The sequence below is a fragment of the Miniopterus natalensis genome, chromosome 12 (assembly GCF_054644295.1).
Source record: "Miniopterus natalensis isolate mMinNat1 chromosome 12, mMinNat1.hap1, whole genome shotgun sequence".
NCBI lineage: Eukaryota > Metazoa > Chordata > Mammalia > Chiroptera > Miniopteridae > Miniopterus > Miniopterus natalensis.
The window spans coordinates 55162523-55450880 of record NC_142092.1 but is presented as its reverse complement, the minus strand read 5'-3'; the positions used below and the strand labels follow the sequence as shown (position 1 = coordinate 55450880).

Sequence of the window (288358 nt, the reverse complement as noted above, 5' to 3'; positions counted from 1 at the left end):
AAACATCAATGATGAGAGAGTCATTGATCGGCTGCCTCCTGCATGCCCCCCACAGGGGATGGAACCTGCAATCCAGGCCTGTGCCCTGACCGGGAATTGAACCGTGATCTTCTGGATCCTAGGTCGATGCTCAACCGCTGAGCCATGCAAGGTGGGCCAAAGAATACTTTTAATTTCACTAATAAGAGTCCATTTCTGACATTTTTTGCTGATCAACAGGACATCACTTTCTACCATAAAAACCCGTTTTTGACATTCTGAGTGCAAATTAGCAAAGCTTTGACTCTTGGCTGAGATGCAGATGGCAGAAGCAGTGGTGGATGGGCTTCAGATGAGAATGCCCGCTGACCACCCCAGGCACCCCTGGAGTTAAAGCTGAAACTCACTGGCACAACTATAATAACTCACTGGCACATCATATAATATCTGTTTTGAAAGATTTAAAGTCAACTATTGTCATCATTATAGGTCTCTAAACTTCAAAGTTGAAGGCTGCAAATCTCTTGGATGCCACAGATTGACTCCTGGACCCAGATAAAGCAATCACAATAGTGGATGTTTTTTAGACTGCAAATTACGACCCATTAACAGGTCATCATAATATGAATTCACAGGGACATGACCAGCATTAAAAACAATGAGATAAAATATAAAGAAATATCAGCATTACATGTAATAAGGATATGTATTGCTTCATGAAACCCTTGTTTATGTTAGATATTTCTGATATGTGTTACTGGAATACTATGTACAATATAAAATATTCTCTAAAATATCTTTTTAAAAAAAAGTGTATCAAGAAAGTTGTCAACAAACCCAAATAGTTGAAAATACATTTCAAAAGGTTGATGCTATTCAATCTTTAAATACCAGCGTTACTACTCTCGGTCCCCATGTAGGCACGTGCTTCCGGGCATGGTCTGGCTGAAGATGCCCCACTGACATCAGTGGGCAGGACACTTGGCATCATAATCTGCAACATCGTTCAGGTTTATGGTGATTTCCCTGCAGTCACCAAGGACAATGGATGGGGAAAAAGTAGGTTTACAGTTGTGAGGACATGAAAGGTGGAGTTTATTCTTGCACGATTATTTATTAATGGTATTATTTTCCATATGAATAACTGTAAACCCACTTTTGCCCTGCCCTGTGTTTATTATAACTACAGGGCCAATCCTGGTAACTTTCCAAAAACACCAAAGGAATGTATCTGTTCCAAAGATTCTAAGAGCTCTCTCAACCTCCCAAAACTGAAAACTGCCAGCAACCTCCCAATGGCAGTTCCAGAGAAAAGAAATTCTCTCTTTATTAAGTACCAGCATCATGCCTGCCTCACAAATAGTCTGCATTCGGAACACACACCCTAAACCAGATGTTTTCTTATATATCAAATAAATCGAAAAGAATGGTTGAAGCTTTCCTGACGATTGCATTGCCTCCCTCTCTGCTTGCAAAGGGAGGCTTGTGCAGAGGGAAAAATCTGTCACAGGCAACCGAGGCCTGTCAGGTGTTTTTAAGAACTCTCATTGAAAAGGTAGCACTACCCAGGAGCGATTATTAACTTCAGACGGCATTTTTATTAGCCAAGTCATCAGTGCGCCAAGATCCCGCGCAGGAACTGACTGTGGAGTGTGCAGGGATGATTAGTCTACACGGTTCTTTGAACTTAAACTCAGTTCTTGCTTAGCAATATGATTTTAAAAATATACAGTATTGGCTGCTAATATTCAAATATAAATATATGTATTTATACATTTGTGCATTAAAAACAGTTCAAGAATATTATATATAAAAAGTGATGAATGGAAAGCCAGTTTGTTTTCCCAGTGGGACATTTCGATGGAAGGATACACAGTTGGTTTACCTGAGAGGAAAACGTGCTTAATAAATGAGTAGAAACAGCTCAAAGAAGGAGATCCCCAAGGATGGCACCTGGATCAAGCACAGAAACTGGAGGGAAAGGAATGTGTGATGCCTGGGGCAGAAGTCTCTGAGCAAAATGATCTGGAGGCCTGCACTGGGGTGCATGCGATGGCAGTGGTCTGAGAAAGGTGGAAATAATGCAGCTTGTGGTGAGGGAGCCTGTGAACCAGTGACACGGGAAGTGACTCAGAGGGTAGTGGGGGTGAGTCATATCGAGCTGTGGTTCGGGAACCTAGGAGAGAGCTTGAAAACACCGGGGAAGCCCGTCATGCACGGCGCAGCCAGCGGGTGATGGGCATTCTTGTTTAGTGTGTCAGTCCAGAGGGAGACGTAACCTGTTGAAAAAGCCCAGGCTCCTGTTCCGGCAAACAGAATAGTCCAATTTTTCTGAAAGACCTCACAACTGACACTTTTTTCCCCCCAGAATCAGAAGGGTGGGGGAAATGCCTGTCTTTTATAATTTGCATTTTTTGATGTGTGCCCTCATAAAAAATGAAAGGGAAGTTCCAAAATTAATCACATTTTAGATTCTTCAACATATAGTGTGTAGCAGATAAAGGAACACATTGCTAATCTGTTAGGTTTGTCCTCAGACACTGCAGTCCGTCCGTGGTGTTGAATGCTCAGAGAGGGAGAGCAGGGCGGAGGGCGGGGAAACAGCGTCAGAGAACCGCGGGGGTACGAGAGGCCTGAGAACACAGAGGTCGAGGGCAGCCTTGGGCATCACACCATCTGCCTTAACATCCCAGCTCTGCACTTTTTTGCCTGGACCTTACTTTCCATCTGTTAGAAATACAGGGCAAGCTCACCTGGAGTTTAATTATTTACATCGGTTGACCTGTGCAGGCCCCAGATCCCTATGCGATTTCTCAGATCTCTGCTAGTTCTAGCTGAGATGCATGGAGATTAAAAATATAGGTTCAGGGCCTGGTCTCAAATCCTGACTCTGCTACTTACAAGCTGTGAGACCTTGGGGCAGTTAAGCAACCTCTCAGGGCCTCAGTTTCCTCAACAGTGAAATGGGGATAACGACAATACCTACATCATTAGGGTTTTGAGAGTATAAAATTACTCATAAGAACATGCTAAGCCCTCATTAGCTATTATTATTACACTTAAGAGAGGCAGTATAGAAAGGTTCCAGGAAGCAGTCAGAGCCAGGCTGCTTGGATCTAAATCCTGGCTGTGTGACCTTAGGCTTGTCCCTTACCTTTTCTGTTGCCTCAGTTTTCTCCTTTGTAAAACAGGGCTGATATGACTTCATAGGAATTGAGCAAGAATTAAATGAGTTAATATGTTGAAGCTTCCTAGAATAGTGCCTGGCATATAATACGTGTTTGCCACTATTAGGTTTGTAATTATTTTGCATATATATATATTTTTAAGTCAAGCACTGGGCCTTGCCCATGCTAGGGACTCACTAAGAGGCTTTCAAACACATGAAGGATGGCTACGTACAGCCTAATTCAGTGGCTTTCAGTACAGATATTGGCCGTATCTATTATTCCAGATTTGCCAAATACACTTGGACTTGTATGCACCAGACACATCTTTAGATAAAGCGTAGACGTTGTCCCTAGCTCCCTCTCCCTGTCTGCCCTGTGGTGCTCAGGGCTAAAAGGAAGAGCCTCTGGGACATGGGGCTGTGACAGCCTCGGGAAGCACCTCTCTATTTCTCCACGGGTACACTAGAGAGCCATCCTAACATTCCCAAAGTTTGGAAATGCCAGGAGGATACACAAATTATAAACACAAATCAAATTACCCTCCATTCCTTTCTGCATGAATGTTCCTGGTGGAGAGCCACCACCACTGTCATTTGAACATCCGTGTGGCACTGCTGGGGAAGTGAGCAGGCCCCCAGAGCTGGCAAGCTCCCCTGTTCACCCAGAGACTGTCCCCCTGCCGCCTGGGTGGCAGCAGCAGTTTGCCCCTTCATAAACATCAAGACACGAAATAATGGAATGTTTAGTCTGAGTAATACATTAAGGAAATCAATTAGGCCCACATGCAACTTTCTAAGATTTTAATTACGGTACTTAGGGCACCACACTAGAGCAGTTTGTCAGGAACATAATTTGTTAATGAGTAACAACTGACACAGTGTGTTAGCCCGGATTGTAATTAGCTCTTGCTAGCCATCTATTGGAACCCTGATCAGAAGCCAGTCGGGGAAAGCAGGCGAACTGAGCATAAATGATGACCTCGACAGCTCTCCCTGGGCCGTCTCCTGGCGGCCAGTGTCCCCGGAGGGGCCTGGCTAAGACCACGTGCACGTTTTCCCTCAAGTGTGGTCTGGGGAGCAGCATCTGTCTCACCTAGGAGCTTGTTAGAAATGCAGACTCTCGGGCCCCACCCCCAACCAAGTACATCGGAGCCTGCATTTTAAGATGTCCCGATGACTTGTAAGCATACGGTATTAAAGTTTGAGGAGCACTGAGGAAATAGAAAAAGCACAGGTTCAAAATCAGCCAGATTTAACTAACTCCCGACATACCTGCTCGCTACAGACGTGTCCTTGGGCAATTGCTGTCACTTTGAGCTTCGGTGTCCTTACCTGTAAGTTAGATCTGCTAATACCTATCTATAGTCAGGGTCATAGTAACGACCAGCAATAGCACGTGCAGGGGCCTAGCGAAGAGCAGTCGAACAACCACTGAGCTTCGGAGACGCTCAGCAAGGCTTCCTGAGGCCTGGGCCTGACTGCATGTTTCTCTGACCTGGGTCGTCATCTATATGGTTGATGTCTTTTCTGAAAATTTCTGAGTACCTTCCTATCTCCAATCTACCCATTTCACAGCGAGGTGGGACTAGAAGAAATAAAACATGAGAAATAAGCTGAAAAAGTTGGTAGGGAACATATTTTAAAAGATAATGAAAATAGTGAAATTAGCCAAAGAATATGCTAAAATTAGGTTGCTGTGTTGTGTTTTTTTAAGTGGTCAAATGACCAAATAAGAAAACGTGGCTTGGTCATATCAAACACCTGGGAGAGTGCAGGGCCCCCAGATTGTTCTGTGTCTTCCCGATGGAGGGCAGAGCCTGAGGTCTGGGGAATCCACGTGCGATTCTCCCAAGATGGGATTCTTGCAAGAATCCTGAGAGTGAGATCCATAGCTGAGGATTAGATTTCTTAGGAAACATTCTTGACGCAATGGATATGTTCTTGATAGAGTATGCAAACTTAAAAATATGTACATTGAATCAATTTCCTCAAGGGAAATTGCCCTCTAAACTTCCTCACCCAGTGCAAGATAGTGCTGGAAGGAGCCCCTACCTAAGCTGATTGTTACCCCAGGTGCTCAAAAGCTGGGGATTACCCCTGAGTCATGGCTCATACGGGAAATGGCAATATTCTTACAACGCATTATGTGGACTGAAGGGGTTCTGGGGCATTTATGTGAGAGAGCGTGAAAAAAATCATTTTTATTTTTATGTCATGCAAATACAAGGAAAATTAAAAATAAAGATATTAGATATTAGGTTTTCATAAAACACCCAAATAGAGTCAATGTTTTAAATGAGAAAATGAGTTTGCTTCTGAAAATGTAACTTAAAAAAAAAAAATCAAGCTTGGCTCTTGAAATGGCTGTACTCATTCTCAATCAAAAGGTTTTATTCATGATCTCTTCAAAATTTGGACATTCACCCCCGAAGAGTAACTTTGCAAGAGAAGGTCATTAAACCTTATTTAAACAATTGTTTTACAACTGTTCCAAAATTCATACTTTTACTTTTATAGACAAATTTCATGCTGAAATTTCTTGCGATAATGTAAATGTTTTCCAAATCTAATTGAACTTTTTTTATATCTAATATTTCAAAATATTAAGGTGACTCTAGTGTGCAGGCTGTCACATACCATTAGAGCAGTCACCACTGAAAGGACACATCGATACAAATAGGCAGAAATCCCAAATACACGAGAAGGCCGCCACCAGGAGCTCAACCTTCCTGCTCCCATTTCTCTAACACAGGCAGGTGGCACCTTGGGTTCTGCACCGTGCTCCTTGGCCACCGGGAACACAAACTCCTTCAGAAGATCCATGGGCCACTCATCCGCGCCCGGCAGTCTGGGCTCCATGTCTAGCTGCTGGTGTGGCTGTTCAGCTGGAGGGTCTTCTCCTGGCTCTGCCCAGCACAATGAGGCTAAACCAGTGCTCAGTGGTGCTTATTACACTCCTGCCTGCAGGGACTGTGGGACGTACAGACAGATCTCGCTCATCTTGGGTCACCCTCTGCAGAGTCCCAAATAAGGCTGCTTTTGGCCAGAGGTGGGGATCTCCAGCAGCCCCAAAGGCCTGGGGGTGTAAGGTCTTGTGGCACACCTGTAGCACATTCTTGGCACGCAACTCAGCCAGTTGGAAGCTTTGAATTACTCAGTGGCAGGAACCAAGCCATCCTCTTTCTCTTTCACTTCTTAAATCTATGCCCGACGGGCTCTCTTACCCCCCCTCTTTTACTTCCTGTTCCAAAGATTGGTTGGAAGACTGGGGTCTTTCTCTCCTGCGTCAGTACCCTGAAGTCCAGATTGTCTTATTTTGTTCATTGTTGTGTGTTTTTAAAAAATATATCTTTATTGATTTTAGAGAGAGGAAGGGAGAGGGAGAGAGAGAAACTGCAGTGATGAGAGTCACTGATCGGCTGCCTTCTGCACGCCCCTGACTGGAGATCGAGCCCGTAACCCAGGCATGTGCCCTGACCGGGGCTCGAACCGTGATCTCCTGGATCCTAGGTTGATGCTCAACCGCTGAGCCCCACCCAGCCGGGCTTGTTCATTGTTAAGTCCACAACACTACGTTCAGTGTTTAAAGAGTACATTAGTTCCCTTCCTATCACTGCATAATTCATAGTCTTCAGGGGGTGGGCCTCAGCCGTACCCCTTCAGTCTTATCAGGAGAACACTGGTTCTTTGAACAGATCGATTACCCTTTCTCTGCTACAAGCCTCATTCCTAGGTTTGTCTTTCCAACTCTAAAAACACTTTGATTTTTTAAAATTGTGCTGAAAAGCGGAAGAAAATGGCTTTTCAAGGTCAGGTAGTTGGGCTGATGGGTCAAGTGGGAAAGAAATAGATGAATTCTAATCTATCGGATGAAACTCCATCCACAAAAATCAAACCGTTCTATTTCTGATATTTTCGCCTCAGTCAATGACATTGTTTTCGTTGGAAGGATAGAACAGTTATTATTCAGACTCTGGGCAGAGGAGTGAAATGGCCGGATCTAGAAGAGATCAGGGGCAATTTACTACTGGCCAGCTGCTGTCCTTGCCATCTAAGAAGTACAGGTTTAAGTGAAAACATCGTAGACCCATTGCCGCCTCTGCTCCAGAAGAGAACTATTTATTTTGAGCCATAGTTTTGGCCGTCTTTAATGCTGTTCTGGGGAACTGTTGTGTACTTTCACCTCACTCTGTCCTGTCCCCTCCCTCCCGGCCCAGCCTCTGCCTTAGGAGAGCCTTATAACCACTCATTACGTCATTTCAATAGCCTCCCACCCGGTGCCCTTGACGTTGGGTTTTCCCTCCATCGTTTTCAGTTCAGCTCCCCCACCACACGCTTTCTGAAGTTCAGCCCTGGCCTCCGTGTCAGAAGCCCCCGTGGCTCACTGAGCAAGGGCCAAGTCCGTGAGCGCGGTGAGCGTGGCCTGGAAGGCTACTTTTGTTCTTTCCTCTTGCGTTCTTTCTGCTCCAGCCAGTTGCACCACCAGCTGCTGCGTGAACATTTCCTCCCTTGGAGTGTGCCGTCGCTCAAGTTCTGCATGCTCTCCTCTCATCTTCTCCGCTCTTCTACTGTCCCCGGGACCTGTTTCTATATCACTTTTCCTCCCCATACAACCTGGACAGTTGCAGTTCTCTCTCTCTCTTTTTTTTAAATCCTTACCCAAGGACATTTTTTCCATTGCTTTTCAGAGAGAGTGGAAAGGAAGAGAGAGAGAGAGTCATCGATTGATTGCTTCCTGCACATGCCCCAATCCGGGCCGGGGATTGAGCCTGCAACCTAGGTACATGCCCTTGTCTGGAATCGAACCCAGGACCCTTCAGTCCACCAGCCGACACTCTAACCACTAAGCCAAACTGGCTAGGGCTGCAGTTGTCTCTTGAATGCTAGATCTTTGCATGGCTGTCCCCTCCTTCAGGGCCCAAGTCAAAGTCAAATGTCACCCTCCTCCATTTGCTGTAAGATTTGATGTATGCAAGACCTCTTATTTATTTACTCAAACGTTTATTGAGTTTTATTACTGTGAACTTGGCACTCTGCTGGGTACAAAGGATGCCCAAATGAGTAAGACCAAGCTGTTCTCCTCAAGGGCCTCCGTTGAGTAAGAGAGCCAGAAAAGTAATTTCAAAGACCTCAGGATATTTATGGTACAATGCTGAAAAGAGCTGTGATGGAAGTCTTGTGGGAGCACAGGGAAGGACATAACTATTAATAACTATGCCTGGGGGAATCAAGGAAGGTTTTAGAGAGTAGCTGACTTTACCTGGATAATTACAGTGGAGAATCCTTATTTTAGAGTGAATGAAATTGAACTAAATTACACTGTTCTATTTAAGACCTAGGGTTTATCTGTGTTTGGTAAATATTTAAACATGAGGAATTCTTGATTTTCATACACGGTTTTCATGGGCATAAAATATAATCAGAGTAGATTTCTCTACTTTTTTATTTATAAGGGTTTCAGCACTTCTTGTTTAGCTGATTTACAGCAGAGATTGATGGGGCAGGTAATATCAGGAGGTAGAGACAGTTGGTGGGGCTCTAGCTTTTCCAGTTGAAATGAGGTGAGTGGAAGGTCAAGGTCACACAACTGACCTGCTTTTTTTCTAATTCCTGAAATAAACTTGATTAAGTAGATCCTTTACCCCTCAGATAGGTAGTCACATTTCTAATTATCCTTTGCTTTCCCAGGAAGGTGGGTGTCTCTTCCTCTCCCTCCCCTCCCCCAGCTTTATTGAGATATAATTGACAGATAACATTGTGTAAGTTTAAGGTATACAATGTGATGATTTAATACACATATCCATCACCTCACATAGTTACATTTTTTTGTGTGAGTGGTGAGAAATGTAAGATCTCTCTTAGCAACTTTCAAGCATTAATGCAGTATTGTTAACTATCGTCACTATGCTGTACATTGCATTCCCAGAATTTATTCATCTTATAACTAGAAGTTTGTACCCTTTAAGCAACATTGTCCCATTTCAGCCACCCCCCAGCCCCTGGCAACTACCACTTTACTCTGTTTCTCTGAGTATGGCTTTTTTTAGGTTCCACATATAAGTATATCATATAGTATTTGTCTTGCTCTGCCTGACTTATTTCACTTAGCATAAGATCCATCCATGTTTTGCAAATGACAGGATCTTCTTTTTAATAGCTGAATATTTGTGTGTGTATCACATTTTCTTTTCTTTTTTTAAATTTATCTTTATTGTTGATAGTATTACAGATGTCCCCCCTTTTCCCCCCCATTGATCCCCTCTCCCCAAAATCTGCCCCCCCAAGTCTTCACCACATTATTGTCTGTGTCCATGGGTTATGCATATATGCATATAAATTATTTGATTAATCTCTCCCCACCCACTCCCCCACCCCGCCTTCCCATTGAGATTCATCAGTCTGTTCCTTGCTTCTATGTCTCTGTATCTATTTTGTTCCTCAGTCTATTTTGTTTATAAGATTCCACCTATGAGTGAGATCATGTAAAACTGAATTAGGAAGAATCAGAAAACCTGAATAGGCCAATAACAACTGATGAAATCGAAGCAGTAATAAAAAAAACTCCCAGCAAACAAAAGCCCCAGTCTGGACTGCTTCACAGGGGAGCTAATAGTTTAAGTTGTAGGGTTAGATAATATTGGCTTTTTGTCTGGAAGATCTATTCAGTGGAGTCAGTGGGGTGTTAAAGCCCATGACTATAACTGTATTGCTGTTGATCTCTCTCTTAAAGTCTTTAAGGTTATTATTGATAGGTCCTTATTTATTACCATTTTAATTTTTTATGCCTATGTTTTCCTCTCTATTTCTTCTTATTACAGTGGTCCCTTTAATATTTCTTACAATGCTTCTATTTCTACTTCTAATTACAGCAGTCCCTTTAACATTTCTTGCAATGCTGATTTGGTGGTGATAAACTCCTTTAGCCTTTTTTTGTCTGGGAAGCTCTTTATTTCACCATTTATTTTGAATGATAGCCTTGCTGGATAGAGTAGTCTTGGTTTCAGATCCTTGTTTTGCATTACCTTGAATACTTCATGCCATTCCCTCTGGCCTGTAGAGTTTCTGATGAGAAGTCAGCTGACAGCCTTATGGGAGCCTCTTTGTAGGTAACAGATTGCTTTTCTCTTGCTGCCTTTAAGATTCTCTCTTTGTCTTGAATTTTTGACATTTTAATTATGATGTCTCTAGGTGTGGGCCTCTTTGGATTCTTCTTGCTTGGGACTCTCTGTGCCTCCTGAACTTGCATGAATTTTCCTTGACCAGGTTAGGGAAATTTTCTGCCATTATTTCTTCAAACAGGTTCTCTAACCCTTGCTTACTTTCGACCTCCTCTGGCACTCTTATACTACGAGTATTGTTATGTTTCATGTTGTCCCACAGCTCCCTTAGACTGTCCTGTTTTTAAATTGTTTTTTTCTTTTTGGATCTCTGATTGAGTGATTTTTTTCTACCTTGTCTTCTAATTCACTGATCCAATCCTCAGCTTCCTCTAATCTTCTGTTTATTCCTTCCAATGTATTTTTTATTTCTGCTATGTTATTCTTAATTTCCTTCATAATTTCCACATCTTTTTTTATACTGTTGAGCGTCCTTACAATCAGTATTCTGAACTCTATATCTGATAGATTGCTTATTTCTGTTTCATTTAGCTTTTTTCCTGGAGACTTCTCTTGTTCTTTCATTTGGGGCTTGCTTTTTTGTCTCCTCATTTTGGCTGCCTATTTGGGCTTGTTTCCATGTATTAGGTAGACCTGTTAGGACTCTCAGTCTTTTTGGAAGGTCTCTGGTGCAGGCCAATGTCAGACGCTGTTTGTGACTGGCCTTGAGTACCCTGTTTGGAGCTATTAACAACCCACAGCTTGAGATCCCCTCTGTTGGGGCTGGGTGTATTTAGGCATGACCAAGATGCCCACCAAAGTCTGCTTTTCCAATGCCTGTGTCCAGAATCAGATCAGGCAAAGACTTGAAAGCACTCTGAAGTCTGTCTCTGCCTGCAGGCTGATTAATCTGATTCTCATAATGAGCCTCAGCCTGTAGAAACTCCACAGGGTAGGGGAGAGGTTCTCCAGCAGGGTGGGGCAATTGCTTCTCCCTTAGGCAAAAGCTGCTTGGAAGGTAAATGTCTGCCTCTGCAGTATGGAGGAATGACTCGGCACTGGAGTCCAGAGGGGTGCCCTCTGAGCTCTATCTACAGGGCCCACAACCCTAGATTCTCCTCACACAGCTCCAGTCCACTCTGCCCTCCCTCTGCTGAAGCCCAAGGTGAGTGGCTGCACATGAAACTTTGTTTGTTGGCTCTTTAAGAGGGTGCCTGCATTTCCAGCTGTCTCTCCCTGGCAGACAGAAACCTGGCTGTTTTTCACAGCCAGATGTTATGTGAGCACCTTTCTCGGTTCTGGTGCTCTTGGCTGGGAAGCCCAGCCTCGGATTTAGGCCACAGAGTCCTCAATGGGAACCCCCCACAGCTGAGGCATCCCTCTGGACCTTCAGCTGCTGCCTGCGGGAGCCCAGCCAGGCCTCTCGGGTCCGCACTTCTTACCATCCTCTATGTGGTCTCCACTTTTCCTCCTTGGTTATGAGGGTGCTCTCCAGCTTGTCTTCAGTTGCAGTTGATTATTCAGGATAGTTTTTCTATAGTTTAGTTGTAATTCCAGTTTGGTCCTGGGAGAGTGTTCGTGTAGCTTCCACTCAGTCTGCCGCCATCCTGTATCACATTTTCTCTATCCATTCGCCTGTCGATGGACACTGGATTGTTTCCATGTCTTGGCTGTTGTGAATAGTGCTGCAGTGAGTGTGGGAGTGCAGACATCTCTTCAAAATCCTGATTTCATTTTCTTGGGTGTCTCTTCCTAATCAACCTTTGCATAGGTAGAAAGAAAGAGAAAATGTCCAAACTCATGATTTCCACTCTATAACCAGCACAGCCACATGGTTTTATTTTCTCTTATACTCTCCCTTCCTATTAGTCATCAGGATTTGCAATTATGTATTGATTTGTGGTATTTGTTGACTATCTGTCTCTGCTGTACTGAAAGCTCCACAAAGGAGGACATTTCTATTGTCCATTGTTGTCTCTCTATTGAGCACCTGACATATAATTGGTGCTTGAAATATATTTATTCAACAAATGAATGAACAAAAAATCCTGATAATTTGAGTAAAAGCCTAAGAAAGATAATGGGAAGATTCCTGTAAATTAAAGGATCATTGGGGTTGTAAAGACACCTCCTTGGGGTGCATAATAACCTGCTGTAGCTTATAGAGCTATTTCAGTTGGGTGTGAATTCCAGGTCCCTAATTATTCTGATAGTTTCTTCCCAAGGGATAATTTAAATTGGACTCCTGGGGCAGAGGTGCTCAAAATTATAGATATGGAAATACCTTTCATGTGCTCACTTAGCAGGTATTCTTTGCTTCTAATAGAAGGGGAGAAATGTTGATAATTTATAGAGCAGAATATATTACACTTATTGGATATACTCAAGCAGAATATTCTTTATGATAAATTTTAATAAATGAGTAAAGTTGGTATAATTTGGAACTAGGTCATGTATCAAGTAGTTCAAATCTGGTGAACAGATCATTGAGCAAATGGGCTTCTTTTTACTCTTCTGGGTGTCAAGCTCCACCTGCCTTTTGGTGGGAGAGGCTTACAAATGTCTTCATCACTGAGAAAGGGGACTGATTCACCCAGATGGTTTGGATGGAGCTCAGAAGTCTTCTGACAGGTCTGCCCCCATGGTTTCCCATACTAGTGCTATGAACTGACTTGATGTAGTCTAATTATGCACAAGTCCTAGACTCATTTTGGTAGAAAATGATAGCTGAAAAGTATTTGTGCCTTTTAGCCAAAGATCACCATGAAGATACTTGTAGTTAGTTAGGTTCCTTGGTGTGGTAGACGGATGCCTCCCAAGATTCCTGCCCCCTGGTGGACATTCCCCATGTAATTCCCCCCACCCCCAATCTAGTGGGACCTGTGAATAGCTGGAATATTACTCCTATGATTAGGTTAATAAGACCAAGTCTTGATCCTTTTAAAATCTCCCCGGGTGATTCTAATGTGCAGTCAAGTTTGTTGTTTTTGCTGTTCAGCCAGGTTTGAGAACCAGAGCAATGGCTCTCAAAGTGTATTTCCAGGACCAGGAGCATCAGCTGCACCTGGGAGCTTGTTAAAAATGCAGATTCTCAGGCCCACCCCAGCCCTCCTGAATCAGAACGTCTGGTGGTAGGGCCCAGTGATCTGTGTTTTAAGGACCCTCCGGGGGATTCTGCTGTGGGTGTATGCCTTCTACACACAAGCCTTTCTTTAGTGGTGGGTTAGGGGGAAGGGAGGAGGGAGGAAAAGGGGAGATGTCTCTTTGGGGGATCTCTTCCCCACCAGCAGTGACATTGCTTCTGAGTTTCAGCCTAACTGTTTGAGGATCGAATTTGGTCTGTGAGTTAAACAAAATGAATACATGCATATATACACTCTCACACTCGTCAGGCATATTTTTCAGCCAACAGTAGTATCAGACAGATTTGCCTTATGCTTTGTTTTAAATAAAACCGAGGAGCTTACTAGTTTCGTTTTCGCTGCTTTTCATTTTTCTTGGTATTTAATAGCTCAGAAAGGGATATTAACATGATAAAGCAACTGTAAAGAGATCCATTGTTGTGGCCTGACCCAGGCTGATTGCCTGTTGACAAGGATCAGCTTCTTTTTGTGGAATATTCATGCTTTCCAATGATTAAAGGTGGGTGAGGGCCCGAGGTCTCCTTTCCCCAAACCTTACTTCTGGGTGATGTGTTACAACGCAAGTAAATCCTGAACCAAATTCAGCCACACGTAACAGCAAAATAATAAACGAACAAACAAAACCCAACACAATCCCAGGAAACAGACACAAAGACAGTGGATCTGTTTTGTAAGCCCACTGAAGTGTGGACCCTTTGTTCTTGGGGTTCTCCAACCTAGAAGGTTCACTTTGAGGCAAAATGCCACAAGGTCCTGATCATTGGCTAAACTTCTCTGGTATCCTGGCATTTGGGGTGCTGGACTTTCCCAGGCATCATAGGATATTTATCAACCCTGGAACCGGGTACTGAATTCTACTTCCACCTTCCACCAACCACTGTCCCCTAGTCATTGTGATAACCCAAAAACACATCCATTTCCAAATCTCTGATAAATGTCAGGCTGATGGGGTTAAATGGAATTCTTGATCTAAAGTATTAACCCAAAGGTGCTAGGTTGCTGGTTTTGATACCAGATTTTTCAAAATATTCTGTTAATTCAAGTCAGAATGGTTCTGGAATAGCTCACGTTTCACCAATGAATCATTATTTCTGATATCCCTTGTGCTAATTAACAAGCTCAATCTGCAGCTTCAGGTAGTGGTATTTAAAGCAAGCACTTGTCACGGTGCTTGTAGCAGGCACTGGAGTTAGAGTGGGGGCTCCTGATTAGGGCCTTTCAAATGCTAACCAGACACCTCTGGAATGTGGATTCCTGATTAGGGTACTTCACATATTAATTAGCCATTTCTAGGGTATATTTTAATTTACACCTCGTATTTCTCACTGTCTATGCTGAAGCATGTTCATGTAAATTACAGATGAGGTACTATGCCTGGAAGGGAAACTGTTATGGTGGGTGTGGCAATTAGCACGTCTGGTGGGTGATCAGCCGTGTGTAAAAAGGCCTTGGGAAGTGCATTGCCTTTGACCCAGGGATGCCCTGTCTAATTGTCCTGGTTTGCCAGGATGGAAGGGTTTCCTGGCATGTGGGGCTTTCAGTGCAAAAACCGAGACAGACAGCCCAGGGCAAACTGGGCCAGCTGATCACTCTCCCAGTGACTCTGCCTCTAGACTCTATCCTAAGGTAACGAGCCAGGAAAGGTTACTTTTAATAGGTATTGCTCGTGAAAGTGCAAATCTGGACACAATGTGAAGAATTAGCAATAGGGAATTTGTTGAATAAACGTTGGTATATCCATCAGATTGAATAGTTCTAAAATACTCATGCTCTCTATATTAGTCAGCTCAGGCTGCCATGACAAAACACCACAGACTGGGTGCTTTTTAAAGAAAAGAAATTCATTTTGGAGCAGTTCTGGAAGCTAGAAGTCCCAGATCAAGATCTAGCAGGGCAGATGCATGGTGAGGCTTCTCTTCCTGGGCTGCAGACAGCCGCCTTCTTGCTGTGTCTTCAGGAGGCGGGATGAGCCGAAAGCCAGCTCTCCGGTGTCTCTTCTTATAAAGGCACTAATCCCGTTGGGTTAGCAACCTACTCTATGCCCTCATTTAACCGTAATTACTTCCTTACTCCAGATACAGCCTCATTGGGGGTAAGGGCTTCAACATGTGAATGCTGGGGGGACAGAATTCAGTCCATAGCATTCTCAAAGACCACTTGTGGAAAAGAAGAAAGGTGTACAATATCTTGTTAATTGAAGTCACAAAACAGTGTGTATGGTATGATTCAGACAGTGTCTTAAAAAACAAATATGTGTGTCCACAGGAAGACTATTAAAAATGGAAATTAGGGTGATTTTACGTTTCATTATCTTTTCTGTAGTTTTCTGTATTCTCTTTTGTATTCCAAAAGTTTCAAAGGTTAACATACAACACTTTTTAAATAAGAAAACTAGCTTAAAAATGTATGCTCAGGTTAGATTGCAACCAGACCAGGGGGACATGGAGATGACACCCATGAGGAAGAAAATGGGGCCTAGGTTGGCAGTATCTGGAAAAGAAGTGAAGAGGGATCTATAATGTTCATGTGAACCTGAGTTGAATATTTCCTCTGTAACTCGGGAAATTGAGCCTTGCTGTTTATGAGAGTGGGTTATGATTAAGCACCGAGTGTCAGGGACTGACCACCATGGCTGGAATCCCAGCCCTTCAGCTTGCTAGCTGTCTGTCCTTGGGCAAGTTTCTGTCTGTCTTCATTGTACATAGGATGGGAATAGGCCTTAAGAAAGTGACTGCCAAGTAGAGAGGAACTCAGTAAATTAGCTATTGTTACTATTATCTTATAAGAATGCTTTGCTTTGCATCTCAGGCGATGCTTAGAAATTCTTTCTGTATCATGGCTTTGGACAACATTACTCGTTTCTTTGAGAGAGTTAATTATTGTTAGCAACTTGTTAGATTTGGTAAATAAAACCACAGGACACCCAGGTAAATCTGAATTTCAGAAAAATAACAAATAATTTTTTTAGTCTAAGTATATTCGATATTGCCTAAGGCATACTTACACTAAATAATTATTCGTTACCTGAAATTCAAATTTAACTTCGTGTCCAGTATTCTATCTGGTAGTCCTAGTTATTAGAGATATGACAACAGCATTTTAAAGGAATCCAGCCCAGGCCAGTGTGGCTCAGTTGGTTGAGTGTCATCCGATGCACCAAAAGGTCGCCGGTTCGATTCCCTTTTGGAGCACTTGCCCAGGTTGCAGGTTCCATCCTCTGTTGGGGTGCAAGTGGGAGGCAGTGGATCGATGTTTCTCTCCCTTACTGTCCCTCTCCCTTTCTCTTTCTCTAAAATCAATAAAAACATACTTAAAAAAGAAAAGAAAGAAATCCAATGATGAAACTCTCTTAATCAGATCCACTTAAGCCAAGCCCGCCCCTGCTAAACTCCTGGTGCTGGCATTGCCTTTATAGTGAGGAGTGTGTGAAATAACTCTGTGTAGGTCTTAGCTTGGCAAGTGACACATGGCACATGCACAATAAATCAGGCAGGAGAGCCTGCCCTTTACTTGCCCTGTGATTTGGGGGGAAATTACATGATTGCTTTAAGCTTCATTGTCCCCAAATGCAAAATGGAGCTAACAAGAAGACCTGCTTCATTGTGAGAATTAAAGAAAACGAGATAATTCCAAGCCCATGGGAAGCGTGGTCTCCGGGGTGAATGTGAGGGTGGATTTCAGCGGACAGTAGCAGGGAAGTGGGCCAATCCCAGTCCTTGCGGTGAAGCGAGAGGTTCTTCTGATCACTGTCACGGTCCTCTGTCCTCATGATCTTTCTTGCCTGGAGAAATAGTAAAGATAGCAGGAAGATGGCCTCCACTTCACTTTCCCCACTCAAATGTGGCATGACTACATTCATCGGTGGAACCTAATTTGGATGGCAGTCGCTAGCTGCAAGTGAGCTTTGGAGTTGTAATGTCTATTTCCAGCCACTCTGAATGGGAATGGGTGCTGAGTGTGTTGGATGCCACTGGACCCAACAAAATATTGCGAAGGTGAAGGTTGCTGTAAAGGTAGCAATTTGGATCAAGAGGGAGTTATTCAACTCCTGTCGTCTAGGACGCAGTATCGGCCCTCGTGCTGCGTGGGTAATCTTTATGTTTGAGACCCATCCTTGAGTCTTTTCTCCCTTCTCCCTTCTCCCTTCTCCCTTCTCCCTTCTTTCTTCTCCCTTCTCCCTTCTCCCTTCTCCCTTCTCCCTTCTCCCTTCTCCCTTCTCCCTTCTCCCTTCTCCCTTCTCCCTCCCTAGGACCAGTCTCAATCTGACCCCCATTCTAGGTTCTGAGACTTGGTTATGGGTTGTCACACTTCTCAGGGTTGCCAGTCTGAATTTCTAAGCATTACCTCTCCTGGTGTTACTGTCATTGGGGTTCTTGGGTTTCTCAAGATAGAAATTGAGAGGTAACCCCAGAGAAATTTCCAGACAGATTTTATTAAGCTTATGCTTGAGCACAAGGGAGGCAGCAGAGAGGAAAAGAAGTCTCAGCTGGTTCAGGGGCTGGCTCAGCTTGGCTGCTTTCATAAGCTGGGGACAAAGCAGGCTTGTGTGAAAAGGTGGGCTTTAAAAAAAAAAAGTGGGCTCATGGAATTTTCCATGTTAGGGTATGAGAAGCAAGAGGTTAGAAGGGAGGTAAGACATTTTTCGTAGGGAGTGGAGGGGTGGTGGCATTCTTGTGGTGGCCTTATCCCATGTTTTTTTCTGGCCATCTGGCATCCTTGCAATCCCAGCGAGGGGCAGAGGGGTGGCACCAGCTTGTGGTTTTTCTTATTCAGTGTCCTTGGATCTCAGGCCCAGGTTCCTATGCTGCCTCACTGGATCCCCTGTCTTTGTGCCTTCTTGTCAAATAATGTCCTTTTGCCCTTTGAAGCCTGCCCTTTACCTATAGGTTGCAATTTTTCTTACCACCTGGAGCTCATCCACTCTGATCTCCCTGCCTGACATACCAGTGAGCCTTGTTCAATTTGCCACCTCCATGGTTTTTCCCATCTTGCCATGGTTAAAGGTTATGAAAGAGAAAAGTCCTCCTGGACCAAACCCAGAGCATGAGCCCAGCTGTAGCCTGTGTGCTCCTGGGGATAGGAGCAAGAAGAGCGTCCCAGCCCCCAGGTCCACACTGTCAGCCAGTCACTTTGCATATTAAACCCATCCTGAACTCTTAAGGACCAGCAGCCACAGCGTTTGTTAAAATCACAGTGCATCCCTTCTGCTGCCAAAGATGGAACTGTGACTTCCCCCTCCTCTCAAAATACTTTGCATGGCTCTGAAACATTTTAACAATGAGTTGTCCCATCACCTCTCATGATCCATTGGCAAACACAATTGAGATAATAAAGCTTACCGAAGGGAAAGCATGAGAAAGCACCAGATTCTAACCATACTGGGGCAGTGACCCTGGTGAATCATTTACTAGTCACTGTAATATAATCTTGCAGGTTTGTTGTACACACACCACAGAGAACCTACTAAGTGGGTCTGAGCCATAAGACAGTCTTAATGATTAATTTGCCATATGCTTCTGAAATATCATTTTTTGACAAGCAATACACATCGACTCTTTTTCTTATTAATGAAACCATCAAAAAAACCCCACTTTTGTTTCCACCTCACTAATGATTCCCTCTAACTTGCATGGATATCCAGGGATGGGTCTTCTTTTAAAATTATATCTAAATCCCCAGGGAAGTTACAACACAGTTATTTGCTCTCATTGTGTATTTGATTTCAGTTGTTAGCAATTGCTTTTTAATCATTTTTATTTAATTATTTTATTCCACGGTGACATCATGGGGAAAATAATTGTTATTCCTTTTGTTTACAGAGCAGATGCTACCTCAGGGTTAAAGGGCAAACCCTAAGCCTCTGCAAGGGGGAGTCTAGATTGGAACCCAGCCTTCAGATCCTCAGCATGTCTTGCACAGAAAGGCAGGAAACGGAAAACTGTGACTCTGAATAGCAAAACCTGGCCAGGAGAAGGGATCCCTGCCTCTGAGCAACACTATCACCTCTCTAAAACTCAGTTTCCAGATCCGTAAAATGGGCTTGTCATGGGACATTGTTGTGAGGATCCAATAAAATAGTGGATAGAAAGGTTTAGGGGTTGTATACACCTATGGGATGGCCGGAAGGAGAGGTTCCCTTTTCCCTGTCCCCTTTCCTGTAGGATGGGTGCCCTTAGGAAACTAACACAGGAAACTAAGGGTGGGGATTGAAGGGGAGACTGGACAAGGGTTTCCTTCTCCAAGTTATAACTGGTCTTCTCTGCAGCGTCTAAAACCAGGCACATTTTATCCTGCAGGGATTTCTTCCTTTCCTTCTGACCTTATAAGAGAAATTATTTCTCCTCTTAACATAATTATTTTGAAAACTGACTGACGAAGCATAACTTCTTGCCCCTCTCAATTTTATACAAGAAAGTAGTATTTTTCCTATTAATATCCTCTCTTATGAACTGGCACCACAGCTCTGTTTTGCTAAGAGTGTTTTTCCATCCCTGGCCTAAGTTATATTCAAACCACCTTCCTTTTACTTGCCCTTGGCAGTGAGAGAGAGGAAGCTCAGTCTTCCCTTCCACAGGGCTTCCCTTTTAAGCACCTGTAACCCATCATCTTCCCTCCAGGCATTATTAATTCTGTACTATCCAACACAGGGCATGGCATGTAGCTGGTGGTCAGGAAATGTTTGTAATCAGGGTGACCAACCATCCTGCTTTTCCTGGGGCAACAGGATTTCTTGGGACATCAGGCTTTCAGTATTAAAAACTGAAACTGTCTTGGGCAAACCAGAATGGAGAATGGGTCACCCTCATTAACTGAACGAATAAACCTGATCCCATTGCTCTTGGAGCTAGTAACCCAATATAAAGTTATTTAGTCCTAGACCCCACCCCACCTCATTCTGGGAGTTCTGAGCCTCCCAGGGTCCTTCCCTGGAGCCGCCTCCTCAGGCTAGCACCACTGCTTGGGCACCAGCTCCGACCGGGTCTCGGGGGCCCCGGGGGCCCTCTGCTTTATGCTCCCCATGTGTAGTTCCAGTTTCCCTGTCTTGTCCATTTTGTTCTCTAAATTCTTCCCTCGCTGGTTTTTCTCCTCTTGCTCCTGAAATGTTGACCGTCTCCAGGATTCTGTCCTTGGTCCATTCCCAAATAGGTCATGGATGACCTCAAGAAGCAAAAATTAAAACAAAACAAAACAAACCACCTTGAATGCTGCTAGCAACTCCTTTTTTACATCCAACATCCCATCTGTCACAAGCTCTGCTGGTTCCCTCCTCTGAATAAGTATTAAATCAATTCCCTTCCCTCCGTCCCCACGGTTGCTGCCATATGCCAGACCTTTATCATTCCCTGTCTGTTACTTAGATCTCCCACTTCCAATCTTAACCTTTCCAGTGTATCCTTTTTATAGCTTCAGAGTAATTGCTCTAACATGCAAATATTACTACGTTCCTTCTTTGCTGAAAATATGACAAAGGTTCCCTGAGCCCCGCAGGATTAAGTCACAACTTTCTTAAACTGGCACATGACCTGCCCTTGTCCAACAGTTTGGCTTCACCTGTCACCTTTTGCCCATCTCAGACCCCACGTTCCTATCTCAGTAAACCAGTCCTGCTCCCTCGATGACGAGGGTTAGATCACTCATTGAGCCACCTCACCTCCCTCCCTCCGAGCTCCTCTACCCAGCTGCCTTCTGCCAGGCCTTCAGAAATCAGCTCACAAGTTGCCATGACCCTGTTAAGCGGGCGAGCTGCCTCCTGTGAGCTGCACCAGCGGTGTGCATGTCCACTAGGCTCAGAGCCCATGCCTACCTGCTGGTCTCCCTTGCTGGGGGGTCAGCAACCCAAGTACAGGACAATGTTCGTTCACCTTTGTGTCCTCTCTCCACAGTGCTGGGCAGTTTAGATTCCTGTACTGGTTTGTATAGTACCCCCCCCATTCATGTGCACCTGGAACTTAAGGACGTGACTTTCCCTGAAAATAGTAAAGTCTTTGCAGATGTCATTTGTTAAGTTGAAGTCTTACTGCGTTAGGGTGGGCCTCTAAACCGTTATGACTGGTGTCCTATGAGAAGAAAGGACACAGATGTGGACAGAGAAGATGGCCATGTAATAGCAGCGATAGAGATGAGAGTGATGCAGCCACAAACCCAGGGACACCGAGGATGCTGGCACCCACCAGGTGCTTGGAGAGAGGCAAAGAAGTGTCCTTCCCCAGAGCCTTTAAAGGGAGCATGCTTGATGTTGGACTTCGGGCCTCCAGAACTGCGAAGGCCACCCACCTTGTGGTATTTTATTATGGCAGCCCTAGGAAACTAATGCAATGCCCAGCATATTTGGTGGCTCAGTGAATGATCTAACCCCTCTCTTCCTTCCCCACAGCCATTGGGAGGGACTTCCGTCAACTCCAAGCTGGAATGTTCTGGCAGCCTTATGATAGGTCTCCCTGTGTTAGCTGAATTGAGTGGCGCCATGAACTTTTGACTCCAGATGGATCCTGTTTGTTGGGCTGATTATCAGAGAATTTTTTCTTGTGGCCTGACTACAAGGTCACCTGAATCCTGGTGCTAAAATATGTCACCTCTGCCCTGAGCAAAGCTTTCATGCAAGGCTCTGCTGGATGCCTGAAGCGACAATGGTTCTGGATATCACTGAGCTCACAGAGCAAGCCACATGCCTGTTTGTGCACCTGCTTGCTAATAAATGAGCCTGTGTGGCAGAATTCTGACACTTGCTTTCATTATGACACGTGGAGACCCGTGGCCCCAAGACCTCGTGCATGTAAACGGTGAATGACAAAATTGGCTCAGGTCAGTTCTAACCAAGAAGGTCGTAGAAAGAACTCCAGTTTTGGAACAAGACAAAATTGGACTGAAATCCCAGCTCCACCACTGACTGCCTGAATCCCCTGTGATGTGGCTTCAGAGTGTGGTGGCAGTGGCCCGAGCCTGCCTCACCAGGTTATCGCTGTAATTAAACGAGATCAAGCATGTGAAAGGCCACGGGTGTGCAGATGGTCCCTGTTAGCTAGTAACCTGTGTGCAGTCATGGCTAAGGGGTGAGGTGCTGTCTGGTGTCTCAGCCCCCAGGACAAGGCTCTTTCCCCTGAAATAGAGACAGTGGCCTCTAATGAGGGCCTTAAGCATTAATTAGGAATCTGGAATGTACCACCTTATGCACTTCCATATACATTTTCTACTTTTATCCTCACAAAAGGTTTTCGTTTTCAGAGTTCTTATCATTAAAAGTATAGCTCAGCTTTGAGAATGATGCCCAAAGAGAGGGGTACAGCTCCCCAGAGCACTCGAGAGCAATCTTCTCAACCTTGGAGCCATGTGAGAGCTTTGAAACACCCCCATGGCCGGGCTACCTCCCAGACCAGTGAAACCAGAATGTGTGATTCTGGGGCCCAGGCACCAGAACTTGAGAAAACTCCTTCGGTGGCTCCACAGTGCAGCCAAGTTTGAAGATCTGTGCTCTGGAGTGTACGTGTCACTATCCCCCAAGTGAAGTGATTTGAACTTTTACTCTCCCAGGAGGACGGCACAGTAGATTTCATTGTCCCCACTTTGAAGATGGGAAAACCAAGGCTCCAGAGAAAATTCCAAAAGGGCTTGGACTGGAAACCAGGTTTCCTGGTTCTGCGGCAATGTTCTGTCCCTGTGGCAGAGGGAGGGGTGTGCCATGTCTCTGACCTTGCAGGCTCCCTGTCCACTGGGCCTGAGACGGCTGCCTTGGCCGGCTCAGGTTCAGAGGGCCCTGACCCCACTGCCCACCGCTGCCCTCCCGTGCCCTCCCGTGCCCTCCCCTGCAGTTCCCGGGTTCCCTGCAGCACCGAGCAGAGGCCGAGGGGTTTTCCACACGCGCCGGGCAGATCCGTTTCATTCCCGCTTCAGTTTTTCTACCTGCCTTGTCGTAGGGTGTATGGTAGGGGCTTGTCTCTGCCAAACACTTTAGAGGCTCTGGAATGGAGAGAGCAGCAGGAGCCCAGAATGTTCGCTCTGTGAGGAAAGCTGGGCTTCTCCATGGATCATGCCTCCCCTCTGCCCCTGGGTTCCCATGCCCCCCACGATTCCCAGGGGGCCACCAGCAGTTAAGACACCTTCTGGAAAGCAGAAGGCTGTGACAGCCCCACATATCAGCCTCCACATCCCCACCCCCAACACACAGGCCCCAACCTCTCCCAGGACAGTGCTATCAAGTCATCTGGAGCAAGGGAACCAGAAAACCCCAAGGTGGTGAAAGAGAACAGAGGCCTCTCTTTCTGGCTGCTGCTGCGACTTCAATAGACAGCCCTTCTCGAGCAGGAAGGAGCGGTTCTTCCAGTGAGTCCCTAACAAAAGCTGGCCTCTTCCTTGGCCGCGTTGGGTAGGCCCCACCATCACCGTAGTCATAGCAACAGCTTTGATTAATGCGGTGGCCCGTTAGAGGGATAATGTCAGCCTTAATCAGAACCGCCTCAAGTATCTCTCTTTGCATTTTGGTAAATGGCGTAATCACATTACGGTTCGATGTGTCTGGGAGCTGATTGCTGTCGCGAAAAGTCTGCCTGATTTTCCAGGTTAAGGGGTGTCAGGGGGCCCTAGATGCAGCTAATCACCCTGCATTGTTGGGAGTGTTTGGAGAGAAGGCGGAGGGCACAGAGGCCGCCTGGTATGTGCTGGCCCTCCCTTCCTTCTGGGTTGACAGGAGCACTCTGGGCTGGTGGCCTGTTTGCAAGGGGTGCCTCCCTGAAGGAGATGGGCTGGGAGTCAGAGAAAGGTGGCCTTTACTGTCCCAGTTAAGCATAAAGAAAGCAGAGATGTGGCTGGAAAGGACAGGCAGGCAGCTGAGAGGGGCTGGGCTGTTCCTTCCCCTTGTCCATCAAGCTTGTGATGGGTAGACAGCCTCAGGTCATGCCACTGGGTTGGAAAACTGGCAGAAGAGCCCCACTCTGGCCTGAAGATAGGAAACAGCAGGGTTGACATGCGCTGCAGAAGCTCATAATGAGTGTGGACTTGACTTTCCTAATAGCACTTGGCTGCTGGCAGGCCCTGTTTGCCAAAGAATCCATGGAAGCTTCCCACTCACGGGGAGATTCTTATGCACCCTGGGGAGAGGGAGCCTTCCCCAGCTCTCTCCTTTTACTAGCAGGGAAACCAAGGCAGAGAGAGGTGGCGTCTCTCATCCTGTGTTTATATAGTGAGTCGATGCTGGGTTCCACCTCCCAAGGGACCCTGCTTTTGTCTCTGCAAGTCCGTGGGCGACAGTAACAGTAAATCGTCAGCACCAGTGTTGAAGGATTAAGAGGAGGACCTGAGGAAATACCCCTCGAGCCCCCCAGAGGCTATTTTTAGATGCTCCATGGAGGTTTTTAAGAAGGACTCGTGCAGTTAACTATTCATGACTTTTCGAATGCAGGACAAAAATAGGAGGTGGCACTCAGCTTCTTTAGTTCCCTGGGAAGTAAAATCCTCTCCGAGGCCTGAAACCACTTTGGGACCATTAAATTGACTGTCTCTTGGACGACATTTAATATCTAGCATAATGTTTTTATTCTTGGCCATGACACTAGTTTTTCATCTCAGTGTTGAAAGTTATCTCAGGAGCAGCTGAGGAAACTGAGTCAGGGAGTGAGACCTACCTCAGAGTCTTGGGGTTAGTCTGCGGCCAAGCCCTGGTGGAAGCAGATCTCTTACTACTTGGGCCAAAGTTCACTTCAGAGGGTCCGGCTTAATGTCTCTGGGTAGATTTGGGGATGGGAATTCCTTAGGGGGACCCAATCCAACAGACAGGCAAGACATCGTGACACCATGAGTCAACCAAGGTCTGTCTTCCTTCTTGCTTTGCTCCAAGCCAACTTTCCACCTGGAAGAGCCAATATCCTTCCCAAGGAGATGCTGGATTAGACGGGTTAAAGGACACAGGCTCAGTGCCTGCCCTCAGACCTCGCAGACTGCTGTTGTATTATGAGTAGGACAGAATGAATTCTCAGGCTGGGGTGTCCCTCAGCTCTGGAGGGATCTAGCAGCGGTTCCCCGACCACTCTCTAAAGCATTACGGTGTCTTCCCAGTAGCCAGGTCCTTGATATCTCTCCCTTGAAACTCAGCTGACCAAGGAATTGGAAATTAAAGCAAATCAAGGATGTAGGGCCATGGCCCCACACAGCCAATAGCTTTAAGCTAAATCCACAAGAGACCAACATTTGTCTGAAGAGAAAACCACAGAGGAATAAATTAACATTACGGTGAGAGTTTTCATCTGGCCCCTGCTGGCACCCTCACCACAGAGGCCGCCTGAGCTGGCTGCCCCGCTCCCTGTGGGCTCAGGCTGATGCCAGCCCCTGGGCCAGTCCCGACAGGGGCAAGATGTGTATTAATAATCTCCCTCCCTCAGCTCGGTCGGCAGGCTCCCCAGACCTGGGACTCAGGGGCCCAGCCTCCGTGACCGCCTCCCTCTGCCCCCCTGTTTCTGCTGACAACCACACCCAGCCCTTGGCGTTGCAGAGGGGACTCTCCACAGCCGTAGGCATAATGGACCACATGGGTCTTCTTTTACCCCTCACCTGAGGACACGCTTAGAGAGAAGGAGAGAAACCTTGAAGTGAGAGAGAAACACTGACCGGCTGCCTTCCGTACGTGCCCTGACCGGGGATCGAACCCACAGCCCGGGCACGGGCCCTGACTGGGAATCAGACTGGCAACCTTTCGGTCCGTGGGACGATGCCCAGCCAGCTGAGCCACCCTGCCGGCCCGGATCTCCTTGCTGCCCACTCTCACCCGACTCCTCAGTTTTGGCAGCGTCGCCTTTTTGCAATTCCTGTTGGCTGCTCTGGCACCGACCCCATTTGGAATTTGGTTCCTTCCGACACCGCTGACTCTCCAGGCCCAGCGTCTGTAGCTGATCCTGTTTCCACGGGCAGCTGCCTCCCCCGGTCCCAGCCCCCTGCCCTCCCCTGGCCACGCGTGCAGGCTCCTCGTGGCCACCGGGCACGGCGCTTGCATGCCAGCGTGCCCGCCTTCCTCCGCCAGGCTGGGAGCGCCACGAGAGCGCAAATCCCCCTCGTCTTCTGCTCGCTGTATCCCCAGCACCCAGCACAACACAGCGATGGTTAATACATATTTGATGAACGAAAGCATAAATAAAGAAGTGGCATCCCCTTCCTGTAGAGGGAATTGATAACTCACTTGATTTTGCTCATGCACATCCATCTGTTTGTTTAACCTGAAAGAGCAGGTTCAGCATTCAACTCCGGCAGGGTTTTGTCACTTCTGAGAAGACAGTCTCCTTACAAAGACCTGTGCTCATTACAAAAGAGGTATCATAATGAAATTTGTTCCTTTTGTTTGCTTTATAATTGTATTCAGTGGCTCACCACTCTGCCAATTAATCAAGTCTTTAGTGGCTTCAAATAAAAAGAATAGTTATTGTTTAGAGTTGGATTGAAGGGGACATGACGTTTGATTGGAGGTGACAAGATGGCTCTGGTCACTTGTTGCCTATTTTTGAATGAGTTACAAAGTATCTTGAAGCCTTAGTTTCCTCATCTGGAAATTGTGGTAGTTGGACTCAGTAATTGCTAATTTCTCTCCCAGGTTTATTGCCTCTATTAACCTATAATTCTATTTCACTAATGCAAGTCCCAAGCAAGCCCTTTCTGTCTTGTATTTTGGCCAAGGCAAGAGGTTCAGGGTGAAAGCCTCCGCACAACTTTCACCATGTTGCCACCAGGTGGCATGAGCGTGCCACAGTCCTTTCGTCCCAAGCACAAAGCGTGGGCATCTTACCCGAGGGCTGAATTAAGACAGTACCTTTCTAAGCTGGAGGCTTAGAGTCTTTGAGTTTTTGAAATAACAAACATTTAGTCTTATGCAAAACAACAGTTTCAGGGGTAGCAGTGACCGAATCTAGGAGTGAATGCTCAGGGACCCAGATTATGTGGTTCGGGATTTTGAGGGCACCGTAGCTCAGCTCCTGTGGTCTCCCACCCTCTCTTTATGTCTGAGTGAGCCAGTGGGAGCCCATCACCCCAGCAGCCACTGCAGTCAGTAGTCAGTGTCCCATGAAGAAAATCGTGTGCCAAGCCAGAATTGATGGATTTTATCCTGTTCTTTCCTGTCTCCTTCCAAGAAAGAGATAAGGGTTGTGCTCAGGAAAGTTGGGACAGCTCCCGAAGTCCCTTTTTTATTTTTAAACTATTTGCCTAATTACAATAAAATTTTCCTTAAAACAAACTCAGTGAGAGAAATTCCATCTCCCCTCTTCCCCCTTCCGTGACTAATTTTATGTATCATCCGGACTGGGCTGTGGAGCACCGAGATCGTTTTGGTCAAACATTATTCTGGCTGTTTCTGTGAGGGTGTTTTTGGATGAGATTAACATTTAAATCTGAGTAACATAAATTGCCCTCCCTAATGTGGTGGGCCTCATCCCATCAGCTGAAGCCTTGAATAGAAGAAAAAGGCTTATCCTCTCCTGAATAAGAGAGAATGCTTCTTGCCTAACTGCTTTTGAACTGGGACGTTGGCTCTCTTCCTGCCTTTGAACTTGAACTGAAACATTGGCTCTTCCTGGGTCCTGAGCCTGCCAGACTTCAGACTGGATCTGTACCATAGACTCTCCTGGGCCTGCAGCTTGGAAACTCACCCAGCAGACCTTGGGACTTGTCAGCCTCCATCATCATGGCAGCCAAGTCCTTATAATAAATCTCTTTATATAAAGGGTATCCCTCCAAAATATATATACATTTTAACAGCTGATAGCTCAATTTTGAAAATGAAGTGTATTTTAATAAACACCACCTTTATAATTAGTCAAAGTGTGTGTATATATTTTTTGGGACACCCCATATAAATATAAACTCATATATATGTGAGTTATACATACACACACACATATATGTATACATATGTGTGTGTGTGTGTGTATACACACATGTGTGTCTGTATATCTCCTTTTGGTTCTGTTCTCCAGAGAAACCTGACAAATGCACCTCCTAGCTGTATATTTGTCACTTGGTTGTGCATATACCTACACTGAGCACCTGCTTTGTGCCAGGCCATGTACTAGGCTTGGGGAATAGAGAAATGAACAAGCTGAGCATGTTCCCGCCTCAGGGAGCTTCCAATCTACTGAGGGGGATAAACAACCAAATATTCACACAAGTGTAAAAACAAAGCTATAGCAATACCACTGAAGCTGGAGCTGCTGTCAGATCTAAGAGGAGTAGGGAAGGGAGACTCGAGTTGCACTGTAGCCAGGAGCCACACTCTTAAATTTAAATTAGCTAGAATTAAATACAAATTTTAAATACTCAGTGCAGCGGCTAGCCGTATCTAAAGCGCACAGTTTCCACACGTGGTTAGTGGCCAGTCTTTACAGTGGGGTAACTCTTGGTAATCTTTTTTACTTCATTGAAAGCTGGAACTGGCCTAAGTGAATTTTAGGTCAATGTAATTGGCCTAACTCATTTTCTTTGAGCAAGGCCATGCAAGTCATGGGCTCCTAGTCAGTAGGACAGGCCCCATTGGAGGCTGGGGTCCACTCTTATTTGTGCCACTTGGTACAGAGCCTGACTATGTCAGTTCAACAGGGATCTGCAGTAGAAGGTGTGAGTGAGCCAGGTACCCTGAGACACAACTTGTCCAACATCTACTACTCTGACTTCATCCCTAATTTCTCTTTTCTTTTTTTCATGTTATCAGTAGCTCTGGAATTGCTTCAGCATCCTTTATTTTCTTATCTGTAATCAACTCTTTACTTCCCCTCACGTACAGCGCCTAGCACATAGTAGGTATTCAACAAATATTTGTCGCTCCGATGTCCACCAGTCAAAGACTTCCAGGAACATACCCATGGTTAAACATATGTAGGTTTATTTAGCTTGTTCCAATGCGGGAGAGTACATGGTGCCTTGGAAAGAGAGTGTCCGGGGGGTTTATTAAAGGATTTGGGCTTTGACTACGTGACTCTAAGGAAGGGCTAGAGAAACAGGAACTGGTTTTGTGTTAGCTACTGTCAGGGAGTAGGAGAAATTCAGCAACTTGGTATCTCAGCGATCTCGTTCAAGGATTAGAACAAAGCGGGGCTGAGGATGTCTTTGGTAAGAAAGCAACAATTGCTCAGAAGTAATTTTTTACTTTTATGCTTTGGCTCCAGCATGGCTTTGCCTTTGTTTGGTTAGAAACACTATTTATCACAATCTAACTGAGAGCAAGGTTGATTTCCACTTTTTCAGTTAAATTTTAAAAAATAGCTAAATAAATACTTAACTTTACCCAAATGTAGAAGCCATTGCAATGGGATATAGGCAAGACTGAGATACCATTTTTAAACCAGCCAAAGTGGCCCTTCACATGATCTGTTGTTTAGGTGATTGCTTTTTACTGACTTTGAACAAAATTGACCTTAATATAATGATACTACATAGATTCGTCTGAGGCTTGATCTGCCATTTTGGAAATAAATAGTGATGTCTGTTGTTCAAAATTTTAATTTTGATTATTTATTCAAGGGTACTCTGCAGTTGGTCAGTGTTCCTAAATGTGGCCCTACGCATCCAGATATCATCTGCATGGAGCTAAAAACAATGAGTCAACGACTTCCTGAGTCTGCAGCACCAAGCTCATGTGACTTATCTTTTCCTCCAGGGGTCACTTTACCCTGTTGTTCACATGAGCTGTTTTTAAGCAAGTGCACCCCTGGCCTGGCATGAATGCAATTGATGTTTAGAATCTGAATAAAAAACTCATTTATCCTTGCAACATCTTACTCATTTTTACCCAACATTCTAGAAGGTTGGAAAAACTACCTATCTTGTTTGCTATCGCTCTGACTTTTTTTCTGGTAATCCTCACATGAGAATATTTTTTCCATTGCTTTTCAGAGAGATTGGAAGGGAGGGAGGGGAGAGAAAAAGATCGGGGAAGAGAAGGGGGAGAAACATCGATGTGAGAGAGGCACATTGACGGGTTGTCTCCCACACACACCCTGACCCAGGATGGGGAACAAACCTGCACCCCAAGTACGTGCCCTTGCCTGGGAATTGAACCCTCTGAGCAACACCGGTCAGGGCTTGCTCTGACTTTTTGTCATTTGCAGTTTGGTTTGCATCTCTTCTCTGCAATTCACTCATAACACTGACCAAAAATTGAACAGGATACGTGGAAGAACAGAATTCCTGCAGCCTCAGGCAGTCATCAACAACACTCTTTTGGTATGGTCGTTTGTCTGTTTTCATTATGATTGGTTAACCAATCCACATTTCACCCCTGTACAAGCATGGATAGAAGGAGAGCTTTTGGCAACTGCATTTTGAGAAGGTTACTGCAGTGCAGGGAGACTTACAGAGGGTGGGGTGTTGGGGGGGGGGGGGAGCGGGAGCAGGGAGACCAGTGGGGCTCGTGAGAAATAATCCAAACTTCAGGTCATTAGTTCTTAAACTAGAGCATGGTGCCTTTAGAAATGGAGATGGAGGTGTTGTTGCTACAAACATTGTGAAAGGGAAGTTCAGCAGGTCTCTGTGAACAAATGAATATGGGAAGATATGGGGAAAAGAGGGGTTTAGAGCCTGAGTGACTTGGATGGTGTTGTCATAACTGGAAACATAGAGGCCTTGGGGAGAAGCTGTTTGAGGCGGCAGTTAGATGGTGGAGGGAATTCTTGCTGCATTGTGATGGGCATAAGTAGTGGTGCACTGGCTAGAAAGCACCATAAAGGGATTTTATGGTTCTGTTGGTTGAAAGGTAGATTAAAAATATTTTTATATGCCAGAGGTTTATTTATATTTACTGCTGAGAGCAGACAATAGAGAGGGAGAGGGAGAAGATGGAGAAGAGTTTGGGCGAGGGAGGTGGAATAAGGTCCACGAGTGGACACAGGCATGGGGATCAGCCTCCAAATGCACAGGACGGAGGCAGGAAGGGGAGGCTGTGGATGAGAGCACATTTTAAATCTTTGAACGTGCCAAATTCATCTACTCCAAGGGCCTTTGCAACTGCTGTTCCCTCTGCTCAGAATGCTTTTCCCCACATATCCTCATGGCTCTTCCTGCAGATGGTCACATGACTATCTTCCTTCTATTCAGGCTTCAGCTTGAAGGTCACTTGCTCACAGAGTCTCTCCCTGGCCTGTCACCAGATCCCTTCCAATCCAGGACTGGTCCTGCTCCAGCATGGTCCAGGACCTCAAGAGCAAGTCACAGGGAGAGTGAAAGCAGGAGTTTTATTCAGGTAAAGAAAAAGAGGCTGGGATGCAGGTGCCTGGAGACAGGATCAGGGGTGGAGATGCCCACCTCCCCTCTGGTTGCAAGTCTCACAGGGCGTTGCTGGGTAAGAAGCAAAAGTACATGTCCAAGCGGACACAGGCGAACTTGTGAGTGAGTTGTGTGCCGGGTCAGTCAGTTCTTGGGATTTTATGTGTTTCCAAGGGTGGGTTACTTCCAAACTTTGTGGTGCCAAATTCTGATTCCACCTTCTGATTGGGAGAAGGGGCCTTGTTCCTAATACTGTCCACTCTGGACAGTGTTCCTGCCCTCCTCCTCAGCCCCCCTTTCACTTGTGGCATCAGTTTTCATGATAATGTTGGTATAATGAGCTTTGGGGTCAGTCTTTTACCAGTTTTCCCTCCTTCTTGGGTTGATCTGGGTTTAGCCAGTCCTTGTTGCTGTTGTTGACTTCTGAGACCACCAGAGGAGTTTCCCGCCATAAACTGGTTCCCTTGGATCATGGGTGGAGGTGGGGATCCTGGTGAGTGATCCTAGCGGCTTCTCAGCCTGTGCCGTCTGCTCCTCTTTCCTCATTCCACTTTCAGGAGTTTTCCCTAACCTCTTTCTTCCTGCCTCACACTTTAAAATAGTCCCCAACCCTCATCTGAAATTACCTTATTTGCTCATTGCTTGTTTGTTTTTGCTGTGAGCTCCATGAACGCTGGGACCTTGGTGTGTTGGATCGTGGATGTACTTCCAGTACGTGTTTGTTGAACAAATGAACAGCACGCAGAAAGCCTGGACGGAGTTTACCTGGGGGAGTGAGGGCCATTCTTAGCCCTCTTTGTACTCCGATGCCTGGTAGAGCAGGCGCTCAATGTTGAACGCAAAAATGAGCAATCATTGCCCTCCCTGGTGTAGGCCCAAGAGAACTGAAGAGACTTGTACAAAAGTGACTATAACAGCATTATTCATAATAGATAAGAGGTGGAAACAACCCAAATGTCCATCAACTGCCGAGCGGATAAACAAAATGTGGTATGTCCATATAATGGGGTATTATTCAGCCATGAGAGCAATGAAGTACTGATACCCATCACAACATGACTGAGCCTTGAAGGCGTTGTAAGTAAAAGAAGCTGGACACAAAATCCACATCACATGATGCCATTTATATGAAATGTCCAGGATACATAAATTCATAGAGACAGAAAGATTAATGATCACCAGGAGCTGAAGGAAGAGGGCATGGGGAGTGATTGCTTAGTAACTACAGGTTTCTTTTTGGTATGATGAAAATGTTCTGGAATTAGCCCTGGCTGGGTGGCTGAGTTGGCTGAAACATCCTGTACACCAAAAAGTTGTGGGTTCAATTCCCGGTCAGGGCACATACCTAGGTTGTAGGTCTAGACTGGGCCCTGGGAGGCAACCAATAGATGTTTCTCTCTCATATTGATGTTTCTCTCTCTCCCTCTCTCTCTAAAATAAATAAAAACATATCCTCAAGTGTGGATAAAAAAGAAAGAAAATGTTCTAGAATTAGACAGTGGTGATAGCTGTGTTTCATCATGAATATGCTGGAGCCACTGAACTATATACTTTAAAATGGTTAAAATGGTCACTTTTATGTTATGTACATTTTACCTCAATAAAAAAAGATAGACTGGATCAGCATATAAAGTATAACTGAACTGTAAAACACACAGGGCTGATTCTTCAAACTCATCTATGGACAAATCAAAGAACCATGTAAAGCAACTCCGAGGCATGAATCTACCAAACAGACATGTTCTTCAGAGTTATCAATTCACTGCTCACAGGATTCTTGAAGGATTCCTTCAGATCATAAGTGCTTGTCTCTTTGGCATGAAAACCACTTGCTTCCTAGGCAGACCTTTGGGGAAGATATTTATTCCATGAAAGAAGACCTGCTGTGGGCAATTGCAAATGCTACTACTGAATGTAGAAATGTTTATTTGGTGACCAGAAACTACCTCCTCATCTCTCCACCCTCAAACCACAGCTCTGGATAGCCAGCACTTCCAAGGGGTTGTTCTCCCATGGTTTGAGGGAGAGGGGGTCCCGACATGGGGTCTCTGGGGGTGGTGGTGGTAAAAAGACCACTGGTAGCTGTGATGTGAGCTCAGCATACTCTGGGGGCAGACCCTGGGGTGGGTGTCTCCCCAGTAGCCCTGAGCTGCAGGAGTGATGCCTCCCATTTCTAACTATGACTAGACCTCTAGTGGCAGCTGCTGAAATTAACCTGCTCTCTCAGAAACAGGAGAGTGCCCACTCTGTGAACCAGCATGCTTCCTTTCTTTCAAGGCACTACCGGTGGCAGCCGTTCCAACAGGACGGGGCATCGTTAAACCTCTTACAGGTCTGGTTTGGTCAAATGTGCTCTTTAAAATCTCTAAGCAAAGTTTTTTTATTGATCAACTTCTATGTGGGCTGAACCATGGACACTATAGTTGCCCTGTGCTGACAGCCATAAGCCTCCCTTTCTATTGGGCACTAGGAAGAAGCCCTAAAGGCAGGATCTTGTTTGTGTTAAAGGAGTTTGGATGTGAGGCTCCCTTGACTCTTGGCAAAGAGAAGACTGCCTGCGAATGGTGATATTTGAATTGGAATTAAGTTCAAGCTTCAACTGGCATCATTTCTACTTTGTTATTGGACAGTGGTTCTCAAACTTGTGCCAAACAACTCAGTGTCCTATCATCTCATCCACGGAGGAAGCTCCTACTGCTGATCACCTCTTATCCAGATAGATAATCACGCCTTACTCTGTGATCACACTTCTATTTTGGCGCTTCTTGTAGTGAGGTCACTCATTCATTCAACAAGTATTTATTCACCTTGCGTTGAGTTATGTACCATTCTAGGTGCTAGCGATAAGGTAGTGAATATAAAAGGAAAAGTGTTGGTGCTCACAGGGAGACAACAAATAAATACATATGGTAAAAAAATATAAAACATATGAAGAAAAAGTTGGGTTAAGAGCATGGGGAGCACAGTGGGTAGATGGAGATCAGTATTTTTAATAGGGTGGTTAGGGAAGGGCTCTCTGATTAGATGACATTTGAACAGAGATCTGAGGGACTGATGGAGCAAACCATGCAGAAGATATTGGGCTAAGGAAGTAAATTATATGAGTATGTTTTTACAGGATCATTCTCGCTGCTGGGGGCAGAACAGAATGAAAAAGAGCATGGAAAAGCAGATCAGCTAGGAGCCTATTTGCTGGAATCCAGGTGAAGATAGTAGAGGTTCTGACCAGGGTGGATGCAGGGGACATGGTGAAAGATGACCAGTTACAGGACACATTTTGAAGGTGAGACTCATAGGATTGGCTGATGGTTGCATATGGGAGAAACAGGAGCCAGGGATGATTCCAAGTTTGGATGCCTGGAAGAGTGGAGTTGCCTCTTTTCCAAAACAGGCAAAAGTGTGCAAAGGAGGTTTTAACCCTTTGCAGTCATTTGTCTACTCTCAGCCACCAAAACTTTTTTACCGTTCCGGTCGTATGTCTGCTCTCAGCCACCACAGCAAGGAACCGTACGAATCTTAACTCCATTCATGTATCAGTCCATAATTTCTCTGAAAGCTCTTAATTCCGACCAGTACGACACCCATGTCCAAATTTAATACAACCGCAAAGGATTAAACAGGGAAACTAGGAGTTTGGTTTTGGATTTGTTAGGTCTCAGATGTCATTTAGACATCCAAGAGGAGATGTCAAGAAGGCAGTTGTAGATAAAAGCCTGGATTTCAGGGACAGGTCCAGATCGGAGCTATAAAATTAAGAGTTATCAGAGTACAGATGCCATTTAAAGTACAGAGTAGGATGAGATCATCATCCAGGGAATGAAAATAGATATGAAAGAGAAGCATCTCAAGAGCCGAGCTCTGGGACAGGAGGGGCAGCAGGTGAAGGGCGCTGAGAATGAGTGACAGATGAGACTGGAAGAGAACCTCATGAGAGTGATGTCCTAGAAGCCAAGGGAAATAAGTGTTTCAAGAAAGAGGGAGTGAAACAAGCTGAGTTTAAGGGAGAGAACTGAGAACTGACAATCGGATTTTGCGATGTGGAGGTCATTGCTGACCTTGTAAGAGCTCTTCCAGCAGAATAGTGGGACCCAAAACCTGGTTAGAGTGACTTCAGGAGAGAGAGGGAGGAGATGAAGAGGGGACAGTAAGCCATGACAGCTCCTTTGAAGAGTTTTTCCATAAAGAGGACCAGAAAAACTGGCATTAGATGGAGAGGAGTAAAGTCCTTGAGTAGGTGGGAAGGGATGGGGTCCATTACACAAGTGGAAGAGTTAGGTTTAGAAAGGAATGTGGACATGTCAATCATTTCCTTTTCCTCCTTTTAAAAAAGAAATGTATGAGTCCGTGTCTTCATTCTATAACTACGTATCCTGAGCTGTGGGCAGGCAGAGATGGACAGGAGAGGCAGTGGGGCTGACGTTATCTATGTGTCGAATTGGACTATTTGTAGAACACCATAAAATATTGCTATATGAAATTTAAAATAGTTAAGTATATAAGACATCATTCAATACCAGATTCTAGCTTGGACAAGCTCTAACAGGTGCCATACATAAAAGAAAAAATTGAAAAATGTCCAGCCATTAGCTTAACATATTTCCATGAATTGGGCTGTTATTTGTGCAGCTGAGACCTGGTCCAGTCTGTAGAACACCCGGTTCCGTAGTTCCTAGACTGCCCTCAGTGCCCCTAGAACTGCACAACATTCAGAACCAGCATCTTAAATGCCGAAGGCATCCCTCCACTGATGTCCAGAGTCTCTGAGTCACAGATGAAGAGAGACCCCCAAATATTGGCCCCCCAAAGTCAATACCACCAACATTGAGATCACCCAGCATTAACTTGGTGAGCTGGACAGAGAAGAGAGTGGGTGGCTCAGGTGGTTTTCTCTCCTTCTTCTCCTCTTTCTCCCACCCGGGAGAGAGATTTTACAGAATTAATTTTTTAGAGACAGACAGCCCTCTTATAATTATTGTTGAAGTACCAGTAGGCCCACTCCTTAGCTCCTTGTGCTGGTTCAGTTGGAAGCAACAACAACAGGAATGCAGCCAGCTGGGGAAAGTGCTCTTGTCTGCCCGTGGCAGCAGCAACTCTGATGAAATACATTACATTCATTTCCCTCATAAATTTGACGTCCTGAGCTGAACCAAAATACGCGATTACTCCATTCTCTGTTCGGTTCGCTTGAGTTGGATAAGACATGGGCCAGATGAGCAAGATCCCTTTCTCTAAGTCACTAAATTCATTCTCCAAGAGCTGATTCAAAAATGTTTCTCTCTTGTGCTGGGTGCATCCAACGGTGGTTCTGAGGTTACCTGGAAGAGCTCATCACGATGTGTGGCTGCTCTTTGGTGGCCAGGGAGTGAGTTCAGGAATGAGCTCTGGATTCAGGAGGAGCAGGGAGTGGCTCCAGGGAGGTGAGGCAGCCACATGAATATAAATGTCTGCTTCTCAGACCCACCCATTCAGAGAAAGGGAGTAAGATGTATTTGCTATATATGCTGAGTAACAAATTACTTCAAAACACAGCAGCTTAAGACAAACATTTATTATCTTATGTGGTTTCTGAGGGTCAGGAATCTGAGAGCAGCTTAGTGGGATGGTTCCAGCTCAGGGTCTCAGACTTTGCAGTCAAGTTCAAGTTGTCAGTTGGGGCTGCAGTCATCTGAAGGCTTGATTGTGGTTAGAGGGTCTACATCTAAGATGGCTCACTCAAATGACTCTTGGCAAGAGGCCTCAGATCCTCACCGTGTTGTCCTGTGACATGGCAACTGGCTTCTCCCAGAGTGAGTGATCTGAAAAGAGAGATAGAAGCCCACAGGTCTTTTAGGACCTATAGTCTCCAAAGCTACACAGCACCACTTCTTCTTTAATGTGTTGGTCCTACAGACCAATCCTGATACAGTGTAAGAAGGGATTACACAAAGGTCCACTCCAGCAGGTGGCATCTTTGGGACGATTTTGAAGGCTGGCTACCTTGAAAGCCATTGGTCATCAGATGGGCCTGGGCTCAAATTTTGATTTGGCAACTAACCAGCTGTATGACGCCGGGAAAATCCATTCATTTCTTTCAGTTACTCTTCTTCTTATTTTGTGTAGTTTGAGTGGTTTCTGACCCATGCAACCAATGATATACGCTGACTATAACTCTATGGTTAGAGCTGCTATCAGAGTACAGTCTAATGTCAGTCACTAAGGCCAGGAATCAAGAACCAAAGTCAGGGAAGAGAAGGTCATTCATCGTAGTGAAGCTGCTTTAACAAGGCTGGAGCAGAGCCAGCCTCTTGTTGAAGCTGAAGCTGGAGAGCATGTATGATGGTAGGAGACAGCTGTGGGACGAGACCTCCCCGGTAAGGAGCAGCGTGGAGGCCGCCGCTGCTGGGAGCCTCCTTCAGCGTCACGCAGGGCATCTGATTCATTTGCCTTGCTCGACTTGGCTGGTAATTTCATCTTTCAGCCAGAAGCGGAAGAGACTTGGGGAACTTCTGTTCTGGACCTAATTCTGACCAACTAGGAAAAATTGCTTGGCAAAGTGGATGTGACAGGAACTTGGGAAAAAGCAACAACGTCATCCTGGAGTGTGTGAAAGCTGAAAAGGTTGGAGGCTGGGCCATTAGAATGCAGAGCCAGTGACCATTCCTACACTTCCTAAGCTTACCGAGCACAGGCTCTGGGCCAGGCAGCATTCTCGGTGCTAAAACTACAACATGTAACAAGGCGACATCCCTACCCTCGGGAGGCTTCTGTCTTATAGTAAGCAAACAAATGAGCAAAATCATTTCAGATGGCTTTTAAATGCTACACAAACAGTTAAACAGAGTAACTGGAAAGTGTTGGGGGTGGAGTGAGTCTAGATCAGGTGGTCAGGGAAGGCCTCCCTAGAGAGGGGAGCTATTTGAGCTGGAATCCAAGTGATGAGAAAGAACCAGCCATACAAAGAGCATATCATGAGGAAGACTAGCAGCATGGAGGCTGCTGGGCAGCTCTGGCTCGCTGTGGTCAAAGACACAAAAGTAGCACATGCTTTCCCTTAGAGTGATGGTGGCTCCGTGAGATTCTAGAGGAGTTTTCCCATTACAGGTGAACTTGGGCCATTAGCTTGGTGATCTTAGGGGAAATTCTAGAATAGATTATTAAATAAATAGTTCTTGAACACCTGTACAAAAATGGATGGTCATTAGTGTCTATTTTGTGATCCCCTAACATAATTAGACCCTCTCCACGTTTTGGGGAGGGGGCAGGTTTAATAGAATAATAGGGGAGAGAGAGGTAGATACAGTCAGTATACTTTGATTTCAGCAAGTCATTTTTATGGGCAAACTAGAAAAATGAAGATGACGTTCTTATTTAGCCTGCTGAATCCAAAACACGGTCTGGAAGAATCACCAAATCTGATCTGTGTTTCCAGAAGCCAAACTGGGACCAATGGTTGGGAGTTGTAGGAAAGCAGATTTTAAAGCAGTGTAAGTCCGACCTTTCTCAGAGGAAGGCATGTCCTGGAGCTGCTTTGGAATTAGGACACAGATGAGCGAAATTGATGCAGCAGATGGTGAATGTTTGGGGGGCTGGTTTCATCCACCATGATAATCTAGGATTATATGATTCAGGAAAAATAACTGAACATTATGCACCATTTTCCCTCTGTGATTTAATAACGATCTCGCTAGTAAAGGCTGTGTCAGTCACCCAGGGGAGAGACCCTGAAATCCGCGTGTACGCCGCCCCCTTACCCTCCCACTCTCTCCACCCTCACACGCCTTCCCCTGCCCGTCCCCACTGCCATTGCCCTCGGTCAGCTTCCATCCTCGCTCTTGCCTTGTCACTGTTCTTCCAACTTCTACTCTCTTCCCCATGACTTCATTCTTGGTGGGTGGCCAGATGGCACTTTAACAGACAGAATTGACCTCAAACCCCTCTACTAAAATCTCCACTGGCCCGCCTTTCCCCCAAAAGAAGCCCCACAGATTTAGATTGTCCTCAAGGCTCCAACTTCATTTCCTGTGTATCTTCCCTGCTCCACACATGTCACGTAGGCTCAGGCCTGCTGCTAGTGCAGCTCTTAGGGCTCTCTTAAATGCCACATCTGAGAAACCTTATTTCCCCAAGCAAGAATAATACCCTTCCCACCTTTATTTCCACACGGTAACCTGTCTCGTTAATTATTCATTTACTATTTATTTTATTCTTGTATTTTTTAATTCTTAAAACATGCACTAGTGGTAGCTACTGTGGACTAGCTCTATGCTAGGTGTTTGAGGATGTGAGCAGAGTAAGATGACTACTAACTTATTATGTGGCAGATATTGTGATATGTGTTTATATCCATCACCTCAACCTTCATCCAATGAGACAGTTACTATTATTATGAGATAATAAAGATATTATCCCAATGCAATATCCCTATGAGGATAGCTACTGTTAGTATCTTTATTTTAAAGATGAAGCAACTGGAGTTAAGAGAAGTTAATCCGCTTACACAACCAAGGTCATGCATTGCCAAGAGCGTGGGTTGGGATTTATACCCAGGTTGTCTGATTCCAGAGTTCAGATTTCAGTCACCATGCTAGGACATCTTTTCATTATAGGTGAAGGGAGACAGACAAAATCTTGCCCTCAAAAAGTTCAGAGGTTGATGCTTCTGGCTGCTGAATGTTTACTTAGCATTCACATATTTCTGCCTGAGACCATATCTAGCCACTTCTGTATCTAGCCCGTCCACTTGATTACAAGCTCTTTAAGGGCAGACACGGCCCCATACTATCACATTCATGCCCCATCTTCCAGGCTCAGAGTTACTCTAATTATGTTTGCAGATTGAGTTAACAAATCATTATATGTGTCAGACCAACTATGCTGCAAGTTTCCCTGGGTAAGAGGATTTTTAATTATATCCAGCTCTGGGCCCTGCACAATAGGGACATTGACAAGCTGGTGCACATTCACCCAGAAAGTGGAGGGGGCTGTTTTGAATGCTATTTATAAACACTGCCTTCCTTGGCATTTATTTGGAAAGTATTAAAATAAACTGTGAATGTGTTAGGAGATCTTTCTGTTCCCTATTTTATAAATTATTATTTCAGTCTTGAACAAAGCTGTTTTTTTCTTTTGCATGTACCATAGTGTTTATAGCCCGACAATCCTATAATATTAATAATGATATAAAAGCACATTACAGCTGTAAAATTGACATTAAGAAATAAAAGTTTCCAAGTCGAGAGGACAGCAGGTACAGTGAAGCGGGGACTCGTGCTGCTGTGCCCAGTAATTGCTCATGGCTGACCTTTATGGAGAGCTTGCTATATGCTTGGCCCTGTTTTGAATGCTTTACATGGATAAACTTACTTGTGCCATTACCACTTTTTATAGTAGAGGGATGCAGAGGCACAGAGTCCTTTACAGGTCTCTATTCAGCATTTACCACATTCTGTCGTTGGTATGCCTGACTTCTCCATCCGCTGGTTCTTCAAAGGCAAGGACGTGCCCGGTGCAGCTTCGTACCTCGGGGCCGGGCAGATTCCTGGCAGAACAGAACCTCATGCTGTGTCAGAGAACACCGCTCGGGCAGCAGGGCTCCTCCCCTCTCTGCCCCCCTGGGAAAAGCTCAGTGGGCACAATGGTCTTGCTGTCCAAGTAAGGCCAACACATCCTCCTGAGGCAGACCCAGGGGCAACTCTACACTAGCGGAGCTATTCCCCAGCAGAATAGCCAAGCTGAAGATGGACTGTTGAGCACAGGACCAAAGCGTAGAGTTAGATGGTTGGAATATTAAACAGCTTCATCCTAAGATGACCACAGTAGGTGTGGTCTTGTCCACAGAACCATAATCCTCTAGGTCTGTGGTAAGACACGATCTGAACTCACTGGGAGAGGCACTGCCCTGGTCAGTCCTCCTTGTCATGCTCCCATTTCCCATAAGCCCCCTTTAGTGGCACAATTTCGTTCTTTGGAGATGTGAATACGTTTAGGCAAACTCTTGCAGGGTACTCTTTCGGTCTCTTTTATATGACCTTGCCTATCTCTCTTTGATTTGTAACATGCTGATTTTATAGTTTCAGTTCTTAGAGAGCTACTTCATTCCCCTTATTTTAAATTGTCTTCTTCCCCCACCCCTCCATCCCAAGGATGAACTATATTATTAACCCCACTTACAGATGAGGAGGGACAGAGCCCAGTCTCCTGACTTCAAGCCCAGCATGGCCCCCCTACTCTCAGCACCACTTCAACAGTTGGAAGTGCTTTTACTTGAGCTATTTGATTGTGAGAGGTGCATGTAAATATCCTTAGGCGATGGCATGGCCACCACTGGAGTCCTGGTGCAGATTGTGAACTGCTAGGTGCCCAGTCGATCCTGGCTGCTGGGGTCCTTTGCTCACATGCTGGGGCCGAGCAGCCTCGGAGCGCACCCCCTTCCCTCCTACGCCGCTCACAGTGGTTCTCAAGCAGATGCTGGCTTCCATCTTCTGATCTTTCCCCGCTTGGCTCTGGGGTCCTTTTATTTGGCCACGTTTCTCTCTATGTACACAGAAGCCGCTTGCACGCTGCCCCCACAGTACTTATAATCACCTCTCCTGAGGCCAACACCGTAATCTCGTATCTAATTCACTGTCTTGTTTTCATTCCTCTGCCTCCCTCACTTTTGCTCTTGCCCTGAGCCTGTCAACACAGGCCATTTCTCCAGATGTGCCGCGCCGGCCAGAATGCCCTTCCCACCTATAAGAGGGGAACCTCCCCCTTCTCCGCCTGCTATTCACCTCTTTATCTGGAAGCACATCCCCCTTACTATTAAATTTCATTTACGCAGGCCTCAGGCCCCTGTGTGTGATTTCCCCGCTTTCAGCTGGTTGGCTCCCTCTTTCCTGCCCCCCGTTGCAAGCAGACGTTGGTAACCAACACAGAGCGCGTCTGATCATCAAATTAGACAAATGGGACTCTGCCTTTATTTTCTTCGTGATCACTGGGCGTGATAGTAATAATGTCAGCTCGAATAATCTGGTGGCGTGAACCTCTCTCCATGATATTTATTTATTTTTTTCCAGCCCTACTTCAGGCTCACCCCACAGCCAGAGAATGCAAACTATGTCCTCGCCGGGACTGGGCTTCGAATCTTGATTGTGGACCATGTCAACTGCTTCAAGCCTGAGTGAAGCTCATAATTGGATGGTTGTATATCATACAGGGAATTTTTTTTTTAAAAAAATCCTTAACCCTAGCTGGTAATGAGTTTGTGCCCTGCAGCTAGAGCCTTGATAGCCCTTGACATTTTCTCTTCAGGAGAGAGGCGGCAGCTGCTGCTCTGCTCTTTGTTAGCGGGTGGAGCGGCCTGGGCAGAAGAGAAAAGAGACTCGCTGCCGCTGCCTCCGATTCCTCAGGCAACCTTGGCCAAGTCACTTTTCTCAGTTGTAAACCAAAGGTCCTGGTCTCCAACCCTCTCCACTGGGATGTAGAGGAACAGAGAGAATGTTTCTGGAGCCCTCGAAGCCACTTAGCATAAGGATGCGCTATAGACAGTGAAGTGTCTGTGGAAACGCAGTGATAAGTACACAGTGAATTCACAAGTGGGAACCCTTGACGATGTGGCTGGAGCTTCCTGTAGTTGGCGCAAGGCTGTGGGGAAGATAAAACCACGTTGTTCAAGGGAAAGCCAGGACCCTGAAAGGTCACATCTCTTCTGAAATGGCTGGAGAAGGGGTACCAGAGGCCACAAAAGGGTCTGTATATAATCAAAATTAGACTTATCTGCCATGGTAGAGAGGAGATGGTAGTAGATTTACAAACCAAAAAAAAAAGGATATTTATGACTTGTTGACTTTGGGCAAGTCATTTAACCTAAATCTCATTTTCTTATCTGTGAAATGGGGGTAACAATATTACCTCACAGGGTTTTTTCTAGGATATAAGGAAGAAGGGAGATCATAATAAAAACAGTGTTGTGTTCGTAAACCAGATCTCCAGAAAAAAGTCCTGTTGGGTGGCATTTGCCAATTCTATGGTGTAAATACTCACACCAAAGATGATTTCAGGCTACCAATGGTTTAACCCTTCACTGGAAGGTAAGATTCTTGAATATTTACCAATTGGCTCTTGTGAGCCTTCTGGTTCTAGAACCATATGTACCATTTAGTAAGGGCCTTGTACGTATCAGGCTTCATGTATATTTCATTTCATCTTCACAGCTACTTCCTCAAGTAGTTATAATTACCCCCAGTTTACAGAAGAAGAAAGTGAAATTCTGATATCTGAAATGGTTTCTATAGGGTTTCATGGTAATGAGAGAGGCAGGATTTGAACCCAGGTTGACCTATGTTCCTTCCTCAAAGCCAAGTAGTGTAAGCAGGGCCATATTTGGGCAAGTACAGCATAAACTGAAAGATATTATAAACCTGAAATAAATTTCTCCCTTATCTAAGATGTGATAGGATAGCTTCTACCTCTTGAGTCTTCTAAGGTTCACCCTGGGCTTTTCAGACTCAGAAGGAATGTGGACCCACCCAGTTTCTTTCTCCTGGCCAATAAACCGTCAGATGGAAGGAAGGCATCTGTTTCTACTTCTCTGCTGGGAACCTTCACACATTTCTGTCCAAGAAGTGTAGTATGAAAATCTTTCTGGGAGGCCATTAAAATTAATCCTAGGAGATGAGGCAAGCCAGGATTTGGCCAAATTCCAGTATAATGTGCTATCCCCCAAAGAGGAAAAAGAACATTCCTTCTGAGATGGTGCTCATCTTTGAATATTTGGGCCTGGCCCAACTAAGGTAGAACAGAACTCTGTAGAGAACTGTCTGCTTACTCTCCCTTACAGATTTTCCTTTTTGCTAGGCCAGCCCTTCATGCCCTACTTTTGGATCCAACTAGCTACCTACATGCCTTAGTCCTATGGTACTCACAGAGTGGATTATAATTGTTTATTTGCCTGCTAGACTGAGCTGCTCCCAGAGCGTGAGAAATCAACTGTTATCACTGCCAGCCCCACATTTCTCCCAGCCAGAGGTCATCCCCCAGTAAGGAGCCATGCTTTCTCACAAGGACTTTGTCCACAAGAAGAGCAGCAGCTAAAGTTGACTGCCAAGGTCAGTTTTACTCTCTTTCCAGGTGACATCCACATCATGGTACACCTTTCTCTTCTAAAGAGCCCAGCCTTCTTAACTTGGGAAGCAACCAGAGGCAGAGTGACTTGCCAAGTCTCCAACTCCTGGACTGAGATTCTACTGCTCGGTTCTCAGCAGTTGCCAACAGCAGAGTTTCCAGTGCGTAGGTGGCAACCAGCATGGATCCTGGGCAGTGTCGAGGTGTGGCCGCCAGCCAGGCAAGCAGGTGCTGGTAGCAGAGGGGGATACAAGGCAGAGGGCAATGCCCAGCTTGGTTTCTGCAACTCACAGTGCTAGCCTATGAGCTCACAGTAGACTGTACAAAACAGGCAGGGACTGAATTTGGCCCATAAACTGTAGATTACTGGCCTCTGCTCTAGACAATCAACAAAACAATAAATCAGGCCCTGGTTTCTAGTGTTCACCAATTTCTGTGGTGCAGATACTCCCATCATGGGCGATTTCAAGTTACCAATATGACATCACTGAATTCTGGGTTGGGAAGAGGTGTGCAAAAGTGCACCATTAGATAATATTTTCACCATAAAGATACAACAGATATAAATAACCATAAGAGCAGAGCTAATAGTAAACTGCTGTAAAAGAATTAGGAACTGATGATTTTTGAGTAGTTATGACTTTTGTTTTTAATTTATTTTATTTATTTACTTGTAAGTTTCTGTAACTTAATATTAAATAATAGCTGTTTGATAACCAGCTTGCAGAATTCCTGAAAATTTAGCACTTGGCTTGGCTCTAGCACACCACTGCCCTGGTCCATCTGACTATGCCAACCATGTGGAAGGGAAGAGAGAAAAGCCAGTCACACTGTGAGATCTGCGAAGTAGCTCTTGACATAGAAGCATTAACCTCTTCCATCCCCGCCTCTGACTGCTTCATCCCTTAGCGTGATGTTCTACTGTGTTCTGAGTATAACAGATTAGTTTCTCCACCTTGGGATGGAGCAAAGGGGGTTCTTGAGCACCCCCTAGTGGTTAGTGTGTGACTAACATGAAATTCACATTCTTTGTTCATTTGCGTTCCACTCCTATGAGACGCTGTTGGTTGCGTGCCTACTGTGTGCCAGGTACTCTGTTGTGACATTCCATACATTATCTTGCTTAATCTTTACAACAACTTGCAAGTGAGCATTATTATAAAATTTTACAGACGATGAAACTGAAGCTCAGAAAGGTTATGCAACGAGCAGCCCAAGGTTACATACCTAGGACACATCAGAGTTAGCATTTGAATCTCAAATCTGGCTTTCTCCCAACCTTTGTGCTGGCATTTGTTCCTCTTTCTTTGATACCTTTCATTCCAGTCCCAAGGCCACCTCAGAAGCAGACCAGAGACTGATGGGGCAGCCACCCTGGATGCCATGGCCTTTGCTTGACTCTCTGTCTCTCGGTTAAATGGACAGAGTGACTCTGGAGAAAATCAGGCATGGGAAATAAAAGCCAGAGAAGATCATTTAGAAAAACAAATGAAACCCTCTCATTTCAGAGATTCTGGAATAAACTGGATAAGTAGATTCAGTATGACAAAGGTGGGCCTGCTGGCCTCCAGAGGCTGTGTTCTTGTCATTGTGATATCATGCATAACTCTGCTCTCATAACTTCCCAGTCCAGGCGGCCTTTGGCTGACAGCATGGTTCTGCCATTCTCTCCCACATCATGGGCAAGTTGGGGAATGTCCCTGAGGTCTTGGCCCTGTCCCATAGGAAAGCTTTCCAGAGCAGACTAATGGGTATGGTGGTGTATCAGTTTCCTAATGCTGCTATAGCAAATTACCACACGCATTGTGGCTTAAGACACACAGATTTATTATCTTTTAGGTCTAGAGGTCAGAAGTCCAGCATAGTTCTCACTGGGCTAAAATCAAGGTGTCAGCAGGGCTGCATTCCTTTCTGGAGGTTTAAGAGCAACATCTATTTCCTTGCCTTTTCCAGTTTCCAGAGAACAGATTTCTTGGCTCATGGGTCCCTTCTTCAGTCTCCAAAGCCCAGCAATGTTACATCTCTCTGACCCTTCTTCCATAGTCACATCTCCATCTCTGACTCAGCTGGGAAAGAATCTCCACTTATAAGCACTCAAGTGATCAGATTGGGCAAACCCAGATGACCTAGATTAGTCTCCCATTTCAAGGTTCATACCTTTAACCACATCGACAAAATCTCTGGTGCCATGTAAGAACTGGGGATTAGGACATGGATTCTTCAGGGACCCATGTTACAGAGATAAATAAATAAATAAATAAATAAATAAATAAATAAATAAATAAATAAATAAAAAATAAATAAATAAAAAATAAAAATAACAGCTAAAGCACTGAAGGTCAAAACCAGGGAGGCTAACATTGACTCTCCAGTCAAAGGGACTAAACATGAGAGGCAGAGCCAAGAAGTCTGTGCATTGAGCAGGCACAGAAGTGAACCAAAGACCAAGGATAGAGTCACATCCAGACAGAAAGGGACAGGGGTAATTAGAGGACAGGGTGGGGGTGGGGGCGAAAGTGTCTGATACTCACCTTCATTGGATACTGACTGTCTCAGTCTTGTTTAAGGCTCAGAGTCATGATGGACTTATGGTTTGGCCATTTCTGATCACCACCTCAGTTTAGGCTCTATCAGCAAATCTCAGAAGACACAACATAGATACACCACGAGTTGGGAGGGAGGTTGGGGAGTGTTGGTGATGATGGGAGCTCTCTGCTCATCAGAATTTCTAGGTTACTCAGCTGATAGAGCAGGGCTAGTTCAGATATTGCCCACTGCAGTGCCAGAGGGAGAGATTTATAGTCTTTCACTGGTGATTAAATTCTCTGGCCTAGAAAGGGCGACCTCTCACTTCTTTACAGTAATTGTCCAGAACTGGAATTAGTTACAAGGCCCCATCTAAGCACATGGGAACCAGGAAGTATAATCCTACCAGGGTCCCAGAAGGGACTCAGGGAAGGACAGAAACATCTAGGGAACAGCACTAACAGCCATGTACAAAAGTAGAGAAATGCCAAAGTCCATTGGAGAGGAAGTAATAACTGAGCTGGTTGTTGAAGGACAAGGTTCACTGAGCTTCAGGGAGAATTCAGGCAGAGGCACGAGAGGGGAGGAGGCTGGTGTGCTTGGGGGGTGGCAGGAAATGCTGGTGGTTGGACAGAGGGTTCAGTGGTGAACAGAAAGAGATGAGTGGGAAGGACAACAGGGGCCAGGTGGTGCCTGATTTCTGCGCTGCCCGAAGGAATTTGGACTTGACCCTGTGGGCAATTGGAGAGAATGCTTAGGAGTTTTAAGCATGGGTAAGACATGATCACATGTATATGGTAGAAAGATAGCTCTGACTGAAGGGTTAGCGGTAGATTGGAGGGGCCAATCCTGAAAGCAGAGAGACCGGTTAAACAAGGTAGGCGGTGAGAGCCTGACCAAGAAATGTGGCAAGAGAACGAAGACACCAGACACCTCCTGGGAAGGATCAGGTTATGGCACAGAGTGTTGGAAAACGGTAGGGCAAATAGATGCCTACTGCTCCCGGTGTCCCTTTTCCTTCCCCTCTTGTCATCCCTTATCCCTTGATTTTATTTTTTTCAAGACTCTTCTTGTTTTGACCCAAAGAAATGGGCAAAATCAGAATGGGAAGGTGTTCTTTCCACATATGTTCACCTGTACCAGCATCCCCCTCAAATACTTCATTCCTGGCACAGCTCTGTCCCACTGGCATTCCTTTCCACTCCCTGACTCTGTCTAGCTGAGGAGGGAGGTGGATCAGTATCTGTGGGGCTTATATGACCCAGGGACATAGGAAGCATCTGATCAAGGTTAGATTATTGTAAAAGAGTGAAATGCTTTTTCGTCTTCAGGCTGATAGCTCCTGCTATAGATGTACTAATTAACTAGAGGGATTCTGCTTACGTCTTGAGCAACCCCTTTGTCAGGGAAGAGGTGGGGGAATATGCATAAAATAATGACTACAGAACTGGACTCAGATCAGCAGGTGTCTACCAGGAACAAAGGGGTTTAGAAATTCCCCCCTCTTCCTTGGATCCCTTTCATACCTACCTGTGAACCTGTCTATGCCCCTCTTGCCTCCCTCCCCCTGGTATAAGACACCTGAACTTTGAGCTCTCTTAAGGTGGATTTGAGAATTTGTTCTCCCATTTTCTCCAGCTTGGCCTTCTGGATCAATACCTTTTCTTGCTCCCAACTCTGATCTGTTGAATATTGGCTTTTCTTTCGATGCACTGGGCATGTGAACCTTGTACCTGTAACACTATTATTCTGTCCTCATGGTTTTTGTTTGTGTACTTACGCTTGGGCACTTCAGTGGATACCTTGAGACTTGCCCTGAGGGCTTCAAGGGAAGAGTCGCTTGTAGGGTGGGAAAAGACCTGGGACCTGGGTTGGGACTATTTGACCTGCCACTTACTAGCGAAGCGACCTCACGCGGGGGCACTGACTTCTGTGAGCCACAGTAAGTTCTGCCTCACAGAGCCTTTTGTGTGAATTGAAATGACGTGGTGATGGAAGGTGCCATCAGGTGTGAGTCATTTTTTTTACCTAGGCAGGTTTTTCTGTTTTTTTGGTTTTGTTTTTCTTAAAAAGGACTCTCCAGGCCTTTCTCCCATCCTTCATAGAGTAATTGCCCTCCTTCCACTGGAACAGAGAGTTCCTTGTCCCTGAAAGCCACCAGGGCCTGGTCACGGGGCAGAGCCTGCAGCCAAGGGTGGCTTTTCTGCCAGGACGAGCCAGGCTACTGCCTCCAGATAACCCTGGTCCTCCCCTTCTCCGGCCCCAGCGGCTTCCCACACAGCTGTGGCCTCATTATCCAGGTGACTGTGAGCAGCTGAAAGGAGCTTAGCCAGGGGTAGGCTTTCAAGTGTTCATAATAAAGCTTCAAAGTTCACACCTTCATTAAGATGTGGAGTCAGGTCCTCCCCCCACCTCTCCCAGGGCTATTGTTCCCTTCCTATGGGGCTGCAGATTCAAAAGACAAGCAGGATTGGTTTTCTTTGTCCAGACAGCTCTCCTAACCAGAAAGGCTAGACCTGTTTGTTAAGAGAACGCTCCTCTCCTGCAGCTCCTTCATCTGCTGTGAAGGTTTCACAGACGCTGGGGAATTGGGCCATTTCTCAGGGCTGGAAGGGCTGTCTCTGGGAAGCAGGATTGGACTTGTTCTGTGGGGTCTTGTGGGAGTGGACCTAGGACCAGTGGGTGGAAGCAAAGGGGAGGCAGGTTTCAGAGTGCGAGAGGGGAGGGCTCTCTAACACAGACAGATGTGTAGAGGAGGACCTTGGTGTTGGGCAGTGATGCACTTCAGGTAAGTGAGGAGCGCCAGAGCAGGGCACCTGACCCTTGGCGGGGACGCTGCAGGAGACCTGCAAACTTGGGCTGTGAAGTTGGACGGGCAGACCTTTCAGGCTGCTCCCGCCACTCCATGCTGGGACCTCCTGACTCCATGACCTCTGCTTCTGTATATTCGGCCACTTCCCAGCTTTTTCCTTTTAACTCCCCTTGTCCCTCAGACTCCCAACTGTGGACGTCTTCATGGGTGCATGTTTGGCCCCCTTGCCTTTTCTGTTTTTCTTTTAGCCATTTGAGAGCAAAGCTATCAAGGCATCTTGGAGCCTCCTTTGTTACCAAGAACGTTTGCCTCCTTGGCTATGCACACGGGTTCTGAAGGATCCATGCCCATTTCACTGCCCCTCCGGGACGGAGCAGAGCTCTGCGAGGCCCAGGCACCCCTTGAACCTGGGACAGCTCTGAATGTTTTCTCCTAGGTAGCAGACAGCCTCACAAAAGGGCCCTCTCTCCTCCCTCCTGGGAAAGGACATGGAGGGGGTTGCCAGTGGGGCACACGCCCTTCACGTGGTCCTCGTGGTTTCACAGTAGGGAAATGGAATAGTCTGGGAGACCTCTCTGGGGAGATGCTGTTTGAACAAAGACCTGACTCAAATAAGGGAGTGAGTCCCATATGAGAGCAGAAGCCTTGGAGTGGGAGCAAGCGTGGGGTGGTCTGGGAGCAGCAAGGGCCGCTGGACAGTGGGAGGCAGGTCATGGGGAGCCTCCTATGGCGTGCAGGGACTTGGGGGTTTTATACACACAATGAGAAGCCATCAGAGGGTGTGAGGGAGGGCTGACGTGATCTGGCTATCTTTTGGAAAGGCCATTCTGGCTGCTGTGAGAGAAGAGAGACTGTAGGAAGGCAGGACTGTCAGGCCCAGGCCAAGTGCACAGCTCTTGCAGTTTCTGAAGTCTGTGCCACAGTGATAGTGGGGAGGTGGTGAGAAACGGTCAGATTCATGGTATATTTATAAGGTAGAGCTGATAGGTTTTTTGATGCTTTGAATGTGGGCTGTGAGGGAAAGAGAATTGGAGATGACATGCTTGACAAGCTCTAGGCAAATGTGCATTCTCCCAGTTAGAAAACTGTTAATGAACCTCCTGGAAAACTTTATAGTTTTCCACGAGGCTTCACATCCCTTTTCTGATTTGGTCCTCACATCTACCCACTAGAGAAAGCACCGTCGTCATTTGACAGATGAAGAAACTGAGGCTCAGACATGCCTTGCCAAAGGCCACAGAGCTGCTGTAGAGGAACCGTGGTTTGAGCCCCTTAAGTCTTGTGCTGAGCACACACCCTGTCGATGGTCACTGGATATGGCTTCTTTGTTAGCAGGATGTGGGTGGAGCGCGGTCTCCAGGAGCTCGTGATGGACGGTGTTTGGGAACCAGGTGAGTGAAGGAGAAAGCTTTGACCTAGATGGGATTTCAGCATCTGTTGTTCGGTTCCTTTCAGACGGTGGTGGGACAGGCTCAGGCTGCAGCAGCCTGGCCGGGCCATTGGAAACAGGTGGCTGCTGAGATCTCCACAGGGTGAGGCTGAGAGCCGCTCCCCACCACCAGCGGCCAGGCACACTGGGTTACTTTTTAGGGAACTGGCTCAGGTCACCTCAAGCCATTCTTCTCACAACAGTCAACTCCTCCCACTGCCTCCTTTCCCTCACCTCCCCCCGCTGCAGGCTGGTTCCCACCCCGGCTGTCCCACGGAAAAGGCACTCCCTGACCCTCCTGGCCAAACCCGGGACCTCTTTCTTCTCTCTCCTTGCCCGCCTGACCTCCCTGCAGCAGTTGATGCTGGTGACTTTTCCCCTCCGTCTTGTCACTTTCTCTTTCCTTCTGCTCTGTGTTGTTTCTCTCTTCTGCATCTTCCTTCACACCAGCATCTTTTTATTTGTCTTCTGCCTTGCAGCTCCTCCTTTAGGTCACAGTCCCACCTGAACATTGGTCTTCCTGAAATTCCCCTCCCTCTTTTCTTTCCCTCCACTCCTCTTCCCTTCTCTACCTACACTGGCCACTGATCCCCCAGCTCCAGGTTTCAGTTCTAACTTCTACAGAGATCTCCCTAGTCTGCATCTCCAGCCTGCATTTGCCACGTGAATTTCTGCTCCCAGCTAGAGATAACAGTTTTGAAAGCAGCTGGAACATCCAGGGAACGGAGAGAAGGTCTGTTTGACCTGAACTGGAGATAGTAAGACAAGAAAAGGTGGGTTGAGACCAGATTGTGAGGGGTCATGTTAAAAGGGCTTGGATTTGGGATTAAAAAATAGGGCCAAGAGAAATGACATAATTGTGTTTTGGAAGGATCATTAAGCAGTCTTGTGGCAGGTGGACCGGACTGGATTTTAGGAGTCTAAGAGAGAGGGGGCAGGGAAGAGACCATGAGGAGTGGCCAGCTTTGGAAAACATGAACAAACTTCTAACTAGTGGGTTGGGATTGAGTGAGAGTGGGAAGGGAGGAAGGGAGAAAGCTCACATAATTGTATTTGGTTCTCACAGTGAGGTAGTCAAGTAGCTGTATTGCAGATGAAGAAACTGAGGGTCGGAGAGAAGCAACGTGTCCAGGAGCAGATAGTGGCAGAGTCAAGCCCTGAACCCATGCCTTCTGACTCCTTGGCCAACGCTTCCATCAGGCCATGGTTACTGACTGATTAAATCCACCAGGATGTCTGAAATTTCCAGCACCAAACACAAAGAGGCTTTGTAGTAGACATGAGCTGTTTTGCCTGCTCAGTTTACAAATCCCCCCCTTTTTGATATTTGTATCTCTGTTAGTTAAGATAATGTGAGCTGCTGTAACAAACAAATCCCCAAATGCATGATGTTTCAGACATGATAGAATATTCCCAATGGATGTTCCTGTCTGGTGGGCAGCTTTCCTCTAATGGGTAAAGATTCAGGGATCAGGCTCTTTCCATTTTCTGCATCTACCATCTTCTACTCATGGCTTCCAAAGTTGGCTAGAGGTTTTGATGGGCCTAGAAGCAATACCTACTACTTCTCCTTACCTTCCATTAGCTGAACTCAGTCACATGGACACACCCAATTGTTCAGGGGGCTGAAAACAATAACTAGAATGTGTATCTAGGAAGAAGAGAAAACTGGTTAGGGAAGGAGTGAGAGACACTGCCATGGTGGTGAACCACTGTTCCCTGTCTCTCTGCCCATCAGGCCCAAATGGAGTTTTCTGCTTCCTACCCTCTGCTCTCCTCATCTAAGATCCAGCATAATTCAGCCTGGATGATGATGATGATGATGATGAAAGTAGTGAAGTCAGCTTATTTCACTTCCTGAACATGGTGATTGGCTTGGGTATTCACACATAACTTAGCGCACGTTGATTTCATGAGACTCAACCTTGGATTTCGTTGGAACTTTTGCCAAAGAGAACTCTTTCCACGAGGGCTGCTGAGGTGTAAAGATATGAAGCAAGGCAACCATTTGTCAGCGTGATGGGAGAGCCTGCTTGAGGATGAGCGAACAGATAAGAAAGCAGAGCTAAGAGACAGAAAATCCTTTCAACGGGATCCTTTGAGTGTCTATATTCTATATCCAGGCATGTTATTCTTGAACCCAATTTGAATTGATTTTCCATCACTGATAAGCTATAGGCCTAAGAAAAGCCCACTTGCAAAACTCTGAGACACCCTCTCACCCCTTCCCCCCCCCCAGATCAGAGGACAGGAGCACCACACTTTCCATGAGAGCTCCCTCTGTTGGCGAGGGGCCCTCTGAGACAGGGCTGTCTCTGAGTCATTCCTCCTCCATATGGCTGGACTGCTCATTTTCTCACTTGCTTTTTTAATTTTTAATTTTATTTTAACACAGGAATTGTTTTGAATCAAATGCAACATTTGTTGCCTCCTGAAAAGATCAGAATTAGTTAGAATCACATTGGTATTTTTTATAGCCCACAGAAATTATAGCAGAAAAACACTTTTAAAAGGCTATAAACTCAATATAAGGTGAGTCTCAGTCTCCCATTGTTTCCCCATCTGAATAGGCCAGTTTTGAATTCTATGAGGACAAATTCTTCTAAAAAGCAATTACTTATAGGTAAGTCACAGTATGGCACCTAGTCAAAAAGTTTTCATCGGTACAAAAATGTGGCAAAAATCTGGTAGAGCTTCATGGGTACATGGCATCACATTTACACACACACACACTCATACACTCTTTAAGAAATTGAGAAAGACAGTAGCATCACTATTAGAGAAGTTCAAAGAGAGTTGTTGGAGCTTTCGGAGAAGTTGTGCAGCCACGGGGGGTTTTGGTGGAAAGGTGGCAGGAGCTAAGATCACTCAGTTCGGTTGCCACTGGGGAAGAGGGTTGTAGGGAGCCCGGCGGGGCGGGGAGGCCAAGGCCTCTCCCTCCTTCGCAGGGGCTCCAGCCACGCTGTTCCTTGAGCCACACCTTCCACTCTCGCAAACTCCCTAAAACTCTCACCTGGAAGGTATGGCCCACACTTCTGCACTTAGAAAATATTGTTTGAAATGCTGCAGTCGTTACCATTCCTGCAAAGCCTTCTAAGGAAAAGTTAATCACCCTCTTCTCTGTGTCCCGCAGCGCTTTGCACACGCCTCCTTGTTGTGAGTTTTCACATCGCACGTTTTTGTGAATGGCTTTGGTGTTCATCCCCCTGGCTTAACTGTGAGCTTCTTGAAAGCAGACTATGACTCAGTCACCTTTGTAGTTCCTGTAATTTTAGGCTAAGGCTTGGCATATAATGGATGTATAAAAACTGTCGAATAAATGGAAAACTAGACCACAACTCATAAAATTGCACACCAAGAGTTATGGGGGAGAGAAAAGAGTTGGCTTAGCTCTGAGAAGACTGATAACAGAATTGACAATTCAGAGATGATGCCAAAGGGTCATTCTGGACAGGCCAGATAAACCGCGTGCGGACTTCAGGCTGTGACTGAGTTATTTTCCTCAATCACATGGGGAACAACTGAGACAATTTAGATGAGTACTTTGAAATGAAATGACCTGATTTTCCCACTTGTAGAGTGGTCATTACCCAGTCAATACAGGGTGGCCAGTCTGCCTGGGAGAGCTCAACTCTGCACCTGTTGACCTTGCTAACTATTTATAGTGCCTGTTAAGTCTCAAAAGTGTCCCGATGTGGAAGCAATTTTTGGCCACCGTATTGATGGAAAACTCTGTTGGCCTGACACATCACAGATGAAGGTGAACTAAGAGACAGTTTTGTTTAAGCTGAAGAGGGCGTTGACTCTAGCTATTCTCCAGGTCTTAACGGCAAGGAAGGAGAAATGTCACTCCTGGGGCCCTTCTGTTGCTTTCTGCATGGGAAGAGGGAAATTTACTCTCTCTGTTAATTTGTGGCAAAAAGTTGGTGTTATCTATTATCATTTTAATCTTTATAACAACTCTGCACTAGATGTTATGTATTTTACAGATACAGAAGCTGGGCTCAGAGAAGTGAAGTGAGTTGCCCAAGAGCAAACAGCAAATAAGGGTCAGCGCCAATGTTAACCTCATTTTGTCTGACTCCATCTAACGCCCTGTCCACTCTGCAACATCGCTTACAATTTAGAAACTGCTTTTACAACCACATTCCCTTATTTTGGAACTAATTTCTCCCTGTCTGAATTGTTGAGTAATGATGCAATTTCAGCCTTACCAAAGGAGACCATGCTTGACATCTGTTTGTTGTAAAAGATCATTCTGGCCTGTGAAGTTCAGTCTGGAGATTGTGTTGTTCTGATATGAAATAAGAATTGAGTTTTTATGGACAAGGGACTCCTTTGTAACTATTCTCAGCAATGATCTTTTGACTTAAGAGCTATTAATATGTAATTAGGTAGGTTTAACTGCAAAACATTTTAATTTTTTATAATGGGGACAAGGAAGGGATTCAGGAGTGGGAACAGGAATTAGACAGCAGGGCTAATAAAGCTTTGCCTTGTGCTTGTTCCAACATTGAGGATCTCAGTGCTGCAATAGCAAAAAATTGGAAACCACCTGTAGTCCAAGTTATATCCATACGACGTAATACTGTGCAGCCATTGTAGTAACTGGCTATATATACTTACTGATGTCAGAAGATAGATTCAAAACCTAATTAAGCAGGTTATAAAGCAATATACATTATCATACTTTAAAAATGCACGCCTGCAAAAATTTCTGGAATTTTTGCTGACAAAATTATGGGTGTTTTTCATTTTTCCCCTTTTTGGATTTATTTGAATTTTCTAAGTTTTCTAGTAAACGTAAAATATATGTACAATTTGAAGTTAAAAATTATTAAATGTATCAGGTAGAAGAAAATACTAATTTCTCTCTCATCACTATCAGAAGGCTGTATGTTATTCAGCATTAACAAAGAAGGAAATCCCACCATATTAGAAACAGAGGAGCCTTGAGGATGTTTGCTGAGGGAAATGAGCCAGCCACAGAAAGTGGAATCCTGCATGATACCACTTACATGAGGTTTAAAGAAGAATCAGACGTGTAGAAGCAGAAAGTCTGATGGCGGTTGTCAGGGGCCAGGGTTGGGGGGTGGGTAGGAAATGGGGAGTTACTAGTCAATGAGCATGAAGTTTCAGTTAAGCAAGATGATCCAGTTCTAGAGATCTGCTGGGTGACACTGTGCCTATAGTTCCCATTACCATATTGTGGTTAGTAGGGTAGATCTCGTGCTAAGTGTTCTTACCACAACTTAAAAATGATAACAATATAAAATAAAGGCCATGTGTGTCCCACGGGGCAGTTTCCCACAGCTGAGCCTCCACCATTATCTACAGGGTGCTGGCCCTGCTTCCCTTCAGAGGCAATGAGACTCACACTGCTCCGCTGCGAAATGCTGATAGCATGCTAGGAACTGTGCAATAGGTTTTCCCCCATGGGTTTCCTTTAACCGTCCTGTACACCCTGTAAAGCAGAAATTTTTATTCCCATTGGCGGGTGAGGAGATGATGTTGAGGGTCCTGAGATGCACGATGGAACCTCTATTCTAAAACAGGTTCTGCTCCTTTAGAAGAGCAGGTGCAGAGCCCCTTAGGAGACTAGTAACTAGAAATGGGGACAAAGTGTCAGTATAAAGTGAAGCATGGGAGAGGAGAGCAAGCTGACAAAATGTCCCCTTGGCCTCTGAGGTTGGGACGATGGTCCCTTCGTGGTCTGAGGCCACTTACGTAGTTAGTTAGCTCCTGGAGAAAACATTGATTGGAAAAATAGTCTATTTCACTTTGAAATGAATGGCTGCTTTGGGCTATCACATTTATTAGCTACTATTCACCAAGTGTGGCGTACCAGGCCCCACGCGGAGTCCTTTGCAGACACCATCTCATGTACCCTTCATCACCACCACCCTGTGAAGTAGGTTATCTTCATTTCTGCTAACAAAGAAATTGAAACTTGCAGAGGTGAAGGGTCGTGGTCAAGATCACAGCTTGTGAGCAGCAGAGCTCCAGAAATCTGTGCTCTTTATCCAGTGCCACTTTGCCTCCAGAATTAAAAGGAAGTTGAAGGGGAGGTCAAAGAGCAAACCTGAAGACCTGGAGACCTGGGGAGGACTTTGGACCAGCTGGAACTTTACGTCCCTCCCAATGCTTTTTGTCATCGCTTGTTGTCCATCCATGGCCAGATCCTTCAGGCTCCTGAGTGGGAAGGTAACGGGATGTTCTGTGGTATGGCAGGCTAGAAAAATCATAACTTTGAGATCCATACTGATTGGTTCAAATTCTATCAGTGCCACCTACAAACTGTGTGGGCCTTGGGAAGCTACCTAACTTCCCCAAGCCCTGCGTTTATCATCGGCTCATTGGGATGGATCAATGAAGAAAACAGGTGTGAAGGTGCCTGACACAGGCTTTGGCAGATACATTAGTCAGGCTATGCTAGACCATCTGAGCTGGCAAATCCCCAGTTATTTTTCATAATTAAAACCCATTTCTCATTCACCTCAAGTCCCATCCTGGTCAGGCAACCCTCTTCATTTTGTAGCTCAGTTATCTGTCATTCCAAGTTGCAACCCAGCTCCAAACTGTCTTGGCCCAGAAGTGGGACATGTCACTTCTATTTACAGCCCATTGGCCAGAACCAGACACTCAAGCCCAAGCAATCACAAGGAGGGCTGGGAGAGAGAGGGGAGCCCATGGATATATTCAGTGCAGAGGGTTGCTCCAGGTGAGCATTTCCTTCTCTCTGTTTCCAAATGTATTTTTCAGAACTGAAATTCACACACGCATCTAGGGCTATTAGACAGAAGCTCTGGTTCTAGGTAAGTAGATTCGGCACCTTTCACATCTCTTTTCCTACATTGTACATGAGGAGGAAGTATAAGTGAGTTATTCTCATCATTTGACACACAATGTCATGGGAAAAATATTTGGAATTAAATCAGTAACACACCATATTTTGGGAGACTAATTAAGAGTACCAAATGTCTCTTGGGGGGAAAAAAAGCATCTTAATCTGGTGTGTGTGCGTAGATTTTATTTTCTATTGTATCACAGATAATTAGAACTAAAATGACCTTAGCAATTCTTTGCTTGTGCATTCTTGTTATACCTTGCTCCACAAGGATTGGAAGCAACACCTTAGAATACTTCTTCCTGCTTCCTTTCTCCCACCACCAAGCAAAATCTTTTTAAATGCAAAACTGATCAAGCCATGTCTACTTAAAAAGAATACGAACATTTTCTAAGACTTTGCTCTGACCCCCAGCCCCCTGAGTCCTTACCCTGGCAGCACAGCACAGTATGCCCAGACCCACCTTTGCAGTAAGTGATAGCCGTGCTTTGTTTTAATCTAACTAAACTGGAGCCACACCTCCCAGAATTCCCTTCCCTGTTTAATTCTTGGTTGGTCATAGATAAATTTACTACAAGGGAGATTAAAGGGGGCTCCTAATATGAGAAGGTTCCTAATAAGATGAGAGACCAAGTAGAAGTTCACTACTAACATGTACAAAGTGTGTACCATGTGCCGGGCACTGGTCCAAAACCCTTATATATACTAACTTATTTATTCCTGACCACAATTCCATGAATTAGGTCCTATTGTTATTATATAGATGTAGAAACTGAGACTGAGCCCCTTGCTCACACTGTACAGCATACTAAGATCACTCAGTCAAGATTTGGACTCCGACTGTGTAACTCCATAATCCATGCTTTTTATTATTATTATAATTATATGCTACAGAAGTTTTAACAGAGTTTCTGGGAGAATTTAATTCTCTATGAAAGAAACACAGAAAGAAATGACTTCTTTTTGTATGGATATGATAACTGGAATTTTCAGCTAACTCTATGAGCCTGGGGATAAAGCTGAACCCCTCAGGGGACAGAACAGATAGAATCTCAAGAAATTTATTTATATCCATGGGTACCAGTGTATGTGAGCGACTAACATTTGTCTGGTACTCTTCAATACTCTTTTTTCCCCTGCAATCAGAGGATCCCATTGGGTTTGCCATGGCACGATCAGGATGGGAGAGGCTTTGCTGCAGTAACAAATGACCCCTGGATCTCTTAAAACAAAAAAAAAATTATTCCTTGCTTATGCTAGATGGCCCTTGTGAGTTGGCAGGGACTCTGCTCCACAGTCTTCACTCTGGGATCCAGGATGATCTGGGACATTGCTGGTCTCTGTACTAGAGGGAAAGAGCAAGGCAGAGTATATACTGGCTCTTAAAGATTCTGCCTGAGCTGTTGTGGTTGGTGTTCTGAGCTCCACAGTCCCAAGAGCTGGCTGCATCCCTTCCCTGCCTGCATCCCTTCCCCACTGCCCATGAAGTGGATGTTTAAGGAGGACCACTTGCTGGAACACAGATGTGTGGAATCTGTGAACATCCAAGTAAAATATTCCATCCAGGTTCTGATGATTGTGGAAAAAAATCTCAGGCTCTCAGATTGTTGACACTGACAAACGGAAGTATCTGGTTCCATCTGACATCACTGTGGCTTGTCAGGAAAAGGATCCAACTTCCTTCTGAAGAGGCACGTTTCCTGTTTGTGGATAAGACAGTCCCACAGGCCAGCCTAGCTATGGGGCAACTTTACGAGAGGGAAAAAGACGAAGATGGATTCTCGTATGTGGCCTGCAGTGGAGAGAACACGTTCAGCTTCTGAGGGCCAGTGCTGGACTAGGTGCACCACACCTGCTTGTGCACCTTGTAAATAGTGGATCATTTTCAGTTACTAAACCAGAACTTCTTTACATAGACCTAGTAGTGCATTTGTAACTGGATTGATTTCTTAATATATTGGAAGGTTTTTGTTTCCTTAGACTAGTAGGGTATCACACAGAGTTAAAAAAAAAAAAAGGACCCTGCCTGGAAGTGGTATGTCACTCCAATGGCATGTCTCATTGGCCAAAACAAGACACATGGCCATGTATGAGTCCACAGGGTGAGGAAGTATAATCTTCTTGCTGGGAGGGCCACTAATTTGGCGAGCAGTCAATCAATTTGCCATGAGACATTGATCCCTTAGACACAGGGTGGGTAGGCAGAGGCTGGGAGGCCGAAACCCTCTAGAGGTCATTTTTGGCACAAGTAACCTTTCATATTTACCCCAGTGTGCTGTACAAATATTATCTTTTTCTGTGCCACGAAGTAAAAACAGTTGGGAATCTTGACTTTGTCTCAATTCTCACAAGAATTAGGGCACTAGGCACTATTAATTCAAGCCCAGTCAGTAATAGAAAGGGAGGACTGGAGGTTGGGATTTTAGTCTTCATACCCAAGGTTGTGTTGGCTCTACTAAGAGACACTGAGTAGGTCAGCAGAATTTGTGACCTGAAGAGCCAGAGCCAGGCCTTCAGCCCCACTGGCATCTATGCGCCTCTTCTCTTGACTTGAACTGGCTCGTTGACAGGGTTGGCCGTGACCACACAGGCTCAGTGATAACCAGGGAGAGTGTTGAGCACATATACACTACAGACTGTATTTTTTCTTTTTATTAAGGCTCTGGAGACAGGAACATGACAACATTTTGGCAGCTGGAACTGTAGCCATGTGTGAGGAGAAAGTGATTTGCATGAGCAATGCAAAACCACCTGGTTTATTGCAACCAACTCTGAACAAGTTAAGTGAATCAAATTCCCAGTTGGATACCAGAAGCAGCTAACTTACATGCACACACACACACACACACACACACACACACAGCCCCTGAAAAAAAAAAAAAAAGAGAGAGAAAAAGGAAACTTAATACTAACATTCCATACAAATAAACTACTAAGGAACCTCTTGCTCTCCTGTTTTCACTCCCAGGCCTTGATTCTCCTGGTGAGTTTTTATGACGACTCTTACCCTGACTCCTCATACCTAGGCTTCCTCACCCCTCCCCGGACACTCTCCAGAAGGTGTGCAAAATTCTGGGCCCAGTCTACTCTTGTTATGCTCTACCATGTGGATAAAGGCAAGGATCTCTTTGTCATTCAGGGGTATGTCCCTGAAGTATTGGCTGACAGTTTCTATTAACTAGCCCCTTTGAAGTCTGGTCTGGTCTGCAACTTGAAGTGTTGTTCATAAAAAGGTAAAGAATTAGACTTCTACCGTGTCTAAACCACGACACTGGGGGGGGGGGGGGGGATATCTTTTGATTGTACCTGGTCCTCACCTAAAACACAGGGCCAGCATCATCATGTGGGGTCTTGGAGGCCATGGTTTGGGTTGGCCCATTATTCTAACAGCAGTGGAAGAGTCATTAGCAGATTTCAAGTAGCAAAGCAAAATGATCTCATTTATTCTTTAAAAAGTTCCCTCTGGTTATTCTGTGAGTCTGTGTGCTCTGAGTCTCAGGTTTCTAATTTGTAAAGCAGGAGTCTGAGACAGAATTTTCCAGCCTGCTTATCCCCGCTGAAGGCTCTCCTTTCCAGGCTAAACATTCCAGGTCTTTTAACCATCCTTCGCACAGTTTGGTCTCTTCGTAAGCTTGGTTATCCTTTGTGGAATTTACATGTGGTCAGGTCCTCTGGAACTGGGGTACTTGTCAGACCCAGCCTAACACATTCTATCCATGGTCTGCCCAACCTGAGGCAGAATGGGGCTGCCAGTCCTCTTGTGAGATTATTTTTGACATATATCAGCAGTCATGGTTTCACTGCAGAATCTCCTTGCTCTACCCATGAAGGTGAATTGTAAGAAATTATTTTTTGCCACTCTGGAGCTGTTCCCCCTTGCCACCTTCACACATTCTCTCTACCACTGGCAACACCAGAACAGAAAACACCAGGGGTCCTTGCAGGACATCCCTCTGAGGTGGTCTTGTGATAAGAGATGGCCTAATTGGGATTCCAGGCATCATTCCTGCAAGGCTGGGATGTTCCTTTGAAAAGTGGCTAGAGACAATCTTTGCATTCAAAACATCGAGGACTTGAATCTTAGCTCCAAAGAGAATCATCTGAGAAGGGTGCTACAGATGGGCCTGAAACCCAATGGGGATTTCTCATACGAATGATGGGTTCTGTCTGGAGTTCAGATAAAAGGTCACACCAGCTCATTTAGATAGGAATGATAACTTTCCAACTGGGGGAGCAGATAAGTGCTTCCAGAAACAGCTTCTTTGGGCAATGAAGCCACAAAAGGCTGCCTTCAAAGAGAAGGAGGGAAATTGTAGAAGACAGAGAAGAATTTAGGTCAGCCAGAATGGGGCCCCCCAAAAAAGTCAAGTTCAGAAATAATTTAACAGATAGGGATCCAAAGAATATGTGGTTTGCCTGACAAATGACATTCACTTTGAAAGTGAAAATGAAATTGGAGAAAGCAAAATTGCTGCATATTGGGTTCTGGAGATTGAAGAGAAATGATACCAGGAGAGAAAGGAGTTGTAAAGCCTTCCTAGTTAAGCACGGAATTGGAATGAATGAATTTTGGTCCATAAAGGGTCAGGTGAAGATCATACAGATAACTGCTTAATCCCAAGCAGCTCCAAATGATGTCATTAGCGGAGGATGGCGAGCCTTGGCAGGCATGTCTGACCGGGCTCACGCTGCCCTCTCTCAAAACTGCTCATTCCGGGTGGAGCTCTTGAACAGAACAAGACCACTTAATTTAACAGTCAAGCCAAGGAAAGATGGAAAAAGACTTTACCCTGCAAGTCAAGGGGCCCCGAAAGAGCTAAGTAGCGTGGGAGGGGAAGCGATGAGGCACGCTGAAACTGAAGCCGCACCGCGGGGCTGGCGGAATCTCACTGCTGCAAATAATGATCCTTGGCCACCAAGCAAAAGGCGCATGGACTTCTGCCTAGGGACATCTGGGCTTTATTCCTGGCCTAATGAACGGACTCTCTGTGAGATTGTCAGATCAGACACTTCATCTCTGTGAGAGTGATTTTATCCACTCCCAGGACAAGTATAATCGTATCTACCAACCCCTTTCTACTTCCAGAAATAAAGGTTGGCACAGTGCTTTCATCAACACTGGCTTCTCATGTAACCCTCACAATAATTCCACAAGGGACACAGCTGGCTCCATGTTATGGATGAGAGAACTGAGGCCCAGAAATGTTAAATGACTTGCCCAAGGGACAGACGTAAGTGGAAGAACCAAGACTAGAACACAATTCACTTTCAAGCATAGGGCTCTTTCCATGACTCCATAACCATCTGTTAAACAAGAGAGAAAATTGTGAGCGCTTCGTCTGGGTGCATGGATTTTAAAATAAGTCAACTTAGGTTCAAATTCCAGATTTGTCATTTTCTATTGGGGTCACATAAGTTTTAGCATTCTTGTTTATAAATTGGGAAGCAAAATGATACCTCGGCCATGAGGTTATTGTGAATTCAATGTCCACAGAGTATTCGGTGCATCACAAAGCAAGTGCTCAATGAACGGAAACTTAGCCATGGGAAAGTGTTGCCAGAGAGCTTGACAGAAGAGTGACTAGGAGGGATGGCTCTAAAGTCAGATGGCATGGGTTTAAATTCTGACTAGGCCATTTATTCAGTGAGTGACCTTAAAAAAATGATTTACCTTTTCTAAGCCTCAGTTTCCTCATCTATAAATAACAGTACATATCTCCTTTTGTGGTTGTGAGAATTAAATGCAATACTTGAAGAATGCCTTGCACATTGTGAGTGCACAAGGATTATCCTCCGTTAGCGTGGTGTTGTATCATACCTGTTTATTAATAAGCAGGAAGGAGGGTTAGAGCCTTGTAAAAGTGAACAGTTCCAAGAAAACCAGTACCCACATCCCCATAAAGTGAATCCAGGGTGAAACATAAGGTCATTGGGACCTGAAGAGTATTTCTCCTCTCTGTCCTGCTTTGCAGCAACTCCCATCTCTGTCTCAACACTCTATTATGGCTTCTAGGGATTCTTGCCATGACCTGTGGGTTTTCATTTCTATTAGTCTGTTGACTCACTCCTTCCCTTCCTCATACATTTATTCACTTACCCACTTATTTGTTTACCCTTCTACCCTGCAAACATTTCTTGTGTATTTCCTTGGTGTCAGGCCTTATTTGTTGGGAGTGCAGCAATGAATCAGACATGGTCATGCCACTCCAGAGCTTGCAGTGTACTGAAGGAGATTACACGTGTATAAATCCCAAAGTACAGGGGTCACTCTAGAAGGATGAGTAAGATGAAGAAACAGAGGCAGAGCTCACAACCATCTAGAAGGAGAATCATGAGGGAGGGACATTGAGGTGAGTGTGGGTGGTGAAAGGATGCTCCAAAGGAGGTACCAGCACAGCTAAAAGATTCACAGAGCTCAGAGGAGATGAGCTACTTGGCCTCACACGGTGGAAGGAAGACTGCTTGGCTGCCTGAGCTCTGAGCCTTGCCATGGGCAGCCCTGTTGAGTTAGAGACAGAAAGGAGTGAGGGGGCAGGGAATGCAAGGATCAAGAATGCAGGAGTCATACAGACAGAGGTTCGCATCCCAGCTCCACTAGCTAGATGGCTTTACTTCTTGGAGCCTCAGTCTTTCCATCAATAATATGGGGATAATCCACCCTTTCTCACAAGTGAGCTATGGGAGCTCAAATGAAATAACATAATGAAAAAATCCTCCCATAAGACAGCTCTTGCATTGGAATGGAAGCCAGGACATCACTTTTATTGACAGCCTACAGTTTTATAAGACAAATGGTAAAAGCTCACTGTCCAAGAGCTGGCCCCCAAAGGGTCTCATCTTATTTTTCCTGTGGACAATTGACCTGTCACACAGAGTGCACACAATGGAAACTCGAAATAGTAAAGTCAGCTTTGGAAATGCAAGTTGATATTTTTCTTCGCTGTGTTCTCTTCTTACCCCTAATTTAGGCCAGGAGGAAAGTCTGTGCTTTCTTGCCTCAAAGGAGTTTGTGGTAGAATAGAAAGTAGGAGTGGCCTCCAAGAGACTTCCCTTCCTGGCTTTTGTTTTAAAAACTCTAAACCCATTGAGGAGATTATGCTTGGTGTGCCTGAGGGCTGGAGCAGAGAGATCCTGAAAGAGAGACCAAAACAGGGATCTGTGTAAATCAGGGAGAGAAAGAGAGGTCAGTGGGCTCCATGGGAAAGGGCAGCACCTCCCGATCCTTGTAGGCCTCAGGAGGACGGCTGCATGGCGTCCAGGCTCGACAGGATTCCTCTGCCCCGAGGCAGCAGAAGGGATGGACCCACAGGGACCAGTACCATTTGGACAATGGGTGTCTCAGGCTAACAGTATAAACCGATAACTAATCACTTCAGGCAAGGGAGGCTCCCATATTTAGTGGCACCGCATAAAATCCCAGCACCTTGCCCTATAGGAGAAAGCCCCAGGGAGACAGAGGTGAATTCTTCACAGCTCAAGAATGGGGACTTGGTTTTAAGACTGTTGATTAAAAGACAATTTTAGAATGTGACATTGCTTATGCCTTGCATTTGTGAAATGAGAGTCATACCTCCTCAGCTATAATACATACAGGTCCACACATTTTACTCAGAGATGTGTTTGGGGCTATTTCATCTGCATAACCTGTTCAACTGGCTATTTGCTTAAAGCAAAGCAAAAAGCCTGTCCCCTGTTCCACACAGACCTCTCCTATCATGACATCACAGCAGAAGTAGTCACTGCAACCTGCACTCTGGCAAGTGCTCATCACCGTCTGCCACTCGGGTCACTCGGGCCATGAGGAAATCCAATCAGTCAGAGCTTAGAGTTCAGTCACCATGCAGAGGCTGTGCTCAGAGACCTCAGCCTGGCCACCTTGGGAGTTGATGGGCACATTACAGGCAACATTGGCTACTTGGAGAAGCGAATTACCTGTGCCTAGCGGGGAGCCCTAAAATAATAATGCTATCTTCATCACTAAGATAATCATGCTATGTCAATAGCACTGTTTCCTTATAGAAATATCTGCAATAGGACAGAGGCAGAATCATTCAATCAGCTGTTCAAAGAGACAGAAGTGAAGACTGCAGGGTTGATCTTACTAAGATGTGAATTTTCTGTAGGTCTTCTTGACTCTAGTTACTTTTGATCTCCATTTATAAACATGAAGTTCTCTTTGCTTTCACAAGTCACAGCTGGTAAGTGGGCAGACTGGCGGGAGGGTGTGGAGAAATGGACCAGGATTTGTTCTTTCTTAACCCCATCCCAGAGCTCAATATACAGGCACTCGAAGTATTTTTCCAAACTGGATAGACCCTCTTAAAAGAATGGCTTTGGATGGTGTTGGTCAATTACCTGGGCCTCCTGCTGGGTAAATGCCAGGGATCACTTCTCAATTTCTATTTCTTTCTCTCTTCGAGACCTCAAAGGTCCCTGCCTCCAAGTCAATTTCTTAGTAACAACTCTCCTTCTATCCTTGCCGAAAGTACCTCCTTGTTCAGGTTAAAGCTCTTTCACACCTGAGGGTCAGCTATTTTACAGCTCACTGTTGTAGTCTATCCTGTGGTGGGACCCGCCCTTCCTCACCCAATCTCAGTGAGAGAAGTAAAAAAACCACTAGATCAGATCGAGGCCTAGTCAGTCACATGGCTGAGCCTCGGCTAGATGGATGCTGGGGACTAAATTAGAGAATACAGGAGCAGAGTGAATAAGCTGGGGAAGAGACTGCACAGTCTTGAGTGTACTGAGGTCCCGACAGACATCCAGGTGGAGGTTTCCATGTATAGTTAGTTGTATAGATGGGTCTGAAGCTAAAGGGAGAGGTCTTGGCTGGAGAAACTGATTTGGGAGTCATGATATGGGCACAGCTACAGTAGGAGCCATGTGAGTGGGTACCATGACCCAAGAAGAGCACACAAAATGGGAAGAGAAGGAGACCCAGGACAAAGTCCCCAGGAACATCAGAATGTGAAGAGTGAATAAAGGTAAAGGACCCAGAGAAAGCTACTAGCAACGGTGAATGCAGAAAGAAGAGAAAGACCCAAGGTGAATGCTAGTTCAGAAGAAAAACAGTGTTCTAAGAGGAAGGATGTGGTCAACCTTGTCACATGCACCCCATAAATCCACCAAGGTAAAGCACTACAAGTTCACTGGGCTTGACAAAGAGGAAGTAATGTCGGAGGTGGAGCGATAGAAAAGATCGTCAAAATGTTCACCGTTTCAAGAAGACGGTGCTAGAATGCAGGAGTAGAGGGATTCTCTCTACAGGAAGCTTTCGTTCCTGAGGGGCCATAAGAGAGGAAATAATGATAAATAAAAATATATTCCATCTCGGAGGAGAATGGGAAGGGTGCTGGGGGGAATTTACACGCGGTGACCTTTGCTATGTGAAGTTCGAGATGACTGGGGTGGTGGGGGAGCAGATGGAGCACAGGAGAAGAGGGATGACGGTTTGGACCCAGTTTGTGAGGACGGGAGAAGCGAAAGGAATAAAAGATTGAGGCCAGATTGGTGAGTGTTTGGGGTCAAGATTTTAGAGGCAGACGCTGGAGGGCATAAATGTGAGTTCCTGGAATGGCCGAGAAGGCGATGGAAATAGGTTAAGCAAGACTCTGGAAGTTGAGATTCTGGAAAAATCCTCCAACAGATCCTGAGGGCATATGAGATGGCAGCAGGGTTTGGGGGTGAAGAGCAAGGCTGTGAACCAATGCCAACATTCAGCAAATGCTGAGTATCTACTTCCTGCCAGGCACTGGATGCCATGGTCTCTGGTAAACACAGGGGACGGATTTGAATATAGTCCCTGTGTAGGAGACAATGGTGTAGCCTGATATTATGACTCACTGAGACAGGAAGGTCTTGGAATCACATGGGAATGGGAAGTTTTATAAACAGCAGTGGGGGACCAGGAGAATACCAACCCCCCGGTTGTGGGGTATGTGTTTTAAGGGCGTGGTGGTGAGGATTGTGGGCAGATGAGCAGTCTTCCCTGGAGAAGGCTGCAGAGAAGCAGAATCATTAGGGACACACCACGTGCCTAGCCATGTGTTAAGTGCCTGAATAATGACAGCGTTTGGCCCTGCTCTGAGGGTCCCTGGAACCTTTTTGAGCACCCATCTGTGCCACCAGACCTTGATGGGCTTACTGTTTCTCTCTGCTCTGTTGGCTAAGCTCTGCTCATACAGGGATAATGAAGGTCTCATTTGCCTCCAACAATATGGTGTCTTTCTGCATAATTTACATGTTTTCTTCAAGGCTCAGACACTAAGGGATGGGGTAACGAATTCTGGTGCAGGATCTTGCTACTGATACATGGAAACGTATACTCTGTACCTGTATTCTTCTGTGGGGTCTTCCGGCATGCATCTGTAGTCTAGAAAGGTGTCTCTCTGTCCTGGTCTTGGCAGGCACCTGTTAAAGAGAGAACTTGGACTTCTCTGGAAGACTGGCTGCATCTAAACACTAGCTCTATGTCACTGTCACCTCCTGAAATTCAGCTGCAAGTCAGTAGATCTATAAATATTTTTCTAAGATTGTATTTTGTTCCCAATTTGTAAGAACATTAATGACAACTTATTGAGCACTTAAATGTGTCAGCCACTGTACTAAGGAATTACATGAACTATTTATTTTAATCTGCACAGCAACCAATGGAAAAACAGGTGCTGTTTTATGATTTATTTTTCTTTGTTCTTTTTAAAGGAGATAACTGAAGCTCAGGGGAAATCAGTTGTCCATGGACACAGCTCCTGATGGAGACAAAATCACACCAAGAGCCTCCCCTCTTAGCCACCACCACACCTCTTCCTTAGGTCTTCCATTCCCTCCATCATTTGGCATCAATGTATTCATAGTGTTTCAGGTCTCACACATTTGTTCATTTGACAGTCTTTCACTGAGTACCAAATCTGTTCTAGACCCCATGGGAGGGGACCTCGAGGAGTGTAGGATTGCTGGAGAGTAAAATAAGGCAAAGAATAGAGGTCTCTGATGCTACGGGTAGGGCCAGGAGGTAGCTCAAAGGGCCTTGCTGGCCATGTTCAGGAGTTTGGACTTTATCCCACAGGTGATGGGAAGACATTTGAGGATTTCAAGTAGTGGCATGAACATTACGCAAACACATATTCACTGCCCATCTCCTGCATGTCAGATATCCAGGAGGGGAACAGGGTAGGAAGTAGGGTGAGGCAAGTTGGGTGCCTAGAATTCAAGGACTCTCCGAGTAAGTGCTTCCTCAGATTTTATGCCCTAGCCGCCTGTCTTGCTTTACCCTAGTCCATGCCCTGGAGGGTGCTGTGGGGGAGTGAAAGATGAATACAACTTGGATCTCCTCTTAAAGCATAATGAGCTATGGGGAGGAGAAAAGCAGACAGAGTTACAATTAACCACTCATGCAGGGCACTAAATGAAGGTGTGACCCTAGGAGAAGATGAGAACCTAAATACGTCCATGTCCTACCATCGTTCTCAATTGAATTCAACATCAGATATTCCTAACAGCATTTTGCAAGTCTTCCCAAGTGTGTGATGGGATTTAACTAATTCCATTTGCTTGTTTCTGTTGACAAGCTTACCAGCCCCTGGAACACTAGGCCTGGAGGCTGGTTGTGGAAATTCCTACAACTTTGGTCCATCTTTGGTCACCAAGATCCAGTAGGATTCAAAGTCAAGCTAGATAAGAGCTCAACTGCTTGAGGTGGGAGTAGGATGCAGAGCACCTCCTAATTTTTCTAAATTTTGGAATCCAAAAATTTGGGGTCTTTCCACTCTTCCCATTCTTTGGACTCTGACTCCGTGAGTCCAAAATCTAGTTCATTGCTCTTCAGGAATTACAATCACCTTTGCCCTAAATAAAGAACAGCTGACATTTGAGGCTACTTCTACCTTCCTATCTTCAACTCCAATAATCCCTAATGCTTTGGCCTTGCGTTATTAATATACAGAGGGGGATTAAGTGGCTAAAGAGCAAAACTACTTTAAGTTCCTAGAGGTGAGGGGACACTGTTGACACAACACAGGAAATAACCATAGAGTAAAATGTGATATATAGGCTGAGGCAGAGAGATGGAGAATGCTCTGCCATTATCAACCCCAACAACAGTCAATGGCCAATTCAGTGGGGACTCTGGGAGGATGCTGACCCATACATACTAGGACATCAAATGCAGTGGGGTTGGGACTCTCTTAGGAAAGGAGAAGATGTCTGCTCTCAGTTTTGATTGTCAACTAGATGATGGAAAGCATCATGGCGCAGTGGAAAGGGCATTGGTCGGGGAGACAAGAGACTTGGTCTTACTCTAGCTCTGCTATCATCCCAGGACGAATAACTTGACCTCTCTGAATTCTTCTTCACTTCATAATGACTAGATCATGCTTGTTGCTTCCAGTGCATAGATTTCCCATTCTATGAATGCCCAGGAAAAAAGAAAACCTCACCCCATCTGGCTCCCACCTTCTAGAGGATGAACTGTGGAGCTGCAGCTCTTCAGGGACAGATGGTAGGCAGGTGTCTGTTTCTGTACTTGGTATGATGTAAGAGGAGGAGTGAAAGAAAAATAATGATGTCTGAGCCAACCCATTCAGGCAGGCTGGCTCCTCACCCACTGTTCAATTTGTGTGGTTTGTCATGGGACCCCTCAGCGTCTGGTACCTGACCCACCCTCCTCAATTCTACTGGCTGTTTTCAGGATTATTCCCCAGGGAAGGCTACATGTTTTCGGAGCCTCTGTCTTTGATGATGTTTTCAACTGTTGCTCTCACAGTTCTCAGTCCTAGAGGTCTTCATTGAAGCCAACCAAGCGTGTAACACTTCAAAAGAAACGTTGCCACATGTAAGATATTTAACACTGTAAATCCCCTCTCTGAGCACAGCTTCTGTCTTTCCACTTTACTCCAGGTCTTTAGTGTAGAGTGATAAAAAGAGCAGGGGCGTTAAAGTACAGGAGAGGTGTGGGGCCCTGGGCAGTGGCCAAGAGAAGGTAACAGCATACGCCTGGAGAGTGGCTGAGAGAATTAAAAGAGGGAAGGGCTGAGAAACACCCGAGGTCTTAGAGAGAACATGTGGGCTCCTTCCTTTCCCCTTGTAGTGGCCACTTAGCTGAGTCCCCAACCTCTGTTTCATCCCAGATAAGTCAATCATGAGAATTCCTACCTTCTGCTGTGTTAGGTTTAGGCATGGCATGTGACCTAATTCTGGCTGATGAGACATGAGAGGAAGTCTGTTGAGGGGCTCTTTCATTTCTCCTAATAAGAGACACAAGACAGAGGCAGTCCCTGTTTTCCTCTGGATAAGGTGCTCTATGAAGGTGACCTCTAATTCCTGTAGCCATTTTGCTACTGGCCAGAGAATGAAGCCAATATGTAGAGAAAATCAGAGCCCTTACAGCCCTCGTTTGGTGATGCCCTACCTATGAACCTTTAGCTATGTGGGTAAACTCACATATTTCCTTGTTATTTAAACTAATTTTTTATTTAGGGTTTTCTGTTCCCTTCCACTGAAGGCATCCAAATTGCTAAACCTCCCATTCTGAGCACTTACTCTAACTCATCAATCCTTCATGTTCTCATGGTCCATCAAAACCTCCTCCTGCTAATTCCCTGGCTTTATAGCCCAGGCTTTATAGCCCACTGGAGCTCCAGAGCCAGTTATTCCGATAGGCAGGACACTTCCTGCCAACCCTTATACATTGACATTTGGCCCTTTCTACCTAAACAAGCTCTGGTATTGTTTCTTTGCCCCACCATCTCCAGGGCTGCAACGTATTGCTGCAGAAGTATAGAATTACGCCCAGTGGCCATATTATGAGCCCATGCTTTCTTTCCTCCTGGACCTTAGCTGCTGCTCCAGTCAACCTAGATTCTTTGCTATACCCACCTCCATGCAATTACTCATGCTGTTCCTGCCAGCTGCTATGCCCCCCTCCCCTAAAGCATTCTTTCCCATCCTTCTAGGCCAATCCAAATTCCCACAGTGAGATGCAAATGCCACCTTTTTGGAACCCCTAGGACACCATCTCTCTCTCTTAAATTCCAGGTCACCCTCCTAATATAGCTCTCTGCCCATTTCTTTTATATTCCCTGGTAGACCCTGATCTCCTGAGACATACTTTGTTAAATATGAAAAGCCACACAGATATTAATTAAGAAAGAAGCAAAGGATAAAGACCAAGGGTGAGGGTTTTAAGTTAGCCAGACTTGAGTTTGAAGATGGCTATGCCGCTTACTAGCTAAAGAAAGTGGGGAAAATTATTAAATTCTGTGCTACAGTTTCTTATCTGAGGTTAGAACTAATAATACCTACCTAAGGCAATTGGGAGGATTATGAGATGATTATATAAAAATGCCAGGCACGTAGTAGGGCCTCAATAGTACTTTTTCCCTTCCTTATCACCATGAGTCTAGGAGAGTATGTTTTTGTTCCTGCTAGTCAAATGTGTGTGTGTGTGTGTGTGTACACAAATCTTTTTCCCATGGAGTAATCTGTAATACCATAAAACTAAATTCATTTTGGCAACATTCAATCAAAAATAAAATACTTCTGTCCCTGTTGCCATCACACAGAGGTTGACAGACACTCAACATTCAGTGCACACCTTCTGTGGGCCAGCTCTGTGCTACATAAAATGACACGGAGATCAACTGAGTATGGAACTAAGCTTCCCTACCATGACTCCTGAAACATGTGGGGCACTCACAGATAGTAGATGCTTCTGCACAGTGGATTGCCTCACTCCGATGTTTGTACCCTCTTCCCAACCTACAAAATCAGAGGGAACTGTGACATTTTAAGAGTCCTCCCTGTTACTGTACTTCAGTGGTTCTCAAGCTTTCATGGAAATAATAATGAATTGGGAACTTTCAGGATGGGCAGATTCCTAGCCTCGTCCTTAGAGATTCTGCTTGGGTAGGTGTAGGTGTGGCCCTGGACTCTGCACCGTTAACCAGCATCCAATCAGATTCTGATTTAGGTGAGAAACACGGACTGCTGGGTTATGAACAGTGGCAGGGAAGCTCCCCAGCTGGCAAGGCTAAATACTCGGAGCATTCATTGGATCTCAGCAAACGGGCCTCAGAGTCCAGCAAGTAACATGGAAACCAGGGATCTTGTGCCAAAAGAAGCATTCCCGGGGCATGGAATATTCAAGGGGAATGGATTGAAATTAATATGGAAAAACTTTGGCATTGCTAAATCTCTGGATCTATTCTGGAGATCAGAATGGCCTGCGAACTACCTAGAAGGGAGATGAGCAGGAGCTCAGTGGAGGAAAAGATAATCTCAACCACCAAGATCTAGAACCATCAGGGACTTGAACTATGGAAACAGGACAACTTTCTACCTCAGAGAAACATTTGTTCATTTCCTTTTTGACTTTCCTTAATATTTTGGATAGTTCCTGTTGAAAATTTCAACTCCATTTGGGGGAACAGCGCTGGGTGATGTCAGTTACTGGAGAGGTGGGAATTGAATAATGGGCACCATTCATTTTATTGAGTGCCTTTATGGACCAAGTACTCTATATGTTATCTCTAATTTTCACAAGCGCATGATAAAGTAGGTGTTACTAGTCTTTGTTTTTTGGATGAGCATTGGAAGTTTCAGAGAGGCTAAGTAATCAAAGAGGATGAATGCACAGAATGAGCCCTTTATTTATTTATTTATTTTAACCCTCACGAGACAAAATGTTTTTATTGATTTTTAGAGAGAGAGGAAGAGGGGGAGGTAAAGAGAGAGAAACATCAATGTGAGAAACATCGATCAGTTGGCTCCCATTCATGCCCCTACTGGGGATCGAGTCTGCAACCTAGGTGTGTGCTCTGACCCGGAATTGAACCTGCAGACTTTTGGTGTAGGGGCCAATGCTCCAACCAGCTGAGCCCCCTGGTGGGGGCAGGTGAGTCCTTCCTACTGGAGATTCTCTCGGTGCCTCCTCATGCTCATGCATTGGAGGGCTTCATCTTTCAGGAAAAGACCTCCTAGGACTCACCAATGCAGCCTTCATAGGTACCTGGCAGAGGAAGTTATTTCTGAAGCAGGAGAACCAGGACGATTGCTCAGTTCCTGTGCATGCTGCTTCCCAGCTGGGGATGACAGCTAATCTTGAAAATCAATGCAGCGCTGGCTCTCGATGCAGACACTCCCCAGGGCAGGCCACGGCTCCTCTCACTGCTGTTAAACAGCACAGAAAGTGGTTGCCAGCCCGAGGAGGTCAGGGGCAGCTGCGGACTGGGCTTCGGGTTATCCACAGAGCACTTACTATGGGGCTCATAGGTGGCACCTTCAGCCTCAGGGGCGGGCAGGGCATGGGTGGACAAGAAATGACTCTGGCCACTTCTGCCTGAGAATGAGCAGAATGGGCTCACATAGGCCACCTGGGTCTCGCTAACAGTCTCAGCGCTGGCCCAAAGCTGTTCTTCTGTGGATACTTTCTGGACTGTGACCCTGAGCCTTGTCTGATCTCCCCAAAGCTGGACAAAGCTGACCCATGGGTGATGACCCCACAGAGACCCAGGGCCCTCTGTGTGCAGCTGAGGCTCCTGACATCGCAGATTCATATCTTCCAGGCCACAATTATACCACACTGCTCTAAGACTAGTGGCCTGTGGCCGCGATGCTAGTACCTTCTCCTAAATTCTGAAAGGCAGGCAGGAGGTACCACTTTCCAAAGGAATCAGCCGACTTCCTAAAAAGGTGAGATGGGGAGCCAGCGGTGCCCCCTAATGGGACAAGTCGCAATATTACCTTCCAGCACCGTTGGTTCACCTACAGCATTTCACCTGCAAGACCACAGCTCGGGGAGAAGCGACTATCCCCATTTTACAGAAGACAACCGATGTGCAGAGACTTTGACAAGTGTCTGCGCTGAAATGGTAGGAGGCAGGTTCAGACAGAGTTCTTCTCATTACACGTATCTGCTTTACAGTCACCGCCGCACGACTCTGTGCATCTGAGACGGAGCCTCTCCTTGGGAGGACACTGCCGGCGCGAGGTGGGGGCAATTACGGTCATTGTCACGCGTACATCGGAGGCCTGCGAGGAGTCGCGGAGACAGTGGATGTGAAAGCAGGTTGTAAAGCAACAGTGCCGTGAGGGGAATGCCATATGAACATTATTCAGATTCCTGCCGCCCCATCTTCTCTTCCCCTCCTCTTTACCCTCAGCAGCGACTTTCCTTCCTGCCTCTTCCCGACCCAGCTTTGCCGCCTGAGCGAATAGAATAAGAACCGACACGATCGCTGTTTTACAGATGTGTAAACTGAGGCTCAGGGAAGCGACTTTGCCAGTGTTCGGCAGAACCAGGATTCTCTCTGCCTCCTTCTGCGACCCAGGACAGCAGCTGATGAAACCTGGGCTCCGGAGCACAGAGTGCTGATAAAATGTTCCACTTCACCTCTCTGTACCGGTGACCTCGGGCCTCTCACACCCTGGGTGCTCTAGAGAGGGTCCCTTGCACACCTCAAATATAGTCACATCTCATTTATACACATCAACCTCTCCTCAGTGGCTCTATAAAAGGGAGAGTGGAATATTCTTACCATCTAAGGCCAGAAATAGGGCCATATGAGGACTATTTCCCTGAAGGGCACGGTGGGGACATCAGAATGCCTTCACATGGGAGCTGGGCAGCAGGGACTGGCTGATGGAACCCTGGCACCATGTCTCCCAAAGTCCATGGTGAGAAGGGCAGTTTCTCAAAGCCCAGTTTACCTGGGGAGCTCAGCCATCTTAGAGGGAAAAGCCACACCTGCCTCCCCTTCCGAGAATCAGGATGGTGGGGGGAACTGGCCACTGGGCTCAGAGCTGGGAAACCTGGGGCTTAGGCCTGAATGAAGTTTCCGGAGAGAGGCTCCAGGTAGTTGAATTATGGCTCTGCCATTTCGTAAATGTGTGATCCTGGGCAACTCACTTGATTTCTATGAGCCTCAGTTTCTCATCTCAAAAATGAGTGTTGCTTCGTTAATTCAAAACGTTTGTAATAAGCAGTGAGCACATGCTGTTCTAGGTATGAGATAATACAGTGAGTGAGATAGCTGAGGCCTTAGGGGCTGATCATTACTCAGGGGGCCACTGTGACAGTGAAGGAAGGGGTGGGGTGGGGTGGGTGCCGGGACTCATCTAATGAAAGGGAGAGGGATTTTCAAATTATCTGGGCAACCAAGGGTTTGTTTGCATTTTTTAAAGGTTAGCTAGCAACAGTAAATGCTCTATGGTCCTTCTGGGAGGATCTGACCTCTAGTTGTTTAACCTTTGCTAAGATAGTTTATCAGTGGTTCTTAAATGTGGCCTCACATAAGCATTTCTGGGAGACACTTCAGAGAAAGTGATCTTTCCAGGCCCCACCCCCAAATTCTGATTCATTGGCTGTAACTGATGTGTAGCGGGGCTGGATACGGCTAATGATGAGAATGCGCTCCATTGGGTCTGTAATGTGTTCTGAGTTCTGTCCTTACTATGCAGCTGGATCACTGGAAAGCTACTGGACCATGTTATCCGTGATAGTGACATTAGCTTCCTAATCATCAAAAGGCTTGGAATTATGCTTTACTATCTTGTCCTTGGACTTTATTGAAGACAGATATGAGAAACAGCTATCTTAAAAACATTTCCGCATGTGTTATAGAACTATTTTGGAAGCTATTACAGTACGCGCTATAATAAATTTGTCTTAGAATTTGTTTTAAGTACTGGTATGACTTCTCTACCCCATTAGTGAGAATTAAGTGATCGAACATTCCTTTTCACCTTGGCTGCCAGGAAACTCAGAGTCCAATGTGAAGTCCACCTACAATCACTGTGCTACACTGCACAGATAGCATACTCCTTTCTCATGGTTTTCAAACTTCTAGTTTAATACTATTATCAATTATATGTGAAGAGTCTGAATGAAGGTTCTTCAAAAGCACCAACCTGCACATTTTGCTGGAGCTTATGGAAGAATGACCGTCAAGGACCATAAACATCACTGTTATTATCATGTGGGTGGCAGACACTCTGAACCCGACCGCTGAATGCTTGGGGATGGAAGCATTTATTGGAATTACATGCAATTGGATCAAAGGCAAAAGCATTCTCACAATCCCAGCAGAAAGGAGACTGGGTGTTCCTCATCCGAGTCAGAATTTGTCTCACAAATGTTCCCTTTTAAAAAAAGGCAAGAACCCAGTGCACATAATGTACAAGCCTTTTCCCTCTCTTTTGATTGTTACAACCACCCCCCAAAATAGGTATTTCTAGAAGCCCTTCACAGAGGAGGAAACTGAGGCTCAGAATGATCCAGTACTGCAGATCCAGGAGGTAGCAGACCTGGGATGTGAGTCTATCTTTTGGGGACAAGTCCCTCTTTCCTTCTGGATGTACTTCTCTGTCCCCCATAGAGGAGCTGGACCGCACCATGCTGGCCTCTGCCAGGGCCCTGTAAAGAGGTGGTTTTCACCTTCCTTCTTCCTCCAACTTTAGCTTTATCTCCAGTGTGTTTCTCTCCGTCTTTCTCTCTCCTTGTCATACCCCAACATTGTAAGCTTCATACCCAATGACTGCAGAGTAGAGGTGCCCACTCCCACAAACCATGGGGTCCTTCGCCAGTGGGGGGAGGTGTATGAGCTGCTCTGCTGTTGCTCTTGGTTGTGGCCCAGATTGATTCTGGAGTCCCTACTCCACCAGGCTCTCAACTTTTACAAGGGATTTTCTCTCTTTCTCTCTCTCTTCCTTTCTATTAATTATTTTGATTTTAATTTATACTCTTGCATGTTCTACAAACAATTTAAGGGGCTGCAGGTTTAGAGATGTTTTCTCCACAAGCAGAAGCTGACATCTTACCCTGGGACAGCCCCCACCCAGGGGGTGCTGAGCCCCAGTCCAATGTGAAGGACCCCTGAGGACGCCCTCACACCCAGAGAGCTCCTTCTGCTGAATGCCCTACCTTCTCAGTTTCAATTATGCTGTCAGCAAAGGAATCCACTTTTGAAATTATGCCCCCATTATGGGTTATTTATAGCGAGTAGACCAAAGTGTCCATAATGCTTGTCCATGAAGCGGGTACCCTCTAATTTCTGACTACTTTTACTTAAAAGTTACCACCTGTTCCCTGGATTTGAGCCCGTTTGCCATCCATTTTTATTAGATGCTGCTACTTCTGTGCTTTCAGACTGTTACCCACTTTCTTGGGGCGGCACTGGTCTTTATTTGTTTTGTAGGTGTCGATGAAGATGGGCCAGAGTCTCTACTATAAATTATAATTTACCAGATTACTAAGACATGTGAGTGAGCATGTTCTCTCTTACACACACACACACACACACACACACACACACACACACACACACACACACACACAGTCCCCTCAGCATTTTGTAGTCTCTGATTTGGGTGTGTTCCCATGGACTCTTCTTGACTTAAAAAGAAAGAAGTGAAAATGTTTCTCTTACTCTGGAAACATCAGCGTCTGACTAAGAAGTCCTTGGTTTGCAAGGTCCACTAGGACTTCTTTCTTGCATCGAAGAAACTGGAGTGGAACTGGAATTACCCTCCTCCCACTATTCAAGCACTGCTCTCTAAACCCTTCCGCTATGCGGAAATTGCCTCCAAAGAATCTCTGTTATTTTCCTCGATTTTTCCCTTTGTGTTCAGATGTACTTCTTTGGAGCCATGTTCCTTCTCAACTATCTTCCATCTTGATCATCTTAATTACTCTCTTTCACAGAGCGTCTTTTTTCAGGACATACCTTACAGTCCCCCGTGATTCTTTCCACCCACCCCCTTCTTTGAGAGCCTTAGTGCAAGGGAAAGCCAGTGTGAGGATCTGGTGACAGGTACTGGGTGGATGCAGGTCTTTCCAGCCCAGTGATCTGCTGAACTGAAAAATAATAGTAGGATATTGACACTAATATAGTCAAGATGTGGGATATTTCCACCACCACATGAATCTCTCATGTTGTCTTTTATAGACACAACACACCTTCCTCCATTATCCCTGGCTCTGAGAAACCACTAATCTTTTCTCCATCTCTATAATTTTGCTATTTCAAGAATGTTATATAAGTGGAATCATACCATATGTAACCTTCATTTAGCATAATTGTCTGGAGATTTATCCAGGTTGTAGCATGTTTCAATAGTTGGTCCTTTAAAAGAAATTTATGAGCGGTATTCCCTGGTAGGAACATAATACAGTTTATTTGACCATTCACCCATTGAAGGACATCTGGGTTGTTTCTAGTTTTTGGCCTTTGTGAATAAAGCTGCTATAAACATTCATGTTTAGTTTTTGTGTCAATGTAAGTCTACATTCTCTGGGATAAATGCCCAAGAGCATAATTGTTGGGTTATATGCTAGTTGCAGGTTTCATTGTTTTAAGAAACTGCCAAAGTTATCCACTGTGGCTATACCACTCTACATTCCCACCAACAATGTATGTTTCTCCACATCCTTGCCAGCATTTGATGCTGTTACTGTTTTTTATTTTAGTCATTGTAGTCATATTTCATCGTAGTTTTTAATTTTAAAAAATTTATTATTTTAATCCTTACCCAAGGATATCTTTTCCATTGCTTTTAAGAGGAGTGGAAGGGAGGGAGAGAGAGAGAAACATCTATGTGAGATCAATTGGTTGCCTCCTGCACGCGCCCCGAATTTCTGTTGTATCATTTATAATGTCTCCTCTTTCATTTCTGATTTTACTTACTTGAATCTCCTGTTTTTCTTAGTTTAGCAAAAGGTTTGTCAATTTCATTTCTTTTAAAAACCAGATCTTAGTCTTGTTGATTTTTTTTTCTGGTCTCTTTTTCATTTGTTTCTCCTCTGATCTTTGTCATTTCCTTCCTTCTGCTAAGTTTGGTTTTAGTTTGTCCTTGTTGTTATAGTTCCTTTAGTGTAAAGTTAGGCTGTTTAGTTGAGATCTTTCTTTTCTCTTAATGTAGGTGTTTATTGCTATAAACTTCCCTTTCAGAACTGCTTTTGCAGCACCCCATAGGTTTTAGGATGTTATGTTTCCACTTTCATTTGTTTCAAAATATTTCTTGATTTCCCTTTTGATTTCTTCTTTGACCCGTTGTTTGTTCAGGAGTATGTTGTTTAATTTTATTGATTTCTAGTTTCATACCATTGTAGCTGGAAAAGACACTTGTTATGATTTCAGTCTTCTTGAATTTGCTAAGACTTGTTTTGTGACATATCATATAATCTTTCCTGGAGAATGTGCTATTAGAAGGATATGTATTCTACTTGCTGTTGAATAGAATATTCTACATATGCTTGTTAGCTTTATTGGGTCTAAAGTACAGTTCAAATCCAACATTTCCTTGTGAAATGTCTGAATGATCTAGTCGTTGTTGAAAGTGTAATATTGATTAAGAAATATTTTTGAAGGTTGCATAGCCAGCAATGGCAGATCTTGGCACTGAAGCTGGGAGGAGAGTCAATTATGTTTTGCAAGGTGAAGCCATTGCTATAGGTTAACTAAATACAGGAACAATAATCTCGTTCTCTCACTTCTTCTCATCCTTGCAAAACTGAGAAAAGTAGCAAACTATCCTTGAAAGAATCAAACATTTCATCTCCAGGTGACTCAGATTTGTATAGTCACAGAAGCAAGGGCTGATTATTAATCTGGAGGAACCTGTGCTTGACTCTAGCCCATGGTGCTCACACTGCCTCTCCACGGAGCATGGTAAAAAGTTAACAATCCTCTACACGACATTTCAGGGAGCGATGGCAAACTGTTTCCAGTGGATTCAATATAACAGATAAACTCGATTAGTTATCCCTGCTGGAGACTGAGAGGATCATATGAAGTAGCCAATCCCTAGAATAGATCTGTTTTTAGAGTTCTCTGGTGGCAAACTCACTTCCCAGAGTCCATCAGCCCTCACAAAGCTGCATCACCTTTTGTTTTGCATGTTTCCAGCACAGGCACTCAGGGATGGATGATACTGTAAAACCTTGGAGCAGTTATTCGCTGGCTTTTAATAAGGACAGGAGCTCAACCAGGGAAACGGAACAATGTCCAGCTGCAAAGGACATCAACCCCCTGAGGACAACTGCAGCTGATAGAGGCTCATCCTTATTTTGAAATTGTTGTTTCGCTACAATAGCATCAGCCTTGCCTTTCTGTCATACCAGGAAATGACAGCAATAAGGACCCTAGCTTGACGTGGCAAACCCGGGAAGAGGCCCCAGCACAGTATTTGTTAATAAAGAAGTTGCTGGTATTATGGCTCCATTTTCTAACAAATCATTTTCTTCTTGGCAACTGCTGTGGTAACAGGATGGACTGTGTGCTCCTTAGCCTGGCATGAAAGGCCCTTGGTGATCTTGTTGCAGAACTGCAGATGGTTCATGCTGGAAGGCCCACAGCTAGCACACAGGCTTTTTAGGTTGCCTGATGCCCAAGGGTTCTAGTGCCAATTATGCGTTCAGCTAGAAAAAAACCCAAATCCCTACAAAGGCCAGTGCAAGGGATTGTGGACAACTGAAGGCTCATCATTCAGTCTTTAGTCAGCCAATCAACCAATAACTTTTTTAAAAATATACTTTTTAAAAAATATATATTTTTATTGATTTCAGAGAGAAGAAGGGAGAGAGAGGGAGAGATAGAAACATTGATGAGAGAGAAACATTGATCGGCTGCTTCCTGCACATCCCCTACCGGCGATTGGCCCAGCAACACAGGCATGTGCCCTGACTGGGAATCAAACCAGCGACCTCTTGGTACATGAGTCGATGCTCAACTACTGAGCTACACCAGCCAGGCAACCAATAACTTTTTATGTTTCCTGTGTTACTTAGGCCTCTGGGGTTGCAAAGTATTGCAGCTCACTTAAGCCAGTTTCAGAAATATAAGTTCAATGAAAAGATACATACAACAAGAGAGACATGAAGCTCATGGAAAACCATGAGAACTGTCTGGAAGTTCACTGAGAATTCAAGGCTGGAAGGATCATTGCTGTCATTTTCTACCTGGCCCAGGTGCACTAAGGGCAGTTCTGTTGCCCCCCTGCTCTGCATGGCTCCCTCTACTTCATTTATTTGTTCTACTCATACCTTTATCATATTCACAGCACTTAGGACTTCCCTTCTTTGGAACTTTTTAGCTTTGGCTTCTATTGCCAGTTGAGTGAATCTGTCTGCATTTACTGGTTGAATTTTTTGGACTTTGATGAGCAAGTTTGTCCCTATTTTGGTAGTTCTTTTAGCGGCTAGATTAACTCATAAATTGTTGGCATGGATTGACTTCTCTTGGGTCAAGCGCTAAGAAAGATGGTATCATAGAGGCATGCAGAAGATGATCTTTCTCTGCCATGTGAGGATAGAGCAGTGAGACAACCATCTGAAAAGCAGTGAAGAGCAGGTCTATACGCCCACGATTTCTCCCAAGACTAGAAATTATTATAAAGCCCCAGATTTGAACAACTAGGTAGATATAATTATGAACATAAGAAATTCTAATTTTGAGTAGCAAATAGCTCCTGGAAGGCATTGTCAAACTTTCTCTATGAAGGACTATATTTTAGGCACTATGGACCATACAGTGTTTGTCACATCTACTCAACTCCAACATCAGAGCCGAAAAACAGCCCTAGGCAATATGTAAATAAATGAGCATGGCTGTGTTTTAATATAACTTTGGAAACTATGAAGTGAAAAATTTTTATTTATAGGCATTGAAATTTGAATTTCATATAATTTACATGCATCACAAAATATTATTCTTCTTTTGATTTTTTTTCAACCATTTAAAAATGTAGAAACTATTCTTAGTGCCCAGGCCATATAAAAATAGGTGGTGGGCTGGACTTGGCTGACCCCTGGCCTATGGCATTAAAAAGAAGAAAATTTCTGCAGAATGTTTGGCAGCTGTAGAAATTCCCTTAGCCCTTCTCTCACGTTCATTACGATTGGAAAGGGAGCCATGAGCCTGTAGGAATATATTCCAAAGTTTACTTCAGTTGTAATGTGTTCTTTCCACTTATTTAAGGGCTTTCTTCTCAGGTCAGGCTAATTTCTTTCAGAGTGGTTCTGCAGGTTTGCAAGGTACTGAAAACACCAAAATAACCAAAAATGGGAATTGGCTAAATAACTATTTCTACACCCATACAACATAATAATAACCAGCCAAAAAATGATGATGATGTTGATATCTATTGATACGGGAAAATGCTATTGCTCATAATTAAGTGAGGAAAGGCAAGTTTTTAAGCATGATGTCCATCTAGCTTAGTCCCATTAGTTTAAATGTAATGCTATATAACGCACAGTAAAAATTATAAGCAAATATAACACGTAAGCAAATATTGTACGTTGAGCAAATGTAAATTTTATTTGTGTGTTTTCTTCATCTCTCTATTCTTATTTTCCTATCATTTGTAATAGTGCATTGTGCAATAATTTAAAATTACATGCATCTTAACCTAAAAAGGAAAATAGACTCTGGTTCTAGATGAAATCTCTAGCTGTTGAAGCCAATTGCTCAAGTGACCAGATTCCACTTAATTAATGGCTTTGGATGACCCAGCATCCTTTCTGCCCTGTATGTTTTCCCACATTGCAAGCCCACTCAGTGGGCACATGCAGCCATGTCTCCACCGGTCTCCTCCTCTTCCCCCTCCTTCTTTATAACCTATGAACCTTTCCATTTTATAGATAAGCCTCCCTTGGTGGAAAAGCACTGATAAAGTTGTCAATAGATAAAATCTATTTCAGCAGCCAAGAGAAGGACATGGATTGTCCTTAGAACAAGCTTCCATGCCATACTGGGGGCAGGGGGATTTCTATCATCTTTTACCTTACATAGATGCAATCCAAGTGTTAGATGTAATTACTAAAAATATTTTGGTGATATTACCTCTTTTGCTTACATATATTCTTAAATTGGATGTAGAGGAAAAAAGAAAAGCGGCAAAGAAATGAACATTTGTGGAGTGCCCACTAGATGCTGAGCACTCCACTTGTCCTTCCTCATGTCCTCCTCACAGCCCCATAAAGAGGTTAACCAGCCCTCTTTACAAATGAGGGATGCAAAGCTCAGAGAAGTGAAGTAATTTGCTCAGTGTTACACAGTATGGAGAAGAGCAGGATTAAAAGTACAATTTTATGGGGCTTCAAAGACCATGTGCTTTCAATTACAAATGTCAACAGGGCCGCATTTGAAAAATGGGAAAAATTCAGTTAATGACCTTAAATCTCAAAAACAAATCAAAATTAATATTGATTAAATATTTAACAACCATATCTAAAAGACCCAACTTTATAGAGAACTAGAACATTCATCCAGGGAGTGTAATATGCAATCTGAAAACTGTTGCATACTCAGAGATTTTTAGAGGCAGGAGAAACCTTGGTGATTCTGTGGTCCAGCTGCTTCATTTTACAGATGAGAACACTGAGGCTCTAAGAGATGAAATGGTTTGTCTAAGCCCCTAGCAATCCGTGAGCAACATGGGGTTAGAACCCTGGTCTTCCATCTCCTGTTTCCTTCTGCTTGGTCACAGGGCTTCATGTTTCTCTTTCTCAGTTCAGCACATCAGTCAACCAGGTGTGATCGTTTGAGATGTTCTGAGAGTTCAAATTGGGGAAAGAGCCAAAGGTGAGCAAGGAAAGTTCCCTGCTCTCAAAGAGACCACCGTCTACTGCAGGAACATGCCAGGAGGTGGACAGAGCATGTTCAGTGTTGTAATAGAAGGAGACATAGCTGATAAAGAACAAATGTCCATGGAGACATTCTGTTCATGCCAAAGGTACTTCATATTTGGTCATGTCCAAAACAACCACAGAGATATTTGACCCATGCCAAATGATCCTTTATATGGTCTTTCCAAAACGTCCATGCTCAGAAAACATCTCTGGGTTCAAATAGCTCATAATGTTCATTTCTACTTTTGATTTACAGGATTAATACATAAAAAATACTATCATTGGCCCAATAATTGTATTGTGGCTGTATTGCCAATAACCCTTCTTGCCTCGGTAGCCCAGCTGGTCATGGCCCATGGCTTTGGGTAGATGGGCCAGGGTTTGAATCTTGCAGAAGAGTGAGATTTATAGTAACTATGCACATTTGGACAGGACCAAATTTCATGAGCCTTTTGTCATGGACCAAATGTCTTAGTGGATGTTTTATTTATTTATTTTTAAAATTTTATCTTTATTGTTGAAAGTATTACAGATGTCTCCTCTTTCCCTCATTGACCCCCTCCACCCAGCTTCCACCCCCTCCCCAGGCCTTCTTTTTTTTAATATGTTTTTATTGATTTCAGAGAGAGAAAGGAGAGGGAGAGAGAGATAGAAACATCAATGATGAGAGAGAGTCACTGATCGGCTGCCTCCTCCACGCCCCTACCAGAGATTGAGCCCGCAACCTGGGCACGTGCCCTGACTGGAAATCAAACCCTTATCTCCTGGTTCATGGGTCAACACTCAACCATTGAGCCACACCAGCTGGGCTCCCCAGGCCTTCTTAGTGGATGTTTTAGATAGGACCAAATGTCTGCTAATTGTGTGTGCGTGCACGAGCGTGTGTGTGTTTCCTAGATGTTCTTTTAAATTCTGAATTAAATTCTGTTTTGAATAACAAAAACCAAATGTTAAGAATGTCTCTAAATTTTACTCCTTGAGATATGAAAATTGCATTAACAGCCAATAAACCCTTTTGTTGAGATCCATGGAGCCTGAAGAAGCAACTTGAGTTCAGGGTTGGGCGGGGAAGCTGACAGTTTACAGCAAAGCATTCCCCAAGCAAAATGCAAGTGTTGAAAATCCCTCTGGCCAGCCAAACTTCTGGCAAGCAAGGAGTTTGTCGACCTGCTTGGGTCCTTGCCAGAAGCCTTTGCTACACTGCTCACAGCTCACAGCTCTTAATAAACCCTTTCAAGGCAGACACTTGCAGTGCCTCTTGATGCTTCCCTTTGACAGCATCTGCAGGTCTTTGCAAAGAAAAACAGCCTTTAAACAGGGAACCAGCCTCTGCTGCGTACTTGCTGTGTAATCTTTTTTTAAAATATATCTTTATTGATTTCAGAGAGGAAGGGAGAGGGAGAGAGAGAGATAGAAACATCAATGATGAGAGTCATTGATCAGCTGCCTCCTGCATGCCCCCTGCTGGAGATCGAGCCCGCAACCTGGGCATGTGCCCTGACCGGGAATCGAACCCCGATCTCCTGGATCAGAGGTTGATGCTCAACCACCAAGCCACACCCGGCCAGGCCTTGCTGTGTAATCTTGACGCAGTTGTTTTTCCTTCTCTGGGTTTTAGGTTTCCTCTCTGTAAAAGGAAAGTAGAGGACTATCTCAGGGACAGCAGGTACAGGTCATTTATTCCGGTGCCATGCTGGAATGAGCTCATACCAGCTCATGAGAGCTGATTATTAAATTTTCAGGAATTCTGTGAACCAGTTCACAACTTATTGATTGACTGAAATCTTCCATAGTAGGAATGTTTGCACCACACAAACTGGTAAATGTGACAAATCAGGATGCCACCTCCCACCCTTAGCCCCAACTCTGAGAACTAGTTATGAAACACTTATCAGCCTACCACTGCCCTTATGACACTTGCATGGTGCTTTACACTCACGGCAGACATTGCCAATCAATCACAGAATTCTGGTCAACCCAGCCTAGATATGACTTACAGTCTCCCTCCCTCCCTCCCTCCCTCCCTCCCTCCCTCCCTCCCTCCCTTCATTCCTCTTTCTGATCTTTTATGCAGCAAATATTCTTTGAGTGCCTTCATGTACCAGGCAGTCGGGATGGAATAATGAACAAAAACTATAAAATTTCTCTTCTCATGAAATGTACTTTGTAGTAGAGAGAAACAGATATTAAAGAAATTTAAAAATGAATGGAAAAATAATTTCATACGGTATAAATGCTCTGAAGGAAACAAATCCAGGCAATGTGATAGTGCCTGAGGGGAAACTAGTTTAGATACAATATTAGGGAAGACTTCTCTGAGGAAGTGGCTTTGTGCTGCGACCTGAATGATAAAAAATATGATGATCCTGCTCAAAGCCAATGGAAGGGCATTCTGGGAAGACGGGACAGCAAGTGCCAAGGCCCTGTGGTGAAAACAAACTTGGCATGTTTAAGAAACCAAAGGCTGTGTGACAAGTGTACAGTAAAGCAACAGTGAGGGTAAAAAGGGAGGTGAGTGAAGTAGGTTGGTCCAGAATGAAGTGTCTTAAAACACGTGGTATTGAATTTGAAATTCATTTCAAAAGAAATAGGAAGTTGTTGGAAGAGGAGAGTTCGGCTACTATTAATTGACAGGATTTTCTAAAATTGTAATTGAGGTGAAATTCACACAACATTTTAAAGTAAGCGATCCAATGGCAATTCACCGGCACTTAGTACATTCACAATGTTGTGCAACCAGCACCTCTGACTAGTTCCAAAGTATTTTTATCATCCCAAAGGAAACCCTGTGCCCACTCAACTCAAATAGTCTATCAGGGCGTGAAGCTTGATCACAGTTCTCCCTTCTAATGATGCACAGGCCAGGGCTCTGGACCTCATTGCTTCTGGGTTCTTGACCTGATAGCTCTGAATAAACTCATTTATGGTTTCATAATTCTGGAATAATTTCTCAAAATCTCCTTCACTACCATTGAACTTCAAGAGGATCTTTACATTTCTATAATTGGGGGGGTAGGGTCAACTGGCTAATGTATTACTTTTGACACAATATTCAACATCATTTACTGAGATCAAACGGACTCATAATTATTAAAGAGCAATGTTAGGCATACTTTCCTTCAAATGTCCACTAGTACATTCACCAAGATCTTACCAGAAACAAGCACATCGTCCAAATTAATCAGCTCTTCCAGGTAATTCATATCCCACTGGCTTTTTTCTTTCAACACTGAAAAGTAACAGGGAGTCAAACTGATAAAATCCCACAGGCTCTGTAAAGACATTTTTCCTCTCTCTTCTTACTAGCCATAGATAGTTGCTAAAACCCATACTCAAAAAAAGAACCAAAAGTTATTCACTCACTAGGAAACAGCTATGACAATCCTGGTTTTGGAGTCTGGGACGTTGACCTGTTTTGTTTTTTCTGTGTGCCCACTCCTAGAACAGTAATGTGTGCACATCTCCACCTTGCCTAATTTCTAATGCCCCACTACAATAAGGCACACAGCGTGCATGGGAACCAAAGATTGTGCCATTTGTCTTTAGTGTATTCTTACATATCCCTGAATTTCACATGATCTAATTCTAAAAGCGTTCAGAATCTTGCAGCTGTGATTTATGTTGCTCTTCCTACACTGTGTCACATTGATGGAGGGAGGAACACATGGATGGGTGTTAGCATAACTCACCAAGATAAAACAACACACACACACACACATGCACGCATGCACGCACACCACAGCATGGGGTGAGGAGACGATCTGGAAGTGGAAGATGGGCACCTCTACACACACTCAAGGAATATGCAGGTAGAACAGCTAAGGGAAAATGTCTGAGGGCGACTGGGTCTGTGATTCTCAGGTTGAGGAATGAAGTCTATGTTAATAATTTTAATGTTTGAGCTATCAGATTGTATGTGATCATCAAAGCCATGGGATTATGTGAGATGGTTTAGGGAGACAGTGTTAAGTGACCATAAAAGGCAGAGTATCGACCGTAAGACGAGGCAGAGACACAGAAGATTCGGTGTGTGCAGGAGCTTGCTGGAACAGGGTGTGCTACGCTGTTGTGGGCAGTTTACTTGCCCGAAGGAGCACAGTTTCTCCTCTGGCCAGGAAAGCTGCAGGAGCACCAGCTGTCTCTTGGGCAGTCAAAATATCCACCAGATGTCTTCAGCTACTTCCAGTCAACACAGAGTTCTCCTGAACTTTGGATCTTCATTTTCTAGTGTCTCCTTGATGCCCACAGCGCCCTTTCTTTCCTTGCAGAGCTGATCCCCATTGAAAAATATTTAAAAGGCAGAATACCAGGAATCAGGGACTAACTAAGGGGAGGAGTAAAGAAGAGGAAGTACTTGATCAATGGAAGATTGTGGCATCCTTTAAAAAAAGTAGTTAAGGATAGGAATGCTGTATTTAATAAAAGAAAAATACCAGCTCTTTCCTGTTATTAGATATCTATACTTGTGATAGCTTGTGCTCTTCAGAGCTGGGGATGTGTTGTTTATTTGCTTAGAGTAGTGTCTGGCACAGGCAAGAGTTATGAACGAATGTTTGTAGTGTTGGTTTGAATGCACCTTTAAATTGGTCCAGTAGCACCTCCCCATGAGGATTTATCACAAACATCCCCAAGGGGCCTTAGTCATTTTTGCTTAGGCAATAATTTCATCAGACAAATGAGGGAATTATGTCACATTCTGGGACATGCCGTGTAAAACTCTTCTCAGTTGCACCAGACTAGCTTATTATACCTGTTGTTTTCACTTCTAATTAATGTGTGTGCGTGTGCGTGTAAAATAAAATCAAAAGCTTGTCAGAGCAATGCAACTCAATTACCAGCCATTCATCATAAGATCCATATTAAAAAGAGCCACCATGCAGTAGGGCAATGGAGAATAGGTTTAATGGGTACAGAGCTTTAGTTTTGCAAGATAAAAAAGTTCTGAAAGTAGATGGTGATGATGGTCTCCTAACAATGTGAATGTACTTAATGCCACTGAATTTTTCACTGAAAAGTAGCTAAGATGGTAAATTTTATGTTATATCTATTTTACCACAATTCAAACAAATAATTAAAAACTTATAGCTCAATTTTTAAAAAAAGAAGGAATGCTTCTTCAAGGATTTTGGTCTTACAGCTGTCTTTGTGCTGGAGAGTGGAGGGGAGGGTTAAGCTTGTCTGCAGTGCCATGACCATGGCATTATAGGTCTATGTATGTACCTCTCTGCCTAAGGTCTAAGCTATACAGGAAGCATTTTGGATGCAACTGTGGTTGAACTGTGTCCCCCTGAAATATATGTTCAAGTTCTAACTGCCATTATTGTGAATGTGACCTTAATTGGAAATAAGGTCTTTGCAGACATAATCAAGTTGAGGTGATGATTTTAATCCAACATGACTGGTATCATAAGAAAGAAGAGACACTGAGACAGGGGATATACAAGGAGAACCCCATGGAAGATGAAGTGTTGGAGTGACGCATCTACAAGCCAAGGAACACTAAGGATGGCTGGCTACCACCAGAAGCTGGAAGAGGCAAGGAAGGATTTCCCTACAGCCTTCAGAGAGAGCATGTAGACATTTAGATTTTGGACTCCTGGCCTCCTGAACTGTGAGAAAACAAATTTCTGTTGTTTTAAGCTGCCCAGTTTGTGGTAATTTGTTACAGGAGCCACAGGGAATGAACACAGGTGCCAAGGTTGTAGGGGATCACCTCCAGCCCTTTCTGGATTGCAAAGGCTCTTGCTGGGCCAAAGAGGATGGGCTGATAAAGACGATCTTTTTTTTTTTTTTTTTTTTTTTAATATATCTTTATTGATTTCAGAGAGAGGAAAGGGTGAGGGAGAGAGAAAGATAGAAACATCAATGATGAGTCATTGATGGAGCCCGCAACCCGGGCATGTGCCCTGACCGGGAATCGAACCCCAATCGCCTGGATCCCATGTTGACGCTCAACCGCTGAGCCGTGCCCGGCCGGGCAAGAGGATCTTTATTGAGCATTCTTATCATGCACTGGCCTCATTAAGGGGGTGGGGAAGGGAGGTGTTTTACCATTGTGACTCACAGTCCTTTTTTACTAGGTGACAGGAGACAGAATGAAGGGCTACCTATATGTTAAAAAGCAGTGACAGCATTGATCAAAGGTCTCCCAGTTCAAGGAGACACGCTACCATCAAGTGGTTTAGCTGCTTCTGCAAAGGAGAGAAGTAGTTTGGAGCAGTGGAAAGAATATATAGTTTCAGAGTCAAATGAATGAGACTTGATTCCATGCTTTAGGAAGCGTGTAGTTTTGAAGGGGTAATAAGACACGAATAATTAAATCTGTTAAAAGGCAAGATGGTTCAATATCAGTCTGAGAGATAGAAAATACACTAAGAGCATATATGATTATAGGTCTAGAGGAAGCTTTCCAGAAAAGAAAGGCACTGCAATAAACTTCTGGGGTATGAGGGTGGCCGCAGAGGGTCATTGGGTCAGGAGGAAGAGAGGAACACAAGGAAAAGAAAAATCTAGGATTCACTCAGGGCCTCTTGAAGTTTGAGGAAAACATTTATTCTGTGATGACAGGAGGGATTAAAGGCCATGCTAAACACCTCAGGTTGATTTTCCAGGTACTGGGAAGACTTCATAGGTTTCTGAACAAGAGAGTAATACGATCAGAGCTAAGGCTTTGGGTAGAATATCATGGTGGCTGTGAGTTGGAAGAGGGCAAGTGTGGAAGCAGGGAGAGCAATTGGAAACGTATTGTTAAATCTATTACATTTTCTAGAGTGGCAACTTGCTGATTGTCATTCAATTCCTTGAAGATTTAATTACACATGAAGTTCAGAATCCATAAAGAAAGCTCACAGAACAAAAAGGAGTCTTCAAAAATGGAATTAGAACAAAGAAGCAAGTTCCTGCCAGTTGCTTCCATTACCCCCCTTTCTATCACCCTAAGTAATAATCAATAAATGTCAGGAAAGCTGGTGATTTATTTGTTTTACCATTACCTTACAGCTAACAAAATGCATGAAGCACAATTATTCCAAGAGATTTTGTTATGAGCCCCGGATTTCGAGCTATACTACAGAATTGCTATAGACTAATTGAGATTTACTGGCCACGTACCACCTACAAGTCATCTTCACCATACATTAAACAGGGCTGGGCTCAGAATCCCAAGTTCAGCCATCTCCCTCTTCCTCAGTTCCTTTTCTGTTGCCCAACCACAAGGGGTCCTTCTTTTCTCTCCTTTTGCACCCCTGGAAAGGTCACCATCCCTTCCCCTTCCTTTTCCCTTTCCCATAGCTCAGCTCCACCCTAGATGCTGTCTCCAAAATACCCACTGGTGCTCAGGGAAGGAAAAGGCTGGCCCGTTAACAGACTCACCGCCGTAGAAGGCGAGTTAGAAACCCCTCCTTGCCCTTGAGCTTGCCTTTTGGACTCTTGCTCTCGCCTACGTAGCTTTCACAGCAGTTCCCCACAAATTATAGACATGCTCTGTGGAGGAGAATGTCTCTCTCCTCCTGATTATTGGGAGTGGAGACGCTGACGCGCCTCGTAGTTATGGATGAAAACATGCAGCTAATGCGCGCAAGGGGAAGATCAGCGAAGTCGCCGATTGCGTTTCTGTGTGCTCGTCCTGGCTCAAGGTTGATTGTTTAATTAAGACCATCTGGTTCATTCAGCAGTTGCCAACACAAGGAAATACTTAAAGGACTGGTTTTCTGATATTAAATATGACTTTTGAAACCCAGATCGTTCTTACAATTAAGCCTGAGATCAAAGGAGGCCTTAATTCGCTTTATGGCTAGGACTGTGAGTAGAAAAGGCATTCGTGGACGAGCATGTTGTCCCTCCTTGCAGATCAGGGGACACCCTGTGCCTCTCTTCATGGTGATGGAGAAATGTCATGTATGTGGGGGAAAATATTAGCACAGCACTGTCCAGGGAATTTGCCTGATGCAGATACATACACATTTCTATATGAAAAAACCTCTTTTATAACAATTACAGTATTTTCTCCATGGCTTATTAATCATTTGGAAGCCCATCTTCAATATTTTTTCTAAGATTTTTTCTTCACCAGCAGACATTCAAAAAAATTTCCTGAAGGATCCCTTTGTAAATTAATGCTGCTATATTAAGACTCTTAAATCCTTTAATAATTCTTTGGATAATTCCTAAATTACTCTAAGAACTGTATCCTTGGCAATAAATCCTAAGAACAAAATGAACGTGGTTTTGTTGGAGGGACCAGCTAAAGAAAATCGGCATCTTAAAATGCGATAGAAAAATGGCAAAGGCTTTTCAGACAGCCATTAGCTATCCTCATGGAGGAATAGATTAAAATGTCTGAAAGAAATAGAAATGTTAAATGCTCTAATTTCGCATCGAGTCTGTAATTTCTTTTTTGTTTTGTTTCATATCCAACCAGTTGGAACCTACAAAATAATACAGCACAGATTTCTTTCTGTTGGTCCTATAATACTTCCCCTGGAACAATTACGCACGCCATTCGGGGACTGTCACCGCCAAACTGATGTCTTCCCCTGGGACCAAGAGGAACAATTGCCCTTCCCCATGGGGTGGCTGTAAAAGTGGAGTCTAAAAGCCGGCCTGTTTGATGAATGGCAGCCACTCTCTGGAGTGTGCCACCCTTTGTGGGTGAGGCAGGGAGGCTGCACTGTTGAGCCAAAAAGACTTTCTCCCAAATGGTCAGCTGTCAATTGTGTGTGACCGCTACAGGGCCCTGTAATAACCAAAGAAGAGAAACTGTGACAATTTTTAAAAATTAGCAAAAAACACATTTTGGGTTGTAGTTTTTTTTAATCCCCTAAGGGTCTTGCTTTTGTTTTTGTTTTTGGGTTTTTGGTCTATTTTTTAGTTGTCTTGGTTTGTTCCAATCCTCTCATAGGCTTTCATATCATTAAATGAACAATGAGTGAACATTTTATTTGCAAACCAAGTAACACATAGTTTTAAGTTCCAAACCCCACATGATGTACCTTTGGATCCATACCAAACGTAAAAATTAAATATTTTATTAATTTAATTGTTCCCTAAATAGCCATTTTTTTCTCTCCCTTCTGAATTGCTCTCCCATCTGCCCCCTTTCTCTCTCTCATCCTCATAGGTTTCAAAATTTCTGGAAAATGAATCTATTGAGTGTTATATGGGGGGAAAGTGTGGAGTTTGGAAACAGGGGTTGAAATCCCTGCTTGGGTACTGTGATTTATGGAAAAATGGCTTAATCTCTCTGAAACTTAACTTTTTGTCCCTAAAATGGGCCTAGTAACACTCTAGAGGACCTGGGAGGAGTCAATGATAGAATGTGAAATACTGTGTGGCATAGTGGCCAGAGCAGGGGTGCAGGAGCCAGCAGCCTGGGTTGACTCTCCAGGGGACCCCTTACTACCTGTATCAAACTGCTTCTCTTCTCTGTGCATCACTTTTCTCATGTATAAAACAGGAATGAAAACAGTACTGACCCTGTCTGATTGTTAGGTGGCTCAAGTGACTTCATCATACGTGCAAAGTGTTTGGACAATGCCTATTGCATGGTAAACACTTGACAAATGCTCGCCCTTACTGTCAATCAGCAGAGCTTTCCTGCTCTCCTACCTACCTTGTCATGTCAGAGGTGTGTCCACCCCTGCACCCCAAGCTCAGGGCACTCTAGTGAATCTGTCCAGCTCCAAGTTCAGCTTCTTTCCTATACCAAGAGATTATGCGATGTCCCTTGGAGTTGATGCTTGTGTGGTGGTGTAGCGGCGAGGTACCCTCAGACAGTGACTAGAGTTTTGTCTTGCAAGCACAGGTTGTGTGTCAGTGGTGATCATTCAGTAGGAATGCAGAGTTGCAAAGCTAAATTATGACTGCATTCAGACAACAGGCCATTGTGTGGGGCTCTGGTCATTGCCTCAGTCCAGCAGAGCTCTTGGTTATGACCCTCATTTACATTATGATCCCAAGTTAAGACACCTAGAGACACCTGAAGGGGACCTAATGACACTCAGAGCTTGGAGTGACACAGAAAGCACCAAAAAGCTGACCACAGAGGACTACTTCCTTACTATGGCCAGAGGGACTCAGGCCCCTGCATGTGTCTAAAGTACGGGAAATGGGTAGCCCAGGGAGACTCATGGTAATTCTATGAAATAATTGATTGTCCAGGCATCTGATTAGGAGAATTGCCCCCAGATAGCCCAACACAGTTGAGTCTGCCAAGCAAAAGCCAAGAGCCACCCAGCAAGAGGAATCTGAGACATTTGACACATGTCTCATTTAGGGGATGAGAGAGATTCATGCACAATCTCAACTTTGGAGTTTTATTGGACTTTTCCTAGTTTAGGCCCTTCTCACAGTAAATTAGTTTCAGAATTTCCCCCACAGTTTGTAATTCTGGTGGAGAACCCACACACTAAAAACAACCTCTCTCCTATAATCTGGATGATTTTGATGGTGGGATAAACCTGGTTTAGTGGGCCAAGCAGTCGCCACCCATGTAGTTCCTAGGTGTTCGCTCCTTGCTTCTATTGTCCAATAAATGTGTGAGCGGGACACTGTTGGTTCTCCCTTTGACATGTAAACCAACACAGGTCCCACTTTGAATCACTGCATCCAATGACCCTTATACATATTCCCCAAACTTGCCAATGATTACTTATTTGAAGGCCAGGAATTCTGATTTGTGAGTGGGGTCCCTGGTCTCTCATACACATAGGCCTTTGATAGGGGGTGTTGTAGGCTTTCCTCTTCATCTTTGCTATAATATAAGTCCAGGCCCTCAGAGCTGACCTCTCTGTATAAAATAAGGACTCAAAAGAAGCCTGTGAAGACAGAACTCTGATGTCTAGTACAGGCCTCCCTTCACCAATTATCAAAAAGTTTGAGAGGCTGCAAGGGCTGGGGGAGGTGTCCGGGTTATTGTTACTCCTGGAGCTTTCTCTTCCCCTTAGATAGTACCCTAGTCTTAACTGGATAACCTCAAAATAGGTCACTAAGTGGGTTAGCAATCCAGAAATAATCCTTTACAAATGTCCTATAATACCTCTGTCTCCCAGAGCAGTGTGGTTCTGAGAAAGACTCCCAACTAAACGTGGTGGCTGTAGCAGAAAACAAATTCTCTGCATGTCACCAAGGTAGCCAAGGGTTTGATGGGTTAACATGCTATAGTCTCAGTATTTTACACAGATTCCATGTTATTCAAATTCTCAATCACATTCCCCACCCCAGAATACCCATTTGAAAGTTTGATAATAGATGTTAAAATATGAGGGTTTGGACTATAAGATACTTAGGGATCTAACACAACTTCTTGTGATATTTCATCTGAAATATTTGGCCATTAAAATATTAAGCAGGTTAATCTGGGAGAATTGTGGGTACTTCTCATGATGGCTTTCTAAGATAATTTTAAAACTTTTGAAGTTGGTCAATCTCCAGTTATTTGATCTATATTAGCTCAATTCCATATAGAACTCATAAAACCAAAAGCTCTTGAGGTGACCTAAAGACATCTGTCCTTCCTTGGGTATCTAATCTGCAGAGGATTTTTTCAGAACCCTGAGGAAGCCACTTCACCTGAATAAAATACAGAGGGATGGGAGGGGCTGACTTGAAGCCACGAGGACTCAGCATTTGAATGACTAATTTAGCCTGATTATAGCCTGGAGCTAAGAGATTGGATCTCACACCAGCACTAAACACATTTCCTCTCCAAGGAAACTGAGCGAGAATGTCAAACCAGAAAGACAATAGCAAACTTGCTTACCACCCCTCAGCTGGTCAGTAGAGTCTGGTTAAAGGCTGCTGTCATGGAGGAAAGTGTGTAGAGGAAAGTTAATATTGGCAGCAAATGTGGGTGTGGCTGCTCTATCAGCCTTTGTTAACTTAATCATTCTGGAGGTGGCCCCACTGAATCAAAACAGGCATCCGAAAGCAGATAGATGCCCATTTAACTTCCGTGCCAACTTGTAATATCCAGGAATTGCCATCATCTAATTTAGCTACTAAGACCTCCCCCTGGAATTCTGACTTAGTTGCCTGTCCTATCCGTGATCATTACAACCCTAATCGGGGCTAGCCCCTGATGAAGATGTCAACATCTTGCTCGCATTGTTTGAGGGTGTTTTCATTAGATTTTACCCTGTCTTTGTTTTGCTGTCTGTGGAGTGTGCTGGAACACAGACCTGGCCAAGGTTACTTCCTCTTCTAGCCTGGCTTGGCTTGGCTTCTGAGTGATTTAAGACCTGTTTTGGAACTAAGTGTGGGAGTTGGACTGATGTGAAAGTCAAGGTCAGATAAATAACCATTGTCATGAGGAAAACCAGGCAGAAATGGGTCTGTGGATCCACAGGGAATGTTCTTTGTGGGTCCCGTCCCATTGGTTCTCAATGACCTGATTCATTGTCCTTGGAAAGGATGGGGAAAGTTGTTCCCTAGGACTGTTCTCCCAAACCCAAGGCCCCTACCCTAGTTCATGCAAGAAGATATAAAAGATTACAGTCTCAAGGAATTCCTCACTTGGAAAAATAGTTGGTGTCGGGATCCACCTGAGATGCTTGCATGCTGGAGTCAGCAGGTGGTAACTGGGTGGATATAGTTTTGCTTACCCAGATGAAAAGAGTCCCTTCTCCACAACTGAGTTTTTATGAAACACAGATCAATCAGCTCACTCCCATGCCTAAACCCTTTGAAGGCTCACTGTTGATTATGGAGTCAAGGCCTAGGTCTCCCGCCGGCCATTTCATCTCTCCATGATTAGGCAGCTGCTCGCCTCTGCAGCCAGTTCCCTCACTGCGGATGTCAACTCATCCTTCCTGGCAAAGGCTGGCCAACTGCAACCTGGGGGCCAAATCTGGACCTCACAGATCAGACCACCAGCTAAGAATGACTTTTATATTTGTGAATGGTTGGTTACATATTAAATTGTTATACGAGTACCAACACAGTGTCTTCAGTTTTGCTTCCTGGGGTGCAAAACCTAAAATATTTACTGTGTGGCCCTTTACAGGAAGTTTACTGTCCCCTGCTTTACATTATCATGATACTTTTTCCCATACAGTCTCCCCAAACATGCCATTGTTACACTCCATTGTGCCTTCGCACAAACTAGTCCTGTGCTACCTGAAATGCTCACTTCCCACAATTGCTAAATAGCTTCCATGTGCCAGGTGCTTGGATTACAAAGCAAATGAGCCCTTCCATCCCAGCCTCCTACATTCCAGGAGCTCACAGCTTATCGAGAAAGCTATGCAACTATGCCAATGAGTACAGAACAGTGTGGCAAGGGTTCAGTTGGGTTAAACTGTGTGCAATGGGGACATCTGCATCAGACTAGGACATCAGGGAAGGCTTCCTGGAAGAGGTGGGTGTCCAAGCTCAGTTTTGAAGAAAGAGCAGGAGTTTGCAAGGTTAAAAAAGGGGGAGGGGGGATTCAATGAAGGGCTTTCTAGCAGATGAGCAGTATCTGAAGTCAAAGAAGTGTCAAGACCTTCATATCAGGAGAAAGCTTGTGGAGTCCCAGAGGATTTTTAACAGGGAATGGCAGAGGCATATTTGCCCTGTATAAAGGTGGTATAGGCAGAAAAGAAAGGGGTGGGCAAAATTTGGGGCAGAGAACTAGATAGGAAGTGGTTTTCCTCATCCAGTTAACAAGTCATGATACATAAACTAAGGCAAAGATGGGGTGGGGGCGGGGTGAGAGAGCTTGATGAATCCTCTGTGATAGGTGGGTTGTTGTGGGTAGGGTGAGGGAGGAAAGCCCTGTCCGGCTGCAGTCACTGAGTGGAGGCTGGAGCCACCACCTGAACCGAGGAAGGTCGGGAGGGCTGTGGGGGGAGAATGCGGCATTGTATCTCCTGTTCAAATGTGAACACGTCTAAGCACTGCCCCTTCCAGGTAGCTGTCAGGGTTGGGGTCCTCCTTTGTACCCTGATGGTACTATTTAGTTCTCTTAGAACATTTACTGAGCGATGCTGAACTGATCTGTACTTTTCTATTTTTTCTACTTAAGTGGGATGAATTCATTGAAAGTAGATGTAGTGTTGAGTTAATTTTTGTATCACCAGGGCCCAGCACAGTGTCCAGATGCTCAGTAAATGACTACTGAGCTGAACTGAATAGAGGTGGGGCTCCTTGGGAGAGGCCCAGGGTGGTGTGGTTGACAGAGCACAATTTTGGCCTCAAACAGACTTGGGTTGGAATATTTTCACTTTCTAGCTCTGCGAGCTTTGCTGTCACTTTATCTTTCAAAACATATAAGTATGAAATACTTTTCCTGCCTATTCTCCAGGGGTGCTGTCAGAATCAAATGGAGGCAGCATGCAGGGTAGTGAAAAGAGCTTGGGGGGTTGGAAGTCGGAAGACCAGGGTCCCAATCCTAGCTCCACGATGACTACAGGACTTCGAGCAAATTATTCCTACTCTCTTGTCCTCAGTTTCTCCATTTATAGAATGAGGTTGGATTAGATCATATTGCTTTTCCTTCTAACATTTTATGATGTTTTATGAATCCAGACAATAGATGTGGGAGGGCTGTGCAGCTTGTCCTCAGTTTCTCCATTTATAGAATGAGGTTGGATTAGATCATATTGCTTCTCCTTCTAGCATTTTATGATGTTTTATGAATCCAGACAATAGATGTGGAAGGGCTGTGCAGATAAATCCAAACGTATACGATGAAGCATGGTCACTTCCTAGAGTCCAAGAAAGGCTTCAGCTGTAAACTTCATATACTTAAAGGGTGGCCCCATAGGGGTGCTGTGATGTGCCACTCAGATCCCCCAGCAGAACCAAAGGCACTCACTGCCCCGCTGCTGGAGTGTTGCCTGCTTTCTATGGGATTGTCTGTAGCTAAGGGGAACTGCCTCTCCCAAGGTGGCTCCTCCTGGGGACAGCCTCCATCCAATCACTGGTCAGTGTGGGATACAAAGGCCCCACCCTGTCATTTCAGTTTTGAACATCTCTGAAGAGCCACCTCAGCTTCAGAGCTCCCCTGGGGTCCTTTGGAAGTGCATCCCAGGTCAGCCTCCCCTTCCACTCTGCCCTGCCCCACCGCCTTCGCTTCATTCCCAAGAAAACACCTGCACACAGACCGCCTCTTCAGAGCATTCCAGAAGCACTTGGACTTCTTGTCCTCTAGGGACTCAGGCCGGACACTTCAGTGTCCCCCATCCAAAGGTGTGGCCGAAGGCCTTGGCTCCTCCATACTCTTACTCAACCTTTGCAGAAGTACAAGTTGGGTCCTTTTACTCTAAAGCTGACCTCTGCTGTGTGTCCGCTGCACTTCATGTGGCAAACAGGTTTCTTTTCCCAGGAAAACTATCCTAACATCCAGAGTCAGGGAACATAGTAAATCAGAGAAGGACTGGGTCGGTACCCCCCAAAATGATGCCAGGGCAAAAAATAAAAATGAAAAGCCTCCAGAAAAATAAATCATACTCCATGAAGCTCAATCCTCTACAAATCCACACCCAAAGAGTACGCCCTATTTTTCATACGTCTTCCACCAACCGTCTGAGATTCACAATTGGGTCAAGTTTTACCTCTGACATCTCAAGGTCTGGAATGAAGAGGCTAGGACTTCCTCTGTTGCCCAAGTTCGGCCTACCACAGGGAGGCAGAGAAACACAACAACAAGGCAAAAGAGACAAATGATTAGTTATAACTCTTTGAATAGCTAGATAAGTATTGACTAAGAGTGCCGATGAGAAAGAAGCGTTCAGATCTGCCTGGGAAAATGAGCTTCCCTCGTGCCCTCCCCGCCCTGCTGCTCAGCAGCTCCGTGGCAAGAACCGGGCTTCGTCATTGCGCTCAGTGGGAGCTGCCTCTGCGACGACACCAGCTCAGCGCTTTTCCAGCAGGAGACCCCGCCTCAAGGCGGCCCACCGGGCCTGGGCGAATTGAGGTCTCATTTACACAAAGTCAGAAATGTCCCAACTTGTTTTAAAGTGAAATTGATTTGTAAAAATAATAATAGTCATTATTTGACAGTGCTGTTACAGCTCCCAGATCGAACATTTAACCTTTAAAGTAGAAATCATCCTCTCCCTTCCCCAACCAAATGAACTTTCCACTTCTCTGCAGGCGTTGTCAACCTGCGTGGAAGCATTTGCCACCCAGGTAAGCCTAATATAAGTCGGTAAAAAAGCAGCAGAATGATTTTTTTCATTGACTCTGGGGTCTTTCTTAGTCATTCTTGCTCGAGCATTAGCCATTTATAATACATTTTTAAGAGGAATTTTATCTTCTTCATACTTTATGCCTTTAAAAAAAAGTGTATATAGTACAAACCTCTTCATTGGAGAGAAATGGTTGATACTTTTCTATGTAATTTACATGTTTTAAAAAATGGTTCTCATGAACTTTTATTACATTAAAAAATAAATAAATTGGGGTATAATTTACACAAAGTGAAATGCCCTGATCATAAAACAGGGCTCACTGTCTCCCTCAGCTCACGGTCTATCTGCTCAGCTGTCCTTTCCCATCTTCTCGGCGCCCCACTCAGATGAGCCCTGGCTCAGCGGCAAGCCATTCTGCCCTTGGACCTGCTCTGTATGGGCCCTCTAGGACTCTGGCCTGTCCTCCAGGGTTTCCTGGTGTGTGCCTTCTGTTGCTTCGTCTGACCTGAGACCTGCTTGTACCTGACCCCACTAAGTCCTGCATAAGCCTCTCAAGGGAAGGTATTGCTTCGTCGGACCTGAGACCTGCTTGTATCTGATCCCACTACGTTCTGCATAAGCCTCTCAAGGGAAGGCTGCTAAACTCACACACCTTCCACCTCAGGACCACCCTCGGGGTCGGGACCCTTCTCTCCCACTCACCTGTCCAAAATATTGCCTCTTTCCTTCTAGAGCTCTTCCTTCTTTAAGGTGATTTCACTGTTCTTTTCCAAACCCCATTGATTTTACTCTTCACCCTCTGTGCCACTTCCCTTTCCCCACAGAGGACTTCTTATCCTATTCACAGACCTCCTCTCCTCCCACTCGTCTGTCATCTTCCTCAAAGACTTAGAATACACAGAGGTGAGCTCTTCAACCAATTCCTTTATTTATCCCTAAGTTTTATTTGTCCCAGTATCTGTGTGACTATCTTCTCAAGGGCCATTCCTACCCAGAACTATCAGCATGTGGTCTCTCCCCATTGCCCTGGGTCTCTAAGCCCTCAGACCAGCTCATAAGGTTTCCAAGAGCAGCATTTCCAGAGCTGCAGCTAACACCTAATCTCTTCACCATGTCTTCAGTGGTTTTCCATGGATTTTACACAGACCTGAAAGTGCTGCTGTTCCTCTTCCAAAACCTCAGCTCTGTGCTCTTAGGACCAAATTCTCACACAACGTTTTGAAATTTGGACCTTGCAGACCCAAGTCGTGGCAACTGGCTAGCCGTTCGTTAAGTCTGTTGACTCTTGCTTCAGCTGCTTGTAGCAAGACTACATTTCTGGCCTTCCTCACAGTTAAGTGGGGCCACACGACTGCATTCTAGTCCAGGGAATGTGGGTGGGGTGAGGTATGGCCCTTCAGTCTTTCATGCCTAATCCTTCATGCTCTTCCCCCTCTACAAAGTGAATGCTGATACCCAGAATGACCTTGAAAGTCACCTGATAGAGATGGCAGGCCCTGTCACCTTGAATTCCTGAATGAAACACTAGCCCCTCTGTCTTAGTCAGTTCAGGCTGCTATAACAAAAATACCATACACCCGTTGGTTTAATCAACAGAAATTTCTTTCCAACATTGCTGAGCCTAAGTGCAAGATCACAGTGCCAATGGATTTGGTTCCTGGTGAGGCCTCACTTCCTGGCTTGCAGATGGCTGCCTTCTTGCTGTGTCCTCACATATTGGAGAGAGACATCCTCTCTCTTGTGTCTCTTTTATAGGGCACTAATCCCATTCTCAAGGATCCACTCTCAGACCTAATTACCTCCCAAAGACCCACCCCTAACACTATCACATTGGGGATTAGAACTTCAACATATGAATTTGAGGGGGATACAAACGCTCACCCCATAGCACCCTCTCTCTCTTCCTGCTCCCTTCCTGAAGACAAACACATACATTGTCCCTGAATAAAAACAAGCTTCCTACAAAATTAAGCCTCTGAAATTTTGGAGTTCATTTGTCACAACAGTTACTTTCATCCTAACTGATGCAAATGTGTGAGGAGAAGGAATTCTAAAACGGATCACGTTCAAACACAGTCATCAGGGACATAAAACTGGGTCACAGTGAAGGCGGGCAAGCTTTAGGTGAGAGGAATAAAGAGAATGAAAGTCCTCTCTCCATTGTGGATGCTTTTCTCTCGTTTCACCCTCTTGGGCTTCTCTCCAGAGTGCTTCATTCATGAGCCTGGGGCTTCTGTGTCTATGTGCAATGCCAGGTAGGAGTGAGGGAATGATCCAGAGAAAAGGAGGCACTGAGCAGGGCCAGATGAGGGAATATGACCTCACCTCACACAATTCAGCACAGGCCTTCCCCCCTCCTGGTGGTGGACAGAGTGTGCATGTTCTTTCCAGGTGTGTGCAGGTGTGAGGGACCTGTGGCATCAGTAAGCAGCTAGTTGGGGATTTAGAATTCCAGTCCCTGGTCCCCTTTTCCTCAGTCACAACTGGGAAGTGGAACACAGGGGTCAGAGAGAAAGGTTCAGGACCAAGCTGTGAGCAAGGCTCTGGAGCCTGGGCAGTCTCAGATGTGGGCCTGGCATGTGGCTCAGCGTGGAAAAGGGTGGGTTTGTTCCTGGTGAAAGATGCCAGGTGGACCTGAGTGTCTGGATCCAAATCCCCTAACTGGCAGACTGGCATTTCTTTGTGCTCACTGTCCTGGATGGTTCTACCTGTGATGCTGATGAGGGAAGTTACTTAGGAGCAGATCTTTCCCCCTTTATTCTGTCTAGCATTCCTGCAGGCTGGGATCTCTGCTTAGAAATATCATTTCCCCAGGTCTCGGTCCCTGAGCAGGAGCTCCAGCATATTGCCTCAGGGAGATCAAAGTGCTTTATGGACAGCATCTCATTAAATCCCTCAACCTTTCCCCCAGGACTCAAGCCGTTCCCCTCACCACCCCCTTCTGCCAACTCACCACCCCTGCTTCATTCTAACCAGATTCTAAATAATGAATATTGTGATTTATTGCGAGTCATTGGAAGGAACTGTAAATGGACTGTCGACTTCTCTGTCCATCGGAAAGGCACTATCGTAATGTGTGTACAGGAGAGATAATGGCTGTTCTGACACCCACTTCCTGGGATGCCAATGATTTATGGTTATTCCCAGGTGCCCTTTCTTCCCATTGGACAAAGAAGTCCCAGAATCCTATCCTTTCCCTGAGTGTTGACATTTCCTACCTTTCCACTCCTATCACTATCCCGCCAATACACCACGCATTGGGGAATGTTTGCTGCTCTCTAAAGGTGCCAGTTTTCTTTGGGCTGTCAAAACTTGGAATAAACTGTTTCCTCTGCAGAATGCACCCCCTTAGCCCCTCGACTTTGTGATCTCCTGCTCATCCTACGAACCAGCTCAAATCTCATCTCTTCTATCAGGCTTCTTTGACTTCTACGGGATGAGTTCATTGCTCTTTCCTGTGATCTAATTGGCAGCTAGGATTAAGGACCGCAGTTTTAGACCCCTGAATTTACAAGTATTTATTGGCCACATACTACGCGGCAGGCCCTGAGATAGGTCCAGGGCAGGGATAGGAATGTATATGTGAATTCATACGTTCATACACGTATATGCACATGTATATATGAATAAGACAAAGCCCCTGCTCTTGAAAAAGTCACCACCTACTAGGGGAGAAATCACGTGAATGGATACATTTCATGGATGGTCATGTCTGCTATAATAGAGGTAGCTTGGGCCCCAAAGCAGGAGGATGGTAAACTTACTGGGGAAGTGAGACAGGGCTCCAGAAGGAGGAAATATTTGAGCTGGGCCTTAAAGGATGATGAGCCTTTCCTGGGGCATTTCAGACAAAGGGAACAGCATGTGCAAAGGCACTGGGGCATAGGACAGGGCCACATGGAACTGCACAGGCAGGAAGCTGTAAGAAGTTTGATCTGGTTGAGTCATCAGAAAAGGGGCAGTGGGTGTGGAATCTGGATCTGGAAAGGCAGCCCAAGATGCTCCCTGTTGCATGGGAAACGCCCAATCCGTTTAAACAGTGTTGGGCTGCCAAGCCTTTGTGCGGAGGTTGGTGGGCATCTAGGCCCATCTCGGTGCCCAGTGAAGAGTGGCCATGTGTGGGGAAGGTTGGGGGCAAACAAAATGTTCTGGTGGCAGAAGGAGAACCAGATGCTAGAGCTCCCAGGGGGTCCCACAGATGCTTGCAGGTGCCCATGTCTTGGCAGGGGAGGATCTGCACCCACATACATATACCCACAGGCACCCCTGGGCCGAGGGGAGATGGCCCAACTCCCTAGGAGTAGCCACGGCTGTCGGGCCCCACGCAGGCTTCCTCCTCGGCCCACGGGAGCCAGGTGAGGCTGGGGGGCCGCCCTCGGCTTGCAGCCCGGCACTGACGTGCCAACACACAGCTGCCACCTTTCCTCCCCCCTCACGTTAAGCTGGAACATTTTGCACTTTTCTCCTCCAGCCCTTTCAAAGCAAGTCATTTTCCTCCTCTGGAAGGGTGCCCATTGTTCGGCTGACATTAAAGATAGGTCTTCACTGTTTTCTCTTAAGGCGGCAATTGGGGAAGTTAAGCTGCATTATGCGGACTTGTCAGAAGGCTACAACATTATACAAAGGAGTGATGTGAAGCCGAAATTGCTCTCCAGCCGTCCCGGCCGCTCCCGCTCGCAGACTTCGAGCCATTTTCTGTCCTCGCGTGTTCCTGGCGTCTTGGAGTTGGGGGGCCACCGGGGGAGCGGCGGGGTTTGTGGGTCTCTGCCCGCAGCCCTTCGGCTGCCAGGGACCGGGACCGAGGGCAGGCAGGGGACAGGTGGCTGGTGGGGTAAAATTTTCTCTCCTTTTTTTTCTCGGGAATATGGTGGCTTCAGGGCCTCAGAGTTACGGGGTGGCTGGTTAGCTCTACAGAGCTAACGGTCTTCTCTTTCTTGTGTGCATTCGGGGCTCATGTCCCGGTGACTTTTCCTCCGGACCACACGGTCAACACTATGACCCGAACGTGGCCCTGCCGACACTCTGAGCGAAGCTCTAGTCACTGCGCCGCCTAAAGTCACAATGTCCTCATTCATTCGACTGGGCTGTGAGTTCTGGCCTCCACTTTGTCACTGACTAAGCGTGTGACCTTGGGCAGCTTACTTAACAGCCCCATGCCTCAGTTTCCTCATCTGTGAAACAGGAATAAGAATTAGTTACCTTCTAGGGTGGCTGGATGGGTTAACTGATACAACGCATGTACTTAGCATGGTGCCTGGCTGAGTCCTCGCCAAATGTTTGGAGCTTGTTATTTTTATTGTTATTAGTCCAGAGATATTTATTAAATGCCTCTGCTATCGTCCCGGGCCCTGGAGAGAGGAGGGTGAAGGTGATTGGAGGTTCCTTGTGACTGGTGGGAAAGGCTGCGATAGTTCAGGGCTGGTGGCAAGGGCTTGGAAAGAGGTAGCTGTGGGGTTCCATGCAGGCGAGGGGGGACACCCACCCAAAGCAGGAGGTAAGGGAGGGCTTCTGGAGGGGGCGCCTCCCTAGGGAGACTTGAAGGATATGCCAGAGGGAACAGCGTGTGCAGAGATATCAAAACACCCACAGTTTCCCAGAAGTGTGCACAGGCCTAAGTGTCCGAGCCCAGCAGGGCTGTTTGGTGAGGAGCTGCAGGGACGTGCCTGGAAAGGAAACTCTGGCCCCTTGGGAAGCGCTTTGGGCAGGAGATAAAAGGCTTGGATCTTATGCTGGGAGGCAATAGGGAAATGCCTAATGGTTTTCAGTAAGGAAGTAGCATGGCCTGATTGATTGGCTTCTGGGCGGAGAGGGGCTTGGGTGGATGAAAGCCCGGCCAGGAAGGCACAAGAATAATGCGGCGGGGCCCAGAGGGAGGAAGAACCAGGACAGTGGGCACGGGGATGGAGAGCCGGGTGCTCTGAGAGGGTTGGGAGCTGAAATCCCTACAGCTTGGTAATAACAGGACACAGGAGGAGCTGAGGACACACCCTGCCCCACACACCCCGTTTTCTGCCTTCAGTGACCATGATGGTTCTTTGCAGAGATGAGGTGCCAGGGGAGCAGGTGGAGATGTTGTGCTCCATCGAGGCCATGCTGCCATGTTTGAGGTGCCCAAGGGACAGTTAGTGCACGTGGTGAAGAGGCGCAGCAACGGGGGCCGTAGGGGAGCCCTGGGCAGGTGATGTGAGTCATCAACACAGGGGTGGTAACGGGCAATGCGGTGGATGAGCTCAGCCAGGGCGAGGCACACGGTGAAAGCAGATGACTGAGCAGAGGCCTGAGAACAGCAAGGTAGAGGGACAGAAGTCAATTCGACGCCAGGAAGCAGAGGCCAGAGTGGTGGAAGGAAAACCGTGAGAGAGGGGATGTTTCGTGAAGGAAAAGGGTTCACCAGCACTGGTCGCCACGGGGGGGGCGATCTAAAAGGGGCCCCGAGTTTACAGTGAAGGGAGCTGTCGGTGACAGAGCAAGGACAGCGCCAGTGGTGGTGAGGGCAGAAGCTGAGGGTGAAGGATGGAGACCAGCAAGGTCCCGCCGCTTAGAGACCTTGACAGTTACGGAGGCAGAAGTGGGAAGCACGCAGGTGTGCTATAAACACAGCCAAGCAGGCCCTTCCCAGATCTGCTGCAGCAGAACCTTCAGGGGTGGAGGCTGAGAACCCAACTGGAAAAACCCCCTGGGTGATGCCGTGGCGAGAACCCCCCCTGCGAGGCGCTAGGATTGGCACCAGGAGCCTAAATCAGTCGCAGCCAGGCAGCCTGTGTGAGCGGAGACAACACACAGGCTCTGGGTTTGACTCTAGAGCTACCACCAGTTATCTGTGGGACTGCCCTGGGCATTTACTGCTTCCGTGCCAGCCTTCTCATCTGCAGGATGGGAGGGTAATAACCACCCAGGGTTACTGTGAGGTCCTGGTGAGCATATGCACATAAAACGTTTGGCTTATTAAAAGCACTCACTGTTGTCTGGCAGGCGTGGCTCAGTGGTTGAGTGTTGACCTATGAACCAGGAGGTCACAGTTGGATTCTGGTCAGGGCACATGCCCAGGTTGTGGGATCAATCCCCTGCAGGAGGCAGCCAATCAATGACTCTTTCATCATTGATGTCTCCCTCTCTCTCCCTCTCCCTTCCTCTCTCTGAAATCAATAAGAACATATTTTCAAAAAATAAAATAAAGGCACTCATTGTCACTGTTATTAATGCTGCTGTTGGCTGCATGACCTTGGGCAAATTTCATGACCTTTTTGGGCTCTGGTTTCCTCAATTGTAAAACAGGAACAATTATTTCTCACTCAGCAGGTATTGGAGGACCAGTCTATTGTGAGTGGGGAAGTCCCTAACACACAGTAGGTGCTCAGTGAATATTAATTTTGTGCTTAGTGCTGGTCACTGGTTAGGGAGGCTATCTGGGGCCATCCCAGTCTGGGGCCCTCCAGGGTGGCTTGGGTCACTGTTACTCCTTCCAGAATCCAGGGTAAGTTCTCATTTTGGGGAGAGAGGTAGCCTAAGACAGGGTCTCCTGTATGTTCTAACCCCCTTGGAAAGGCTGAGTCAAGATGTTCACTCTGGCTGGAAAGAGCTGGTCAGATGCCCAGGATCTGTTTAGAGCTGAAGTCAGAAGCTTGGGCTCATTTGGGGCCTGAGCCATAAATGAGCAAATATGACAGAAAGCAGTATTCAGTCAGCACTTTACAGTTTACAAAGCACTTTCCCTCAGGCTCGATCATTTGATCCTCATAACAGCACAATGCAGGGGGCCCAGCAGGCGTGATCGTGCCCTTTACAGAGGAAACAGCGGTCTGGAGAGATGTGCCCAAGCCTGTGGCAGGGTCTAGATTCAAATCTAAGAATAGCTGGCTCCAGGGCCAGCGCTCCTTCCACTGGCCCAGGAGTTGCTTTAAAAATGGTAGCCCTGGACCAAGACGCAGAGAGCTGGCTCCTTTTCAGGACGTGGTTACTGCCTCGCTCTGTGGCCCGAGACAAGTCACTTAACTGCTCTGGGCTTGAGTAAGCAACTCTGACAAGCAGAGGTTGGAATAGAAAACCTGGAAGATCCCTTTCAATTGGACCAACATGCTGTCTTCATGCTGGAGGGACTCTAAGCCACCAGACATGCCGGGGTTAACTCAGGAGGGCTCAGTTATAGCCCCGGACCCTCGACTCCACCCAGAACCCCAGGGGACTACACCTGGCCAGAGACCCCCTTACACTTACCTGAGAGCCGTGATGAACCTTCCGTGAAGAAAGGAGTCTGATTTAGAGAGGGGGAAGCCCACAGACATCACTGGTTACCAGCAGGGCGGGGCCACCCCTCACCAGTTCTCTGCCTCCAGGCCCACACTCCTCCCAGGCATTACTCCCTGGGCCCTTCTCCTGTAGTATTTACAGAAGGTTTTCGATTGAATAGATCTCCCTTCTGCCTCTGATTTGCTGTGTGTCCCCAGGGACTGCACCAAAGTGGGCACTCGGCAGGAGCGTGGCTCTGTTTGCGGGCTGAACCAGAAACAGAATTACTCATCTCTCCATGGCTTTTATGTCCACCGGGGCTCTGCTGAGTGGGGTCATCACTTCCCAGAGGGACCCATTCTTTTGCTCCCAGGCATCCTTTTTCCCTTGGAAAGCTAACTTTGGTTTCTGCAGTTTATAATCACAAAATACTCAAAAGAACTTTTTTTTTTTTTTTTAAGAAAAGAAAAAAAGCCCTCTTGTCTTAGAGGTCACCCCTGTATGTCAGGCTCTTGGCTGGGTGGAAGGACAGAGGGAGGCTCGGGCTAACTCTTTGCCCTCAGGGAGCGCACGTCTGACTTTCGGGGGGCCTGGTGGTTTTCCCAGCTCTGCTGAGCAGGAGGCTGGACTCCCCCGGGCTTCATACCTTGACCTAGAGGTCACGTGCTTTAGTTTCTTTGGGTTCCTTTGACCTTTTGCCTCAATAGGCAGATAAGGACAGGGGCTTCTGGAACACAGTGTCTTCAGCTGCCACATGGATTATTCTAGAATTAGGCCGCTACTGTCAATTTTATTTGGTGATCCCAGTTGGATCTCCAAGTTATACCTGTAATTTGGTGCACTCCATGTACTATAGCCTGTCAGAGAAATCCTATAATTATTTTTTAAGTGACAAATTTTAAGGAATAGCTAAATAAATGCAGCTAATTTTAGAGCACTGCTTCTTTACAATGAAATGTGGCAGGAGGTAGAGATATGAGCAGTGGCTGGTAGAAAGAGAATTTTGTTACTATCCAAAAGGTGGCAGCAAAAATTACCTCAATTAACTTAACAAGAAGCCCGTTCTCGGCTGCCAGGCGGCCCAGGAGCCCTGGCACACACCTCTTCCCTCTCCTGCCAGAATTCCCGGCCTTCCTCTCCGCGCTGTCCCCAGTCCATCTGCTGCGCCCGTCTGAGGCCGCTGCGGAGCTGCTGCGACGTCCTGCCTCCCCCGAGAGCCTGCGGCTCGGCATTCCAGAAGGAGCCGGGTCAGGAGTTCACCCCTCAGAGGAACCTCAGCGCAGATCCCTGCCCCACAGGGACGCCAGCGAGAAAAGCAAGGGCCTGCTCTGCCCTGTACAGAGCCCCGGGAACGTGGGGGAGGCTTCCTACAAGGCCCTGAACGTAAGACCTGGAGAGACACTCGAGACGTACCCCACCTCTGTCCATCCAAGCTCTTTCTGTGGGAGAATCTCCTCTGTGCTGGGTGTCTGTGAATGACTTAGATGCATGAATGGGTTGACTATGTGTCTGGCCCTACAAACAAATTTATTTGTGCGCTACACACCCTCCTAGGTTCTGGGCTTACAGCAGTGAGCAAAGCAGAAGTCCCTGTCTGCATGTAGATAAATGGGGACAGAGATGTGCTGGGTTAGTGGTGATGCGTGCTAAGGGGAAAGACAAGCGGAGTAAGGGGGACAGGGGTGACAGAGGTGGCGATGCTGTTTGCTGCGGCGGGGGGCGGGAGAGGTTGCGGGGCCAGGGGAGTGAGGGTGCAGCGGGGATCGGGAATTCGGCATCGCTGACGTTGACTTGGAGCTGCTGCGTGAAAAGCCAGGCGGGGTGGAGGCTGTCTTGGAGCAGTTGCTTCTCTCATTCTGAAGTTCATGAGAGAGTTGGGGCCGGAGTGAGAAATCGGGGAGTCATTAATAAGTGGATGGCGACTGAGGGGCGCCCTGCCATGCTGAGATCCCGGGGGGGGCGTCTGTGCGCGTGCTGCCCCCCATCTGGTGGAATCGCACCCAGCCTGGGGATTAAACACCGTGTAATATGCTGCCTTTTGAAAACAAACACACACACAAACAAACAAACACTTGAGTTGCTGATGACTCAAGTGGCATGTGTCTGGCCCTGATTGTGCAGACAGTTTTACAGGAAGTTGCCAGCACAATGAACCATCTGAAGCCTCTAATGAAGCAATTATAGGATGGAGAATGAACAGTCAGTCAACCGGAAACCCGGCGGTGAGGGTTTTACAGAGATCCAGGGCGGGAAACGGGCTCGCTGCGGTTGCCTTATGGGAGGTAATGTGGGAACCTCCCCCCGCCCCCCAACACACAGGAAGGAAGAAGTTCCTGTGGAAAGACTCCCACCCCCCCACCAGTCAGTGCTGCTCTCAAAAGTGCTGTCCTGGCCTCCCCAAGAAAATTGTTCGCATTTTGGGGAGTTGCGGTTAAGAAAGACCTTTCACCCCAGTGGGACCTCTCCAGGTAGCAGCACATTTCCCATTTGGTTCTTGAATGTGTGACAGCCATGCTAAGGGAGAAGACACGCTATGGCAATGATTGTGGTGTTAGTTTTCCCATGGCTCTGTGGCGGTTCTGAGCATGGATGACCTCTAATTCTTATCCTAAGCCTGCAGAATAGGTTTTATCAGGCTTAATTTGTAATGAGGAAGGAGAGACTCGAAGTTGAAGTCGTCTGTCCTGTGTCTCAGGACTGAGCCGGCACAGCCGGATCCACCCAGGTCTGTCCGAGACCGGAGTGCCTCCGCTCCCCCAGGCCACCGCCTCCCACCTGTGTCTGAACACCTTGAGTGATCACCATTCTCCTGAGTGTGGTGTTAGAAGATTCTCACGGAAATCTCCACCGTTGTCCAAGGTTGACTTTCGAAAGCCGCTCATATGAGGGACTTAGGCTGTTTGGAGAAAGGAACCATGCCCTCTTTTTATTAGTCTCCCTTCTGGAGGAATGGCTCCCAGTTTCTGCAACTTTGTCCCACATGACACAGAGGGGCAGCTGCCGCTGGCCACCTTCCTTACAGCCATCCCCTCTGTTCCCCAATGTCTTTGCTGAAAGCTCACCTCCCAGTGGGGAAGCTGAAAGGGTCAGGGACTCGCTCCCCTAGAAGTGAGCACTGAGAGTGGATTTGGGAGCTGGGGAACAAGGGAATTGGAGAGGCGGAGATGCAAGTGTGGTGGATAGGGATCCAGCTCTTTCTTCCACTAGCTGCAGGCAAATTATTTAGTCTCTGGGGCCTCAGTTTCTTCTTCTCTAAAATGGGGATGACCATACTTATCACAGGGGTGTTCTGCAAACAAAACTGGATCGAGCATACAAGCACCCAGCATAGAGCTGGACACAGAGAAGTCACATAATAAGTGGATGTTCTTATTTTCATTACTACTACTGAAACAGGGTTGCTATTCCTCACTGAGTTTTATTTACTTTTAAGGCGTGAGGTTCATGCATGGTTTAGGCAAAAGGGCATTCTTCATCATCATCATCATCATCATCATCATCATGAAAGTATATAATGCCACCCTCAAAAAACAAACCCAAGCAGTAATACTGGTGTATGCAGATTTATTATTCACCAACTTCATTTGTTGGGGTTGGGGAAAAAACATCATCCTAACCACAGATGCCAGCATTTGTCTCAGGAAAGGAAGTCCCTTAACTTAGTGACAATTATTAGATACATTAATTGTTTAGCTCTTCTTTCAAGAAGCTTACAGTCACTGTGAAAGCCAAATATTTAGGGTTACATTCTTAAATAGAACAGGGTCAGTGTGATGGGTAATAGGCATGAAGGTTTTGCAATGTCTGCTTTAATGAAGGAACAAAGTTGGGAGACTCTTGTGATGTGACTACTTGGGTATATTTAAATTTTTTAAAAATTTATTTTTCAATTACAGTTGCCATACAATATTATATTAGTTTCAGGTTTACAAATTAATGATTAGACATTTCTATACCTTATGAAGTGATCCCCCCATAAGTCTGGAATCCATCTGACAAGTCCGGTGTTCTTCAAAGCAGAAGATCTCAGACTTGGGCGTGTTTAGAACCATCTGGACTATGTGATAAAAAGGCAGTTGTATCAAACATCTCAACACTTCCAAGGCAGGCCTGTTCTTTCACCTTGTTGCATGTGCCATTTTCGGTCTGCAGCACCCAGCCCTCCTTTAGGTGAGAAACCGAAACTCAGATGTGGCTCCATCTGAATGACCTTGTGTGACTCCTGGAGGGACTCAGGGAGTCGTGTATGCCTGAAACCAAAAGCAAAACTAGCTTAGACCAAAGCGAACTGCTGGACCTGGACGATGGGGGAGAGAAACATTACAGAGTGAAGGAAGAAGGGACAGAAAACACAACGGACAGGGGCTGCGATCCCTGGGCATAGCCGCAGGGTCTCTCCCCACCCTCTAATTTCTCCAGAATCCCTTGTATATCCTAATATATTTTCAGTACATCACGTTGTACTTTGTTTCCATGTCCCCCTCCCCAACCTTCCATTGAAGGCCTTGGATTTCCTGAGCTCGGAAACAATGTCATATCTTCCTTGGTGTCCCCAGGACGCAGGTAGCCCCTTCGTGGGAACTCAGTCATTGTAGCACGAATGAACAAACAAAAGAGGGCGTTTAGGACAAGACAGGGCCAGAACAAAGAAGTACGTTTCATTTCTCTGCCACTGGAGATCAAACATCAAATAGCGTGGAGTATATCGACATACAACCTTCCAGGATAGGGGAAAAAAAAAAAAAGGTTTACCTCTCATTCTCCCCAGAATTCCCTTCAACAAATGCAACCAAACACCTGGGAGCTGGAGACCTGCCGCTGTGTCATCCATTTGATTTCAAACTGGAAACCCTCGACCGATTCCCTCGCCTGCAATTATCCAGGCGGAGCACAAGCAAGCTAATATCAACAGCTCATCTGGATGCCGACGCTGTCCCCAGAACCCAGGGAGAGGTGTTCCTCCCTTTAATCCTCGGTGGCAGGACAGATGGCACTTACAACCCAGCCTAGCGCCTGGGAGATGTTTTTCATGCTACCAATTAAGACCCGTTTCCTCCACTGTGTCCGTCACTCGCACCTGCAGGACAGCCAGGAGCCTGGCCAGGGGCGTGTTCCACCTGATGGCTCCCTCGTCCTCTGGGGCATCTTGCCACAGCTCAAGAAGGGCTGCACAGGCCGAGAGGGGCCTTACGCCTGAGCTGGAGACCCCCTGCTCCACTCATGGGGGTCCCAGCAAATTTTTTATTTTTATTGTTTCATGCAATTGACAATTATGTGAACCTACTAGGTACCATCAGAGGGAAAATAAAAGATCAATCAGACTCTACCCTGGAGGAACTCATCGTCGAGTGGGATCGACAGATTAGTAAACAACTAATTAAAATTCATTGTGGAAGTGCTTGAAGTAGAGACATGCTGAGGCACTGATGAGCGGAGAGAAGGAAAGGCTCGCTAAGTTTTGGAAAAGGGCCTCAGTTATAGAGAAGCCCCGTGTCCGTCCACATTTATATAAAAATAGAAACTCACAATTGTATAGGGCGATGTGGTTTTCAAAGCATTTTCACAGAGTTATCTGATTTTATTCCCCCACTAGCTTTATGTAGAAATGATTCTTCTTTTTTTCCTTTTACAGTTTAAGGAATTAAGGCTCAGACAGGCTAAGAGATTTGCTCAAAATGACCCGAAAATGGAAGAGCAGAACTCCAAACTAGGTTTTTGGATTTCAGAGTTTATTTTGAACTTATTCTCAATTGACCAGGGTTCTTAGCCGTGAGCAAAACTTAATAAAATAACAAAAACAAAAAACTGAAAACACCCGTCTGGCACCAGGCTTGGAGGCAGAAATACCACCGTCCGCCCAGGCCCAGCGCCGGCCGTGAAGGCACCGTGCAGCCTTCCCGGGCGTCACGTACCAGAGCTTGCGCACCGGCGACCACCAACGTGCCTGGTGATGTCCCTTGGACTGCTGTCCCGGATGCTTCTAGAAACTCAATGGAATTGCCCCACCATGACCCTTAGGTCCTGACCTTCTGGTGGAGTCTGAAGCTACTTCACTGATGGATGGAGTCTCCATCAGGTCCCCTAAATACAGGGAAGGCCGGGAGAGGCAAGTGCCTGGCATTTTTAGTTTCTTTCAAGGCAATTGGACTCCACAAGTTTGGTAATTACCAAGTAGGAGAAGGAGGTTTGGGAGCCAGGCGGCAACACTTTACATTCCCTCTACCCTTACCTGTCAGTAGGGCTGATGTCCCTGCTTTAAAAATAATACTTATTCTGATTGCTTCTGTTTCTAGCTCCCCAAAGCCCTTTTGAATGCAGCCTGAACAAGAAAACCGCTCCTAACCGCCTCCTATATTGAGTAGCAGAACCACGGCTTCATGATCACAGTCATTCCAGAAACAGCCCCCGTGATTATTAATCCACCCCGTCCACTTAGGTGTGTGGTCAAACCTTCTTCCCTGGACAACCAGCCAGGCCATCGCTCAGGTCTAATCACTGAGGGCCAGTGACTGTCACTTCTGACCACTGACTGGGAGAGAAGGCACGGGGTCCTTACTCATCTGTGAAATGAAGTGTCTTCCTTGCCCACAGGAAGTAGAGCTGACTCCTCTGTGACGAGGGGCCACGCGAGGAGCAGGGTGCTGGTCAGGCCTGAAGTTCTTCTAGGTCAGTGACTCTCAAAGGGTGGGCTCCTGGGCAGCGGCAGGACCCAGGACTTGCTAGACGTGGAAATACTTGCGCTCCACCCTGAACTGCTGGTTCAGAAACTCTGGGTTTGGACTGCAGCCACTGATGCTCCAACAAGCCTTCTGGGTGATTCTGGGGCTTGGAACCAGAAGCTGTTCTAGACCCAGGAGCTGCTTCTGACATGGGTACCAGCTTTTGTCCCTTCCTGGACTCAAGCGTCTTTCTGTTTTCCTCATAGATCTGGATGGGAACGGAAGGAACCTCATTTGAAGCAGTAGGCCTATCCCAGATCGCCCTTTTAGGCAAGTCTGCTCTTAAAAAGATCAACCTCAAAGAAACCTATGATAGCTGGGCCCCTCAACAGTAATTATGACTCACCCTCACACTACTTCATATCCATGATCTCATTCTGCCCACACCGTAGTCCTGGAAGGAAAGTTGTTTTCAAGGTGAGGAAGAAGATTCAGGAAAGTTAACTCACTTGCCCAAGGTCACATTTCTAGGAGTGGCAGTGCTGGTGGCCTCAAAACCATGCCAGGGATGTGGGCATGATTGGGAACATCTAGGAAGACTCCTCCCACCACTGGCCTGTAATTATTACATCACGAACACCTCAGCTTATCACTTCTCTCTGCTAAAGAAATGTGTCTCTTGGACTTGGTGAAATTCTTAAGAATTGCTCTTCCTTAAGGAGCCTCTCTTTATAAATATGATTTCATACAAATCTCCCATTAGCTGTATGGCTTTGTAATAGAAACGATGTAAGGGATGAGTACATGAGCCAAGGAGTCCACACCCCAGGGGAGAAAAGGCACAAAGCATGAAAGCGGAATCCCTGAAGTAGCTACCAAACCAGCCTCATCAGGTTCAGACAAATGAGTTAACCTTCACGAGTTCTTGTGAAATGAGCAGCTCTTTTTAAGGCACTCCTAAGCCCTCTCTTTACTTTTATTCCAATACTTCTGATCCCATCTCAATTTCCCCTCCCACGAAATCCCATCTCATTTTTGCTCTCTCGCTAACCTCGCTTGGATCCATGGACTGTATTTCAACTACATTCAACCCCCTCATCTGCTCCCCTCCCCAACACACACACACACACACACACACGCACCCCTCTCCTACCTGGGATAAATTTACTGCTCTTTTGTTTGTTCCTGCTCCTGAACTATTGATGGCTCCTGAACCACTGATGGCTCCCACATTAAAGTGCTAAACGATGCTCTGGAGTAGCTTCATTCAGCTCTGTGCATTCTCCTGCAAACGGCTCTCCAGCCCTCCCGTGAAGGCTTCCACTGCCTCCTCCGTCCCTTGCTCTGTTCCAATACTTTGCTCTTTTCTTCTGGCCTCCACCTCTCCAGATGCCACTCTGATCATCCATAGATGGTCTTGCATCCCAGGTCACAGAAAATAATGGCCATAAAACAGGAACTTCCTCATCTTCCTCCCCCTCTCCTACCTAAGGGGTCTAAATCTCTACCATCGTTACGGACTGAATGGATCTCCCCAGCACTCGCGTGTCGAAGCCCTAGCCCCGGTGTGGTTGTATTTAGAGATAGGCATACAAGGAAGTGATTGAAGTTAAATGAGGTCGTGGGGTAGGGCACTGATCCATCAGGATTTGCACACCCTTGGCCTGCCTCTGGGCTGGACACACTGAGAAAAGGGCATGTGTGGACAGTGAGAGATGAGCCTCTGCCAGCCAGAAAGAAAGCTCTCCACAGTCTTCTACTAGTGCCTTCTTTCTTAAATCGGGACTGGATGGATGGCAGGCTGGGGCTGGGGAATTGGGATGGGTTGGAAGGATGAGGTGAGCCTGGAATTAGCATAGAGGGAGTAAGGTGAATCGAATATTTAATGGCATTAATTAAGATGTCTGATGAATTCATTTCATAATTCAGAGGGCCTGCCCTGAAGACTGTAAGCTACAGCTTCCTTTTAGTTAACTACAGTTGTGTGGCAAACTACCACCAAACTTAGCGGGTTAAAACAGGAAAGATATTGATTCATATAATTCTTCATAATGGGCTGGGCTCGGCTGGGCAGTTCTACTGGTCTCACTGGAGGCCACTCAGGTGTTTGTGTCGGTGGGCCAGAGGAGCTGGGCTCAGGTGGGATTCTGAGATGGCTGTGCCCCCTCTTTTCCATATAATCTCAGGACCTCTCTTTCCACATGGCTTGCACCTATGGCATTTCCAGGAATGTTGCCAGACTTCTAACATGGGACTCGGGGCTCCTAAAAGTTGAAGCTGATAAGTCTTCTCAAGGCTTATGCCCAGAACTGGCCCAGCACCACTTCCTTTATCGTCTGTTGGTTAAGGCATGTCACAGGACCAGCCCAGATTGAAAGGAAGGGACTAACCAGAGTGTGGTTCCCTGAGGGCTACCACAGGCACAGAATACTACAGATGTTGGGCATCTGTCAACCGACACAGTGGGGAAGGACTTTCCAATAGAACTGTCTGTCTGCTTCTGACATTCTCCCTCTTGCTATTGCTTAACATCTCTAACTCCATCTTCTGGACCAAATATCTACTGAGATATAATAGGGTCTGGGCACCTCCTGTTTGTCAGGCCCCAGCTGGGACAATCCTAGCTCAATGCCTCAAGGAAGGCAGGCCACGGCCAGACAAAAGAGAACATGGGCATCCATTCTCAATCTTAAATTTCAAAAGAGCCTCTTCAAAGTCCTGGCAAAAAAAACCCAGGTTGATAGAAAGGTTTTTGAGTTTCAAAAGCATGATTTTTTTGTGTGTTGGAAGTCAGGTGCCATGCTATTTACAATAAATTTGAGGCGATTGCGTGATGATATATTAAAAATATATCAAGTACAAAGAAATATATAAAAATTTAAAAATATATTAAGAGAGTTTAAAAGTAAATGGTCTAGTTCTGTTGGGCCTGTGGAGATTCCAGCAGCTGAGCTGAGGGACTGGTGGGAGAGGTTCAAGGGGAAGCAAGAGTTGCACCAAGTGTTGCTCCGAAGGGACCCTGAGCGTGGCTCAGCTTCACAAACATTGCAGGCTGGGTGCTCTGCTAGTAAACTATGAGATAAAGTTCGGGTGCTAAATGCTGATGAGGAATGAACACCAAAGAAAGGAAGGGAAAGAAAGCAGAATTGGGCAGAGGGAGGAGTTGGGTTGGGATGCAAGCCTGACAAAACCTTGGCCAGTGGGAAACGCCAGAGCAAATATCACTCAACAGAGTTGTTCTGTGGTGGGCAGGATGGCTGGCCCTTTATACCCACCGAACTCAGTCACCAGACACGCGCTGCCCTGGGAAGGGCAAGGTGGCTTCCTGCCTCTGGGAGGCGTCTGCTGGCTGCACTTGCCCCTGGCAGCCGGGCGGCGAGGCCTTCTGTGAAGGGGCCTGGGCAGCTCCGAGGCTCTGTGTCCGCCCCACTAACCCTCTCCCCCCGGATGAGCTTAATCCCAGGCCTGGAGCGGAAACAGGCTTGGGTAGGTTTGGAAAGCCTGCAGACAGGCCCGTGCAGAACCTCCCAAGGGCAACCCAAGAGAGGCAGCGCAGTGGGCTAGGGGGAGAGAGGAAAAGGCGGAAGGGTCCACAGAGACCAAGGTAGGCCTTTCCGTCTTGCGTGGCTCCAGGCTGTCACGGAGGAGGGTCTGGAACCTTCCCGGGGCCCCCGCAAAGGGTCCGGCAATGGTTAACAGAGGGTCAGACCTGGATCACTTGGACCAATTGACACCTGGAGCTGATGGTGGGCAGGGTCCATCTCACCTAATAAAAGTAGGATTAACCAAAGACCAGAAAAAAACAAACAAAGTTCTTTTTAGTAGATTTTAGCAAGGACAGACAACCAGATCCTGTAGAGCACTTCCCCACCCAACTGTCCCCAGCGGTTTAGATAAATCCCAGGTCACGAGCAGAAGGAAGGCATAGAGAAATTCCACACTGGCTGAGTTTAAACTTGAGGAGACAGAAAAAAACCCTAAATGACTGAGTATATCAAGAATTTAATAGATTGAATTTTCTGCCACCAGACAACATGGGGGTTCCAGAAAAATACAAAGTTTAATTATGGGAAAAATTATTCTAAAAGTTATATTTTTGATTCACTTGCGTCATAGATTGAATCACACTGCTATATAGATATAAAATGATCAAAGAAGTAATCATTGCTTCATTCAGTAGCAAAGACGGAAGGTAAATGAAGAGATCCAAGCTTGCTCTTGATCAAGTACTCGCTACAGACGGGGTGCTATCTTAAAACCCTACACTCAGACACTGCTGGTTTAGTCAATAATAGCAGCTGATTTCTGAAATTCTACTTGAATATATATACATAGATAATCGATACTGGAAATTATGTTTTTGCAATCCTACTTTCAGGTATAAATCCTAAGAAAACAACTAGATATCATTCTGACTCCCGTACAAAGAACAGAGAAAGCAGGGACGTGAGCTAAGGGACTGGTCTTACAAAATTCCAGGCAACGAACACTGGCCTCTTGCACTTGGGTGATGGCGATAGAGAAGGAAGACGTGTAGGAAATTGGGATGTCTTTTGAGGGTAGAGTTAAGATTTGCTGATGAACAAAGTGTGTGTGAAGGTTAGGGAATGACTTCTAGTTTCTGGCTTAAGCGACTGGGTGTTGTGGTGACATTTAATAAAAAGGGGAAGATCAGAGGAGAAAACAGTTTTGCGCGGAGAGGGTGGAAAGCGAGAGATTTATTGTGGCCAAATTGAGTTTCTGATGCTATTAAGTATCCACAAGGCTCTGTCTCTTGACATCTAGTCTGGAGCCTGGTGGAGAGGATGGGACTGGAGATATTAATGTGAGAATCATGAGCATAAAGACAGCATTTAAAGCCACGGGTCTGGGTGAGGTCATCTAGCCAGTGAGCTACTGAATGCAGGAGGAGTGAACCCAATGGGCGGCAGGACCAAGTGTATGATAAGATTATTACAGATTCTTCTTCTTCTATGTTTTCCAAGGTGTTCACAATGAAAATATATTAGTGTTATCATCAGAAAACAAGTCAAATCATCCTAAATCTGCCGCTGCCACTCAGAAACACATCTACACAATTTCCCTGCTCCTTTCCTGCGAAAAAGCATTTCGCCTTGGTTGGGCCTTAAAGATATTAACATGTTTATTTAATCGGGGATCTTCGAGACAACATTTGCATGGAAATCAACATCCCTCTTCCGCAGTGCAAATGAGCCACTCGTACGTGGCGCTCCAGCCCAGCCTGCCTCTCTCTCCTGATTGAACCTGTGCCTAATTACGTGCTGCTCCTTGAGGCCTGGAGTGGGTAATAGTGATGTTTATTTGCCCAAGTCGACAGTGATGACTAAGTCATTTTTTTCTTCTTTTACTTTCTTTTTTTTTCCCTTTTTAAAGTGCAGGAGAGAGTCCCTCTGCCTGTCAGCCGCCGGCCGGCGAGCGGATGGGGTTGTCTCTGGTTAGTGAGAGCTGGGCCAGAAATCCACACATCTCGGGCTATTTTGTCAGAAGTCCTAGTGAGGGAGAGTTGCCGGAAGCCATGTGGAGTGACTTTCGGGCAGTGGTACATGGGCCCCTTGGCCTGAACATTTAGTCATTCAACTACCATTCGCTCTGTCCTAGTCTGAGCGGAGACAGAGGTGAACGGGACCCTGTAGGCTCTCCCGGGATGCAAAATCTAGCAACTCTGCTTGAGGTCAGCCTGCCAAGTGTCAGGGAGGGGGGTGTGGGGCAATGTGGGGAGTGTGGTTCGGGGTGAAGGCTCCCTGGAAGGGGTAATAATAGCTAACATTGATCAAACTGCCAGGCACAGTTCATGCTTTACATGGATGACCTGGTTTAGTCCTTCCAACAACCTATGAGATGAGTACCATGATGGTGCTCATTTCATGGGGTAAAAAAACCGGGGCACAGAGTGGTGAAATCTGAGCTGAGTATTTAAGGGCACAGAGGAGCTGGCCAGGTTGGGGGTGGGGGGAAATGTTCCCAGCACTTGGAGCAGCCTGTGGAAAGGCATGGGGACTCGATGGAGCGAGAAGAGTCATCAGGGGGCTGCAGGGTGTGTGTGCTTTATGGCGGGAGAGAATTTGGGGCAGGAGCTGGGACGACGGAGCTAGAGGGCCTGAGAGGTTTTAAGAGAGGGAGCGACAGGATCAGATCTGCCGCCATCCTGGCTGCCTCGTGCAGCCCGGTTGGACGGGAGGAAACCAGACAGGAGGTGGTTGTAGGGGTCTTGATAAGTAATGAAAGCTGAGCTCCAGCCCTGGGTGAGGTGGAGTCATGGGTCGCTGTGAAGTGGCTAAGGGGACCCGGGGGCCTGTTGAAGGCGAGGGGCTGGCGTGAGGAAGGAGTCCGGGCAGTGCCCAGGTGTCCCCTTGCCGACTGGGGAAGAGGCAGGGAGCCCCGGGGGAGGGGCAGGCCTGGCACAGACAGATGGTGTATGGGGTTTGTTCTTTGAGGTGCCTAGAGCCTGGGTCTCCGGGGAACAGGAGAAAACAGTGCCCAAGCAAACCAACAGAAAGACAGTGACAGTGTGGATGGAGGCCTGAGCCTGGGAGCAAACCAGCCCCCCCCAAACTCCTCTGCGTCTCGCTCTTCCCGACAGTCTGGATTTTCAGCATCTTCCTCTGAACTGAGGAGGAGAGAGATGTTGAAACGCTCTTACGAGCCAGGGATGGCAAATAGAAATTAGTTGGATAGCACTTGTTATTAGTGTTTTAATATGTGTTAAATGGCACTGACATTTTGTGTCTTTTTTTTTTTTTTACTCTATTTTAGGAAAAATTGAAAATATATATTCATGAGACCTTTCATAGGGTTACTACTCTTCTTTCTCCCCAGTTCTCTGCAAGGTCTTAATTTCCCCCAATTCTCCTACTCTGGCCTTTTCCAAAGCCCATTCTTTGAGGTGGGGAAGGCAGTGCTGTATGTATGAACAGCCTGTTCCACAGATAAAGAAAACTCAGAGAGGGTAAGCGGCTTTCCCACGGTCCTCCTGAGGGTCAGCAGAGGAGCTGGTGTGTAAGGCAGATTCACCAGACCCCGAAGGCCCACATTACCACCTGCCCTCACCACCTCCCTGGGAAGGGAGCTGGCTTCATTAGAGGACACAGGCTTGGGAAGAAGGGCTGTCATTCTCTAACTGTCTCCAAGGAGAGACTCCGGTTCTTGAAAATGAACGGGCACTGAAGGGACAGGGTCATAAGGCAGACAAGAGAAGTGGCATGTCTCTAGAGGCAAGGAAACGGTCTGAGATGGGGAGACGCCGACACTGCCTGCAAAACTCTTGACACACTTGCACATGGCTGGAGAAGTTTACTAGAGGACTGCTGAGGAGGAGAAGCATTATATTGGGAAGGATCCCATTGTGCCTGGATCCGTGAGAGGTTCCTGAAGCTGAGGACCTTCCGGTGCCAGGAGAGCCACCACGAGAGCCCCAGCCCTCCTACTTTATTGGTGGACTTCCCCATTGGGAACAACTCCTCGGAGCGCTAGGCCACACACTCATTTTTATGATATCACTCACCAAATAAATACATTCAGCACCTACGTCAGGGGCACTGCTGGCTGTGGAGCCAACATCTAGCCTCCATTTCCTCCTTCCTAATTGGACCCAGATTTCTCCCCATCTTATTCCTATTCCAGATGGAAATCATGATTAGCCTGAGACAATCAGATGACGGTGGTGATCAGCTGGCAGAGGCCCAGGGCCGTATGTGTGGGCCAACGCAAGCTGACCCAATCAGATCACAAGGCAGGTTTTACAGACTGTGCTTAGGGCAGAGTTTCTTGTGCTTCTCTTCTAGATGCGAGCAATAAAGCTTGGAGCGCCGAGGCGCCAGAACAAGAGAGCATCTACCCAGTGCCTCTCCCGTGGTCTGTGCCCAACTGACAATAACTGGCATCAGCATCACTGCACTTTTTTAATTCTTTAAATCACTGTTGTAGTTTCTTTAATGCCTTGCCAACTTGGTTTCAAGGGTTCTCAAAGTGTGATGTAGAAGCCGATTAGGATCTTCCAGCATCTTTGCCAATCATAAGCAAGAGTCCTGTGGCGCTTATGTTTAAACCAGGGCAGCGACTATATTTCTGTTTCTGGCCAGATTTAAGTGAATAGAATGATCACTGGAAACCAGGCATCTACCCATGCTGCTTCCCCCAAAGCGTGGCTGTCTACTACGTGGGGAAGCCTCTTTCCTGGCAGTCACAATTAGGAGGGGGGCGGGATGCAGGGTGGCTGGCTGGCACTGAGAGTGCCCCCTGAACACCCGCAGAGAAGCCTTTTGCAGAGCAGTATGTTTGTATCTAACAAAATAAAGACTCACCTACCAGTGATACCTGCTCACCTGATACTGAAGGCTTTGAAGATGTGCACCAGCTGGACCCAGCTGAGCTACTGATGAAATCGTGAGGTCCCCTTGGGCCAGGCCTCCTTTCAGAAACTGATGACGCCGTGCTCCTGGCTCACCTCTCAGTCCTGCCCACTGAGTATCCTACAGTGGCCAGGTGTGCTCATAGGTGTAGAATATCACTGGGAGCCCCTGTCCTCAAGAAGCATGCATTTCACACTCTGCAGCTGTCCTCTGGTCCAGATTCTGCCTTATCTTGTTTCGTTTTCACAGTAGATACTACTATTCTCCATTTTAAGAAGAGACCAAGGCAGAGAAAGAATAAATAGCCTGTCCAAGGTTTTAAAGCAAATAGGAAGGGGACTGGACACTCAAACTGAGTTCTCTTTGAGCCCAGAGCCTGTACAGTGAGCTAAGTATCTTCTGTTGCTACATATTTTGTCTGAAGAAATCAAGCACTTTATGTTTTTGCAGGGCCCAGCAGAGAAAAATCAGTAGGTGTAGATTCAGGGGCCACATATCAAGTGCCTACCATAGGCCGAACTTGTCCCATCCTCTCTAAACTATTTTTATCTGAGGACTCCACTGTCCCTTCTCTACACATGGAGAAACAAAGGTTCCAGGTCCTCAAAGAGTTAACTGCAGTGAGAGGACTAGGATGGACTGCATCAGAAGAGCTCGGACTATGGACAGCACTGTGCTGAGTGCTTTACATATTTAATCCTCACGCCATGCATGGCCAGGGACTTCTATCCTCAATTACACAGGTGGGGAAACTGAGATGTAGGGAGGTCATGTTAATTGCCCAAGGAGGAGTCAGGATGGGAACTGAGGCAGCCTGGCTGCAGGCTCTATCGTCACCAGCTGTGCTATATCTTTGCACCATCTACGCTCACAAAATGGAATGAAAATGCAGTCCTGCTATTCAAGTTCCAAGTTCCTTGACCTTCCTCCCGCCTCAAACATTTTGGCATCAGAAAGCCCATTGGGATAGTCTCTTTCCTGACCCAAATCTGAGAAGGCAGTGGGTGACCATAGACTGGGACCCACATGATCTCCATAAGGTTTTCCTCTCTTCCCCCTTTCATGCCCCCTCCTCCCTTCTTTGGTCTCCAGGACCATTCCTTAAGAAGTATCTATCTCCCCTTCCAAAATGCCCAGCAGCCTTTAGGCTGGTGCCCCGTCAAGGACAGAAAGACACACAGAGGCAGGCTTCAGGGGATGGGCCTCCCAGTGCCACAGTCCTGGGGAGCCATCCTGGGGAATCGTGGATGCGCCCAGGCCTGTAGCCGAGGTCTTCCAAACGGCCCCCCGGAGCAAGCTCTTTCAGCTGCAGGGAAAGGTCAGCATCGCAATCTGATGTTTTCACACATCTTAAATGGATTTCAGAGGCACTGGGCCGCCCTGCTCCTCTGTTTAAACAATGCGGTTAGCTGCTGCAGCGTAGCGAGAGGCTGCGTTCTGGCCGCATTGTGCTGTGGTTTCTGGAAGCCACGCATGCAGTTAGCTAAACCGAACTAAGCTGCTTCATTAATGGAGCAAGCTCCGGAGAGAAATGGGAATAGAAATTGGGAAGTTTGCTTTCCACCCCTAATTCAGAAAGCCAGATAATTAAGTGGGCGGAGTAAGGAAGTGTCCCTTCTGATTCCAAGAGCTGTCTCTCTCTTTCCGTTTTTTTTTCTTTATTGGGTGGTGGAGCGTGTGTGGAGGGTGGGGGGAGTGTTGTGAGGGAAGTCCTAGCAAAAGATTATTGCCCCGAGCCCTTTGAATAAGCTACTCGTGTCACATGGAGACCACAGTGATAACTAATTGTTTTCAGTTGTGCTGCTCAGTCCCAGGCCCCTCCACTGAGCTCCCTTCTCCAGGGCCCTGGCGGCGGCTGCAGACCCTACCCTCTGCTGACTCACCCCCACCTCTCACTTTGGATCCCACCTCCCGGGCAAAGTTCATCAGCATGGACTCCACAGTGACCCCAGGCCTCTGCCACCTGCCAGTACACACGGGGAGCAGGTCCCTTTGCTCTTCCCCCCTGGGGGTGGGGCGGAGGGGAAGGGGCCCTCCGGCTGCACAGCCACTGCTCTGTCGCGCCCTGGATCCAGTGTGAGTTCGCCCGCAGTCACCCTGCCGCTGCCAGGGCTCCTTCCCTCCCGTGGAACCAGCGTGTCCAAACGGCTGGCACTCTGCAAGTCTTCCCTCCGCCTGGCCCTCGGGCTGCCATCCCCCAACCCTTGCCTCCTTGTTTCCGCATCTTGACAGTCATCTTACCCCACTGGTCACAGCCACACATCTCCAGTGTCATCAGGGCCAATTCTGGCTCCTGCGCCCCCTGCCCTGCAGCTGGTCACCACCGATGTCCGGTCTACTCCCTACTCACCGCCAGGCAAGAGAGAGGAGGGCGGCCAACGTGAGCTCCTGAGGGAGAGTGGTGACATCCCGTTCTCTCTGACATTTCTTCAGAGAGAGAGAGCCTAGAGTTTCAAAGACACCTTTCATCTACCAAACTGCATATTTTTACTTAGATATTTAAAAAAGCAATCTCAAGCTCCGAAAGAAAATGCAGCATCGATGCCAAATCAGATCACTAACACTCGGTAGCAACAGGAATATATTTGAATTTAAAAGGCTGGCTGGCTGCATCTGACAGCGCTGTGTCTCGGCTGCTTGAAGTCTGAGTAGGAGCAGGGCTGGGGAGAGGAGTCTTCAATAAACGTTTATGAAGACGGGGCGGGTGGTAAGTAGGGTGACCATCCCCATCATGTGAGATGTGGGAAGTCAGGGAAGGCACCACATCAAAAGTTATATTTAGGCTGAGTCTTAAAGGGCAGGGCGTCTGGAAAGGAACAGACATTTGCAGGAAACGATGAGCCCGACACTTCGAAGCGTCTCTGTGATTGAGTGCTGTCCCCATTCCATTACACCCCTGGCCCTGAAGTATGTACAGCTGCAAGGAAAGGAGCATATCGTAATTTTTGTTAAGCTCAGGGCTAAAAGCTCACCCTGTGTGTGAGGAACCGGTTTCTCATATGCCTCCCAAAATCAAATGTGTACTTTTAGACAGAGAAAATGCATTCGCAGTCAAGGTCATCTTTCCCCAGGGTTGTCAGCATCGGCACGGAGGTGGGGCAAAGCCTCATGATGGGAAGCTAAGGGCCCAGCAAGCCCCAGCATCTTCACTGGTAGCCGTTTCTCCCCGATGCATCTCTGTCCTCACTGTCCATCAGCCGTTGGAAGACAGGTGCCATCCTGTTTGTCGTTATACCAAATACTTGCTCAAAAATATTGGTTAAGTACGCAGGTAACGAGACCAGCATCCTGTGCTTTCTAAAGAAGAAAGGGTTTCTACCTCCCCTACTGTTTGCAGAGGAAAACTGCTCTAAGTTCCTGACCATGGTAGAGGTTGCCAGTTCATGTCCTTCCTGGGCACGTGGCTAGACGAGACCACACTTTCCAGCCCTCTCGTGGGTGGGTGGGGCTGTGTGACCAGGTCTAGCCCATGAGCAAGACATGAAGGGCTGGGTGCTACTTCCCGGATGAGGCATTTGAGCGGGTTAGACCACCTCCAAGCTCTTGCCATGACCCTGGGGTTCATTTGTTGAGAAGGTAGCATCTTTGGATAGATGGAGGAGCTTGGATCCCTGAAACACCAGTGAAAGGGCCCCCCGCCTCCACAACTGACCCTCACTGGGAATTAGTAAGAATTAAACCTCTCTTGTGCTTTGTGGTAGCCCTACCATGACTAATGTATCAGTAAATTCCACTTCCTCTCCAGAAGACAGAGAGGGAGTATGGATTAGACATGAACTCAATAAAACATTGCTCATTAACTATCTGATGGAGGTAATGAGAACAGCTATGCTTTACAACAGACAAGTCCATCATGTTACTTTCTCTTCAGAAAAATACACTTCTCAACCTACAGTTCCAGAAAAGGGAGTATCTTGTGAGCATTTAATAATATTGTTACTAAGATTGTGATTCTTGATTGATCTTCTCCCCCCCTTGCTAACCAGGAAGCTCCGAGCCCAATATTTGGCTTACAGATGGCCTCACTGTGCCAGTTCCCTACTATTATCAATCACTTCGCTACTCAGTCCTTTGTCCCTTGGGTTCCGATTTATCTAACTTTGTTTTCTCTCATTGTGTTTTATGTACTCTTGTAAAACTTTCCTTTGTGAAGGGAATAAAGACAACGAGGAAGGCTGAGAACCAAATATTCAGAATGAGCTCAGAACAAATGATCCATGAGCCTTTGGTCTCCTGACAGCGAAGGCCGGCAGTGTTCATCAGCTCCGAGTCTAACAACCAGTGCTGTTGATTCCGATCAACTCTCCTTCTAGGTTTCAGGGCTATTAATTTTCCTTTGCTTTATAACAGGGTAGCTCACAGAGTAAGTTGATGATAATTACTGGTGCGGGATGCACAGCAAGATAGTTTGTGGCAGTGGTTGTAACTTACAGTTAGTTTAAAATAGCTCATGGATTCCGGGTCCCTAGATGACATTAATCACAGCACTTTCTCCTTCTGAACCACTTTGATTCACATTTTTGATGGAAAACATTCCCCTCCATAAAATTCCCCAGTGGGTGATAAATACTGTACCTGAAGCAGAAATATGAACATTTAAAAATCCTCACCTTAGTTTTACCTTTGCTTTCCATACCTGTGTAGATTCAGCAGCGTGGGGTCTCTCTCAGGTCCATGCTTCGAAAGGCAATGCTGCCTCATTTCTACATTTATCTGTAGTTATAGCTATTATTGATCTACAACAGACGCACATAGACGCATGTGAAAAAAATTCTTTATTAATTTCTCACATTTTATTACAAAATGTATGTTGCAAACAACTTGAATAACCTACTTGTGTGTTTTTTTTTGTTTTTTTTTTTAAACCCTTGGCTTCAAGAACTCAGGATCTCCCTATCTTTTATCAAGTATTGGGAAACACCGATTATTGCAGTCAATAGGTTATCATTTTGCTATTTATTTTCTTCTCTCAAGCTCTGAAAAAAAAATGTCCTCTGTATAAATTAAACAAAAAAATGTTGTAAATTCTATGTCATTACAGTCAACAGAATTATAATAATGCATCCAAAATGTGCGGCCACAAAATATCAGGTATATGTCTGAAAAAAGAAAAAAATGACATTCTAGCCTTGTTAAAAGGATAGTGGTCCCATACTTTTTATTAACAGGTTAGCAAAACAAAATCCAATGGATTACAATATTTACATGTCATTTGAAAAATAAAGTAGTGATAAAAGCATGTCACAATTATTTTCTTTTTCTTTCTTTCCTCTTTTTCTTTTTTTTCCTCTTTTTTGTTTGTTTTTTGGTAACCATTACAAACACCCAATCCAGGTATGGAACTGTTTAATACATTTGAAATGAGGCCAATTAAAAACAAATATGGACACGAAATGAATCTCTGTTTAGATAGTTCACACTTTCCCCATTTTCTGGTTTCCACATGATGGCCCTTATCCCTAAAAGAAAAAAAATTAAATTAAAATAAATGCCCTACAAATAAAAATTCTTAACAGCAAGAAAATAAAAGAAGAACATGCTTTTCAAGTAAGCACTTATTCCACAAATGCAATATCTTTCCATGGATTTTATTTGAAGCTATGTGGGACACTGTCATCTCAGCAATTCCCTTCCCTTTCTTCCCTCCCCCTCCCCCAACCCTTCCAAGTAAAAAAACAACAAAACAAAACAAAACATGAAAACCAAAGGATTCACACACACACACGCACACACGCACACATGCACGCACGCCCACACACGCCCACAAGAACGCACACATCCAAGCGCGCAAGCACACCGGCTTCTAAAACCTAGGCTTCAAGGAAAACTCTTTTCTACTTTTTTGGAACGAAAACTCTCTGTTCACAATCAGAACATATTATAAATGTAGACTCAGATTTAGCCTAACCTGCTCCCTCCTGAAAAAACTAAGATGGGGAAACAGAGCAGCTGGCAGCTAGATTTAAACAAACAAACAAAAAAGTAGTTCTCCAGGCTCCTTGTAGGATATAAGTATTTCTTGTCCATTCTCACCAAAGGAGTGGGATCCCTTTATCCCTCAAATTAAATGAGAACCCCTCCCAAACACAATGCAAACAAGAACAAAACACAGATTTTAAATCACACACAAAAGCCAGCCCATCCTAACACAAAGTATTTGTGTGAGACGGATAATGTGTTCATCTGACAAGCAATGAAAGGTGAAGAGGACTTCCTCGTCTGGCCCACAAGCTGCATAGCTGTGCCGAAAAGTTTGGTTCTTTAGTTAAATTAAAAAAAAAAAAAAAAAGTTAACGTCTTTGTTATTTCCATGTTTGAAATAAAAAAGTTCCTATTCACAAAAAACTAAATCTCCCTTGCCCCAAATTAAAACAGTAACAACACACCCACAAAAAAACAATTTATATGAAAAACTGAATTGTGCTGTGTTTGTAACACTCAAACTGATAGAAAATGAACATGTGGGAAACAAAACTCCACAGTCACCTTAAAATTAGCTCATATGAATCTACCAAATTCTAAATTATAGTTGAACACTAATAAACAGCTTACCTGGAATACAGGATGACAATTCACAAACAGTTATCTAATCATTAAAGTCTGTTTCTTTTTTTTTGTTTTGTTTTTTACTAAAATAATTAAAAAAATCACAGTATTTTAAGAAATAAAACCCACGAGGGGATTTTAAGCACAATTTGTGTTCCTTTCTTTAAAACTCTTTTTTTTTTTTCTCCATTCACCATCTTGCCCAGCAGTTCTCTCTACATTTAACCACGACGACGACAGGTAGTACTGACAAATGCAGAGAATTCCCTTGGTTAAGTTTGAGGTACTAGGAAACAGGTGACTGTTTTATGCAAAGCAGTTTGTTTTCTGTTTTTGTTTTTTTGTTTTTTGTGGTTTTTTTTGTTTTGTTTTTTCCCAAAGCGGCTGCAGTTAGGTCTTGAAAAAGCTTAAGGTATTAAAACTAGAAAAACGCACTGAAAGCTGTGCGTCAAAAAAGTTGTTCCCCTAAGAAGTCTTCTACCGTCGCGGCGCTTCCGTTGCCGCACACTGTCCGAGGCCGCCACAGGCCACGCCGTGCCTGGGGGGCGCCTCCGAATTCGCGAGCAGCGAAACTTCCACGGTGAAGGTCCGGAAGAAAAGGTGTAGTGATGGAAAAGGAGCCACATATTCCAACCATTTAAATAACTTTAATTTACATACTCACTCACACAGGTACCAGTGCTTTGAAAATAGATTGTTCAGTCCTAAAAAGCAGCTTTGTTCTATCTTCTCTTTTTCTGTCCCCCACGTCTCAGCCCAAGCTGGCCCTCCCACTTTTTCATCACGGTTCAAGTAAGGTGTGATTCAGAGTTTCACCCAACGCTTATTCCTTTTTGGCCTCTGCATTCTCCAGGAGAGATCTGTCCGCAGCTACTACACAGATGGCTACTGTCTCGTTCTTTAGGGAAAAGTCTATCCCGATTGAGTCTTCCTTTTCCTCTATAGAGGGCATCTTAAGACTGTCCTGCACGCTCTCTTTTAGGTGGATTTCTTCTCTGCTCACCTGCTTGGTGTCATTCAACGCCCTGGAAAGACATGGATGGTAGAGACAGATGAGTGGGTATTTTTTTCCTAACTGAATGAAAAATAAACAAGACTCACATCCTTATTTCCCTGGTCCTAAAGAGGCCTTGGGGTTTCCTTGGAAAATATGCCTCGAACAGAGAGTAAATTGTGACTTATCCTTGCTACATGCTGTGCTTAGGTCAAATATTTCTGGTATTTGAACCTACAAAAATATCCATTATTATACTATGTTTTGAGTACATTGTGCTTGTTTCTGGATTGACCCGACTGTTTTACGTTCCCTCCTCTACTGGGAACAGTGTGAAGTCGTAAGTGTGTAATAGCGAGTACTGTCTTATGCTCAAACTCATCAGTGGAACCTGGAAGCTAGGAGGATTGGCTCTGTTTATTAAGACTAAAAGAGCAGCTCAGGTATTGAAGATTTAATGGACAGGTTCAGAAACAAATCATAGAGATAAACAAAAAGCAAAGACCTGAGATGGAACCCCATGCCTTGGGAAGCTGAGCTATAGTCTCTCTGAAGTTTAGATGCTTCAGGTCTCAGGGGTATTTTGTGCTAAAAGGACCAACTTGTAGGTTCTGTGTCTGATGGACTAAGCGTGTCTTGCGCTGAGGACAATTTTAAGTTCAAGGATCTTACAAGTGTTTTGCAGGTACGCTCCCACCTACCTGGGAGGCAGGCAGAAGCTGGCCCTGGCCCCGAGGCAGAGCACTGAAGGCACCGAGAGGTGCGTGGGAATGTTCAAGGCCACTCAGGGAGTGAGTCATCAGAGGCAGGAACAGAAGCCAGATCTTTTGACCCCGGTCCGAGCTCTATCAGAGAATGTCATGCTAATGAATGCGGAAGGGACGCTGGCTGGAGAAAGCTCGAAACTTGTACGTGAGGGCCTGAGTGGGATTTGCCATTCGTATCAAGGGTGATTTTTCATTTGACTTGTGTCTGGGTGACCATTTTAAAAACCAACAGAAAAGGAGAAACCTAGTTCCTGACTCTGTCTCTCCTCCCACGCCCGGAAATGTGACACAGAGGGATCTGGGTGTCAGCAGGGGAACAACAGAAAACCCCAAAGAACCTGGCCTAGCCGCCACCTCACACTAGGGCAAAGGCGTTCTGGGGATGGCTTCACTTACATGCCGTGTCTCAGCACGTGCCTCTCCCACTCAGAGCCCTGGGAAAACGCCCGTCCGCAAAATTCACACGGAAAACGCTTCTGAGTGTTCATAGCAGCCCCTCGGTCAGAAAACCGCATCAGATCTGTAAGGAGAAAGGGGAACAAGCGTGACCTGGGAGCCGTGGGAGGCAGCAGAAGACACAAGCAACGTCTATGAGGAATCCTCCTCTCCTTCCTTCTTTCCTTCCCTTGCGAAACCATTCGTGAGAGCAAGTTCCAGATTCCCTGTTCTTTCTCCCACCTGGCTCTTCACCTGAGGACACTTCTGGAATGAATGGCTCTCAAGGACTGTTCCTGGTCCCCAGGCCCTGCGTGCCCCGGCCTCATCCCTCCAGCTGCTCTGTCACAGGCAACCTGGGTCATTCCAGAGGCGTCTCAGCACTTTTCTCTGTGGAACCCCCGTCTGTGATGGTCTGGCAGCGCCTCACCGTTTAGCACCTATTCATTTTCTATCCGACACAAGTTTATCTTTGCTCACTAAATAGGCTCCTGAAAGCACCGGACCAAGGTACGGGGAACCTCAGGGTTCCGACCCCTTCCGGTGAGAACGCCTTCCCGACTCTCGACCTGCGGTCACCTGTCATGGATGTCATAATCAACACCTCACAGGTGGCTCCGAGCACTGAGCAAACGGCAAGCTAAGAACCTAGCGTCACACGAGTGCTGGACAACGGGAGCCAGCGTGAGGAAGCGCGTCGTTGGCTAACGAGGGATCCTGGCCAGCTGCCCGGCACCCACTCCTCAATCGCTGAAACCCGGGAAGGTGGGGACACACAGGCGTTTCAGGACAGGCCTGTCACAGACATCAAGCACTGTCATCGTTTTTGTCTCCTCCGTGGTGCCAGGCACGTTAGAGGTCTGATAAACATAGGCTGGGTGGCTAACTGTTTACGGGCCATTCCTCCTGGCAAACTCATGGACCGGAGCTTATGCCCGGAGTCCCAGGCCCGTCTTTCATTACCCCGCAGCGGGCCAAACCTTCCCCCGGCTCATGCACCGCAGGCCCAGGACAGTTCTGCAGCCACGCGGCAGGGAGACGGCAGAGCGCAGGGCGAGGGTGGTCGTCCTCACCGATTTGACCACTCAGCCCCTGTACATACAAGACGTTACTGGAAGATGTCTTCTGCTTGCAATACCCCAGCTCATAAACTCCACAGGATGACGCTAACAGGGTAGGTATCTCCGTCCTGCCTTCATCTTCAGCACAAAAAAGCTATGTGAATGGCGCCAGTTTTAACAAAAGATGAAACATTTTCTCACAAATTAAGATGATCACCACACCAGCCATTAAAAATAATTGCACAGACTATCTTCCTTGATTCTTTCCATTGGAAATGAGACAGCACCATCTGCTCAGCGCATTAATTTCTTAGCAGGGATTATCTTGGGCAAGAAATCAACAGAATGCCTTCCTGACTCCTCCCCACTGCATAATGAGAGGGGGCGGGGAGGAGCCCGCTCGGGTTAATTCTGCTTTCTTCACGCCTGGTTTCCTCTCTTTCAAATTCCCTCCGAGCTTTCTAGGCGGCACCTGCAGGGTGGCCAGCCAGTCCCCTCTCCAGTGCTGGCGTTGGAAAAGGTTGCTGGGAATGGGGTACCGACAAGGATGCGAGCCCCCTGAACTGAGTGCCCGATGACTTTGCCCTGCCAACGAGGGGCATGCTCCTGGCACACGTGGGCCTTTACCCTTAGGAAACATGAAACTACTCATCTGTTCTTCCCAACGGCTCATGCTGGTTCAGCCTCAGAGGCGGTGGCCAATCATTACCTGTCACACATCAAATAGCTCCCCATCAGCCCCAAGCAGCTAGAGCCCCGCCCACTCTCTACTCCGGGAAGACGGGGCTGCTGGCAGGAACACCCCCAGGCTATTGTGTGTCCTTTCTTCTTGCTGGCAAGGATCTACATCCTTGGTGGAAAACTGATTCAAAGGAGACGAGACAAAGGGGGCTGTGCTTTCAAGGATCAGGAGGGGACAGAAAGGTTTAGGCTCATGATTTCCATGAACATTACTAGAAGTTACTCATGTAAATCCCCCACCTGGTGAGAGAGAAATACAAGCTCCTCCACCCTAAGACATTTCCCCCTCCATGTGGTTAGGCTCATGAATGTGAGGCTACCCTCCAGTGAGACGCAATCAGACGCGATGAAGCTCTTTCTAGTTCAACCAAGCTGGTCCGAGGCCACAGTGTTCATGTGAGGGGGCAGCCAGGCCGGGCAAGCAGGGAAAAATCTGCCTGGTGCCCCACGCATCTAACTGCCATCTTTTTTCTTCCAATTTTCTGTGCTTTTATTTTGGAGGAGTCACAGGGGACGAAAAGGGGTTCTTGCCTCTGCAGTGCTTATCCCCTCTAAAATCGTGTGTGCTCAGCTGGAAAGACTCAAAAGTCACAGGACCCGATGAGGAGCGATTTATTTCTGGGAGAGGAAGGGCAGGGCGCGGGCATCAGGAAGCAAAAGGAGCCTCTCTACTCGCCTCTTTACCCTCTGCCCAAGGGACCCCTTTCCAGAGAAGTCTGGTAGCAGTGCACAGACGCTAAAGAATTCCTCACCAAGAACATATTTGTGCAATGTTAAAAAAGAGAGAGAAAACGAAAAACCATGCTCCTCCGATCACAGCCACTGTCCCTGTAAGAAATGGATGAGAACAGCAGATGCTGTACTAACAGATGCTGAAACTTGACAAGGGCAACCAACCTACATGGTGAGGACGTTTCCCTTGTCCATTTATTTTTCAGGTTACCAGGGGCACCCTGGCACACCTTGGCTGGCAGTCCCTGCTCTCGTCTTAGCTGGGGGTTCAGGGGCCAAAGTGGACCCCCACTTTGCAAACCTGTGGTCTCCTGCCACACATCATGGAGGGCGATGGGGTGGGGGTGGGAGCTGCTTAGGAAAAAACCAGGGAGAACCTCGGAGGGAAATGGCCACCAAATACTCTTAGGCTTGCGGACTGATCGAGGAGGAAAAACAAAGCTATTTTGCGAAAGTTTACCTTAGAGCGAGACCCTAAGAGCACAGAATTGACAGAATTCAGGGTCAAGTTCCCTTCAAGGAGCAGTCCACTGTCCACAGGGCAGGGGACACGGTGCGTAGTGTGAAAGGGATCTTGATTTTGGAGCCAAAAAGACCAAATTCAACCTCTAGTGTTTTTTGTCTTTTGTTTTTTAAACACTCTGAATGAGCTCTTAAATTTTCTGAACCTTTATTTCCCTATTTGTAAAAAGACAGTAATATCACCTACACTGCAGGGTTATCATGTACGAGGTGGTTACTGTGTTTTGGGAACTGGTTATGTCTTGTGTGATATCTCAATGAAACTTTACACAACCCTAGGAGGTAAGCGATATATTATTATTGATGGTGAATGCACAGGGAGCTAAAATAATTTACCCAGTCATATAGCTAGCAGCAGAACCGAGAGCCAAACCCAGGCAGGTCAACTGCAGAAACCTCTCTGCTGCTAGAGTTAAAGAAGAAGAGCTTATCTGGAGACCAACACTGGGCCTGGCCCATGATGATGCTCAACAATGGCAACTACGCCCGGCCGGGTGTGGCCCAATGGTTGAGCGTCGACCTAGGATCCCGGCGATCTGGGTTCGATTCCCGGTCAGGGCACATGCCCGGGTTGCGGGCTTGGTACCCAATCGGGGGCGTGCAGGAGGAAGCCCATCAATGACTCTCTCATCATTGATGTTTCTATCTCTCTCTCTCCCTTCCTGTCTCTGAAATCAATAAAGATATATTTAAAAAAAACACAAAACAAAAAACAATGGCAACTAACACCATTCCTCTCATCACTGCAATGACATCTATAGTGTTTATTTCTTATACCTACGTTATCCGTGTGCTTTTGATAAGTCTGCAGTAACTACAGTAACATATTTCAACCCATATGCTCACATGCACCATCTTGGGATTTCCACAATATTCTATGTTGAACAATCTAGAAAAACCACTCTAGGTCACATTAATGTGTATCTGTAACTACATATACATTTGAAAAACTTCATTTTGAAGATAATTATAGACTAAGAGGAAGTTGAAAAAAATAGTACAAAAATCCCATGAGACCTTCCCCTGTGTACCCTGTAAACACACGACTAAATGAAAACTACTGTTTTAGTCAAAACCAGCAACAAGGAGGTTAAAGGAGGGACACGCTGAGGACAGAGGGAGGGCTCAGGACTCCAGTCTCGGCGCCTCCCCCACAACCTCAGCAGCGTAAGCCAAGCAGCAGCAATTTCAAATAGGCGTCCACTGGAAGTTCATTTACATTCCTTGACAGCTCCACAGTGTCATCCCTCTTGCCTCCTGCCAGTCCTGGTTGTTAAGATTCCCAAGACACCCGTTTTCCTTATTAAAAACAAATTCACCACTATATATTTTTAATAAACAAATACACTATAGTGAGAGAGAAAATGCCTGTTTCCCTTGGAGTTTCTATAGCTGGGAGGTTTTACAAGACATGGCCCCTGACATGTTTTCTCGAGTCAGTCGGTTCTGCTACTTAACCAAGAAGGATGCTTCCTTCTGTTATTCCTACAACAACCCCTGCCTCCCTCTGTCTCCCCGCGGACGTGCTGGCTGCCATCTGGGACTCGAGGGCAGGGATGAGACTAACCTCTGTCATCAGCCTTGCTGTTCATCTCTTCCTCCTTGTCTTCGTCATCGCTGCTGGAGCTCTCCAGCTTTTCCTTCATCTGTTCCAGCTGGTCCAAGTTAACCCGTCCAACCAGCTCAAAGTTACGGCTCACCTGAAAGAGGCCCAGACAGACAATGGGAGAATAAACGCAGGCTGAACGGGGCCTGCTTGCCTGGGGGAGAGAGCTCTCCTGAGTCATCTTGCTGGGACTGTTTTTGGAACCACGACCAACAATCCCAATGCCTAAGAGGCCCTCTTCTTCACTGGGACACTGTTTCAGAGATGGATGCTCTCACATCCCACCGTTTTCAATGGGACTGTCAACACTGGACCTTTCTTACCGAACTTAGTGAGACATGGGAGCTACCGTTAGCCAGAAATCAAAAGTACCATGGAGCTTGGGAAGGAGAGGAGGTTGGCTGGTCAACAGGTTTTGAGTTAAATTCAAAGAAGTAACTTTTGTAAACTACCCAAGTTTCAGATACTTCTGGAGGTGAAGAGGCTCTATAATAAGAATCCTGACAACCAGCAGTGAGAGTCGCAACCTTTTCACCACGGGCCGCGGGCTGTCCCAGAGCAGGCCAGACGACAGCCATTTGACTCCTAGCTCCAGTTCAAACGGAAGACAGTGTTGTCACTGTTAGGCTGGAATTAACATGAGAAAAATCTAGGCTAATCAACCCTAACAACCTTTTAAAAGTGCTGACTGGGGCTCTTTGTTTATATAAAATGTGGTTAGAATAATGTGGAAATCCAAAGTTTCTTCAAAGTATCATCCCAAGGGAGATAAAAGTCCACATTAAGAAAGCTCTGTAATGATGTTCTGTTTGGGGTTCTCCTATCAAACGGAAGCACAAAGTTTACCTTCTTCGTGAATCTATTTTCAGAACCTCGTCAGTGGCACGCATACAATCACATCAGGAATGACAGGTTAGCGCAGGACTCAGGTCAACGAAGTGACTTGAGCCAACACACTGCCCTGGGCTCCCCCTCTGTGGCAGGCACTCTGCTCCCCCGGTTGGAGGGAGGGGCAGGGGAGGGAGCCACAAGGATGAAGGAGACCCAGGCCTGGCCTCCACAGGCTCACAGCCTAGTTGGGGAGGAAAGACAGACATCCTTCATTAGAGTCCACGGCAGACTCCCATAGCTGCTACACAGAGAGCAGGGAATGAGGGCACAGGAGAGGAGAGGGAGAATTTACAAGACAATGACAAAACATTTCCCGGGACCAGACTGGGACAAAGATTTGCTGAGCACCGCCAGCTCCATATGCCTGGCAGATGGGAACATCACCATCAACGGTGACAAACGTGAGAGAGACTCGGAGTATCAGGGCCAACACAGTCCTCTGAAAGGCTTCATATTGTCCCGACCACGTCATGTAAGAGGTAGGTAGCATTTAAAAGGAAGAAGAACACCCAGGATAAAAGCCCTTTTAAAACCAGAGAAACAATCCATTGATCTAACTATAATGATGGAATCCAGGAAACCAGTTACTTTGAAAACAATTCAACACGAAGGAGGAAGAACACGTCCGTCGGCTGTCGATCTCAATACTAAACACTCGGGGACAGCAAGTTCTTCTTTTGCACGTTAAAAAGAAGTTGTAAAAATTAACAGACTAAAGTGAGGAAGAGGAGGGGGAGGAAAGCGGGTTCAGAAGCTTTTATTTCTCCTTTCTCCCTGCTCAGAGTTCACAGTCAGTCTCCAGAGCACTTTTGCTCGTAGCACCTTCCTAACTAGGGGTTTATTGACTAGGCCTCACTCCCACAGACCTATATAAATTTTCACTAATTCATTTTTATAACATTAAAAGGGAACAGAGCACAAGGAGAGAGCTCCGAAGGCAGACAGACTTCAATTCAAGAGCAGGGTCTGCCGCTCTTCAGACTCTGGGCAAGTTATTCATCATAAATGTCCTCACTTATAAAGGGGGGGGGGGGCGGTCAGCAAGGTACCCGAGATGCAATAGTTCCCCCAAATGCTGTTTCCTTCCTGGGAATGTGGCTTTTTTTCCAGTTTTGGTTTTTGGAAAGGCGTATAAAAATCACTGTAAATCACTGTAAATGCATATTTATGAAGTTATATTTAGCCACAAAGTCTATATTTTAACCCAATAGCACTTATGACAAATATTTGAATAAAAGTTTTCTGGGTTGCCAGTTTTTAAGGAAAAGGGGGCAAGATCCCAATTTGCCTGATTTTGAACTATGTGTCAAGAAACATCTTTTAAAGGACCAGTACTTAAAAGGCAGCCTTTTCTGGCCACCTTCTCCCACATCCTACCTTCAGCCAGGCCACCTGCAGGTATGTTTAAGGGGCATGAGGGACGGGCAGATGCCAGGAAACAAAAATAATGAAACGGAAAATGGCCAAAAGGAATTCCCCATATTCTTTAATCCAAGGTTAAGTTTTTGTTGATTCATTCATTCACTGGACAAGGACTTCCTGAAGGCCTGCTGTGTGCCAGGCTCCACACCAGGAATCAGAGCCCCTGCTTCTCCAGGATCTCACGGTGACAGAAGACCTGTCACCAAACTGAGGGTTATTTTTTTCTTTCCCTCCTCCCTCTTTTCCTCTCACTGGAAAAATTACCGTCTTGGATTCTGTACAATTTTAAGAATACATTTGTATGGTCTGATATTCACCTGAGGCTGACCCCAGGATTCAGTTGTCCTGAATCTTTGTTCTAAAATCTTTGCTAGGCAATTAAAAGGTTTAAAAGGAAAAACTAACATTTTTGCTATGTAATTAGAAGATTTTCAAATAAAAACTCTTTATGGTGTTGGGTTCTTACTCTACTTTAAATCCCCAGATCAGCAATCCAGTATTAACCTTAACAGGAGACTTCTCGCTGCATTTCTGAGCTACCATCTCTCACCTGGATTACTGCCAGGTCCCCTCCCTCCGCGCTGGTTTCCCACCATCCATTCTTACTCCTCTTGCATCTATCCGGTGCCGTCTGAGTGATTTTTAAAAATTTAAATCTGTTCATGTCAGTCTCTGCTTGCCCTGAGGATAAAGCCCTCATTTTTCACTGAGATTTACACAGCCGGTGATCATCGTATGTATCCTGGCCCACTTCTCCAGGCTGACTCCCCTTTGCTCCCACCGCCCTGAGCTTGCTGAGCTTCCTGGGATCTGCCAGGCTCTTGACTTTGTGCCTCTCTCTCTGAGCACATGCCATTTCCTCTGTGTGAAATTCTCTCCAGCCTGCCTCCTTCATGTGGAGACTTCTGTCTTCCAGCCTCGCTTCTATGTAAACTCCTCCTCGGTTAAACATCCTTGCTCAGTAATTAATTGTTTATGGCCTGTACACACACCCCGTCTGCCCTCCACCCAAGCTGCAAACTCCCCGAGGAACCTTCGCATCCGACTCCCAGCTGGAACTCACTGGCCAGTGTGGAGTCTAGATCAGCGTGGGAGCTGTTTTCACCTCCTGGCTACTGGATGTCTTCATTTTAACTTAATATATTTCCCTTTCCTAAAAATTTTCACATGGAAAATAGAAAAAACTCATTTAAAATCCAACTATTTATACATAGTAACTGTTAACAAGTTACTGTATTTCTGTGTGCCTGTTTTCTATGCATAAATTACTTACATTACTGTAATTATATTAAGACATATGTGAGTGTATCCTGGTTTTTTACGCCTGGCATGGCAAAATTTTCTCTGTATCAGTGCAGTGGCATTTTTAATCACTATATAATGTTTCATTAAGGGGATGTATTATAGTCTACTGTTCCCATGTGAGTTTACCTTTGGCTATTTCTGGCTTTTCACTATTAGCAATGCAACAATATACCTTATTGTATATACTCCTTTCCTACATGCTTAGTTTTAATTTTATATGCTAACTTTGCAGGTGTGAAATTACAGGGTCAAAATCAAAGAGTTTGGACTTCATTGAAATTCAAACATATTCCTAAGTTGGCTTCTGGAATTCATACAAGGCACTTTCTGGACCTGTAGATTGGTGGGTATCTGACCAACGTTTTAATGGTACCGAGGATAAATTGAGGAGAAGTCACCTTTTCCTCTGGATATGAGAAGTAATTTATTACCTTGTTTCCCAAAAGGCCCACAACAGAAGGAGAAAAAAATGAGCGTAAGAGTTTGGAGGCAATCGATCGATATCTCTTTCTCTCATCAATGAAAGGCATATCCTCGAGTGAGGGTTAAAAAAAACAAACTATGTGCAGATACTTATATCCAGTGACAGTTATGAATGCCCCAAAGCCCAAGGTCCCCTGTGAAGACCACTAACCCAGAGCTGTGGTGAAGTCTGCTGTCCAACAGGAATGAGATAAAGCGCCGGGGCCCAGCAAATGCTTCACCCTACAAGCCAACCGCGAATCGCCAACCCTGCAGAGCCTTCCATGCCCGTGCTTAACGCTCAGGCTTCACAACTACGTTTGTGTCTGTCTGTCTGTTTTTAACCATCAGCAGATGGTTCACATCTGTCCCTAGCACAGGAAAGAAGTTCTGTCCTTGAGGCTCACGTCTTAGGGAGAAGCGCTGTATGATTTACAAATGTTCCCAAGTTGAACATGCATTTTCATATTGTCCTGGGCTGGCAAACCCAGTCTTACAGCAACGTTGCTTGTTAACGACAAAACACAACTGGACACCCCCATATTCAGATTACTCAGCAGACATGAAATGGGGGAGACAGGGATAACGAAAAAGCCACCTAACAATTTCAGAGTCCCCTCCTACTGACGTAACCTTTGTACCTTCAGAAAGGGACACCGGCCAGGATGTCCACATTACACCTAACACTCCATGTCCATGTTAAGAAGAAAGGCCAAAGTGAACTTTTTATTTCCAGAGAAAGTGACAACGGAGAACATGGAAAAACTGCCTCTGACATCAGAAATGCCATCTCAGTCACAGGCTGAGAGCGGGTCGTGCGGCGCAGATTTTTAAGGTTTCACAGAACAGGCTGGCCAAGTTTCCAGGAGGGGGCCAGGGGAGCCCAGGTTTTAGGCCGTCAGGACCCGCCGTCTCTGTCACAGAGAAACTGCTGCGAGAAACCCTGAAATTCACATTTTATGGAACTTCACATGTCATGAAAATTATTTTTTTTTCCAGCCATTTAAAATGTCAAAACCACTCTCAGTTGGCAGGCCACATAAAAACAGGTGGTGGGGAAGATTTGGTCCAGGGGCCGGAGTTTGCGACCCCTGACTTGTAACACCCAGTGGTGGTTTACCCAGCGGATGTCTGCTCATCCTTGGAAGTCAGAATGGGAACGAGAGAGAGAAAGCAGGGGAGGAAGCTTCAGCAAGGCCGTGTCTCTACAGTTTCGTACAAGAAGGTGGCCAAAGGTGCAGGTCCAAATCTTAAATTCTCACCTGAGAGCATTTCCATCAGCACTCTCGTGAAAGCCTCTAGAAAGGATATTCAGCTCCGTGTGTTAAAGTTCTATGGAAGGGGGGCCGGGACGCCGTATATGCTCCGTTCTGTTCTGCCCCCATTCTGCGGATGCCTTTATCAAGCCCTACCATGCTGGGCTGTGATGCTTTAGTTAGCTGCTCATGCTCAGCGCAGGGCAGAAGGTCAGGAGTGTGGCTGACACTCCATAAATGTTACTTCAATTTACCAGTAACATAAACACTTATGGTAGATCATAAAATATAAAGAAATTCATAATATTGTCTTAAGATGTACATCCCATAATGTAATTGTGCTTGCTAATGAGAGAATAAAATTGGACAGTTTCTAAAAGATTTTGATTCAGTTCCTACCCAATATCTATTACGTGCTAAAAATTAATCCAGTAATTTTTCTATGTATCATTTAACTCTTATAACCACCCTGCAAGATATGTGTTATCTTCCAGGAACAAGTAAGTTCTACGCCAGGGTTAGAACCTACATCTTCAAGTGATTATAATGCCAATCATCTGTAGAAATGTAAAATTATTCACCAAACAGTAAACACAACCCATGCTACTAGCTGAATACAAGGAAGAAGTACTGTGACCATGATGTTCTGCTGCAAAACTGGACCAGATGGAGAAGAATCATCTTTGGGGAATTTTTCTTCAGAAGAAAAAACTTTTTAAGAACAGTAATAGTAAAAGATAGTAAAGTACCCAGAAGGGTACGGAACACAGAAGTCAGGAAGGGCAACTGCTTTCTTTTGCAATCTCACTTGGTCAGAATCAGAAAACATGTTTTTCTGCCAGACCTATCTTAGCAAAACAGACCACATCAACTCACTTTCCAAGGGGAAGGATCATTCAGAAAGTCAAAGAGCTTTGTTGGTGGCCAACTGAGCTGTCTGTCACCAGTCTCCCGGACTAGACATCAGAGGCAAAGATGCTGTTGCTATGTTTTGCTTATTTGAACAAACAGGATACTTAAAATTTCCTACTTGAAGAGTGATTTCACTGACTGATTTATTTAACAAACAGGCACTGGAGGCTTTATTGAATGCGGAGCACTAGGTCAGATTTTGGAAGGAAAGAGAGGTAAGTAACGTGGTTTCCGATTTAAGAATGTGCATCCAATGGCAAGACAGGGCCTTGCTAAGAGTGAAGTACAAGTTCAGGCGGCGTGAACTAAAAGCCTTTATGGAGGAAGACGGAAAGTCCTACGCAAGCCTGGAAGCAGGAGAAATTCATTTTGAGGGGAGAGTTTAGTGGAGAGTTTCAAAGGTTACAGGCACCCGAGCACTTTCAGAGGTCATACTAGAGGAACATCATCTCAGGGTCTGCCAGGCAGGTCCCTCTGAAACATGGTCACACCTCTCGCTCATCTACTTCTGATTTCTGTCTTCCAGAATACATGAAGAAATGGGTCTACGGTTGCTAAGTCAAGAAGCAAGACTAACATGCGGGAAAACAGAGCTGAAATGACACAGTCTTCTAGGGAAACCTTTGGTTTGCAGAAATCCTTGGGGTTGATAAAGCTAAAGCTGTTAGTCATCCAAAAAAGGTGGCCACACATGCTCTGGCATGGGGGAAGGTTCTTCTTGTTTCGTTTCTTCTCATTTCCTTTGCTGGACACAAATACTCTCTGTGACTGTTTGCAGGGTTTTTAGCCACTGTGGATTTCACTGGTCCAGAAAGCTGAACAATTGTATTGGAATAACTAAAATGCTGGTGATTCCTCCTGAACTTAATGTTCTGCTGCTTTTTCCCCAAACTGGCGAAAAGAAAGAGATCCAAGTTCCTTAGAGTTCAGCCGCCTGAGGCTCCATTTGTATAAAAAAATTAAAAACATTTCAAAGTAAATTAAATTAGTGAATGTGTATTGCCTGAATAGACTATCCTTCTAAATTTAATATACCGAACATGACAATTTTACGAGCAAACTAAGTTAGAGATAATATATTTTTATGTTCCTTAAACTAGCAAAGAGACTTCAGAGCCATAAAGAATACTAACAAGGTATTGCATATACTTAACTTTCTTTTAAAAATGTGTACTTTTTGCTGGGCCAGTGTTGCTCAATAGTTGAGCATTAACCCATGAACCTGGAGGTCATGGTTCGATTCCTGGTCAGGACACATGCCTGGGTTGTGGGCTCGATCCCCAGTCAGGGGAGGGCAGGAGGCAGCCATCAATGACTCTCTCATCATTGATGTTTCTCTCTCTCTCTCTTCCTCTCCCTTCTTCTCTCTCTGAAAGCAATTATATATATATATATATATATATATATATATATATATATTTCTTCTTTTTTAAAGTGTTCTTTTTTAATGTGAGTGCAAGATTTTTTTTTTTTTAATGACTTCAAGGTTCCCTAGAAATGTTAAGTCTTAACTTTCACAGGCATTGCTAATAAATGGCACTATGGACATATGATTTCACTGGTATGCGTGACTGTGCCTATATGTGTGTGTGTGGTGGGGGCGGGGGGAGAGTGGAAGGAGGGACTGAAATAAAATGGTCTGTCTTTTAGAAAAGTCTAGTGAGATAAAAAAATGACAGGAAGTTGAAAGATGGAAAAACAAATTTAAAGAAGCTGCACTGTTTACTTTAGATTCCAAGACATTACAAGTGCTTCCTTGTTCACCAGCACAAAGACAAAGGTCTAGGACAACAAGGTTTTACATCACCTGAAAAATGAGAGCCCTGGTGCCATCCCTTTGCTACCTCACCTGGCTTCTGGGATAAACATGGCAGCGTAAGTCTAGCCCACTCGAGAACTGGGCTCTTAAAAGGAACGCTGTATTTGACGACCCCCTTCCTGCTGCCACCAGAATTTGGTCCCATGAATGACACAGTCTTGACATCTTTAGAGACATTCCTGAGGTTTATCAGCGTTCCAGGCAGAACTGAGAACTCGTTTTCAGTGTCCAGTTCTGTTTCACAAAACCCTTTAACTGAAAATGCATCCTACAGTGTCTTTTAGTTTCTTCTTTAGATTCTTTCCATCACACAAAAATCACCTAAAACTATTTGTGGAAGAATGCAATGAGCAGTGCACTCAACAGAGTCTTAACTGGAGGGCAGGGGGGAAGAAGTAAACCTTAACTTAGAACCTATTGCTAAGTCCACTGCACATTCTACTTTTGGCAGTTCACATGTTAATCTGGATCTTGGGCATCTCGTAGACCAGTGTGTCTCGGGATCAACTTTACAAAAGCCTACAGGGAATTAACATTTACTGAGGGCCTATTATGTGTCAGGTCCCGGGAAACATGCATCTTTTAGGTACTGAGGTCTAGTTTCTTCACTATAAAATTCATCTATTTTATTTTTATTTTTAAAAAAATTCATCTATTTTAAATGAACAGTTCAATGAGTTTTAATAAGTCTATGCATTGGTGCAACCTCCATCACAATCCAGTTTAAGACCTTCTTTCACTCATCCCTCCAATGCTCTGCAATCAATCTCTGCTCCCAATTCTCCAGCCCCAGCCAATCTCTGATCCGCTTCATCTCCACAGTTTTGCATTTTCTAGGAATTTCATAGAAATAGAACCATACAACCTGTAGTCTTTTGTGTCTGGCTTCTGTCCACTTAACATGACGTTTTAAAGATTTATCCATGTTGTTACATGTATCAGTCACTCATTTCTTTTTATTGATAATCAGTATAATTCCACTGCATGGATACATATAGCACATTTTGTTTATCGGTCAACTTTATGTGGGAGGAGACTTGCTGGTTCAGATGGTAAGTGTATGCTTAACTTTTAAACAAATGACCAAAAGGCTCCAAAGTGGATGTGCTATTTTATATTCCAACCAGTACTGTGAGAGGTTACCTTTGCCATCTGTATAGGCATGAGTAAAGAGTAAAGTGTCCATTCAAGTCTTTTTTATCATTTTTAATTGAATTGTTTATCTTATTATTGACTTGTAAAGGTTCTTTATATATTTTAGTTAAAGCCCTTTGTTCAGTAATTACTTTGGAAATATTTGCTTTCCATCTGTTGCCTGCCTTTTCATTTTCTTAATGTTGTCTTCTGAAGAGCAAAAATTTGATTTTGATGACGTCTAATTTATTCATTTTTTTTTCTCCTACTGTCCATAATAGCTCTCGTATTGTATCTAAGAAAATGTTCCCTAACCCAAGGGAAATTTTCTAGTATTTTTTCAGAAGTTTTATACTTGCAGCTCATTTTTTAATATTTACGATCTATTTTTTATTTAATGTTTGTGTTGGAACTGAGGTTGAGGGTCGTTGCTCAGTATTTTGCATATGGAAGTCCAATTGTTCCAGCACTTTTTGTTGAAAAGCTATCCTTCCCTTATTGCCTTAGCACCTGGGATGCAAATCAACTGACCACAAACCTGAGGGTTTACTCCTGGACTTTTTCTTCTGCACCACTGATGCAGGCATTTCTCCTTATGCCAATACCACACACTCTTGATTGCTGTAGCTTTATGCTAAGTTTGGACATCAGGAAGAGTGAGCCCTCCAATTTTTTTCATTTCTCACACTGTTTAGGCTGTGCCAGGTCCTCTGCATTTCCATATACATTTTATTATCAGTTTGTCCATTTCTACCAAAGGACAAAGCCTACTGGGATTTTGACAGATTACATTGAACATGGGAAGAATTACTAATAGCGAGTCTAATCCACAAATATGATATATATTGCATTAACTTAGTTCTTTATTTCTCTCCACAATATCTTGTAGTTTTCAGTGTACAGCTTTCACAGTTCTTGTGTTAAAATTTATTCGTAAGTATTTTATTCTTTTTGATGTATTATAAATGAAACTGACTCGTTTAAAGTTTTATTTTCAGATTTTACATTATTAGCATGTAGAAATATCAGAGTTTTTTTATATTGATTTTTATATCTTACAACTTTGCTAAATTCAGTAATATTCTAGTAACTTTTTTAGTAGATTACTTAGGATTTTCTACCTACAAAGATCACGCTGTCAACAAAAATTGTTTTACTTTCCTTTCCAATTCTTAGCCTTGACATTTGTATTTGAATTATTAGCAAACTTCTCTTCAGTACATTATGTGTTGAGACTCCTCCACCCCTGTCATGAATGCTTAAGTCAGGTTTTTGTATATGTTTCACCCTAATCAATGTCCATTTTTAACAGTGCATAATGTCCCCACCTATCAGTAAAAAATTCAGTTTCGGTAGCCCTGCTAACTTTGTTTATAAAATAGGGTTTGGGTAATTGTTTCGAAAATTTGAACTGCATTTTGCAGTCATCATTTAGAACAAAAAGGAACAGAAATGGGGAAAAGATAGCGCTGCCTCAATAATAAGCACGAGTCTCATAAACTTAACAGCGATTGAGACAAAGATGAAAATCATTAGCCGGGTGAAGGCAGCAATTCTGTCACCTCAATTAGGTGCTCATTGGACTTAATAAGCTGGTCAACCACAAGAAAGAATAAAACTAAAGCACACAACTTGGCATGGTGAAAATATAACATCAAAGACATGTCTGAAACACAAAGTATAATTAGTGATTCTATAATATGTGTTAGGTCTTCAGGAACACAACTACCTCTATGATAAGTTCAACCGTTGCCATACTTGAGCACAAATCAATTCACAAATAGACTGAAGAACACAGTGAACTCAAAATGTGGGAAATACCAAGACTTCATTTAATCTCACAAAACTTCTGAGAAATGTATGACGATTCCCATTTAGAGATCAGAAAACAGACACAGAAGTTTAAGTCCTCTGCTGAAGTTGTACAGTCAATAGTGGAGACAAAATTCAACCCCAAGTCTGTTTGGCTCCAAAAGCTCTAAATTGGGCCTCGTTTTCTGAGCAACCCAGTTCCCTGATGCGGACCCTCAAGCCCTGGCCTTGTGCCTGCTCAGGAAGCCTCTGGTTCCACACCTGCACGGCTCTAACCTCTGGACTTCCCCAGTGCCTCACAAGCTACCCTGCAACAGCTGGGGAAGAAGGTCTTCCTGGTTTACAATGTCCCAAAAATACCAGCCTCAAGGTGATTTTCCTTTAAGTTTGGGGGCAGAAATGCTCAGGAAGTTGGAATAAATATTAATGTTTTTAAGTGAGGTAATTCAGGTTTTTCTTCTCTGCTTCCATTTTGGGGCAGATGCATTAGAAAATGAATGCAGAAAAGTTACTCTAAAATCATTACATTGTGGACGGGTGATAAAATTCAGCCTTCTCTTTCAACACCCTGTCAGAAAAATTCTAACCCTTGGGTGCAGATGACTCAAACAAAAATCTTTATTATAATATGGTTTTGTAGGGGCTGGAGAGAGGGCCTGGGCTCTATTTCCATTGTGAGGACACAGACCAGAGGAAAGGAAGCAATACCCAAGCACTTCTCATTGTGCCCTAAGTAAACACTCACTCGATCACTAGAGGTGGTGTATTTCTAGGTTAATTAGAAAGCCTTTCAACAGGCTCTTTTCATGAAACAAATACAAATCTTAGCGCCCCCTGCACTTGGCAACACACAAAAGCCAGAAACAATCGTCTCAGTTCCTGATGTGACAAAAATAAGCCCTATGAGAAATGAGGAAGCCGACTTGCATAATTTTACCCTCTGATCAGCAGCCCTTTTGAAAGAGATTTTTACCCCCACAAACCTTTTATTTTACTTTCTGTACGAATCTGGTCATCAATCTCACTCCCCGAATAAAACACATATTTTACAGTCCGTCTACTGTTTATACACGAACAGCGATGGCTTGGAAAAGCATCGTAGTTGGCACAGTATTAGAAACAGCCTACACAACCAATGGACACAGTGGCATGGCCACCAGGCAGAACAGGAGCCAGGAACTACAGGTCCACAACCTGTTGCCTGTTTGTAAATAAAGTTTTATTAGAATACAACCATGCCCATTTATTGACGTCTATAGTGGCTTTCTTGCCGTAAGGCAGAGGTGAGGAGCTGCCATTGCCACTGAGACTATCTGGCCCACAAAGTCCAAACTAACTGCTATCTGGCCCTTTACAGAAAATGTTGGTCAACCTTTGGGATAATACATTTAAAATAATATAAAAAAATACCCTTGGTAAAATGTTAATTAAAAAAAGAGAGGAGATACACTATGTCATGTATAGTGTCATCACAATTACGTAAATCAGCAATTTTCAAAGAATGTGCCGCAAGAATTTTTAAAACATGCAATATCTGACTATTTAGTCAGGGGCACTGACCTCTTTTTCCCTTTGATTGTCAAATAAAAAATGACAACAGCCAACACAATAGCCACCCAGTGTGAATGAATCAAAATCATACCTATTTTTTTTGGTCAGATCAGCAAAAGAACATATTTTTGGGTGTGTCACAGAACTTTAGTAATTAGGTTTATATGTTCCATGAGATGAAGATGGTTGAAAACCACTGATGAAAATTCAAAGGAAAGTGGGCATAAAAGGGACCAAAAGTGTTAAACAGTTGGATTATGGGTGATTTTTCTTACCCCATCTGTAATGGCCTTACATTTCCTTTATCATAGAAAAAACTGAGCGTTAACGTAAACGCTCTTTTAGTTCATGCCTGCCTTGCACGCGTGGGTGTGACTAAATCCGCCGGCCGGCTCGGCCGGGGCCCCGTGCACGGGCACGCCGAGGGCGGGAGGGGGCAGCCAGGCCGGTACCTTATGCTCGTCTCGAAGGTGGCTGTCCAGCTCCTCCGTGTGCTTGGCCTCGTAGTAGCAGAGCTGGCATTTGTAAGGTTTCAGTTCATTGTGCTTTTCTATGTGTTGCTGGAGGCTCTCGTCACTGGAGCAGGTGAAGGTACACTTATCACAGCGGAACACCACTCCCTGCAAGTACTTGGACAGCTTGGAACGGCACACTTCAATGGGGACCACGCGCTCCTCTGCGGAGACAAAGTGAGCGGGAAGAGGGGGCTGTTACTGATGGCGAGCAGACACTCTTCCTCCGGAATATGAGGGGAAACTCACCCAATTTGGCTACTTCTTATGATTTTGGGTCCGTGAACTGCACACACAGACAACACCCTCCTCCCCTCCAGCCTCCAACATAACATACTCCTGGATACAAGTAGGTGTTTTTACATCCAAAAGCTCTTTGTGTACTTAATACCCAGCATGATCTATAAATAGGGGTCGGCAGGCTGGAAGGTGCTTGTTAGCTTCTGAAACCTAACAAACTATTTTTGTTAGGTGATGAAAGGAGGGGCAAGGAACGGGCCTTTCTTACCAACATTAATGATGACCGACAGCAACCGATTCCTACTTTCTGGTCAAGTGTTACTTAGGTGGACTTACCGATGTCTTTAAGGGGGCAGGAAACTGACATTCCCCAAGCACCTATATGCTACACTGTGTGCCTTTCCTTGTCACTCTACTAGGCTGGAGTTATTCCCATGTTTTACAAATGAGTAAAAGTTTTTTTTTTTAAATGTTTTTTATTGATTTTAAGAGGGAGAGAGGGAGAAATAGAGAGAAACATCAATTAGCTGCCTCCTGCATGCCCCCTACTGGGGATCGAGCCAGAAACCTAGGCATGTGCCCTGACCGGGATTGAATCTGTGCCACATCAGCCAGGCAGGAACAGAACTCTTAAGTAACTCTTTGAAACTCATAGACATTGACATTGGCCAAGCTGAGATCTGTATCCCCACATCCGCCAAACTGCAAATCCGGGACGTCCCATCATTTCCAAACTCCATACCTGTCCCCTTCCAAGATGTTCTCAAGGGGACAGTTTTCCTTTCTTGAAACCCAGGGAATCTCTTGTCAAACATCAAATCTGGAAACAAAGAAGCCCGTACACTTTCATTCACTAAAACTCCAACTCTAGCTGTGAGGAGCTCGCAAATGAAAAGGCTGCAGGCAACCTTCGGGGGTGATGGGGGGGGTGGGAGATGTGGAGGACTGGTGCCTTTTCAATCCCTAATCTGATTGTTACGAGGGGAAAAAAAGCAGAGGAGGATTTGGGCGCTTTCCCTGCGAACATACCCAGCGCCGCAGGGCTGGAAGTGAGTGCATGCCTGTTTACGTTGCACTCTCTCGCCCTCATGTTTAACTGCTCAAATTAAATTTCACACCAGTCTGCCCAGAGTATCGGCGCACGCGCCAGATACCCATAACTGGGATAAAATTAAAATCTGTGCTATTTCTGCAAGGATCAAATATAGTGAGTGTTTTCACGCTGTCTGGATTTCAGAAGACGCCTGTAAGTTTACAAATGGACTCACACAACATGTACTTATATTATTTAGGAACAGCGATGTATTATTAAGTCGAGAAAGCGTGATTTATGCTCAGAGCCACTGAACAGTGAGGCTTCCCGGGCATCGGTACTTTGTGCGCGGGCGGGACTCACCAGGCCAGCCCTCCCTTTGTCGTTGGCCTGTGTCGGGCCCCTGGGGGATTTTCCCCATCCAGTGCCATGCTTTAGTCTCAACCACCACACTCTCCCTGCAGGGCAGTCACTGCCTTGGGAGCCTGTGAATGCAGCGACTAATTGGCCAGCAAAAGAGCTGGGCAGAGGGAGCGTGGAAGGAGGTGTCTGCAACCTACTCCCTGGAGCTCTAATGCATATGTTATTTCCCTATACAAAGAGCCAGTTGCTTATTTAGAAATATAAATATTTTTAAACCAAAGGATAGCAGACAGTTAAGAAACACATGATTCAAATGTAATCCACACATTTTCTTAGAACAGCAAATGTTTAACAGTCTTCTAACCATTCAGTTCCATGGTTGGTGTAGACAAAGGAGAAAATGCTTTGGTGTAAACCAGTGAGCCTTAAGAGAGAGCACATTGCACAATGCTTTGCTCTTCTAACCCGAGGTTTCTCAAGAGTAGCACAACAGGCATGTTGGGGCCAGGTAATTCTTTCTTTATTGTAGGGGGCTGTCCTACGCATCATAGGATGCTGATCAGCATCTGCTCTTTCCCAGTTGTAACAACCAAAAATGCCTCCAGGCAAATGCTCCCCAAAGAGGCAAGATGGACCCTGGTTGAGAACCACCACTCTATGCACCGTGCCAACAAATAGCTCTAGCTGCTCTGGGTAGGACACGTGTAGCCACGCACCATGAACAAGCTGACGCCAACAGCAGGAGACAGGGTGCAGGCTGAACCAGGGGGACACCACACACTCGGGTCCTGGGAAGTACTGACATGGACTTTTCTGGCACTTCCCTCGAGACTGCATCCACCTTGCTCTCTCTGTGTTTGTCCCTAACTTGTATTTTGTCATTTCTTCCACTTTCATGCTTTGGCTCTGGCCTGTGCCGTGTGCCCTGGGTCTGTCCGCCTCAGTGGACAGTTACATTTTCCATATGACGATGCCTCAGACACCTTGAAGACACCCTCCCGTCTTCACTTCTCCTCTGTAAATAATCAGTTCTTTCAAACTTGTTTTTCATAGGTCTCCTTTTCAACTCGTCTACCACTCTGGTTAGTTTCCTTTACAGTTGCTAGTTTCTCTACATGTCTAAATGAATTTTACACAGTCCTGAGCACTCAGAATAATGCCTTGGAGTTTAAATGAGTGATTAACGTGAGCAGCTGCTATGATTTATTAAGTGCTCACCACGTTTCGAACGCCGTTAGGTGCTCTACCCTCACAGCTATGTCTTATTCTCCTAACACTCTGCAAACTCAGTTTTATCATCTTCAGTGTATTGACGTGGAACCTGAGAACCGATCTGTTCAGCTACTTCCTCAAAGTCCCTCCTCTAGTTTGGTACAAAGCTGTAACCTGGGAGCACTTGTCTCCTGACCTTGGCCAGCACTCTCCCCCTTCACCCCTGAAAAGAACAGGGAACATCCTATCTGCATGTAGCAAACTGATAAGCCTCTCATTCATAATCATTTACAAAGGCAAAAGCACCCTGGCCAGTGTGGCTCAATGGTTAGAGCATCCGCACATGCACCTAAAGGTCAAGGGTTCGATTCCTGGTCAAGGGCGTGTGCCTGGGTTGCAAGCTCGTACCTTGGTGCCAGTTGGGGCTGGTATAGGCGAGGCAACCAATTAATGTGTCTCTCTCACATCAATGTTTCTCTCTCTCTCTCCCCCCTTACCTTCCACTCTAAAAATCAATGGGGGGAAATCCTCAGGTGAAGATTAACAACAAAAAAAGGCAAAAGCTATATATGTCTAAGGCAATCAAATCTATCTGAATTTCTTTCAGTATCTTCTGGATTTGATAGAAGGTGATTTCCCTGCTTACTTACTCTGAAATGTAGGACTTCCCATTTCCAAACTAAGACATTACCAATATCCCAGGTTTCTTAGTTATATGGATTTTCACCAACATTAATTTTAGGAAAATGTTAACTTTTTCTTTCTAAAATCATAGCTAACATGACCAAGATTAAAAATAAGAAACAAGACAGATTTGAAAGGTGGGCAAATGACGGACAGCGTTTTCTGAATGAGGTTATTCATGACTGAGGAAAGTGAAGGACATAAAGTTAGAGACTGGACGATTTCCAGGTATGGATGGAGCCTGGTCTTGGCAGCAGAAGCTCAGCACTCAGGACTTGTTTCTGTGGGGGCAGCGACAACTGTGGGTCTTTCTTGACTTCACACCTCTCCAAATTACCTTGGGTAAGAAATCAGGGCCTGAATCACACTCATTGTGACTCAGCTTCCAGAGCTGGCTGCAAAAATATTATGACTTCAGCGGTCCAACTACAAGACAGATTGTGTCTCGCATCTCCTACTCAAAGATGCTGGGTGCTGCAGCTGGACACAGAGCCCAAGAGGCTGGACCTCCGAGCGATGTACAAGGAAGCACGTGGGCGCTGAGGTGCCACAAGGGCTGAGAAGTGTGTGCTGTCAGGCTCCCAGGGTGCTCCATGGAAAAACCTGCAGAACTGCAGCTACAAAGTGGGGTCACTTCTGCTCAACACAGCGAAAACCACATCCCTGTGGAGTCCGGCATCACCAAGTAAAAATTCTTCCTGAAAGGCAGACCGCAACGTGCCTGGGTTTCCTCCCACAATGTGCCAAGACCAAGTGAAGCAGAGAGAGACTTGGAAGTCATTTGCTCCAACAAACTTCATATGCAAACGATCCCATCAGAGCACCCAGACCCTCTCTGTGCCAAACCAAAGACGCACCCATTACTGCCTCTCAACCAAACAAGCAAGGGTGAGTGCTAGAAAGCCGTTCAAAATACAACAACAGTTTCTTTTAAAAAAATCACCCCTAACATAACTATAACAAGACACATAAACATAAGCACAACAACTCCTGGTGAGAAGTTATTAAGTTTTGATGTGAGCCAGGTCATCCTCCTCAAGCCAGAGACCTGGGAACCGCACCTCTAATCCGAACAGGCAAACGTATTTGATGGGGATGGAAGGGAACATGTAATTCCGCTGAATAAAATGAAAGACTGGCATTCTCACTGTAGACTTTTTTCTCAAGAAAAGTGACACTAATTGGGTAAGTGAAGGGAGATTAGTTCTGGTCCAAAAAGACACCCACCTGCAAGTTTCAGTTACATTTGGTATTTATCTGAGTATTGGGGTTACAGGTTGGGAAACAGAAACTTTATGTTCATATGCCAACTGGAGAGCAGTGTCAGTGAATTACGCAGCTCCATGATTATAATGTAAATATTTGGCAAAACTGTTTCATCCTGTAACTCGACCTGTGCCCAAGTTTTCAGGTTCACTGCAGGTGCCCAAGGTACATACAGGCAAAGCTCCCCGTGAGACATCCTGCTTCCAATGGCGATAAGTTCAATGGAAATCAACTTGTGAAACTATGCCTTTGTTCACCGTCACTCTTCTTGCTGAAGTTCAGGTTCCTCCAGCGCATAGGCCTTGCCTCTCTTCATGGCTGTATCCCAACCAATGTTTGCTGCGTGGATAAAACCCACCTAAAGTCCTACCACCAACTTTCTCCTTGAAACAGAAGCCTCAGGGCTTGATGTTTCCCTCAGGGCTGACCTCACCAAGTGTTGATCGACCCAAGTTCTAGTGCTTCGAAGAGATGGGTTTACCAATCCTTGGCTCCTATCTTTGCTAAATTAGCATTCATCAGGGGTCTCATCAGCCCCCTGGCTTCCCATCTGTCTGCTGAGCGAAGCTCACTCCCACACTGGTAGCCAAACCCTCCATCACTTGGCTGGAACATCCTTTTTCCAGTCTTGCCTCCTAGTCCCTCCAGGATCCCCTCAGAGCAGCTGAATACCCCTCCTCTTCTGTAAACCCAGCCTGCTGTCACTCACCTGAGTGGTTTGTTAAATTTTTCCTTCCCCCTGTGTAGTAAGTTGTGTCTCACAAAAATGTGTGCCCACCAGGAACCTACAGTTCTGTAAGAATTATCTTTAAGGTACCTTGAATCCTTTGTGAAATGACCACAAATAACTACACGGAATTCGAGAACGAGTCATTTTCCTCAGCCTCAGGTTTCCCGTATGTGAAACAGGACTGTAATTAACAGGATTATCCTTCACGTGCTGTTGGAGATGAAGCGACGCTGTGCGTGTCAGGCAGTTTGCCAAGTGCGATGCTGTAAGGGTGAGTTTGTGGCCACTGGTCTTTCATCTCACTCTGCCTCCCCCTTCCTTGAGTTCTCAGCTCAGGGAAGGAAAGTCATGGAGCTCATTAGGCATCAAGGCTCTGATCCTGCCAGGCGGCAATATGGGATAAGAGAAGGAATCAACCACAGACGTGAGGTCTCACTGTTTCTGTTTGCTCGGCAGCAACACTGCTCATGGCCCCTCCCCCAAGCTTGAGGGGGCACAGAGCCACTGCGACACATGGGCCTGGGGACCTGAAGCCAGGTGACTGAGGCGGAACACCAGGTGGGACCACTCGGGCCAAGAATTTCTGCCTAATTGTTCCTGCGCTGCTTTTCCTAGCCTGCAGGTGGGCGTCCTGACCTCAACGATCTCACGTCCCATTCGAGTGCCATGGAGAGGAGGGAAGTCTGAGGATGCTAATGGTGAGCCTTCTCTGGGGTTTGCTGCAGGGATGGGTGAAACGTCACAAAAAGCATGGGCCAGAGGCAGTGGCTCTGGGGAAATGTTGGAAACGTTGAAGGTACCCTGAAATACCTAGCGTTTCAGAGTGAGGAGCATCTTGGCAGGAGAGCGGGACACCACCATTGCTTTTGAGGTGCATGTGGCAAAGACTGAGAGGCTTCCCAAGGTTAGAGACAAAGGAAGGAAGGTGGTAAAGAAAAGGAAGAAAAAGGCAGGAGAGAAGGAACAAAGGACAGACGGAAAGATCAGTAGATGGCAAGAGAGATTGGCAATGCATGTTCTAGTCACCTCCAGCCTGCATCTGCTCAGGACAGAGTCGTTTCATATAAACATATTTGTCCTTCCCATGCAGAAGCAGCCTGTTACTACACAGTGTTTAAACTGGCCGAGAGTAAACTCGACTCAAAGGAAAACCCAAGAGAACTTAAAAGAAGGATCCCTGTTTATAAACAGGAACCAACATTCAGGGACACCCCGTGATGCCTCCCTTAGGGAGCACGCTTACATTTCACACGTGATCTCACAGGCATGACCGTCATCTCCTTTTGCAGATGAGAGGTTCAACGCAGGAGGCTTTAAAACCGGAATTTAAATCCAAAGCTTATGGGTTTTCTAGTATATAGTGGCCCACTTGGATTCTTAAGATTTGTCTCTAGCCATTTCAAGGGAAATTCCCCGGTCTGCCTTGGAAATCATTTTGGTCTTCCTCCAAAGAACTGCTTACAACATGCCGCTCTTCCCGTTTCAGACCGAGTCCTCAGCTGCCCATGCTCTTCCGCACTCACTCCTTCCTGAGCAAGGCTGTGAGAGCCGAGGACGGGGAATATAAAACTCCCGGATGCGCCCGGCAGGCATGGCTCAGTGGGTAGCGTTGACCCATGAACCAAGAGGTCAAGGTTCAACTCTCAGTCAGGGCACATGCCCGGGTTGGAGGCTCGATCCCCAGCAGGGGGCGTGCAGGAGGCAGCCGATCAGTGACCCTCTCTCCTTATCGCTGTTTCTCTCTCTCTCTCTCTGAAATCAATAAAAGCATATTTAAAAACAACAACAAACAAAACAAACTCCCGCATGCTGGGGAGCCCTGCAGAAGGGGTCACTACAGAGTCCATCACCTCCACCGCCCTCCAGGTAGAGGAAATCCTCTGGGCAAGAAGGTTTCTCTCTATCCTGTTGACTGTCACTGTGGTTATCACCGTGGTTTCTTGCCCGGGGATAAGGTGGGGAACAAGAGACCAGGGCCAAGGTGCCTCTGCCACCTTGAGAGCACATCTTAGAATGGCACCTGTGCCACCCTCCCCCTGCACCCCAAGAAAGCCGAGTTAGGCAGGTTACCTCGGTGCAGCACGATGTGGTCAATCATGTTGCGTTTGTATTTGGTGTGATAGAGGCAGAGGGGACAGCGAAGGTCTTTGGGGCCCTCCTCCGGAACAGCCGAATGCCCAGCTTCCACGTGCATAGTAAAAGCAGATCTGGCAGAGAGGCAGGGAGACGGGTGATGAGCGTGACAGGGATCACTTCACTTACACCCCGCTGCTGGCAACCTCACTACAGGGCTTCCCGGTGTGACGCCCTCGCTCAAGGGGCCAAAGCCGCAGACATTAATCATGTTTGCTGACCACGAGTCCCCGGGTCACTCATCCAGTAACTGAACATGATCCTACGGTAGTCACTCCTTTTTGGAAATTTTGCCACGTGGCTGGGTTCAGACTTAGTATAAAAAGAAATAAGATTCCCCCGCATACTTTATTCTTTTCTTTAAAAAGTATAGTTAGCATAACATACAGTAGTTTTAAGTCTACAATATAGTGATTCAACACTTTAATCCCTTACAGTGTGACCGCCCCACTACCTCCAGTAATCATCTGCCCCGTGCACTTACCACAATATTGACTATACTCCCCTTCCCCTTGTCACCCATCCCCCCACGCCTCTGGTTTCTGTTTCGATGAGTCTACCTAACACTTTATTCTTGAAAATGAGAAATTGCCTACTGAAAATATGACAACAAAATCCCCACGAGAACGTATTTCTCATCATGCTTGGAAGGAGAGGCACCACTTTAAAGCCGGATGATCTGCCACCTGCCTCGTGACTTCACAGGTAAGGGGGGGCAGGCGAGTCGGTTAGGAAGCCATGACCTCGACAACCAGGTAAACTAAACTCAGAGCCCAGTACAGTTCGAAGGCGAAAGAGTACGCTGCCTCCTACCTTCATTCTTTTCAAAAGTTCACAATTTACAAAGCCTTAACTGTCTCTAAAAATGGATGAAACCAAAAGCTGAGGGCGAGGTCCTCTTCGTACTAACCCAGGTGCTTCTAGCGGGGGAAACTTGTACGCCTGTCATGGGCCCTTGTTACCTGGGCCCTCGTGACCTTCTCTCAGTCCTAAGGTCACATACATATTTATCTGGAAAACAACTGAACCAAGTGAAGAGTCAGAGATACCAACGTTTTCCATCAAGTCTAAGCAACTACGAGTTACTGGGGAAGGGACTTGATGTTCTCACAGTTCACGCTTTTCTTTGGGCATGAAGCCCACTTTCCCTAGCCTCTCTGTGTGAAGTCTGTGGTCAAGGACCGGAGTGGCCTAAGGCTTAGTCCTGACTGCAACAGCTGCAGATAATAATAGCTTTATATCTGTGAAAGGGCATCTAATGTGGTTATTTTTAGCATTTTATCTATGATAGAACATTTATTAGCATTTACTTTGTGCCAGGCACTATTCTAAGCACCTCAGGTACACTGGTTCATTTACTCCTCACAAGAGCTCTGTGAGGTAGGTACTATTAAATTGTTATCATCTTTATTTTACAGGTAAGGAATCAGAGACACAGAGAGGCTTAGTGACTTGTCCAAAGTCACACAGCCAAGTAAGGAGCAAAGCTAGGATTCAAACCCAGGCACTCAGGCTCCATTCTACATTTGTAACTAGTCACCTAAACGGTATCTCTGTTTAGGGTGAGATTAAATCACAGGAGTTTAGATTAAGCAATAGGACGCACTCCATTCTGAGCTCACCGATGTTGTCACACACAGGAACAGAGGTGGCTTTGATGATCTTTTTCTGGACTGAAACTATCTCCCTGTGACACTTAAGTTTAGACATCATAGTGCTGGAGTCTTGATTCTCTGCATTTTCTAAATAACATGGTCATAAGAAATAAGACTTTTCTACAAGGGTAGCAGGGAAGCCACTACTGCCAAATGTTCTCCCTTGACTTCGACTTTCAAGAACATATTTTTTCCCAAAGACAAACAAAAGGAAAGAGGGACAGTGATAGTGCCACAAAGGGGAAACACTCATTGCTTCAGGCATTGGGTCAGGGAAATCTTTTGCGGCCATCTCACAATGCCTGGGTGCCTATTTGCTTTGACTTTTAACCTCACTTGGTTTCTGATACAGCTCTTCATTCCTCCCACAAACCCGAAAGCTGTCTTCTGGAACTAGCCTTTTCTGGTAAAGACTGGAACCAACCCCTATGGGAGGAGCCTTCCTTGAGCTCCAGGTAGAAGAGTGTGGGAAGAATGTGGTGAGGGGCGGAGCAGCTGCAGCCACCTTGTTTTTCGAGGCTATTCTTCATGCCACTTACTTAAAGCCTGTGTAAAAAGAGCAGTCTTTGCACTTGAAGAGCTTCTTCCCACCATGCTTGTCCCTGTAATGGCGCCGGATGCTCTGGATGTAGCCAGAGGAGAATTCACAGAATTCGCAGTGAAGAACGGCTTCGGTTTTCTGCTCGGCGCCCCCGGCAGCTCCGGAGAGAGGCACAGGGCTGACACGGCTGTTGTTTCTCGCCAGAGCAGCGGACTGATAGTGGTTCAACTGCTGTTGCACATCTGGAGGCTCTGAGTAGGATGAGTCTGTGGACAGACGGGGAAATGACACCAGACACAAAGAACACAGTGGAGGTGACGCTTGAAACCCCTGACATTTGTTTGAAGTACTTTTTTAAGGGGGTGGCTATGAGCCCACCTTTCATCTTCACTTACACTCTGCGACACTTCTCTGGGAAAAGGCAGGTAGGGAGGAAGCGCCACTTCCTTTAATCTGACTTGGAAGGCTCAGGTCATTTAAAAATAAAATTTTGAGGTTGAAGGTTTCAAAGTGAAGGAAGAAAGTAAACTTGTTTCCAAAGGAAATTACAACGTGGCCGCAGGTTGCCACAAAACACCCATCCTTTAGGTGAGATAAATAAACCCACCTAATGTGCACAGGACCGTACATGAGAAAGGCAGGTAAGGATATGATGCAACATCTCCCCCTCTGCAGCCTGGAATTATTCAAGCCCCCACCCCCAAAAAAGTCTTTAGCAGAGGTGCTCTGGCGCACGGCACTCACAAATATAAAAATGTCTTATGCCTGCACAGTCAAGCGATTTAAATTTTAAAATATAAAAATCCAATCGTGTTCCCCTGGAATGGATGTTTAGAGCTTAGTCAGCATTAAGATGGAGATTTATTCATAAATCCCATTAAAATGAAATTCCAAACAAGTTTCCCTGAAAGGCATTTTAAAGTTTGCCATTTTGGGCAAAAATGTCGGAAATGACAGGCACAAACCTCAGCCCTGAGGAACCTCAGCAGCAAGGGGTGGAGATGGATCTAACTGCTAGGGAAAATCGGAGTTTCCTCATTACATTTAAAAATAAATAAATATTTTTATTTTTTTTTTAAAAAAAGAAAGGAAAGGAAAGGCCTTGAACTTTCTGCAGCACGCTGCTCTGCGCGGAGGCCGGCATCAGGCAGCTCGGTCCTGTGTAGCCCTCGGCTGACCCTGAAGGGCAGGGAGGAAGCCCGACTACACTCAGGTGCATTTCAGCGGATTCTCCCTGCAAAGGGCTTTTTTCTTAAGCCTTTCAAGAAGCGGGGGGACCGGGAAAAGGAACTGTACCAGCCTCCTCCCCATTGGATGGACACTTTGTTTTCCAAAGCGTGATCCCCGCAGGCAGACACGAATAATTCTGTAAAACCTGCCTCTGATGAAACCGGCACCATCCATCCCGTTGGCCTCTTCGTTTCGAGAAATAAAATCAGAGCAGCCTCCCGTACTGGGAGGGCACCTCCAGCCTTCAAAATACTAAACTACCTCCCTTCTAGCCCTCCTCTCCCCTCCTCCATTCGTATTCCTCACGATGGAGGAAAAACCCCTTTGGAAATTGTAAACAAACCTGCCAGACACGCAAAAATAAAACAAAAGGAAACTTGAACAATGCCTCAGAGCCTCCTGGGTTCATTACCAGGTGTAAAGGGAAGACAAAGGAAGGACTGAACTCATCCTACCCTACTCTTTTCTCTCCCTTTCCTTTATCCCTTGACCTCCCCGATGCACCCACTCAGGATCACAACAATGCAATTGTCAACTTCCCATTCTCTCTCTCAATAGCAGGTTTGTTTACCACTTCATGGATTGTTCGAGATATTTTCTATTTCAACCCTCAAGACTAGTTTCTGCTTAAAACACACACACAATGAAACACAAAATGCACCCGGCCTCTCCCGTTAACACGGCTCGAGCTGCGGGCTCGGGCACTGTCGCACCAGCATCCCCCAGAAGCCCGCGTCCTCTCTCAGCTGTGCTCGTCCTGGTTCCCTCTTAGCTCTTCAGAAGAGAAATTCTGTGACCAGCGAGGCCAAAGCCAGGTCCCGCTGCCTGTGAGCTGTCCACTATCCATAAACCTACCCAGGAGATCCCTCCGAGGGAAGGAGTCTCCTTTGACTTAGCCTGTTACTCCTTCCTCTAGGGTCAGTGGCATATTATTCCATTCATCTCAAAAACATGAATTCTACGTTTTAACTCTGGTATTTATATATGATAGGAAACCTGAAGGCATTAAACTGCACGAAGTGGTGGGGAAAGCATTCCAAGAAAGGGAGGCCCCTCACCCTTCTGAACTAGCAACAGTCTGAAATGGTCACAGTGCCCGCAGGCGTGGCTCTGGAACTTACTGCACAGCCAGTAATGAATTTGCACAACTGTGATGTGGCAGTGGAGGCTCCCACCACAGTTTTACCAATGGGGGAGCCTGGGCTGAGAATGATGGGTCACAAAGCTACTAAGAGGCAGGGGTAGGATTTGAACAAAGATCTGTCCGACTCTAAAGTTTGAGTCTTGTCTGTTAAGCATCTGTACCCAGTGGTGACCCTGGGGTCCCATGATGCAGGTCAGAAGAACGTGAAAGAACATCCAAGTGCTCCACCATCAATAAACACGCCGCGGAGAGGAGAGAGAGGTGGCAGAAAGGCTGCAATAGCTGAGCAAATAACATCAGAATAGATAGAAATGATAACAGATAAAAAATAACATTAAGCTGAACATGAAAGAAAATACTAAAAAAGCATTTTGTAGCACATGGGAAAAAATACAGTAAGATTCGTGGGAGAGAAAAACATTCCCAATTTCAAGAAAGGTGTTGTTGGTAGTGGGGAGCACACAGGAGGCATTTCTACCAGCATGCATCCTAGGTGAGCGCCAGAAGTACCCAGAATTGGAACTCTGCCTGTCCAGCTGGCATGCTGTAGTGAGATGCTGGATAAACTTTCCTAGAAAAACAATGCTCTAAAATCCCTCAGGTGGGCCCAGCCAGTGTGGCTCAGTGGCTGAGCGTCAACCCATGAACCAGGAGGTCGTGGTTCGATTCTAGGTCAGGGCACATGCCCAGGTTGCAGGGGGCATGCAAGAGGCAGCCAATCAACGATTCTCTCTCATCACTGATGTTTCTATCCCTCTCTCCCTCCCTTCCTCTCTCTGAAACCATAAAAACATTTAAAACATTAAAATTCCTCAGGTGGGATCTGGCTGGGAAAAGAAAGGTACACGAATGCAGATGGGCTATGGGTGCCTTTAGGTGGCTCTTGGACAACCCAGGACTTCAAACCAGAGGAAGGGCGGGGTTCCAGACGAGGCCTCCTACCTCTCACTTAGTCATGCTCCTGGAGAAATGGGAAAACTCTTGCTCTAATTCCAGCTCCCCAGAATATCAGCCAAACCCAGTTTGAAGGTTTTATTTTTTAAATTTTTTTCCAGAAATTAGCCAGCACAAAGACAATCATAGGAAATTAGATTTTATAAAGGCAAGTGACAAACAAGGGAACACTGGAAGAAAAGAAGTGTGACAGAATGAAGCTTTCTTCAGTATTCTGATTCTACAAACATTTAGTCAGCACCCTCTGGAGCCAGGCCATGTGCTGGCTCTACGAGTTCAAAGTCAGAGGAGACATGAGGGGCGCCTTCTAGGAACTCAGATCTACCAGGGGAGAGCGCGGAGTGGTCGGATATTACGCAAATACAGGCCCACTCCACGTCTAGCAAACTTACTTCACTGACCGAAGGAATGCAAGAGGCACAGAGAACAAATGAGCCATAGTAACAAGACAGTCTAACTACTCCAAGACTAAGGAAGACCCGAGGAAGAGTAAAAATCAACCGGGCAGTAACTGTGGGAGTGCAGAGGACGGCCTCCTTATGCACAGAGTGATCCAGAAAGAGAGCCATACAGGAGAATCGATTCTCAATTTTCTGCAGCCGCAGGGAGGGTGACATGAAGGTGGAAGAGTAGCAGAGGGGCCCCGGTGCCAGCAACCACACTGAATTATATCCTGTGCAGACCTGGGGGAGAGGCTCTTTGGTCAGTGTGAATCAAGTATCAGGGGAAAAAGAAAAGACAAAGGATTTTAGGCAGCACATTTTAGAGGTGGCCACGGGGCGAATGATTGACTTAAATCACACGCATTCGCTCGCCAAAAATTTACTGAGCATCGAAGTCAATGGGAGACCCTGTTCTGGGACAGTTAGACTTGGTCCCTGACTTCAAGTAACTCCATGTGTCTCCACGGATGTGTTAAGTCTTAATAGAGACAACTGTAAAGAGCTACCAGAGGAGAAAGAAAGAGCAGCGGCACCTGGTGACCTGATGGACTGTGGGCACGAGGGAGATAGATGGAGGGGCGAGGTCAGGAGAGCCCTGCCGGTCCAGTAATAAATTAACTAGTATCAGTCAGTGTGCTAATTAATGAATCAACACTAGACGTGATACCTAAAAGTGCAATTCTCCATATAGCCCAGAGAATGAACAAAAAATGTGTACATCAGAGGGTGCAAACAGATGGCAGAAGGGAGAATCTGAAGTCTTCAAGTTCTACAATAGTGCGGGAAGTTCCAAATAATGCACAGATTTTATGATTTTCTTCAGAAAAGCTGGTGATTTGGCGACTAAAGGTTGGCGGTATAAGGAATCAGAAATAGAATATTACCTGTGGGTAATTTAACCACAAATGCTGTGTAGAGCCAAAATATGGCAGGGGGTGGTGGTAGTAGAAAGATGCAAATACAGCCCACTGTTTCTAGTTGAGAAATTACAGAAAACCTGAGAACAGCACACTAACAATGGCAAGAACTAAAGACCCACTTCAGCTATTAGCCAGGAGAATTTTGGAGTGCCACGTAACTTCCGTCCTACAGCTGCTAATGAACTTAGTCAGAGGACAGAAATTTCTGTCCTCTGCCTAAGCATTTTCATGTGTGTGACAGTGACCCAGGTGTCTGCAGTGACAAGACAGAGAATCCTTCTGCAGCGGGAAACCCAGTGGACGATCCGAGTCTGCACCTGAAGCTGAAGCTCTTTCCAGCTTTATGTCTGTGGGCTCCTTAAACTCAACATGCTGAAAACTGACATCGTCTTTGCCCACACACTGCCTTGTGCGTTCTGAATGCCAGCGAATGGCTCATCGCTTCATTTAGGCTCCAATTGTGTGATTCCTCCTTCAGTTGTCACACATTTCCTGCAGCAGCATACTTAACCAGGTACCTCGTTCCAAAGACGTATGTCATGGTCCATCTCCAATCATTTCTTCTCCAGTCCCCTGCCTTCCCTGCCCATGGCTCATTCAGGTCGTCACATCCTGGGCAACTCTAACAGTTTCCTATCTGGCCTTCCTTCCTCTGAGATCTATTCTAGTTTGGCCCACATACACATCATAGACATCTAACTCATATCACTTATATGATTAAGATATGATTATGTCCCAAAAGATTAAAGTATCTTTTCCTGGTCTCCGTACGTACGTAACAGCTCTTCAGGCTGGTCCCAGGCCACCTTTCCAGCCTCACACTTCTACATATGTCACCACTGGGAATCCTTGATCAGGGCTACCTGGTGCTCTTCCTCTTCTTTTTTTCTGGCAAATTCCTACCCACCCTTCGAAACTCAGCTGAAATGACACCTATTCTCTGAAGACTTTCTACAACAATACAGATGGAACTCTGCTCCCCTATGTGCTGGCCAACACACACACCTCGTGATTCTCGCCCTGATCTCACTGAACCTCACAGGACACTGGCATGTTCTCTTAAGCAACGCCCACCACCATGGCCAGATCAATGCCTTTGACCCTCAAACGTCCTGACCAAAGAAGACCATGGTGACAGTGTCCAGGCTAGCTTGTGGGTCACTCTGCAGCAGGTCCATTCACTTCTGCTTCCAGCTGTTGGGTTAACGCTATCAAGAATCAGTTTTACTTGCTCCCAAACCTCTTTGTACCAGTTATATCTATTACCAAGCATCTTCAACTTAATATCATCTACAGTGATGAAATGTAGGTAGAAAAAGTGTCTATGAGAGCTACGTTGAAAAGTCAAGTTGCTAAAAAAAATTACTGTCAAACGATGTTTTGGCAAGACCAACTCTAAGAGACTGAGAACATGAAAGTCTAGAAGGATTCTGCTTTAGGACTGTTTCACAAATATCTAGATTATCAGTCCACTTTAAAAAAAAGGAGACTGGAAGCAGCATACAAAGCAATGTGGACGACTGGTATATGCAAGAGAGTAAAGGGGAAATCAACCCCAGGACCCGGACTCCAGTACACAGACTTGGCCCTAGGTCACAATATTACCCAATAAACATATTTACATTTTCAATGAAAATAAAATGCTTAAAGGCATTTTAAAAAGGATTCCCTGAATTGAGAGACTTTCAAATATAACTGAGAAACTCTAGGTTTCTTCAAATAAGACAAGTTTCTACTGTATCTATCTGTATGTTTGTGTCCCATTTTATAGTAATTCAAAATGTTTATTGCTAGCCTTCTATATGCCAGGCACTTGATATATCAGTGAAAAAAAACAACACTCCAGCAAAGGTCCTTACCCTTGTGGAGCTTACATTTGAGACCAACAGAAAGGTACCTTATGTGCTTCTATAGCCACAGAGACTCATGGTGCTTTCATGAAGAATGTTTTCTGGATTGAATTTGTGGACAACTTTCTCACCTCCAGGCCCATCTGTCTGTCTGTCTGTCTGTCTGTCTGTCTACCTACCTACCTACCTACCTAGGTTATGAAAACAGCATGTAGCACAGAGCTGTCAAGATGATTCAAACTCAAGCAGTTTAAAGAGATTTCTTAGGTTCTATCTGAATTCCTTTCAAATGACTGAACTTCCCTTCTTAAGATACCCGTTGTTCACATTGTACTATTAACACAGAGCAGAGTTTGGCATGCAGAAGAAAACCACCAAGTCCAAATCACCAATACAACTTTCCAAGTATTTCCTCCAAAGAGTCTCAAAATGTTCTCTATCTATGGGACATTCCAAAAGAAAATTTGTATTAGAAACGAAGCTGTGGAACACAAGCCTTTTCAACTCCTTCTGGACAGCGTCTAAAGGGAACATAAATCTCTAGAGGCAGCCACGTTATTTTATTTCCTTCTTTTGATTATGCCTTGAAATTCTCCAGGCCAAAGACTCCGGCACCTCGCCTTCTATCATCAGTGGAGTTCTCTGGCCTGGATGCACAAGATTATGATACAATGGCCAGGGGGACAATGGACACTGGATGACTATATATAGGAATTCTGGGCTTGGTTGTCATGGAAGCAAATGGGAAAACAAACGCCTAATCCTGAAAATAAGGCTGAGGCCAAGCTTGAAGGAAACACACACTAAAAACTTCCTGTCATTATGATGAGTAAAAACAAAACCTTGAAATATGATCAGGGAATATGAGGAAAAAACCAAAACTAAGCAAAAAATTAGTCTTCAAAATGACGAAAACACAGCAAAAAAAGGGCAAGCTTCTCTTTTTGAGATTAGTGTCCTATCATATTTTAAGTTCATTGAAAGGGTCTCTCAAAGGTCTGTGTCATGAAGCTTCATGTCCTCACTCTCTCTGTATTTTAGGGGCATCCAGGCAAGTCTGACCTAAGACAAGGAGGATTCCTGGACCTGCAATTCATTAGGTCCTGTATTTGGGGACAAGCCCCTTTGTATCTCTCTATATTTTTCCAATAGCATCACCATTCACCAGTTAACAGAATCAGAACAAATCCTTCTCTTTTCTCATTTTGCAAGTTCGATGGGTGAAAAAGCCCGGTTGGTTCAACGTCCTGAAAAGCTCAGTCTAATCTATACACTGTTCTGTGGCCACTGCTTTTGCTCAGGCCCTTGTGGTTGCTTCCATGAACTTCCACTGCACAACGTTCCTGGCTTTCTATTTTGACATTCCTTCTCCCCTGAGATTCCTTTCTTTTCTAAAAGCGACTGTGATTGTGGTACCTACCCATTCTTACAGGAGAGAGTCCAAGCTGAACCCTGGTGCTCTGGCTCTCCATCTTCCCAGAGCCATCCCCACTCCATATCCACTCTTCCCATGCCGGGCTGACTGCCAGCCACACAGAAAGTTCCCCACAGTCACTCTGGATGCTGCTTTTCATGGCATCTTTGCATATTCTTGCGATGGCTTTCTTCTACGTCTCAGCCGGGCAAACTCTTACCATCTTTCAAAAGTGAAGTCAGTTCAAATTTACCACCACTATGAAGATCTTCCTTGATCTTTCCAGATACACATTCAGTCCCAGCTCTGATCTCTCCCACTAGTTCTCACTGTGCTTCACTGGGGCTCATTTGGTTTACCTCCACCAGACTATGATCTCTTTGCAAGCAGGATATCCATCCATCCATCCATCCATCCATCCATCCATCCAATCCATCCAATCCATCCATCCATCCATCCATCCATCCATCCATCCATCCATCCATCCAATTTCACTTTTTAAGTTCATACCCCTAGAACTTAGCTCAGGGCCTAGGCCCAAACATGGGCTCAATAAACATGATCCACAGGTCCAAAAAGAGTTCAACTTGAAAAAAGTGCTCTGGAAAATCCAGATTTCAAAGGAAAACCCAACTAATCAAGCGTCCCTCTCTTTGGACTCTGAGGTTGTGATGGAGTCTTCCGACTGAAACAATGACCCACTTTTAAAATTACCCAGAGAATGGCGTCTGGAACATTTGAGAATCTGAATGGAACAAAAGTCATAATTCCTGGCCATCCACATAAGCCAAAAGCATAACTTCTGGTTTTGACTCTAAATCAGCGGTAAGTATAAACTCTGAAACAAATGGCCTTAGGTGTCTGGGAACCACGTTAGATTTTCTACATGCAACTGTGTCTCCCTCCTTCTTGTACCCATTGCCAGGCACAGGTGCTGTGGTACGCACAGGTTTAACAGGTACCATGCATCTGAATGCACCGTCACTGCCTACGGTCACCAGCTCCCAAGGCCATGAACAGAGCCCTCCGCAATCCATGAACAGGTCCTTGTGGACTCCTTTCAGATATTCGGCACTACATTCTCACCGTATAAAATGTTTTACCAACTTCCCTCCATCAGGAATGCGCTCTCATCCCAGATATGGAGTGTATGAACCATCCAATCTGCAGAACGACATGTGGTGGCGCAGGAAAGCAGAGGTGGCTTCACGTCACCCAGCCAGTCAACGGAGAAACAGGAACAGAACCCGGCGCCTGCGTGCCCCAGTTTCAAAAACACGTACTTTTTCTGCCATAGTCATTAGCAAACACTGTAGGTATTCCTTTAGCACTGAACAGTGTTTGGACCTCAAAGTGCATGTTCTTAAAAATCCTCCGTGATACAGGCTAGAGGTTTGTAGGGAAACCAATGTGTGGGGAAGAAGCATTTTCTAACGCTTTTCGGTGGAAGCTCTGGGTGGCACCTGCCATTGTTAATTGAGACGCTCTTACAATCCCAAATGCTTGATTCACCTGTGGCTCCTTTGAATTGTGTGATGAGGAAGTAAGGTTTCCTGCTGTTCATTTAGATCATACAGATGCCTTTACCACACTGAAAATCCAGTGAAAAAGTACAAAATCCAGTACAAAAGTCTCTTTATATCAGTGACTTGACCTCAACCACAGAGAGCGTGCTAGCAACTTCGGGTGATATTTGGAGCTCAGAGGCCATGGGCAAGGCCAGTGATTCCTCCTCAAGACCCGACAGGAGGGGGGAGATGCCTACGGATTTCAAGGTGTTGGTCACTGCTCGCTATGAACAGTGTGGTGAGGGCCCAGATAGGGAGCCACGGTAGAGATTTCTTAAAGGAATCAGGAGGAAAGAACACATATGAACGTAAGCACATACATTTAGATCCATGGAGAGCTCTGAGTGACAGCATAAAAATCAGGTGTGAAAGGTGATGGCCCATCAGGAACGGGAATGGACAGCCACACTTCAAAGCAGAGTTATTCTAAAACTTGCCCAGCAGCAGGAGCTGTGAACCAATAAAGTGGGTTTGGGACCCTCTTTCCTTTTTACCTGTTCCCATGCAGTATAAGAAAATCCTGTCTTTGGTTTAGGCTATATTTTTAATCACTATTAAAGTACTAAGTCTACGACTTTCAACCTTTTTCATCTTATGGCACACATAAACTAATTACTAAAATTCTGTGGAACACCAAAAAATACCTTATACTTTTTGCCAATCTGACAAAAAACAAAAACGTATAATTCATTCATACTGGATGGCTATTGTGTTGTCTGTTGTCATTTTTTATTTGACAATCTAAGGGAAAAGAGGTCAGTGCCCCTGACTAAATGGTATTGCATGTTTTAAAAATTCTTGCGGTGCACTGGTGGAAAATTGCTGCACTAGGTTCTTCCTTGCGGGCAGCTCTTACTTCAAACACTCACAGGAATACTGCCCAGCGGTGCTGGACTCAGGTGTAGGGTGTGAGCCTCCACGAAGCCAGAGGGATGCAGAGCGAGATCCAGGTTCACCTTCTAGTGTCTCAGCCAGGTCTATGCCTAGCAATTGTCAGGTGCTTTTGCAAGGTTATTCGCTGATCCTCACCATGACCTTATGAAAAGGGAAGTATTAACTGTACAGATGGGGAAACAGGCAATCGCTCAGCGACGGGAGCAGGCACACGAGCCTCCTCCTGACCCTGTGGAGACTCTCAGTGAAGCAGACCTCTGGGTCCTCATCTGCAGAATGGAGATGATAACACTAGCAACTTCATGGTGCTATGGCAAGTCCAGGAGACCAGGCTGTGAAGTACAGTGTCTGGCACATGGGCAGTGCTTTAAGGGTCTCAGTTCCACAGCTGCTAAAGCTACGTCGTATAATTTCGCACTGAGTTGTCAATTGCCTTTTAGTGTCTGCATTTCCTATAGGTGAAAGAATTTGGTCCCTTAGCTGGGCAGCAGGGTAGAGAGGCTTGGGCATCTCTTATGCTGCTCTGAACAGATGTAGCAAACGTTCCTCCTGCTCCAGGCACGCGGCAGGTGCTCGGCAGCTAGCGTTTGACTGACTGATTCTGGGCAAAGCCAACTGCACTGCTACTTCTGGCAACAACTCATCAGCTTATTCCATGAGTGGAGGTGGCTGCAAAGGGGAGGGGGCTGACTGCGGGACCTGGATTCAGCTCAAAGGCAGGGTCGACCTGAATGACACCACGGATTCAGTGATTCACCCACCCCATTTTGTCGGGTAACAATGCACACAGAATGGTCACAAGTCAACCTGCTACAAAAGAGCTGGTCAGAGCAAATTCAATTCCCAAACTTTATAGGCTTTCCTGGCAACCATTCTGAGGTCTACAGTATTTCCCTTTACATTTTTTTCAAGATCACCTCCAGCTCTGGGCAAGGTCCTTGGGTATCCAACTGGTAGGTGTGTCAGTCATCCCATCGCCAATGATCCTCTCCCATCCTACCTGACACTGCAGCCCTGTTCTTTCCACCCCCTTCCCCCTTTTCTTTCTGTTGATAGCACGTCTTGCCCCCTGATCTGATTGGCCGACTGTCTCAAACTTCGCAGCCTGCATGGATTTTTGGATTTTAGTTCATGACTCATGAGGGCATTTAAACTCAGTTGAGCATGAAGCATTTTCCCAACGCTCAGTATGAGAAACCTAAGGGTCTATGCTTCAGACCCACCACTGTTAAGTCTATATGTGTGTCGGCCTTTTGAGTGTCATGGCCAGTGTGTGACAACATAAACATCAACATTTAAAAGACTAGATTCATTCACTCAAATAATTTGTTTGACCACCTGTGATGTGCAAGGTAACTCAAAAGCTAAATGATGGCCTCTGCTTTCAACACTGATGGTCTTGGGGAGATGGAAAGACAGCCAGTTAAAACAGAGTATAATCGGTGCTTTGATCCTAAAAGGAGCTCAAAGACCTATAGGAGCAAAAGGGGGGTCCCCTTAGCAAGCAGGAAGATCAGGTGGAGAAGGAATAGCAGGCCTGGAGTGTGAGACAGCAGAGACAGGGCATTGGCCTGGCTGCTACATGGTACAAAGGAGGAAAGGAGGGTGTGATCCCAGAGAGAAACGTGGGGCCGAGATACCAGCTTTCCACGCTGAGCTCGGAATTTATTCTGACAGAAAGTAGACAGCCACTGGAGGTATGACAGAGGCCTCACATTTCTACCTTTTCTATGTCTATAAACTGCACCCATAGCCTTGACCAGCTCTCTCAGGTGGGGAAGGCAGCTCAGTGTAAATGAATTTCGACCATGAAAAAACCAACCAGCAGCACATCCCCATTGATGATGGAATGTCAGCAGACCATGATTCTATACTTTGTTTCGTTAAGTAGAAAACACCAATGTAGTATATTTTTCCTCTAGATTTTACTAGCAGGTTAGGACTGTCCATTTGAAATTCAGTTCTTACAGTTTCTACTGAACGCACTACTCTTACATCTGGAATAGATTCTGGCCACACCTAGGGGAAGGAAAGACGGAAACTCAGTAGGTTACCTTGTCTGCTCCCTACCAACCCTCCATGTGCAAAAAGAATTACAAGGAAGCACAGGAAATCAAGTAGTATGTCCGAGTGTGGCAAACACCAAAACCATGTAGGCACCAGCCAAGATCTTGTGGTCTGTTTTCCAAATACAGGGCCTCAGCAACATCCAAAATGTTTCTAGATCTGTATTTTACTCCTTAGCTTTTAAAACCATGTGTCAACCTAAGGACACTTAATATTATTTCTTGGGCTCATTTAGACTCAACTCAATAATCAAAATTTTATTTTGTCAAGCGATTCAATATCCCTCTGGATTCATTAGCTTTTTTATGAAGGATTTGTTTAATCATCACCAATGTTCTATCGGCTGTGTGTTAGGTAGCTGACAGATACAAAGATCACCAGATCCTGTATTTCAAGAGCTCTCAGGTTGTCAGGGGACAAGACTATAACACACACTAAAATGAGCGATCCAAGAAAAGAGCAAAAACCCACAGGCATCTCTATCTGTTGTTAGTAGAGTGGCCACAAGACAATGGGGCTCTGGAGCTAGAAGAGAAAAATTAAAATCTTGATTTACTGCTTTAAACTGCTGTAATGACTATTTACAAGGCACAACTAACTTTCATTTACATTTATAGAAACATCTACTCTAGGAAGGAAGGGGCCCTGTGCCAGATGTTTAGAACAGAGAGATGAGCAGGACAAAAACCTTAAACCCAACGAGCTTCCTTTCTGGTAACAATATGGAGTTGGCAGAATGGACCACATGTCCCCAGGAGAGGAAGGGCACAGCACTGTGGCATTTCAGAGGGAGAGCACAGAGGGAGAGCTGACTCACATCGGGACGTTATAAGAAACATCGTGGACGTGAAGGAATCTGCACACGGCTTTAAGGACCAGTAGGGTCTGGACAGTGGGAACAGAGGAAAGGAGGGGAAGCTGGGGGATGGGCATGGGGAATACTGAGTGGGAATTTTCTTAACAGGCATGGAGAGCTGTTAAAGGTTCTTGAACCTTGCTTAGAGAATGAAGGGAGGCACCTGCAGGTGGTGATATGGTAATGGCTCAGGTAAGATATGGGAATGGGAACGAGGGGGGCAAATCTGAGAGGATGTGAGATGGGAACAACACGGCTGAGTAGGCAACCGACTGGCTGATGGAAGGGGGGTCCAAGGACACTCGAAGACACAGAGGATTCCAGCTGGGCACCATGAGCTCTGGCACAGGCTATCTGGGAGGAAGTCAATGAGTGAGACCTCCAGGTGGAGAAAGTGCGAAGCAGATGGAACAAAGGGTCTGGGGGTTAAGCTGAGATGAGGGCTGGAGGGTGAGATTCTGGCATCATTAGGCGAGAATGGATTCCTGGTCTATGTGAAGGGGAGAGCAGAGGAGAGGACTGAGGCTCTCACCATAGTCTACATGACAGCAGCTGAAAACAAGGTAAAGAGAAGGTATTACCAGAGGCCAGAGGAGAGCCCGAAACACACAGCAGGCCCCAAACCAAGCGAGGAGAATTTCCCTGGGAGGAAGGTCAGCAGTTTTAAATGCCATGGACAAAAAAAGATGAGGCAGGAGCAAAGGCCATGGATTTGTTTGTCTGAAGTTGCTGTCAACCCTCGTGAAAGTCATTTAATTAAAGTGGTGGGGCCAGAGTCACACTGAAAGGATTCCAGAGAAGGAGAGGGAGCAAAAGGAGGTGGCAGCGGGTGTCAACAGGCAAAGAGTGACTCCCTTCCAGAGAAAATGCCCCTAGGATCCGCCGATGGGAGGCCACTTCATCTGAGTGGCTTCAGCCCAATGCTGAAGGCAGGACACAGATTCTAGCAGTCTAAGAAAAGAATGAATGGCAAGGGAATATAAGCAGGGATTCTGGTCCCTTTCAAGAGATTTGGAGGCTAAGGCTGCAACTGCAGGAATAAAACTACAGAAGGTCGTATCCAAGAATGGTTCTAATACTTAAAACACAGATCATCTTTCCTGCAACGCAGACAGCTTCTTTTTTAAGACTTTCCAAGCAGAAAATAACACCTCTAAGAACTAAGGTTTAGGGAAACTGCGATGTAGGACACAGAGCTTTGGAGTCAGGTTATGTGAGTCTTAACCCAACTTGGCCAGGTGGTAATTGACCCTTCTTAAGCCCATTTTCCTCTTGCTCCTTGCAGAACATTTGGTCCTGTCCAAAACATCCACTGAGACACTGGTCCATGCCAAAAGGTCCTTGGTATTTGAGCCTGCCCAAAATGTCCATGGACACATTTGGTCCACGTCAAAATGTTCTTGACATGTAAATCCTGGTCTTCTGTAAGGTTCAAACCCTGACCCATCTACCCAACCCCATGGGCCATGGCCAGCGAGGCTGCCAAAGCAAGAAGGGTTCTTGGTAATACAATATAACACAATTACTGGACCAATAAAACATGACTGTATATTTTACTTATTAACCCTATAAATCAAAAGCAGAAATAAACTTTATGGGCTATTTGAACCCAGAGATATTTTCTAAGCATGGACATCTTGGACAGGACTGGATTTCAGAGAATTTTTGGCAGGCACCAAATGAATCAGTGGATGTTCTGGACAGAACCAAATGTCCACAAATCATTTCTCCACTTCTGAAATAGTAGGAAGCTAGTTATAGCAGTCCCTGTCTTATAGGATTTTTTTATCATTAGAGATTTTTACTTAACTCAATTAATGAGGGAGCCAGTAAGATGTCACAACTGGTTAAAGGAGATTTAAAACAACCACATGTTGATATGAGGTAGAAGAAGGCTTAAATGTATTTATATACAAATAGATACAAAAATATATCTACCCACAGGCAATAATTGCAGTCTAACGAACACAACGAATTTGTAAGAATCACTTGCATTACTATCAGTTTCACATAAGTTAAAGAGCTGTCAAATAGCTAGAAGAGAATGACAGGGAAAGACAATCTTGATGGGTGAGCAAGTTAAATATCCATTTAAAAGTTGTTGTTTTTTACAACTTTTCCTAACAGGACTGTTAAAAACAAGACAACAGGCTGAAAAATGGAGCCACTTATTCTAAGCCCACATCACCAAACTGAGACTTAATTTCATTACAGTTTTAATTCCCAGAAATGGAATCTTCAACCAGTCAATCAGGAATGTCCTCATCAGCACTAGTTAGGAAATCTGCCTAAGAGACCCCTGCCACCTCTCAAAGGAAGTAACTTTGCAACGATCAACCCATTTTTTGGCCTAGTATATAGTGGTAAGGTTCCTTGTTCCTGCTCCTTCTGCCTACAAGTCTTTCATTTTGTACAGCTCCTCAGAGCTCCTTCTGATAGATCGAATGCTGCCTAATTCATCAATCACTGAATAAAGCCAGTAAGATCTTTAAAATTTACTGAGTTGGATTTTGTTTTTCTTAACTAGGTTAAGCCAATAACTAATTAGTTACTAGATCAATGCTAAGTACATTCTATGTGTTTATAGGACAGACTGGGATAGGAAAAGCAGAGGATACCACTTACACATCTGAACAAGGGTATAGAGCTATGCAAAGTGAACAAGTAACAAAATTCTGCCTTCCCTTTCCCCTACCTTCAATCATTTCCCCCCCGCCCTAAGAATGCTCTCGTCCACCAATTCAGACCTACTTAATGCCCTTACTTAAGGAAGGCTGTCTGTAGTAATCAAACAGGAATAGCAAGCAGCCTGCAGGAGTCCTGGCAATTTCCAAAGAGAGTTTTTGAAGCTCCTCTGAAAGAATCTCTGTGAATGGCCCTGTAGTTGTTTGTAAGGCGTTTCAATGCCATGGGAGGTCACAACAACAGACCAGGAACACAGGATCCCCTTGAGCAGCTCAAAGACAGAGGTTTTGTAGGAACAGGAGAGTGGCAGGGAGGGAACAGGTTATTAGCCCTTAGTTTTCAATGAGAAAAAAATCTGGATCATCACCACCATCATCATCACCAGCAGCAAATTCGCAGACTGAAAACCTGTACAAAGCCCGACGCAACTATAAAATCAGTGGGATAGTTTTGAATAGATCTGCTTACTTCAGACATTATATGGGGAGTAAAAGAAATCAGCCAAAACATTTAAAAATGTATTTTGCTGGACCGTCTCCAGTCATCTTCAGAGAAGTTTTTAAAGTTCTAATAAAGTAAACAAAATGACCATACACTTTATAAAAATGTGAGTCTCTGTAGCATTATTTTGAATCCATTTAGCAAGATTAAAAACATACCTTGGCTGTTTCCAATGATTTTACTCATTTGTTGTTATTGTATGATGTCTTATAATACATGTGGTCAATCATTAGCTCTGATCTAAAGCCCAGTATTGGGTCAGGAATGTAATCTCCTAAATTACAACATTGTTCCAAGAGAAAACAGGGACATGCTTTACATTACTGCATTTTATTACAAGATGTCCCAGAAGGCGCTGTGTAAAAAGTGGAGTATTCATACAAAATCCCTAATTCTTAGATCAGGAAATAATTAGGTGACTTTTGAGGTTGAAAAGTCACTTTTCAAGATTATAAAATATTCATTATGTTATTCTGCCAGCATTGGGTTTTATACAAGTTGTCGACTGGCTGCAAGGGATTGCTGTATTAAATGAAATGAGACAATGTTTGTAATTCAGCCAGAAGATAAGCAATAAATGACAGTTAATTTAAAATGCATATTGATTAATGCCAATAATAACACCACCAATGACGTCTGACACTGGGACCTATCCATGCCTTACACCCACCAGGACATCAAGTGCTAAGGAGTTTCTTATGTGGGTGGTTTCAAATTAGCTCCAAAGATCAAAATAATTTAGATGACCAGGGCTCCAGGTAAAGTAACACTTTCCAAACACTAAATTATTTTAGACTCCTAAGAAACAGCTCATGATGTAAAGAGATTTCATCCAGCTTCCAACACAAGATTGAAATTGTCCTCCTTTTTCATTAAAAAAAAAAATTTTTAAATCTTCACCAACCTCTGGTTGATGACAAATTATCATTAACAAGAAATTTGCATCTACTAAACTTCTTTAATATCTAGTATTTCTGCAGTCATTTAGAGCATGAAAGCATTTCTGTGTCATTTCATCTGATCCTGCAAACAACCCCATAAAGTAGGCATTATTTTACACGTTAGAAATCGAGGCTCAGAGAAGGTAAGTGATTTATCTCAGCACACGCACATGCCATACCTCGTCAGGACCTCTGCCCAAGCCTGCACAGGCCGGCGGTTCATCGCCTGCAACGTGGGTGGTATTTCCTGGACTTGGGCCTGCAGCGCGCTCAAGCCAAACCTCAAACTCAGGGGTCCAACATCCCCTGTGCGGACTATTCAGGAAAGATGATCTATACAGAGACTGGTTTTGAAAAGATCACTTGCCCCTAATTTTCATAGCCTCCCTTGGATGAAACGGTTCTTCCTGGCATCTGCTCAATCAAAATGAACCCAACGGTACACAGGAAGCCACGCTCGGTGCCAGTACTACAGGGCGACTCCAAAATTCCACTGGGGGAAAAAAGGGTTCGAGCTGAGGAAGTGGTTCCATGGAACTCTTGGATGCTTCCCGAGTGGGAGTGCCCGAGGGAAGCCACAGCCTCCAGAATCCCTGCAGCAAAACCCGGAGGGCTCGCTGTGCCATCAGATGTGGCAGCCCTGCCGCTGCTGTCAGTTACCCGCACTCCCCACCTCCCCTCCGGATCCGGGGGCCCAGGGGCGCAGGAGCTTCACCTGCGAGGAGGCTGGCGCTGCGCTGGGGCGGGTCCCGGCACTTAGCTCCCTACACCTGGACGGCCAGCTCAAGTAGGGTCACCTCCTTTCACCGGGATGAGCCACCACCAATCTGCTCAGTACATTACAGTTTGCAAACTTCTTATATATTGTTTGTGCCATCCCTCAATGTTGGAAATGGTAAATAAATAATGTCCATACAGAAACACACCTTAAACCTGCACTGGACTTACACAGGACTACCCATCACTCCACCCTCCAGTTCTCAAACTCTTTCCTTCTCTGGCAACACATGATGGGTGATCACCTGTGTACTCAAAATTCTTCCCTCAGTGTGCTATGATTCAGATTACAGCCCAGAAGGTTAGGCGAGAAATATACTGAAAAGTACTATAAACTTTTTTATTTAAAAAAGCTACAGGGAGAGCCTTGGCCGGGTGGCTCAGTGGGTTGGCGTGCCATCCTGTACACAAAAAGGCTGCAGGTTTGATCCCTGGTCAGGGCCTGTACAGGTGTTAACCAATTGATGTTTCTCTCTTTATGTCTAAAAAATAAATAAAAATCAATAAACATATCCTCAGGTGAGGATAGAAATATTTTTTAAAAGCTAGAGGCACATAATAATGAAACCATTGGGAAAAATATAACTTAAAGAGAAAAAAATAAACATCTTTAAGCATTGGACTTTATTTTTAAAGAGTTATCTTTTTTCCAGTTTTCCAACATGCAGATAACATAACCAAGATGCAACAGTATACTGTGGATATATTAGCGGAAATGATCTTATTTTATTGCTAACATAATACACAGAATTTACCAATTTTAATGCGTTAGCTGGGAATTTTACTTACACTTTACTATCTGCCTTCGATTTAGTTTTAGCGATTGTTTTTTCTGACAGACATGCTGGTGGCTTATTCCTGCTTGCCTGCAAGGTGGATGTGGATTTCTTCATCTTTCCTTCCCTATCACCTTAATTAAAAACTTACCCATGGGCAAAATTTTAAAATACTGTCAAACTGGAGTAACGGTGAAATCACAGCTCACAAGTACAGTAATTTGAGACTGCCACGGCCCTTACCCATCTGGCTCCTCACTCCACGTCTTCACGACCAGCTCTGGGGCCGGCAGGACAGGCTGAAGCAACCTGCCAATTCCAGCACATCCACGGCGACTCCATTTCTGTCTCCTTCACTCAGCAAGGTACCTTGGAATACTTACAAGGAAACTGACATTCTAGGGGGGCACATCTGAATAAGCTCAAATTTATTTTTAAATCAGATTCGTGGTCAACAAAGATAACCCTGAAAACAGATCAGAAAAGCTTAACACTGAGCCAGGGAGATGGCTAAAATCAGGAGTGCGGAGTGAGGGCTGTTCAGGGGTCTGGCAAGTTGGAGAGCAGAGCACAGGGAGTTAGAGACAAAGTTTGCTGGAGAAAGCTCCTATGACCTGCTGCCTCCAGGGTCGGGCTGGAAGAGGAGGGTTGGGTAGAGGTTAGAGAGAACTGAAGAGTCTTGAGAGGTAAGAGGTGGAGTGGTTATGGAGAATTTGGCCACAGATGAATGCCAGTTGGTGCAGGGTTATGAAGGAGGTAAATGAAGGAAGAGACCAAGTACAGTCATCCCTCAGTATCTGCAGGCATTTGTTCCAGGGCTATGGCAGGTGCCAAAATCCACAGATGCTCAAGTCCCTTATATACAGTGGCATAGAACAATGTTTATGGCCAACCCTCTGCATTCACAGATTCCCAACTATGGGTGAAAATATGGTTTTCGAGCCCTCGCCAACTAGCCCAGTTGGTTAGGGAACATTCTGATACTCCAAAACAGTGGATTCAAGTCCTAGTCAAGGCACAAACAAGAATCAACCAGTGAATACATAAGTGGAACAACAAATCAATGTTTCTCTCTAAAATCAATGAATAAAATTTATTTTTAAAAACAGAAAGAAAATAGGGTTTTCTATCCACAGTTGGTTGAATCCATGGGTGCGACATCTGGGGTACAGAGAGCCAACTGTACATTTATTGAAAAAAATAAAATCCACATAAAAATGGACCCACCCAGTCCAAACCTGTATTGCTCAAGGGTCAACTGTATTTGCTGGGTCACTATCACTGATTCTAGTACTGGAATTCCAGAGCATGATGATCACAGTTGGAGTAAAAAGGCCGGCTAGGAGCCTGGCACTGAGTTCACTGAGAAAAGTAAAAGAACATTCCAGAAGGTAAGAAGGAAATAAGCAAAGAATAAGTCTCTGAAAAGGGACTGCTCAATGAAAGAAGCGGAAATATTCTCACAAGGTGACAGAAAGTAAGCAATGTGCACCCTCCTCTTGGCTCCTTGGAAGAAAGGGATTAGTAGTCACTTTGTTTACAGAAAGTTGAAAGGGATATGGTGTTGCCATGGGGGGGGGGGGGGGTCAAAGTTAACTGGAGAAGGTTGGTGTGCTCAAGGAAATATGCTATAGTGATAGACAGCAGGTCGTGGTATCCACGCAGCCCCATTCCACTGGCTTTCTCCAAACATTGTGCAACACACCTGAGCTCGCAGTCACCGAAATTTCCAGGCTTTTTCACCCATAAACTATTGTTTTGTAGGTTCTCCTTGGTTGTGGTTCATTTTGCTGCCCTAATTCAGATCAAGGAATATTTATTAAATGGCCTGCCAAGTACTAGGGCTCTGAGACAGCCCTTGACCTCAGAGAGCACACAGTTTAGCTGGGGAGACAGATGTGAGAACTGCCAATTATAAGACTATTTGGCAAGTCCAGTAATGGAAGTGAATGCAAGGGTCAGAAGCCACCCAACCTATTTCATATTTATCCCCTTGCAAAACCTCATTTTCAACTCATTACTCTGAACAGTCTAGACAGTCAGTAATCTTGATTTTGTCATTTAACTTATGGAACATTTGCCAATATTTCAAATGTATTAAGTCTGAAGCAGTAGGAAAAGACATTTTACTTAAGTAATTTTTAAGGAGATCAATGAGCCTTAAAATGAAATAAATTAGTGAATTTTTACCTTAAAGACACATATCACATACACAAAAATACTCAAGGCTTTTAAGGAGTCAATATTTATTATTCGAAGGGGAATTGTTTTTTGTTTTGAGATGTGAACCCTCATGTGTTTAAATCTACAGTGAGTCAAATAGTGAGAGAACTTTTCAAGTGAGAGCAAAAGCAGGAAAAAATTAGTCTGTATATTATAGTCCTACTTTCAGAAAAAAATAAAACAACAAAACAGAACCTGTTTGTATATGCATAAAATCTCCATCTAGGTGACTCTAGAGCACATTGTTAATAGAGATTATTTTGGGTGCTCAGAGAGCAGCTGGCATTATGGGTGACCCTCACACTTTATTATGTATTGCTATACAGCTATTCTTTAATCATGAGCAGTGTTACTTTTCTAATCAGAAGGAAAATCTAAGCAGGCATCTTAAAAGGGGCAACTACCACCCATGACTATTTTTAACACACATTCATTCTTGAAGACCTATGGATACTAGCTCCATGTACCTATAGCTCCAAAGCACCCCCCAGTTTCATAAAGGGATAGGGACATTGCTGCTGGTCTTCCTGTTCGGCCTGCTTCCTAACAAATCTAAAGACCTCTCCCTGGTACCAAGTACCCCGTTAGTCTGGCTTGACCTCTCCTCACCTCCCACTGCCCTTCCACTAACTTCCCTACATACCCACCACTCTAGCCACACTGGTCTCCTTGCTGTCCCAAGATCCCTTCTTCTGTAAGTGTGTTCACTTCTGATATTCCTTCCACCTGGAATGGACTTCCTTCTACCCCCTGTAAAAATCCTACTCACCCACCAAGGCCCAGCCTGAGTTATACCTCTTCCAAGAAGCTCTCCAGGACTCATCAATTCCTTCTCCTCACCAAGGTTATAGCTATTAAAATCCAAACATGCACAATTTCTCACTTCATTCTATTCTGCTCTTTCAACTTAACATCATCTGTACATCTATTAACTTAAGCTCTAAATATCAATCCATAATAAAAACTTGGCTTTAGTTTCTTATGGAAAATTCCAGGATCCCCAAACATAAAAGATGAGGTTGTGCCTTAGTCACTGTGGATCATTTATGGGTGTGTATTTCTGCTGAGAGTCTTCAATGAGATGGCACAAAAATTAACAACAAGGGCTTTGGATTCAGACTGGCTCCACCACATACACATTTTGTGACTTTCGGACTCATCATTTCATTCCTCAGTTTCCTTCTCTGTTAAATGAAACTAATAATTTGTACCTCCGACTTATAAAACATACTGATTCAGATGACAAATTTAAGACAGTCCACAGAATTTAAAAAAAAAAAAGTGATTAATTTTATCACTTAAGAATTCAAGACATGCAGCATCCTTATAATAAACCAGAATGGATGAGTTTCACACTGGTCAAGGGGGAAAAAATAGCTAGCAATGCCAAAAATATCAAGGGCTAGATTAAGGGTTTAGAAGGTTCTGCACTGCTTGATGTGGCCAACACTGCAGCTCTGGAGGGCTCACAGCACATGAAAATAAAGATGACATAAGGAGCATGGCTTGCACAAGTCATCTAAGAATATTCTGTGTTCCTGAGGAAGCTGAGGAACCTAGCCCTAGATGACTTCTCAAAGAGCAATGTACTGGTAAATAAAACCTTAGCTGTGCCCTGCACTCCCAGCCAAACATGCCCTCTGGGTTGAGCCCGATGATTCTGAAACTGCTTGCAAAGTAGAAAAGCAGGAACATCTCTCTTCCTGGGCATAAACAGCAAGAGACTGAATCCAGCAAAATGCAAGCAGATCCTCCTACCTGAACTTTGGCCATTCTTTTATCTCACTGTTTTTATTTAGCCACCACCAGTGGGGTTTTTCCACAGGTTATCATTATGAATGAGTTAACAAGAATAGGTGTACATCATTTGGACATGCTTTCCTGAGCCAAACCATCAACTCTCATGTAACTTATTTAAAAAAGAAATAATTGATATTTCTAAAAGGTTATTTCTGGCATCACCTTCTCATCTCAGCACTTTAAAAAAAAAAAAATTCTTTTTCACAGAGTCATCTTACCCAAGACATGGCCTCTCTGTAGCAAAGCTGTCCCAGGATCTGTGCCTCTCAATTACAGCTCACTCATGCTAGCTCTCCAGAATCCAACACTCTCCTTTCTGCCAGGTAAAACCCCCTAATGAAGAAACAGTATTTGAAAGCGTGGAGAGGACCAGGGAGTCATAAGGAGTCTCAAGAGTTTAAGGAATTTTATAGCAAGTATAACTGGGCTAAAATATCTAGTTCCAGTTTCAGAGAAAGACAATTCAAGGGGAGCAATGAGAAGACAAGGGAATGCTCTTGCTTTCAAAAAAGAACCGAGATTAGGCATTATAGATGATGTGACTAACAAGTGAATATATTTTCTGCTAAATAGATTTCCTCTCCCTTTTAGCTACTTCCTATAACTGAGGTTCCGGAGGACTTAAAGGTAACCTCCAACCGTGAGATGCAAAAAGTCAGACATGGAATTAGGACGCAAACTCTGGTGTTGCTAGAAACTAGCTCTGAATGAGTTGGGTAGTATATGTTTCTTTTTCTGATGAACAAATGTTTTTCTTGGCACGGGAGAGAGAGATGGTTAGTTGACGAATTTCCCAGGACATGGAAAGCTTACACTTGAAATGTTTTTTAATCCTTGGCACACAAAACTGTGGCTAATTCAAAAAGCCCCAGAAATCTCAGGCAGGTGGGTTTCTTGGGAAGGAGAGACAACGTGATATTCAACTTCAGGATGGTTACCATTTTGGAGGCTTCCTACTTGCCATTGAGGACAAGTTCTAATATTTAACCTCTGAAGGTGTCTGGGTGTCCGATAGAGGGTGCAGAACCACCTGTACAACTTTGTGTTCCCTGGAGTCACAGACCTCTAAGTCTTTATAGTAGAAATGTCATTCTTCACAGCAAGCATTAAAATAAACTCCAGATCACATTTTAATGTCCAAATTCTGGTATCAAAAAGGGAAGGTTAGTATCCTCCAGTCAGATAATTTTGAGACCAGGAGAACCTATTAAATGTTATGGTCAAGCCGTTAAAATTATGCCTTGTATGCCAGGTGCTATAAACGATGTACACCTTTGTACTTTACACAACTATTCACCTGAGAGTTTCCATTTCATTATTGTCATTTTTAAAGAAGCTACCTCTTCTTTCTTTCACCCCAAGAGAAATCTGTGATGGGAACCTGTGTGGAAGGTCTGGTGCCCTAGCAACTAATTGGATCCCCTTCAAGGCGGAATTTTATGTCTGACCTATTTAGAAATCTGCAAAGCTTCTCTGTGAAAAGCAGGCATCTCAGATCTTAATTTTTAAGTGTCAAGTATTGCTGTCGTCAGGGTTAAATGAGCTGATAGTTTGGCACTAGACGCAACATAATTCTTAGAGAACATTTTCTCTTAAGTTTAAATGCAATTCACATGCTAGTGCTTTTAAAGCTCTATCAATACCCTAAAATAAAGAATATATTAGGTCGAGTTTCATTTTAAGTGACATCTAGGAGTATCCACATGTTAAATGTAAAGGTCTACAATGACAGATATTAAAGACGGGACTAATTTCATTTATTGTAACTTTTCCCCTCCAATCATCTATGGCAAAGGTCAGTGACACATTGCTCATGGGCCAAATCTGGCCTTCCCTCTGTTTCCGTAAAGTTTCAATGGGATGCCGCCATACCCATTTGTTTACATGTTGTTTACAGCAGCTTTCACATTTCAGTCCCGGCTGAGTTGTCGTAACACAGACTGTAATGGCTCAGAGCTGAAAATATTTTCTATCTGACCCTTTACAGAAAATGGTTTCCAATCTCTGATTCATGGTTTGCAGAAATGACCAGTACAAATCTCATAAACAGGTCTCTTCTAACCAATATAATTATGTTAAAAGGGGCACTGCTACCTGGTGACCACTGGCAATGCCTACTCTCTCACCTCACTACACCTTTTGTCTCCTTTTGAGAGCTGGAAAGACTGACGCCCGTCTCCACCTTCAGTTTCCCACCTCCACAGAAGGCTTTGGTTATGCAGGAAACAATGACAATGTCTAAAATGTTCTTTGTCAAGAAAGATCTCCTTCCTGGCAGAATAACATGTCAGAAGACGTCTGTTCAAACAGTCTATGAGGTTTCATCGTCAGACTGGTTATCTCAGAACCTGCCTCTTAAATGGAAATGAAAATAAGCTTACTCTTTGCAGTTGGGTTCTGTGGATTCAGAAATGTGAGGCTCCTAAAATGAACTGCATTAAAAACTGTGACGTCTCCAAGAAGTCACTGGCCAGTCAAAACAAGACAGTATTGAGTAAGTACCTACCTAACCGACCCCATCGGGAAATGAGGGGACAGAAACAATAGCATATCCACAAGCACAAAGAGAGCCCAGAGATCAGCGATAAAAAGTAATCAGAGGAGGCAGTAAACGTTTTTCAGAGAAAGTGAAAGTCAGAGTCTCAGAGAGAGAAGCAGACAGGGAGGAAATTCTTCCACACTCTCAGCAGGGCTCTTTCAAAAGTACAGGAATACAAACCAAGAAGTTGATGCTGGCGGTAGCAAGTAGAGGGACGACTGGGGACATGGGTATTTGTTAGCGAGGCCACTCTGAAACAGGGGAAGTCTGAGCAAACGGTAACCTCAAATGCAATGAAGAGGACTTTGACTTTGATACAATGATTAGAAGTCCCCGTGGTTCTTTGATGAGAGGTGTCTTGATAAAAATAGTGTTTGTAGCAAATATTATGCTAGAGTTTAGAACAGAAAAGCCAACTGAGAAGTAGTAACAGAAAATCACACAGATACACAAAATCACAAAGCTCTTTAGAACATTTTTCTATTAATTCGTAGTAGCAAAGGCTTCCCTGCTAGGTGGACAATACTGAGACCAATAACATAAAGGGAACAGCATCACAGCCAAGAGTTCTGTGTCTTCCCTGGGTTGCTAACCAGAATATGGCTGAAAATACTATGTTGTCCTCATTTACATTACTTATTTTGCATCTGGTCTTGAGGTCTCATTTTTGTTTTAAACACATCATGGCTGCTATTTCCTAAAGCAGACAATTCCATACAGCATAGCTGGGTAGAATAAAATAAAATAATCTGTTCTTTGGGGGGAAATTTGAGGGAGTAAAAAGATGGCACGTCACCACGGGCCTGACGTCTTATAAATGATATAGGTGGATATTCAATTATTTATCCACTGCCCATGCATTGTGCAGCTTCTCAGGCCTCAACAAATCTCCTAAGATATGCTGTTCTGGTTTCTTTGATATTTTATAGATGTGTGTGTGTGTGTGTGTGTTTCTGTACTGAAAGTGGAGGCGTGGAAAAACCTGATAGAACCCAGTCCTGATTTATATGGCAGGAGGAGGAACCCCGTAAACACAAACAGAGCAGAGCACTTCCTTTTGCTGACAACCTTATGGTTTCCCCTGAACGCACTGTTTAGAATAGCAATTGCGTGTCACTTCCCATTATCCTATACACAGAACCAACACCGCACAGCTGAGGCTTTTCCTCCCAACAGCCCATCAGGAAGAATCTATAGGACATTCACGTGCTGCTGAAACCTGTCAAGACTGACAGCCCAGAGCCCAAGAGCTCGGTTTACGCACAGAACAGGTGTGTGGCCAGGCAGCTGGGCCGAAACCTCCCCTCCACCTCCGCGGCCCTTCTCGGCGGCCGCCCTTGCAGGCCTCCCTCTGGACTGGGAGGGAGAGCAGCTTCAGAGAACCTTCTTTCTCAGGCTGTTTCCTTCTGCCAGAGAAGACTGGCTCGCTCTCAAGACTGCAAGCATTTGACAACTGCAAATAGCAGCGAGCATGTCAACTCGTTTTATTCACATCCCTCACCGAGGAATCAGAAAGCCAAGGACTCGCTGGTGATTTCCCTGGTTTTATGGATCTCCGCTCCCCCCAGGCCTGCAACACATTTTTGGTTCTTGTGTTCAACAGTGTCCTGGCATCTGCAGTGTGGGAAACCTTAACTGAGAGCCAATAGCCCCACGGCTTCTCCCTATTAAAATGTGCAAGTGGATTTCACATGCGTGTTTCAAACACTGTTCAAGGCGTGATTTACAGGCTACTGTCTAGCCCCACAGCTGTTTATTCATCCCCCAGACTTAGCCACTTAAAGGAATCCACTATTCAGCGCCCTAGTACACGGTCGTCTCATTTTCGACATCTTCCATCACTCTTGAGAATCCAGGACTATGAAAGACCAATAGTAAGGGTTCGAGAAAATATTTATCAAATGAATAAACTATCAATTATTCTTTCCACGAAATTATTCATTCACAAGAAGAGCCCATTCAATGCCTTCTCTCTGTTTACCCCACCCTCTAATCAAGTTTTTTTGATTAAGTTAAATGAATCACTTCTGGCCCACTGACATTGGTTATTTTATATGTTAAAAACAGCACAGGCCTCACGACATAGTTGCCATCCAGGGCTTTCACACTCACTGTGTTCTTTCTTTAGAAAGAAAAAAAAAAAACCCACTTCTATATATTGCAAATTATCTTCCTGTGGCTGAATAAAGACAGACTGTGTTATGCAGAGAGTTGCTCAATATCGTATCATCATGACTCTGTGACCACCTTCCCCAAGGTCCCAACCTAGTCTCGTTTCCAAGAACCTGAAATCCACCCCCACCCGCCAAGGTTAGGTCTCTGGCTTAGGGTTGTGATTAGTTCAGCTACAGGTACTGATACATCTTCTAAACATCTGATTTTAAGTTGTTGGGGGAACAGAATGGTTCTGGTACTCTACCCATGTCTTATTCTTCTATGTACAGTATAGCTCTTGGTACAGAGTATGGACTCAGGGTTGACTGAACTTAACGATTCCTAGCCTACTCGGAGAAAGATAACCCACGCAGTGAAAGGTCTGTGGGATTCCCTTGTCCTGTGACTGAGACCCACCTTTCAAGTGAGAAAGACAAAGGAAAAGGAAAGTATGACATTGAGAGAAATGTCCCAGGTAAGGTCTTTGCTGGAAATGGTGTTTGGATAGATCAGTTTCACCCAAATGGCTCCAGAGGCTTAGCTTCCTTTTCAGATGAAAGCAATTCATTAAAAATCATATTAGTGAAGATCTTAAATTCACATGAAACTGTATTTTGCCTTTTGCTGCAACATACCAATCTTTTCCAACACACAGGACCTCAAGATGCACAGGGAACATTTTCTGTACCTTTTCACATGTACTCTCCCCCACTTCAGCTTTGGAACCGGAAAACAACAACACAGACTTCCTTCTATATTTTCAACTACTACACAACAGTTGAGGAGATAGTATGCTAACCTCATCACAAGCCACAGCCACCATAACAAACCTCCTTTGTTAAACAGAAGTCCTTTAAGACAGGAATACCAGGTAGAAGCCATTGAGTGTAATATAGTGTTTAATGACTTGAAAAGAAAGGAAAGGCCACCAAGTTCTACGCCTCAATACAGGTAGCTGTTACTCTCAGGACTTACCGTTCCTCTCCCTCCTACAGTTGTCTTCTTATAGACTTCATGAATAAAAACCACTCATTTACTCCCTCGATAATCTGATAATTAGACCATGTTGACATGTTGGGCTGTCAGATCTTCAGGTTACTTGAAAAGTCAATATTTTTAAAACCCTTACATTAAAAATAACCCAAAATTCATGCTTCTTATCAAAGGTCCCAAAGGCCAGAATTTCAATCAAAGGGTGAGAATCACAGGAACAAAATGACCACTTGTGACACACCACGTGTCAGATGTCGTATTAGGCATTTCACCTAATTCGCATTAGTGCACCTTTTCTCATTTATCTTTCAAGATAAACAGTTATCTGTACCCAATTTTATATGTGGGTATAGAAAGCTAAGATTGCCCAGGAAAACATAATTGGCATTGAGAGAAGTAAGATTCAAAGCCAAGCCTTTGTTCCCAAGAGCCCATGAACTTTCTTTGAGTCCACTGAGCTCCTCCCAAGAACGTAACAGCAGACCTTGGGAAAGAGCCTGTTCCCTGACCTGGGACGTATTCAAGCTAGTGGGAAATAACTGGTTATTAGAGATGCTGGGGAAGGGACTGGGCATTAGAGGGACAAGGGAGAGAACAGCTCTAAGGTCTTCTGCACCTCTCAGAATCTGCAGACTTCCTCCTCTCCGACATACCTGATTCTGTACTCACCTGAGGTGAGCTGAGTAACCAAAACACCTCAGTTTCTTGGTCTGATCAAAACCATAAATGACCCCTTTCCTCTCTATGCCACACCTGTAATGATCTCTCTTCCTCCCCCCTCCAGCTTTGGTTACACTGCCAGTGAGGAGCCTCCCTCCATGGCTTCCTGTATTTCTTCTGAGCCTCCAAAACTGGGCAGTTAAACCTTCCTCCCAACTGATGCTTTCTCAACATCCTTTAGCTATGGAAAAACTCACGGCATTACCCCTAAATCACCTTGTGACCCAATCAGACACATTTGCCCCACCCATTCACCCTTTCCATTCCCACTCTGAATTCTGTGTAGTTAACTTACGTATCTCACACCCCAGTGTGTGTGTGTGTGTGTGTGTACACACACACATATATATGTAGAACAAGACAGGCTATAAATAAGTAAACAAAGAAACAAATCTGTCTGGTATCCCACCCTCTTTCTTGCTCACAACCACAGTGGAAGAACCCAACACGAGCCCATCCCTCACATCCTGCTCTTTCCCCAGGCAATGCTCACGCGTGCTGGCACCCACCCCGCACCCCGAGTTCCCAACACCTTCCAACTCCAACTCCTATACCATTTCAACCCTTTCATGATTCTTCCTTCACTTGAACCATCATGTTTTTGGGTCAGATACGCTTCTAGAAAGAATGATTGGCAATTAGTCCCAGCCCACCTCAACCCGAAGTGGTTAGCTCTGGCTGGCAGCCCATTTTACCATTGGAGTCTTCCACTTCTTCGGCCGGGGCAGCTTTTTGGGAGGAGTGGTGGTTGTGTGAGGAGAGGAGACTGACAATTCGTGGCCTGGGGAGGGTCAGGGCTTTTCCGTGGACCTTGAGGGAGTGTTCCTTCAACTGGCTGATTGTCATGGTGGAAAACGAGCACCAGGAACATTTGTAGGCATGTTCACCTGGAGGATGGGGGTGACAGACAAGAGGAAAAGAGGAAAGGAGGGCATCAGGCGGGGCGGGAAACAGAACAGCATGGTTAATTCACTCGATGGAAGAGCTTCGCCAGCTTCAGGGCCTAAGAGCCCGCACGGACCACCCCCCGCCCATTCCCACAGCCGCAGCACTCCTTCGGGATGGAAACTCTTCGAGGAGCTCCATAATCAGGTGACCTGGTTCCTTTTCCTTCCACGCTCTACTTACGTGGAGGAGCCGATGGGCTGTTCCTCCACTGGGATGGAAACCAGGTGTCTGTGCTACCTCCTCTGGGGTACCTCCCATCAGAAGGCCTCCCAATCCGCCTCCTCCCTCTCCATACTAGAGACGGCCGGGTCGGTGTTCACCCACGGCTGCCTAACATCATCAGCAGCAAATAACGCGCCGAATTCTTCTTCCAGGGCCTATCGGTGGCTTTCCAGGACAGTCACTCGGTGCGAGCCTACTGTGCTAGTCTCCTCCACGTCCCTGCTGACTACACACCACCTCCTCGATTCTACACATCCTACAGTGGGGTTTGTTTTTTCTGGAACAGTTCATAAACCTCAGCATAAAACTCCATTTTCCTATATAATCAATAATAAAGAAATGAGTAAAGATAAGTCATTTTTTTAAAATAAGAGAGGTGTATATGTATAGATGTGTGTGTACGTGTGTGTGTATCTCCACTTTCTTCAATAAACAGGATATTTCAGTTAGAATAAGTATTTTTCTTTTAAGTATTTTTATACCACTGAAACACAGCACAAATCACTATGACTAAATTGAATTAGAGCATGATTTAACTTTGCCCTAAGTCAGTTTTTCAATTAGTTGCATTTTCAGAAGCGAGGGTGTGAAATGGGCATGCTTATGTTGTTATGTTACCCTGGCACAATCGACTCAGAAAGTAATTTTACTTTTTCTAACAATAGGCTTCGGATAGTCATGCCTGTAGTGCGTAACTCTACTTCTGAGAGTTTATATTAAGGAAATATCCTTTATTATGTACAAAGCTTTATTTGGAAATAAACATTTATTTATGCTTGAAAAGATATGAAACAACCTAAATTTCCAACAATAGGGAAATGATTAAGTAAGTATGGGTCTATGTTCTTGATGAATTATCATTTTCTTAAAGAGTTTATAATAACCCAGAAAAATAAAATACACAGAAAAATACACAGGAACACATAATATATTTTAGATTAAATTATAATCACAATTGTTAAAAATAATTATAGAGGAAATGGTTGAAAGGAAAGACTATCAAATGTTAACAACAGTGGTCTTATCTAAATAAGATTCTGGACGACTGCTTATATTTCTTTCCTTTTCAAATTTTCTCTAATCAACATGTACTTTTAAAATATATTTATTTATTTTTTAAATATGTTTTTATTGATTTTAGAGAGAGAGGAAAGGAGAAGGGAAAACAGAGAGAAACATCGACTGGCTGCCTCCTGCACGCCCCCTACTGGGGATCGAGCCCTCAACCCAGGCATGTGCCCGGAGGAGCAGGAATCGAACTAGTGACCTCTCCACACACAGGACAATGCTCGACCAACTGAACCATACCGGCCAGGGTTTTAAAATTTATTTTGAAGGTGAAATTTAAAAGCCAGAAGAGATGAAAGAGGAGGAAGTAGAGGAACAGGAGAAGAAGAAAGGCTCTATGGTTATGAAAGTTCTCTGGGCCAGTGAACACCTGAGGGCGGTGCTGAGGGCAGAGCTGACATCTCCAGTTTACTAAGTGAAGCAGGAACTGGAAGGTAACCTTGCCCTTGCTTCACCCAGCTGAGAGGGCTACCCCCCTGCCACTCAATGGTTTCACATGTGAGGTGACACCAGCATCCCAAGTTCTGCATTAAGCTTCCTTTTCACTACTGATGACCCCCAGAGCTTGCATTTCCAAGAAAGTCTTGAAACAAACCTTGATTTATGCAACATGCTACAGCCCAAGGCAGAACAGACATTCAAAGAAGTCAGAGGATCCAAAAAGGACACCCGTCAGTTGCCCACCCAACAATTACCTAGGAGTTACAGGACAATGCTGGGCCACAAACAATGGGATTTAATAATATTATATATGAGTACTATGTATATACACATTATGTACATATTCTACATATCTAGGGTGGGCCAAAAGTAGGTTTACAGTTGTGAGTATGCAAAACAGAGTTTATTCTAGTATTATTTATTGGCTATTGTATTACTTTCCATACAAACAACTGTAAACCTACTTTTGTCCAACCTTGTATAATATATAATATTATATATAATACCGCTACTCTGCTGATTCCATTTTTCAATTTTTTTAATCCAAACCTGGCTATATGAACTTTGTTCAGTGGTTCTAAGTAGCACAACTTGAGAGAGAATCTATATCCGGGTTATGTGGTTCGTCTACATGACTCTTTATCCTTTAAAATAAAACAGAATAATCCATCTACAACAGGCAAGATGAGTCAAGAGTCCTTTGCAAAATGCATTGGCTTTCTTTAAGCCACGGTCAGTGGCTAAGGGCCATTTGTGGATCTCAGGCTTCCCAGGTGCATAGAAAGCTGAATTACGTTGCCCCCACTCCCTCTCTCTGGATGCTTCCTTCTCTCCAACCAGGGAGCACAGAAGGCCAGTCTGCTCGGCCAGCTCCAAGAACATACACTTCAGCTCTGCCCTGGAGCCAGTGTGCAGCCTCTGGCACTCCTTCAAAGCCCTTCCTACAGGCCGAATCATTTACCCAACTCTCACTGCGAAAGTGCTTCTGACAAGGCTGAGGCCTATGGGAAAAACACCAGGACGGTGTCCCAGCTGAGTAATTTACAATATACAGTTAGCAAAGAATGGCTTGAACCCCAAAGCCTCTCACTCCATGAACTTTAGTGGAATTTTCCTGGAGATATAAAAATACTAACAGATAGAGAAAAAGCCCATTTGGCTAATCTCCCTGTCCCATCCCTCCAACCCCCGTGGGGCCCAGGGCATCTGGAAGACTTCAGTAGTTTTACTGCATTAAGCCAGTTCAACAGGACCCAACACTCGGGAGACAGCAAAGAGACAAGACCTTATTTCCACAGGAAATGAGGAGATGGCCAAAGTGAAGGAAGGACTCAGGTTCTGGGTGGGTTTTATAACCACACAAGGGAAGCTAATAAATGAGGATTCTAGCTGCAAATTTTCAAACTAGGATCTAAATACCTCAGCTGAGGAAACTCAGGGAGGAGATTCGACTTTTAAAAGAATCAGAGTATCACCTACCCTTTAAGTGTCATGAGGATTAAATCAGATGATGAACGTAAGCAGGTAAGGGGTGCCTGAGAGAAGCACAATGAGATGGAACGATAGAGGGATGGAGACCGGTGTAGCTCCAGGACACTCATGACCCAAAGTCACTTATCTTTTATCTAAGGCATCTCATAAAAATCTTACTACACATCTTGAGTTCTCTTTGTTCCCTTTGAACTTCCTCAAGATTACGACATTATTTTAGTTGGGGATTATCTTTAGTGGGTGTAACAATTCTTGCATTTCCATTAGAAAGGCTCGGGAATTTAGAAATTTCTCTTAACAAACAGAAGCTGTTAGTAGCATGAATCAACCATGACATGGGTGATGTGGGCTTGGCATTATTTTGACTTTGGGAGATTCCTTCATTTTTTTTTTATTCAATTAAAACAAAACTAAACATGCAACCATCTCAAGAATAACTTATTCTCATGTGTAGGACAACAGACTTTTAAAATTTCACTCAGTGAAGTCCACTGGATTTCAAACTCAGAAGACTCGTGCATCACGAATGCCAACTCACCAGCATGAGCTTTGAGTATGTGTGTTTTCAGCCGGCTGTTGTAGGAGGACTTGAAAGAGCAGAGTTTGCATCGGAATGGTTTATGGTGTCCGTGGTGGGTTTGCATATGGCGATCCAAACTTGATGAAGAAAAACAAACAAACAAAAAGAAAAGAACAGGATTAAAAACTTTGTGTAACATTTTCTCATTGCCCTAATTTGTATCACTACCCCAGAGAACTAGAGTCCACTGTAAAGGACTCATTTGGGAGTGGTGCTGCTTACCAACTAAACAAACAGTTCTCCTGCGCTCCAAGGCAGCCCTTTCAATGGCCTCTGGACATCTCCCTCCGGGTGTCCTTTAGCTATCTTAAACTCAACCCACCCCAACCAAAACCACCTGTTTTCTTTTCTCCAAAACAAATTCTCTTTTTCATTTCCTAGTTTCAATAAAGGGCACTACCATTCTCTCAGCCAACCAGACTGACAATCTGTGTGCTATCTATACTCTACTCTGCCCCTCATCCTTTATATTAAGTCCATTTTTGCAAGTCAGGCAGATCCCAGTTCCCTCAACCATTCCTCAAATTCAGTCCTCACTCCCTGGATCAGCTACTATCACTGCCTCCTCATTGGTCTCCCCTATCATTTTTTTCCCAACTCAAGAGGATGCGCTAAGAAGTCAGACTGCGTGGGATCAAATCCCAGCTATGGCTGATAAGCGGTATGGCCTTGGGCAAGTTATGTAAACTCTCTATACTAAAAGGCCTTGACTTTTCTTATATAAAATGGAGATAATAATAGGACCATACCTCATAGGGCTGTTCTGAGAATGAAACGAGATCACACATCAAAGTTCTTAGTACATAGTGAGGCTCCATAAATGTTAGCCCTTACTGGGACTGCACTCCTCTGAGTCTTCCTTTACTAGTCATGTAAATTATAAAGTACTAATCGAGCAAAGACTCCAAATATGGTCTCTGCTCCTAGCCTTTACCTTCTAGTTTTCCTTTCTTATATAACTTACAGATTAGTCAAAATGGACAACCAACTGGGTCCCCAGGGGCTTCACTCTCATCCCCAGGCTTGTGTTCTTGTCTTTTCCTCCATATCACGTGTCCTTTCCAAAGGATTCAAGTCTTATCTTCCTGCTTTAAGACTTGACTCAAATGCTCCTCACTCCATAAAACCTTCCTGATTCTTCCAAAGTGATGTAACATTTCCCCTCTTTGAAACTTCATAGCATTTTATTGACATACATTTTTTTAAAGACATGTGCCTTCTCATGCAGAGTCTGCTCGCTCACCCGGCTAGGCCCTACCTTCCCTTAGAACACTGACCACGTCCTACTCATCTTTACTTTCCCCCAAAGCCTCCCGCACCCTGCCTAGCATGAGGCCATATTCACTTATTCACAATGATTTACTGAGGTGCTGCTGTGTGCCAGAGAATGTGATAGATGCTGCTAAAAAAATACTTATGGAATTGATGAGAACTACACAAGTTTCATGCCAGTGCCTGGATCTGATGACAAAGATTAGATATTCGGCTCAGAATAATAATAATGGTTTATAACCCGTCCTAACCTCTGCAGAAGCACTGCCTCCCCTCGCCTTTCCACATCCACTAACTAGCACTTTGTCTTTTTAGAGAAGCAAACAGCCCATCATTTATTTCCAATTATCATAAAAATAAACAGCATGTCAGTCTCACAATTAGTCACCTTCATCCAAGACTGCAGAACACGGGATAGAACATTTCTCTCTCTTGTACACACTCGGCAGAGAAAGGCAACAAAAAGTTGTTTCTTCTTAGAACTATCCCTCTTCTCATCCCCCTGAAAAGCCTTACACAAAACGCCCAAATTTACAATTTCCAAGCCATGGCGAGCAAAGCGGGAAGCTCCCCCTCCTCAACCACCCTGAACTTCAAGCATCTCTTTGGCACCCATCAACTTACCTACCTTTCAAGGTCTTTTTAAAAATATCACGGACTGTTAGGTTAATGGTCCTAATTTTACCTCCTAGTCACTCAATTTCCCAAACGGAACTTACCCCTCAAATGATGACTTAGGTTCTGGGTGAATTCTGACAGATGTACCAGTAAACTTATCTACTCTCTGATCTTTCTTTGTGTAAATCATAGCCATACCTCCAAAACTATCATAAAAAAAAAGCCTGCATTAGTCAAATCTAATATCAACCAAGCCATCTCCTGTTCTTAGCCCCATTTAACAGATGAAGTTCAAGGTAACAGCCAACTAGACAGCAGCCGTGAACCATAAGCAGCACCTGCTTACTCCTCCAAGCTTCTCCCACCCTCACTTAGCTGTCTTCCGCTAGGACACCTCCTCCCAGGTACCACTTGCGACCCCTCGATAGCACTTACTTGTGCCTGAAAGCAGAGACAAAGGAGCAATACTGGCAGCTGTACTTGTCCTCGCGGGTAAACATGGCCAGGGCCAGATGGCTCCTCTCATGAGAACGCAGCCCCTGCATGGACATCAGGACTCGGTCACATTGACTACAATGGTATCCCCCCGGCCGGGTCTCATCCTCCAACATTCCATCAAGCAAGCAGTGTTCACCATCCACCCGGTCCACCAGGCCGCCACTTGCATCTTTGGCTGCTTCCAATCCATCCAGGAATAAGTGGGAAGGATCTTCAGCCTCCTGCTAAGAGAACCACACACACACACATGCCCCACCAACAAAATAAATATCCATCATCATCTGCCCCAGCATTCCTCCTCTCCCTTCACTCTCCCACACTCATCAGCTGCCTTCCCTGCCTCTCCGGCGCCCCCCAGAGGCATGGCAAAACCGACGGCCGTTCGTCATGCAGTGGTGGCGGTTTTGGGGCATCATATCCGGACACAGGGTGCTACTGCCTGGGAAATATGGAGAGAAGGGTTCCCCCACTTGGAAGACGGTTCGCTCACTTATCTCCCATCTTAAAAAAAAATTCAAATTGCGATCTCACCTGAACTGACATAAAGCAGGGTTAGGGTTCAGCTCAGAGAAAGAAAAAGGAAAGGAGGAAGGGACCCAAGCTGGGTAGTTTGGGCATCCTTGGGAAATAAAGGAAAGTGAAATATCCTGCCCTCTGGCCCTCATGCTCATCCCTACCCCACAGACGGCGACTTCAGCCCTTGCCTGAAGGTTGCTATACAATCAATTCAAAAAATTACACTGCAGCCTGGTTTTAAGTCACTCCTGCTTTGAGGTGGCTCCTTGGATTACTGATTAGAGGAAGAGCCACTCTGTCTCCCCTGAATGAGTCCAAGGCTGGGACACAGCACAGTGGCAGGGAAAACGCCGACCACTGCTGCCCCCGGGTGCCACTGCTCTGCCAACGGCCAGGTTGCTTCAGTCTTCAGAGGAGAAAAGCAGAAGCTTTGCCTCCACACCATGTTGGAGAACAGGACACAAACAGGGCTGGATGGCGAAAATATATTCACATATCCAGAGAGGACGAGCAGAGCCCTGAACTAACTTTTCCGCTCAGAAATGACAAGTGCTTTGACATGTCCTGGAAGGCAGGGGAGGCAGCGTGCTTATCGGAACAGTGGCCGCTACTAGGCTTAAGATGTTCAAAACAGGCGGCCTATGAAAATGAAAGGTCGGGGGAGAGGGACAGCACTTGTCAGTAACAGCAGGGAGAAGAGATGGGAGACAAGTCAGGTCAACAGGTTCTCAGGGCCAACTGTGACTTAAGGCTTTTAGTTTTAGGTTTAGTGTCTCTCCCGCTCCTCAGAGGACCCAGGATAAGTAAAAGACGGATGGATTCTCCTGGACTCTGCATCGCCAGGCTGATGAGAAAGAACAGTAAGAAGTCAGGCAGTGGGAGGAGCCGAAGATGATGGGAACAGAACCCACTTGATTCCTCTCAAGAGCTTGGGCCGCTCGGAAGAGCAAACACCTAACGGCACTAAATGCAGAAGAGAAGGGCGACCCAAAGCCTCCTGCACCAAGGGGCCCAGATCTTCTGTTTCCACCAAACTATCCACGTGGAAGGGAACCAGATCGTAACGCGACCGGGTTGAGACACACGAGATGAGGGAGATCCAACCTGCAAAGAAATCAAAACAAGCCAGACCGATCTGAGCATAACTCAGGAATGCACACACTCCGGACGCCCTCTCCTGAGCTGCTCTGAGCAACGGGATTAATGAGTAACTCGAATGGCTCACGCACAGGAATGCTCATCCAGACCTTCCCAGTTCTCACCTTCACGGCGGGGACGCTGCCGTACTGGACGTGCTTTCGCAGGTGATTGCAGATGGCTCGGAGCGTCGGGTGCACTTCCACACAGAATTTACACTTGTAGCCCACCACCTTCCTCTCCTTGATCTTTGGCACCTCTTCTAAGTGACCAAAAGGCTGGTAAAATACAGTGGTAGCCATCAGTAGTACTCCGAGCCCTCCCTCAACGGCTGGCATTCATTCTTGTAGCTTACTAGCAGGTTTTATTTTAAAGCAGGTTAAAAACCAAGGGAGACAATACGTGAGTTATTTTTTACATAACACATTCGTCAGAGTCGTGGCACACTGCCTACTATGCAAAGTCTCTGGAACCCGAGTACGTTACGACTTGTGAGAAGATTTCTGTGCAGAAGCCTCGGCGTCACGGCCACCAAGTGATCTGGCTTGCAACCCATTTCAACTACGCAGGCGAGACGTTGCATAGCTACGCCATTAGTGAGCTTCTTGACACGCACACAAAACTCTACTCCTTGAGATGTTAGGTTCGCGTGGCAACGCTGCAGACCGAGACATGGCTGAGAAGCGCTAATGAGACCAAGAGACAGCCCACAACTGCCTTAGGAAAGAGAGCGAGCGTCGTCCTGGACCTAGGCTTCGGATAAGGCTACTGGCAGAGAGAGATACGGAGAAACCAACCCAACCCTCCCCGGGGGAGCCTCGGGAGGAGTGAGTGGGAGGGGCACAGGACCGTGGAGAAGAGTGAGCATAGAATGGGGATAATCAAGCTCGAAATGTTTAATTGACTTATGGAGCTCTCTGGCAAGCTAAGTCGCTAGGAAGCCTGTAGCAGTTTGGCTGGCAGCGAAGAAGTGCATGTGGGCACCAGTGCTGAGAGGCCTCCTGGGGGAAGGGAAATCAAAACATATCCTTACCCTCTCTTGTTTGAAATCTGCAAAAGCACCATCTGCATATTTCTGCTTGCTCAAAAGCTGTTTCCTCCTCTCCTGACGTTTGGCACGCTTCTGGAATTCCTCATTGTGAACGTTCAAGTGTGAGGTCAGCTCCGCCGTGCTCTGCAGTTTGCTATCACAGTGCTTACACTGGTAGGTGGAGTTCTGCAGGCGGGGGCCATTGCTCAGGATGACGAAGTCCCTCTTCAGGTCCCGGCTGTGGTGGTCAGTATAATGCATGCACAGCAGCTCGGCCGTGCTGAAGGAGAGCTTGAAGCACTTGATGCAGCGGAACGGGAGCCACTCCATCTCCTGGGCTTCACCTCCCTCCACCTCGGCTTTCTCGAAGCTGCCTCTCTCCTCCTCCTCCAGCAGCACCGGCTTCTCGTGCTCGTCGGCGTAGACAGCGGTGAAGTAGCCCCCCAGCTTGCTGGCGTGCTGCTTCTTGGGGAACACCCCTGGGTGGCGCTTCATGTAATGGGACACGATGCCCTTCTTGCTGAAGGACTGGAAGGAGCACAGGGAGCACTTTTTCTTCTCCACCGCCCGCCTGAGCTCCTCGCTGAGCTGCGGGGAGTCGTCCTTGGGCGGGGACGGGATGATGACCTTGTTGGGCTTGTCGCTGATGGTCCTGGAGGCCGCCAGGCAGTGGGTGTAATAGGCATCAATGTCGTGGCGCTTCTGGTAGTGGGCCGCCAGCCCCTTGCGGATGGGATTGGTGTAGGAACACAGGGCACACTTGAAGAGGTTGTTCTTGCCCTCGGGCTGGGCGCGGACGTTGTTGTGCTTGATGCGGTAGTGCCTGGCGATGCCCTTCCTGGTGGAGCAGAAGTACTTGCAGAGCTGGCACCGGAATACCGTGTGGGAGACCAAGTGCGAGGTAGAGAAGTGAGAAGTGGACATGGGCTCCTCTCCCACCTCCTCCTCGGTGACGGAGACTTGGGAGGGGCTCACTTCAGTGGTTATCTCGGGCTCGAGGGACACTGGCAGCTTCGGGGGCGACTGGGAAAAGACATCAAATTCAGGCTGATTGTGATACTTCTCGTAGTGGATTCGGAGCTTTTCCAACGTGCCGTGCGTGTACGGGCACAGTTTGCAGCGGTAGGCGCCAAACCCTTGCTTGAAGATCCTGCTCGTCTCTTCCACGTCGTTCTGGGCGATGTCGGCGGACTGTTCCACATCGTGCACAAAGTCCTCGGCGGTCACCTTGACGGACGGGTGTCGCTTCTGGTAGTGGGTCAGGACGCCGTGGATGCGGGTGTTGATGTAGGGGCAGTGCCTGCACTTGTAGACGGCGCCGGGGTTGATGTCGATGTCCTGGGCAAAGTCGGCAGCCTTCACCTTCATGCCAGGGTGCTTCTTCCCATAGTGGGTAAGGAGGCCGTGCAGGTTGTTGTACTCGGACTGGCACACCGTGCACTGGTACGGGGTGGAGGAGATGGCGGGGTTGGCTGACGAGAGCTGGATGCTTTTTTCTGGGGAAAGCCTGGCGTCCTCCGGGCACTCAGCTTCCTGCTCGGGGAGTGGCACGGGCATACTGCTTTCACAATTCACAGGGCCCACTAACTCTTCGGATGAAGGGAGGGGGTCCTCGAGAACATCTTTCTCCTTGATGATGTCCAGCAGCACCGACTCATCACCATTCATGGCCCAGGGGTGGAACGCTTGGTAGTGATTGGTGATGTCCCAGATGGAGACAGCTTCAAAAACACAGTCTCGGCATCGGTAGGTTTTGGCTTCAGCTGGCATCATGAGAGAGGGAGGGGATGGGTCTGGCCCGGCCCAGAGTTTGGTGGCCATGTAGGTGTAGTCCACGTAGTGCTCGGGGTGCCTCCTCTGGTAATGCAGGAGCAAACCACTGGGCTCCCTGTGGGAATAGATGCACCACTCGCAGTGGTAGCCAGCTTCTATCGAGCCATCTAGAAATGCCCACCGCATGATGGACGTGACTGTGGCCTTCAGGGCGGGGTGGTCTTTCTTGGTATGCTTCCTCAGTGCATAGAAGTAGGGGGAGGTGTATGAGCACTGCCTGCATTTGAGCGCTCGCAGCTTCGTTCTGTCCCGCTCCACACTGGACGGGGCAACGAGCACACAACTGGCGGACTTCTGGTTCCGGTCACAGAGGCTTCGGATGGTGGCCGTGTGCTGCCGGATCACGTCCGCGTTGGCCTTGAAATCTCGGTGCTTCTTTTGATAATGAATGAGTACCCCTTTGACCGTCCGGTTCCCATAATCACAGTGCTGGCAAAAGAACATCTCATTCTCCACAGGGGGCACATCCCTCTCGGAGCTGCTGCGGCTCAGCTGTTGCATGGGGGCTGGCGGCCGAGGGGAGCCTTGGGGCCCCTCGGCCCCTCTCATCACAGCAGCTGTGGGAGGAGCCTGTCTGATATATTTGGCAGTGACCTTTATTTCTGGGTGTCTTTTCTGGTAGTGGACAAGCACTCCCACAACTGACCGATTGCTGTAGGAACAGTGTTTGCAGTAGTAAAGCTCAGTACTGAGGTCTGGTGGTGGGGGTGGTGGGGGGGGTGGGGAACCCATGTTGGACATTTTGGGAGACATTGGAGCACCCACCTCAAATGATAATTGAGAAAGGGCAGAGCCCCTGTCCACAGACACCATTCGCATGGTTTTCTGGATCCTAAAGTAGGAAGCCTTTTCTTCTGGGTGTTTCTTCTGATAATGCACCAAGACAGAGTGCATGTTGGGGCTCGCGAACGAGCAAACGTCACAGTCGTAAACGACCACGGTGTTAACGGAAGGGTCCTTCTGGTTTTCACATTCTGGAGGAAAGGTCTTTGAAGGAGTGTTCTTATTAAACGCAGCTGGCATGCCGCCACCACGAGCCACGGGCGTGGATGTCGCCAAGTTCTTGGGCGCCGAATTCAGAATCTCCCTCAGCGTCTGGGACTCCGCGTTCAGCCCTTCCTGCTGCTCCACGACGTAGCTCGAGAATATCATCGCGTTGTTAATCTTCACCGTGGGATGCATTCTTTGGTAGTGCGGCATCAGGCTTCTAACATTCGGGCTTGTGTAGGAACAAAACCGACACCGGTAGATCAGGTCCGAATGGTCAAAGTTGAGGACGTTCATGGCTTCGGGGTGGTGCTCGCCGTAGTGCTGCTGAAGATCTTCGAAGTTGGTGTAGTCGATGTAGCACTCCAGGCACCTGTACACCGCGCTGTGGTCGTTGGGGTCCAAGATGTACCTGAAGCTGAATTTAATGTAGGGGTGCATTCGCTGATAGTGGGTGCTGACACTCCGGGCAGATTTGTTGTTAAAGTCACAGTGTTTGCAATAGTAAAGCCTTCCAGAGTCACTAAAGTCTGTACTTTCATTATTGTGCTCGGCTCCATACATAGGAGCCTGGGCGTTCAGCAGAGCGGTATTGGAAACCTGGTGATCTTTCAAATTTGCTGAGGAGCCATAATAATCCTCTTCATCTTCAGAAAGCGTGAGCTCGATCTCAGCCCCATTGGTGGCATTGTAATCGTGGGTGACGTTTCTGAAGTTGGGCTCCTTCGGGGGCTCACCGGCATCTCTCATCCAAATCTGTTGGGCTGAAAAGGGAGTGGGCACCTCCATGACTGGCTCTGTTGGCTCTTCTTCCCGGTCCAACTCCACCTCGATCTCCACTTCGTTGTCTTCCTCCTCCTCTTCGTCATCCTCGACATTGATCACGGCGTCTTCCTGCTGTTTGGTCTGGTTGATTTTGCTCTGCAGGTTGCTTGCGATCTCATCAATCCGAGTCCTCTTCTTCACGGGGGATAAATCTAGAGGAAAGTCATTAGCGAGCTTCCTAGAGGCCTTAGCTACAAAATTGTTCTTGGAGGACAACCCAAGAATTGAGGTCTGACTTTTCTTCACAGTGTTGCTGGAAGAGGGGTGGCTGTCTGTCTCACTTTCCAATGGGAGGTTGGAGGGCTGCCCCTCGAATTTTGGCAAGTTGTCGCAGAACGAGTGTTTGTGCTGCTGATGGACTCTTAGCCCTTTCAGGGTGGTGGTGGAGTAACTACACATCGTGCATTTGTAAGGGTGCAGAGGTGGGGCTTGCACGGGGGGCGGTGGCTGCTGCGTCGGTGGGGGCTGGGGCTGGGGTGGCAACTGATGTGGCGGCTGTAGCTGGGGTGGCTGAGGCTGTGACGGAGGTGGTGGTGGTGGTGGTGGTGGCGGTGGCGGCTGTTGCTGCTGCAAGGGATCCAACATGACCCCTGACTTCCTACCATTGATGCTTGAACTCTCGTAAGACACTACACCTTCATTCAGTGAGGAAGAAATGCTTTCACTCTGCGAATTCACAGCATCCCAATCTGACGTTGTACCCGTGTGACACTGTTTGTGAGCCCCCAGTTTTAATGAGCTCTTGCAAGTAAACGGACATTCGTCACATTTGTAGACAGCTGTCTTTCCAGATAAGTGAATGTTTTCTATGTGGCGGGAGATGCTGCGCCGATGCATGGTGAGGAAAGGACAAAAGGGGCACTGGAACCTGTTCATAAATCTTCTAAACGGAATCCCCTTGGTCTCCAATAGTTTGTTGCCATCCGAGCCCATCAGCTGCTCTGCAGACATGCCTGATGTCTGGTGATCCATAGCATTTAAACCATTCTCGCTGTCTATCTCATTGAGTTCTTCATCGGAACTAGAGTCATTCAGCATGCTGTTCGTTTCCAGGTCAGCAGGAGAATTGGTCATGTCGGCCATCCCGTAACGAGATCTCTCTGCCAAGTTAACAAGGCCAGAATTGTGAGGTGACTTGGGCTTCATCTGAGGGTAAGACATGGGCGAATACTTGGAAGTAGAAGAAGAATTGGGTCTCATGATGGAGTTGCTGATGGAGCCCCTAAAGCTGGAGACATTGGCGTTGGGTATCTCTCGGCTTGAAGCATTCATGGACAGATAGGTGGAGTTGGAAGGGGGGCTGGGGTCGCTCTTGTTCTGCACGTCAGGTAGATTTGTCCCTTCCTGCTGCTGTCTGAGGCTAGAAAGGATCTTGACCATACTACGGTGTTTCTTCATCATGTGGTCACACCAGCGTTCTCGGCGCGGGGTCTGGTAGCTACACCACTCACAGCAAAAGTTGCCTCGAGACTTGGTCAAAGGCTTGACCATAGATTCTAAGATGCTGCGCTCCACAACCTCTGCAGGCAGTTCCTTGCAGGGATCCTGCAGGGACACAGGCGGGACCACAGGGTCTGGCATGGGAGCAGGGGCGGGAGGGGGAGCAGTGATCTCCTTCAAATTGTTTTTGTGATACATTTTCTGATGCTTCATTATTCTCGCCCTCCTTGGTGACTTGTATGTGCAAAACTGGCAAGAGAAGACCTTTCCAAATCCCTCATGCATCATGATATTATAATTTAAGGATCCTGGAACAGGGGGTCCCGCTGAACTCCCTTCAGCTTGAGCCCCATGGACCTTCCTGGTGTGTTCAATGAGGAGGTTTTTTGACCTGAAGTAGCGTACGCAGAACTTGCATTGAAAAAACTTGTTTGTTGGCTTGGGATTAGGGGCAACATGCTGACCGTAATATCCTGTACTGTGGCCATAGTAACTTCCGGTCCCCAATGCAGTAGCACTTTGACCTAAAGAGAAAACATAAGGTTAAGTGGGACAAGCAAAGCAAAGCAAAAAAGATTTAAGAAATGCAATCATGTAAATCAATTTTTCTTTTCAATTATTCTTCATTAATAAACATCATACTAAAAAGGCCTAACAGCTCAAGATGAGGCTCTGAAGAATATTAATGAAGCATTAATGAACATACACATATTGCTTCTCACGGACTTAAGATGCAGGTGTTCAACTCTAGGTACAATTCTCATCTCTTCTCTATTAATGTGCCATACAGCTATGAAAGCATGAGTTTCACCAACTGCCATCTCCATTCTAGAACTTTCAGAGAAGATACCTTGTTTTCCAAATGGAAAAAAAACTAAGAGGCACAAGGAAGCTGACAGGACAATAACCTAGGAACTTAAGAAGAGAAACATAATGCCCAAACCACAAAAATGGCTCAAAAGAGCGAGAAACTCTGTAGAATAGAAGCCATGTATATTAAGAAGCAAGGCCACCGACACAAAATAGATGAGAACACTAAAATATATCAGATACGCTGAGCTGAGTCTAGATTTACCTGATAAATCCTCTGCAATCGCAAATTCATCCTTTATAGAAGAAAACTCCACCTCGGTCTGATTACTGGCATTCATGGACCCGGATCGTGGCTCATTCGCATTGTCTTCGGCAACATCAGTTGGCTGCAGAAATGCCGTGTGGACATCCTGAATGTGTGCCTTGAGATCTTCATAGGACGGGGCTCTGAAGTCACAGCCATCACACTGAAGCACCTCCATGATCGAGGTCTACCCTCTCACATCAGGGACCTGTGGCACAAGTCACAACGAAACATCTTAAGAAAGGCAGGGAATGCAACCCCCAAGTTGATGGGGCTGGAAGTCATTAATGGAATAACTTCAAATATCGGCAGATTTTGCTTACTAAAGTCTACCAGTTGGAACGCTGGCCAAAAGAAGGCAATCAGACATAACAGGGATGTTGTCCTTGACTTCATAACTTCAAAGAAGGGGAAAAAAAAACAGATAAGCTTTTAATGGCTTGATATAAATGTATCTTTAAATGCCATTTGTCAAGGAAACTTCCAAAGTTTTAGGAGTTTCTGAATTTCTTGACCGAATTCAAATTCCTTGGTAAGTTAATTCTGACTCTGGTTCTGGCCTGGACCCATTTTCTTTTTTGAACTAGAACCTTCTCAGAAGTACAGAGGGTGTCCATCCAGAAAAAAGGAAAAGTTTCAAACTTTATTTGCTACTTAAATATTTTAACACTGATGCTTTACCACTAAATCGTGAAACAGTATTGAATCTCAGAGTGGTGGTAGAGAGAGCTTTTATTGTACCTTTTATCATTTTAATCTTAATCATTTGAAAAAATAAAAATTTAAAAAGTAATTTTATTATTTAAATTTAACATCTTAACCAACATCGGGATACACCTCTTTCCTCCCTTCCCCAAACACTTTAGTTGGCACTTTTTCTTTTATGAGCTAAATGGTTATTTGCTTTTTACTACTCACCAATTATAACCTAACAGCTTCTCCAATCTAATTAGGTCATAAAATATTTCTCATGAGGTTCTCAAACAACCAACTTTCAGATGGCAATCCAGTTTCTTGTTTAAAGTTGCACCTTGGTGCCTCAATTTATATGAAGGCAACAGACAGAAACTTGGGGCTTCTAAGTCATGACTATCTTTTCCGATCTCTCACCTTTATAAATGTGAAGTGTATACTTGGACACAGAAAAAAAAAAAAAAAAGCTGCGAACCTGATATAGAATAAAAAAAATAATTTGCCCAGCTACCTTAACTCTGCTATTTATTATGGGACAGAAATATATAGATAGCTTCACACTAGCTCAGTGGAGAGTCCCACCATTAAGAAGTTTAAAAGGTAGAAGGTATAGGCCGCCTTACTATTTTAACATATATTCTGAGTCGAGATATCCAGTTGTTATCTTTATGAGTGAGCTACTTCATGGAGCTCAGTCTTGCAAACTCTACTGAGTCACTGCAATCTAGAACCAGATGCCCAAGAACTAATAAATCTTCCCATACTTCCATTGTGCGACAATTTTCTCAGCTTTCATTGGAAAAGATACACTATTTCTGCAGGAGAGCAAAGTATAGTGAGATGTCCATGGAGTAAAAGAAGCCATTGCAGGAGGATTTTCTATGCAAGAACGCTCCTGCTGATCGCCTTCTAAAATAACTTCTGGCAAGTCCAGCTCTGGACAGACGGAGCTTGCAGAGTGAGACGCAGGTATTCACCTCCTCTTCTTTCCCTGGGCAATTTCTCCTTTTTCAATAAACATTGAACTGTGCACCAGGGCCTTTCCAGCTATCTAAGTCTCAATATTCCAGATACACAAGCTTTTACGTCTAAGCACCAACCCAAATTGTGTGGAAGAGGGTTGCTATCAGCTCTGGATCAAATTACAGCAGTCACCCAGGCCCCACCCCACTTCTTTCGCACAGTCCATTAGACCTGAAAACAAATTTTTCCATGGTGCAGACGACTCCTGCATTTAGAACACTTCACAGGGAAGAAAAAAAAAAAAAAAAGAGCAGATCATCCAGTGTGCACTCCCCATCCCCCAAGCTTAGTCCTTTCATCTCAGCCAAACAAGCCACAGCTCTGCTGAATGTGTTTATCACACTTTCAAGAGATAGGAGCTCCTGCGTCACTGGAGCTCTAAGACTCGCTGAGCTGCCCTCGTCCTGAGCTTCGGAGGAGCCATTTTAGCTCCAAGCACGACATGGCTTCTCTGGATTCGGCTGGGCTCACAATCCGCAAGGAGCCTCCAAGAGCAGCCTGGGCTCCTCCTAGGCTCTTCTCCTCCCAACAAAGAACGGACTGTTTTCATTCCTTTCCGAAAAAGCTGCACCTCTCTCTTCCTCAAATGTCATGCACCAAGATCTCCAAAGGTTCTATTATCCATCCCATGATTGATATGCTTGTCCCTTAGTCCCAGCAGAGCTCTGGTTATTACAGGACGACCCTGGACCAGACCCTGCTCTCCGGCAGGATTTGGGGGTGGGGTGGGGGAACCTCCAGAATGCTTTGGCTTCTTGGGAGTCGTCCTTCCACACACGCAGAAGACATACCATCCGACGCTGCTTGCCAGATTCCAAAGTCTAATGACCTTTGTTAATCACCAGCCAGTCTGTCTGCATCAGCAGACCCTGCCAACAGACACACCCTTCCACACAAAGGCTGTAGCTATTCCTTTTAAAAGAGGTTCTCTGAAAGCTCCATTGTATAGCCGGGAGGAAAACAAAATCTCTTCCCTTCGAAACTTCAAGCCTTTAGAAATAATGCAACAAAAGCCTTTCTGCTGTGTCTCTTGGAAAAGTTGGAGCCTGGTTTGCACAACATCAACACAAATGACGGTTCTGCACAAGGAAAGCAGGGCACCTTCAGCGTTAAGTCATCCACCCAGAGATGAAATTCATCTCTCTGTGCAGTGCTCCGACACCTTGGTGTCTTTGGAAGCTGTTAAGGATTCTAACTTCGCTGGATGCAAACAAACCAACAGTCTCCTTGTTATGCTACAAAGGAGATTAAAGGGTTATGAGATCAGAAAAAGAAGAGAAAAAAAAGCCGCTGATTTGGAAAAAGAAGAGATGATGACAGTGATTTCCTAATGGGTTCTAGCTTTAATGTTGTTGCAGCCTCTACCTCAAAAATAGCTCAGAGCCTTAGAAGAGGTTAATCTCCAAGCTGCAGAGAGAACCAGCGTGGGGTACAGCTGAGTGGCCTTCAATTTGATGTCTGCACCAAGTACAGAAATGAGGATGTCGCCTCCTTTGAAAGCCATTTTGTCTTTGTGTACACATTTCTCCTGAAGACGCCGACGGGAGAAGAAAACAGAAATTGCCAGCGTGGCCCAAACAATCAAAGAAACAGAAACGTGGTGTGCCTGAGACTGAGGAGGTGCCCATGTGCAAGGAGGCAGAGGCAGAGGAGGGGACGGGAAGAGGGGTGGCGAGAGACAAGGAAAACTGGACCCGAGGACGACCCATCCATCAACCGGAGGATGTTTTTGCAGCAGATGGTAATCCTCTGAGAAACCAACAACGAGGAAAAAGATGAGAAATATGCTCTGCATAATTGACTGCTCCATCTACCCAGGAGGAGCAGCAACCCTAAGAGGCTAAACTAGACCGATCCGCTACAAAACGAGCACTTAAAATCAAAAGCCTTCATCTCATATCTACTTACTTCACTTAAAAATACTGATAATGAGGTTAGCAACAGTTTTTTTTCCCCCCTCACTGACCAAATCAGCAAAATCAAAGGCAGAAGAAGCTTCTACATTAACTAAAAAGAAACACTACCTCAAAAGGTCACGAGGTGAATCTACACATCAAACAAGCACCCCCCCATCTCCCCATCCCCAATACAATATTTCCATCGGGCGACTAGACTCTGCCATCCATGATGACCCCGGCTAGGTGACTATGAAGTCATTGTCAAATAACCTCACCCCTAATGTGCCCAGTCCTCCTAACGTGAAACCACTAGACCACCTGATTACTCACTACTCTTCAGTTCTACTTATTATCTGCTGTTGATTAATTCAATTTACATTTATAGTTTTGGGATTTCAAAATGTGAGGTTTTGATGGGAAACCCCAAATCCAAATTTCCGTATCTGACAAACTCTTGAAGTCATATTTAAAGAAAATCCAAAAGTTTTGTTAAAGGTTTAGAATACACGCATGAGAATGGGGAAAGGGAAGTTATGGAAACAGGTAGCTCTTTCTCCACCTTAAGAAGACCAATTTGAATATGTACCATCTGCCCACACACTTTCTGTACTCAGGATTCCTGGGGTCCATTAGGCCTTTGTTTTCCTCCTGGGAAGGTGAAAAGAGACAATCCACAGCTCCTCGGTGACTCTTTCCAACTCACTGTCTAGAAGTAACTGGAGATGGGGGAGGCGCCCTTGATGTTTTACAGCTATCCAAGCTCGCCCAGGTCAGCTTGGTGGGCACTGTTCTTTACGTCTGCATGGCCCAGGAGCAGAAACCTGGTCTTCAAGTCAAAATCCCAACTGTCTCCAGGAAGAGCCCAAATTAAACACACAGGCCTTGCCTGGATCTAACCTGTCCTCTGACTTTCAGACTGCAGACCAGAAATAAAGCTGTGAAGCACCCCAGCCACAGGGACTCAGCAGCAACTAATTATAACCTTCAAAGCCTTTGAGAAACAACCAGAAACACCATCAGGTGCTTTTCCTCTGTCCACTCCAGAAACCTAGTTTGGTTTATAAGACACTGAACTCCCCAGTTCTCCTGAATCACAATTCTAATAAAGGGCTTTATTTAACACCTGTTGTTTGTGCCTATTACTTTCCTACCAGTAGAAAAAACAATTAGCCAAGGACAGGTAGTGGAATGCATAAACTTTGAAATAGTTCATCTAGAAAAACAAAAATCAGGAGCTTCAAGATCACTCTACAAATGTATTTGCAGATGGGAAACTGTTGATGTGATGAAGTCAACAAGCTGTGGGGTGTGTAGGGAGGTTAACATTTCTATTTGCAAGCCCCAAGACCATGGTTTAGGAGGAATTTTCATGCTTAGGATGAAAAACGTGGGAGGGGGAGAATCATTAATTAATTAATCCACTCTTGAATGTTAGGTTGCTACTCTTAGCAACAAGGGATGTTCTATACCACTACTTATCATTTCCTCTCATCATGGTCAAAGTGGGAGTCCTAATAATTTAAAATGCAAATATAGTATGTCACTATGTCTGTCTGTCTCTCTATATATAAAGTCTCCCCCAAAAATGTACACACATACATTGTGTGTACAACTGATAGCTCAATTGATGTTTCTTCTTTTCAGATTTAGCTCACTGGAATTAATAATTATTCAAAGTGCGTATACATTTTTTGGGACACCCTCATTTGTTAATATATATGTTATATAATTTTAAAAATTTAATCTGAACTCAGATATGAGCATGTGCACTCCAAATTAATAGGAGATCTGTTGGCAAAATAAACCAACAAAGAACATCCAAAAACAAGCTACCTCTATCGATCCCACAGCATTTGGTACAACTATAGATCCTGGCTCGCCATGTGGTGTCTTCAGACGTTCTATCAAATGTTTGCACTGTTTGCTACATGATCTAAGCAGTTCTGTGTACTCTTGGCAATCACCACACTAATGAAAGGTTTAACCTATCGGGGGGATAAATAATTAAGAAATTCAGAAGGGAGGCACAGCTGTTCTTCAAAACCAAATTTTCAGAAGAGAAAGAATTAATTTGCAATCACATACGTAACCCCCAATATGAGACTGAATTTAAACAGTAGCAGAGAAATACCATGAGACCTTGCATCCTGCCAATGCACGTGGCCTCGGTTCTACGTGGTTGGCCTGGCCCATCTGTGGAACCATGTACGTTAAGTGCCGAGTCTGAAGCAGGCAATCTGCAGATTAATAACCCAGTCACCTTCTGGCCAAGAATGCTTGCTAGTCTTCAGGTTATCTGTTTTAGCTTTGTTTTCCTGCCTAAAGTTTTCAAGTATTACAGAGCATGTTGGAGGAATATTTCATAACAGATACCTTTGGGATCATCATTAAAATGAGATGAGCATCTAGGGATGTAATCCAAGTGACTACAAAAATTCCAGGTATGTAAATAAGCAGCGATTTGGGCTGAGTGACCTGTTATGAAAGCAGGTAGTGAGTGTCTAATACAGAAAGAGATAGTACATACCTTCTGGAGAATTCATGCATTCCTTTGCAATGATATAACGCTAACTGAGGCCAACAAGCCAACAGGCAGTCTGCCAGCTCCCCTGTCCTTAGAAAAGGAAGCTTGTGATTTGAACAAGGAGATAAAAGAGGAGAGAAGGGACTAGAAAAGAAAGGGAGGAAGCAGGGTGGTATCTCAGTAGCTTCAGACTTCATTGTCTACAAAGGGGAACCTTCAGTTGAGTAGATAACTCTAATTCTGAGAAATGTCCCGACAATATTCTCCTTGAGAAACAAAACAAAACAAAACTCCTCCTTACACTAAAATTCTCAAAATATGACCATGACAAATGAGATCCCAGCTCATCCCGTTCTTTCAAATGACAGAAAACCATTCTTCGTGTTGACCGAATTCTCTGAAATGTCATGGTCCCATCAGGAAGTTCCTTGGAAACACTGGAACCATTCTTGCCCTAGCATTTAGAAAGAGAAATAACTGATATCTTTCCTCCTGAGCCAACCTTCACCCAAACAGCAGAGACAGAAAATCACGGTGTTCCTTTAGAGACTCTTCAGCATGCTGGCTGGGTTTCTACAGACACTTTTCACACTACGAGAACTCTCATTATAAAAATTGTAAAATTAAAGGGAACTTGCAGATATGCTGCTGGGTCTTCATTACAGAACTGATTGAGACGCAGACTAAGCAGAAGCCGCAGTACAAGTCATTTTCCACATCATGAAAGACCAAACGGCGCACAGGTCCCTCCTCTGTGGGTTTGAAAGCTTGACTGACCTCAAGCCTTGGCCATAGCTGTTCCTGGCACAGAAAGTGCCACCCAAGTAAATTCTACATTTTCACTGAATGAATCCAGGGACCAGTTTCACAACATACCTTGCTCTCAGTTACTATTCGGTGGCGGGAAAAAGACCCCAACATGATGTATAAGAAAGTTTTGTTACGTCTTTTATTTGGGGAAAAGCCCCCAAGTATCCCAGTTTGATTCCTCTGAGACTTCCTCATCACCTTGTAAGCTCTTGGTTTGCTCAGGAAATTCACACAAGTCACTCCCTTTAGATGAGAACTGTCCCACATCTGCCTGTATCAGTGACACACAAGGCACTGACACAAGTAATGTAATGACCTTTCCAGACTGAATTTTTATATCTGATAAAAGTGATTATACAAGCCTGGCACCTGGGTCTGTCAGTCCCTCTCCAAAGCATGGTTCCTGATCTAACTACCCTGTCAGGATAAAGCCCTAAGCAGAATGGAATGGCTGGGATTGTGCAGACCACGACCACTTTCAATTCTCCCTACTCAAGGAGATCAGGATTTTCTTCCCCCCTCCTCTTAGCCTCTACCTATAGCAGAAGCCATTAGGCTATCCTTCCTCCTAATTAAGCAACTGGCCCATTCAGATCCAATAGTTTTCCCACCTGTTCCAACAAATTAATAAGAATCTTACAACACAAAAAACACAGTATGTGTTTATGTATGGGACTGGCAGATACCCAAGAATTAAGATTTTTTTTTTAAAGATAGCTACGGAATTTCTTTCCCCTTCACAATCCCCAATCTACTCTCAGCAAGTAAGTTCACTCCTAAAAACCACTGCACCCCAAAAACTTCTAAGCAGAAAGTTAAAGACATCTGTGTGTCAACACAACAGTAGAATTTATTACAAAGTGAAAACACTACAGTGTTCAGATGCTTGGTCAAGCCCACATTCCACGAATCCGTAATGATAAATCTCACTTTTGCCCAACAAACTTCGGTTTTTCAGTTTACTCACTATTCGCCAGTTCTAAAAATGAATGACAAGCCTGGCCGGTGTGGCTCAGTGGTTACATGTAGGCCCATGAACCTGGAGGTGCCCTGACCTGGTTGTGGGCTCGATCCCCAGTAGGGGGTGTGCAGGAGGCAGCTGACTGATGATTCTCTTTCATCGTTGATGTTTCTATCTCTCCCTCTCCCTTCTTCTGAAATCAGTAATAAAAAAGAAAAATAACAAAACTAAATGACAAGGCCCTGGCCTGGTTGGCTAAGTGGTTAGAGTGTCCGCCCACAGACTGAAGGGTTGCAGGTTCGATTCTGGTCAAGGGCACATACCCCAGTTGCAGGCTCGATCCCCAGCCCGGGTTGGGGTACGTGTGGGAGGCAGCCAATTGGTGTGTCTCTAGCATGGATGTTTCTCTCTGTCTCTCCCCCTCCCTTCCACTCTCTCTAAAAAAATAAAAATAAATTTAAAAATAAATAAATAAATAAATGGGAAAAGTATCCTCGGGTAAGGATTAACAAAAAAATTTTAAAATGAATGACAAGGATACAGCAATACCTATCTAGAAAGTAAAAGAATTTGTTCCCTGCAGGTGTGATGACACTGCCTGCCCCCTTCACCTGGGGCAAGGTCTTTTGAAGCCTTTACTTGGATCATTTTGTTAAATGAAGAGATTAGATTATGATGTCCAACTTTTTTGTACAAAGAGTGTGCTTTAGAAGATTTCCTCAGATTCTGAAAGATTTCTTTCCCCTGACTTAATTCATTCCTTTACTTTTTATTATTATTCAGAGAAAAATGCCCAGTTTTACACAGCTGATTCCTCAGCATTCTAGTTTGGGCTAGAAAGTTCTGTCTACGGAGCTTTCCCTGAGGATTGCTTATCACCTTGTAGGCTCTTGGTTTGCTCAGAAAATTCACACAAGTCACTCCCTTCAGATGAGAATTGTCCCACATCTGCCTGTACCAGTGGCACACAAGGCCCTGACCCAAGCATTGTAATGACAACTCCCTGCCCGCATGAAATCCAGTCCGTCCCTCTGCCATCCACAACCCTGACCACACTCGCTTTTTATCACCTTATGCTGCTTCACTGTTGACATGTGTTGATGTGATACCTGTCTTCCTCCCCTTGAACATAAGCACTCTGAGAGCAGGTCCATGTCTGTCTATTTACATTGGCATCTTTAGCACTGGGGACACTTCACACCAATAGATACTCAGCAAATGTGTGGAATGGATGAACAAATGAATGAATGAATCAGAGCTTCTGAATTATAGGAGTCTAATCAAACACAAAAAGATTTATCATGAGAATTAGGTTCTTCTACTAACCTTATGTTAACATAGAGCAGTCATCCCAACCAGTGGCGATTTTGCATCCTGTCTGTCATCATCCCCCTCCCCGCCACACACACACACACACACACACACACACACACACACACACACACACACGGATATCTGGCAATATCTGGAGACATTTTTGGTTCTCACAACTGAAGGAGGGTGCTACTGGCATCCAGTCAGTGGAGGCCAGGGATTCTGCTAAATATTCTACAATGCACAGAACAGCCCCATTCTAGTGCAGAGGTTGGAAACCCTGTCACAAGCAGTCTCTAGGTATTTTCAGTCTCTGCATATAACCCACCTGGCCCTTACAAGCCTTTCATGGGGTCCTGGCTGGGGAATCTCTGGACTAGACAGTCCGCAAGCTCTCTCCTAAGTCAAAGGTTTTAGGATTCTATGTTTCTAAATAATCTTAGTGGCCTTCATGTCATATGATACCACCAGCTTTTAGTTTATTTTTCTGATTTGGATCTTTTACTTAAAATTTTTCAAGAAGATTTTTCTAGCGATAAGGCCCTTGCACTGTTAATGATCCTGTGGGCTTTGTGGGTAAAAGGGGTCAATGTCATTAAAAATGGTCAAGTTCCACACTTGGCATGTGGCTTTCAACTACAATTTCTGTGAAAAACACAGCGCACATTTTTTTCCTGTTGAACACGTAAAATTACCTTCTCTCAAACCGATGGGGCCCCAGGCTACTCAGGATCACTCTTGGTTCTTATATCCCCAGGGGCCAGCACAGGTCTGGCCCTGATGAGATCTGCGGTGTGAACGAGTGTCCGCATGCCTGCTTTCCAGGAGAAAATTAACACCAAAGGTACCAACTCAAAGTAAACCTTTAGGAACCTAAGTAATTCCAGAGAGCCTCCATGACCAGAAAAACAAAGCGGAAACTTCGTGCTAGGCGACACTTTCCTCACCGCACCTAATGAAGCCACATCACAATGATAAATGAGCTGACTACTGGGATCCTAAGAATTCTAATTCTAAGTCCCCACTTGTCCTTGATATTTGAGTAAGTGGCCATCTTCCTTTTCCTAGTCATCATCCATGGGGAAGGTGCTCTGGCCGCTTCATCCCGTTCACATATTTATAACTCTGCTAAGCTCCCTGAACTGATGTGCCACTTGGAATCATCACCTGCGGCCACACTGGATACCATTTGGTTGCCTTCCCTACACAAAAACCTTTCGATTCTTGTCTGCGAGGGTTCCGGGAAGCCTGAGGAACAATTCTCCCTTATAGCTCAACATTCTTCACACATTCTCAGTGAGGGAACTATAATGAAATTAGGCAGGAGCAGAGTTTCTCTCCTTTGCTTCCCTGAAAAGTACTGAAAAAATATGTGACTTGTGCTTTCCTTAAACCAAATACAAGAATTTATTCTAAAAGTTAATTGTCTTATAGACTCACAATGTCCATTTGAGAGGAGATATTCAAGACCATGTGGTCCAACCTGATCCAGTCTCTTCGTGTTTCAGATCATGAAACTGAGGTCTTAGGAAAAATAACCTGCCCAAGGCTTCTAGAACACAAACTCTCTGAGGCCAGAAGCAAACAAACCCTTTTGAATTTCATAACTTGAGAATGGAAATCAGCAGTAGAGCAGTGACTCTATAAATGTTATTCAGTTCATTAGTAACTCTTCCCACTTAATGCTCATGACCATATATTCTCACTAACACTAGTCTTTCTTCCCTGGGGAGGAAAGTTCCAGAATAACCCCCAATGTCCCCACTGCTCTGAAATCTACACTCAGGAGAGTCACTGAAAAGGTGCAAAACCCATCATCTGCCGTTTGACTGTTCAGAGAGCTCCTTAGGCATGCAAGCAGTGTGCTTATACTTTGGAAAGACATTTGGAAGACTGAAAGTTGCTGACAAAGGTATCCACAGAACAAGAGCTATAACACTGAATTATCTCTTTTCAGAATACAGCCTCACGGAATCAGAGCAAGGTTACGTGGTAGCTTTATGTCTGCCAAATCTACCCCATGAGGAACATCGCCTTGTTGCTTATGGAAAATGTGTTCTGCCAACAAAGTCACTGAAGGGGCTGGCTCAATGAGCCTTAGGGGTCTCTGGAAATATAGGGTCAGTTCATTTAAAACAGAAAAGAGAAGAGTAGTCAGTCCCTCAAATGCCTGGCAAGGAAGTCAGTCTCCTCGTGGGCATAACGAGTGAGCGGCTCAGACCAGTAATTCGAGAGTATTGTTGATACTAGATTCCACCTCAAGTTATATACTGTGTTCTGAAACGAACCACAAGTTGGAGTATTTTACCACATTTACGAATATACGTATTTATTTATTTATCCTTTATTTTTCTACATTTCTAATAGATATCTATATCTTGTTGAATATAGAAAAGCGAAATGTATCAGAAATACTTTCCATAAGAGTCTCTTAAAAAGGAGTCCCTTATCGTAATGAAGAGAATGGCTTACAAATCGAGAAGGTGCTGAGATCTGCATGTTTGGTCATGTTTTTCCTCCCTGTAGAAAGAATACTTTTGCTTACATTTTAAAGGTCCAAGGAATTCCCATACTTTAAGACTATGGCTCTCAAAGAGGGGTCCCTAGACGAGCAGCATCAGCGTGGCCCAAGAACTCATTACAAATGTAAATTCTCACTTCCACTCTAGACTTAATGAATCAGACTCGGTGTAGGGCCCAGCAATCCACAGTTTAACAAACCCTCAGAGTGGTTCTGATGCCCAATCAAGTTTTAAGATCAAGTTCAAACGTTCTTCCTGTATGAAACGGTCCTTGCGACCACCAGCAAGAAAGGTAAGTCCCTTTCTCCATCAAATTAGATATACCCTACTTACACCAAGTTGCAGAATCTAGCCTCAGAAGCTAGTAAGAGCACACTCACCAAAGACAGAGTACAGACTGAAAAGTGTGCATGATGCAATGCTGCTACTGACACTCATCTCCCTTAAAAACTTCAGGACAGCTCATGACATGGTGTCCTTGACATTTCTAGTGTGGGATGTGGCAATCCACAAGGAAAGAATCAGGATATTTTATCCAGAAAATACTGAGTTTGGGTAAATCCTCAGCACCCTAGACTCTCCTGTGCCTAGAGGCTCTCATGATAAACAAAATCCTATTAGAAAACACCTCTGACCTTGGAGTGGTTATCTGATTATCGCACTGAAGGTACGGAGCAGAGCAGAATCCACAGCGAGAATCAACATCTGAAAATAGAGATGTGTTTGGAAATCCCTAAAAAAAGAAGGACACGTGCTTTAAGCTTACCCAGGGACTTCTGGGGGGAAATGGTGGCTAAGAGTCTCAAAATGCAAACAAAGGCTTGGCTGAAGGAAAAGAAAGAGGCAAACAGAAACAAAGGAAAAAGTCTGGCCACTCCAAACCAACAGACCAATGGGCCCCTCAAATCAAAAGCAGGACTTAAAACTTAGAATCACAGAGTTCAGAGATAAAATTCATCAGCTGTATCCTGCCAGGAGCCTAACCATGACTTTATAGACTACTGAAGGGGCTACAGAAGAAACACAAACTATCAAGACCCAAACTAAGGCTCTGAAAGCAGAATTAAGCAGGGGTTAAGGAGGAAATTTGGAGATATTACCCTCATTGTCTGGGGGCCAAGAGAAAGTTCTGGTAATTTTGTCCCAATCGAAGATAAATAACTTAGGAAAAAAAGTGAACCGAGGGAGGAAAAAAGGGTGACAGAAAGAAACAGGGCAAAAAGGAGACCAATGAATTATCTGTTTTGAAAGAACAGGACACAGAAGAAAATTATATACAACAATTAACAGAGGTACTAGGAAAGAATAGATCAGAGATACGATGATAAGACATCAGAATGAGATGAAAGGGGAGCTGGCAGTTGAAGAAAGAAACTGACAACAAAAATAATACCGCAGAACCAATAAATATATTAAAGTAATAAGAGGCAAAATCCACAAAACAAAAGCAAAGTTGATGATGTGGAAAACAGTCTTCAGAAAACTGACAAAATGCAGAGAAGGACAAGTAAATGAAAGCAAGTAGAGACGATGACAGAGAAGGTTTGAAAATAGAGATCCAACATACAGATAAAAGGTAGTCTAGAAGGACACAGCAAAACAAAAGACGCCCAAACCCATGAGAGAAAATAACTTCGTTGAAATAAAGGAATATCTGATGTTCCAGGAAAGTTACAGAGAATCATCAGAATTGCGACATCTCGGTAAAGCAATAGAATTTTAAGGATAAACACTGAATTCTATAAAATCAAGATATTTAAAAATTAGTCAATGACAGGGGAAAAGGTCAGGCAGCCTCTGACTTTTTCACAGTAACAGTCAGTGACAGAAAGCAGTGAAGGCTTGAGAAACAGAGCAAGAGATCCGAATATTCAGTGCCTGGCTAAGTTGGCAGCCATGTATAAAAGTAATAATAACGCATTTTCCATTAGTCAGGGAATGCAGCACTTACTAACTCTCCTTCCAAATCTACTCAGTGATGTAATACCATCCAACCAACAGAAGATTCCGAATCAATCAGGATCTCAAGAACAGGAAATTTAGAGGAAAGCAGAGGATGTGAGCACTGACTCCACTTACAGTTAGAAATGAGATCGAATAATTGATAATAACTGCAAAACAAAATTATAATCCCTTAAATGTAATAAATACAATACCAATAAAGTATCTCATATAGTAACAACAATAAAATTATGTAGAACTGGGGAAAATCCTCAAGCATAGTAACGGAAATAAAGAGGTGGGGTAAAGAGGCCTCAGAGGATAAACATAAGTTGAAACATTGTCTCAACTTTCACAGCAGGACATAAATAAATACTTGGTGTTATTTCTTTCTGAAGTACACAACAACAACAGAACCACCCCAAAGAGAGGTATAGAGCACATAAATTAAAGTAAAATTTAATTAGTAATCAAAATAAAAACAGACTATATAGCTTTTAATATTTTTAATCAAAGAAAATAGACCATGTAGTAAAAGACAGAGGACAAAGGAAATTGCACAGAAATATGCGGGTGCAAAAAATTAATTAGAATCAAGTATATATAGTATCTGGATAAATGTGAATTAGAAAACTCCTCCTGCGGAAGACATCTCCAGAGTAGATTAAAAAATAAACTCTAATTGCATTTGTCTGCAAAAGAGCCATATATACAAAATGACACAAAAAGTTTGAAAGTAATAATTTGATCAAAGATATATCAAGAAAACATAAATCGGGATTATGATAAATATTATTCATGGTTAAATTCAAGATAAAAATGCTTTTAAGTTTATCCTTAACTTATACAAAAACCTTAAGGATAAGCAGCAGAAAATATCCACAGATGTAAAGCAAGCCATCATTCTAAAAGTTCAAAGACAAATACTTAATAATGTAAAAACGTACAATCCACGATGAAGATTTATCATGATATTCTGGCCCCCCTACCAATAAAGGGAAAAAAAAGGCAACAGATACAAGAAGAAACAGACATAAGTACTTAATAGATTAAATGGAGAAAGACGACTAAGGATAGAATTAATAGAATTGGCTTAAGAGACACATTTCAAATTTCATATCCTGGAAATAGAAAACACATTTTCATTTCAAGCAACTGTGGGACATTTACAAAGGTTTTCAAGTGCCCACGCAGGTTTACAAGAGTCTGTAATGCCAGAATTAAGAGATAATAAACTACAAACAGAAAAAACAGTCCATCATTTCTACTTATAAGTCAACAAAACTTTGGGGGAAAAGGAAACAAAACATTCCAAACACTTAGAAAATTCTTTAAACATTTTCCTAAACAATTTATTGGATAACTGGAAATAAAACCTCACCGGCAGAGTGTGACTTTTAAAATGTTATGTATATAAAGTGTGAAATTTGCTAAAAACTGTACTTAGAGGAAATTTCACAGCTTTATAAAAATTGCAAATCAAAAAATAATAATAGTAATTGAACTAAACATCTTACTCAAGAAAAAGAGAAATAAAAAGGAAGGTGGAAGAAAAGATTTAATTAAGATAAACACAGAAAACCAGAAGTCAAAAAATCAAGAAGCAATAAAACTAACCAAGTGACCACTTACTTTCTCAAAAAACATAATACTGTATAAAATTAAACAAAATCCTTGCCCGGCCAGCGTGGCTCAGCGGTTGAGCGTCACCCACAACCCTGGAGCTCACCAGTTCCACTGCAGGTCAGGGCACATGCCCAAGTTGCAGGCTCTGTCCCCAGGAGGGGGCGTGCCGGAGGCGGCTGAGCAATGACTCTCTCATCATTGATGTTTCTCTCTCTCCCCCTCCCTTCCTCTCTCTGAAATATCAAGAAAACCTTTTTTTTTTTTTTTTTTAAATTAAACAAAAACTATTATCTAGCCTAATAAGGGAAATGGGGGGAGGTCAAAACACAAATAGAGAAAATTAAGGATAAGAGGCAGACAATATTCACAAATGTACAGGAAAATAAGGTGTAACTTTAAAATGACTACGTACAACTCATAGTAATATTTGCAAACCTAAATACAATAGGCGAATGTCTAGAAATCATCTAGAAAAATCTCAGCCTTCTATCTGTCTAATCAGCGTGTCTTCCCACCTTCCCTCGGCCTTCCCTTGGAGTGCTGCTTCTGCAAACTCACCGCTCCAAGTCCAATGCCCCCCCCCCCCACCTCCCCGCCTCTGGCTCTTCTGCGCCTGGGCAGGGCAGAGGCTTCCCCCTTCGGCCTGCCTCCCCCTTCCCCTTCCCCTTCCCCCGCTCCCTCCGGCCCCGTTACCCGGTGCCTCAGCTTGGGCTCCTGCCTCACTCGGGAGCCCACCTGCTCTGCATTTTCAGTTTTCTCTCTGACTACCAGCTAAGCCCTTCCCATTGTAAACTCTCACCCATCCAGGAGGCGCCTTCCCCCTCTCCCCAACACACACACACACACACACACACACACACACACACACACACGCACGCACGCACACACGCACCTACTCACCCCTCACCCCAGGGCCCTCTGGCCTATTCCCTGGGGAACTGGGGAAACTGAAGATACAGTTAAAGCCTCCTGGGGTTGAATCCCAACTCCATGAATCCTTAACAAACTCAATTCCCCAAACCTCTACTTCCTCATCCGTGCAAAAGAATCCTTACTTCCCAGGGCTGCTGTGTGCAATAACCTGATAACGAACACTAAGCATTTGGCAGAGTGTCCGGCAGAGGAAGACTTCATCATAACTGCCATTATTGCCATGAATCTCTTCCCAGACAAACTGCCTTCACGCTCCTTACTTCAATCCTCTACATCTGGCTTTTGCAACCACCATGCTGCCGGAACAGGTCCCCCGGGGTGAGGAACGACCTTCTTGGGGGCCAATGGAAGGCTACCTCCACTAACTTACTTCGGCACCATTCCCCCCACAGCCCACACTCCCTGAACACCTATGACCCTCTCCAACTTGACCCCCTCCCCAACACCGCCAATTCCATCCATCCTTCAGTCTCAGTTTAGACCAGCTTTCCCAACCTTAGCACCACCAACATTAGGGTCCCGATCATTGTTTATTGTGGGGGAAGCTGTTCTAGACACGGTAGGGCGTTTAGCAGTACCCCAGGCTGTACCCACTAGATTCCAGTAGCATCTCTTCCACTCCCACTCACCCCAGCAGTGACAACCAAAGTGTTTCCATTGGTCTCACTGAAGACCCTGGGGGGGCTGGTGAGGGGTAGGGGGAATCATTCCCCAGTGGAGAAACACTTCCTCTAGAAAGCCCTGCCTGGCACCCCAGGGCTGGGCTGAGGCCCTTCCTAGGTGTTCCTGAATCTCCCAAGCACTTTTCACACAGCACCATCGGCCTGACTGTCCATCTACCCACACTGGCCAGTGTCTGGAACCTACTCACTCTTCTTCCACCACTTGGAAACATATTTACATAAGACATACCTTACAGATTTTCAAGGGAAGAAAACTAAAAGTAAATTTTAATTATATATATATATATATAAAATATATATATGTCTTAGTATCCAGGAAATAAGGAAGCAGGTTAATGAACGGGCTGTGGGGGGGGGGGAGTGGGGGGAAGAGGGGTGTTGGAGGAGCTGAGGATGGGAATTAGAGGAAGGGGACTGGCTTGTGGCTGGAGGCTATTCCAAGATAGAGAGATCAGCAGGACCCTGCTGCTGGCCTCTTCCCCACTGTATTCTCAAGCATAAGTCATCTCCTTCCCTAATGTCAACACTGCCCTTGTCCTAACACTCCCTACCTGATGTGAGATTTTTCAATTTAATGATACACTTCTACCTTCATTCTCCCTTTCTCATATCCTTGTACATATTACTATGCTCCATACACTTCCTGCCTCTGGCGATGAAATTTCAGACAGGGAAGACTGTCCTTACAAAAAAAGGCCGCCTTCACTCCTAAAGCAGTACCGCATTCCAGAAGGCTGGTGTATTGGGGAGATGAGAAATGTCAAGATTGAAAAGAACTAACTGGTCTCCGAGTGGAATTACTTGAGAAAAGTAAGTCTTTAAAGATCCACGTCCCGAAGCAGGATGAGGTCACTGATAGCCAAGGTTCAGCACAGCATAGGCACAAAGCTCTGCTCACCAAAGCTAAGGGGTCCACACATTCAGGTCCTCTGCCTGAGAATTCCTTAATATTTACAGATAGTGAAAAAATAAGCTGTAAAACAGAATGCATAGTCTGTTGCTATCTAAATAATGATGGCAATAATAGTGTTAGTATAGAGGTATAGGAAAACAATCAGAAGGTAATTCCCCAAACCCTTAACAGTGAAGTTTTCTCTGGGAGTGGAGTTAAAAAGGACTTTCACTTTTACTGAATTCCAACTTCTATCATGTTTGTATATTTTTTTTATTAGTATGTTGGTTTCACAAGCTGGAAATTATTTTTAAAGTTGAAGTGTTTTTAAAGAAATAAGTAAACAAGCAAAACAGTTTCCCTTTTGAAAAAAATCCCCAGGTCCAACAAGTCAGCCTGCATTTTAGGGAATGTGTGGGTGTGTGATCACTTTGGTATTTAAATATTTAATATGTGTCCACACAATACTGCGGCCACGTGAACAAAACAGGCACGGCCAAGACTGACCATGACTGGAAGCTGCCTATTAGCAAATGGATGAACTGTCAGTGTTTTGCGGACTCTCTTCATAAACTTCAGACAGGAGCAGGTGTGGCCCATACCACTGGAGAAAGCAAGGTTTAGTAGGAAAACATATTGGAACAAATTAACTAATCAGTAGACCCCACTGACTGACCATTCAATCCAATGATCAGTTTTGTTCCATGAAGCCCTATGGAAGACAAAGCTCTGACCTCAAGGGACTGTCCACTTTACCTTATACACCCAAACACGTAAAAACATCTTAAATGTCTCTCCAGGAAATATTAGAAGCAATATAATCCATGACCCCCTAGAGATACATGGACGCCAGTCATGACCACCTCCACCCCCCAACTGAGATAAGGTAGGAAATCTGAGACTCAATGAGGTAAAGTCTGGCTTAGAAGTGTCTTGTCATTGCCAAGGTCCATTTCATCACACATCTAGACGGGTAAAGAGGGAGTCATTGACCCAGCGCTCTCTGCCTTCATTTAAAAGAAAAATCATTTTCAACTGAGCCAAAAGCACATACTTATTGATCCGCTACCATGTGCCAACACCATCCATTTATTGAACATCTGAGTGCCCACTAGGTAACTGGTATGGTTCTGGACATGAGAGAGAAACAAGAAACACAAGATGGCAAAAGGCATATTCTTTCTCATGAAAGTTAAAATGAGAGTTGGGACAAAACTAACATAAAAAATTAGAGAATGAAGAATTCTAAATACTCTGTAATGAAGTGTGGATTGTTATGGTACAGTTTTCAAGTACCAAGATAATTGGACAGCTGGGAAAGCAAAGGACATGGTAGGTTCCTGGGTCTGATAATGAATGATCTTGAAAGCTAGGCGGCCAGCCTGGGTCAATAGAGCTAGCAGAGGTTTTTAGCAAAGAAAGGTACTAGGATCTTACCCTAGAGGTGAAAATGTAGCTTTATCACCTACCACCTGACCTCAGGAAACATGCAAAACTGCTTTCTGATCTGTATAATGGGACTAAAAATATCCACTTCACTGGGATTAAATAAGATAACATCTCCGGAGCCTCAAATGGCAGATCCTTCCCTCCCTCCCTCCCTTGGAAACTCTCACCATCCTTAATCAGAGGAATGAGGCAGAATGACAGCAGTGTCCTTTCAAGATTATTTTGACATCACTATGAAGAACTTATGGGGGCTGGGGGGGAGGGGTAGCACTGAGACACAACTGCTAAATGGCTCAGTTGGTTGTGTCGTCTTATGCATCAAAAGGTTGCCAACTCAATTCCCGGTCAGGGCACATGCCCAGGTTTCGGGCTTGATCCCCAGTAGTGGGCATGCAGGAGGCAGCCAATCAATGTCTCACATGGATGTTTCTCTCCCTGTCTCTCTCTCTCTCTCTCTCTAAAAAAAAAAAAAAAAAAAAATCAATTAAAAACCTTTTTAAGAAATTACTAAAGCAGCTGCTGAGATGGTCCAGGGCACAGGACGATGCACTGGGGGTGAAGAGAAGGTAGGCAAACCTAAACAATATTGAGAAGAAACAACAAAGGCTAACTGCTTCTGTGAGCTCCACCTAATAGCCAGGTCACCACTTTCTGACCCATCAAGAGTAACTAATGAGATGTTACTCTCCAAGCTCAGGTTTGTTTTTTAAAACATATGTAAAGAACAGTTCTTTTGTGATAGATAAAAATAATTACACATTTAACTGCATTTTTACAAGATCAGCACCAGTGAAGGTGTAGAATATCACCCAAGAACTTTCAGAAGCAACAGTCCTTAGGTTTGGATACTTGAACCAGATGGCTCCCCAGAGACCGTGCATCCGCCCATGATAATGGCATTCTTATATATTTTCTATCGAACTAGATAGCAAGGAAATTACCTGGAGCAGCACTGTCAGGAAGAAATATAATGCAAGCTATGTATGTATTTTTAAATTTTTCTAGCAGCCAGAATCAGGTGTAATTAATTTTAATAAAAATAGTCCATTTTAACCTAATTTACCCAAAATATTATTTCAACATGTAATCAATATAAACACATATTAATGAGATATTTTACATTTTCCCCCTTACTAAGTCTCAAAATTCAGTATATTTCAGACTACAGCAACATCTCCATTCTGACTAGGCATATTTCAAAGGCCCAACAGCCACACATGGCTCAGGGCTACTGTCTTGGACCCTGTAGACACAGGCAACCTTCAAGGATCCCCTTGAACAAAGTCCTCACTCAATAGAATTTTTCACTGGGACTCACCTTGAGGTAGTCACCTACTGTAGCTGAACATCTGGAGTGAGAGATAAAATGCTAAATCACATCTGTTCCCAGGCTTACAGCCCTGCAATATCTTTCCTTTTCCTTAAGATAAAGACTAACCAGTTAGAGATCCCTCCCACTCAAAAACAAGAGTCTGTCACACAAAGTTTTAATGGAATCTTGAAATAATATATTGATATCTTATCTCTGTAATAATAGAGATACGAAGACCTTCCTCAAAGCGTACACTACCTACACTGTCAAGCTTGTCGTTTCTGTAATGCACCAACCCTAGAGCTGATCCAGCTGAAAAACACCTTTGACCAACAATGGCTTTTTGAACTTGGCAGTTGGCCTGCTTAGCAGCACCCAGCATGATAGTTAAGATCATGGGCTTGGAGCCCACTTGCCTGAGTTTGAATCCAGTTACTAATTAATTGAGCTTGGTAAATTGTATGGCCTCTCTGTGCCTCTATTTCCTCACTTGTAAAAAAGTGGTTAAAAAAAATGGCGGTACTAGTTCACAGGATTATAGTAAGAATTAAATGAAGTGATACATAAAAATTATTTGGGCACATCGTCTGTCACCAATAATTCTCAGCCATGATTTTCATGGACTTCCCTAGTCCTCCAGAAACACAAGTATCATGTTTCTCAACAACCTCAGAGAAGTTTGCAGGCAGTATTGCACAATAGAAAGAGCACAGCTGACCTATATTCACGTCACCTCTTTGACACCTAACACTGATGTGACCACATGCAAGTTACTTAGCCTGTCTGAGCCTGTTTTTATATGCTAAATAGGAATAACAATAAAATTGCATCCATTGTACAGTAACACAGTGAAGATTAAATTAGAAAACTAGTACATAATCTGGCCTTAGAAAATATAGTGCCTGCCTTCTCTTGAGTACCACTGGCATCTCCCCCTTCCCTTCTCCATCACAGCCTTGTTGCTCTGAACACATGAGTTGGGGTATTTATCTTCTACTATTATGAAAGGACCGTTTACTATTTCAGTGGGCATGTTACCTTACCAAATCTTTACCATGTCCTTAATTACCACTAAAATCCACCCTACATAACAAGCCCTCTTGGCCACTGGCTCTGAGGACTACTCTATAAAGAGCATGGTGATTTCCTTCCATGATGATACATCCTCACAAGGTTAGAGGATGTCTCCTGAATATCCTCAACTTCCTTTAAAAGGCTACAAAGCATTTGTCATTCATGGGTGAGTCATCTATGGAGTACTGGAAAGGGCTGGTCAGAAGACAAGTTTTTGGGACTTAGTCCTGGCTTTCAACCAACTGTGACTTGGGGAAGTCACTTGACCTCTAAGAGTTGCAGAGAGCAAATCTGCTTCATGAAGTTATGGAGAACTCATTTACCCAATGTACACTGAAGGAACTTGAACTTGGCCTAATTTATAAAGAGCTTTGCACATCAATGTAAGGCAGGGATTAGTTGCCTAAACCTGACTTCCACACTTTTGTGTGTTAGTAGTATATTTGGGGAATTTGCTCTGAAATATAGAAGGGAACTCTCACTTTATATAACCTGTGACATCTCCTACCTTCTTTCGCTGTTCCAAAGTCAGAACTGGAGATCCAGACCTCTGACTTTGAGAGCAAGAATAGAATGAGGCAACAGCGAGGAGCCTGGGGCCAGGGCGACTCATGGCTGTGGAATTCATTAACCGATGAAATGCTCTCTGCGTTTCTCTTCCACGTCAAGTCTCTGGGTTAGCAAGGCACACAGGACAGATGGAAGAAAAAGTGGTATTTCTTTGCAGACCAAATATTATTTTTATATGCATACATACATACATATGTCTGTGTATGCCTCCATATACAAATGCAAAGATCTAAGCAAATCATTCCTCTCTTAGGTTGTATAAAAACCAGGAACCAGCTTAATGTTTTGAGAAAAAGGTGTTTTAGACAGTGTGGCATCACTTCCAGTTGTCTTTTTCTCCACTGCCTCAAAGTTTGGCAAAATAAACCCCATAAATTCTTTGGTATGATTAAAATTTTTCATAGAAAAACCTAAGTGAAGAGCAAGAGAACTCCTTAGATAAACCATCAAAATTCTCTAACATTGTAAGACTCTGAAGTTGTGATGTTATTGAGTGAGACATGGAGTTATGCGGGTTGTATGAGAAGCTTAATGATTTCAGAATTTTGAAAAAATTAAAAAGATGGTAAAAAGAAAACCTGAAACAAATAAAGCCTGTATTACATGCTCATGTATAGAGCTACCTAATCTTCTAAGTTGCACATTTGTTAAATGGGTGCCAGGATTATTCTAGAACAACAACAAAGGACCTCAAAGGGAACGTTCCAAATACTGTGTGCTTGGATTTTCTCACACAGCTATAGTTATACAACTCCATTACACCAGCTGCTAATAATTTTCAAATGGTCTGTTCGTTCTACCAATGACCTTGGGCCACCACCAATTTCACACCTCATCTTCATGTCTTAATCAACAGCCTCAAATGGAATCCCTTCTTCTTTCAATAGAGAAATGCTTTCAAGAAAGATTGTTGATCATGTAACTTCTTTGTCATTAGGGAATTTGTATAACGTAGAATTTAACCTACAAACCCCAATCTTCCTGAAAGGCAAATGATCCCTCTGAGACTTCCTTCTCGAAAGCAAGGTGAAAAAATAAATTTTTCATTTTTTTTTTATCTTGTTGAACAGAACAGAATGCATGGATGGGTCTCTCTGGAAAACTCTCTCAAGTGTGCTTGATCAACAATGGGAACTCATCCAGGGCAAAAAATGCCAGAAAAATATATCCTAAGCTACTTCAGATAAATCTAAGAAGACGTCACTTTCTCTACAATCAAGGGTGTGGAGGGGAAAAGAGCTTATAAAAGTGATTTCATTTTCAGATGTGATTTGTTAATGGAACTGAAGATGATTCTGAGAGAAATCAGAACCACCAAAATGAGAGTGCCGGGACTGAAAGGAATGTCCTTTTCTTAGGCTTGGAACTGAAAATATTTTTCTCTCTCGTGACCATCTTAACTTCAAAAGCAGAAGCCAGGAATGTCAATCCGTATGGAGCTGCGCTGGCTGCTTACTAAGTTTCCATTCTTTCCACAGAGAAGGGGAAGGCAGCCCATTGTGCGTCTCCGCCAACAGAGATGAGAAAAAAAAAATTGCTTGTTTTTAAACTTTTGGAGGACACAGATAACTGAGGGAGAATGAAAACACAGACTGGAATAAAGACTATTCTGGAAATATATGTTAGATTTTTAAAACCAAAAAAGTTGGAGATTCCACAAATGTCAGAACTTCCAGTAACAAAAAGCCCAGCTTCATCTGTGTGCTAGGGAAATGTACAATGTTTTTTGTTTGGGGTTTGGTTTTGGGTTGTTGGGTTTTTTTTGCCTCTTTTTGTTATTTCTTCAGTACTTTTTTTTTCCAGGAAGACCTTTTCTCCATTACTGTAAAAATATCCAACAGTCTCCCATTTCCTAGAAATTGATCATCTCCTTTTCCAGGAGGTGTAGTCTCTGGGCTACCTTTGACTTTTCACTAATTCTCATCAAATTAGCTCAAAACCTTGATTTCCTGTACAAGCCGAATTCTTTGTCCAAAAAAAAAAGCTCACCTTATCCTTTACTCCCCAGAAGATGTGAAGAATGCCATTTAGTTTTCAAGAATAAAGGTGAGAAAGTAGCTTGGGGCAGCATCTCTTTGTTCACGGTTGCTGGCAAGTTTCCAAGCAAAGATATTTGGTAATCTCATGATAATTGGACAACACACTCCATTATGCACTCCTCATGATGCAATATGTTTCATGTCACAGCATGATGCAAGTGACATGAGCTTTGGAGGATTAAAGACAGGGAATGACCTCTGGAATTCCATATCAAAGCATATGCCCTCTGACCTAGACGTATTTGGCTAACCTGAGCCATTCACCCACACTGGTGAGTGGGGACAGCTCTCAAATGTTTCTCATCACAAATGGTATAGCCATGCTTACAGACTTAGAGAAAGAACTACAGAAGGTAATGACGGCATCTGGTTGACTGGTTTCATGTGCCATTTAGTGTGGTAGCTTTTTATATGTTTGAAAAGGGACTAGAAATGGATGAAAGTCACCCTGGATGGTGTTGCTCAGTGGTTAGAGTGTCTGCCTGCACAACAAAGGGTTTGATTCCTGGTTGAGGGCATGTGCCTGGGTTGCAGGTTTGATCCCCTGCCCTGGTAGGGGCTCGTGTAGGAGGCAACCAATAGATGTGTCTCTCTCACATCAATGTTTCTCTCTCTCTTCCCCTCCCCCTCCTTCCCTCCCTTCCACTGTCTCTAAAAAAAAAATCAATGGAAAAAATATCCTTCGGTGAGGATTAACAAAACAAAAAAAAAGAAATGGATGAGAGGATTTCCCTAAAGATGTTTGGGAAACTTCCAAACCACAAGACTAGAAGATTAATATTCCTGGAAGAGGTACTTTCGTTGTTGCTGAGTTGATAACTGGAATTGCTAAAGAACATACATGCAAATGATGTTGACAACAGATTTGAAGAGTTAGGACATCCATAGCCTGGTCAAAGCCAGCAAAGCCTTGTAGTATATAGTTATTGCCAAGAGCCAAATGTATCACCAGATTTTATTAACTTTTAGCAGAATAACATCCAAAGACTCAAAGGTCGACCAGTGCAGAAAAAGCCTAATCTAAGAATCTTGAAGGCATTCTGGAAGGATGGCAGCTGGAATGAGATCAGTGTGCAATCTGGTCTAGAGCATAACGCCTTCAAAGAGACAGTCATGACCATTTGTTGGTCTGGAGATACATATACATGAATGGTACTTGCAGCTTCTTAAGGGAGTAATCCTGCATCCTGGTCACCTGGGTACCCCAACATGTCGGAAAGAATGGATGACCAGCTTTATTTGGGGGAGCTGATCTTTGGCAATTAGCTGATCCTTGGCACAGAAGCCAAGGAAAATGCATTACACTACACCACTGAAGTGTGGCAATGGGTAAGTGAACACTACATTATGAGCTTCTAGAAGGTAGGGTCTGAGTCTCTCATTTCTGAAATCTCCAACATTTAGCACAAAGCCTACCAAGTAGTCAAATGCTCAATAAATGAATGAATGATCAAATGAAGGAAGAAGAGCGAAAGGCCAGTAAGGCCAGTGTTCGGCACTCAAAGTCAGGGAAACGGGCAGTCTCTTCTCAACTTACCAAGGAGCGTCTGAGCAGCGAAGGGCTGTGCCGCAGCACCGACAGCAGCAAATCAAAGAGAAGGGCAGGGGACGCACAGTCTGACAGAGAGTTCGCCAGCCCCGGTCCCTTTTAACCACACTCCCCCCTACATATACCACATCCCATCAGTGGCAAGGCTTTCAAATCCAAAAGACAGCAGCGGCGACAGCAACAACCTGAGCTCGTTAACGATCACAACAGGGGAGCAAAGAGACAGGAAAGTTTTACAAGATAAATGGAGAGGCAGCAATTTCTGAGGCCTCCCTTTTAAAAGGGGTGGGGAGGAAGGGTGTGTTCACCGGGAGTGGAAGTACTGACTTCCACCTAGGTGCCCCATTAGGCCAATATTTTGCAAAACCAGGTGTGTGCAATTTGCTTATTAAAGTTCTCACCCTGGGGCAACTGACAAGACTCATCAGTCCTGGAAGACATGTGCTATGACCCCAAGGCAAGTTAAAGCATATCCGGAATATTTTAAGCGAGAAAGAGAATCTTTGTGTTAAAGTGAAAGGGGATCATTTTGCTGAAACGACTGGGAGGAAAAGGAATTGAGAGTGGTCTGTTCCCAGTTTTATGCAAAAATTATACCATTATCTTCCGAAAACAAAGGCTCAAGGTTAGACTGAGTTTCCAAGAACAAGGGAGATATTTTTATTGATGTTTCTATTCTATGTGATGGCACTTCAAAGGAAATGGTCTAGCAAAGGGCAAAAGCTCCAAGGTGGGCTGCCTTGCCTTCTTGCTAAGAGGTCCAAGTCAACACTCTTGAACACCAAGGTCTCTTAGAAATCTAGACAACTTTCTCTCATGGGCTAATGTGGTGGGGACAGGAATGGATGTGGGGTGGCCAATGGGAACAGATGGCAGTGACATTGCTTAAGAAGGGCTGTCTGCTGCTGAAGATGCTAAAAAAACAGGAGAGCCTCCATTCGGTTTTCCAGACCAGCCAAGGGGAGCAAGTGAATGCACCTGCATGGGAAATGACAGGGCCTTCTCTATGTAGATATTGATGACATTCATCTCAAATTAGATGTTAGCAGATTGCTCTTCCTGTGAAACATATCTCCCTCCCAGCCAAACACTGACTTTTTTCAGGGCAAAGTATGATCATACATTCTTTGTTAATACGTAGGATAACCATGGCAGAGTTCTAGGGGTAGATGCCCCATATCCTGCAGGTAAAGTCACATTTATGTAACAACCCTCAAGTGCCTTGCACCATGCGAGACAATCACAAATCTGTGGTAGGCAGTTAGACAGACGTGAACAGAGCAAGGACAGTGGGCCAGGTACAGAAGGTCACCAGGATGGAAAGCCCTGGATGCTTAGCAAACAGACAGCTGTAAGGTAGGGTGGGGTGGGACCTCGACCCCAGGGTGGTGATGTGTTTTGGACTCCCTGACCTTTCCTCCCTAGAGATAACGTTTAGGCCTCAGTAGTACTTCAGCTCCAGGCCCAGAAAAGCCTCAGGACCAGCTGCCTTTGATGTCACTCCTCCCTGATGCCAGATCAATCAATCAGTGGAGACCACAACCCTAAAAGGATATTATAATAAGATCTTTCCCTGGGACCTCCCCTAAGACCTCCATACTTAAAACCACTAGGATGGACGACCCAATCTGGAGCACTCCCAGGCCTTTCCCTCTCCCTTTTCCCTCCTCCCCTCCCCCAAGGCACATTAGCATTAGCTTTCTCACTCCCAAGCTCCAAGGGCCCTTCCTTTGCCTTTATAACTCATTTCCCAAGCCCATTTCTTCTAGAACTTACTTTTTCTACCTCTGTGGTTAATGAAATAAATGTTCTCTTATGGTTTGGGTCTTGGCTCTGAATTCTTTCCTAGCCAGAGCCCAAGTACCGAGTTTGCTGAACCCAAGTCCCCTCTGACCCCACCAGGCTAACACCCAGTGAGGTTCCCACCTCCTACAAACAAATCCACAGCACTGTTCAGACTGCCAGGCACATTTATACTACACATGGATCCTCACAGCCCTTTGGAACCAGAAAGGGTTCCAAAATTATTCTTATAACCTGTGAGGACCATGTTATAAGAAAACTTATAACCTACATAAGTTTTTCCTTCTAAATGTACTACATAAACTTCATAAGAATATTCCAAAAAGTCCTTTTTAATCAGTTTCAAACTATACAGTGTCTATAGATCCTAATAGGTTACTAGGCAATCATGCCCCCTGTTCATTTTTCTCATTAAAAAAGAAAAGGTACGGGGGGGGGGGGGGGGGGGGGGAGTACACTGTGGGTTTGGCTTTGTTTCTCAAGATGTAGAGGGTTTTTGTGCTACTTAACAACATAGTTACCTTGAGCAAGTCCTTTAAATGTTCTTGGATTCCATTTCTCCGGCCATAAAATGAGATTAAATAACCTCCAAGGTTCCTTCCTTATAGTTTCAAAGTCACATGTATTGTAACATGCAGGAAATCTTTAAGGAAATATCTTGGAGCAGTGATGGTCAGAGTGCCAGGGGACTAGCGTGGCTCTCTTCTACAACTTATTTGTGTCACCCTGGGCAAACATTAGGACCTTTTTGAACCATCTACAAAAGGGAGGGATTTAGTAGATAGATGCTAACCCAGGAGGTCACACAAAGCATGCAGACAACGAACGGAAAACTGTGGACAACACGTAGAACAGGTAAGAAAGTGATAGAGAGCTGAGTGACCCCTTACCAACATCATGGTTAGACTACATGAACAACGCAGAAAGAGCGCTTTTCAGGCTAGTTGGTAAAAATCATGGCGAAAACCCTATCGTTGGTTCAAATGGCCGCTTAACAACGTAGTTACCTTGGGTAAGTCACTTGGATAGCTGTTCTGAATGAGAGCTTCCTCCTGACTAAATATCCTCTTTGGTGTAAAACATTTGGAAATAGGAAGTCTTCGTGGACACCAAGTGAGAAAGTGTTCTGGCAGGGAGGAAGGCTGTGATTTTAAAACATAATTGTAAGGGACAGCAACTATGGGGAAGTGCCACCGCCTATCATTCACCCTCTCCCGCCCACTGCAGCCCTCTCTGCCTGATCTCCACGCTCTTTTCCAACAAGCCTAGACAAGGCACAGAATCCTCAAAGCGGAGCTCCAGGCAGTCTCCACCAATCAATCAAAATTGGCACAAGAAATAGAAGCTATTTGCCAACTCTGCTGCAGTGGAATAAGCAGAGATGGCCAAGGCAGGAAACTGAAATTCCATTTCAGGCCTCCCTGACTAACCTCTTACATTGTGGACTCTGCACATACCATCTTAGCCTCTCCGGAGCTGCAAGATGCAGGGGTTGGGCAGGATGATTTCACAGGTCCATTCCAGCCTGGGATTTCATTTCTTTGAATATAGCTAGTGACTTGGCATGCCCTCCCTTTTGGACCCTATCTCCTTCAGGTCTTCGTAGTTGACACTGCGTTGTTCCCATGCACCAAGGTTCAGAATGTGCTCACCGACTCCATCCCCAAGGCAGCACCCTGGCACATTCTTTATAAAACCGGGATCCAGTCTTATTGCCAACATGCAGCGGCTTGAATTCTGAGAGCTGGGTACCCCTGAGTCATTATCAACTTTCCAAACAGGCAGCACATTTGCTCAGCTGAACAGAAAGACATTTCAAGCTTTAAAGTAATTTTAGATTTACATAAACATGCTGGAGTCATGAAAAGTCAGGCAACGCTTAAAGAGTGGTCCAGTGAGGTGGCAACAATCTCAAGCCCTTCTTACCACTCCACTTCCATCTTGCTTTTGTACTAAATCAGTGATGTTCAATGACTCACCCTACAGCTACCTCCTCTCATGCGAAGGCCAAAAACCAGCTTCTTGGATATGAGTTACCTCTTCATTATGATTTAGTAAAACAGAAACTATTCAAGTCTGTTACTTTGTTCAAAATAGGCATCACACATCTTTTAAGCTACCCTGAGCATACTTTACCTTTTCCTGGGGAAAACAAAAGCCTCCATCTATCTAGATGAGTAAACATCCAAAGAGCAAGTTATCATGAGAACTCATGACTCTCTCTGGTATTCTCCCCTTCTCTTCAAGTGGGTTAGGTGCAAGTAGGGTTAGGGGTGGAGGGAGGAACTGGAAACGCTTATGAAATCAGATGGGTCCAAAACACCAAGCAGTCCTCAACATCAGTCCCATGGGCAGGCTGGCCAGTTCAAGTTGTCCTTGTTCTAAAGTCTTGATGGTAGTAGCATGAGCTCCGTGCCACATGCCTAAAGGGCAGCTGGGGCAGCCGGAGCAGGACAGGATCGTGTGCCACAGTGATCTGAGTCGCTTCTCAGCAACATCTCAGGGTTAACAAGATCACATGTTCAGCTGCTACTTAAAGCCTTGGAGGCACTTCAACCTCTTAACTTGGGTAAGCATTAGAAGCCTACTAGGTAGTGTCCAACTCCTCAAAATAACTTGAAGAGACTATCTTCCATTCTTGGAGCTTCTAAGCATGCCAAGGACATAACCATGAGTTCTTAGGCCATGACCACTGTTTTGTTACTAACAAATAACTTTCAATAAGAAATTTCCTCAACATCCTTTCTACTCTATTGTTTCTTCTTGTCTACTTCTAAAACAACATTCTTCTCACTCCCTGAGACTTTTAAAGTTTGAAGACTACAGAAAGAACATCAAATATCCTTAACAATACTTGTTCTGCAGCCACTCTCTTTAATGCATGCAGGATATTTTGGGGGTACTAGTGGTGATAGTTGTTTTGGGGACAGACAATACATAAAGAAAAGAAATAGCATCCCTGCTTTTTCTTAGGAAGCCAAAGCGTCCAATCTGTCCAATTTTGAAACAGGGTCATTTTCCTTTTTGTTGTGATTAACACAGAAAGCATCCTAAAAAGGTTATGTTGACCACACACATTGCGTTGAAGCAACATCTTCTTTCTAAGCTACTTCTATCTCAAAGCAATGTTTACTTAGCTGGTTCAGCCATTCACTCACCCACTAACTGCACCCTGAAGATCAGCTACTTATCAGGAACACTAGTAGAACTCAGATCAGGGTGATTCTGTTGTCAAGGTCATTCTGATTCACAAATGGGTCAGTTTAGCTGTGGCCCAATATCAGAGGCAACAGCTTCAAACCAGGCCAGGCAAGCAGCCATATGGAGAAAGTCCTTGGTCAACAAGTGCATCTCTTTATTGTTCACAGAAAAAATAGAAACAAAAAACACCCAGAAGCAAGTTGGATGGATCAGCAGCAATTTCTTTGTATACAGAAATCAACATAAATATAACATCCCTTTGTTTCTGCTAAAAGTATTAATATGAAAACCTACTTCCAATTTAATTGATGAGAGACAGATATTCTGCTAACATTGTCTCCGCAGCGGGAGGGAGGTGATGGGGTAGTGGGGGATGGCGATGGTGGCAGAGCATAGTAAGTAGCCTGCCACTAAGATGGCATTTCCCAAACCTAAATCATTTCGTATACAGTACCCTTAAGGTGCCCTGGAGGTACTGAATTCCTGGGGAAGAAAAGACGAAAGCCTACTCCATAGCTCAAATTATTAGCAGCTACAAATATCTAGTTCTGACAGCATCTCTTTTCCTTTTCCTACCTCCTGCATGTGAGACATCAGAGCACAGTGGCTGCTTCTTCCTCTCTTGCCTAATGATACTGAATTCCCAAGAACCGTGGTTCCTAAATCTGGCTTCTTAGGGTCCCACCCTAGACCTACTGAATCCCTCTCCTGTGGTAGAACCTAAATACCTATTTTTAATAACCTCCTTTTTGTTTCCAAGTTCTCAGAATGATTCTGAAGATCAGCCTGGTTTAGGAATCACTGCCCCACTCCACAGTTATGGTGATTAAAAAAAAAAAATTAAAAGGAACTGTCCACCTCATCCTACTCCACCCCACCCCCCACACTTGTGGTTCCTCCAACACTTTCTTTATAAGCAGTAGAGAGAACAGGAACAGCTTCCTCCACTACACCCAAATATCCAGCAATTAGAAGACTAGACCCACAGATTCTTCACATTCTGAAGCTGTTAAAACAAACACTGTGTGTGTGATGTAGAGTTTGCTCAGCAGCCCCCATAACTGTGTGGGCTCACCTATCCATCTAAATGAACAAGCCAAGGCTGCTGATTCCAGGTAAAATGACAAGTAAGGAGCCTCAGTCTTCCACTCTGGACTCCATCCAAACTCCAGACAAAAAGATTTACTAATCCCGTGCTGGCAATACAAAATTAGTAATAAAAAAACAAAGTCACCTGCCATTAACCAAATCTAATCTAATCATTCCCGCAAGTAGTAATTTTACTCGGGGCACTTCAACCTCCAACTTGGCCCAGCATGCACAAGAAATGAACTAATGATGCAGGCCTCATGTACAAGGGTCTTTGATAGAAATGCAACTCCTTAGAATGGGCTGGGATGACATGTGAGGATTAAAATCAGAATTAGTTAACAGGACAGTAAAGAGAAGAAGTCTTTCATTTTCCATACACATACGATTCTGCCTCACTGGGCCTGCATTAACATGGTCTCGGCTTCAGAAAGGCTTTGACTTTCCTGCTATTCTCCTAGTCTTGCTTTAACACATACTCTATATTAGAATGCGTTCCAGGAAGCATATGGCAATAGAACTAGGTCAACCATTAACCAAATAACAGGAAACTGCTCTGCAGCGCACACCCTTCAAAAGCTTGCTTACTGAGCTGGCTCTTCAGAATATGTCCTTCAGGGAGGTTGGAACTAGCAGGACCCATGGGTTTCTTTAATGCTGCAAGGTCACCTCATACCTGCAAGGCTTCTGCACACACTAGATTTTCAATGGTCTAAATCATTCCATTGAAACATTCAAGAACTAAAGTCAAAGGTGAAGAAGCATGTTTTCAGAACCTGCTTGACCATCTTCAAAGGACATGACTGTGACTATGGTCTGGTTCCATTGCTTCATTCTTTCAATTCTGTTAAATTGGTAGGAAACACTATATACTCATCTTTTCTTTTCTACCATTTTCCCCCTATATTCCTTGAGGCGTCCATGCCACCAATTTACCCCATGAAATACATGCCCCAATCCATTTAGGCTTAATAAGTCAAATAAAGCCTTGGAAAAAGATCTGTCTTCCTTTTTCACATAAAATTACAATGAGTTTCCTCCGGAGCCATCAGTCTTGAATCGCTGAGTATTCCGGAGTTTGAAATTTTCGTCTTCCAGGAGGAAGTTTCAGCCTCAGTTCTACAAAAAATAACTTTACAATGCCCCGAAGAGTCGTTCATTCAGGATCATGCTAGTAACTACCAACAATCACACTCTCCTTGGCTTCCATAACCTAGATTACAAATCCAACATTCTTACTTTCAAAATATATTTCATATGGATACTGGAGTTGGGCAGTTTCCCTTGATGAGGAGCTTATATTAACTCTCATTTTTAAATTAAAATGTCAGTGCCAAATCTCCACTTATGGAAGCTGAATGATGAACGTCTAGTGATATTTGGAGTAGCAATCATTGTTTAGAAGACACTAAAAGATATAATGTTCAGTTTCAGAAATCCAGGTCTATTAAAGGAAGATATTTAGGAGCAATATGACCTTTCAAAAAGTGCTGGACCTGGTTACTGACTCAACAGACTGACTGTACAGCTGCCCCAGGCACTGTGCAAGGCACTGCCGATACAGGCAAACACGGGAAACTCTGGGACTGCCTTTCTGTAGCTTCTAGTCTAGGCCCATTCAGTAATTAATCATGAGACAAGCCAGTGGTTGGCTTTCAAAGTTGATTTAAATTTTAACTAAGGTCTTTTTCCCTAAAAACAGTCAACAGGGCTTCATGGAACACCAATATAAAGAATGGCACAAGAGGCTTGCAAGAGTTGTTAAGACTGTGCAGTCTTTGGGATTCTGGACACCTAAATATCTCCCATCTATGCTATTCTTGGGAGCTGTCAAGTTTTTCTTTTAAAGGAGTTGGTTGTATAACCACAGTCAAAACAAAACAAAAACCCAGAACGTCATCTAAGGAATTTAATAAATAATCTATTACAGAATGTTCAAGATAGTGCAAACAGAGGTTAAGGTACTTTTCTTCCCCTTTACAAGATTTTGGAGTCATGTTTCATAGAGGAGCATACTAGCTTTTAAAAGTCACCATACAAAGTCACTGTTCGGCCCCTAAGGACAAGAAGTTAAATGTTTATCGGTCCCACCAGTACAAGCTTCAAGGAGCCCCTCACAGGGATTTCATGTGGACTCCAGTGTACTCTGACTTGTAATCTGATAGTCACTGTTTAATAGTGCCCTGTCTATAATAAGTGTTTTAGAAAAACTTAAGAATGGGAGAAAAGAAAATTAGCATTATTATTTTTTTTAATCCTCACACGAGGCTATGTTTACTGATTTTTTTAGAGAGAAGGGGAGGGGGGAGAGAGAGAGGGAGGAAAAGAGAGAAATATCAATTGGTTGCCTCCCCTGTGCACCCTGACCGAGAACAGAACCCAAAACCTTTTTGGAGTACAGGACGATGCTCCAACCATCTGCACCACCCGGCTGGGTCAGGAATTAGTATTTTTATCTGCCCACTGCCTGTCTGCACAAGATTTACATTCATGATCTAATTCCCCACAAGAAGCTTACAAAGTGGATTTTTTTTCCAGATAAGGAAAGTGAGGATCAGAGATTATTCACCTGTAGTCACACAGCAACTCTCTGGCTCTGAGGTCTTTCTTTCCACTACATGCCATGGCCCTCACTGCCAAGGTCTTCATGGGCCTCCAAACACTGATAGCAACAAGGGTTCCCTTCTCTGTGGTCTCTGTGCCAGTCAAGTGTTCCTTCCAAGGATGAGAGCACACTGCTCCCCACACAATCTCCAGGCCCCTCGAGAGATGGTCCTGTGTTTCTCAGAGTGCCCAAACACTGATGATGGAACAAGGTCAGGCCAGTTTCTGAGATACAAAGCAAGATGAACTCAGCGGGTCCTCCTGCCAATTGCCCTTGTCCTTACTCATCTGCAGGAGCATGCCAAGGCCTGCCTGGAATGACGCAGGCAAGGGTCACCATGGGTGATCCTATACCCCTCCAGACTGCTACAAAATAAAAGCTTGGTGCTGAGACAGGCTGGCTCCTTGCAAACCCACCACCATTGTTTCGTAGGAATCAAACTTAAAGAAACTATTTGCATCTGTCAATCTCCGAGGTAAACCCAGGAGACAGGAAGTAAAGCAGAGCCTAAAGGTAAAAAGTCTGGGACTCTGTGGACCCAATACAGCTTGGAAGTCAAAGTCCTTATATTTTTGGCTTGCCATTCATTCACAAAGAAGCCAAAATGTTTTATTTTCCCTTTTACTGAAGTTCTGACTACAAACACATTTAAATAGAGAAGTACAGATGAACATCATAGTTATGAAAGGCCTAACTTATGCCATTAATAAAAATGTACCCCCACAAGCACTCTTTCTACTCTTAGCCGCTCCACCAGACCAAGCCCAGAAAGGCAGGATTGCTGAAATGTAGAGCTACTTAACATAAACAAACATAAAGGCCACACTTGAGTTAGGAGATGTGGCTAATTTTAGATGACTGTTTTGTATGTGATGAAATGGAGCCTGGACTTCTCACTGGTTTAATGCAACCCTCGCGCCTACATTTAACCAACTCCACCTCAACTTCTTCTCTACTGTGGAAAACAAGTGGTAAGGCAGCTGAAAGACGGAATTCATTCCTGCGCTGTGAGGTCTTCACAGGCTGTCCGGTCTGCTCCATGGCTTGACGCTGAGAGGAATTCAGCTTTTGGGAACATTTGATGCTAGCCGGGCCTAGGAGTGTTTCTGCTGATCGGCATCTGAGAGCATTCACTCAAGAGAAGCTGTGAAAATCCTCCTGAGCAGGCAGCAGAAATAGAGAGAACTGCTGGTGATCAAGTGCCACTCGGTTGCTCCCATTCCTGAGAAAGCTCAGGAATACTCCTTGCCTTGAATGCATACAGAACAGTCAGATATTAAAAACAAGTCAGACATCATGTTCAATGGATACAAGAATCCGCTTTTCCAAGAGTCAGTGACTTGCTCCCTTGCTCTCCCTTTAACACAGCTGTGAAGTCCACTGGATGTCCAGCCAAGTGTACTTGTGAATTTCCTCCCCTCTCATGCCAATGAGAGGACCCGGTTCCAGCCTGGTGGCTTGATGTACTTGCTCATCAGTTTTCAGGTTTCACAAGGGAAAACAATCTACCCCTCAAATTGGAGAAGCTTTCTTTCCAGAACTAGACAATCCTGATGGCTCTCTCCAGTAACATAGCAATTATGTAATTGCATAGCTTCTGTAGAATCACTGGAACCATTCTGCAGCCTTCTACTGACTACAGCTGCAGCACAGTGCTCCGAGATGATTGCAGCCTTTGAACGGATGACCGGTCTCAAATCTGAGCACAAAGGGGTGTACAATGGGATTCCATCTCAAACACAAAGACGCTCCTGCCTCGCGAAGCCCCTTCTCCTCCTCCCAGGCTGTGCAGCTAACTCTCGCCTTTGCCCGCCCTCCATGTGTGCAGAATGTGGCTCGTTCCGTTTATGCAGACAGGTTCCAAGAGAGGCAGAAAATCAGCTGAAGTTTTGCCACGGACCATGCACAAGGTAATCATTTAACACATAACATGGGAAGCTCCAGAAGAGGACAAGATGCAGGGGGGCGGGAAGCATCTCTCTAGGCTTCCTGCACTGGCATGAAATGAGTGCTTCCCTTCCTTCTGCCAGCTCCAATCCTTCATGTTGACATTACACATCCTGCACTGGAGATCCACCCCCATGCTGCCGCTTGCCCAGCTGAATTATCTCCTGCGTCACAGCGGTGGTAACAGAACTGCTGGCTCGGCAGACCTGAGAGCACCATTTCAACGCTTAATGCACTCAGCAACTGGACATATTACCAGTGCGTTGGGGTTGGTCTGTGGCCTTCTCAGCAGCCAGGCAATACTCGACCTAACCTTCTGCTAACCAGATGGTTGGTTTGCCTCTTGAGACCAAACCATTAAACTTTACTTTTATTAAATTCTATGAAAATGTGGGGACAGTTTACAGCAGTGTGTCTGGTTCATCTCCAACAGGGTTGCTAAGAAGAAAATGACCTAAAAATAACTGGAAACTCTACTACTTCACACCAACAGAGAACAAGATATTTCGAAGTAAATATTTAAATGAATGATCTGCCAGATTATGTACCCCAGCAGCACTGACTTACATGCTTAGCAAATTATATTATAAATATATACAAACAAGACAGAGAAATGCATGCATCTAAAGAGGGATCCATTTCCCACTGCCATCACCCAGTTCACCATCATCCCGCTCCAAGCTATTTAAATGTGGCTAAGGACACCATCTCCATCATAATCACCTTGATTACCAAAACAAAGAGCCTAACCCAACTGACAGACAGCTCCCACATCCCATGGGTTCGACCACCTAGGCACACTGCAGGCCTGCTAGGTACACAAAAGGCGCTCAATAAATGTTTGGATGACTAGGTGAGTGGGCACTTGCTTCTTAAATATAACAATCTTATAAAACACGTTCTTTCCAACTCTGTCGTCATCCCACAACTGCTAACTAGGCGTGCAAAGCCAGGCAGCAGAGGAATGGCCAGGAGCAAGCCATCTGCCCCAGAGGCACTGGACGGCCACTACCAGAGCACTGCAAATGAACTGCAGAAGTGGCCCTTTATTGGCTACCTGGCGGGGGGGGGGGGGGGGGGGGTAGGGTGCTTTACATGCACTATGCTCCTTGGCCTTCACCAGAGAGAATTCCATCTTAAGGATAAACTGGAGACTAGGAGAAAATCAGGAGCTTGACCCAAATTAAGCCCATCATTTTTTTACTACTTTGCAGTGACAAGTAAGGAAGGATCCCACCATTTGTAAAGAACTGCATCCTTGGGAAGGTGGCCCTCTCAAATATATCCCTAAGTCCCAGGAAAACTGGAAAAAAAATCTTTCCAGTCCCAGAGCTTTGCAGATATCCTAGGAAGTTCTAGTTTCAGTTCCTACTGTGTTTCCCTACATTTCTTACTCCACTGAGACCATTCTATATTATTATAACCACTACCACACCCAAAGTTACTCCTCCTCTCCTTTAGTTTTGGGGTCTATCCTTTGAGGCCAAAAATCTCTCATTTGAAATCATCCTAGAGAGCTGAACTCTGGTAAATAAATGCATTGCCTCTGTCTGTCTCCTCCTCAAATACTTCTGGACACAGTTTTAAAGTGGTGACTACAAAGTTTCTTATAATTAAAAAAAATTCCACAGACACCTTTGTCTCTGGAAATTTTCAAAATGTAAAAATATATAAATACAAAACTCTTCTTGGGTAATCTGCTTTTATAGGTGAAAAAAAGCACTAGGTTATTTTACCAAAAAATCGCATACATGTCCTTTCTCTATGCCACTAACATCACCACCACCACCACACACCACCACCATGGAGGCCACCGATGTTCTTCTGACTTGGAGCACACCAGGTTAGGGAAGTCCTGTTAGGTCCTATCAACACCACTTCACATTTTGAAATATCATCTACCCTGAAGGCACTCTAAAATTAGCCTCCTTACCCTGAGATCTCAAAGCATCTGATATTACAGTACACTGGTAAGACCAAGTGGACATGGACTATTAAAATAAACATTTGCACAGAGAAGACCAGAGCAATTCTCAGCAAGGCCACAGGACAGTCCTCAACTAGCTCAGAGCTATTTAAATGAGGGAAGCCACAAAGAGGCACCCAAACTTTTTACGTGACAAGATAGCCAGTATTTTCATTGCAGTAAGTACAATTTTCTTAGACAAGACATTTTTGCCAGAATGACACCAAACAATAGAACAGTAATGATATCTTTCTTCCCAAAAGCTCCCAGAAGTTCACATTGATTAAAAAATTGTTCCCTCACAAGACTCCAGGGAATCATTCTGCAAGGTTGGCTTAGGCTTTGTTACCACATAAATGTACTTGTCCAACAGGACATGGCATCACCTTCAGGTTGTTCACAAATCCCTACTGAACACACACACGTGAGATATGGAGTGCTAGGGGTCTACAGTCAGGCAGGCAATCTGGAAGAGTCTACATGTGAATGGGCAACAGCAATGAGCACTGCTCATCAGTAAAGGCAGATACAGCACAAAATTAATCAGGCAGGATTCAAAACATTGGGTTTAAGACCAAGGATGAAATAATTCACATCTGGCAAAGCCCTGGGAGAAGATCTTGACCTCAGTTTCTCCATCAGTGAGGAAGGAAGAAATGAGCACTTTTTGAGTACCCATTATGAACCAGGATGCTTATACACATAATATTTTTTAGTTCTCTGTCAATTCTACAGACTCCTATTATTATCCCCATTTTATTGGGTAGGAAATCATGGGAGAAGAGAAGTTAAGTGACTTATTCCACGTCACACAGCTAAGAAGGGACAGAGCCAAATTTCACCCTGTGCTTGTGTAGTGCCAAAGAATGCGCTCCACCCTTTACATGTTACTTTCTTAATGAACATCTCTGCACGAAGAATGGCACATTTACCCAGGAATACTGAGAGCTTTGCACTCCCATGGTTTCAGCAAAAAAAAACAAAGCATCTCTCCCAGAGAGAATATATGTATATACAGCTGACCCTTGGGGGGGGGGGGGGGGCAACTGCCTTCACAGTCGAAAGTCTGCATATAATTTAAGTCAACCCTCAGCTTACAGATTCCCAACCACAGATGAAAAAAATATACAAAAACACATTTACATATTTATACACACACATCTACATCCATACACATATACACCCATATATACGGTAGCCATCTACCTATCTATACTCATTCATACACATGTACCCCCATATATATGGTAGCCAAGTTCCTCGTAGTTCTCCAGATAGCTCAACTGCATTGAAGTTTAGCCATGGTATGCAAATTTTCACTGAATTATTTTTCCATAGAACTTGTATGTCAGAAAGGGAAGGCTGCCAAGTGACAATCTGGCCCAGTGATTCACTGTGTCACACTACCATGCCCACTTCTGATACAGGTTGTTGTTTGTATTTCCTAGAAATCATTGTCTTCATTTGGGAGATAAACAGCAAACAGTGTCCCCAGCAATGACATGTTGTTTCTGCAAGAATACACTGTCTGCAAATGTCATGAGTTTGGGGGGGAAGGGGTAATATAAAGTGGCAAGCTCTCACTCTTCATTCGAAGACCTTAATGATCTCGTGATAAGGCAGTATCTTAAACACAGATGACTCTCTTGTTCGTTTTAAGACTATGCCTTATAAAGTAAAAGATCTATTCAAATGAATCACATTAAATCTACTGAGAAGGCTTCATGTGCTGAGGAAAAACACAATCTAGCCAATTTTGGATTTTAATGAAGGTTCCTATTTGCTGGTTGACTGATGTTTTCCAGTCATATATGACTCTCAGAACTTTTTTTTCTGTAAACAAGCTATACAATATGCGTATGGTCATAGACAAAATAATATTGCCACCCTCCTTTCCACTGAAGTGGGGAAAAGATGATGAAGGTGTCCAGAAGGGAAAGGGGACAGCAGGAGCACACTGGGAACATTGGAAATTCACCTCCCTTCAGAAGCTGTTTCAAAAACGATCGCTCGCTAACACTTACCTGTGCTGGGGTCAATTCTGGTAATTGTAGTTGACGTCTAGAAACAGGGTTATGAATATAATTATCATGAAGCAGCAACTGGGCAATCATAACCTAATTAAACCCACTGACTAGATTATCGTTTCTCCCCTAATAATCACATAACATTTAACACTTGCTAATTTCAGGACCTATGGGTGATGCTCATTCATATTAACAAGCTACAGCGACTGGTCAAAGAAAGAATGGGTGAGGTACTCAGACACCAAGGGAAGGGGCAGGGATGAATTTCAGGAGCAGCAAATATCTATTCAATACCACTTCACTTCTCTGCCCCCCAAAATTTCTAATTGGAGGCAAAGCCATGGGAGAAGAATGAGTGATGAGAACTTCCACCTAAGTTCTGGATACAATTCTGCTTTCTTAAGCATTCCCTATTTTATGTGATCTATACAATGTGCTTTTTCACATTACAATGGCGTCTGTCTTTCAAGACGTGATTTTCCTTTCTTTTCAGTAGAATGGAGGACTCCTCCCCTGGACCTAAGTACATAAACTTTCTACATTTACCTCGGGGACATGCTCTGAGACTTCCTCTCCTACCCCACCTCTCACAATGAGTGTATTCTCAAATTCAATGTCCTATTCCCAACTGGGTGTCTCTGCAGGCACACAGATAAAAGACCCAATTTACCTTCACTTTATGCAAAGCCGGAGAGTAGCTTGGGTAGATGTCTCTTTGAAGAAGTGGAAAGTTGAAGAAGCGGGTTTAAGGACTGGTCTTTGAGACGGGCTCCTGGGGGAGTATCTCAGATGACTAGGCACCACTGGCTGGGGCGATGCTACCCAAGGCTGAGTGGAATGCTTACTGCTCTTAAAACAGAAATTCCACCTGGAGAACTGCATGCTTCCATACAGTTTAATTTTACCTCTCTTCACCTATGGAGTTATTTTTTATGAGCCTTTTCCCATACCTTAAGAAAACAATGGTTTTGCTAAGTTTGGTAGATAGTATGAATGACGTGTAAACATGGGTGACTCTGTGGCCTTCTCTTGTACACTGTACATACAGGACACATGCTCACCCTTACAAAGACCTGGGTATGAGTCTGGGGACAGGAGATCACCTAAACAGCTCTGTAACAAAATTTAAGATTTTATAAAACCACCACTAGTTGCTTTGAGGTTAAAGAGTCTAGTCAGCAATTAATGCCCAATTCCCTGTCTTACAGAAAAGCTACTGTCCTGAATATCACAGGGATAGCTGGACCCATTCCATCTCCCTTAGTACAGCTTGTTACTCTATTAAGGGCATCTGTGGTCATCCATGAACAGCGGCTTCCTTACTGTACTGTGATGTTTCAGGGAGAGGCAAATAAAACCAAAACATTCATCATGTCTCCATGGTCTAAATAGAGCACATGGTGATCACTGAAGGGCGTGGGGAACACTAGCACCCAGCCTTTGAAGAGTATCTGCACTGTTTTCCCAAAATGACCATTAGACAGTGGAACTAATTTTCAAATATGTCTGCGTGGCTTCTGAAAACCTCTCGTGCTTATAGTCACCAGAGCCAATACAGGGCACTGAGACTTTCAAAAGGAGCCCTAAGAAGGCAAAAAGCCAGACTCTTCTCTACTTCAAAAACAGTCATACAGCATATCTGTCTGCCACAAGACAGGTGCTCTTTTTAAATATCCATGTGTAGAACTACTTTCCACCCCTGAGCTTGATACAGTACAATTAAAAAATATTTATTCTCTAAATGTCCTCCTACATGGTCTCTTGCTCCCACCCCACACCATCTTCTCTATGACTCAGAAGAACACAAAGACGATACTCTTCAGTTAAACACACTTTGTCAAGCTATTACAGTAAGTTATACCTCTCATATTAACTAATATATTACAATTAATTTTCCATTATGGTCAGATTTCCTTCCAGAACACCAGGATATATTCCTGGCATAAGCAACTGGAAGAGATAAACCATCAGGAACATAGCTATTAGCATACTAAGTAATAACCAAGGCCAGTTCCCACCAGCCAAGAGCCAGGAGGTAATTCCCCCACCCCCACCCACCCCGTGTGAATCCTGGCTCCCCCATTTCGTAGCTCCATGACCTTGGGTGAATTACCTCCCCAAACCTCTGTTTTTCTCTATCATATGAACAGTGTCTGGCTCATATTAAATGTTAAACAAGCATCATTTAGTATGATACGAACTATGAGGCACTCCAGGAGGGGAAATAGGGTTTGTCAAAGGTCTCCGCGGTCTTCCCATTTTAGAGAGGAGCTGGCAGCGCTGTCTGATGAAGCAGTCACATTCTCCCTAAAGATGGTACTCTTAGCCAGTATCAGAAGGGACAATATTTAGTTGACAGCAGAAAGGTGGAGAGGTTCTTGAAGCTGAACTCTGACATGCAAATGAAAATGGTCTCTTCCACACAGATCCCCTTCCCATTTATCATTACTAAATAATAACTAACAGTCTTCTGAGAAGATCCCTGAAGATAGTAACCACTGAAGTGGCTTCTGGGTGGTAAGTACTTGTAATTGAAATATTTGCATTACGTATAGCTGGTTTCTATTTTTGGCCAACTTCAGTTTATAATACAGTGTTCAAACATTTTTACCCTGCATGAGGGACCCCTAGATCAGGTCTAATCTGGGCTGAGTGGTTGACGCTCGATTGCTCACTAATTGGTCCCAACACAGAGGGATGATGTAATTAGAGGTTAGGATGGCTAAGCATTCTTAGCCACAGTGGCCTTATTTTGGATTTTAGAATGGCAGGAGTGGATTGACAGACCAGCCTGTGACACCTGGCTGAAGTAAATGGCTTAATCCCAAACTAGACACCAGGTTAGTTGTCACAGTCCATTCCTTTCCCCTCTGAAATAAGTACATCTTGGTTCCTCATTTCTTCTAACACCCAGAGCGTAGGTCAAGAAGCTCTATGGATAACTCTAGAGAGGACTATCACATTTTCTGCTCATTAATAATGCAGGTATTTACTGCTGTGCTCTAGTCTCTACTTCGTTCATTTTCCAGGAAAATCTCCACCTATGCCTACTTACCCAGTTCTTCAAGTTTCTGTCTGTCCTTTATCAGAAAAGCTGTATTTGTAAACCTAAAGTCACATAAATTGTCTTCCAAGCCCAATTCTGTTTTTCACAATAAGAACAGACCACAGAATGTGGGTCTGAGCACTGGTCTTCATATTTCACATGCAATAGGTACCAAATTACAAGGTCTTTTTCCACTAGCTTTATTGTTTTCTTAAAAGCAATGGCTTTTCTTCCTCCTGGAGGCTCTACCCAGTGGACAGGCCTCTTCTATTTTCACTTGTCAATCATTCCCCTGCCTCTCTTCTTTTCCTTCTCCCATCCAGGCAGTCTCTCCTTCCCAGCAAATTTCCACCACGTAATTATGGCAATGCTTTAGCCTACTTTTCTGTTAGCTTTACAACCCTGTCTATTTTCTACTTGTGCTGATGCTACTGTTTGCTTTTCTGACGGGCTAATCCGTGTATCCTTTCAAGGCCTAACTTCCCCTACCATGATAGCAGCTGGAGCTCTAATTCACAGGTGCCTTCCAAAGCTTTTCATTAACAATAGAAATGAGATGGCTTATAAGCCCATTTCTTAATCTGCAGGTGAGTATTGGAACCTTTGTGCAGCAAACATCTTTCAAGTATCCCACATTGTGCCACTGCACAATTATTTTCTGAGTAATAAGTACAATGTTATAGGCACATTTGGAGTGTTAAAGGGAGACTGTTCCCTAAGAAGGAATCAGCTCCCCCACCCCTGGCATTTCCCAGCTTAAGAGAGAAGCACTCGACTGACATGAGCAAAACTGAAAAATAATGACTTTACTCTCTTAAATCTGAACAGGGAAGAGAAGAATTCCAAAATTTGAAGTCCTTAGCTCATGTTCTGGTTCAACTGGCCAGACGAGGGCTTAGGGAGTGAGTGTGGCCTCCCCCAGCTGGGCTCTGTGGCAGCTAAGCCTCTCCACAAATCCTGGGCTTAATTACTTCTGACACAGTTGTCTGGCCTGGGCCTCCAGCTCCTTTTGTGCTCAAACCAATCTGAATGCAACAGTAAGTCCTTGCTTACTCATCTTGGTCAAATGCTTAATTTCCTACTAAGTGATCCTAAAACATTTAAATCAGGATCCATTGATTCCTAATAGAATTTTCCTAATAGAATCTTCCCTTGCATGGTCTTTGTGAAAAGTCTACTCGAAAGCCTGGCAAATAACTTTCTGAATTAAGTGGTCTTCATCTCAAGAATTTATTTTTGAATAAACAAGTACCTACCAACCTTTCCTTCACCCCCAAGTGCAGGCTTTGCTCTCTGAATGAAGTTTGGGGTTAAGATGTGGACAGGCAGAGCAGATGTATTTTATTAATATCCAGAAGCAACATGCAACGAACTGCACAAGCAAACACATGAAAGCAAGGAAATCAATACCGAAATACCCATGACCTGGCACAAAAAGAACCCTTCCATCCAAGAATAACTCAGGAAAAAAAAGTCTCCAGCTAGGAATTAGGCAGGAATGCTTTGAAGACACCAAGTAATCTGCTCACCAGAATTAAAAGACAATGCATCTGCAGGTGACCACACTGGTACCTTTTTGCACCACAGCCACTCTACCTACCTCTTGTCTCTCCAAACCCTGAAAAAAACCAACTTTGTGTTGGAGTCACACATCCAAAGACTAAAAATCTTATGGATGCTTCAACTGCTGAGGACAAGAGCCCTTAGAAAGTAGATACATTTTATGATAGTATGTCCAAGCAGAAAATGTAAATCCAAAGCACTTCCAACTGACTTCCTATTTATCAGTGTGTGCAGTTCTCAAGATACAAAGTTCAAGGGGACAAAAGATTCAAAAGAGCTTCCTAGTCACCTGCAAACACAATCTCAAGTCATAAAAATCCATTTTCCCTCATGTGGAAACTTCTCCTCCTGGGTCTTATAAATCCAGGAGACAGTTCAATTTAGGATTATCTTCTCTCCAATGATCCCCCCCCACCAAACTTTTTTTCTTCCCTTCAGTACTGGCATGCAGACCATGCTGTTTTAACTTCTTTCCTGTTCTCCCAGTTCTTCTGGAACATTTTATTTTCGACAGTCAACTCATTTGGAGGAGTGCCACACTGAGGTTCAACTGTTTATAGCGTTAACTGTGTTCCTGCCAGAAGTCCATATCCAGCACTACCTTCTCCAGACTGCCTCCCTGGATTGAGAATTTATGCTTTGGTTTGGAAGAAGCTTAGAAAACGTGGAAACTTCCAAACATCACTCTTCTGTACAAAATTACTTTCACCCGTCCAAGAGGAATCAGAAGTGGAAACCCATCTCACCCTTCCTAAAGTATTGACCCATGTCTCTCTCATGGTTAAATATTGCTCATGTTGCTGAAATGTCATTTTAAAGGTGTCTTCATGTATATTGGGAATGGGAAATTGCTAGCCATTGGTCTGCAAGAGAGAACTGGGCTCCTGGAAGACACATGGAGGGCACGTTTTTGGATGAGTACAGAACACTGGAAAATCACCAGTAATTGTCTGAGACGGGATTTCACTCCCTTGGACATTCATCAGTATTACAAAATGGCATCTCTGAAAGGAGTCAATTTAAGTTTGTACCGTGTTGCAAAATAGATCCTCAGAGTCCAATTGTGGGCACTTTTGTAAGCTGCAATTGACCCAGACAAACTTCCAAAGAAGGGTTTTGAAAAGGATTCCCAAGCCCTGGGTGACAGAACCACAGAGAAGACGACAGTGCAAAGCACAGCTACAAACCCAAGAGCTAAAACTTGACCAAAAGTCATATGCATGAAATAGGCCTCTGGTGTGTCACTTCTACAAACGAAACCATGATCAGCCCAGGGTTCCCCAACATGTTAAATCAACTGCCCCACTAGTGTATGATGAGTGTCTTGAGATGGTGTTTCACAAACCGCTACAATCACATGCACTGGGGCAGCAGAAAGGGTACTGGGTTGGGAGTCAGTCGACCTGAGTTCTAGGCCTGGCTTTGTTACAGCTGAACCTTCTGACCTTGGGCAAGTCACTTCAAGTCTCGGTGCCAGTTTCCTCTTCAGTAAAATGCTGGGGGAGGGGAAGATTTGCAGTTGATGATCTCTCTAAGGCACAAACAACCGGCTTCTCAATGAGAAGCTCTTGCTGGTGAAGAGTAAATACTCAATACTCATCATTTATGGTGCACCTCTTCATCAGCTTTTAAACGATTTTCTGTTAATTTCTACTTGGGAAATAATATTTTTGTCCATCACCCCAAAACCTCAGCTTCATCTCCGTGCTCCCTGGAGTTCTTTCATATTATAATAAATGCCTCTCTTCTTTTCCTTTCTTATTTTTTTAAGCAACCTTCCCCAAACTAAGAATTGTGACTTGTGCTATTAAAAGAGCTCAGAACTTCCCATTTCCTTGCTAGGGCTAAAATTAAACTGTCCATTCCTTGGGGCCCAACATAACATCTGCCAGATGTCTTGGCATATCACACAAGAAGAGGAATTTTGTTCTAGCACTATCTCTTCTCCTTCTCCATTTTCTCATAATCAATTAATAGGTCACTAGCTAATGTTTCTCTCAAGGCCACCAACTTCCTAAGTATGTGAATCTCACCAAAGATACTTGCTTTCACACATACACACACACTGACAGTGATTTTCCCCTCCAGTTCACCAGATTTTAGCGACAGGCCCTGCTAATATTCCCCTCCTAGGCCCCCCCCTTCTGAATTTCCTTAGTTCCCATGTACCAATCATCCACTTATACACTCCTGTCAGGTCCTCTGCAATCTGAGTTCATTATTTATATATTTCCTAACTTGTGAGTGTGGCATTGTGAAACAGCACCTCTGTTCTCCAGTCATCAACCTGAAACACTCAATACGGCTTTGTCAATGCTCTGTCCCATGAGGCCGTGAACTATTAAGTCTGATAAAGGCACACACCACAAAGAAGGTAAGTAAGGTTACCTTAACCAAAAAAAAAACACACACGAAACTACAACTCAACACCAGGAAAGAATTCAAGATAGACTAGACCTTATTAAACTCCATCACACAGAAAATAGAACTCTTACCCAAGGCAACTTGACCATCCTTTGCTTTCAGGAAAACTGACCACAAGTACTCTAAAGTCCATTAGTAGAGGTGGATTTCTTTTCTCCTACTGTCTTCTAGAAGACTCATTAGAAAGATTTTATATATTTATATATAAAAAGTTTATTTATTTAGTGTCTAAAAGTTGTCTCTCACTCCAAAGGGGGAGGGGGGACAAGTCCTCAGGGAATGTGATCAATGAATCAGATGGACATAAATCTAATGAGATATTATGGACTATGAAGTTCCAACAAGAATCTTTTTTTAATGACAGCATCATAGCTCCCATATATTTCTCCAGAATGATTTCTCCTGATGACATATTAGAGCTAAGGCAAAAATTTACATAACGAGCCTCATCAACTTGATGTCTCAAAAACAAAAAGGGTCTCTGAGCTTTGACACCAAATGAGAATGTTCAATTTGATACTCTTTTTACTTTTCATAATGGTTTTTCCAAGATACTTGTCCCATTTCAAGTGTATACTCTAGACAAACACAAGAAACCATGAGTTTAATATTATGGTGCTCCCCATATTGATGAAGGGGATCAGAGGTGGGACGGGTCTATTAGGTAACCAGTTATAGAACATATTCTCAAACTCCAAAATGCCTCATAGATTCTTAATTCTTTCCCTCCAGAAAGCTCAACTCTATAAAGACACCAAAACGTTTGGTTGCAAAGTAAAAAATGCGGTGAATCAAACCGCTAGACTGGCAACCAGTTTGTCAGATTGTCCCCCCACTGAAATAAGTAATTAAGCAGTTGTCCTGGTACCAACAACAAGGTACTGTGGAAGTCTGTTTCAAGATCAACGCATAATATATGTATGTTATACATATCTGGTAAATTAGATGCAAAATTACCTGGTAATTACTTTCCCAAATAACTCCCTTATTCCATTTGAACTTCTGAGTTTGCACATGTAGCATCCTTATATGCACTAGCAAATTTCAATAAAACATTGATGACATTCCACTTAACAGCAGAGTAATGGGGATCAAAAGATAATACTGAAAAATGAATAATAAAAGGTATGATTCCAAGTAAGATTTTTAAAGTGCTCTTGGAGAGGCCTAGGTTTCGAATAAAGCAGCAGAGATCTTAAGAGAAGTATTTTTAAATGAGCATACACATCAACTGAAAAATCTTGAAAACCATACATCTTCATCTGCAAAAACAGGGTTTTACTTCGTTGACCAGGGACAATTATCAGCTAAAGACCCATGTGTTTCCCCCTCTCTTTTCACACCCCTCAGAAGAACAATAACCCTCAATTAATGACACAACAGTTTGGTTTGAAAGATGTGAGGTTGTCATATACAGCATTGTGCATTCACTGAATGACACTGCTACCAGCTACTCAACAGGAATATAATTGCATCTGGAATCTAAAACCACTTCAATATGCACAAAAATACTGTAGACATAGGGAACTACACACACATACACACACACACAAATCTGACACAGAATGAGAAAGCAAAGCATGAAAAAGGCTGGTATAAGTCGCTCACCAATGTGTTCCTTGTCTCTGTTGAAGCTGGTACCTTTCTGTATTCCTCCTTAGTTGAAAACAAGGTCTAATCAGCTTCCTTACAATACATTAATTGGTTCTGAATCTCCTCCAAGTTTTCATTCCACCGTGGAGCCCCTCCTCACCTATCTTCAACAGTCCATCTAAAATTCTTCCAACATCTCCCCTCATCCTCAAGATGGCTACCTTCCCTAATGGAAAAGCAACGTCTTCATGGTTGGCTTTTATAACACCCTCAAGCACTGCAGGATTTAGTTCTGTACTTGGATCGATTGCATGCATTCTCTAGAACTAATCTGTGAAGAACTCCAATCAATGTGCGTGGGCCGAGGTAGGACTGGGTCCTTTCTTCAAACCCTCCTCACAAAATGTCCTCCCCTAAGACTAATGAATTCCTCCCAAATAAAAAGGTGAAGGGACCTGGACGTAGGTTTTCTCCACCGACATAATCTTTTTAAAAATTAGTTTCCATAGTGACATTGTTAAGAAGACATCTGATATTTGTGAAGACTTGCCGTACTTGAGAACACAGGAAAAAAACAGCAGAATGGAAGGCAAGGGGAGAAACAAAGGAACTGAAAAGAAGGCCTCAGACACAAATGGAACAACCTGAAGAGAAACGTAGACCCTGGAGGAACCGGTGTCAGTCAGGCTTCCTGAGATCTGGAAGGGTTTGTTGTTGGTTTTTTTTATTTTGTTTTTCCCCCCCAGAGATCCACCCAAACCAGACAATAAAGTCTTGCAATGCATCAAAACATGATGAGAGCCAAGCCCAGAACTCCAGAATCTCAGCTGAGGGCCACCACCACCAAGATCACAATGAGGAAATAACATTTCCTGGTGACTTTTCAGGAGACCTGCAGCAGCCTGAAGTTGTGTGAAGACCTCAGTGGAAAACGTGTTAAGGTTTTGCCTTTCCTTTCCTGAAGGAGGTCAAAACCCTCCAGGTCCACTCAAAAGGAAAAAAAACACAGAACAAAAAAACAACCAAAAAAACCAACAACACACCCAAAAGTTTACTTTAAAATGGAAACAAACATCTCAATAACTTGAGAAAGCACTCCTTTGGTGGGAGAAAAATCTGAGCAGCCCTTAAAAGCCCCTCATTTCCTTGCATAATGAACAGACAGTGAGGAACCACCACAAGATTCCCCCCAGGAAAGGCAGAGAGGAGGCAGGCAAGCCTCCTCTCCTCCAGCCACCACCAACAGAGCTTCAAAATGGAGACATCCATAATTTTATAAACACTTCTCATCTCAGCTTTGTCTCCTGGAAACCCGCTCTCCTCCATTTTCTGGTGGAGTTACAACATGACACGGCTTACCTGACTCAGTTCCCAGCTCTCCACCAAACTAGTCACTTCCTCCACAACCTGCGAGCCCACCTCCAGAAACAAAACCAAAGCGCACCCAACAGCCAACACACGCTCAGAAACAGCCCCCCCGAACCCAGGGAGAAAGCCCCAACTGGTTGGTCTTTTCCCATCCCAGGCGCGTGCTTAAAAATGAAACTTTTTTTTTTTTTTTTTTTTGGGTAGGGGAGGAATATAAAAGGAGCTCCAGGCAGCCTGCCTCCCTCCCTCTCTGGAGGTTAGAAGCTACAATGAAAAGAAAATGAGGGTTCCTTCAGGAATGGTGAAAAGCCTGGAGAATGAACGTGAGAAGGAGCTTTGTGTTTTGGAGTCTGGACTGGAACCAAAGCAGACAGCTTGCAAATGGAGGACAGGGAGATAAAGAAAGGGAAAGAGAGGGGCTGCTCCAATGGGGGGCGGCTGCGGCTTCCCCTCGCGCCTGGAACGAGGGCAGACCCCTGGGAACCGCACCAGGAGGGAGGCGACCCCCAGGCCCCTGCCGTCTTGGCTCCTTTCCTCAGGAGAGCCAAGCGTGTGTAATGGCTTCTCCTCTCCAGAAACCGTTGTCCTCCACCAGACGCTTCTGAACCCCCAGCCTGGAGACAGCTCCTCAGCTGCTCCTGGACCTGCGCCCCCCGCCCGGCCCGGGCCCCCCGCTCTTCGCCTCTGTCCTCACCAGCAGCAGCAGCAGCAGCAGCACCAGCAGCAGCAGCAGCAGCCGCCACCCCCGACACATCCCGACCCCGCATCCCAACTTCGGAGACAGAGAGAGAGAGAGCCAAATACCTGAGGAAGAGGGGGGTGCCAATCCGCACGGGTTTGCCATCGGGCTGGGGACAGGCAGACACAGAGGGGGAAAGGAAGGAGAGGGACAGAGAAAGAAAGAGGTCAACCGGCTCGGGTCGGGGCGGCTCGGAGCGCTCCCTCCTCTGCCCCTCGCTCGCTCCCTCTGGCTCTCGGCTGAGGTCTCCTCGCCTCCCGCCCTGCGCCCCCCTCTCGGTCCCTACTCCGGTCCCCGCGCTCAGAGCATCCGTCCTAAGCCTCCAGCTCTCTTCTCACTCATCTTTCATTTTCTCTTCTCTCCATAGAACTACACGAAATTAATTAAGCCACCGCGCTCCGCTCCCCCCGGCAGAAGGAGCAGCCAGCAGGAAAAGCACAGCCACCTCGCTGCCACGGCCACCGCCACCTTCCCCACCTCTTCCTCCTCCTCTTCCTCCCTCGCTTCTCCTCCTCCTCTTCCTCCTCCCCCTCTCGCTCTCCCTCCTCCCCCTCCTCCGCTCCCTCGCTTCTCCTCTCCCCGCAGCCAGTCCACGCAGGGGACTTCCTCTCCTCCCGCTCCACCCGCTCCGCCAGCCCTCGTCGGCCGAATGAATGAGCGCGTTGGTGCGTCCGCCGCCCCGCGCTCCGCTCCCGGGGCGCTCGGACCACCCCGAGGTGCCTGCTCATTGCAGGAACTTACAGCAGCCGCGGCCCGGCGCCGGGAGGTGTTTCGGCTCCTCCAGCCCCGCCGCCTCCTCAGCCTCTTTCTCTTTCTCCTCTTCCTGCTCGGGTTATTGTTGTGGAAGTTGTTTGGGAGTCTCATGTGCTTCTGCCGGGTCTCAGCAATGGAGGATCGCCATCTTCCCTGCCTTCCTCGGCTCCTCAGACTCGCTGCAGCTGCAGATGACCTGAGATATCCGTCTCTCTCCCTCTCCCTCCCTCCCTCCCTCCCTCTCACTCTCTCTCCCCTCTCTCCTCTTCTCTCCTCTCCTCCCTCTCCCTCGCGCGCGCTCTCTCTCTCCCTCCCTCTGTGTCTCTCTCTGAATAATGAGCAACCAGAGGGAGAGAGAAAGCGAGACAGAAAGAGAGAAGGAAGACAATCTTCTCCTGCCACACAAAACGCCGGAGCACCAGGGGGTGCGCGAAGCCTTTCTAATAACAACAACAACGTGCGGGAGAGAGGAAGAAAAAAGAAAGAAAGAAACGGGCAGAGGGCTGGGGGCAGGAAAGGGAAGAATTCTCCAAGAGCCGGAGAAGAGCAGAAGCTGGAGGAGATGCTGAGGCTGCGGCTGCTGTCCCCCCCCTCCGCCCCCCCCACCGGTGAACCCCAGAAGGAGGCAAGGTGGTTGCAAAGTTAAGACCGGGACATTGTCTTTGTCACTCAGAGCAACGCAGAGCCAGGCCAGTGAGATACAAGAGGAGGAGGTGGCGGCGGCGAAGGAGGTGGTGGCAGAGGAGGAGGAGGAAGAGGAGGAGAAGGAGGCAGAGGAGGAGGAGAAGGGGAAGAGGGAGATGAGATGAATAAAGACCTGCGGGGAAGGCGGTGCGAGGAGCGCGGCGGCCCGGCGGAGACGTGCGCGCTCGCGCCCCGCAGGCGCCCGGCCGCCCCGGCCGGCGGAGGAAGCCCCCGTGAGGACCCTGTCCCGCGGCGCATCGCGCGCCCACCCTCAGCCCTGCCCCGGGGGCCGAGCCCCGGCCCCGGAGAGTGCCTCGCGCGCATCCATCTAGAGGCCAATCTTTGCAGAGAACAGACCTGGGGAACTCGAGGTTGCAAGTCTAAATCCAGATCAACCACGTGGGGCTTTTTAATCCCTTTCCAGTTTGCGGCATATCTCCAATGAAAAGCTAAAATTGTCCATTACTGGCACGTATTTTGAGGTCTTCTCCCCCGAAATAAAGGCTCATTGTGCATTTTATTTCTTTTTCTGATATGGAAAGGGGGTGGAGGAGGGAGAGAACCCATCATCCCGAGCCTCGGAACCACCACTTTCTTTTCCTAACTTGTGAAATGTTTTGACGGCGCACCAAAAGAAAAAAAAAAAAAAAAAAAAGCCTACTTAAATAACTTTACACCCTCCTGCCCGGCGTTGTTTGCACTTTCTGGCTGATCATCTAAAGGCTCGGAAAGTAACAATCAGCGCTCCTAATGATAAGGTGTCATGGTGTTGAAGACAAGAGAGCCAAGATGAAGCTTTCACACCTTGAATTTTTATTTGGTGTAATTTTCCCCCAATCGTTCTGACCTATCCCTATTGCAAAGGAGTGCCCCCCCACACCAGGTGGAGCATCTCCTAAGGCTTTAATCTGATGAGGGGCGCCCGGGAAGGGGGGGGGGGGCGCTAGGCTACAGTATTAAAATCAATACAGCAAGTCAGGAGCAACTGAAGTTCAAGGGCATGGGCTGGTTGTACCATTTCTATTTCTCGCATCCTCGAGTTGGACATCAACAGCCTCGGGAGAGAGAAACACGCAGCGCGCGGGGCAGGGACCTTAATTAAAGTTTCTTTTGTCCGTGTCTGAATTGGGGGATGTCGCCGGATTCCTTTGCATTGGGGAGCGCGCATCCGGTGGAGAAGGCGCGGTGTGGAGGACCCAGGGCAAGATTGCCCCCTTTCAATACTCCCTCCCTCCCCCTTCCAAACAACAGTCCAGGAAGATGTATCCATAAACCCGTACAATAAAGGGGGAGGAGGAGACGCGCGCGGAGTTGGTTCCTACCGGATAGCGGGGCTTCAGAAACAGACCTGACTCCTCAATTTCCTAGATATTCCCCAACCGTTTATTCTGGGGCAGAATCTCTCACCCAGAGGCACGATTTCACCCCCCTCCGAGTCAACACTTCCTGCCCTTTTCTCCTCCCACTCGCATTGAAAAGCCTGGAAGCCCTAAAAGGGTGTTGATGGCGCGGGTGATAAATAAATAAATAAATGACACTCTACGCGTGCGGTGGAGAAGAAAGGAGGGGGAGGGAGAGGCGAGGCGGAGAGGGGAGAGAAAAAGTAGGGAGAGGAGCACGGGGAGGAGGAAGCGCAGAGGCGAGAGGCGGACGGGATCCAAAGAAAGAGACGGGAAAGAAGAAAGGAGAGGGGAGGACGGTAAGGCCGTTCAGGACTGAGACGATCCCGGCTTTGTGCAGAACGGGGAGGGCTCTCCCTTCCAGGTGCCTGGAGGGACTTGGGGAAGTCCTTCTGTCCCGAGCTCCTCCCCCACGGGACCCCAGGGGTGTCTGAGCGCTGGCCGCCGCTCCCCCATAAATTCCTCGTGGCAGCGAGAAGAAACGCGCCAGGTCTCCGCCGTCCCTTCCAGCGCCCCGGCTGATCATTTACCTCTTTGTCTTTAATAAAAAGCTGACTTTTTTTCCTGTCAAGCTCTGCACCGGGAAAATAACAATCGTATTTCAGGTTGAAAGCTCCTATTACTGCTGGGGTTTTTGGAGGTTGTGATCAAATCTTCTTCGACGTGGAGGTACCTTCTTTGGGTTGGCTTGGGTCGGAAATCCTAAGATGGGGGCCGCCCTTCCCCCGGGGGGCAGGGGCGCGGGGAGCCGGGCGGTGGGAGAGGAGGAAGAAGCGACGAGGTCAGAGGAAGCCCGAGGCTCCCGGGGCACCGTAGGGCTTCCCGCAGTCGGGGAATGAGCCCCGGGGAGGAGCCTTTCGCGAAAACGTGAGCGCGCCCCAGCACGCCTCCGACCTCGTCAACCCGCTTGGCAGGGGCCCGGGCGGCGGCGGGCGGGCCGACCGCGGTGAACTCCAGAAATTAACCTGCGCCGCAAGGAAACGGGCTGCCGCCCTTTCGCACTCACCTCGAGCGACCGAAATAGCGAGCTCCCGAGCGGGCCGCGGGGGACCTGGCTCCTCCTCCCGTCCCAGGAGGAGAGCACAAAAAGGGGAGATGGACTTGGAGATGGCCCCGCCCTTCAAACGCTCCAATCCTTGGAAACCAAGCCTCCTCTCCAGGCTTCCACGTCTAGAAGGGACAAAGGCAGCGAGGAGATCCAGAGACCGATGGGGGAGATAGGTGGCTTTCGGGCTTCTCTTGCGGGTGCACTGGGGTGGGGGTGGGGGTGGGGGTACAACGGCTGAGTTTCCATCCCAAATACAGGATGGTCTTTAGAAGACCACCTTCAGGTTTAGGAACAAATTGATTTCCCAAAGCCATGAAGCAAACTCCTGCAAAACTCGCGCATAGCCCAGCTTTTTGAATGTGGGAAGGCTAAAATTTCAATGACTGATCCCATACTTTTTTTTTTTTTCCTTCGACTTTTTTTGGAGTCCCACTGTATTGACTGCCCAACGAAAATAATGGAAAGCAATGAAGCATGGTTGGGCAGGGTGGGTTTTCTGTTTGCTTGTTTTTATTGGGGGCAGTTGTCTTTCCAATGATAGCAAAGCCATTGGAGAAATAAAAGTCAGTCAAGGAAAGCGCTGTGGCTGAAGGTTTTAGTGAATATCTTGATAAACTTGGCACTTAAGTAACTGTAATTATGCTTTGCCATTAGCGGACCATTAAGATAAACAGAAGAAAGTTCACACCTCCTGCTATTTCATTCCCTAAGAATATTCACAAAGATAATACAAGCCTAGTCGGTGGGTTATCTTCTCCACCAGGACGGTTAATTTCTCAATTTTAAAATAGAAATGGAAAAGATTTTGCACACAGCCAACAGTGTGAGGGAAGTCTGTGGGGACAAGTTGACTCCGTGAAATTTGCCTTTTGTTACTGTACCCTATGCCATTATCCCCTGGAGTCATATGGGATTTCAAGACTTTATTAATGATCCAGGAAATATGAATATGTTGGAAGTCTGGACTTTCTTCTCCATGGGTGAGTGGCATACAGACTCCTCATAAAGGGAAATTATGGCTCATCAAAAGAGTGACTTTATGAGCATTAATAGAATAATAAATCTTGCAATTTTAGTTCAAGAAACAGTGGAATCCTATAATCAGAGTGACCCATGCAAGTATAATCCTCTTACTTGCCCAGCTCTAGCAGGATAGGAACAGTCTATCAATCATTTTGATTTTTAGAGGTTTAGGAAGGGAAGGCACCCAAATCTCTTAAAGAAAAGTGTTTATGAGGGGACAGGGGGTTTCGGTCACCTTCAGGAAGGAATCACGGGAAGAAGGAAGAGTTGGTCCAGAGGCTACATTAAGAAGATAGAATTTCAACTGAAATAAAGTGTATAGGTGTTCCAATGCCATTGTTTCAATTTTCACATTCTATCATATAGAAAAGGAAAAGTCTTCCTGCTTCCTGAAAACAGTACCAAAAAAAAAATTTCAGTTTATAACCCCACTTTCTAAATCCCAGCTGGAAAACTGTTCAAGCTGATGATTTTAGCAAAATAAAGAGTAGATGAATAGAAAGTATGGCTTTTTCAGAAGTCTTAATTATTTCATCCTTAAACATTGGACTATATTGTGATATGCCTCTTGAACTTGGTATTTTCCTGCCCATATAAAACTCCTTTTTTTTTTTGCAATTTAATATGGTCTTTTTACAATTTGACTTTGTTATTACATTGTGGGGGGGGTTAAATATTTTTTTATTGATTTTAGAGATTGGGGAAAGGAGAGGGGGAGAGAGAGAGAAACATCAGTCCATTGTCTCCCACACACACTCTGACCAGGGACTGAACCTGAAACCTTGGCATGTGCCCTGACTGGGAATTGAACCTCTGACCCTTTGATGCACAGGATGAGGCTCAACCTCAGCAGCCAGGGCTGTTGCTACATTTTTTTTAAACTTTTAATTCTTGAGATCTTTTACTTTTGTTGGAAGTTACTCAGTCTTTGAATTTTTTCTGAAAACTCCAAGTTAGATCAATTGTGGACCCTCCAAACATCAAGAAAGTGAAGTCACTGGCACACTTTCTTTCTGATCCCTTACAGAAAAATCAATATATTCTCATAAACCCATTACAAACCTATGTAACTAGTGGACCAGTGTCCATGCTTAGGGAGAAGTAACTAAAAGAAGACAAAGGTGGACTATTCATAATTCTGAACAGCCCTCAAAGGAAGAGAAATTGCAGTAATTTATACTAAACTTACTCTGTATGAATCTTTGTCTATATACCTTTGGATACCAAAGATGTTTCAATAGCAATGTTCTATAATTTTTTTAAAGTCTACCACAGATAGGAGTTAAATTTACAGTTCTATTAAACTAGTTGTTATAATATGGAGTATTCTTCTTGTGGAATATTATCCAACTATCGCATATTTGTTTAGCATCCACAGTGTGCCATACTTGGAACTGAATGCTAAGGACACAAAGAGGAATCACTAGCTTTAAAATCTCATTACTTGGTTATAGTACTTTACATTTTTGACTTAACTCAAAAGCAACACAGGAATTTGGCCAATAAGGAGGCTGATTAATTTGAAAATTTCTGTTTTGCCAGTGAAGTTATTGAGAAGTAATATTTTAAGATAAAATTTTGGGATTTCATTTTAAAGCCAATGTCTTCCCCTAACTCATAATTTAACATGAAATTCTTACTAGATGTGATTTTTTTTTTTAGGAAAAAGAGCAAGCTAAAATCAACTATGATTAGATTAACCAAAACTTAGAAGAAAAATGCTCAACTGGACGATTGCTCATTTGTTGAGGCATCCCTTATAGCAGAAAGACTGGTATTTCCAGATACCTACTGCTTGCACTCAAATTGAAGCCCAGAGTGGGGATGTGACTTGGTCAAGAACTCAGAGCTGATGGTGAGGCAGTCAGCTCTGGAAGCTATGCCTCCATGGCAGTTTCCTAAAGTTATCATTTTCATATTTCCTTCAAAATGTTTTGTTTTTTTTTACATATTTCCATACTACTTGTACTTTTATTTACTTAATATATATTATTTTTAAACCAATTTAAATTTTTTGAGCTTCATCAGAAGCAATAATACTTAGTTTAATGGTCTATTTACATATACATTTTCAATATACATCAAAATAAATATACTGTTGTTAAAATTTAAGTAATATAAATATTTTTTGGATTAAAAATAGTCTGACAGTATACTTCCCAAACTGTTAATAGTAAGGAATTAAGAAAGGTGGGGGAGAAAAGAGTGTTTTTACTGTTGTGTGTACAAACATAAATCACTTTTATAATTTAAAAAAATAAGAAAAAAATTATGTGGTCCAGTGATGGCCTGCATAACCTCCAAATTAAGCCCTCTCATTGTATATTCTTAATAGAAATTAAAAATCAGTAGTCCTTTTAGCACAATTTAATAATATATATTTAAAGTCTTAAAATGCTCTCATTTTTTGTCCCCTTAATTGCTCCTCTTAAAATCTACCCTAAGGAAACAGAAATGTGGAAAAGATTTATCCTAAAAATGATACAGATAAAGTAAGTAATTGAAAATAATATGATTAAGATAAGAGGAATGGTTAAGTAAATAATAATATGCCCCCATGATGACACATTAGGCAGTTTAAAATTGTTTATGAAGATTTTGTAATTAAATAGAAAAATGGCCTCATGCTAAGTACAAGACCTAGATGCAAAATTATAATCACTGATTCTTTTTTATAATGCGCACACACACACACAAATTACCTTGAAAGGAAATACTCCATGTCAACAGTAAGTTGACTTACTATAAAAAATTTAGAAAATGTGGAACTTATGTATAATCCATATGTTATATAATTATATACATATACCATATACACATACATACACACATACACACACATATGTACACTATGGAGTCTACTGCTTTGTTTGAATGAATTGTCAGTTACCTGTTTAATAATTTAAAGACATTTAAAGTTAAATGATAGAACCTACTTTTATGTGTCTCGTAATTATGAGTGTGTCTCAAAGAACTTACTACTACTCCTAATAAAATCGTGGTACAGTAACTGTTTACACAAAAACAAGTTAATTTGTTTTTCAAAGGAATAATAGGAAGATTTGAGTGGATATTTTGAGTACATTTTATATACAAAAGGAAACTTAAGACCAAAGAGAGTGAATGATTTAATCCAAGGTATTCCAACAATAATGGTATAAAGAAGACTAAAATCCAGGTCTCCTAAATTCTACTTTTATGTTTTCAAATCTAGAATTCCACTACAGTCTCAAAAATATTACTAGATATTAGCAAAAGAAAATTACTGCCCTGGCCAGTATGGCTCAGTTGGTTGAGCGTCATCTGGAACACTGAAAGGTCTTGGGTTATATTCCCGGTTGGAGCACATACGCAGTTTGCGGGTTCAATCCCCAGTTGGGGGGTGAGTATGGGAGGCAACCGACTGATGTTTCTCTCTCTCATTCCCTTCCTCTCTCTCTAAAATCAATAAATAAACATATCCTCAGGTGAAGATTTAAAAAAAGGGTGATTAAAGAAAAAGAAAATTATTAATGGCCAATACCAAAAAAGTTCAACTTCACAGTTATGCAGATGAAAGCTATGATACTCTTTTACATTGAAAAGCTCGCAGAAATATATATTATATGTGTGTATATACATATACGTGTATACATATATATGTTTATATTTCCCAGTTGTTAAGAGGATATAATTCCCAGTTGTTGAAGAAATGGAAAAATAAACTATCTAGTTCTCTCTTGGTGGGACTATGAAAAGTTTCAGTTATTCTCGATGCATTAAAAGTCTTTAACCCAGGGATTTAACTTTTAGAAATTGTCTTAAGGAAATATTCATGACTGTTATCAAAATTTAACGAACATGAAAGTTCATCGTGGCATTAATATCTAACAACAAGTAAAGAACTTATGTCCATCTATGCAATAGAAAGCTATATAGCTATCAAATTCTATAGAAAATACTAAATTATATTAAAATATTTGCATGATTTTTTATAAAAGAAAAATTCAAAACAATATATATAGCATTATCTCATATTTACAAATATGTGTGTATGTATCTAGGCATTGAAAATGATTAGAAAAGCATAATCAAAGTGTTAATAGTTTTTTCTAGGTGATCTAATTTTCCTTAGGTGATGTAATTATGGGTATGTTATATATTTTTTTCACTGTTCTGCTCAGATTCTAAAACAGTTCTACAGTGAATATATCTCTTTTGCAATTAGAAAGTTTTAAATTTTGCAAATAAGTTTTGCCAGCACAAAATTTCTTGTATCATAAAGCCTGACCAAACCAAGTGTTTGTCCAGTTTATAAAACAAATTTATTAATCATTATTTTAATACACATACACCTTGATCCTCGCATATATTCATTTGATTTCCCAAGCGAGCCTTTACTCAGAGTTCAGTGCGCCTAGTAGGGATTTTGAGTAATAACCGCCAGCACCAAGCTGACCTGGCTTCCACCCAGTAATCAGCAGCCCTTGTAGATTTCATGTTAGTTGCCCTTTCACCCACACATGCTCCCACCTGGCTCCTAAATTGGGGGTTGATTTCCCACAAGTTGCTAAGAAAGGTGTTTCACAAAAGTTACTCATTGATTACCTGTTTTTTCAAGTGTCTGCAATGCACACATTTATTCTTTAGTATCTTTCTAGTGTTTATCCTGAAAATCCGCCCATTCCAAGGATCTGGTGTTGAGCACTTAATGATTTAATGTTTCAAATAAAGACAAAACCGAATCCAGCAATCAGCATCTACTTACTAGTTTACAGCTCCTGCTGTTGCTAGTGACAAGGTTAGGCTTCATGCATCAGTTTCCACATCTATGAAAGAAGAATAATTAAATACTTAAAGGGTTGTTGTGAGGATTTTAAAAAATACGTGGAGACAACATGGGAGTTTATACCTGTAAGCTTTACTGTGAAGCGGCATAGATGAACAAGCTCTAAATCTGGGGTCAAGACAGATTTCTAGGTCATAAAATCAAAACCAAAGTATGTACCCATGACAAAACACACTCTATTACTATTTAAACAGTTTTTAAAAGTTAATAACAATAATTAAAAATTAAAAATCTAAGCATGATTTCTCCTATTACTATTTATTTGTTGCTTGTTAGTTCCCTTTGTCATGTGCTAGAACTCAGTTACCAGAAATGTGGCAGTAGGGCCAAAGGTTCTTTAAAAGTGGAAGAGAAAAGCCTTAAAAAAAAAAAAAATGTTTATTGATATCTCAACTCGAAGAAACCGTTATATATGCTCAGAAAAATCCGTCCAGTGCAGGAATTGTTATAATAAATATAAATAACTAAGCTATAGGAAAGGAGGAACATTTTACTTCAGTCCATTTTTCTGTGAATTGTATAGAGACCACCATTGTTCATCAATCTAGCTTCTGGAGCAGCAGTGTTCTGTGGAAACACAATTTGAAAACCACTGATGTATTCCACGTGAGAAAATGGTCTCAAGGAAAAGTGACTTGCCCAGGATTACATACCAAGTTATTGAAGATCCAGAACCTACTCAATCAATCCTTCTGCGTGGCAATTTCTACTACATCCCATTTGCCTATCCTAGTAAGAGGTTTCTTTGAGATGGGATTAAACCAAAAACTCAGTTATCTTCTTTTCTTTCTCCTTCCTTCTCTCCATTCCTTCCTAAGGTTTCCCAGAAATGAGATCCTGTATTTTACATGAACAGCTTAGTCCACCAGTAAATAATTTTATGCTTTTTCTAAATTATTTTAATGACTTTCAGTTCACTTCATCTTTTTTTCTAATCTCAGAGGATTAGCAGAAGAGCTAATTGTGTTCTCCATGTATCAACATCTTCTGTTTCTTTGGAATGTTTAGGGTTTTCCCCCACCTTTTTCTTCATGTTTTTCAATCTAAAATGGTTTTTATAGGCTTAGGATCAGGAGAAAGAAAGAAAAAGACAGAGGGAGCATAAGGCTTTTCACCTGGAAAATTATAATTCTGCTTTTATTTCACATGAAGGTATAAATGGAGACACGTAGCACTACTCTGGGTATCAAGGATCATATGCGAAGTTGATCATTCTGATCCTTTCGCATTCACTCTATATCATGCAGCATCTGCAATGGAATCGTTCCTATTATTGAAAAAGGAGATTGGCCAGTGCTCTCATTTGACTTAAGACAGAGCACTGAATTTGAAATTAGTAGGGACTTTTTAAATGTCATGAATATGGAATTATAGTATCAACTTGGGAATCAAATTAACTCCATGGATAGCAGAACTGAATGCTAAAGTATATAACATAGGAAAAGAAAAGCAATAGTGATTTTTATTACAGTTTTATTTGACTATAGCCCATAGCCAAGATCTAGTAGATGACTCCTCTCCCATTCACTGAGGAGACTGCAAAATCCAATACAGCTCCAACTGTCACCTGAAAAACACCTCAGGAACAGAAACCCTCATCAGACAAAAAGGTACTGTGTGTGTGAGAGAAGATGCACAGACTTTGTCTGGAAGCTGGGAAAAGCTCTAATGCTCTGGATCAGCAATAGGAATCTCTGACATCTGTAAATGATCCCACAAAGCAGTTCCCACATTCATTTTTAAAATCCACTCCTCACAACAATTTATGACATGAATATTATTTTTTCAATTTTTATATTTGGAGAAACTAAGGCTCAAAATAGGTCAGTGGCTTGCCCAAGATCATTCAACAAGGACTGGGACTTGAACTCAGAGCTTCTGATTCCAGACAGCACTAACTTTCTTCATTGTGAATTATTAAACTCCCTGTATATAATATGTTTTTTCATCTCTCTCCATATATATTTCTTTCTCTATATATGTATATTTTCTGATTACTAAAGTAATATGTGTTGTAGCATATTTAGCAAATACATAAAAGCTTAAAAAAGAAAAAAATAATATCTAGTTTCAAAACACAGAGAGAACTATGGTTCTCTATATTTCTCCCTTTGTGATTTGATGGCTTATGTCCTTCACTTATTTTTTTATTGGTCTGATTGTGTGTGTCTACATTGATTTATGATGTCACTTTATAGATTAAAGATATTGATCCCTTATAATATGTAATAAAATATTTTTCTTAGTTGTTTATTTGCTTTGCTTTTAACTTTAATAATAATACTTTTTGATATACAGAAGTTAACATTTTTGTTTACATTTATCAGTCATTTTCTTTGCGCTTTCTACCATTGATATAATATCAGAAATGCCTTCAAGACCCCCAATAGGACACCTATTCTTTGAAATGGTGTGTTTTCTTACTAATTCCAAGATTTTTATTTTTATATGTATCTCCACCATCTTTGTAGAATTTATTTTAATACGTGACAGGAGGTAGGGATCAAACAGAATTGTTTTCCAAATCATTAACTAATTGTCACAGCATTGTTTATATTTTAAAAAGCATCCTTCTTTAACCACTTAATTGAAATGCCACCTTTATTACACAGTACAATTTTGTATGTGGTAAGAGAAGTTTCTAAACTATCCATTTGTTTCCATTTATCTGTCTACGTTAGTAAGCATATGTGTTGTTTTATTCTTGGTTCCTATTTACTCTTTTATTATCAGGTTTATCCCTTTAAACTGAAAAAGATCACAATATTGTTTAGATGTTACCAAATATTTGAGCAATCTTTTCATATGTATGTAAATATATATTAACTCAGTCTATATTCCCTCAACAAGTACACAGGTTATTGTTTAGCGCACATTCCTAAATGGTGGCTTTATCATTTCACAAAATTACAACATGTTAGTTGGTTACAAATCCATTCAAAACTTTACATCAGCTTCTTTCTTAATACAGTTAGATTCAGGATTCTGAGTCTAAGATATTAGACTCAGTAAAACTAATAAATAGAGCAATGACTTCAACATTTATAAGGGAAAAGAGGAACAAGAGAATTCAATTGATGCAGTAAAAGGAAAGGAAAGAAAAAAACGTATAAACAAACAGGAGAATGTAGTAACAGAAAACACAATATTAGAAATAAGAATAAGAAATCAGAGATAAAATTGTTCGGTTAATATATGCATGTCAATTTTCAGGATAAATGTTAATAGGTGAAATTTCTCTATTGAAATATAGAAACTCCCATACAGTTAAACCAAATAAATAACCACAAGCTTTAATCAAATTTATTAAATGGGGTTGTACATTTCTCTATATAATATCCTTTCTTTATCTGAGGGTCCTAGAATCTGTCAGTTTCTAAGAGGTGTGCTAAACAACGTGATAGTTAAGAAACAGAAAATGCCAACAGCTATTTAAATAGGTTATGAATAAAAGTAAATGACCAGAAGAATTTGGAAATAAAAGAGAGCAACCAGAAATTAGGTAAGTACTATAAAAGAAAGCAGAAGAAATATAGTCATGTTAGACAAAGTAAAATTCAAGGTTAAAAACACTATAATGAAAAATAAAAAATTTTAGTTGATGAAAGGAATAATTTGCCATTTTTGTACTTAATAATATAACTTTTAAATATGTGAAGTATAATCTGTTCTATCTATAAGAAGTTCATAAAACTATAATGATAATTGCAGATTTTTGACATGCCTCACCAAAAAAAAAAAAAAAAAAGACAAATTAAGTGGTCTTCAAATACAAAAGGATATAAAAGAATTTAACATTCATTAAACTGGAATATGGAGGAATGTATAAAACTGTGTGCCTAATATTCCTTCCAATACCCATGGAACATTTATAAAAATTGGCCATTCAGCCACAAAAATAAAAGTGCTATAAACTCAATAAGTATCAAAAGCAGAATGCAGATCAGAGTGCAATAAAACTATAAATTAACTGCCAAAGGACAGAAACACACACAATTATATATTTAAAAAAACTTTAAAATACTTTTCATAATAACCTTTGGTTAAAAAGAAAACCAAGCTCAAATTGCAAACTATTTAAATATAAATAACGGTGAGATACTACATATCAAAACTTGTGTGACGCGACCCAGTGTAGTCAAAAAAAAAATTAATATCATCAAATGTATTAGTTAGGGAACAGAAACTATTTAAAATACACAAACACTTTTAACTGAAGGAACTAAATGTTTTTTTAAAGTAGAAACTATTAAGTGTTTTAAACAGAATTCTATGAAAATTAACAAGTAAATGTTATTAATTTATCAATAGAAAAAATCAGGTAAGTCTGATTTAAAAAAGAAAACAAAAAGAGGGATGTGTAAAACTAGGTTTACAGTTGTTCATATGGAACATAATACAATAATTAATAAATAGTAATACAAGAATAAAGTTTCATATACTCACAACTGTAAACCTACTTTTGCCCACTCCCGTATATAACATTAAAATAAGGAAAGGGATATAACTATAGACACAAGAGACTAAAAAGTTATGAGAACATTATATCAGTAAAATTGAAATACATAAGTGAAAAGGATAATTTTCCAAAAAGCTATATAATAATAAAAATTGACTCAAGAGGAAGAAAAAAAGAAAAATAAATCAATTACTACATGAAAAGAGAAAACAGCTAAATCCCTAACCTTCACACCAGAAGTACTAGGTAAATTCTAGTACATCTTACACAAACTGGTAAGTCCTGTTTATAAAATACATCTATGTATTTATCTTTAAACTTATAAAGTAACAGGTGTTCATGGAAATATTGAAAGAATACAGGATGTTTTAGACAAAAATGTAAAAGTTTTATGCTATTTAAATATTTTATACTCATTCTTTGTGTTTAGTCATCCCACAATCCAACAAAGAAAACTAAACAGATAAATTAAACTTCATAAAAAAATTTATTATAAATATATGTGCAAAACTCCTATATAAGGTATTTCATATAAAAATCCAACAGTGTATGAAAGAAATGATTCACCATGTGTAAAGAAGGTTATCCCAGAAAAGCAAGGATGCTCAAAACTAGGAAATCTATTCATGTAGCTCATTACATTAACTGAACACAGTAGACTTACCATGTGATCATCTTGATAGTTGCCAAACAAGTAGTTGATATATTTTAATATCCATTCTGATTAAAAGAAAACAAAATTTAACTCTTAGTAATCCACAGCTACAAGGGCATTTTATTTTCATTATCAGTATAGTTACCAGAAAATTATAGTAAAATCTTACTACTGAAATATTACAAGCTTCCATTTAAGGTCACAACTTCAAAGGAATACTTGAAATCCACCGATACAATTCAATATTTCACTTAGGTCTCAGCTTTTGAGGTAACTCAAGAAATAGTAAGAATTAATATTAGAAAAATTCAGACCAAACTGTCATTATTTTTTAATGCAAATTAGAAAATCTCAAACAATCCTCTTAAAAATTAATAGAGCTCAGAGTTCAATAAGGGAACTGAGGACAAGGGAAACATACAAAATTCAATAATTTCCCCATGTGCCAGTAATATCTAAATAGGCCTGGAATCATTTAGCTTCAGTTAGAGAATGCTGAATTAATCAAGGTCTAAACCTTGTTTACTGAGAAGGGAACCTGGAGGAAGGACCTGTTATTTGTATTATATTTTTGTGCCAATACCACACTTTTTGTCACTGTATCTGGATAATAACTGCTCTATGATGAGGAGTTAGGCATCATACTAGTCTTATTTTTGTAAATCATAATATTTATGTTCATTGGTATGTTCTGTGGCTCAGTAACATCTTTAAGGACCGAGGCACTTTCCACCTTGCTGACCTATTATCTCAATTTGTTGCCCTTTTGTCTTCACATCTGTGGCCTTGTGGCCACATCATAGCTAACCCAACCAGATGTTAGGTCTGCCCATCAACACTGGAAGTTGGAAGAGAGCATGGGGGCAGGAGCAAAGGGGTTTTATCTTTATCAAGGAGTAAAAATGATCAGAATTTCCCTTGTCACGCACTGTGTAATGCTAGGTAATGTGGCCAGCCTTGGTGGCAAGGAAGCCAGGGAAAGTGAGCGTGTAGCAAAAGGCAAAATGCCTTGGACCAGTCATGACTCATCTTCTGGAAAGGGACACACGGCTGCCCCCTAAATAATAGGATTCTGTGAGCAAGGGGGAGGTGGTCATAGGGTTATGTGGTAGATGACTCGCAGTGTATGTCACTATACCAGTCAGAAAATACAATGGGGTTAGAGGACCCCAATCGCTCAGTGACATTTTAAAAAAGTCCACAAGAATACATAAACAATGAAATGTGCAAAACCTATATGATGATATTTAGAAATTTCACTGAAATACACTGGAAGGCACTTTAAAAATGGAGAGACAAATCATGTTCTTCTATGAAAAGCCTTCGTATGGTAAAATGTTGATTCTCTATATAATAACCCACGAATGTATAGCGGTCCTAATCCAAATGGCCTTTTCTTTTTCACCCAGATAACTGATTCTAAAGTTTATGTATAAGGGACAATTATGATTTACAAAAATAAGACTAGTATGATGCCTGACTGCTCATCACAGAGCATTTATTATCCAGATACAGTGACAAAAAGTGTGGTATTGGCACAAAAATATAATACAAATAACAGAATTCAGAACGGAGCATAGTAAAGAATACAAAGTCCAAAGACAGCTCATGTCCACGTGAGGATCAGTGTATAACAAATACAGATTTCAAGTCAGTTAGAAATAATTGACTATGTCTCCACTTGGGACATACTCCTTTCTCACACCATGTACAAAAATCAATTCTAGATGGATTAAAATTATATACATAGAAAAACAAAACTTTTGTTTTTAATCCCCCTCTGAGGATATTTTTTCCATTGCTTTTTCAGAAACAGAGTGGAAGGGAAAGAGAGAAACATCGATGTGAGAGAGACACAGCGACTGGTCGCCTCCCGCATGCACCCCGCCTGGGGATTGAGCTTGTAACCAAGGTACGTGCCCTCGGCCAGAATCAAACCCAGGACCCTTCTGCCCGGCCGGGCGTGGCTCAGCGGTTGAGCGTCGACTTAGGATCCAGGCGATCGGGGTTCGATTCCCGGTCAGGGCACATGCCCGGGTTGCGGGCTCGATCCCCAGTCGGGGGCGTGCAGGAGGCAGCCGATCAGTGACTCTCTCATCATTGATGTCTCTCTCTCTCTCCCTCTCCTTTCCTCTCTCTGAAATCAATAAAAAGATATATTTAAAAAACAAAAACAAACAAACAAAACACCCAGGACCCTTCAGTCCTCAGGCTGATGCTCTAACCACTGATCCAAGCTGGCTAGGGCAGAAAACAAAACTTAAACATACTGGGAGTCATAAATGTGAAAATATATATATTTTTTATTATCTTGGGTGTGAAAAGATTTTCTAAAATGACATAGATTGACCAGCTAATCTACATAATATATTCTATAGGTAAAGAAAGATAAAAGATAATGAAAGACCTGGAGAAGATGTTTGCAACATATGCAACAAAGGCTAAATATTATTTTCAAAGAGTTCCAATGATTCAATAAGAAAAAGACAATCCACATTTTTTAAATGGATACAGGATATCATCAAGCAAATCACAGAATGCATACAAAATGGGCAAAATATATTAAAAAGACATCATATCTCTAATAATCATGGAAGTGAAAATTATAATACCTAAAATAATATTACTCATCAGATTGTGAAATATTTTTAAAAAATTGACACTATTCAGTGTTGGTGTAAATGTACAAGTACTGAATTTGTGGAAATGTAAACCTGTACAGTGGTTTGGTGAACAATGGAGTGAATCTATCCAAATTTAAAATATTCAGAGTTTTCTAACCCCAAAACTATACTTATGCAAATACTGCCTATAGAAATATTTGCATATGTGCACAAAGGTGTTTATTCTAGTATTGTTTCTAATAGGAGAAAATCTGAAGCTACTAAAATGCCTAACAACGGTAGCATTATATTATAAATTACAGCATATAAATTTACACTATTACAAATTTTTATGTTTTCATTACAATTAAGATAGATGTATTTGAATTGACATGACAAGATCCTCCTATCATTAAATTTAAAAAGTCATACCTATTTTCTAAATGTTTCATTTTTTATTGCATTATATATTTACATTATAAATATTTTACTTATATGTTATACCAAATAAGTATATAAATGCATAGAACAGTATCTAAAAAGATGCTTTTACAGATGATTTATAGATTGGAGGACATTAATCGGGAGATGGGGAAAAAACATAGCTATGAGGGGCTTTAATATTTTAGTCTATTTGTAACTCTTCAAATTTTTCCAATAAATATGTATGATGTTGCTTTTGCACTTTAAAATATTGAAAAAGAGACAGCTTAGTGTTTGGATTAAACAGACTGAGGCTCAAATCCTGAATATATCACCTAATACATATTACACCTAACTGTGTGACTTGAATATTTTTAAGTTCTCAATTTCTTTATCTAAAAATTAGGTAAACTAGTACTTACTTCATAGATGCATTAAGAGATCAAATGAGATTATGTTTGAAAAGTTCCTGGCCCATAGTAGGTGCTCAATAAATAAATGTTGGTTTCTTAAATGGTTGAGGTGAGAGATAAGTAAATTATAATCTTTATCATTTGCTTTTATTATTTGGGCTTAAAGGAAGTATGGTTTGATCAAGCAGATTTGATCAAGTATTTATACTTGAAATTTTCATTGAAAGATGGTAGATATGCAGCACAGGGAATATAGTCAATAATATTGTAATAACTATGTATGATACAAGGTGGGTACTGGAAATATCGGGGAAAGCACTATGTGAAGTATATGTTTGTCTAACCCTATGCTGAACACCTGAAACTAATACAAAATAATATTGAATGTAAACTGTAATTGAAAACTAATTTAAAATTAGAAAGATGATAGATGTGGTCTACATTCTGAGATGAAATATTTAACTGTGTGATTTTTCACTTATTAATTAGTGAATATAGAACTATTTACTATATGTCAACCAGTGTGCTAGGCATTTGGAGGTGTCAAGATGAACAAGAACCTGTCTTTTCTGTTGAGGAGCTTGAGGGTTGCTTTAATTTAATGCTTTCCGTTTTGTGAAATAAATGCAATTCTAGAGACATCTGTATAATACTGAGGATATAGAAAAGAATAGTGCTGAGAAATCACGGAACCAGAGAATCTTTGAATTGAGCAAGAACAAGAGATCATTTATTCAACTTCCCATCCAATGCAAGAATCCCTTCCACAACATTCTTGGAAGAATGTAAAATAGTTTCTGCCAGAAAAATAATTATGATTTATTGAATCTTTACTATTGTCCTGCACACTGTCCTCACTCTTCACAAACATTGTCTCAACTTAAACATTACAACAAAACTGAAAGCTAGTTACCATCATGCATAATTTCCAGACAGTAACTGAGACCCAGAGAGGTTAAGTAATTTGTCTGCAGTCACACAGCTTATTCACACAGCTGAAATTTAAACCCAGGCCAGCCTCATCCCAGAGTCCATGTTCTCAATTTAAGCCAATATGCCCTACTCTTTAAAAAAATATTTTAACTTATTGGGGGTGACATTGGTTAATAAAATTATACAGGTTTCAAGTGTACAATTCTATAATATATCATCTGTATGTTGCATTACGTGTTCCCCACCCAAGTCAAGTCTCCTTCTGCCACCATATTAATACATCATATTCTTTTTGCAGCTGGGACATTTCCAATGATAAGAAACTCAATATACTAAAAGGCTATTGTTACACTTCTTTTACAGTTTTTCTCTCTATAGGGTTGGAATCTGTCTTCTTATAACATCAGTCCTATACCTCCACGAGCATCACATAATCCCTCCAGTGTAATTGGACTTGCCAGGAATATAAAAATGCTTCAGACATGGTTTGTACCTTCAAACAGTTCATAATCTTGCCTTTTCTGTTTGGATGTTTGGAGGATTACGGAATGTCTGCACTCTTCTACCGGAGAACCCTCCAAAGGTCTGAAAACAAACCCATCCCCTACCCCTTCCAAATAAAAAACACTCTACCTCTGACTGAGATTTTGGTTGTTGTTCCACTGTAACTATCTAGACTTCCAGAGCCTCTCCGATTCAACTTTCTTTCGCCAGATGTGCACATGATACTGTTCGTAAAAGACAGTGTTTTGAACTAAAAAAAATGTAATGCCATGGTAGTACAGAGGAAGTTTAACTGACTTTTATTTCAATATCAACTTCAATTGATATTTGCAATCATGGTTCTAGCTGTTGATAAAAGTAATGTTATTTACTTCTATTAAGTCTACTTAATACCACTCATCCCCCCCCCCCCCCCTTTTCCCTTTTAACAAATATTGGGCTATCCAGGTCTTGGTTTTCTTCTTCACTTTGAACTTATGAAATAGAATTTTAAATTCTTAAATCAAGACTTCATTTCTATCCCTGTTAAATACAATTTATTTTTTTTAATTGGGGTCTATCATTTCAGACAGCCAAAGTACGTTTTCAAGTCTTGATATTGTTTCCCATTTTATTGTCTATCTCTCCTGGCTTCATTCATTCCTCAATCCTCAGAGCCTAGTGTTTTTGTGATGTCTTTGAAGGATTCTGGCAAAAGAGGGAGTTTTGAATTGTGTTGCAAATCACCTCTTCCCATTTGCAATGGGTTCAGTAATCAATTCTCCTTTTTATCATCGCCCAATCAGGGGTGACTTCACTTAGCTAAATTAGTATCCGACCAACTATATTGTGAGCAACAGATTGTTATGTAAGCTCAGGTTAGCATACAGAAATGCACGGCATAGACACCTACAGGTATCTTGGGGTCGGTCAAAACAGGTAAGTCACATCATGAGTGACGTAACATTCAGAAGATAAAAGGCAAACCAAGATTAGTTTGTCCATTTTTATTTTTAAAAGACTTCAGATAGCCATCACTTCTGTGGATTCATCTGTAGCCCCTCAGAAGGCCAGTGGGATAACATGAAATCTTGATTGTTTGAGAGTCATTCTAGAAAGGCCAAAGTAATTCCGTCTTTGTGGGCATGTGTCTCACCGTCTAACCTCGCCCAGGACACCCCAGAGAACCTGGAGGAAAGGACACACAGCCTGTGCTTCAGGCACTCCCCTATTAATGTCACTGCTTGCAACCATGTTTTTTATTTGTTTGGAATAGCTGAGCTCTCTAATGAGAACCTGGAGTTCAGATGGCCTGTGTTGCCAATTAAAGGCATATCTGTGTGCATAATTTCCCTGTAGAAAGTTAAGAAACCTTACTAAGACATATATCTATCATATATTTAATAAAGACCCATTGGTTATTAGGAGAGAAGTATAACTTCTTGACATAATGGCAGTAGTTCACTGGGTGCACTTATGAATAATTTCATTTTAATGAGATATTCACGTAGACATGTGCACCACTAAAACTCATAAAAAGGTATTAGTATTTATTTTAGCCAGAGGAAATCCTGTTTGGTACTACATAAATCTAAATAATAAATTTTAAAGTCAAAAGAAGCAAAGTATGCTCTTTATCATAATATTTCAAAAATTTTCTTTCTGTTTTCTCTGCACAGTGGGACTTGAAGATTTTCCAGATATTTCTAGATTTAAAAATGTGGGCAGAGTGTTATACCTTCTTATATTAATCAAGTCATACTTTATTACTTAAAAGACATGACAAATATTGTTGAAAAATAATCTCTCACCCAGAATATATTTTTCCCCAATCTAGCAAATCCCTAAAAAATACCACTTGATCATTTGCTAAAAGGCTTAGTTCACAGTCCAAGAGGAAACGAAGTCCAGACAGTCTGCTACCCTGTGGTGAGAGCCAACGCTGCCACCGTCAGATTGGCACTGTTCTCAACGGCAGATGCCCGGATTCGCTGACCCCACCTCTGCACTCCTGCACCTGCGATGGGCATTTCTTGAGCATGCAGACAGCTTCCCACCTTAAGCACCCATGTCTCTCTGTCTACCTGTCTAGGGACCTGCACAAAGCAACCTGGAAAATGCTAAGTGGGCAACTCTCCCTGTGGGCAACTCTCAACCAATGAGTCTATGGATATCTACCCCAGCTTGACCCTCCTGACAATGCTGAAACATGCTCTCTGCACGCTTCCTCAGAGGGTCCCCATGAAACTGAGCAGCCGCCCATCGCAGTGACCTGGTCATCAATACACCTTCTAGTGGCCTCTCTCAATTCCTTGCCTCAGGGTCTACTTTTGGAAAAACACAAACTGAGGTGTCCTCCTTTACCCTTTCAACTGAAATGTCAGTGAACTTGATTATACATTAGGAGCTCCTAAGAGTACAGTCCTATCTGTAGCTCAGGCAAGGTAACAACGGAGTTGAGGGAAGATGGTGTTGTGGAAAAAGCATGGAAGTTAGGACCAGAAAACCTAATTTATGGCCTCTAGTCAAATCCCAGTCCTCATCAGACTTGATCTCTGTCTCAGTAGATTGTTTCCTCCTCGAACATGCTCTTCAGTTGACCTCTGAGACTGCTCTCGATTCTCCTCCCATCTCACAAGCCATATACTCTCAGGTCTCCTTTGCTGGGCTCTCCTTATTTTTCCACCTCTATTTGCTGCAGAGATCGAAACTCAGTCCCCAGGCTCCCTCCCTTGGCTATCTAAACCCATTCCCAATGTGATTTCATCCAGTCATGTGTTTTAAGTACCATAAATATACTCCAAAATTTATATTTTCAACCTGAACCTCTCCCTTGCCCTCCAGAACCCTATGTTGAAGTGCATGCTCAACATCTCTGCCTAGATGTCTAATGGGCACCGAACTTCCCACACCCAGAACTGAATCCTTAATTTCCACTTTCCTGTCTTCTCTGACAGCATAGGGCAGTTCCATTTTTCCAAAATCCTCAGAGTCTTCTTGAACTCAACGGTCTCAAATTCAATATTGAATCCAGCATCAAATCCTACCCTCCACGTCAAAATATATCCTGCAGGAACCACTCCCTATCCCCTCTCCTGCTAATTTGGGCCAAGGCACCGTCATCTCTTACCTGGATGATTTTAGTAGCCTTCTGCCTGACCTCTCTGCCTCTGCCCTTGACCTTTTAATGTTTACTCTGAGTGGCCTTTTAAAAGCAATCAGATCAAGTGGCTGATTGTTATGGGATTCCAACCACATACAGAATAAAATCCAAAGTGTATTGGATTATCTCGGACCTGATAGGACTTCGTCTCCACTCCCCTTTGGTCTGTAATTTTGTCTTCCTACTCTCCTTGCTTAGGCCACTTCAACCACACTGGCCTCCTTTCTCTTACTTGATTCTTTGCACTTGCTGTTCTCTGTCCCCGGAATTCTCTACAATCAGATATCCTCAGGGTCATGCTCTCTTCACCAAGATCTCTACTCTAATGTAACCTTATTGTGATGCTTTCCCTCACCACCCTATTGCACCTACCTCACAAATACACACATACACATGCAAGGCCACACACACACACACACACATACACACTGTTTACCTCTGTTAGCACCATCTGACATATTACACGTTTCTTTATTTGTATATTATCTTTCTCTCCCAACTAGAATCTGAGTTCTTTGAGATCAAGGATTTCGTGTGTTCCCTGCTGTATTCCTAGCACCTGCCATAGTTTCTGGCACAAATCAGGCACCCAACACATTAAGTATTGTGAATGATGTAATAAACCAGTTGTAAATCAGGGGAGGTTGGCTTACAAGATCTCTAGTCTCCTTTTCACTCAAATACGACATGATCTTCGTTGACTATAAAAGTATAAAAGATGTGTTGTAACTTGTTTAATCAGACAAAATTCATGTTTTTCATTATCATTATTAATCTCCAAAAGTTGCCTCTCAACTCACAGTTCTTTCATTGGTGAAATATCAATTAGAATGTTTGCATTAAATAGATTCAATAAGTTTATATACACATTTAAAAGCACTTCAGGGCAACACAGTGGGGCTTTTCACCCCATTTTTTTCTACCTACCTTTTTTCTATAAGCTTTCCAAGTTTCCCTAGGTACATTGTATTTCCAGTAGAATTTAGATTTAGGAGCAAAAAGAAGTCAGAATTCCCCTTCCACTCATGAACAGACACTTCTTCTTAAACATTTTTACCCACCCATATTGTACTTTTAGGAAATCAAGAGAAAAAGGAAAGGGCAGTAATGCCAATTTTGCATTCTCTCTAGCAATATAGGGATACTTTTTTCTCCATACTTGCACCAACATTGTATGTTTTTCTTAAGAAATTAAGTTTTGTCAATCTTGTAGGTGAAATAGATTCTTCTTATTATTTTTATTTCTCTATAAAATATGTAATTTTTTTCAAAATTAGCAATTATTTGTATGTTTGCCAAAGTTTCTATTGAGATACATCTATTTTACTTATTGATTTTTAAAGATTCTTTACATAGTAAAGCTCCTTTCACTTTTTTTAAAAAAATATATCTTTATTGATTTCAGAGAGAGGAAAGGAGAAGGAGAGAGAGAGAGACAGAAACATCAATGATGAGAGAGTCATTGATCGAGCCCGCAACCCGGGCATGTGCCCTGATGGGGAATTGAACCCGGATCACCTGGATCCTAGGCCGACTCTCAACCTCTGAGCCACGCCTGGCCGGGCTCCTTTCACTTTTTAAAAAATGAGATTTAAAACATTCTGTCATTTCAGCATGTAATACTCTTTTGTTTACTTTTAATGAGAAATTTTTTGTTCTAAAATCTTAGAAAATGATTACTAAAAATAATTAAAATCAGATTGTGTTTTTGCAACTTCAGGCATGAGTGAGACTTACAGACTTTGGCTATTTACTTTTTCTCTATTTCTAGAATTAGAAATTAATAGGTAATTGGAAATTATATTTATAATAATAACCTAGAAGCTGGTGGTGTGCTGGTAAATGTTTAACAACTGGGTCTCCTTGTAGAATTTACTGTTTTCTGTTGTATAAATATTCCTATCATGGCTGATTTCAAGCTGCCGATGTGGAGTTGCACAATGGACTCTTGATAACTGGTATTGAAGCAGTGTAGGATTCTAAAATACCATCTGAATTGTCAGAGTGGTTAAACTGTGTAGCACACAGTTTTATTGTTAGATATATTTCAAACTTTTTGAATATTAATATATACAGAATGTGTGATTAATCAGAAAACTCCATTCACCAAATTTGTCAGCCAAATGAAATTTACTTGCATTTTTCCCCATTTAAATCAACACATTGTAGGAAATTCTAGGAGTCTCTGAATTAATTAGTACATAACAAAATAATTTAATTCAAAATTATTGTCTCACATACCCAATAAAACCATTGCAGAGCTGGGGAGAGGGGGAATCAAGACCTTAGATGAATTCATCCAAAACACAAGAGTCAAGGTCTGTATTAACAATTATCTTCAAATGCCTGAATGGTGAGGGTTAAATAAGAACAAAAACCACCACCACCACCACCATCCCTTCTTTTCTCTCTTTTCCCTGTTTCCATAGAGTTAGTAACAAGAGGGGGGAACAAAAAACCAAAACAAACCACTAAAAGGGATGGGATTTAGCTTGAAGAAAGATTTACCTGGTTGCAAAGATTATTAAAGATGACTTAGTTTTGCAATCTCCTTTTTCTATATATCTATAGAAGTAATACAGTTCTTTCTGAGATCATCTTGGTTTATTTTATAGGAGATCTAATGAATTTCATACACTGAATACACTAGTTTATAGTTCTTCAGTACAGAGACGGAGAATGTATTAAGCAAAAGCAACTTAAAATATTGAGCAACATGGAGTTCTTGAAATTCAAAAGTTGAGAGTGGCACTGAGTGTATGAGTGATTGCCCTTGGAAGGAAGAAAACCCAGTGATTCAGGAAGGCAAGCCTCAAGATGGGGGGACAGTGGCTGGAAAATTCATTCAGTTGCTTTAAAAGATCAGCTTAGCTCTGGCTCAAGATTCACATTTCCCACTTGTGTCTTGTCTTCAAAAATAAAAAAGAGGAAACCACCAATGAGAACATGTGGTGTTATAAATCATCCTGACTGTTGTTAGAAAAATGACTAAGGGTTCCAAACAGCTTCCAAAAGGTCCTGACTAGCCCTTTTCACTCACCTTGAGAAGAACCATAAAAGTAAGAAAATAAAAAGAATTCTTTTTCTTTCCATACACCAGTCATCAGCAGTGTTCTCTTTGGGCTCCTGGCATCTGGGCCCAGTTGCTGGGTTACAGGCAAATATAATCAAAACAAACACTAAAAGGTACTCTTCTGGCTCCTAACATGTTGGAAAGGTCTTCTGCCTTCCATCCCCTATGCTGGCCAATTCTCAATGCAGAAGCGACTTTCCCATTTGCTGTCCTTTCCTTTTCTTCCTGCAAGACAATTCCTGATTATAAACTTGCGGAGTAGAAGAAGCCTTTAATTAGGAGGCCATTAGACCCTGAGACCTTTTCTCCAACCTCCTGCTGAAAGGCACCGGGAATCTAATCTGCCCCAGTCACCATCACCTTCCCTGGCCTCTGCGAGCCGGTGGTGTGCAGAGCTGCTCCACAGCAGCCTTAACCCTGCGCCCCACGCTCTGTCCAGTTTCCAAGGGTAGATTGTCAAGGAAACAAATGGTATTTTCCACTCAGGACTGTGGTGCCAGATTCGGTGATGGACTTCCTGCTTCTCAGCACTTGTGATGTGTTAGACTATATTTGAACTTGGACAGGAAAGCTCCAGGCATGTTTAGAAGTTTGGGAAATAAGATCTATGGCAAAAGTCAACTCATTAGCGTATTTTATTAAGGTCCATGGGGTGCTTAGCACTTTTACTAGACTAAGGGTATTCCAGCATGCTCTGCAGAGGTGAAAGGCACTAGGATGATTTGTCCTAGAGAAGAGAAGAGTGAGAGGAAGCTGCTAGAAATCCTTCAGTATTTAAAGAGGTTTTATTCAGAAGGTGGCAATCAATTGTCCTTCAACTCTGCTAAGATGGGAACATAGGTAATATACTTGAAACACAGACATTCTGTTTCTTTCTAAGGAAGCATCTCCCAACAGTGTAAATTGCTAAATGCCTTGCTGGGCTCCCTAGAAAGATGAACACATTTCCTTACTGAAAACCTAGACCAAAAGGCTTGCCTCTTCTCTGCCCGGAATGGTTGGGTTTTGCACGCAGGATTATGAGTGGGGTTATGTGTCTCTCTGGAGACAAGAGCCAGGCTGACTTGTGACACAGAGAACTTCTAACTGTGACTGATCTTCAAAAAGCAGAGATTCACTATGTTTCTGGAAAGGTCAGAGGTGTTTTGCAAAATCTGAGCTAAAGAAGATAAGGGGTCTTTCCCAGGGTTACCCAAAATATGAGTGTTAGAACCAAACATATATTTTGCAAGTATATACATTGTGTTTTATTAAAAGACTGAAATCTCCAGAAAGAACTTTTCCTTAGTGACCTAAAAAAGAAAAATGACCTCATCTTTCCAGTGCTGGTATATAGTGTTACTTTTTTCTTCCTTCATTTTCATCACCATGGCTGTTGTTCATTGAACTTCTGCTATGTCAGGCATTGAACCCAGAGCTTTACATGCATTTTCATCTTTTTTAGTCCTTACATCTATTATGTAAGGTGGGTATTGTTATTGTTATTTACCAGATGATGAAATAGAGGCTCAGATAAATTCTGCTGCAACTTGTCCAATTGCAGTCACCAAACTGGAAGGTGGTAGAACCAGAATTAAAATCCTGGCCTCTTTGAATCCAAAGTTCTTTTCCACAGCACTCGTCTACCAGGGAAAATCTGACCTAATTGTTCTATGTCTAAAGGATTAAAATAATTGTTAATAAAAACGTAATTCATACATACTAACCTTACGGAAACTGCTAAACTGAATATGATTTATGTCAATTAACACGCTTAAAAATGGTTGAAGCCCCTTTTTTCTGCCTAAGAAAATATAACAGAGTGGTCAAAGCATAAAACATTTTAATTCCCTTACTATCCTTTCCTGAAACGATTTTTCTGGGTGGTTGTAAAGCCGTAAGATTGATTTCATTGGGGCTGTATTTCATAACGTAACTAGCATCAAAGCATGGAAATATTTTCTAATGGCCTGGATTTTACGTTCGATAATTTTATTCTATCTTCCTAGTGGGGTAAGACATGCCGTTTAGTCCTGGCCTCTGAAATATTCCACATTCCTTTTAGGGATGACTCTTCCACTTGGGCCTCTTCACCTGGCGCTTTCCTCTCTCTTCTTATGATCACATTTATAGGCTCCCTGTTTAATAAGAGGGGCTGCAGGGTAGAACAGGCAGTGATAAGAAGTGCCAGAGCGAAATGTGGTTTCGGGCAAGCCTCTGAAAATCTCTGTGTCCGGGCTTTTCATCTGCAAACTGGAAGCAACGAGCCCTGGAAGTATCTCCCGGTTGTTGTGAGGTTTGTTATGAGAAGATAAATGTCCACAAGAAAATGTGGTCGGATGTATAGGTGTTGTGATTTGCCATTTGCCATGTGAAATGTACCTTAGCTCACTCTAAATCCAGAAATTTGTAATAATAGGTTGATTTATCATTTGGCTCAACTGTCCCTCTTATTCTGCCTTCCTCCATGAGAAATAGGAACACTTGAAGAAGAATGTAATACCTTTGTCCCTTTGAATTTTCTCTGATATGGACCTCTACTAAAATACAGCTCATTATTTTCTCCATAAAACCTGTTGCTCTTTCTGTATTTCTCTCCTTGTTGATGATGTCAGAGTACACCCAGTTTCAATCCCAATCTCCCAAATTGAAAATCTTGGAGCTGTTCTCCACCACCTTTCCCTCTCTCTTTCTGTCATTTCTCCCCTGCCCAACCCAACGAGCCTTCAAATCCAGCTGATTTCATCACAGACATGTTTATTAAACTATCTCCCCCTTGTCATCCCCCGGATTATCTCTTACTAGGACTACTGAATCCTGTTCTATCAGGATAGACGGAAGCACAGCTTCCGTCCACAGTCACTGCCTACGAATTTGTGTCCAAAGGAAAGTTATACCAAGAGCAGCCTGCCAATTTACCATATTTTTCTGTTGGCTTGGGCTTTTGTTCCAAATGCCTATATTAGGAATGAGGCTGGATGACATGCCTGTTGAAGGGATTGCTTATGTCCGGGGTAGGTGCTCATCTGCTTCAGGCTCCTTTCTTCTGGGCTAACCTTTGTTTTCTGTTGGCTTTCCGTGGGCGGAGCAGGCTGGCAGAGGGTGAGAACAAGGCTGGAGCCTACATATCTCACTGGCTACATGGGAGGCGATTTACAGGACGGAGGAGCATTCCAAGGAGGAAGGGAGGCCGAGAAGGCGAGATCCCTCTCCCCCTCCCACCCCCCCAGATATCTCTCCACATGGGGTCAAAAGCTATTTCCCCCTTTGCCCCTTCTGCAGAAAGCCCCAGCACCTAGTGTCATGGCCCAGCTCTAGGTTTTTGGTTTAACCCATTATTGGAGCTCAGCCTGCTTCTCAGGAGTGGAGCTGGGGCAAGGAGAGGGAGGCTTGGATTTCCCCCAGGGTAGTGTTGTCATATTGTGAGTCATGGAAATCATTTTTGTGGGTTGTAACCAGCCTTTAAAAAAAAAAAAGATGTTATAGTGTGGAAAGTAATAGGACACAATAGAATAGAAAGCATAAGAGTAGATTTCATAAGGCAAGGGTATGACTTTTTCATGAAACCTTTGTTTCAGTCACGTGCAGGTGAGTGTGCGAGTGCGTGTGTGGTGTGTATTAGGTCACAGTACAGAACATATCTTGCTGCTGTGTGGCATGATCTAAAAAGTTTGGAAGCCACGGCTAGGTTATGGTGTGTTGACAGCAATCTCTCCGCTTCTAGTTTTCCCCCTTTGACCGGTCCTCCATTCTCCCAACTGTCATTTGAATAGTCTCCCTACAAACCAGTGCGACCACATGGTCGCCTTATTGAGGATCTCCACTACTTACAGGACTAATTCGTGAGCATGACATTCAATGTCTTTAATAATTCGATTTCAACTATTTTTCCTGTCGCGTTGACTGCTACATTCCTTCTTATTGGTCTACTCTACCTCCTCCAAAATGCCTTTCACATTTGTCTTTTTGTCTGTACTCGTATTGTCCTTTGGCCTAAAATGTCATTTCCACTTGTCACTTATTTCAATCCAATTCATTAAAACACTGTTTTGAAACAACATTTATTTTCCTGATGAAAACAGAGTATTACAGAGGTTACTAAGTATAAAATAAAATGACATAATCCCAGAAATAGTATTATATCTTCTATATATTTTCTAGCCTTTACTTCAAAGCACATATACATATTATATGTAAATATAAATATATATGACTTACAACCCTTCATTTTTACTTAATGTAAATGAAAAATGTCCAATGTCATTACATAGTCTTCTAAAATACATGTAACGCATGCTTGATATTTTATTATATAGATGTTGAGCATTTAAATAGTTTCTAGCGCTTTATTTTTATAAATAATGCCTTTATATATGTCTTTATGATTCTCTCTGATTTTTTCCCCTTTGACTAGAATATTATATTTGGATTTACTGAATAAAATTGTATTAACATTTTTAAGGGCCTTGATATATATTGTGTAATCTTTCATAAGAACTGTATAAAATATCCCTGTTTGTGTCAGTATTGAATATTATCATTCACAAAATGTTTGCCACTCCGATAGATGGAAAATAAATAAATTTGCTTTGTTTTATTTTTTCGAGTATTAGTAAGATTAATCTTTTATTTTCCATGTTTATTGGTCACTTAGGTTGCATTTTGGCGCACACTGCTTGTCCAGAGGTGGTTGCTTTCTTCTGGGTTTTCCGGCCTTTATTATAAATTCTGCCTATTCTTCAGAGATCCATTTAAAACACATTTCTCCACAGACCGTTCTTTTAGTTTCTTAATTTGACTCTGTTTTCCCACAGCACAGTATTCGTACCTCTATTTAGCGATCAGTTTACTCTGCCCCTATGAGTGCATCTTCTCCACTGAATTACGTGATATTTGGGAGTAGAAATCTCTTCATATTTGTTTTTGTAATTCCCTCCAGTAAAAGGCACAGGTGAGGCATTTAGTATATTGTTGGTGTTTTTTGCCAAGCTAGAGAGCAGAGCCTTCTCTTTTCAATTGGAAACGTGATAGGTTATTTTTTTTTCCTGGATGCTTTTAGAATATTCTGTCTGAGGCTGCACTCACACACGTTTCGGAAGAGGCAATGATCACAGACTGAATCCTCCTTGGGGCGCTGGGGACAGGC

At 44.3% G+C, this 288358-nt stretch overlaps 1 protein-coding gene and 1 pseudogene across 10 annotated transcripts; one reads left to right on the top strand and one right to left on the bottom strand.

Annotated features, from left to right (window-relative positions):
- The first annotated feature begins 59792 nt into the window (after nt 1–59792).
- LOC107537631 (gamma-aminobutyric acid receptor-associated protein-like 2 pseudogene) lies at nt 59793–60133 on the top strand (annotated as a pseudogene).
- Nucleotides 60134–129053: 68920 nt separating this feature from the next.
- ZNF462 (zinc finger protein 462) lies at nt 129054–261074 on the bottom strand. Of its 10 annotated transcripts, none has more exons than XR_015715415.1 (14): nt 257358–257456; nt 206067–206316; nt 199910–205515; nt 199002–199154; nt 197161–197447; nt 194794–194912; nt 190781–190972; nt 160635–160902; nt 158378–158514; nt 150720–150943; nt 137665–137797; nt 133003–133126; nt 130852–131870; nt 129054–130558 (listed from the first exon to the last, which is right to left on the bottom strand). XR_015715415.1 is itself a non-coding variant. In XM_087822804.1 (14 exons), exons 2-14 carry the CDS (start codon nt 206284–206286, stop codon nt 131669–131671), a joined length of 7539 nt encoding a protein of 2512 aa, XP_087678930.1. In that variant the 5' UTR covers nt 206287–206316; nt 257358–257456; the 3' UTR covers nt 129054–131668. The 10 variants fall into 10 exon arrangements, 8 of the variants coding, with proteins under 8 accessions (XP_087678930.1, XP_087678932.1, XP_087678928.1 ...); XR_015715416.1 differs by having other exon boundaries at nt 129054–129758; XM_087822804.1 differs by having other exon boundaries at nt 129054–131870; nt 197161–197264; nt 197391–197447.
- Between the last annotated feature and the right edge of the window lie 27284 nt (nt 261075–288358).

What these genes read in the sequence shown, in the direction of transcription:
- ZNF462 (XM_087822802.1), bottom strand. Translation starts at nt 206,286, where the DNA reads ATGGAGGTGCTTCAGTGTGATGGCTGTGACTTCAGAGCCCCGTCCTAT. An exon ending in CAGATTTCAAACAAGAGAGG is followed by an intron (nt 199,155 to 199,909) that starts GTAAGGATATGT and finishes GTATTTTACCAG; the next exon opens with CCTTTTGGTCACTTAGAAGA. An exon ending in CAGCAAGGCTGATGACAGAG is followed by an intron (nt 133,127 to 137,664) that starts GTTAGTCTCATC and finishes TTCTCCTTACAG; the next exon opens with ATCTGATGCGGTTTTCTGAC.